General features: G+C 39.8%; 3 protein-coding genes and 1 pseudogene across 38 annotated transcripts; 2 read left to right on the top strand and 2 right to left on the bottom strand.

Moving 5' to 3' along the window:
* Positions 1–63,417: 63,417 nt before the first annotated feature.
* On the bottom strand, positions 63,418–66,656 carry LOC142857769 (ribonucleases P/MRP protein subunit POP1 pseudogene; annotated as a pseudogene).
* Positions 66,657–104,846: 38,190 nt separating this feature from the next.
* Frg1 (FSHD region gene 1) lies at positions 104,847–120,522 on the top strand. The gene is made up of 9 exons (XM_075986623.1): positions 104,847–105,153; positions 107,743–107,813; positions 109,824–109,949; positions 110,623–110,680; positions 112,864–112,978; positions 117,644–117,748; positions 118,540–118,631; positions 119,059–119,169; positions 120,396–120,522. Exons 1-9 carry the CDS (start codon positions 105,092–105,094, stop codon positions 120,430–120,432), a joined length of 777 nt encoding a protein of 258 aa, XP_075842738.1. The 5' UTR covers positions 104,847–105,091; the 3' UTR covers positions 120,433–120,522.
* A 22,845-nt stretch (positions 120,523–143,367) lies between these two features.
* Positions 143,368–179,238, top strand: Asah1 (N-acylsphingosine amidohydrolase 1). 2 transcript variants are annotated; one of them, XM_075986621.1, is made up of 15 exons: positions 143,511–143,672; positions 159,700–159,746; positions 162,032–162,143; positions 163,952–164,042; positions 164,935–165,021; positions 168,817–168,895; positions 171,398–171,472; positions 172,253–172,298; positions 173,285–173,429; positions 174,023–174,077; positions 174,187–174,268; positions 176,395–176,526; positions 176,607–176,730; positions 177,159–177,215; positions 178,208–179,238. In XM_075986621.1, exons 4-15 carry the CDS (start codon positions 164,040–164,042, stop codon positions 178,295–178,297), a joined length of 975 nt encoding a protein of 324 aa, XP_075842736.1. In that variant the 5' UTR covers positions 143,511–143,672; positions 159,700–159,746; positions 162,032–162,143; positions 163,952–164,039; the 3' UTR covers positions 178,298–179,238. The 2 variants fall into 2 exon arrangements, with proteins under 2 accessions (XP_075842737.1, XP_075842736.1); XM_075986622.1 differs by lacking the exon at positions 162,032–162,143 and having other exon boundaries at positions 143,368–143,672.
* A 10,750-nt stretch (positions 179,239–189,988) lies between these two features.
* On the bottom strand, positions 189,989–287,014 carry Pcm1 (pericentriolar material 1). 35 transcript variants are annotated; one of them, XM_075986583.1, is made up of 41 exons: positions 286,655–287,003; positions 272,875–272,990; positions 270,897–271,142; positions 269,593–269,862; positions 267,426–267,596; positions 267,126–267,242; positions 261,044–261,221; positions 260,798–260,887; positions 258,102–258,211; positions 255,121–255,337; positions 253,236–253,434; positions 252,320–252,493; positions 251,669–251,823; positions 251,321–251,550; positions 248,096–248,247; positions 247,838–247,967; positions 246,897–247,037; positions 245,894–246,090; positions 242,662–242,859; positions 240,759–240,978; positions 240,507–240,652; positions 239,807–239,997; positions 236,312–236,483; positions 233,314–233,669; positions 223,768–223,932; positions 219,042–219,104; positions 216,165–216,337; positions 215,714–215,845; positions 214,437–214,557; positions 213,438–213,596; positions 212,962–213,101; positions 209,943–210,077; positions 200,768–200,965; positions 199,247–199,309; positions 198,860–198,995; positions 198,195–198,355; positions 195,657–195,729; positions 194,370–194,626; positions 191,625–191,717; positions 191,430–191,544; positions 189,989–190,362 (listed from the first exon to the last, which is right to left on the bottom strand). In XM_075986583.1, exons 2-41 carry the CDS (start codon positions 272,968–272,970, stop codon positions 190,337–190,339), a joined length of 6,366 nt encoding a protein of 2,121 aa, XP_075842698.1. In that variant the 5' UTR covers positions 272,971–272,990; positions 286,655–287,003; the 3' UTR covers positions 189,989–190,336. The 35 variants fall into 35 exon arrangements, with proteins under 35 accessions (XP_075842698.1, XP_075842700.1, XP_075842705.1 ...); XM_075986585.1 differs by having other exon boundaries at positions 212,962–213,098; XM_075986590.1 differs by having other exon boundaries at positions 269,593–269,763; positions 286,655–286,997.
* Positions 287,015–288,358: the final 1,344 nt, after the last annotated feature.

Raw genomic sequence — 288,358 nt, 5'->3', positions numbered from 1 at the left:
CTGTCAAGATGGCTTGGTGGGTAAAAGAAATTACCGCAAAAACCAAGATGACTTGGACTCTATTCCCAGAAACCCACATGAAGGTGAAAGGCAAGAAACAACTCTACAAAATTATTCTTTGGCCTCCACATGCCTATCATGGCACAAGCACACACACACACACACACACACACACACACACACACACACACACACTAATGATATAATACAACCAAAAATCGAGAGAAAAGAATTAAAAGCCATGAATCAAACTGGTGGATATCCTTAAAGAAAATTAACATTTTTTATCAATGAAGCATTGGTGAGAGGATCTCCCTCTTTCGAAGAACAGTGAGCAGTGATCTAGGTCTAGGCCAAGCCTTTATTACCTCACGAAGCGTTCCTGTGTTTTAGCTTTGGTTATTAACAGCAGCCAGACCTGGTAACACATTCCTTTAATCCCAGAGATCTTGAAGGCTGAGGCAGGAGAATCACAAGTGTAAGGTCCAAAAGGATTACATAGTAAGTTCCAGGCCAGAAAGAGCTACACAATGAGGCTGTGTCTCAACCACACAAAGAGGATAGACAGACAGACAGACAGACAGATAAGCAGCCGATTATGAGACTTGTACATATTGAATTATAACCTTCCCACATTAACACTTCCAGAGAACAGCCTGGTAGGATATATTTGATCTTCTCCAAGGGGGGGATTTAAATTCCCATTCATTGTACTTTATACATCATCTCCATGAATCTAGTCTAATCTTTATTTTCTTACCTAATCACATGTAGCTTTAGATATGGCGTAATCTGTCTGATCTCACCCCACCCCACCCCAGCCCTGTGTATACCAGAGATTGCAAAAATTCATACTGCGAAATAATGGTTTTAGTTTAAGTATGTCTACCCCCTCAAGCAAATAACTTTGAGCAACTGGGGAAGTGTTTTAAACATTACCCACATTGCCCTAAAATTTGATGTGGGTTGCTACACTTTGACCACTGTCCTACACCTCTAAATCCAGACCACGTGTGACTGCTCACATCAATGCACCATGGTAGACTGGATCTGGATGACTTTCAGGGTGAGTCATATAATGCTATTCTACCTTAACTTAATTACTGAATGAAGCATGCTCATAGTCCTGGCCTGCCATATAGGAAAGAAAGCTACTCAAATCTCTCAAGCTGTGAGAAAAAGAAATCACATTGAGATGGACCAGGGCCACTTAGGGCAGTGGAGAGAACAAGTGGAAAACCCGGCAACTGTCTTTGTTAGGGTTACTACATAAGAGGCAGGGTAGAATGGCAAGTAATTCCAGTAAGAACTGAGCCAGTGTGAACTCCCTGGCTTTGGTGCATAACAGATTGGTGGTGGCGCACACCTTTAACCCCAGCACTTGGGAGGCAGAGGCATGTGGATCTCTGGGTGTGAGGACTGCCTGATCTACAGAGAAAGATCCAAGATACCCGGTGCCACAAAGAGAAACCTTGTCTCAAGAAAAAGCAAGAAAAAGAATGCAGAATGGTAACTCGGTCTCAAGCCCCCTGGATTGTTTGCTTTGAAGCAAAGGGCATGTGTGTATGCACCACTTTCACCATTCCTCAGATGATGTTTGTCATAGCCAGAACCTGGAAACAATCTAAATGCCCCTTGATTAAAGAATAGATAAGGAAAATGTGGTACATTTACACAATGGAATATTACACAGCAGAAAAAAAATAATGACATCTTGAAATTATGGGCAAATGGATGGCTCTAGAAAACATCATATTGAGTGAAATAAACCAGAGCCAGAAAGACATATATCATATGCACTCACTCATAAGTGCCTTTTAGACATAAACCAAAAAATTAAAAAAAAAGCCTACAATTCACAATCTCAGAGAACCTAGATAACAAAGAGGACCCTAAGCGAGACATACATGGATCTAATGTACTTGGGAAGTAGAAAAAGACAAGATCTCCTGAATAAATTGGGAGCATGGGGACCATGGGAGAGCGTAGAAGTGAAGGGGAGAGGCAGGAAGGGGAGCTCAATAGAAAGAATTTTTAAAGAAATCTACTTATGTATCCTAGTACCATGTATTTAATCAGAACATCAGAAAATAAACCTACCACAAACACACTACTACAGTTCCACAAGCTCCGGCGTAATTAACAAGTCACCATGCAATGTTGCTCGAGGAGTTACAAGGGACATTGGGAAGGAGCATGAAAGAAAGATTGAAAGCTGGGGGTAGAGCAGACTTTAAGAAAAATCTCGGAAAACTTCACACACTTACACACAGGTAATTTAAGGAATTTAAGGAATGTGAGCACAGAGGGTAACCATAGCAACTACCAATTTTAAACCCCATCCTATTCCTCACTAGATGAACAGAAATCCCCACACTAAAGGCCTAAAAGCAGAGGGTACTCACTCCCAAGCTTAAACCCTTCCCAGCTCAGCATTTACTGCCCTCCACCAAGTGTCTGTTGCCCCAAGCAAAAAATTACAAGGCACGTGAAGAGCTGAGAAAAAATAAATACACTCCCAGGACTCAAACAACCTGTGTGACAAGACTCAACTATGATGCAGATATTAGAAGTATCTGGTGGGGAATTTAGAGCAGCTATAGCCACGTGCTGAAATCCTTAGTAGAAGCGTCAGGCCATGTACAAGGTCAGATGTACAATTTCAGCATGAGACGGAAGCAAGTTCACATCCCAGAGGGGGAAAAACACAACAGAGATCAAGAATACATTCTAAACTGTCCGTCAGCTTCTTGCCACTGTGCGATAAATACTTGGAGCGAACAAATTAAAAGGGAAGAGTTCATCTTGTGGGTTCAGAGACTTTAATCCATCGTTACTAGGTTTCCTGGTCTCTGGGCCTCCATGAAGTGGACATCAGTTGCGGGAGTGTAGGGCATTGTGACGTCTGGGAAGCAAAACCACAAGAAGGATCCCAGGAAAAGATACCCCTTCAAGGGCGTATCCCTCAGTGACCTATTTCCCTAGCTAGGCCTCACCTCTGAGTGGCTCACTATGCTATCAACCCTTCAGCAGATTCGTTCATTAACGAGATCTTGATCCTCCTGACCCATCCACCTATTATTGGCCCTCATCTCTGAACACTGCTGTCAAAAGGACTGAGCATTCAACAGAGGAGACCCTAACCATTAGAAACTGCTTTGTCCTACTCAATACAACCCAGGAAGGAATCAGTGACATCAATAGAGTCAACAGAAATTCTGTAGGACAAAACACAAAGGGGAAAAATACCACCCAGTAATAGTGGGTGAGATAAAACTCTATGGTGCAGTATATGTGTAACTGGAACATCAGAAGAGCAAAACCTCTAAGAAACAGCTGCAGAAATAGCAGCCAAGAATGTCTAGAAATCAACAACAAACACTTATATTCAAATCCAAGTAGAGCAGAAAACATTCAAACAGACACACACCTACACACTGCACAGTTGAGCTCTCAAAACAAAATTCATGTAATAGGAAAGCAGAACAAAAGGCCCCAACCAAAAACAGAGAAAACCAGCTGGAGGCCGAAGAAGAGGGAGGGTGATTGGGAATGGGAACGAGGTGTAATGACAAATACATGTGACAATACCATGGTAAAGAACAATATTTTGTACTCTAACGTAAAAGATAATTTTTTTCTATTAAGCTGGGATATCCTGAAGGCAGCCCAATTAAAAAGCATATATATATATATATATATATATATATATATATATATATATATATATATATATATGTGTGTGTGTGTGTGTGTGTGTGTGTGTGTGAAAAAGAGAGAAAAGCGTATTTCTGCTAAGAGAACTGTCCACAAAGTCAAGCGCTGGTCTCTCTTGTTTTACAATCTTTTTTCAAAGATGTTTATGGTGAGATGACATCGAATGGTAGAAATAGTAATTCTCTTCAGAGCAAACAGCAGGTTTCCTTACAGCCTTGTAAGATACAGTGTCTTGACAGCAAGGCCTGACACACGTTGTTTGTTAGAAAAATCTAAATTCTTTAAGGTCAGCATCCTACAACTTGCTTCGTGTAGGTCCACGGACATCAGCTTTCTGAGAGCTGGAGGAGGCGTGGCTGAAGCAGATGTGGCAGGTGTTCTTACTTGCCAGGCCATGAGAAACAACTACTTTTTCTGACTCTAGACTCTCCTGTCTATTGCCAGCCCCTGTGAAACTCTGACAGACAAAATTTTAGGCTTGCCAACATAATAAAATTACAGACTATTTATCTTTCATTAAGTAGAACAGGGGGAAAAGAAATTTAACAGCAGATTTCTCGTTAGAAATCACATAACACAGAAAACAGAGGCTAATATCATAAAATTGCTGAAGAAATCATAAAACATCAATCCAGTGTTTTGCTTCCTGCAATATCATATATGTTATAGGTCTATAATTCAAAACAATAAAGTAGAAAAAAAGACTTTCTCAGACAAATAAGAACTGAAGCATTCCCCGCTTTAAGAAAAATTCAAGAAAGGTATCCAGGGAGAAGGAATATAATACCAGACAAAAATGGAATTATACAAAACCTAGAAAAACATTAGAATAAAATAAATGAATACTGAAGCCCTAAGGTACCAATACCTGCCCAGTCATCCCTCAAGCTGACATTTCCTTTTGGATACTAGATAGCCAGCCCCTGAGTGGTCTGAGGGAAATGGGTAAGAACTATAACGAGTCCAGGGAACCAAGAGAATATGAGCTAACAGACTGAGGCCAGCTGCATCCTACAGTTCCAAATGCCTTTGACCAGCACTGCAAAGTATGCTCCGAACTGAAGCAATTCAACTCGGAAGGCATCTGTTCAAACGGCTAGGAATCCAGATTCTGCCTACAGATTTAAGCTTGCTTTGCAACAAACATAACATGAGAACAATAAATTCTATGAGAAAGGCAACTCTTTGCGAGAACCTTAACAGGTTCTTAATAGGTTCTAAGCAGGCTCACAGGCACAAGAAATGGACTTCACAAGAGGAAGTGTTTCATTCTGGAGCTCACGTAGGTGGCTGTGAACTTGAAGGCTTCACGTGTTCATTTGGACTCCGTGTTACTTGGATTGTGTTGATGAGCGATAAGTCTGGCCACGCTACTATTAGTACCCAACAATATCCATCTTTTTCTAACTGAAGGGGGAGATTAATTTCTGGCTCTATCAGCTTGCCAAAGCTGTGTGATGGCTTCAGCAAATGTGACATATGTCACTTTTAGCCTGAGGCCACGAAAAGTCTGCTCTGTCAAGAACATGGTTCTTACTTACATGGAGTTCATAGGCAAACAGGATTAACATGTTCTTAGTCACTGACTCACGACATAGAGGACACGGCAGTGGCAGGTTACCTAGATCCAGGAAGAACTCATATATATTGTGCTAAGTCCTTGGGGAAACAATTAACACAAGACATAAACAACCTTCGACAGTTTTCTTCCACCTAGAGCACTTTCGGTGTTTCCAGACTAACACAAAGGGAAAGAAAATGAGGTGAGCTCAACAAAAGCTCTAGAGGGGAAATATTTATGAGTCCTCGCTCAGTTTCTACTTTCAGTGTATCATCAAGCAGGAGGCCGTCTTACTCTGACCATGGGTACGAGCATGGCTATGATAATGGGGCCAACCTGTGTAATCTCCCTTGTTTTCCTCCAGCAGAACAGCGCGATACGAAAAAGCCAAGTCCCCGATGTGATGAAAATCTCTCCGTTTCACAATCAGTTGAAAACGCGGTGGGCCCACAGCCAGAAAGCATTCTTAGGCTACATCTTTTTTTTTTCCGCTCCCTAAATTAACCAGCTGGAATTCCCTTTTATGTGCCAACCTACTCAGTCTTTCTTTTAATGGGAGATCTGCCTCTCATCACAGCCATGGAGCAGTACGTTTTCTGACTTCTCTCCGAAAGCAGACTCTCTGATACATCAGCTCAGGAGGGTAAAGACAGATCCCAGAGCACTTGTTTCAGACAGGATATATGGATGCTGTACACAGAGCTAAGTAGACTTCTGGAGTGCCTGCCATCACGGAGCAAGACTCAACGGGAATATCCAGGGCCGTTGTGTGCACGATAATTCCAGGGAGAAAGAGCTGATATAAACGAGAACTCAGCTGATTAATTCTGTCAATGTCGAAGAGTTCCATGACACAGGGCAGACTGGGCACAACGCTTTGAAAAGCAAACCCAGGAATTTTCTGGTACTTCTTGTTCAGGGAATTATTCCATATCATCTAAAGAGCGTCTTAATTAAAAAAAAAACTTAAAATCAAAAAGCAGATCTGAATTATAATAATATAAAACTCAGGTAACAGAGAGATTAAGCAGTTTAAGAAAGGCTTCCCTTTATTTGTTAAAATACAGTAATTATACATCTATCATATGCCTAGCCCTGAACTCATGCAGTGGGTGACATTTTGAGATTCTCTGTTCCTATCTGTACCTCCCCCTCCCCTAGCAGAGCAGCAAGGACTCCTCCAGGCTGCAGGCTCAAACTACTCGTTTCTCTCCAGCACCCGCAGCAGCTGCGCAGCCTCAACAAATTACTTAATCTCTGGGCTTCAGTTTCCTTGTCTACAAACTAGGAGTAACAGCAATGGTGGTTTAAAAAATTAAAATACAGAAAGTTCAGAACACTGTATTATTTTTTTTGAGGTTTTGTTTTACTCGATATCATTTCCTATTAACCTCTTATCCCCCATTCACACTGGTAGCTCTCCTTTGTGCTACGTTTAAAAAAAAAAAAAAAAACAGGACCGGGCGGCGGAACGGAACGAGGCCGGAACACCGGGCGGCGGAACGGAACGCGGCCGGAACACGCGGCCGGAGGACGCCCAGCGCAGCCGGCAGGGACCCACTGGGACCAGAGCGGCAGCAGAGGACACAGGCTGCTGGCGGCGGGAACCGTCCCAGCAGGAGAAGCAGGCTGCAGGGACCGCGCGCAACACCAAGAACAGATCGCCCCACTACAATTAAACCAAAGAGGTAGGCCTTCGGTTGGGGAGGTCCCTGGCAAAGGAGGAGCCGGGTCCTATTCCTGAAGACCTTTCTGAGGGGTGAGAGGGATCTTGGCCCCCGGCAGGAACCAGGAAACAGAGCAAGGGCATTTTGTAAGAGGAGCCCCTGGCCAGCAGGGGAACCTGAACCAGTCTTAAAAGACCCCTTAGATAGCATCGATAGGAGGAGATGGGCAGGCGCCAAGGAAAGAATTCACCCAATAATCTGAAAAACAACATGAAAACACCAGAACCCAACGATCTTACAACAGAAAGTCTCCAACACCATAACACAGAAGAAGTGGAAAAAATTGACTTTATGAACGCAATAGAGTCCCTTAAACAACATGTGAAAAATGCCCTTATAGAAATGGATGAGAAGTATAACCAAAAATTTGAAGAAATGAGTAAATACGTACATAATACCCTGGGAAACCAAGAAAGAACGATCAAACAGGTAATGGAAACAGTTCAAGAATTGAAAACTGAAATGGAAGCAAGGAAGAAAACACAAACTGAGGACCAGCTGGATATGGAAAATCTAGGTCAACGAGCAGAGCCTACAGAAACAAGCATAATCAATAGAATACAAGAAATAGAAGAAAGAATCTCAGATTCTGAGGACAACATAGAGAAAATAAACGCTCTGATGAAAGAAAACTGCAAAGCCAACAAATTCTCATCACAAAACATTCAGGAAATATGGGACACAATAAAAAGACCAAATCTAAGAATAATAGGAATAGAAGAAGGAGAAGAGTCACAGCTCAAAGGCCCAGAAAATATTTTGAACAAAATTATGGAAGAAAACTTTCCCAACATAAAGAAAGATATTCCTTTGAATATTCAAGAAGCATATAGAACACCAAACAGACTGGATCAAAGGAAAACATCCCCTCACCATATAATAATCAAAACACAAAATATACAGTTAAAGAAAGAATACTAAGAGCTGCAAAGGAAAAAGGCCAAGTAACTTATAAAGGTAAACCGATCAGACTTACACCTGATTTCTCTATGGAAACAATGAAAGCCAGAAGGTCCTGGATAGAAGTACTGCAGAAGCTAAGAGACCATGGATGCAAGCCCAGACTACTATACCCAGCCAAGCTTTCGTTCACTATAAATGGAGAAATCAAGACATTCCAGGATAAAAACAAATTTAAACAATACGTAGCCACGAATCCAGCCCTACAGAAAGTAATAGAAGGAAAATCGCAACCCAAGGAATCCAACATTGCCAACACTGCTTACAATAACTCAGGCATCTAGCGACCCTTCACTAGCACAACTCAAAGAAGGGAGACACACAAATTCTACTTCCAAAAACAATAAGAATATCTGGCGTAAACAACCACTGGTCATTAATATCACTTAATATTAATGGTCTCAATTCACCTATAAAAAGGCACAGGCTAAGAGATTGGATACAAAAACAGGATCCAACATTCTGCTGTTTACAAGAAACACATCTCAACCACAAAGACAGGCATCTACTCAGAGTAAAGGGCTGGGAAAAGATCTTTCAAGCAAATGGTCCTAAGAAAAAAGCAGGTGTGGCCATATTAATTTCTAACAAAACTGACTTCAAACTAAAATCAATCAGAAGAGATCGAGATGGACACTTTATACTCATAACAGGAACAATTTGTCAGGATGAAGTCTCAATCCTGAATATTTATGCCCCTAATATAAAAGCACCCACGTATGTAAAAGAAATATTACTAAAACTCAAGGCAGACATCAAACCACACACACTAGTAGTAGGAGACTTCAATACACCTCTCTCAGCAATGGACAGGTCAATCAGACAGAAACCTAATAGAGAAGTAAGAGAACTACTGGAGGTAATGAAGCAAATGGACTTAACAGACATCTATAGAACATTCCACCCAAATAGGAAAGAATATACCTTCTTCTCTGCAGCCCATGGAACCTTCTCGAAAATTGACCACATACTCGGAAACAAAGGAAACCTCCACAGATACAAAAAAATATCAGTGTCCACCTGTGTCAGATCACCACGGATTAAAGTTAGAATTCAACAACAATCCTACCTCCAGAAAGCCAACAAACTCATGGAAACTGAACAGTCAACTACTGAACCACACCTGGGTCAAGGAAGAAATCAAGAAAGAAATTAAAGTCTTCCTTGAATTTAATGAAAATAAAGGGACAACATACTCAAACCTATGGGACACTATGAAAGCAGTCCTAAGAGGAAAGTTCATAGCACTAAGTGCCCACTTAAAGAAAACAGAGAAAGCTCACATTGGAGACTTAACAGCACACCTGAAAGCTTTAGAAAAAAAAGAAGCAGATGCGCCCAGGAGGAGTAGAAGACTGGAAATAATCAAACTGAGGGCGGAAATCAACAAAATAGAAACGCAGAAAACAGTCCAAAGAATCAATGAAACAAAAAGTTGGTTCTTGGAGAAAATCAACAAGATTGACAAACCCCTATCCAAACTAATTAAACGACAGAGAGAGAACACGCAAATAAATAAGATCAGAAATGAAAAGGGGGACATAACCACAGACACAGAGGAAATTCAGAGACTCATAAGATCTTACTACAAAAGCCTGTATGCCACAAAACTAGAAAATGCAAAAGAAATGGACATTTTTTTAGATAAGTACCACATACCAAAGCTAAACCAAGACCAGGTGAACGATCTAAATAGACCTGTTAGTTGCGAAGAGCTAGAAACCGTTATCAAAAATCTACCTTCCAAAAAAAGCCCAGGACCAGATGGTTTCAATGCAGAATTCTACCAGAACTTCCAAGAAGACCTAATACCTATACTCCTTAATGTACTTCACAATATAGAAACAGAAGAGTCATTGTCAAATTCCTTTTATGAAGCTACAGTTACCCTGATACCAAAACCACACAAAGACCCAACCAAGAAAGAAAATTACAGGCCGATCTCACTCATGAATATCGATGCAAAAATTCTCAATAAAATACTGGCAAACCGAATCCAAGAACACATTAGAAAAATTATCCATTATGATCAAGTAGGCTTCATCCCAGAGATGCAGGGCTGGTTCAACATACGCAAATCTATCAATGTAATCCACCATATAAATAAACTGAAAGAAAAAAACCATATGATCATTTCATTAGATGCTGAAAAAGCATTTGACAAAATTCAACACCCCTTTATGATAAAAGTCTTGGAGAGATTAGGGATACAAGGGTCATACCTAAATATAATAAAAGCTATTTACAGCAAGCCGTCAGCTAACATTAAATTAAACGGAGAAAAACTCAAAGCCATCCCACTAAAATCAGGAACACGACAAGGCTGTCCACTCTCTCCATACCTCTTCAATATAGTGCTTGAAGTTCTAGCAATAGCAATAAGACAACATAAAGGGATCAAGGGGATTCGTATCAGAAAAGAAGAAGTTAAGCTCTCGTTATTTGCAGATGATATGATAGTATACATAAGCGACCCCAAAAACTCTACCAAAGAACTCCTACAGCTGATAAACACCTTTAGTAATGTGGCAGGATACAAGATCAACTCCAAAAAATCAGTGGCCTTCCTATACACTAAGGATAAGGAAACAGAGAGGGAAATTAGAGAAGCATCACCTTTCACGATAGCCACAAATAGCATAAAATATCTTGGGGTAACTCTGACCAAGGATGTGAAAGATCTATTTGACAAGAACTTTAAGTCTTTGAAGAAAGAAATTGAAGAGGTCACCAGAAAATGGAAAGATCTTCCTTGCTCCTGGATTGGGAGGATCAACATAGTAAAAATGGCAATTCTACCAAAAGCAATCTATAGATTCAATGCAATCCCCATCAAAATCCCATCAAAATTCTTCACAGATCTGGAGAAGACAATAATCAACTTTATATGGAAAAACAAAAAACCCAGGATTGCCAAAACAATCTTATACAACAAAGGATCGTCTGGAGGCATTACCATCCCTGACTTCAAACTCTACTACAGAGCTACAGTATTGAAAACAGCTTGGTATTGGCATAAAAACAGAGAAGTCGACCAATGGAATAGAATAGAAGACCCTGACATTAACCCACAAACCTATGAACACCTGATTTTCGATAAAGGAGCTAAAAGTATACAATGGAAAAAAGAGAGCATCTTCAACAAATTGTGCTGGCAAAACTGGATGTCAACCTGTAGAAGAATGAAAATAGATCCATATCTATCACCATGCACAAAACTCAAGTCCAAATGGATTAAAGACCTCAATATCAGTTTGAACACAGTGAACCTGATAGAAGAGAAAGTGGGAAGTACTCTACAACACATGGGCACAGGAGACCACTTCTTACGTATAACCCCAGCAGCACAGACATTAAGGACCTCATTGAATAAATGGGACCTCCTGAGATTGAGAAGCTTCTGTAAAGCAAAGGACATTGTCACTAACACACAAAGGCAACCCACCAACTGGGAGAAGATCTTCACCAACCCCGCAACTGACAAAGGTCTGATCTCCAAAATATATAAAGAACTCAAGAAACTAGACCGTAAAAGGCTAATCAACCCAATTATAAAATGGGGCATTGAGCTGAACAGAGAATTCTCAACAGAAGAACTTCAAATGGCCAAAAGACACTTAAGGTCATGCTCAACTTCCTTAGCGATCAGGGAAATGCAAATCAAGACAACTTTAAGATACCATCTTACACCTGTCAGAATGGCTAAAATCAAAAATACCAATGATAGCCTTTGTTGGAGAGGTTGTGGAGAAAGGGGTACACTCATCCATTGCTGGTGGGAATGCAAACTTGTGCAACCACTTTGGAAGGCAGTATGGTGGTTTCTCAGGAAATTCGGGATCAACTTACCCCTGGACCCAGCAATACCACTCTTGGGAATATACCCAAGAGAGGCCTTATCATACAACAAAAGTATATGCTCTACAATGTTCATAGCAGCATTGTTTGTGATAGCCAGAACCTGGAAACAACCTAGATGCCCTTCAATGGAAGAATGGATGAAGAAAGTATGGAATTTATACATATTAGAGTACTACTCAGCAATAAAAAACAAGGACTTCATGAATTTTGCATACAAATAGATGGAAATAGAAAACACTATCCTGAGTGAGGTAAGCCAGACCCAAAAAGAGCAACATGGGATGTACTCACTCATATTTGGTTTCTAGCCATAAATCAAGGACATTGAGCTTATAATTAGTGATCCTAGAGAAGCTAAATAAGGAGAACCCAAAGAAAAACATATAGGCATCCTCCTGAATATTAACCTTCAGCAAGCGATGAAAGGAGACAGAGACCCAAATTGGAGCACAGGACTGAAATCTCAAGGTCCAAATCAGGAGCAGAAGGAGAGAGAGCACGAGCATGGAACTCAGGACCGCGAGGGGTGCACCCACACATTGAGACAATGGGGATGTTCTATTGGGAACTCACCAAGGCCAGCTGGCCTGGGTCTGGAAAAGCCTGGGATAAAACCGGACTCTCTGAACATAGCGGACAATGAGGACTACTGAGAACTCAAGAACAATGGCAATGGGTTTCTGATCCTACTGCACGCACTGGCTTTGTGGGAGCCTAGGCAGTTTGGATGCTCAACTTACTAGACCTGGATGGAGGTGGGGGTTCCTTGGACTTCCAACAGGACAGGGAACCCTGATTGCTTTTCGGGCTGGGGGGAGACTTAATTGGGGGAGGGGGAGGGAAATGGGAGGCGGTGGCGGGGAAGAGACAGAAATCTTTAATAAATAAATAAATTTAAAAAAAAAACAGAAATATTTTTTTAAAGTCACTCTGAGGGCCCAAGGGGATCCACATGCCCTCAAAGAGAAGACCCAAAGCCAACTGAATTGGGGGACTCCTGGGGCAAAACTCAAAAAAGTAAAAATAAATCAGTTTCAAATAAACGATAGGCTTGGTGGTGCAGCTCAGTGGTAGAGCAATTGCCAGACATGTGCAAGGTCCTGGGTTCGGCCCCAGCACTTAGAATAGACATACTAAGAACTGTGTCCATAGAGAAATCCTATGCAGGCACTGGCTTGTCAGTTAGAAACCCATCTGACGTACAGGTAGTACACATGCTACTTTTACTATCAGAAATAAGAGCCTTTGCCCTTCCTTTTTTTTTCCTTAGTATATTTGAACAATACATTAGCTATAAAAATATTAAATACATTTTTTGCTTAACATAAATGTTTTTTTACCATTGGAATGTGATCTCTTTGAACTTACGAACATTTTTCCTAGTGAGAAATATAACTACATTTGCTTCTCCACTTTTATAAACCGATAAAATTAGTTTAGTCACTATTAGTTCATGGGGTTTTGCACTTGAAATGGAATATATCAGACCAGTTAATCATAATAACATACTCTTCCTCAGAGAGGCCAAAGGTTATCAGACATCATGTAGAAATAAACAAAACCTGTCCACTTCTGTGCTGTACTGGTCATATCACTAGGAAGCAACGTGGCTACTTTTGCTTCAATTGCTCACTATTAGATCCTGGCATCACTTTTTTTCATATTTTAGCATTCTGAAACAAGATTAATTTTTCAATCTCTAGCAAAAGAAACTGTTGCTGTGGGTATAGTTCAGTGGTAGAACCCTTGCCGAGCATTCACAAGACCATGGATGCCATCCTCAGCACAACAATGAGAGAAAAAGAAACAAACTTGGCATCTTCAAAGTACTGCTATACTACCTCTTACAATTTTCCATTGCATATATACACATGTATGTGGCACATATATAAAATATACATATTTTGAAATAAGATGATAGAATTTTCAGAGATAAGAGAGGTTATTGTAACTCTATAAAGGAAAATCATTCAGGCTACAACATTCTGTCTATCAAAAATATTGAGCTGTTTACCTGTAAAATATTTAAGACCAAGTGGAAGAACAAATTTGCACAAAGTAGTTTTTCAATGTGATTCAAACTTAGAGCTACTTATTCTCAGGGGAGATGAAAGGATCCAGAACAGGAGTGTGGGAGCCATGTGTCATCATGACACATATATCATGCTGAAACCTTAGAATTTGAACATGACAAAGGTTTATGCAAAATCTCAAGACATGAGATACATCTGCATAAGTGAACACACATTATTATCAGTATAAAAATTGTCTACATTTAACATGCCTTAGACTATAAAAAGCCGTATATCTTATAACTGTAGTGTTGTGGATTGTTTTTAGAACATCAGTTTTATAAACAATATCAACTGGCAGAGACACTAGAATGGATAAATTCTCGGATTCAGATGCTAATAGCAATATGGACAACAATTGAGAAACATATAGCCTAATCTAAGTTTCTTCTAATTATCAACTTGGATTACATTTCCAAACTGGGGCAAGCAAGGTGTTTCATTGGGTAATTTACTGTTGACAACCAGGAGGAAACTAAAGGTGAAAAGAGAGAACTGATGCCCAAAAGTTGTTCTCTGACCTCCATACATGTACCTTGGAGCACACACATGCACACACACACACACACATACACACACATAATGTGGGATACCCCTCTGTATGCTTTGAATATGTTTTATTACCATTGGTTAATAAAGAAGCTGATTTAACCAATAGCCAGACAGAACAGGGCAAGGCAGAAAATTAAAACAGAGATACATGGAGAAAAAGGGCACAGTTGGGGAGACACCAGAAGTCACCAGGAAAGCAAGGTTTTATTAGGTAACAAGCAATGAGCCTTGTGGTAAAATATAGAGTAAAGGAAACGGGTTAATTTGGTTGTAAGAGCTAGTTAGTAATAAGCCTGAGCCATCAACCAAAATTTATAATTAATATAAGCCTCTGAGCGTTTATTCAGGAACTGGCAGGTAGGAGAGAAACCTCTAGTTACACACACATACACACATTAAGTAAATAAATGTAGAAAAACAATCTCCAAAACTGAAGCTTAAATGGAAATGTTGGGAGTGGCACTTAAGAACATAGCAATAGCATTGCTCAAATATTCTAACGCAATTGTAAGAGGCATTTGTTTTTCAGTTCACAATTATTTTCACTTCCCAACCACAGAAAGTATAAGATATAATAAAGTTGTTGACACATGGCTGGCACTCAGTATTTGCCCATTATATGAATAAGCAAGTCAAATTTAATTAGTTCATCCACATAGAAAGGAATGTATGTGGGTATTTAAGAAAGTTAATACTAGTCCCACCCTACACTTATTCTACTCTGGAAAACTGTGGAAGACCAATTTTCATTCTGTTATGTGACAGCTAAGTGTCTTACTCTAGTATTGCTTGAAGCTCTGAGAGGAAAATGTGTGTGTGTGTGTGTGTGTGTGTGTGTGTGTGTGTGTGTGTGTGTACATATATATGATAAATCATATTCAACTACAAAAGGAAGTTGTCAATTGAAAAATTCTGTTCTTAAAATACAAAATAGTTGTGTTTTGAAAGCTGATCTATATACCTATCCCTTTTTAAATTATGTTTCATTTTTCCGTTTTGATTAGAACTCAGTTTCATAGCACCCTTGGGTGCCAGCATGAGGAGTTAGAGTCAAATAAATTTCCGATTTGTGGGCTAATGAAAGTCTTGGCACGTCCACTGTGACCTTTCTCTTCGCTCTGGAGTTCTCATTAACAGGGCTGGAGGTTGCGGCAGGATTCAACTTCCTATATTATTTTTTCTACCCAGGAGATGTCAACATTTATAGTCACTCAGTAGGTGACTATAAAAACACAAATGAGATGCAAACAGAGTCATCTTTGATCTTTTCAACTTGATCTATTCCTTCTTTATCAACAGAGAAGGGACACAATATCACCACACACTCACCCATCACTAGCTTCTGAAGTCTGGGGTTCCTGCTCTGGTAAGTGCAATAAGCTGATCAATTCAACAAGAAAGATTTGGGCCTTTATACTCTTCTGCTGACGAAATTGCTTTAAAAACATGAAAAGAAATTTGGGTCATGCAGATATGTGCTCGGTGCTGTAGACAGAGATTTTCTGTCAGCATTCACTCCGAAATAACCACATGGAAACTTGTTAATTACAAATGCTCGGTCGATACCTCAGACTTATTAACTTATTACTAACTAGCTCTTGTACCTTAAATTAACCCATTTCTTTTTCTTTTCTTTTTTTTCATTTATTGAGACAAGGTTTCTCTGTAGCTTTGGAGCCTGTCCTGGAACTCACTCTGTAGACCACACTGGCCTCAAACTCACAGAGATCCACCTGCCTCTGCCTCCCAAGTGTTGGGATTAAAGACTTGCACCACCACCGCCTGGCTAAATTAACCCATTTCTATTAACCTCTGTATTGTCACATGGCTCCTGCCTTTACCTGCCCTGAGCATGTCTTGTTTCCTGGTTACTCCTCTGACTCCACCCTTCTTCCCAGTGTCCTTAGTCTGGTTCTCCCACCTTGCCTCATCCGGTCCAGCTATTGGCCAGTCCGCTTCACAGAGACAAATCTTTACAATGTACAAAGAGATCATTCCACAGCACAGTGAAGACTCCTTTTCTTTAAAAGGCATTCTAAGTCAAGTCTACAGGCTGTTTTAACTCAGCCTTTGGACCAGAAGAAACTCATAATAATTGAGATGGTTCGTAAGTAAAGGTGCTTTCACAAGCCTGGTACCCCGAACTCAATCCACAGATCCACGGAAAGCTGGAAAGAGAAAGAACTCCTTTACAGGTCTGTTCTCTGACCTCCACACATACACCCACACACTCATATCATCACACATGTGTGTGCGCAGGCACATACACGCACACATGTATACATGCAATTTTTAAAAAAGGACTCTCAAATGTTTGCCTCAAAGCACCATGTAAAAATCAATAAGCAGTCATTTAAAAACAATGGACCCTGTAATATACTCTATTAAATTATGAGGTAAAAGAGCGCAAAATTTAAAATCAGAAGTATATAGATATCAGTTGCAGTTGATTAACTAACTGTTGCCAATCCATTTAACCTCTTTATCCATCAAGTTGGTGTTTCTCCTCTAGAGAATCTGACTAAAATCTGAGATTGAAGATGAAACCCAGCCAACATCGATGCATGTGTTTGAGCATTTGGTCCCCAGCTGATGTCACTATTTGGGAAGATTGTAGAACCTTTAAGAAGGAAATCCTGACTGAAGGAAGTGGGTCATTCGGGGCAGGCCTTGAGGTTTTACACATACTAGAAAGCCGTGTATGCCACTCCCAAAGTTTCTGTTGCAGGTTTGTGTTGCCATAGTAAAGGAATGCGTCCCTTTAATAAGAAGTTCCTGCTTCTAAGCAGTCACAACACAATTAGTCTAGAATGGTGTGTATATGTATAAAACCATAATTAGGTAACTTGGCACCGACTTATGGCTACAGGCGATATTTTGCTGAATTCTTTTAGGATTACTCCTAGTTCATTGCAAATTTTAAAATAGAGAACAAAGATAATATGTGCCACACACAAATTGTAGGAAATACAAGTCAACTTTGAGGTACATGTGCCGCTGAGTCTCTCCAGTTGGCCCTCCAGGGCAGGAAGGTAGGCAGGCTGCCCAAACCTCACCTACAGAAGTGAGCTCTAAGGTTGCCTTTTGGGGTTGTAGTGTCTAGTCCCTGGAAGGCTTCAAACAGAAGCCAAACAACCATCCCCAGGAATTATTGCAGCAGAGAGTTTTTATTTTGTTATATCAACTTACATCATCTTTGATGTTCAAAGCTAGTCTTCTTATCTAGGTGGCAAGTTTGTGTGACCACTACTCTAACTACTAAAGTGATAACACTTGGTAAACCTAACTGAATATTTCAAGATTCAAGTGAGTAATTCCAGACTATATAAATTCTCTACAGATAATAACATTTCCATGGTCTGAATATAGTTTTTGCCTTAAAGGTTTTGTTTTTACCCAAAACAGTCATTTTAAACTTTGATAACCAATTTAAAAAGATGTAGGATACAATTATTCTCATCCACTGCTAATTTAAAAATTGTGATGGGAAATTAGAAGCCTTCAAAAATAATCTCTTTTGGCTCGGTAACTTCAGAGTTCATTCCGCCTGACCTTTTCCTAGTACTAAGCAAAAGCATATGCAAAGAATGTGCATGTACAAAAACTCAATTGGAAGCTATTTGTGCTTGTTAGAATTTCAAAACAACCTTAAGGTTTAAAATTAAAACATTAGATCATGATTACCCATAGAATCTGGTACTCTGCAACCCATTAAAAAGCATGTCTGTGAAACTTCATTCACAGAGAGAAATTCTCATGGTATACTCAATTGTTAGAAAAGGCTTAAAATCCATTACATTGGATTATCCCAACTTTTGCTTTAGATTGTACAGATACATATTAATAGAGAAATCAATATAGATATTTCTTCCACCTTTTCCTTTTTACACACACGTGGACCAGAAAAAATAATGCTCCTTGAGCTATGATGATGAAATTCCTTCTCAAATATGCTGAAAACTAAAAATATTGTGAAAAATATATGTGATCAACCTAACCTATCAAACCTCACACCTTGACAAGACAGTGCCCTGTAGTGTGATTTGCTGATCCTCGTGATCTTAGGCTGACTAGAAGGGGTGGTTCCTCACCGTGACTTTGTGAGAGGCTATGATACTAAATATCACTAGCCTGAAAAGACACTGAAATTCAACATACTAATTCAACAGACTAATACTAATAGTAGATGGCATATCTTTTTTTTTTACCATGCTCAAAAAGTAGTGTAAGTAGAATCGCTATGAGCTGTGGACTGCCTGGGGGGAAAAATGTAACAAGGGTAATGTGATTGTCCTTTCTGTATTTTACAACATTCTTTTATTCTTCCATGATGAATAAGTATTTATATAATAAGGAAATTCTTGAGTGACATTCCCTTTTAAAGACTCTCCAAATAAATTCTTCTCGATTCCATGGCTATCCCTCTAAATCAATAAACACATTTTGAGGACTAAGTTGGACCAACCCTTAAAAGTATCCTTTACTATTTCTTACTAGGTTTTTTTATTTTTTATTTATTTATTTTACATCCTGACCACAGTTTTACCTGCCCCCCCCCATCCACTCCTCCTCTGTTTCTGTTCAAAAAGGGGCAGGCATCCCATGGTATCAGCAAAGCATGGCATAGAAAGTTGCACTGGTCAAGGCAATCCAGTATAAGGAATAGGTTCTCAAGAGCCAGCCAAAGCATTAGGGAGAGCCCCTGCTCCCATGGTTAGGGAAGACCACACTACACAACTGTCACATAAATGTAGAGGGCTTTTTTAAAGGCTGTGTCTTGCTATATTACTATATAGTCTAAGCCTCATAGTTGTCCTTCCCCGGTCTCCCAAACACACGACGACAGCCATACACCATCACATCTGGTTCTTTTACTACCTAACTTATTACTATTAAAAATGTAAGGTTGGTTGAAATGGAAACCTTATATTGTACATTTGGTGCACTGTTTAATTAAATATGGCTAACAGATGAATTCCTCTGATTAATTAATGCACTCACCACTTAAAGATTCATATTACACAACGTGTAAAATGACAGCTGAGGGTTGTGAGAGGTGGTCAGGGATGAAAAGCACTTCTTGCTCTTGCAGAAGACCTAAGTTGAGTTCCATTACCCACACACGGCAGCTCACAGCTCTCTGTGGTTTCAGTTCCAGAGACTCCAATGTCTTCTTTTGGAGTCCCTTGATACCCACATTCATTTAACATGCCACACAAACACTTAAAAATAAATCTTGTTTAAAAGACAGTTGCTGTCTTGTTTCCTCTGTACCCGATGCCTCCCAGGCAGTCAATCAACTGACAGTGTTTTAAGGAAAGGATGAAGGACCATTGAATATGATGTCATAAAGTTGGACTGGCTCAAACTACTTCTATAAAACTTACTTGACTTCTACCATGTCAGCACGTGTGAACTTTCAAGAACAGGACAGACATAGATACTGAAGTGGTTCCCAAAGTCCCAAACCAGAATAGTAACAGGAAGCTGTGCAGACTATCCGAAACAGCACCATGAGAAATCCTATTTGGAAAGGACGTTGCCTTTGGCATCCCCAATTGCTCAGAACCACTTTGGGAGTAGGCGAGCCCAAGCTGGAGCTGCCAGTTCTGAGGTCTCTGGTCCAGGTGACCCATTCCAGTCTGTGGCCTGGCTTCCTGCCTTCCTCGTGGCCTTGCTTGCCTCTGCATCCCAGCTAGGGCTTCAGTAGCTGCTTACTGCTCACCCAGGACTACCAGCGGACTCTCAGGGACAAACTACCAAATTACACAGATTTAGCAAACACATGTGGAAAAGAAAACATGCAGGGCAATTCGGTTTAGGCTGTAGCCCTTTGCTAAACAAAGTCAGTAAAAATAAGTTTCACAGGATCATTTACAGGGTTGGAGGGTTTGGGGAGTGTGAAGCTGCTTCCAGGAAAAAAAAAAAACTCCACTAGTTTATAAGCTTATTGGGGGAAAAGGGAATCAAAATCTATTCATAAACATCACTGAAAAAATTAACAAAGTAGGTGTTGGGTTTATTTGTTTTAACAAAAGAACATCCATAAAGTTCTATGATAAGGCTAAAGAAATCCTTGGGCTGAGTCACATGGTTGGAACGCAAAGTTAGCGTCATAAACTAACCTCAGAAAGAATCAAATCCTGGCTTGAGTAATAGGATCATCAGGCATCCTATTTTGACTCTGCAGGGTTTACCTTCATGATGTGAGCACGTTCTTTAAGCAGGAAGAAGTGACTTAGAACATTGTTTCTTTTTTTAAGCAGGAATGGTTTCCATCAGGGCTAGTAATTGTTGATAGGATAAAGATCACACACACACACACACACACACACACAGAGAGAGAGAGAGAGAGAGAGAGAGAGAGAGAGAGAGAGAGAGAGAGAGAGAGAGAGAGCCGACCTTCTCCAGGATGCATTAAAAAGTGCAAAGCCTGGCTGCTAAGCCTGGCTGCTGTATGCAATTGATTTTGAAATCCTCATGACCAGAAGTCAGAAATACTGCGAGTTAATACACCGTTCAGGGATAAAGAGCGCACTGGGTATCCAGAGATGCTCTCAAGGTGAAACTAACCCACATGAACAAACAAAGGAGCTACATCAGCTGTATCCGACACTGTATTCCTATAAATTCTCCAGGACTTAACGTGACAGACTGGAAGCAAAGACACATGTTGCCTGCTCCAGTGCCTGTTGTGGCGGCTTTTAAATCCCTGCCTCCCTAGGAAGTGACCTCATAAGAAAATCTTATAACGTTGTCATGCGGGGAAATCCTCATAACACTCGGGTTAATGTGCTTACACTGTACAGGAATATTTAATAAACGCCAAATCCTAAGGGGGCTTGATGCTAGCAGGGTCATGGAAGGAGTTCTCCCGGCGCACATCTGGGATGCTTTGTGCCATGTCTTGTAGTGTAATGGTTAAAATATAGAGCTAAAAGTTACAAGGGTTGGGGATCATATAGCAACTAGCTATTGACTGACGAACTGACCCTAGGTAAGTCATGACCCTGTAATACTTCAGCTAGCTGAGTTGTAAAATTGAACACAGAAGCCAAGTTTTACCAAATCCAGATGCAGACCAGCTCTGTTCTGCAACTACAATCTCTTTTTTTTAATATGGCTCTCATGTCTCCTGTTTTGTTTTGGTCTTTTTCACTTATAGAAAGGCAATGGTATTCTGTATGTACTCTAAGATGCGGAAGGATAAAGTCTGAAAATATTAGCCCTGACTCAGCCACACCCTAGTGTTCTTAGAACTGGCCACCTATGCTAGTCAGAGGAAGAACAACAGGTTGTGTGCTCAGGGTTTAAGCACAGAGTAAATTATCATTAGAATCATTCCCAGGGCTGCCTAAGACAGGAGTCACAGCAGAATCAGATATCACAGCACATAGGTTCATATGCCCCTTGCTTTGGCTCAACACTTTCTCCATTGTGGGTCCATAGCAAAGAGACAGACAGGTAATAGAAACCAGTGTCCACCACTTAATACAACACAAGCTCTCAGAGCTAGCATTTGTTTAGTTCAGTGCCCTGGATCTACCACTGTTTTCCATTTCTCCCATCAGACGTGATGAAAAATTATCCACTTCTGGGAGCAGAACGCTAGTATGCCTGCTCTCTTCTCCTCCCATCCCAGGTGCTGTTAGGGGACCAAAAGTTCCTCACACCCAAGCCTATTTATGTAAGCTAAGATTGTAATTACCTAAATTAAAGAACTATTATTGAAATCAGTGAAGAATGCAAAAAAAGAGAATTATTGTTCCTATTTCTAAAAACCCAAATGGTTGTTTTCAAACAATTCGATGGGGTTGTGTTAAATTCCGTGAGGACTCTGCCTTCAAAATGCTCTGCGAGGATTTTTGAGCTCTCACTCCATTTGAAAGGAAGGAATGGTTTGCCATGGTGGTTCTTTCTGGAAGAAAGACCATTAAGATTATAATCAGCCAACTAACTAATTTTTAAAAGGCCTCGGTGGCTAGGACGTAACTCAGAGGTATGTCACTTCTCTGGTGTGCACAAGACCGTGGATTGGATGGCATCTCTACAAAAACAGGAAGACTTTGGACTGATATCAAAAAACTACTGTCAAACAAAAAGATGTGAGCATTTTAGGTTCAAATAATACCTGTGTGTATAACATATATATATATATATATATATATATATATATATATATGCTCACAGAAACCCATATGCATTTTAAATCTCAAATGATTATATCTTGATTAACTTCTTAAATGTTTCATTATTTTCTAATTAGTGATGCCACTTTGTTAATTTCCTAATTAGTATTCAAATTACCAGCGGAAGACTAGGTGTATAGTTTCTGACTTTGCTTCCATTCAAGTGTCACAGATGGTCAGTGGCCCTCGGAGATCTTACCCCAGCTATGGGATGAGGTTCTTTCTCGGTACACTCATTCTTTAGCCTTCACTGGAGCCAGGCGGCAGGGAGTGTGGCTCCTTGGGCGCCTAGGGCAATCAGAAAGCAGCTCTGCTACCAGCACGACCATATGAATGCAACGGCTTCCCATGCTTGGCATTCACTCTGGGCTAGTATACGAGAACCAAGGTCAAACACTCCCCGATCCTGACTGCAAGGAAAGGTGCCCCAGTCCGTTCCAGTCCAGTCGGACCAAATGCCTCTAACTTCCCCTTCGCTGACTCCAAGCTATCAAGAGCCAGCTGCAACACTCCAAACTGGATGGTTGACTCTTCCATTCCTGGCAGTGGGACCTGCACATTCCATTAGCAAATGTAGCTGGCTCCAGAATCCGAGAGTTTCCCATCTGCACTCTCAACCAGAAATATAAATAAACAAAGGAATCATGTATTTTGCAAATCCCTTTGAAAACTATTGACTTTTGGCTGCTGCCGGGTAAGTGTTCATATGTTGTCAATAGCAGCAGAAAGTGACTAGCAATATTTATATGCTGTAAAACTGCCCGCACTGCTGAAAAAAAAAGGGGGGGATAAAAACCGTTTGCTTCCCAACCCTGGTGATTCTGTAGAAACTTCTAAGAGAGTGAGACACGAGCAGTCAGCAGTCACTCCTCATGAGATGACCGGAAGAAATATTACAGACGGTAACAATAAAGAAATGAAGTATGGGTTGAAATCGCCCCTCACGGACGCCATGGAAAAGAAACCCCATAGAATATGGACCCCGTAACTGCAGGAGAGCTCTCCTCACACCCTATTCTGCCAGCTCCCAAGGAACATTAATGCGAAGCATGAAATGGGTAACTGAGGGACAGAAACAATTACGGGAAAACAACTGACGTTTACGGCTCGCTTTTTAGCAGCCCTGAGAGCCTTCAATCATTGACCAGCTGCCTCCAGCAGTATGGGACTCCAGGAGAAAACCTCGGCCCAGAGAACCACAGATGCGATAACATAAGCCACAGTGGCGTTATCCCCAGAATACAGCAGCGCGGGGTGATGGGATAATTGTGCCTGAGGTACACCGAATGCTCCCTGCAACGGTGTCATTTGTCTTCCTGTAGACAAGCCATTGCCTCTGTCCAGCTCTTCTCAAAGTGAAACGTTAACCCAGGCGCTTCTTGTGAAGCAAAATCACCCGTACCAGAACCTGAAGCGTTTGCCCTGCGGACACTGTCTCACAGTGTGTGGTAATAAAGCGGACTTCAGGCTCTGTCTTTACAGGGAAGAATTGACTTTGGTAAATTTAGTTATGCTCTGTATGAAACCATGCACACCTTTTAAACTGCCTGGAAATTTGATCTATCACACTTCTTTTGGATTTTTGGTTTTCTTTTTTTAAGTCCCAAACTGTGATTCAAATGTCTAAATTCAGGTAATATCAGGGCACTTCATAAATTTTATGGTGAATTTGACACCTGTGGATATCAAATCTCAGCAAAGCCAAGTCTCCTGGCCCACAGTCCACAGGACAACTGCATGGAGGTTGTTCATCCCCACACAAAACGCCAGTGACAACAGGTTTTCCAATGGATCAGCAATTGCCCTTGTCCCACACAACCAATTCTATGCCATGCACAGTATAGACCTTGGGAACTAGCAGGGAAATCCATAATATTACACTCTGGATCTATGTACAGGTAATCATGCGCTCAAATTCCCAGATTTTGTTTAGTGAGCCATGAACTCCAGGGACTGGAGCGATGGCTCCGCAGTTAAGAGCACTGACTGCTCTTCCAGAGGACCTGGGTTCTAGTCCCACCACCCACACAGCAGCTCACAATTGTCTATAGCTCCAGTTCCAGACACAGACAACACACCAGTGCACATGGAGTATCAGAGTGGCTCCACCTCAGAAAGGGTATGGTCTAACAAACTTCAGAGTGAGCAGATGCAATGGCCTAGAGAGGACACCAAGTCTCCCACCACACAGTGTCGCAGGCGCTACTGAAACCAGTGGACCACAAGCCGTACTTATGAGAGGGAAAGAGATGATGTCCCAGGCTCCTCTGAGCAGCTCAGACCAAAGCATCTAACCTTCTTATCACTGCCTAGCAAGCAGGACTGGAGGAGACTTTCAGATCAGGTAGCTTTCGATGTCAGTACAGACCAGCCAGGCTGACAAACTCACGGAGAATTTCTATTGACTTCAGAGCTATGAATTTAATCACGGAATTGCCTCAACAGCCACATTCCCGGATGTAAACTGTGATGGCCACGTGGTCTGATATTCAACTTTGGGAAATACATGATACTCAGAGGTATTTATTTCAGAGAGGTGACTGTTGCCCAAACAACTGATTATTCACACTTTACCTGTGGGTTTTATAAAATGTTTATTATGAAAATGGAAGTATTGTTATAAATATTATTGCTTATTGCAAGTTACTGGGATTGGTGTTTCCATAAGTCATCCTGTTTTGAATTTTCTTGATTTCCTAGTACGTACCCAGTAACAAATTATATGTACGTTATAGAGTATATTATATTATATGTATACATATTATATATTATATATATATAATTATATTACAGTATAGAGTTTCCAGACTGATGTGAACTCAGCGGCACCTGTATGAAGTGTTTCAAAAGAACAATAATAAGTTTTACTAGATGTGACAAACACTATAAAAGTTAAATAATGTCACACTTTATAAGCATTTCATTTAATACAACTGAACACATGGAGGGCATTGAGGATGATATTTAATTTTTTCCATATGTGGCTTTAATGCCACACAAAAGGTTCAGTCCCAGATTGCTAATTTTCCACCATGTGGTAGCCATTTAGTTGTATTTTTTAAAACACTTACCAAATTACAGAGTCAAGTTTCAGAGGCAGCAGCGTCTGAGTTAGGTTTAAGGAACAGGGTATCCTTCTGGCTTAATGCTAGATCTCATGGAGAGACAGTAAATCCTGGCCATGTTTTTATGACAGCGCTCAGTGGTTTTTATAGGAATGAAAATGTGAGTTTGTGAAACCTTAGGCTAATTTAATTCTAAAAATAGATTTGATTGATATGTCTCCTTCCAAACACTGACCGATTTTGGCCAACTCTGAAAGCAGAGGCCTTCACCTGAGTCAATCCTTTACACGGTTGTCTGTAGGCTTCTAAACGAGCGCCAACCAGCGAATTTGGAAAGGTGAGCACAAAACATTGTCCTAATTGTTTAATCCTAAGAAGTGACCTTAGCTTTGTCACTTAATCTTTTCCATGCTTAGGGATAGGTTTATCTTTACTGAGGCAACAGTATTTGCCTTTTGCATATCACAAAAAGGAACGGTTGTCAAGAAAATAGGGCCAAAGGAAAAACACTTCTTAATGCCACCTGAAGTTTATCTTCTATAATCAAACACAGTGAACTCAGACCTTCATGTCTAGGAAAAGCCAAAGTCTCTCCTTTTATTCATTTTTGGCTTATTTTTAACAAGCTTTGAGTAGCTAAATCAGCCTCATGAGGAAATCCTTAGGAAGAGACAGAATCCCGATGGCAGGGTGTTCCGGTCAGCGGGGGAAGTCACAGATCATTCATTACTAACGCCACTATCTAATGTGATAAAGGCACGTGGAGGTGCTAGGAAGACTTTAAAGCCCCATCCAAATGTCCGTGGTTATCATTAACGCCACGAGACTGGCCAGAAACCTGGAACTATTAGCCACGTCCTACATCTGCGTTCTATGGTCAGCCACAAAGATGCCACGCCGTACACCTATTTAATGTTCGTGCCTATCTGTTCTAGAATAAAAACAGAAAATAAAGTGTTCTTTCAGAAATCATAAGCTCCTAAGAAAACAAATTTTTATCTCCCAGACCAATTACAGTTAATTCCCCCTGAGTTCAAATGGTTTGGGACCAAGTCTATTTCACACATAGCTGAATACTCTGGACAACTTAGCCAGGAAAACTCAAAATATATACATAGGTCTTTCCAAGGAGCCTCATAGCACAGTGTGGGCAGCAGGCATAACGATCCAATGTTCAAGCTTGCGAAATTCATAGCAGCAGCCAACCCCAAGAGTAGGAGGTGGGGAGAGCACGCAGCGAGAAAATCTGCCTGCCAGGATTCTGGAAGTCTCTACTCTCCTTCTGCCAGAGTCTGCTGCAATGGACTAAAAAGCCATCTACACTTTCAGGCAAGCTGATAAAATTGAGCCTCCTCACTTTCTATGGCTAACTGAACTTTTCTCACAAATCCCAACCATACTGCTCCAGAGGAGCTGAGGCCACACACTTTCAACTGTGAATTTGAAAGTCTTCCTGACTTATGGACTGAATATGTACTGAGTATGTCTCTGAGATAACTTCAATTTTTCGGCTGCCTGTGGTGGTGGCCTAGGAAGAATGACGATAAGGAGAGAACTTTGGGTCTGCAGCAGTCCCTGAATCTTTACTGTTTCTATCGTAAAGAACTTTGGGTCTGCAGCAGTCCCTTGAATCTTTACTGTTTCTATCGTAAAGCCGTCAGCATGCCAGGTTCACAAATACCTTGTCATTTCTACTAACACCCGTCTGATGGACCTGGGATGTGTTATCTTTTCTCAGTGCTTGATGCAGCCGTTGACCTTTGACCTACCACACTCACCCTCTAGTTTCTTCCCTGGCTACCATATGTCTTCTGGAACACTAGTTACTCTATGGCATGAATAATAAGGTCACTGCCATTACCATGATGGCCACTAAAAGCGTCAGTCTTAGATACTAATGAAAATAGTGACCATTGGTTTCCCTGAGATGGCATTTAGGGACCCAGTGCTAAGTCAGACTGCCTCTTGCCAAACTATACGACCTTTACACTGACATCATTCCGATGATATCTAAGCACTGCCCTGTACTTTGGTCTCCCTACCAAAGTCAGAAAGGAAAGCAAGGCAGAGTTAATGAACGACTCCTATGGGAGTCAGCCCAGAGTGGGTTTACCTCTATTTTGAGTCTTCATGGCCTCCTATCTGGAATGAGTTATACTGCCAGCAGAGTTAGTCTTATCTGCTGTGGCTCCTACTATGGCAGCAATTCATATTGACAGGGAAGTTACTGTCACGGTTACAGCAGAATATTCAACAATGGTGTCTATGAAAATGTCATGAGTTGACCCCTGGCTTCCATCGTGACAATAGCCTCTTGGTAGCCTGGTCCTCCTTACTCTTAGTCCATCCCAGCCCAGCTAATAAGATCCTTGCAGTCAAGTTTTGGTTAGAATCCCTCTTTGCTGGGCTTAGGAAATTCCATTAGTCCTTTTGTTGCTTTTCCTCAATTGAGTTTTCACTCTTCCAGTGACCAATTTTCTTACAGTGTAAGCATTGCTCACAAAGTAGGTGTAGTCTCTTTTTAATCTTGTCCTCTCCTGAAAGACCAGGATGCTCAATTGCATCAGGGGTCCCCAGGGCAGCAGCTAGGATTGGCACCCGTAGTTGGGGGTTTTGTTGTTATTATTGTTGCTTTTGGTGATGGTGGTTTTGGGTTGTTTGTTTGTCTTTTAGTTGGTTTATTTAACTCTGACTTTTGGGGGGCCTGCCACCTAGCTCCCAAATTATAAATTCTCAGCCTTAGATAGCTTTCCTTAACTTAAATTATCCTATCTGCCTTTTGCCTCTAGGCTTTATCTTTCTCTACTTCTATATATCTTTTCTTTCCTTCTTATTCTGTGTCTGGCTATGTGGATGGGTGGCTGGCCCTTTCTTTTCTCACTACTTTTCCTTTTCTTCCCAGATTTCTCTTCCCATTTATTCTCTCTGCCTGCCGTCCCCGCCTATCCTTTTTCCTGTCTTGCTATTGGCCATTCAGCTCTTTATTAGACCAATCAGGTGTTTTAGACAGGCGCAGTAACACAGCTTCACAGAGTTAAACAAAAGCAACATAAAATAATGCAACACATCTTTGCATCATGAAACAAATATTCCACAGCAAAAATAAATGTAACGCATCTTAAATTAATATTACACAACAGACAGCTCCATTGATCATGAGCCACTAAATCTCTGCACTGCCCCTGCCCTTCAGAAAAAAACTGGATCCATGAAGGCAACACCCCAGTTTTTGGCAATCAAAAAGTAATGTTTAACATCACTAATCATTACAGAGCCCAAGACCACAAGGAGATACTACCTCACTCCAGAAAAAAAAAAAGGCCATTATGACTGGACATGTAGCTTAGTTGCTAGAATATTTACCTAGTGTACAAGGCTCTGGGTACAATCTCCAGAAATACATAAACTAGGCATAGTTGTGTATGTTTACAGTTATAGCACTTGGGCAGTTGAAACAGAATAAACACAAGTTCAAGGTTATCCTTAGCTACACAGTATGCTGGAGACCATCCCAGGATACATGAGAACCTATTTTTAAAAATTAAAACCAAACAAAAACTTAGAGATAACAAATGAGAGTAAGACTGTGAAGCAAAGGGACTCTTAAAATGCTGTTGGTGGAAATGTAAATTAATATAACCTAGAAAATAATATGGAGGCTCCGCAAAGGACTCAGGAAAATGAATTATCATTTGATCCAGGAATCCTACCACTGGGTACATATCAAAAGGAAAGGAAATCTGACTGAAAGGAAAATCAGCTGGAAAACTATTCTACCCCCACTGTTCCTTGTAACATCACCCACAATAGTAAAAAATAGAAACAACCTAAGTTTCTATCAGCTGGTGAATGGGTTAAAAAAAAAAAGCAGCAGCTATACACAGTGGAATGGTAGTTGGCCATTGAAAGAGATGGAGCCCTGTCCTGTGTGACAACTTGGGTGAAATTAAAGGTCACTGGGATAAGTTTTGAAAACCAGATTGAACAAGCACCATATGATCTGACTGGTGCATAGAACATTAAAGAGCTGACATCGAGAAACTGAACATAAATTGGTTACTGGAGGCTGAGGAGAGAGAATAAAGAAAAGCGAGGCATGGAAAAGTTGATCGATGCTTACTAAGTTATCATAGGATTAAGACATTCTGATACCATTACACAGTAGATGAGTACAGACTGCTGAAAACAACTATCTGCTCTGCATCTCCAAAAGCTAGGAAAAAGAATTTTCAGATCTTCTACCATGAAGGAATAGTGACTATTTGAGAAGAAGATACATTGGCCTTCATTAATTGTGCCATGTATGTGCACTTGAAATATCAAATGGTACCACATAAACACACACAACTTTTATGTCTTATATATCAGTTAGGAAATAAATTTAAATTTGAAAAGAGGAAGATAGCCGGGATAAGAAAATGTTAATAGTAGGTTCAGCTAAGCAGAGTACACAGGTGTCCTGTGTGTTGTTCTTATTTACAAAACTTAAGATGAAAGTACTGATAGATTTAATTTTTTTAATTTCTCTTCTTCCTTTGGATATGTTGAACAACTTGATGGATTTATTAAGACCTATGCTTTTGGGGGAAAAAATTAGACTGCCCACGAATAAGATAAGTGTCATGATGCTTTCAGATAATTAGTAACAAGAAGAACTCTTTCTCGCGCCATCCCTCCCTTTTTCCTTCCCTCACTTCTTTTTGGCACACAATGATATAGACAGCCTCAACCACACACTCCCACAGCCATGAACCGAATGGTTCCTCTATAACTTCCCTGCCATAGTGTACTAAAATTCTGGACCAAAATAATCATTACCTCTCTTAAATTCTTTCTGTTGGATACTTTATTACAAATAAGAAAAGTAGCTAACATTGTCCACATGTGTATATGCATTTCATAGGGAAAAAATCACATTTATGCAGTCACATCCATAATAAAATTTTTGCCTTCAATGAGAGAGATGCATCAAAGACAGACATTATTAAATGATAGCATTTTATCACATGACTTAAGCATCTTCTTACTGGTAAAGATAAAAATACCTCCTAATAATATCTCATTGGTGTGTTTATTTATTTACTATAAATAAAGATAACAAGAATGAAAGAAAGAATTTCTAATCAACAATAAATTTGTTCTAATTGCAAGTAAATCTATTTCCTTTAGATTTACAAGAAATTTCCTCTAAATGCATGACACTACCCTTTATTTGGGTTCTTTGCTACCCAATAAGTAGTTATAACTTCTAGTTTCTATTCTTTATTAGTGAAGATACAAAACTCTTGCCAAACAGATTCATTTTGAACGTAGTTTCCATTCTCAAGATACGTTTGTGAAGGCTTTGTCGGGTAAAAGGGTCAAAGCTGAATTAATTTTATCAAAGACTCTGCAGTCTGAGCCTGTTCTAACTCCAGGGACGCTTCATGGAAAAGTAGTCTTCATATGAAGTAGCTTGTCTTCCTTGTCCCCAGGAAGGGATTATCCTGGATGTGGTCATGACCATCATCAAGAGAACTAAGGGGCTCATAAAAGTTTGGAGTCCCCTAATACTCCCAGCAATACCTTTGTGGCAGTCAGGCATAACAAGCTGCAAATGACTGCTTCAAATTCTGAAGTTAAGAGAGTGACAGACAAAAAAAAATAGAGAGATCACCACAAAAATAAAGAGCTACAGGCAAAATAAAAAGATATGGTTAAAGTTCCATTATATTAGTAAAAATGTGATTAACGATCATGTAATCTTTACAACATAACTGGCCTCCTCATATGTTGTCATGTATTTTGTCCCATGTGATCCTCAGGACTTTTAATACTAACTTTATATATTCCCCATACAGCTTTGAGAGAGCCCCAGAACAAAAATTACTTTTCTTATTTCAAAAAGAAAGCTAAAACCATAAATCGTGGATTTCAGCCTCTGAATCTATTTGTCATTGAGGCACCACTGCCTTAGGGTTTCTATTGCTTTGATAAAACATCATGATTGGGGTGAAGGGAACACTCCTGCATTGCTGGTGGGAATGCAAGATGGTACAGCCCCTTTGGATGTCAATGTGGTGATTTCTCAGAAAATTAGGAAACAACCTTACCTCTACACTCAGCAATACTACTTTTGGGTATATATCCAAAGGATGCTCAATCGTGCCACAAGGACATGTGCTCAACTATATTCATAGCATCATTGTTTGTCATAGCAAGAACCTGGAAACAACCTAAATTCCCCTCTACCAAAGAATGGATAAGTAAAATGTGGTACATTTACACAATGGAATACTACGCAGCAGAAAAAAATAACAACATCTTGAATTTTGCAGGCAAATGGATGGAGCTAGAAAACGTCATTTTAGGTGAGGTAACCCAGACACAGAAAGACAATTATCACATGCACTCGCTCATAAATGGTTATTAAACATAAAGCAAAGAAAACCAGCCCACAAATCACAATCCCAGAGAACCTAGACAACAATGAGGACCCTAAGATAGACCTACATAAATCTAATCTACCTGGGAAGTAGAAAAAGACAAGATCTACTAAGTAAATTGGGAGCATGGGGGCCTTGGAAGAGGGCTGAAGGGGAGGAGAGAGGCAGGGAGTGGGGCAGAGAAAAATGTAGAGCTCAATATAAATAAATAAATAAATGAATGAATGAATGAATGAATGAATGAATGAACCATGATGACCAAGAACAACTTGGGGAAGAACAGGTTTATTCCAGCTTAAAACTGTCAGGTCATTCTCTGTCACTCTGGGAAGCCAAAACAGAAACTGGGGGAAGGAACCTGGAGGCAGGAGCTGATACAGAGGCCACAGAGTAGTGCTGCTTACTGGCTTGCTCCCAGTCGCTTGCTCAGCCTGCTTTCTAACAACGCTGAGGACCACCAGCCCAGGTGCGGCACCACCCATCTCAATCATCAACCAAGAAAACGCACCACAGACTGGCATACGAGCCAATCTGGTGGGGGCATTTTATCAGTTGAAGTTTTCCTCCCAAATGACTTCATCATTTGTCAAGATGGCATAAAAAACCAACCAGCAGAGGCATCTTCTAAACCAAACTTCAGCAATTTCAGAAGCAAGGTAAATTTGCATATGTTCTGAGTTTGCCTTTCTACTTTGCTTTATTATTTAAAACTAAATGATACTAAAAACGCAATGCAGAAAGACATGTTAGAAAAAAATGAAAATATATATGGTAGTCAGGTGGACACCTTACCATGCTGAAATTATTTTTCCTTCTGTTTTTGAGATTATAAATTACAACGTTTCTCCATTCCCTTTTCTTCCTCTAAACCCCCCATCTACCTCTCCGTGCTCTTTTTCAATTCATAGCCTCTTTTTTACTTTTTTTAAGAGGGCTTGACAATATATTTAATCTGTTAAATCCAAAAACCATTATTATTTTCTCATGTAATCAACATATTAAATATTTTCCATTCATTTCAACCACTTCCTCATTTTACTTTTCCCACGTGTAAGACACAGGACTCAGCAGCTTCTTGGCACAGTTCCCCTGCCCTCCTTTCAGTTGTGCAGCACAGCCATTCTGATTTCACCCCAGCCGTGTCACCTGGAGTCACACTAGTGATGGGCGTCAACTGGTGAAGACACGCAAGCATGGGCCATTACTGTCAACCGGCTCCTATATCATGTTCACCCAATGGGAAGGAATGTAGTTACAGAAATCTTTATGAATTAGTGAAGGTCAGTAGTAAGTGATCTAGAAACTTCATTTAGCCTTTTTGGGATACATGACCTCTTTTTTTATTAATTGCTTTTACACACACACACACACACACACACACACACGTATGTATTTCTAAAGATAAACTGCATATTCTAGATAATGTTCTTCATATGTATATGTTTTTAGGGCTGACCATTTGGTATTAAATAACAAATAGGTGTGTTCCTCCCTGAAGAACACTTTAAGGAGAAATAGAACCGTGTGTGTGTGTGTGTGTGTGTGTGTGTGTGTGTGTGTGTGTGTGTTCATGTGTGCAGGTACACATGGGTCACAGAACATGACTGGAAGCCAGAAGACAATCTACAGGTGTTAGGACTCACCTTTCCTTCTATGAGACAGTGTCTGTCCATGCCACCTAACTGTTGTGGAATATTTGCATACTGTGTGAAGATACATTGCTGTGGGATAAAACTGGACTCTCTGAACATGGCGAACAATGAGGGCTGATGAGACGCAAAGGACAATGGCACAGGGTTTTGATCCTACGTAATGTGCTGGCTTTGTGGGAGCCTAGCCAGTTTGGATGTTCACCTTCCTAGATATGGACGGAGGGGGGAGGACCTAGGACTTACCACAGGGCAAGGAACCCTGACTGCTCTTTGGACTGGAGAGGGAGGGGGAAAGGAGTGGGTGGAGGGGGAGAAGGGTGGGAGGAGGGGGAGGGAAATGGGAGGCTGGGAGGAGGTGGAAACTTGTTTTTATTTCTCCTTTTCTCAATAAAAAACAAAACAAAAAAAAGATACATTGCTGTAATTGGTTTAATAAAAGGCTGAATGGCCAATAGCTACTCAAGGAGAGGTGAGTCAGGATTCCCAAGGACAGAGAGGACTCTGGGAAGAAGAAAGGCAGGACGTCAATGAGACCGTAAAGAAGTTGGACATATAATACAGATCAGAGGTAACCAAGCCACACAGCAAAATGTACGTTTTAAAATATGGATTAATTAAATTTTAAGAACTAGTTGGGAAAAGGCCTAAGCCAAGCTTTCATAATTAATAAGTCTCTGTGCCATTATTTGTGAGCTGGCATCCCAAAGAAAAACTCATCTACACCTAAGCTAAGTTCTGGCCTGAACTCCAGAAAGGCCTCCTGTCCTCACTTCCCATTTCCCGTAGGCAAGCCTTGGGATTACCAACACCTGGGTGATTACATACCAGTTTTACCTGGGGTCCGTGGATCCAAACTCGGGTCATAAGGCTTGCATGGCAAGCCCTTTCACCTATTAAGCCATCTCCTCAGCCTCCAAGATAATAGCTTCTAAAAACAAATATGATCGTCTACGAGGTATCTCTGCAGGTAAAAGCACCTCCATCAAGCCTGACAACCACACAGAAAAGAACTGGATGACTCCCTCAAGTTGTTCTCCGATCTCCACACACAGACACACACGCGCACGTGCACACGCACACACACACACAACACAAATGTGACTAAACAAATATAAATGTCAAAAAGTACAGCATCATTACCAAAAAAAAAAATCCCTTTGTGAGATACAACGCTTTTGTAGACTTACCAGATGGGAGCTGTTAAATTTAAAAACATAATTAAAAGGTGGTAAGAGAACAGAGCTCTCAGATCTTTCACAACAGGCATCAAGCACGAATTTACCAACCACTTCCCAGAGACCCCAAACAATTACATCTGTGTGATAAGATGAAGGGACGTAACTTAATCATTCACTTTATTACAGATGCTGGCACCACAATCTGGATAATATATTTTTAGAGGGGGCGATAATGCACTTTTAATTTCTAAATTAATCTTTGCAAACAACTCAAAGCCCCCTGTGGTCTGCAACTTGGATTTATACTAATGATCGAGAGGACAGCTGCCACCCAGGCAAACGAGGGCGAAATGCAGAGAAGGAATAGGGCCCGAGACTATCAGGACCCCACATGTGATGGATTTTGCTTGAGTCAAGGCAATCTAAACACACCATCAAGATCTGAAACTGCCTTAAAATATGGTCTTCCTGGAATGATCCAGTTTTCCAGTAAGGTGGAGACAAATTCATCAAGCCTGTCTTGCAGAAGCCACATGGTGTGGAACGGCCAGTTCTGCCCCTATTAACCAATGTCACTGCATGGGTTTAGCTTCTCTTCACACTCGAGTCCAAACTTCTGTACCCTCGATATAGACATTTCAGATTTTACATGTCACCCTTTATTCTCTAAGAAACGGGGAATCTGCTGGTCAAGAAGCAGTAAAATTCTGAGAATAAAGTGGAAGCAATGTTTTGGATAAAGAACTGGCAACATTCACAGCAAATTGCCGTGGTATAAATTCAGCCCTGTACCAGAACCTTCTCATAGATCACGGGGTAGATGGCGGGTGAAGTTGATGGGATATTGATTCCAGCAAGAAAATAAAGGGCTATAAAACAAAAGATGATTAACATGAAATCGTTGAGTGAAGCGAACCCTTAATAGACCGGGAGTTGTTAAATAAAACAGCGAGTAACGGGTCTGTGCTCTCGGATCACTTACAGCTGAGACCTTCTCGCCATATTTTAAAATTCTCCTGTGTGTTCTTACTTTCCTGCATATTATCAATCCATATTCACCCACTGAAAAGCATCTGAAATTAACATGGGGGGGGGAGTCACCATATCTGGGACATATCATCAGTCAGAGAAAAGCAACCCGAAAGCAACTGGCAATCGGGCCTGCCTCACAAACCTATAAATACTGTCAGAAACTGAAACGTTTTTATTTCTTTCATCTCACAAAGTCCCACTAATGTTTCACTGCCATACCATGTGCATCTTTCTCTTACTAGATGCTGCTGCGGTGCAGTTTTGTGGGCTGATTTGTTGCTTAAAATACGCAATACTCAACAAACAGATATATTGCAAAAATATGCAAGCAACTTCCTAGAACCAAGTAGTTTCTTTTGTCAAAAACTGTTCAACCAGCCTAACACTTCCCTTCTCCCATACCCCACCCCTGCATATACATACTAATAGCCGGATCCCACCATGACTGCCACCAAAGTGAATTCTGATAAATAGCATCAGCCAAGAAGCATCCCTTGCCCGGAAAGCCAGACATCCCTGAAGCACTAATGGTTTTATTCCATTTTTTAAAAAGGCAGCATACCCAGTTTGGTATCAGTGCTCGTAAGAGAAGTAGCTGTGTCCAGCCAACCACCCGGGATCAGTGCATAAGGGACCAACCTTGGCTTTCCATAGAGCAGCTTCTGAAGGAAAATCTCGTGATCTGAATTAAACAAGTTCGTGTTACTGCTGATGGGAAAGATTGTTTTCCACACGACCTCAAAGGCCCCAGGCTTCATTCAGATGAAAAGTTAAGAGATGAAAATCTAAAACAAGGTCTGAAGTCGGTGGCTTGCCCTGGTTGAGCTTCACTGGAGTATTTGTAAATGTGAGGTTTCCTCTGCGCTAGTTCAGATTGTCGAAGAATTAAATAAGATACCAATGGCTAACAGCAACATACAATGGTAACCAGATTGTATGAAAACACTAGCCATAAAACCCAAGAAGATCCAAGAATTTTATGTAATTTCCCCATTTTATGAGGTTTTTTCACCTTCTGGGAGAATGGCATGAAACAATAAATCCAAGTTTCGGTCTATACGTAGGCCTAAGGGGTTTTTGTTGTTGTTATTTTAACTTAACTCTACCAGATTTAGCAAATAAAAAAATGGAATGCCTAGTTAAATTTGGATTTCGAAAAACAATAAATAATATTTCAGTATAAACATGCTACATACACTAGTTGGTATGTGGTACATACTTATATATGTGAAAATTATTCATCGTTTGCCTGAAATTCAAATTTAATTGATGTCCTGGATTCTGTTTAGCAATCTTACCTTAATTATGTTTCTTGATGATTTATGGTTCATTCTAGAACTTACTCCATTATTGAAGGAAATAAAACAGCTATCAGGGATAGAATTGCTGGGAGAAGTTAGACAGTAGACATGAAACTCTTTTTTAATGTCTTGGGTACAATATCGGCAATTCTAAATGGGCCATAGAGGAGAAGAGGGAGAGAAAAATCAGTCACTGAGGGATATTTTCCTTTGATATAAACCTCTGCTGTGCACTGATATTATGTAAGGCTTTCCCGTCTTTATTTTTATATTGGAAGTCAGTGGTTATGAGACTAAGCTTGAGAGCTGACTGACCAAAGTTTGGACCATGGCTCTGCCACTTACTAGCTATATAATCTTAGACCAGGTGCTTAGCCTCCCCTCTGCCTCCTCTTTTTCATATTTCAGTTGAAAGTGATAAGGATAGGATAAGAGCACATAGGATAAGCGCTAACTAAACCCCTTACTAATTAAATGTTGTGGTTCTCATGCTAATTGTTTTCACCGCACCCAATCACCAAAAATAAAGCTTGTCACAAAAGATCTTCTGTGGGTAACTATGAATCAAGCCCGGCGGGATACAAGTGCAAAATCCTGTAGTTGGCAGAATATCCTACTCTACGCTGTATTTTTTCTGAATAATAGCAGAAGTTGGGACTCAGGGAAATGAAGCTTCCTTCAGAGCCCGCTTCTACCCTTCCTCACACTGACTCTCTGTACTTTCTTTCTGTCTCTCTCTCTCTCTCTCTCTCTCTCTCTCTCTCTCTCTCTCTCTCGGAGAATTTCTTCACCCCTCCCATCCATACACAGAATCGGCGAGCCCATCCTGTTCAGAAGTTTAGTGCTCTTTCTACAGTTCCATCCTAGAATTTGCTGTGTGCTCAGACGCAAGTGTCACGTGCCTAAGACGGTACCATGAAGTCTGGTTTTCTGCTCGGAAGTCAACATATGCCACACCTCATCTCCCTGTTTCTTTTTATCAGCACAAACCAAACAAGGGCCCTTCCACACTTGTAGGGAAAGAGCTGCGTGACTGGAGGGCTGGTCCCCGCATTGCTCTGGGACACTCATTTGATCTGTTTGGGCAAGCCTCTCCAATCATGGACCCTAAAGGCTTCCATTGCGTTTTCTGGTTTATTACCTATTGGAGGAAATAGGACAGCTGCTTCTCTGAAAGAGGTGCTGGGAAAGCAACACTTGTAAAATGTGTTTCATTTCAAAGCCTGTGGCTTACAGGCAACATGAATTTAGAAGAAGTAACTTAGAAGGCAATTTCAAATACATAACTGAGTCTGGAGTCTCTCGGAAGGGTTTCTCCCTTGCTAGCTAGCTTGCTTGTGGAAGTAAAGGATCACTTGTAACATTCTTGGCAACCTACAGGGACAGCAGATGCCAGCATCCTTAGACCTGGGATGGGCTGCAGGGGCTTTGCCTCCCAGTGCCCTAATACCACATGGACATCTGTGCACCTGGCTGCTCTTAAATGGTTTGCTGACTCCTAGGATGCTGCCGGGCAGAAGCTGTTGAGTCTTCTTAGAAGAAGCGTTATCAGAGGAGTCAAGAGACTTTTTTCTGCCTGAAGCACTCCCCTGCCAAACTCCTTAGCAGATGACAGCCCTACTCTTTTATTTGCCCGGTGTTCCTAGGCTGTTCTTCCACATATGTGCTGACCACTGATGCTTAAATAGGCAAAGCTGATAAGGAGATAGAGTAGACAAGGCATGTGCAACTCCGCTCGGAGCCTGCCCTCTTTCTTCTTACAGATTCCCAGTAGAAATAACCCTTCCTGGGCCTCCCACTAGAACTTATTGAGCAGGGGACAGAGAGAACAAGGTCAGTGATGGTTGTTAACCCTTTCACATCCTCCGGTCTTCCACCTACAAGATTAAACTATCTCTCCCTCAATTGCTCAAGAGAGAGTGTGAGTAATAATGTATGACGTTCCACTATCAGTTGCTAGGATTTCCTTCAAAACTCAAGGTGAAGAAGGCTAATCCCAGCCTGCTAGGAAGTCAGTCAACAAATCCCGAGTTTCTCCTGTTTGCTGGGCATTGTCATGAGCAGCGTGTGTGGGGGCTACCAACAGATGTCTGTAGTACCTCTGCACACAGAACTCGTCAAGAAAACATTAAATTAAGCCACCTGATGATTCTGTCATTTTGTGTAATTAAGAACAAAAATGCTTAATATGGAGTGACATTGTCTTGCATATTTGGTGTGTAACACCTTTTAACTCAGTGCCTAAATGCTGAGAACATTTCCGAACAGAGATGGGTGGTGACGTCTCTCACACATGATAAAACCCCCTTACATCAGCTATAAATAGTTGAGGTGAGTAGAAAAAGGCCCATTTCAACCATACCAATGAGCAACAGTTCTTTACCTCTCTGCTCATAAACACAGGTCTGATATTTTTAAAAAGGTAAAATCTCCAGAGAGAAGATAAATGCCTACACTGCTCCTAGACAGACGCGGAGGAGCCAGAGAGATGGCTCAGGAGACGAAAGCACTGGCTGCTCCTCTGGGGACCCCACATGGCAACATCAGTAGCTCCAGTCCCAGGGGGTCGGATGCCTACTTCCAGCCTCTGCAGGCATCAGACACGCACATGGTGCACAAAGACAGAAGCAAACAGGCTTGAATATGCTGTGCTGTGCTTCGTGAGGCCAGAACGACGATAGAAATGTTGAGGATGGCAAAGAAATTTCCTAGAGATGACAATAATATCAGGGTCACCAGTTCTTTCAGTTGTGCATATGATGACATGGAGGCAGGGGCCAGGCTGCTCATCAAAGATGGGCATTATCTGTAAAGTAGCTACTTCCCATCATCCTCTTAGCTGATTCCTATCAGAGCAAGTTTGGTCATCTAGATTACCAGCTACTACCCTAATGTGTATACTAAACACTTAAAATAGCAAGTATATGGCTTTTCCCACACCAATAATGAGTATTCCGGCTCTCTAGACATCAACAAGATATCTAACAGTTTAATCAATTCTGCTACTACTACCCAAAATTTGAACAGAAATTCTCAGGCTAATGGTTCAGTCCCACAAGGCTGCCTTCTACTTCAGATGTCCACTGCAAATCTGGCTCCCCATACCTCTGACTGAACAGCTATAAAGCAAGGATTCTCATAAACTCATTTGCCAGACCTCAGGACAACAGTTGGTTGACTTTTCTAGTCTATTATAAATAATAATACAAAGGACAAACATGAACAATCAGATGAAGAGACACATAGAGAAAGGTCTAGAAGCATCCAGAGTGCAAGAGCTTCCCTGTGGAGTTGATGTTTTTCCCATACATGAATGCATTCATCAAGATAAAAGTTCTAAAACCCCATGGTTTATGGGTTTTGCATAAGCATGGTTGATTTAATTATTAAGCATTGGTGTTTAGCTCAACTTCTAGCCACTCTCCCCCTGCAAACATCATGGACTGGAGACGGGAGTTCCTACCTTGTAATTATGTGGTTAGTTCCCCTATCAGTCGGCTGCTACCGTGAAGCTGTCTAGGGGTTCATAACAGACATCTAAGTCTAGATGCAGGTGTAGCTCAGAATGGTTTATCACAAATAAAGATGTTTCTCTCATTCCATCAGTCAAGAAATTACAAGGGTTTTATATCCATGTTAGGAAACACGAATGAAGGCCAAATACATATTTACTTTTATGTCACATACCACACCAATATTCAGCACCTCAGCAGATTCAAGGTAAGAGGCCATCAACTGAGTCTATCAGTAATGAGCACAGTGCATCAGGATATCAAAATTTAATGAACGGAGACTCCGTATTTAGCTTATTAGGGCAAGTAAGGACATGAGGACCTGAAGAATTAATTGGGTATGACTTTCATCCCATGCTAACAACATTCAACCATTTATTTATTATGTTGGGCACAGGAGATAAAACACCATCTAAGACACAGAATTCATGGTCTTAACCCTGCTCTGTATATCAAAAACTATAAGGGCAGGACTGGATGTGTCTTAAAATTTGCCCAGCAGACAAAGAAGTCTTAGCAACTGAGCCTGACTGAAATAGGGTAGACGATGGCTAGATTCCTTCTTTACTCACAAATACCGAGTGTCTACCATGCCCCATATGCTAGATAATAGTGGGAGGTGGCAGCCCAAAGGCCGCCCTGAGGCGTCTGAAACCAATTAGTTTGTAAACCCCTCACCCAGCCCTACCTGCACCCAAGTGTCTTGCAGCGCGGTTCAACATTTGTCCTGCGTTAGCCGTCTCCCGCCACAGTCATCGATTCTGCCACCTGCAGATCAAGAAAAGAAGTTGTTCCCACTCAGTTCCCCTAAACCAAATTAAACTTCAGATGTTTGGTTCCCCAGCATCTGCCACAATCAAATTGCGACAAGGCTTATACCCCTTTCTGCATTCATCTGTCAGACTGCCCAGACGTCCAACATGTCTTCTCAGTCCACACAGGCTGCAGACCCTGATTCCACTTTCCTGGACCACTTTCCCTTCTTTCTTCCATTGCGTCAAAATGTTGCCCAAAGTCACAGTGAGTTAATTTAAACGAAATTGAGGCACTTTGTCTCAACTTCCGGTCGTATGTTTGCGTTTGTCAAGCACATTCTCAGTAAGCAGGCCTGTTATAGCTGACCATAAGTTTTTCCCATTGACCATACCACTAACAACCAATAAGAAATCGGAATGAGGCCTAGCAGGGGAAGTAACAGAAGGAGGCAGGGATCGCAGAGTTAGAGACTGGGAACTGGAGCTCCAAACGCCAGGGATACATACAGGTCGGACACTGTTCCATCAGTTTCTGATGTTGCCTGATGGCTCTGTCTAGCTCAGTTTCTCATCTGTAAAGTGGGACCCCAAAACAACTAACTCTATAACTAGTGCAAATATTAATTATGGTGGCATGCTTAAAACAATGCCTGGTACACAATAAGAACACAATAAATGTCAGCTACGGAGTTAGCTATCAACGACTAGATCATGTGTGAGACATGATGAAACACAGATGAAACAAGATGAACATTCAACCATGACTGCAGAACTTTAAATCAAGTTGAGGGCCCTTCTAAGTACGGAGTCCTGAGTGAGTACCCAGATCCTAGCCACAAAACTAAGTCAATCTTGCCTCTCAGGTTGGTGACAAAAAAGTATTTCTTACCCTTCTCACCAGGGACTCTTCTCGGTGATCATTAAGAAAACGTTCTGACAATCCACCTTTTGTTTGCTTCTGGGAGATTGGGCATGGGTGAGAAAAAGATCAGTGGCACTTTCCAAAAGCACAAACAAAAATCTAATAGCACACACACACACAAATCCTAAGGTGGGTTTTGCAAGGGAATCAGTTGAACAACTTTCTGATGGAAAAATCTGAAACCAAAATAATGAGCTATTTCACAAAAGCTGTCCTACAGAGGCAGCCCCTGACGACAAATCCACAGAGTCACTGCAAACAGCTTTGTTTAAGTAAAAGGGAAGTTGGGACAAGAGAGTGCACTTCACAGAAAGTTTAGATTTCTTCTGAGATTAAAAAAAAAAGACTAGACTCCAGATTCATTTATTTTAAAACCATATCCTTTACTGTTTAATTTTGTGGTTTAAATTGCCTGTCAACCCATAAGAAAATAGAGCCTGGATCCAGAGCTGAATAAACCAATTTTGCATTCATAGGCAATTATAATTTTTAAATCTTTTTTCAGTCTGTTTGTTTTCAAGCCCATTTTATTTATCACTGACAATCAATTCCCAGCCATTTACTATACAAATATTATCAAGTGCCTCCCATTTATTCTGAAGACCTAAACTTTGATGAAATAGGACTGCATGATCAATGCAAATAGCATTCTTCATCCCCTCCCAGATCCCGGGCTGTAAATCATGATCCGACAGTATCTATCCAGAGGCTGAATCGCTGGTACCAGGCCACACTGCTTAGAACTAGGCCACTAAATCTTCATGAATCATATCCCCTTCTCCTCCCCCACCCCACTTCACATCTCTGTGAAAACACATTCATTTTCCAAATCCATCATTTCCAGCGCTGTTCATTTTCAACCTTAATTTTCTGGCCTATCTATTTGCTCAGGTACCTTTTGTCGGAGGTGGGATTTGTCTGAGCGCTGCTTTGAAGGCAGAGGCTTCTTCGACACACTCCTCGTCTGCTGTGTAACCTCTGAGGAAAGGTTAATATATCCCTATATATCCTTAAGTTCCAAATCTCTCTTCCTATCCTGCGAGCTTAAAATCATATCAAGGTAATTTCAGATCACTTGAACTCTGGCTCTAGCCCATAGCCTTTTGCCTGCTCCGATTTTGATTGGCAATAGCAGTCTTATATTAATTTTTAGAACTTGGAAATAGAAGTTACTAACTTGTTTGGTTTTGTTTCTGCTGTCTAATAAATCTTTTGTAATTTCAGAAAGTTGCCTTTAAAGCAACTGTCTGTGAGGTGGAAATTCTTAATAAACAAATAAATAAATAATAATAATAAATAAAACAACTGTCTGTGAAAGCTGATTTTATAAAGTTAACTTTTTGGAAAACCACTTTGGGTTCAATTGATAGCAGAACACAATGACCTGGGGTCTTCAAAGACCTTCTGAGCAAGCCATTTATATTAACAAGCTGTCCTAAGGAATAACAGCTTCAGTTAGCAATGTTCTTTGGACAACTAAAAGTACACCCTTACCATTTATTTAACTTCCTAGTTACATTTTCTTGGGTAGTAAGATACATTGTAACCAGGGGGAGGTTTTGAAGCTTCTGTATTGCCACTCTGAGACACCGATCAGCATCTGCCAGAAAAATTAGGATCTGTCCCCCCATATTGATTTTAACACTACTCCCTTTCATAAAGCCTGAAACAATGGCTGTGGAAAGGTCCCATACTGAGTGCCATATCACAACCACCAGTGTGGTGAATGCTGGCTCATGACCATGCAGTCCAGAGCAGGTGACATAGGGGAATAACCAAGACAATAATTCAAACATGGCATCCTGCATTTCCTCTCACTCCCAAATGCACACAGAGTCTTCCTCATCGGAAGAGAAAGGAGAATTTTGGGATTAGAGTTGTTACCTGGGCATCCTCTACCAGCTGTGAACTCACTGGACACTTGGCTGCCTGCTATTTACCCTCAGAACCTAGCATGATGCTCCTCACAAGACTGCCTGGACAACTTAAGATGGATAGGATCAAATGATCTTGTCAAAAATGGGAGTGGGCTATCAGCTTCGTGTGAAATATAAATACATTACAAGGAATCTTATCAACAAAGAGGACACAGTTGGTCAGAGTGTCAATAAGAAATTGCCGGCACACAGATATCATTTTTCAAAAAGGAAGTAAGCCAACAAGAATATTTAGAAGTCTGAAACTTATTTTCTCAACTTTTCAGTTTTTAATCTCCCTATAGGTAGACCATTAGGCATACCCTAAAGCATCAAAGTTGACAAAGGCATCCTGGGAAATTCCAGTGTGGCCAGTAGCCACAAAATGATGGAACGTTAACTGTTCAGACAGTTGCAGCCACAGGAGTAGTGATGTCATCACGTATAAGAAGGGAGGGATGTTCTCTGGAGAAAGTACCCTTTTCAGTCCTGCATTAACCTTACCCTCTAGACTTCTCACTCAAGAAATGACCTGCACAGCAGCAGGGAGAAGCAGGGACCATGCCAGAGCTGGCTTAGGGAAGACCAACCAGAGTTTCAAACTATTTGCAAAGTAAAACAGTCAGTTGGCATTTCACAGGATGCAGTAAATGAAATCACCCTTCCTAATAAATAAATAAATAAATAAATAAATAAATAAATAAAATAAAACTCTGCTACGCTTTACCATTAGCTCACGTTATGTGACTCTTTTCATATAAGTTTCCAATTTAAACAAAATGAATCTGTAGTGAGAGAAACCAAATCAATGGTTTCCTGAGCTGGCAATGACGGAGGAGGCGCAGTTGACTGACAAGGAACAAGAGTAAGCTTTATGAATCTTTATGGAGTGACAGCCATGTTTCATATCTTAGCTAAGGTAATGCAAACATTTGTTAAAATCGTCACTTTTAAATGAATGCATTTTATTTTATATAAATTCCACCTCCATTAAGTTGATAAAAAAGAGACTGTCTTGGGCTGGGGAGATAACGCGGACAAATGGAGGAGAGCTAGCTGCACAATCACGAATACCTGGGCTGGATCCCCAGAACCCGCATTTAAAAGCTGGGCATTGAGTGATACTAGAGACCTATGTTTGATTGAAGTCCAAACGCAAGCAAGTGTTTGACTCAACAAGTTGGGGGTGCTGAAGTACTCTGCACCTGTAATTCTAAAACTGAGGAGGGGGAGACTTGCAGACTCCCTGGAGGCATACAAGCCATGACCAAGCTAACCTTAATCATGAGTCCCCAACCAGTGAGAGACCCTGTAATAGCTTCTGGAGAAAAACGAGGTAGATGGAGCATGGGGCAGGATCATACCTGAGATCACCTTCTGGCCCCCACCCATATGTTCATAAACATGGAGAGAGAGAGAGAGAGAGAGAGAGAGAGAGAGAGAGAGAGAGAGAGAGAGAGAGAGAGAGAGAGAAGAAGAGAGAAGAGAGAAGAGAGAAGAGAGAAGAGAGAAGAGAGAAGAGAGAAGAGAGAAGAGAGAAGAGAGAAGAGAGAAGAGAGAAGAGAGAATCTCAAGAAACTTACACCTGCCTGAGATGATCTATCTGCTTCGAGGACAAGTTGAAAGTAAATAGTACTTAAGAGGACCCACCTGTCTCTAAGTAGGAACGTGTTTTGTCTGTTGTATTTGGCCTTCTCGTACGAGCCTGGGACACAAGGCATCTCTCAGAGACAGCGGAGTTCAGAGCAGGCACACTGGACTGCCCGACAGGCTAAAGACGAGTTCTAGTGCTGCTCCACCGCTACCTGGAGACATTGCTTCCGGCAGATGGATGGACGGCTCCACCCCTTCCTGGAGACAAGTCCTCCAGCACGTCAACGGACTTCTGCGCATTCACTGCCTCTCTTTGCAAGGCTTCTCCTTTTTTCATGCTCTTGTAGCCTCCTAAACTCCTTTGAGGAAATTCTTGTGAATTCTTTTCCATTTCCTAGATCTCCCATAGTTTGATGTCTGTTGTTGGACCTTTGTTAACTGCTTTGGGAAGTATTATGATTCCCTGAGTTCTGCAATCCCTTAGTCCTTGAGTTTGTTTCTGTTCACCTGAGAAGGGATAGACCCTCACTGCGCGTTCAAGACTGTGGTTCTGAAGGGCCTAACTGGTAAGAACCATGGGCAAGTGGAATCTTCTTTTTATTTCTCTAGATGGCTGGAATACTTACTGCCTTTGCTCTGACTTGAGATGGGACAGCTGGCTGGGCTCTGCTGTCTTGTAAGACTTCGTTAATAAAACTTACCATCCAAGTTTTGCTACTATATTGCAGTCACCTGAATCAGGTAATATTCTAGGGTGTGCCTGGTCAACTGGTACACCGATCTGAGTGCACCAGGTGAAAAGGTTTTCAAAAATGCCTCTGAGGATAGGTAGAGTTGCTGACCAGAACAGATGACATTCCTACTATGCTCACTAAAAATCCACTATTAGGAGTAATCTCCCTAGTGGCGATGGAGAACCGAGGGATGTAGTCCCACCACTGAGGCGGTCCTGGGTGCAGGCAGGAGTGTGCCAAATACAACAGACAAAACACTTTCCTACTTAGAGACAGGTGGGTCCTCTTAAGTACTATTTACTTTCAACTTGTCCTTGAAGCAGATAGATCATCTCGGGCAGGTGTACGTTTCTTGAGATTCTCTCTCTCTCTCTCTCTCTCTCTCTCTCTCTCTCTCTCTCTCTCTCTCTCTCTCTCTCTCTCTGTTCTTGTTTATGAACATATGGGTGGGGGCCAGGGTGACGTAAAAATCCGACGACTTGATTCTCCAGCATCCACTCGTGTGTAGTATACGATCAGCAGGAGCAGGCTCAGGGGAAAGGCGCTGCAGCTTACAAACTCAAGCCTCCACACAATGACACAACCTCTTCACAGATGAAGGCCAGCAAAGACAGCAGCAGCTGCAAGCCTTTGAGAATGCGCCGAGACCACAGAGACTGGCTCAGGAAAAAGTAGGCAGCCAGGCCTGCTCTGAACTCCGCTGTCTCTGAGAGATGCCTTGTGTCCCAGGCTCGTACGAGCAGCCTACTTTTTCCACGAGTGGATGCTGGAGAATCAAGTCGTCGGATTTTTACGTCACCCTGGGAACAGGGTGCGTGTTTCTGTTGACGTCTATCATTTTTGTTTCTACCCATGCTGGGACCACAGCTGAAATAGTTGTAATTGTGTTTGAGTTTATGGCGAGTCTGTTCCCAACTGACTTTGTGGTAATGCTGTAAGAGAGAGGGCAGGAGAGCCAGCTGAGAAAACCTGAGAACAACGCCAGGACTGAAGCCCTCACTGAGCCACTGATTGCTTAAAGATGGAGCAGGTGCTGCAGACCAGAAGAGAGCTCCCCTTCCATGTGACCGACATCATGTGTGCACCTCGTCTTTTGGAGAGAAGGAAGGGGCAGAAGAGCAGCTTCTCAGTCCTGTACAATAAAGGAACTTCTGGAGGCATCACCATCCCTGACATCAAGCTCTATTACAGAGCTACAGTAATGAAAATAGCTGGCTTAGTACTGGAATAAAAGCAGGGAGACTGACCAATGAAATTGAATTGAAGACCCGGATATTAACCACACACCTATGGACACCTGATTTTTGATAAAGATGCTAAAATTATACAATGGGAAAAAGAAAGTATCTTCAACAAATGGTGCTGGCATAACTGGATGTTAACATGTAGAAGAATGAAAATAGATCCATATCTATCCCCATGCACAAAACTCAAGTCCAAATGGATCAAAGACCTCAATATAAATCCAACCACACTGAACCTGATAGAAGAGAAAGTGGGAAGTAGTCTTCAATGCGTGGACACAGGAAACCACTTCCAGTAGCACAATAAATAAATGGGACCTCCTGAAACTTAGAAGCTTCTGTAAAGCAAAGGACACAGTCAATAAGACAAAAAGGCAACCTACTGACTGGGAAAAGATCTTCACCAGCCCCACATCAAAGGACTGATCTCCAAAATAGATAAAGAATGCAAGAAATTAGACATCAAAATTCTAAATAACCTGATTGAAAAATGTGCTACAGAACTAAACAGAGAATTCTCAACAGAAGAATCTCAAATGGCCAAAAGATACTTAAGGAAATGTTCAACATCCTTAGTCATCAGGGAAGTGCAAATCAAAACATCTCTGAGATACCATCTTATACCAGTCAGAATGGCTAAGATCAAACACCAATGATAGCTTATGCTGGAGAAGATGTGGAGTAAGGAGAACACTCATCCATTGCTGGTGGAAATGCAAACTTGTACAAACACTTCAGAAATCAATATGGTGGTTTCTCAGAAAATTGAGAATCAGCCTACCTTAGGATCCAGCAATACCACTCTTGGGCATATACCGAAAAGATGCTCAATCATACTACAAAGGCATTTGTTCAACTATATTTATATAGCAGAATTATTTGTAATGGAAACAACCTAGATGCCCCTCAACCAAAGAATGGATAAAGAAAATGTGTCACATTTACACATTAGAGTATTACTCAGTGGGGAAAAAAACAATGACATCTTAAATTTTGCATGCAAATGTGTGGAATTAGAAAACACTATCCTGAGTGAGGTAACCCAGACCAAAAAGGGTGAATATGGTATGTTCTCACTCATAAGTGGATACTAGCTATAATCAAAGGATATTGAGCCTATATTTGATGATCCTAGAGAAGCTAAGTAATAAGGTGAACCCTAAGAGAGAGAGAGAGAGAGAGAGAGAGAGAGAGAGAGAGAGAGAGAGAGAGAAATAGCCTGAAAAGTGGAACAAACTAGATCACCTAACAATATTGGGAGTGTGGGGGTGGAGGGAGAAGGGAGAATAGGAGGAAAAAGAGGGGAGAAGGGAGGATGAGGAGAACTTGAGGGAATGGGATAATCGGGAAGGAGAAAGGATAGAGATGAGAGCAAGGAAATGGATATCTTGATTGAGGGAGCCATTATAGGATTAGCAATAAATCTGACTTTAGAGTAGGAGGAATAAGAATATGAGCAAAGAGGTGAAGAACATGGTCGGTACACCCACTGAAACAGTTTACCTGAGCTATGGGAGCTCACCAACTTTAGCCAGACTAGGAAGGAACAAGCATAGGACTAAACTAGTCCCTCTCAATGTGGTTGACAGTTGCATGGCTGGGGCAGACAGAGAGCCCACTGGCAGTGACACCAGGATTTATTCCTACTTGATGTACTGGCTTTTGGGGAACCTATTCTCTTTGGATGATACCTTGCTCAACCTTTATATAATAAGTGACCTTCCCCAAAGCAATGTGCCTTACCCTCTCTGAGGATTGGATTGAGGTGGGGTAGGAGAGTATGTGGAGGGAATGGGAAGAGGGGAAAAAGTGGGAACTTAGATTGGTATGTATTATGAAAAAAAATAGTTTGTTTTCTTTAAAATAATGATAATAATAAAAGATACACACCTCAACCTCCAAGACAGACATTACCTCACAGTAAAGGATTGGGAAAAGATTTTCCAAGCAAATGGACCAAGAAACAAGTTGGTGTAATTATCCTAAAATCTAACAAAATAGACTTCCAACTAAAATTATTCAAAATAAGTGAAGAAGATCATTTCATATTCTTCATAGGATAAATCCATCAAGATGAAGTCTCAGTTCTAAACACCTATGCCCGGCTGGGCGGTGGTGGTGCACACCTTTAATCCCAGCACTCAGGAGGCAGAGGCAGGCGGATCTCTGTGAGTTCGAGGCCAGCCTGGTCTACAAGAGCTAGTTCCAGGACAGGAACCAAAAGCTACGGAGAAACCCTGTCTCGAAAAATCCAAAAAATAAATAAATAAATAAACACCTATGCCCCAAATAGAAGGCATCCTCATTTGTAAAAGAAACATTACTAAAGCTTAAATCTTACATCAAACCTCACACACTAATAGTAGGAGATTTCAACACCCTACTTTCCACAATGAACAGATCAACCAGACAGAAACTTGTTGAAGGAGGCTGCTTGTTGGTTCCCGGCTGCCTGGCTAGCTTAGACCCGAAATAATCACATAGAAACTGTATGAATTAAATCACTGCCTGTCCCATTAGCTCTAGCTTTTTATTGGCGAACTCTTATATTAATTTAACCCATTGCTAGTAATCTGTGTATCGCCAAGTGGCTGTGGCTTACCGGGTAAAATTCGCAGCGTCTATGTCTGGTGGCTCCATGGCTTCTCTCTGACTCCACCCTTCTTTCTCCCAGCATTCAGCTTACAGATCCAGATATAGAACTATCTGCTATTTGTCCAGCACCATGTCTGCCTGTGTGCTGCCATGCTTCCTTTCATGATAAAAATAGACTAAACCCTGAAAATGTAAGCCAGCCCCAATTAAATGCTTTTTTTTACTCGGTCATGATACCTTGTCACAGCCATAGAACATTGACCAAGTCAAAGGATGTAGGAGGAACATGGAATAAGCTGGAAGGGAAAGGGAAGAGCAAACATGATGAAAATTCAAATAATAAATACTTTTTTTAAAAACCTCAATAATATATAAATACTCAAAAATAAAATAGTAAAAAAAATTACCTCAACTAGGGAGAGTGGGCTTCAAACTGAATACTTGCTGTGAAAACTTCTGCTGTGACATGGCTAGTCCTTTCTCTTTTTCTAAAATGCACTGCAGAGATCATCTCCTGGCTTCAACATTATTCCAGGTAGGGCCTGAAGTTAGACCTGGAGACAGGCAACCTAGAGATTCAAACAAAATAGAATTTCTGGAGACTTCCAAACGAGATATTCTGGCTTTGCAGGTACTGTGAGCTAGTACATATGATTGCTCCCTAGTGTTAGCATATAAACACAGACAGCTACCAACAACATCTTCTGTTCTTTCTGGTCTCTGTGGGTTCTGTCTCTGTGCTTTCATATACTTAACCCAAAAGGTCTAACCAATGCCACACCCCCTTCACCATGAAGTGAGAGCATGCGTTTCCAAAAAGTATCTCAGAACACTGGGGAAGGTAGGTATATATGCACCTGGGGTTCTCTCTCTGCCCCACTCCCGTCCCCCTCCCCATAGAAGCTGCAGTTCCTAGGGAAGTATTTTCTTCATAACTTCATGCCAACTTGGAAGCTGATCAGTAATCCCGTCAAAGGGAAATAGTTTCTATTGCCACTTTCATGTATTTCCTATTCTATTCTGTGTCCCAAATTGGCGACTTGGGGTTACTTCCAGGCTTCAGGAGTCTTACCAAAGTATTCCTAGATGTGAGTAGCTCCCAGATACAATTTTTGTGAATATGAATGAAGTGTGGGATCTGGCTGGTATCATTCTGTATCACAATCAGAAATTGTGCTCAATGAAAATGTAATATCTAATGGTCCCTGCACTTGGAAAATATGTAGCCCCATTAGGTCATCCGTGTTCTACAGACACAAAGACCATACACAGTATTCCTTAAAGAACAGATTATAGTGCCTTTCAGCAAAGACATGTGTAGATTTCCTCTGTGCTTTTGCCTCCTAAGTGAGATAAGTCCAAGTGGGTAATTTTTAAAGTGAGAGGCCAGTGCCAAATGTAGCAACCGTTTCTCCTGTTATATCCTCTCCGAATTCCTCGGGTCTTGAAGCCACACTCATCTGTGACATGTTTGGATTTATAGACTGGCTCTTCATGATTTAACTTTCTCAGGGCACAAGTACCGAGCAAGCAGTCAGGAAATATACATAATTTAGAAGATGAATTTGCAGTCTGCTCTAAGGGTCAATAAGCTGGCCTTCTGCCAAACTAAGGCAGGTGGAGAATTCCATGATGCGGGCCTGAGAAGTCATATGCAAAAAAAAAAAATGTTTAAGAACTGTTATGTGGAAAAATTCCAGATAATCTTGAGTTATCTAGAATTAAACACAAAATGACAAGAAGTTTATGTTAACTGGTTTCAGGTGCATGGCTTATAATTTTGTCAGTATGTGTTTCTATTATCTTAGAAGGAACCAACTACTGAATTTGGACACTGAATCCACTTAGTCATCTGATGTCCAAATATTACTTGTTATGAGCAACTGGTAAAAGAAAGCTGATTATACTGACAACAAGCATTTGAAATGTATGTGTTTCCAAATGTGACTCTGAGCTGAGGAGTGATTGACAGTTGATGACTTCTGGAAGAAGGAAACTCAGTTTTTATTTAAAGGCCTGGGCCCTAATAGTAGGTCAACACTGCTCTGGAGTATGATCCCCATACCCATGAGTATATGAGCAGCACAAATTGGAATCTGTGAATTATTTTTTGAATTGAGGACCCAAAGTTGGGAGGGGTATGTAATAGAGGTAGATCTGGAAGGGGCTAGGAGCAGTGATGGGAATGAATATGATCAAAATACATTTTATACATGTGTGACATTGTCACAAATTACCAATGATCTGTGGAGAGATGGATCTGTGGTTAAGAGCATTTGCTGTTCTTTCAGAAGACCCAGGTTTGGTTTCCACATGGTGGCTCACACCCATTCATAACTCTGGTTCTAGGGGATATGACAATATCTTTTGGTCTCCGGGGTTACCAGGGACATATATATGCACACGGCATATAAATGCCCATGCAAACAATTACTTACAAAATAAAAATAAATAAGTCTTTTAAAAAGTATATTCAAAAAAATTTAATATGACTCAAAACAAATGAGGGTAGCTGTTTTTTAATATCATGGCATTCAAAATTAATCTGACAGAACACCTACTTAAATAAAAATTATTGAAACAATCTATCCAATACTCTGACTGTTACAAAAATAATTTGAAGAATGTATGGTTTCATTTTTGTGTTCATCAAGGTACTTAAAAATCTTAAAAATATGTCTTAACTCATTCAAAAATGTTATCTCCTATCTAGGGAAAGACAAAAATACATGCTCACTGCATGATGGGACATGTAATCTAGAGGGAAAGACATATAATGATAATCATATAAATACATCCATATTATTTCTTAACCTGTGATAAAGGCAATGGAGGCAAAACGAAGTACCTGGGATCCAACTAAGAATCATAGCTTAAGATTTCATTGATGTAAACTATCATGAAGAGACCAGGAAGGATGAAATCTCTTACTAGGCGTGGTAGATCAGTAAAAGTTATTCAAGTGAAAGGCTGGTGGAACAGTTTGTGGAGCAAAGGAGCTGGTGTATAGGAAACCTCTGAGTCAGACAAGAGCTATTCTCCAGGGAGCTAAGAGAAGACCAGTGGAAACCACAGAAGCAACATGAAGCTAGCAAACAGGAAGAGATCAAAAAGACATAATGATTTATACTAATGATCTTTGGTTTTGTACTAATTATAAGGAAAGGATTAATTGTTTAGTGATGTCTTTCAGCTCACTTCCAACTTGTCTCTGGAAACACTTGGGTCTTATTTTCTCTGGTCTGTGTTAGCTCTCACTGGTCCATCTGCTTAGCTATACATCTGTTTCCTGGAGCCACCATGACAAAGGAGTTCAAACTGAGCATGTAATGCAACAGAAATCCATGCTCTTATGATATAGAAGCCAGAAGTCTGAGGCACACATTTAGAAACTTGGGGGTAAGATGCTCCATATTTCTCCTAGCTGTTGCTGCTTGCTGGCCATCCCTGGTACTCCCAGCAGATGAACTCCGGTCTCTGGTTTCATTATATGCCCTCTCGCTATTTGTCTCTGTCTCTTAATCCAAATGCCTCTTTTATAAAACCACCAGTTGTGGGATTGTGGCCCACCATAGTCCAGCTTAATCTCATTTTACCTTGACTACATTTATTTCCAAATAGATTCTATTTCCAAAAAGTTCACAGTCATGGATACCCAGCATGAGGACTTGAACGTGTGTAATTTTAAACATTCAAATCACGTCATAACAGGGGTGAACTGATACATTCATCTTTGTTTTTTAATATCAGATTGAGTATTGGGTGGGAAATGGATTGGAAAGGCATAAAATCAATTGTGTATTTCATTTTTTGTAATATTGTGTTTTACAATATTGTATGATATTAATGATCTGAAAAGTTCCCAATATATAAAGTAGATATAAATATTGAATAACTACTTGCTAATAATTTAATATGCAGCTGAGATAAAGACAATATAATTGATTATAGTGAGGGAAAAATGTCCACTGTGCAAAAAAGAAAAAAGGAGAGTTAAGCCCAGATTGATAAGTGGTCACTGTAGCTATGTGCTACAATATGACTAGCTACTAGCTAGCTCTCCATGTCTCTGCTTTCGCTTTTTGACCTATAAGCCCCCAGGACTTCATTCAAAATTCTATCGCTCTCTATATTTTTTACAGTTGCCTTTACAATTTAAACAGTTAAGGCTTTATTCTTGTTTTAAAAAAAATCTATTTGTTCCTTCTGAAAAGTTTCTGGAGTAAATTCAAGGTGTTTAGTAAATAACCCAGCCATGCAGAGACACACCAACCTGCTCATTGGCTGGGGAAAGCATGTGCATTATCTCCAGGACAACTGAGTAGGAAATTGTCATGCTTCTACACAGACGAACCCACCTCCAAAGCAGAAAAAGCCTTCTTTCTGTCACCCGGCCCCTGAAAAGCCTTATTATCTCTAAACCACTGGGGCAGCTATTTTCTTGAAAGTCCCAAACATAACTGGAGCAAAGCAGAGAGAAAAAAAATAATAAAGGAGCCAGGTGCAGTGTGAGTCTAAATACACAGTGGGGGAAATCTCTGTCTGTACAGCAACTCTGTTGCAATGGCAGAGCATTTGCATAGTGAACAAGGCTTCAGTGTTTTTGGTAAAATTTTAAATTAATATAATAATCTTTTAATATGTACAGTTGGATCACACATTCATTTTGTTTTTGCCTGACTCTTTCGCTGCTGAGCTGCCCATTGATGTGGGATTTCCCTCTGCATGCTGTGATTACCATTAAAGAATAAAGAACTGCTTTGGACCTATAGCAGAGCAGGGCAGAGCAGAACTAGGTGGGGAAGACGGGACTGAACACCGGGAGAAAGAAAGGGCGGAGTCAGAGAGAAGCCATGTAGCCCCACCAGAGCCAGATAGAACTTTACCTAGTAAGCCACAGCCACCTTGCAATGATACCTTTACAAAGAAATGGGAAAGTCGTGCTTGTTATAGAACATTTGGGAAACATTTATAAGTGTAACTGAAAAGTAGCGATTAGACCAGCGTCCACATTTTAAAGTGTCTTAGTCAAGACCTGTCTGTATACATAGCCAATCTTCGTTTTCTTGTATGGAGTGTTTCCTGTGTCATGAACTGCTCCTCAGCAGGGGGATGGGATGATATTTCCACTAGTCAGAGAAGAAGGACTGGTAGTGATCTGAACTGGAGATAAAAAACAGAAATAAATGAAGAAATATGAGAATTATTAAAGATAAAGTTGTCAGGACAAAGTGATGGATTTGATGCGCATTTTGAAATAACTTCCAAGCTGCATGCTTTATTTCCACAAATGTAAAGGTCTCACATAATTTTATCATAAATCTTACACAAAGAACACAAAGTGCAATATCTCCATTGGAGGTGCACGAGCGATTCTTGCAAAGTCAGCTTAGAAGCGCCCATCCTGCTGCCAGCAGAGCCACCTAAAATATCAAAAGGGTAAGCTTGTCTATCACATTTTCTAATATCTTTAACATGAGAGTATGGACTGAGTCCATTCCATTCTGAATATCAGATAAAAACAATGGAATCTAAAATAATACAAAAGAGAAGATGCTGGCTCCTAACCAGAGACTTCTGTGGTACATTTCTGTCTTCACTGTGTAACAGTGAAACTGTGTAACAGTGAAGTCTATAAAAAAAAAAAAATCCAAACTGCAGGAAAGTCATCTCCTTCTCCTCATAATGCTTCCATAATGTGCTACAGATTTGAAATGTGTTCTATTTTCAAAACTAACTGGCTGATTTATGAAGAAACACACATGTGTTTTTTTGCTTCACAAAAAGCACATTTGGATATTATTAAATTTAAAAGATAAAATATTGCGTAGTGCTGAAGAATTAATTTCAAAATGTTTCTTTAAGATAAACAGCGTATCAACTATATCTTAAATGTCATCACGTTGGATGACCAACTAAACAGATTTATAGGAACTCCTTTGCTAAAAAGGAGTTATTTTGGTCTATCTGTCATAAACTATTATGTCCAAAATCATGTGTGTTGCCTCCAACTACCCTGGTGTGAGAAATCTGCCCCGAGAAAGCCTGAGACCTCTGGAAATCTGTCCTTATCAGTGGAGCTGATAACAAGAGAAAGAGTACACTCCACATCAAACATAATTCCTTAAAGAATTTCCTCATCTTAACATTGGCTCAAAAATGTTATAGTAAAGGGGAGAAACAAAGCCTAGCAATCATAACTAAGAAAGAAGGAGCTGTCGGCGTCTTCCCCTTCAGTCTGTAATTCAGTGCTGGTGCACAAGCCACATGCTGGTATTATCGCCAATCTGCTTTCTTAGCTTTTCTTCACACATTCCAGCCCATCTTCACATACTCAGAGGGGGTTTTGATGAAATAAGAATTCTCCAACATCATGCCTCCTTGCTCCTTTATCCTCTGCTGACCAAGTCTGCAGCATTTGAAAATTAAATCATGAAAGTAAGAAGTGTTTGAGTCTCAGAAAGGTTTCCACACCTGGTGAGGACCCACCCAGCCCAAAAGCCATATGGCCCTAAAAATACTCCTGTTGATGGGCATTTCTTTGCAGGGTGGATGCTGCAACCCCAGAACCTTGAATGCAAACATTCTCAACTGTAATCCCTTAGAAGAAGGTAGCATTTGGCAACCTGGGGCACAGAGTTCTGTTCCCTCAGTTACTTCGTCTAGAAGAAAGTGAGACAAGATCTCCCCAGGACAGGAATAGAAGGGCAGTAAAGCCACACACCAGTAGTATTTCTCTCTATGTAAATATCAATGGAAGTCAAGCACCCATAATCCTGCTTAACTTCATTTCATTAGTTATTGGATGCTACTTTGTACCAAGCATAAGGTTACTGTCAGAACAGAGCAAATAACAGACAAAGAGAAAATCTCTCATCCAGTTTACATCCCACGCTTTAGAGGCCTTCTTCCACCAAAGAAACCTGGAACTAAGCAGGTATTTCTTCACCCACAGCATCAAGAGGGGCAGGGGTACACCCTACACAGATAGATGCCTGAGAGAGAACTGAAGCTCCTGGTTCTAACCAATAACACAGGCAGCAGCTGTGCAAGTGTTGGGTTCTTTCTCCAACCCTAATGTCTCCAGTCTTGGAAAGCAAAAGACTCTCTTTTTAAGAAAGTGTCTTACTATGTAGCAAGCTATCCTCAAACATCCTATGTAGACCAGGCTGGCTTCAAACATTCTGTCCTTTTGCCTCTGCCTTTTCAGTGCTAAGACTGTAGGCAGGCCTCACCACACCATGCTCCTAGTCTTAATAAATGTAACAATGAGAAAGTCAGAAGATGAATAATTTAATCCCTTAAATTAAATGTAAATAATCACATTTCTTAGAACTAAGTGTAAGCATATGTACCTCATATCTATAAAGATAAACATATTTGCCTTATGATTCACTAACCTGTTTCTTGAGAGGGGTTAGCTTGTGTTATTACCTTGAAGAAGAAAAAGAAAAAAGGAAGAAAAAACTGTGTCACAGATGTTGAGAAAGAATTTGTATTAGTAATAGAAAACCACAGTAATGTGAGGAGCCATTCTCAAAAAGACTCCAAATCCCCTCTCACCTCCCAGCACATGGGAGACCCAGAGATCTTAAAATATCTGGGAGAAGGGTGGATAACATCTCTTAGCACCATGACTCTCCCAGGAACTCAAGATGAAAGGTTGGTTCTGGGGACGCATCTTTCCTCAGCTTCTATTCATTTGCAAGAAAACAATGCTTTCTTTCTCATGTGAGCAGCAAGCATTGTATCTGCTCTGGCTGATTTCATCTTGATATCTGGTGAGGAAAATTGGAAAGACAGACTGTTTCATCTTATACGTTTTATCTGAACATAAGCTTTACAAATTCAAACTGATGGAATCCAAGATTGTGTTTATAAGACAACAAAAACATAGCAAGGAGGGACCAGTTCTGATTTTTCCTAATTACAAGGCTCTCTGGGAGAATAAGTATAAGGAAACCTTTGTAGTGGAGCTAGATCTCACCCCCTCACAAGGAACAAAACTAACACTAAAGAAATATAAGCCATAAGAATTATAATTTTCTACTTCAATTATTTGGTTTTCTCTTTCTTAACAAATGCAGTTATCTGATGCTTCCTTATCCCCTTTCTAAAAATCAACCTCCCCTTTCTGTGTAACAAATACAAACCCAGTACTTCTATGAAGGATTGTTCTTTTACACTTATAAAGTTCATAGCATAGAACATTTTATATTTTTATTAGGCCTCGGTGAATGACATGGTGATTTGAACCAGCAATGTCCCCCACAAGCTTGGGCATTTGAATACTTAGTCCCCAGCTGGTGTTGTTTGGGTAAGTTTGGGTAGGTTCAGAGGTGTGACCTTGCTGGAGGAAATGGGTTTTGAAAGTTTAAAGATACACACCAGTTCTTGCTTGTTCCCTCTGATTCCTGCTTATAGTTCAATATACAAGCTTTCAGCTTCCAACTCCAGCCACCACGCCATCACTCCAACTCCAATCAAAGACTAATTCTGTGAAATGCTTTCTGTAGGTTGCCTTGGCCTTGTTTCATAACAGCAATAGGAAAGCAACTAATGCCAATGGTTAAACTGTAGCTTCAAACGATTCATTGGCATGCCAAGGAGATGATTCTTCAATCAGTAAACATAAAAGATAAAATCACTTTGAAACCTTAAAAAACATCAGGTAAAAGAAGCAATATAGATGTTCAGTAACTCTATCACAACTCATAATCTCTATGCCCAGAATGAAACTTTTTAATAATTCCCAGGATGCTATGTGTCTAAGATTTAGATTCCTAGCGACTACAGGTTCAATGAGACTCACAACACATAAATTCTGGATAATACCCTGATGTCTTCACCATAGTATAAAACCATGATTAAGCTTTGAGGAAGCCCAGAACTTGTTTATATATACCCTTGAGCAAGAAAAAGGAGACTACATTTTCTCATGGTAAAGACAAAGAACTTAGCATATGCTATGAACTAAAAACAAAAAAATCTCCCCAGAGAATCCAGGGCAAGTGTCCTCCCAAATTCCCCATCAGCTCCTCTTATGGATTCTGTTCATTGTCTTCAGGATCAAAAGCTCTGGACCACTGTACTGCAGTCTCAAACTCACCTATTAGACTCAGCACTGCAGACTCACAGGCAAGATGCATTTAACAGCCCAATTATGAGTGGCTGCCAGCACCAGCTACTCCAAGGAACCTGCAAGGCCCACGGAGACTTTGAGGAGAGATGAGCTAGTAGAGGATGAGTGCCGAGCATGCAGTATCTCTGGAACAACTACAAAAGATTCATGAAATTGGAAAAACGGTAGAAGCAAGGCAGCAACAGGTATGGGAGCATAGCCATTGCCAAGTATGTTCATCCTGGGTGGCCGAAAGCATGGAGCGGCCCATGCTGCAGTCCGGGCTGCTCACACTACTGTGGCAGAAGAGCTCTAGGATTGTGACTCTGCCCACAGGCAGCAAGCATGGCGGCAAGCACGATGGTTGTGCTAGCGAGACAACAGTCATACCCGTGAGCAGCACCGAGATGTGGAGATGTATAGCAGCCCGGAGCTCTCTCGGGTCCGGCACCCTGGTTGCACGGCCCATCCACAAGATCACCCTAAACTCTGGGTAACAGCAGTACATCCGAGATGAGTTTCAACAATAATCCAATATTTATGGTGTTTCAGAAACCATGAACAAGAGTAATGACTCATTGCAATAATTATTTGCATGTAAAGCTGTTTGGGCATATATACGCGAACTTGGCGGCACACAGCAGTTTGCAATGTCACTTTGATGGATGAATGTGTGATGGAGAGGTAAAGATGGCTGAACAGAGCCGCATGCTCATGGTGGAGAGAGGCAGAACTAGGGATGTCACAGCGACAGGTTTGTCCCACTGCATGGCTGCATGGACAAAGGAGCATGCCATGGTGGAGCAGTGCCAGCAGGGAGGTGTGCAGCAGCCTGGAGCTCACACGGGCTCTGGCCCCGAACTCACTGCCCAGTGGCAAGATCACCCTGACTTTGAGCAACAGCAAGATCTCTGAGATAGAGAGTGGTTCATTTTCTGGATTAAGCCTCCTAGAAAGACCTCCACGGTCCACACTACCACTGCGGGCCCTGTTGATGCATGTGGTTTGTGTTGCCACCAGAGGCTATATGAGGATATCCATGATTTGTGATGCTGTAGGGGGGCACATTGATGGGAGGCCATGTTGATGTGGTCCATGCTAAGCTGGAAACTATGTGGAAGTCCATGATCTGTGCTGTGCTGGCTGTTATGAGCATGGAAGCTCCTTTTGCAGTAGTGTAGATGATTCAAAGTTGAGAATGGGAGACTTTGGAGGATTTTGTAACAAAGAGAGAGAGAGAGAGAGAGAGAGAGAGACAGTCAGTCAGTCAGTCTAGGCATGAAGCCCCTAAAAGATGTCTAAAAAGATGTGATAGGGTTGCTAAGGTGCATTTCTTCACAGTCGTGAATTCTGGGGTGATGAATGCAGCTATCTTTAAGGGCTAGCCACTGGAAGTTTGACCCTGTTCCCGTGAATAAGTAAGAAGCACAGATTGGCCTTGGTGTATTTTTTTTTCTTTTGTGGGAGAGGGCACAAGGCAAGGAGGGTGGGCCTGGGAGGAGTGGGATGTGAGTGTGACTGGAATGTATTGTATGAAATCCCCAAGTAATAGATAAAGACATGACTTTGGGGGGAAAAGATGTATTAAATACAACTCTTTCAATGATGGGTCAGAAGAGTAAGTACGCCCATCAGTACTTAAGCACAGATGTAAATAAGACATACAAAATGAAATTGTCTGATGCTGAGATATCCACAATGTTTTAATCCCTCCATAGGGGAGAAAGGATTTCTTTGCCTCACATATTTCTAGGTCCAAATGCTTATCACAAGATTAATAAGAGACAAACATACTGTCTTAGCTATCCTATATGGCATAGGAGGCTTTATAATGAAATGAGGACCAGAGAAAGAGAAACACATTTGTTTTTACTTTCAGTTCTGATGAAGATAGGCAGCCATAGAGATAAATAACTGGACAAAGTGGGCATCGTGGTTAATCTTGATTGGCAACTGAATTAGAATTGCCCTAGAAACAGGCCACAGGATTTATCTAAGAATAATTCTGGAATAGGGGAGACTCATTCTTCATATGAGTGGCACCTTCCCATGGGGTCCCAGACTGAATTAAAAGGAGAACACAAGCTGAGCATCAGCGTTCACCTCCTTCTGCTTCCTGACTGTGGACACAGTGTGACCAGCCACCGCAAGTTCCTGCTTCCATAATTCCCTCATATAGCAAATTATACCCTCAGACTTTGAGTCCTTCCTTCAAGATGCTTTTTTCAAATACCATGTTACAGCAAAAAGAAAATAACTAATATAGTGTATATGGTCTGATGATAAATCAGGGTGGGGGTGTGTTTAACTAAACCTTCTGTCATAGTCTTCTTTGTCTTCAGCAATCAAGTTATTTCCTAACTCCAGGTTCCGAGACAGAGAGGTAGGAGCCTGTTAAAAAGTGACCTGCTCCCTACCGTTTGCTCCAGTTTCACTTCATCCACAAGGTGATGTATTTTGGAAGTACAGTCTTGAACCTCACATCACCTTCATCACTGGGAATATAGTAAATGTTCAACCAAAATGTCAGAAGCAGTGGGTAGATAGGGAAATCAATCAAACCAGCCACTGGCTTCACAATGAACGGCAATATTCCATGAATATCATAAATGCTAATGTTCCCTGCCTTTTCAGAGCCAACTAGTAGCCACGGGGATGGGGGAAGGCAACCCTGTTCGTTTTTAACAATGCTCAGTTTGCGGCCTAGTAGATTCTGTCTCACCCAGTCATGTCCAACAGCTTAAGGGGACAAATATTTTTCACTGTCTCTCTTTCCTCAGAAAGCAAATGCTTCCCACCCCAGATGCTACCCAAGTGAATATGCTGTAATAATCCAATGTTTTCTGTGGGGGAAACATTCAAGTTATCTCAGGGAAAACTAAGAATTAATGTGTGGCCTCCCAAGACCTCACACATACATACACAAGCTCACAGTCACCTGCCGAGCAATGACCTTGGAACAACACATCGTATTTTTTTAAATTTTTATTATTTTCAATTCTGTGTGTATGTAGTGAGGTGGGTATGTACACATGACTGTGGGTATGCAGGGAGGCCAGAAATGTCAGATCCCCAGGAGATGATGCTGAAGGCAGTTGTAAGCAGGAGCTACTCAACTTGAGTGGTGGGAACTATAACCAGAAAAGGCATAACTGTTAATAAAGGAATGAATTAACCCTCCTGTGTGGGGGTGCACATGGGCTCACATTGGATGTTATACGTCTTTATCACCATCACAGTCAGTATGGTGAACAGTTACATTGCCACAAGTTTGCCTCAGAAGGTATCTTTTATTTGGCCAGCAACACGGAGGTGACAAGAAGACACTGAAGTATCACATGAGTGACTGGTATTCAGTTATCACCCAAATGTATTTTTAAGAAAGGACTTTCATTGCTGAACCCCTGTCTCATAAACAGACATGTCAAGAGGATCCAAACGACAATGGCAAATGTTTGAAATTCAGAGGCCTGTGGTCAGCAGTTCACACTTGCTGGGCATCGTTGTGAGCACAGAAAGAACCACAACACTCTTGAGATGGAGACAGTACCAGTGCTCAAGGATTGCCAAGTGCTGGAGTCCCCAAAACAGTGGGTAGCTGAAGACCATGTGGGTCTTTGGTTTGGACCTTGCTTCCATGGCTCCGAACTCGAACTCCACTTCTGAGTTACTCTGTCTTTCTCTTTCTGTATTTATTACAGGGGATATTAACAAGTAAACGAAGTCAAAACTATTGTCTTCTTTTTTTTTCCACATAACTGTATCATTTTAATTCTTGTTCCAAGCTGCACACTGTAACAGACGACAAAAGCAGCCAAGACTCCCATGGGAGTCAACAAAAACAGCTGCACTCCATGTCCAGCCAGGCATAGATCTCACAGAACCCGAATTCACACCTCAATGGCAATTCTTGCAAACCGATACTGCAGAGAGGCGGGTCGTCGCAGCAGCACCAGGCCCCTTGTGACTGCCGGCTGGCTGGACAGCATTTCCAGCAAGCCAGTCCAACTAACAAACCCTAAGGCTTCTCCGCAGCCCACAGCCATAGAGAAATCCCCCTGTGTGACGAAGCCCAGGAGGACTCTGGAGCAGTGTGACGTCAGTCCCGGGAGGGGGCCGGACCAAAGCCCCCGTATCAGAGCTTCCTGCTCAGCTGTGGGCGTCCCTGCCAGACCCGTAGAGGCAGCGAGCTCTCGGCTCTGCCTCTTCTCCACTTTCTTCTTTTCTTTCTCTTTCAGAATCGGGCTTTTGAATGGATCACTGTGTCTGGATTCCAGGGGTCCATGGTAACAAGAATTCTGACTGAGCTGGAGCAGGTCCTCTTTGGACGGGACACAGATCATGGCGTGAGGCTCGGGGCTGCCCTTCCGGAGCAGGGACAGGCTGACCCATACCAGGGCTCTGGGGAAATCATCCAGAATGGACAAGTAGGCCTTTCTTGTCAGTTCTCGCTGGCCACTGCAGGGAGCCCGCCTGGCCTCAGAACTGGGCCCACACCAAGCAGAGAGTTGCTTCAGTAATTTCCTACTCCGCAGAACACAGAGCTGGCTAGCGGCGGCGGTATGGCTCTCACTGGCACCGTGGCTCTCACTGGCACCGTGCTCTAAGACCATCTTGGTCCCTGCCTGTGCTTGACAGTCTGTGTCTTCTGGCTTTGTGGAGTTGTTTTCAGGTATGTCTGCCTCATTAGACTGGCAGAGCTCTTCAGGGACACGGGGCACTGCGAGTTGTCTTGGGTTGTCTTGAGCACCAGGTACTGAGGTTACAGGAGATGCCTCTTGGGCCTGAACCCTGGACTCCCAGTCCTGAATCAGCTTGTCCCAGGGACAGCAGAAAGGTGCCAACGTGCCAAACTTAACATAGTTGGGCCTTTTGGCAGGAGGGCGTCTTTTGTAGCTTTCTAGAAGATCCTTAGCTTGATCTTCAGCAAACAGAACCCCAGCAAGGCAGTCTGGGAAGTCACCTGGGATGTTAGGTGATCTTCGATACTGAGAATGCACTGCCGTCTCTTTCAATCCCCCAACTCTTGCACCTCGGTAGATAAATGGAATCCAAAAAGCCATGCCCCAACCCTTGGGAAGGAGGACATCCCAGCCACTTCCCCAGCCCAGCCGGTCTTCGCCAGTCACTTTTCCTGGCTGTTGGATCAAAAGAATAGGAATCTTGGATTCTTGAGGCCCTAAAACAAGCTGTGACCCTGGCACCAGCAATTCACTTCTCATCCGATTTAAATCCTGATCAGAGATTTTACTCTCTGTGACACTCCTACAGATATCACGGCTCCAGATGAAGCTGTGGGCACACTCCACGGGCACGCCCTCCAGAAGCAGCTGTCTAACTTGCTCATTATCTTGGTGTCTTTCCGGATGCGGCAAAGCTCTGGACCGCTGTGGGGGCAAATTCGTTCTCGGATCCCTCACTGTCAATCCCAGAATGGTACCTGCAGGAATTTCCGCTGGTGAGGAGACTCCTCCCAGCAACTGAAAGACGGCTTCTTGTCTTTGATGAAGGACAGCGCCATCAGAGCTCTTGCAAGTGTCGCTCCACCAGTGATGGGCTATCTCCTCTGCATCCTCTTCCCCTGTGTGTAGAGGAGCAGCCCTCAGTGCTGTCAGGATGCAGTGGGAAAGAGGACCAATCAGCCGGAACCTGTTCATCTCCATCGTCAGATCACTGATGACGACCCCTGTAGGAAGACAGACCCACGAACGCGGCTGGCACGGGTCTCTAGTCCCATCTCCAAGAGTTCTTTTGGTGCGTCGAGCGCTCTCTGCGTCGTCTTTCCTTTTCCTTTTCTGGCCTATGCTGTCATCAGCTTCTTCAGGCTGACTTTCCTCTCGGTCTGCTGTCGGGAGTGGGTCAGGAACGGAGACACCTGAGCTGACGGGTTCTGAGCACTGGCACACTGCTCTCATTTCCTCCAGGACAGCCAGCTTAAGGGTCGGATGAAGCCAGATCCACAGTTGCCTATCCTCAGACGTATCCCCCGGGGTCTTCCTAGGCTTCCAGAGAAAAGTGACAGGCCCCAGCGTTTCTCTGGGATACGTATTTGCCCGGTAAAGCACGAGACTCCCTTGTCGCTTTCCAGACAAGCAGTGAACCGCAGCGAAGGTCAGTCCTGTGTCTGTGCTACACATCTGAGAAAGCGCCCTCAGTATTTCCTCCTCTTTGTCCTTCAACTCCAAACAACAGTAATACGATAAGTCCTGTAGGAGGCAGAGGTTCGTCATAGCGCGGTAGCTGGCCCGGTGGCTCTTGGACGCGGGCCTCTCCCCGAGGCAGTAACCCCACCTCTTCACCATGTGAAAGCGTTTGGCATGCCAGATGTGAGTCTCCAACCATATGTTCTTCTTCTGTCTACGGTTAAATTCCAGCGTCCGGTTTATGTGACATCTTCGGGCTTTGTGGCATTTATTTTTTGAAAGTTCCTTTTTCTGATGAGCAGCTTTCTCTGCCTCTTTTTTGGCCAACTCCTGCAACCGTCTAGGAAGGCGTTTGACATTGTGGCTCATGGCTCTTCGTCACATGTGCCGTGGAAGAGTCTGGAAAACCAGCGAATTCGATGACTTCTGGGCCACAGCTTTTAACATAGCACTGATTTCAGCAGCGCGTGCTTGGGCGAAAGTAGAGGCGGTTATGTATTTGGGGATCTCCTGGGATGTGCCCTCAGGACCTGCTTTCCAGCCTCCCTTTTTCTTAAACATGATTTTGGAGGAAGATTGCTCATTCCCATCAGACTCAGGGAGCAAGTGGGGACTCATCTTGTTCTGCCACTGCTGTGAGGTTCCAGAATGAAGTTCTTGTTTTTGAGATTGAAAAGGTCTCCCCACTCCAAAATGGTGCTTTCCACCTCTTTCAGCCCTAAAGCCAGAGGCTAAAGTCACATTAGTGGGCTGGTTCCTCATTTTCTTAGCATGTTTTCTTTCTTTTGCATTCGACATTTCTGCCAGACTCTCTGAGGGTTCCGCGGGTCAGAAAGCTCCCACCGCAGCGCCTGAGTGAGCAAGCGAGCTCAACTATTGTCTTCTTAAAAACGGGAGAATTTCAAGTGATGATCCGTAGCTGATGTGCTGTGCATATAGGTAAGCAAAAGAGCGAAGGGCAGTGTTGCCATTGGTAGTCCAGGGACTTACACCTGCATTAAGTAAAGAAGATTCAGGAACAGTAGCATTTTTTAACTTACCTTATTTTTCATGTAAATGGGTGTTTTACCTGTTCACCATGTGCCCTGGTTTCCTGAGGATGCCAAAAGTATCCATTGGAATTGGAGTTACAGAGAGTTGTGAGTCACCATGGGCCTGCTGAGAATCAAACCCCTGTACTCAGGAAGAGCAGAGTGAATTTTTTTTTTTTTTTTTGGTTTTTCGAGACAGGGTTTCTCTGTGGTTTTGGTTCCTGTCCTGGAACTAGCTCTTGTAGACCAGGCTGGTCTTGAACTCACAGATATCTGCCTGCCTCTGCCTCCCAAGTGCTGGGATTAAAGGCGTGCACTGCCATCACCCAGCTGAGAGTGGAAATTTTAAAAATAGAGAATTTAGAGAAAGGAACAAGCCTTTATCTTAGACCATACTCACCCTTCCTCATGCTGAAACCCTTTGATATATACAGTTCCTCATGTTGTAGTGACCCCCCAACCATATAACTATTCCGTTACTACTTCATAACTGTAATTTGCTACTGTTAAGAATCATAATGTAAATATCTGATATGCCACCCCCACATTGAGAGTGCTGCCTTAGACTCTTATGCTCACCCATCACTGTTTGCTCAGGTGTTGGAAACCTGGACTAGAGAAGATACCTGTCTCTGCATTGAAGGCATTCCTCCATTGTCCGCTCTGGGAAGACAAGGACAGGGCACTTCCGCCACAGAGGCAATATCAGCTGTGACAATTCAGGTCTACTTTGCTAGGCACTCAGCTGTCAACTGGATGTGATCGGTCCTTGCCTGGCCATTCGGTGTTTTGGTGTGTGGTCTTATTGAGTCTGCTGACGTCAGTAAAACTTGGACGGGAAATCGTTCCCTGCTAGTCTGTTACAAAGGACCTCTACCATGCCTTACCACGCTTTGACCCTCGTCAATATCCTCTTCCAGCTGCTGTTTTCCACTCCTTAAAGCCATAACAAATCAAGGGGCTTTCCTTTTTCAGTAAATTATGAGAAAGTAATCGCCGCACGAGGCAGGCCAGGTGAATCTCATTAAGCTCTTTTGATGCCGTTAATGCTAATTCATAAAAAGAAAATACCCTGAATTCTGACTTCAGCGCAGAGGGAAGCTCATTGGATTCAACTCACAACATGGTGCCACGTTTCTTTCTCCTCGAGCATGGTGAAAGGGCTTTGATGGATTGAATGAAAGAAAACAGAAGGAAAGGTTAAGTAATGGCATACTAAATTTGTTTGGGGAAGAGGGAGATTTTCCATGATCCAGGGAATACTTTTGAACTTACTTTTCCCTGTCTTTATTAATGACTGTGGGGATGAGAAGCAAATAGCATCTTAATAACTTCTGCAGGCGAATCACAACATCCATCTGTAGCACATTGTTAACATTCAGAGCCGAGAAACGAAACCAAGTCATACAGTCGGATTAGAAAGAGAGGGAGGCAATAAAAATAAGATCCAGCCTAGTAAGCTAATATCTCTGCAGGGAATGTTATAAAACACCTTTATGTAATAGAAGGAAGGTCCTTGTAAAGGTACAATGGCAGAAGAGACACGGAACTGTTATAAGAAACTAAAACAGGATTTACTACGTGCGCTGACAGCCAAAAGAGAATCGACTGAAGTAGGTGGGTGTTAAGAATAGGCACCTAGTCCCTCAGGGAAGAGAAGAAGAAGCCTCGGGAAGAAATGAGGGACTCCGCACGGTGTAAGACTTAGTTCTCAGAACTCACTGGCGGGGGAATAAGGGGAACCGGACACAAGAATTAAAATACATTGAGGAGGCAGAAAAACAATAGGAGTCAAATGACTTGAAGTAATTATGGAAAGATGAGAAAAATCAGACCTGCATGATTTGCCTAAATAGTCACTTTGAAGAGATCACCTAGCTACATATATGTAGAGAGGGGTAACATTAAACACACACACACACACACACACACACACACACAAGACTACAAGAGATTGAAAAAGTAAATGATATTGGGGAAATTTATGATGTTTTTGTATATATTTGGATATCAAAGTGCATCATGAGATAACTCTAAGATCTTATATTACTTGAATTATAAGGGAAGAGTGGTTACAAAATATAAATTATGAATGTTTCAGTTTTCCTAAATAACTAAGGATATATCTGCCATATATTTGTCCTTATTCTAAACATCCATTGACTCAACCCTTGGTTAGGAATGTATGAGAAATACTTAAACTCCCATCTATACCCCTAAAATAGAATATTTGGAATTGAGGATGTAATTGCTATAGTCCTTCCTAGCATGTAAAAAACCCAGATGTGATCCTCAGAGCTTTATAAATGGGGTGTGCTGGTGCATGCCCATAATCACAGTACTTTGGAGACAAAGGTAGAAGGAACAGAACTTCAAGATTATTCTGGTGCATCAATAATAAACCAGAATAGTTGGCATTTACTCCCTAATGTTTGTCAACTAGGATTTACCCAACTTCTAATGCCAGGCTGAGGTTAATTTCATACTCAACTTCCAACAAGACAGAAAAGGGTTTAGCTGTGTAGAAAGTTAATCGTCCAGCACAAAGAATATTCAAACTAGAGAATTCAAAGCTATAGGTTCATTCTTTCCTTTGGATCTGATTTTAACTCAACTTTCCTGCCCAAGGCTACATGCAATGATCCTAATCCTTGCATTCTCATGTGTCTCCAGTGATAACTAAAACGAGTCCTAATCAAGCTTATCTCTAGGCTTTTGTTTGGGTTTTCCTTGGTGATTCCATTTCTACTTCCATATCTTGAGCTGCTTTCATTATTTCATTCCACTGCTTACGTTTTCACAGACTTCATTAATATATGTAATCGTGTCCCCTGTAGGGTCCCTGAACATATTCATGATTGCTATACTTATAATTCAGCGATATTGCATTTCTAAGGGTCTACTGAGTGGGGCACTGGGTTCTGGTGGTGAGATATTGCCTTGGTTGTTAATGTTTGTGTTTTTATGCTGGTGTCTAGGCATCTGGGCTTGGGCTGCTTGTGATTTCAGGTGTTGATATGCGATCCTGTCTTTGTTGGGTACTTGTTCCATTCCTTTCTTTCTGTTGCCATCTCTGGATCTGAAGAAAGGGTGTGGCTGTGACCCTGTTTGGCCATGCTTCTGCAGATTAGGGTGTGACTGAGAGGAATAGGGTGGGCTAGTAGATAGGTTGAGAGGGGCTTTGGGAAAGAGCAGGAATAGGGTGGGCTAGTAGATAGGTTGAGAGGGGCTTTGGGAAAGAGCTAAGGGGATCCTGTCCACGCCAGGAAGTGATTCTAAAGGAGCTGGAGGTGTGCAAGTAGGTTGCAGTAAAACAAAGAATAATCCTCAAAGACTAGAATGAAAGTCCTGGGGCTGGGGGGCTACATCTGAATCATGTATCAGAGTCTCCAGTGAATGGAGTTGGGGTGAGAGGAGGGACACCAAGAAGCAGGTTGTTACCAAGCTGAGGGTGAGAACAAAGAGATCATAATGAAGGACAGGAAGGATAGTGTGACTCATCTACCTGAGTCCCTGATAGATGTGGCCACTGAGGATCCTGGGTAGAGAGTGTTTCTAGGTATTCTATCTGCAGCTGACGCAAAGCAGTGGGAATAGCTAGAAGGGAGGGTTGAGAGGGTCCATAGAAAGAAGGAAAGCTGGGCCCACATCAAGGTTTCAGGGAGTCCCCAGGACATGGAGGTAGAATGGGGGAAGAGGAACCTGCAAGTAGTCTGCTCCAGGGCTTAGAATGATACTGAAGAGATTGTAATGGAGGACAGGAAGGAGAGCAAAATCCACTACCTCATAAACAGTTATTTAGAAGGCAGTTTTACAGTAACATCTTGTTCATTTAGCAAAACAGTAGCAGTAACTGTCCTCCTCTCTCACCTCTCAACTATCAGCTTTTCCCAGGTTTACAGTACCAGGTGTGAATTCCCTCCTAGGAAGGGGACTCCAGCTCGAAACAGAAAGTGGTTGGTTATCCCTTTGACAACTTGCCACTATTGTACCAGTGAGCTCCTCTTGCCTGACCAGTCAGTAGTCTTGCCCATAGTGAGACTATTGATGACAATTTTCAGGGAAGAAGCTTGCAGAGTACCTTTCAGCACTCTAAGGGCTAGCCGGCAGGGCAGAAACTTCCACTTGCATTCCATCTTGATCTCTTTCTTATGTGACAAAGACATGTTTCATCTTTAGTAATAGTATCTTGCCTACTCGTGTGGGTGGGCCACCAAGAGCATTGGCCATTGCCTATGTTGTTTTCAGTTTACAATAATCTATTCCATCAACTACTAAAAGCCAGGAAGGAGGCATTTGAGCTTTAAAGTTCAATAAAATTAGTTGTCTCTATTTTTAAAAAGGTAAGCCAATATTTCCCATGATCTTAAATAATCCTTTACTATGACGGATTAGGAAACAAAACTGCTTCTATTTATCTATCTGCACTTCAATGCATTAAAAATGCAAACAAAATTCTCCTACATTTCTAAGAAACTAATACATTCAATTGCTAATCCATCTAAAAGTGTAAATCAAAGAAATTTTAAAAAATAGTCATAGTGTTCCAAAGAGAACACCAAAATTCTATGTGCTTTATAATAGTGTCAAAATTAAAAAACACAAATTTCACACATTCTTCAGTCATCCAATACTTTACATGGTATACCTATAGTAACAAAATATTAACAATATTAGAAGGGGGTGTGATGGCACCCACCTGTATTCCCAGCCTTTGGAGGCTGAAGGGGGAGAATTCAAATCTGCTGCATAAACCAAACAGTAAGAGCAAATATATATTAGGCCTCAATTTATAAAGTACTTTCATTCCGCCACCATCTTTAAGAGAACACTGTGACTATTCGGGTATATTGCTACAGGTCATTAAGCTATTTTTCAAAGAGTACACTTATTAGAACAAATCACAGCTTAACTATGTGTGACTTGGGCCGCAAGCTTCAGCCCTGGAATGGTTGCACATTGTCATCTGGTCTGGAAACCAGAGGAGGCAAGCCACCCCTTCTGGAAGCAATGGCCGGCTGCTCCGTGCATGGCTCTAGCTCCCGCACTGAAGACATGGGCTTATAATCTATTTCAATCGTAGATTTGTTAGGAAATTCCAGTGAGCTCCATCTCACATTGTTAGGGAGAGAAAATGAAATAGGAATTCCAATTGGTGTTAGGTATAAAATGTAACCTTAATAAAATGCCTCTCATAGCTGCATAATAAAATTCTGTTCCTTCTTTGCAGGTTATTCAGATAACACCGCCTCCATTATGCCTCCTATTTGCCCATCAGATGTGCTTGGTGATAATGCCCTCCTCCCACTCAGCACAATGCCTTCTGTAGGGTGCGATTCTCTGTACTCAGGCAGAAATTGAGGTCACCTAGACAGGAACGTCCCAATTCATTTTTTTCTTGTTTTCTTCTATTTTTGAGATTAATATAATTACATTTCTCCCCTTTCCTGCCTCCAAACTGTCTCATAATATTTCTCTCTTTTAAATTCATGGCCTCTTTTTTCATGAATACTACATGCATATATGCATATACATATATAATTTTAAATACAAGATGCTTGGTCTGTACACTTTTTTTGAATGTATGTTTTCAGAGATGACCATTTGGTATTAAATAACCAGAGAATGTGCTCTTGCCTGGGAAAGACTCTCTCTCTCTCTCTCTCTCTCTCTCTCTCTCTCTCTCTCTCTTTCTCTCTCTCTCTCTCTCTCTCTCTCTCTTTCTCTGTCTCTCCACTTTTCTCTGTCTGTAGTTATTTGTGTAAGGTTGTGTAATGGCTTCAACCCATGTCTGTTTTGAAATGTTTATTGGTATCTGGTTGGTGAGACTTCGATAAAGGAGATGATCTCTTTCCTTTGTGTATGTAGCCCCTGGTAAGTTTCCCATGATCCGGCAACTCACTCTACATAGTAAGTGTTCCCACATCCCTCTGGCCTGCCTCATTGTCCTCACAGGCCTTCCAGGAGCTTCCGGATCATGGCGACCATTCTCTGAGTTCTTAACATCCAGGTGCAGCTACTCATTCTCAAATATGGAACTTGATTGTTTGCCTAAATTCTGATAAAACAGAGGTCAGAGAGAGATAACCCTTGGGGAAACTCAGAGGCAGCGAGGAGAAGAGTGGAGCGGTGAGTTACTACACTAGATTTGTGCACAATTGTGATTCATTCAACAGTTCACATATGAGGTATGTGTCACCATACTTAAGCTGAGGCTCAGAGAGATTAAGTAACTTTTCCAAGACCTCACATATACTTGGGAACATAGCCTAAATCCTGAACATGTGTGAGGTTCTGAAGTTCAGGCTGTACAACGTGTGACGCTAAAATGTAGCTCTAAACCAGCACAACCATGTTCCCTTTAGGACACAACACCGTTCGTAAGGATGATCCCAATAAAGGAACTCCCAAAATGCTTTATGCACGGTATATACATCCAGAGAAAGAACTAGTGCTCTCCCCGAGTCCCCCACTTAGACGCATTCGAGTTGGACACAAGTATAAAGAAAAAAATCAGAAAGGAAGACATGACATAAAGCAGGGCAATGGCTTACATGGGTTGACCAGAATAGATGACATTTGGGACATTTTTTTTTTCAGACAAATTCAGTAAAGATATTTGCTCCTGTTACCTAAAATCAACATAAAAAGTTTGCCCCTCCCATCTCCAGCGCCTTTGTATAGAGCACATAATTGAACTTTATTTCCTCTGGCCAAGATTTCCTTCAATGTTTTTATAATGTCTAAAGCAAGTTTTATTTTATCCTTAGCAACCATAAGCAGAACCCCAACAGTCCTCTGCACAATGGCTATTTTAGAGAGAAAGTTTCATAAAATGCTAAAGACCCTGGTTATTAGAAGGATAAAAGATTCCTACTTTGCTCTGGTGGAGCAAAGCCTTGGGAGGGTGAGAGCCATCTTCAGAGTGGAGCAGCAAGGTTTCCATTCTGCTGTCTCAGATGAATAACTCTCATTTTACTGTTTGTCTATCCCTCGTAAGGATGCCAGATTGATTCAAGTGATTCGGAATGCCTTAAAGGCAGAGGATGTTGTAACATCGAGAGTTCCCACAACATAACTATCGCTTTTCTAAGAAAGAATCATGTCATAAAAGCATAAATGTCAACAGAAAGTACTTTGCCTCTTTTCACATATTAATATTGCTCAAAAATAAATAAAGATGGCTGTCAGAAAGGCCCAATGCGAGTGTGCATTTTTTTAAGATTTTTATTTGTGTGGGGGGGAGTGTGGGTGTGTGCATAAGTCCTTGTGTATGAGTGCCCCTGGAGCTAGAGTTACAGGCAGTTGTGAGCTACTTGACTTGGATGCTAAGAACTCTTGGTCCTCTAGAAGATCGGCAAGGTCTTGTAACCATGGAACCATCTCTACGGCTCCCTTACTTGTGTTTTCTAACCTGCAGGCAGATAGCAAAATCATTTTTGATTCCATGTCTCAGACCACAGCAACAAAGTATAAAAACATCTATTTGCAAATTTTATTGGAAATTCCAATAAAAAATCTATTTTCTCCATAATCATAAAATAGCACCAAGAAAGTATTCTTGACATTGAAAAGACAGATCACTGGGAAAAAAATGACCCTTATGTCTGTTACATGAATACTTGGGAAACTGAATAAAAGTTCTTCCTTGTCCCACAACTCTACATTCCCCAGAGTTAACAGAAAATTTAACAACATTGCACAGAGTTTTAAAGCACTGATGAATTTTAAATACAGACATCCAAACCTATTGTTTCTCAATAATCAGAATGTCAGTCATCAAAATCCCACATGGGAAAAAAAAACACATCTAAAGGTATATGGTCTCCTTACACCTTGCACACATCTAAAGGTATATGGTCTCCTTACACCTTGCAAATCCCAACTTTCCTATTACTCTGTCCAGTGTCAGTTATAGTAACATACAATGGCTTTCTAAAAGAAAGCCTTCTCCCCTCGTTCATTCCCTGTTCCTATAAAAAAGAAGAAAGAAGCAGAGAAAAAGGGTGGAACAGGAACAGAGGGAGGGAGGGAGGGAGGGAGGGAGGGAGGGAGGGAAGGACAGAGGGAGGGAAGGACAGAGGGAGGGAAGGACAGAGGGAGGGAAGGAGAGAGGGAGGGATGGAGAGAGGGAGGGAAGGAGAGAGGGAGGGAAGGAGGGAGGGAAGGAGAGAGAACCACAGATCATCAAGAGCTCTGGTCCCTCTCTCCCTTATACTGATTCTAAAGACGTGAAAGGTAAGAGGCAGAGAAGCAGATACTTGACTGTCTGTTCACCCCACTCCTAGTTCCATGCAGAGTTATAGAGATGCAGGGGCTGAAATGGTTTCCTTGCTGTAGGAATTTACAATATAAAGTCAAAAACATATATAAAATTTTAACATTGTCTTAGGTAGGGTTTCTATTGCTGTGAAGAGATACCAAGAGATAGAGGAAGACTGTCTTAGTCACTTTTCTATTGCTGTGAAGAGACACCATGATAATTGCAACTCTTATACAAGAAGGCACTTAATAGGGGCTTGCTTACAGTTCCGTAGGGTAAGTTCATGGTCATCATGATAGGGAGCATGGCAGTATGCAGGTAGTCATGGTAGCTGAGACTTATATATCTGGATCTTCAGGTAATAGGAAGAAAGAGACTCCAGGTTTGGCATGGGCTTCTGAAACCTCAAATCCCAAGCCCAGTGACACACTTCCTCCAGCAAGGCCACACCTCCTAATCCTTTCAAATAGTGACACTCCCTAAACATTCAAATCAATGAGCCTATGGGAGACATTCTTATTCAAAACACCACAAAAACATTTGGTATCATCTTTTGGCCTCCACATTATCATACATGAATTCATGTATAAAGATATGTGAGACCAAAGATACAACTTAGTAGTAAAATTAGTATGCATAACACACATGAGTTCCTGGGGTAAAGTCTCAGCACTGGGAAAGATAGATGGAAATATGTGTTAGAAGTTGGAGATTGGATTAAAAACTTTAATTATACTTTAGATCAAAGTGTGGAAAAGTAAATAAAAAAAGAAACTTTGGCAAAACCAAAGAAAAGGGGTCAATATGAGCTATGCTCCCCACCAAAAAGAACCACAATGTTAGAGTAAGGGGTCAGAAAAATTATTAGTCCAAAAATAGTTTGCACAAAAGGAATTGAAATGTCTGCCCACACATTGTGTTTTGATTCTGTCTCAGGAAATCCTGGCCAAGGTGACACATAGTGACATCTCCAGTAGAAAGCAGATGCATTTCTTTTTGCAAGTGTTGGAAGCCTGCCTGGAGGAAGTCAGGACAGCTAATTAATGCAATTAGGTGAAGATCAGGACCTTCATTGAAGTCATACTCCTTTATTAAAGGGGTATGAGGAAGGTGACTAGAACTGAGCGCAGCTCAGGACTCGGGACCACAGGGGAGGTTACCGTGGATGAAGCAAAGGAGGATTGGGGATGATGAAGGAAAAAGAGGGAACCTGATCTTCCATTGTTGACCCCAGCCTATATGTGAATGGGTTTTACCTTTCTCCTACTCATAATTTCACTATTTTCTCAAGCCATTGAATGCTCAACCCTAGGAAAGACATTTATATCACCCCTCTAAGGCTCAAGGGATAGCATGGAAGAAGAAGCAAAAGCATGTAAGAACCAGAAGATTACGGTAAGAAAAGGTGGGGAGCCTGACACAGGCTCTCATATCGCAAGCTCACTTCAGCTGTGGCTGTCTGCATTAGGGCTATACATGACTGCAATCAGCAGCAGCCTGTTATGAGGGACGGAGGAGTTCATGGAGTCCTTCCCCTTTCTGCTGAACTCCTAGCTAGTGGAAGACTCTGAGGAGACAGAAGGAGGAAGGGTTATTATGTTTGATGTGTATGGAATGGTGAGCCCAGAAGCTTGATTAGGAATCACTAAACCCATAGTTACACAGATGACCCTGCTTAAACTTAGGGTTGTCACAAAACAAAACAAAAAGAGATAAACATGGCAAAGGGACCAGTGCTGGGGGAGGCGGGGTAGTTGTTGACAGGGTTGGGGAAAAGATAAGAAAGGTGAGGGTAATCAAAATATATTATTCACATGAAATAAACTGTCAGACAATCGATTTGTCCAATAGTCTTTAAAGTATTTCCTAAATTATCATAAGTTATCTTGATTTCCTCAATGCACAGCTGAGGTTGAGGACTAGAAGCAGAAGGAAGAAGCCAATTTGGCTTAGACGAAGTGGGCGAAAAACAAGGGATCTGAGAGAAGCTCTGGGAAGAGAAATCCAAAGGCACTGGATGATAGGGTGATACCCAAGACCCAGGCTCCATTGGGACCAACCACATGGGCACATCTTACAGAAATCCAAGCACCAAGCCAGGACAGCCAGGGCTATGTGCTGAAAACCTGTCCCAAAAAAACACAAAGTTAAATAATAATCTACACATTAAATGAAACTGAATTGAAGCTGGGTAATAATCTACACATTAAATGCCATGCTTTGTTTATCCATTGTTTATTCATTTACCCATGGGTGGATTTCTTCTTGGTTGCTTTCAACTACAGTGAGTAATGCAGCTGTCGTGTTCTCATGGAGATACATGAGTATGTGAGACCTGGCTTCAAGTTCTTCCGGGAATAAATATAGATGTGAAGTAAGTATAAATATGTATGAAGAAATCATATGGTAATTCCCCATTTAGCTCTGTGAGGAGGCGCCATACTGGATCCCACACCTGCTCCGTCACTCTCCAGCCCCATCAGCCACGCACAAAAGGGTCACAATTTCTCCACACCCTTGCCAGCACTTGTTACCTTTTATATATAGCAGCTATCCTGATTGGTCCTGCAATGTCTTTTTTGAATGCTATTCCAGTGATTCTGGGTGTAATAAAAACCTACTGGAGTTTTTCTGCTGACTGAATGAGTGTCCCATGGAAGGCAATCAGCAAATATTGGTCCCTCTCTCATTCCCTTGGGTTTTTACTAATGTTCAAAGAAAGAATGGGGAATGTTAAACTCTGGAGATGTGACACAGAACTGACCTGAACTTCTGTTTTGCTTTACCTCAAGATCCTGCAGCAGATGTCAAAGGTGCCCTCCGTTCTGTCTAAATAGCACTAGACCTGCATCCAGTTTTCCACTCAGATTTACTGCTCAGCACCTCTATTATTAAACAAACAAGGGCAGCTGTCAATACTTAAGGAATGGGAGAGATTATACTTAAAATTACACCTCTCCTAGCATTCAGCTTATTGAGTAGCTCCGAAGGTCTTTTTTTCCAGTTAACTTGATAAAATGTTTTGATAACCTAACATTCTGAAATACTCGACAAGTGAGGAGGCAAACCAGTTCACAAAGAGAATAAGCGTGTGATGCCTTCGAAATGCTTTCACAGACAAATTTAAGAAGCATTTGCACATTTTCTTTCTCATCACCATTAGAAACCATAACGTAGTTCATCATCTGAACTCTCCTATGTCCTCTGTAATGCTGGACATCTGCAATGATCACTGAGTTTCTGGATGAATCCACAGATAACCTCAGGAACCACAAACTAATCAGTCAGCAGTGCAACGTCTAAGTGTTAGCAACAAAACACTGAAAATTGACTTGTAACAAAACAAATCAAGCTACATTAAAGACCTGGTGTTCTTGCTAGACAATCTAAAATGCACCTCACCAACACAGATCGATGAAATATTGGAAAACCCGAACCAATTGTGGATCACTGCTGTGCATCTGTCCTGTGGTACTGTGATGTGGCAAATTAAAACTAACAACTCTTCAAAACTGGTCTTTAGAAGGAACTCAAAAATACTTGTGAGAGCAAACAAATCTTGCAACTTTCAATTTGCTTTAATCAAACAATTCACCAGCATCATGTTCTCCTGTATGCAACTGAACATTTTTGATAGCCTTAGGTTTAAGTAAAACTTTAAAAGCCACTTGTGATTGTAGACTTCCCAGCCCTGTGTGGATTTTGTTTTCTTTCCTTTTCTGGGTGTCACAGATTCTGTAATTAAATTTATTAAGTATTTTTATGTGTATTGGCCAAGTGGGAAAGTTCTCTCTAAAGGACTGCCAAGTAGACTGAGATCTACAACAAAGCGTCATAAACTTTAAAATATACAGAATCACCTGAGTTCCCCCATAGAAAGGCTGATTCTGGTTCACTAAGACCTCAGTTCTAACACATTCCCAGTGGTGCCCAGGCTGCTAGCCTTGTACTCAGGGGAGCAAGAGTGCACACGGATGCTAGCCAACAAATGAAGAGTAAAAGTAGCTGTGAATTAGATCAACTCAAGGACCCGAGAAAAGGGCAACATTGCTGAAATATACAAGTAAGAATTTAATTGAAATATTTAAAATATCTTCTTGGAGTCCCATAAAAAAATTTATTGGGTGACTAGAGAGTTGAATCAGCAGTTAAAAGCCTTTGCTGCTCTTCCAGATGACACAATTTTGATCCCAAAACCTTCGTCAGGCAATGTACAACTACCTGTAACTCCAGCTCCAAGGTATCTGACACCTTCTGGACTACACCAGAATGCATATATACATGCTAATAAAAATAAAACTTTTTAAAGACTATATTAGAGTCAGTGATTATGTAATATATTTATCTATCGTCCAGGATTTGGGAGACTGACATAGGAGAATCATTAGTTCATTTAGCCTGTTCTATATAGCATCACTCTGGAAGAAGGAGGAAAAGGAACAGGAGGAAAAACTGCTACACCTCATCTTGGACTGCCGGCCCCTGGTTCTGGGAGAAAATAAGCTATTTAATTTATAGTCAGTCCTACAACACTAATACAGAAACCTTAGCAAGCTGAACGTTGTAGTGTAACACTTTTAATCCAATAAATGAGAATCATAGGCAGGAGGATATCTGAGTTCAAGGCCAGCCTTGGTCTATGTAGCAAGTTTCAGGCTAGCCAGAGCTGTATAGTGAGAACCTTAGCTCAAAAACAAAACTCTTAACAAAAGAAGAGTAGTTTAATTAATGGTCTTACTTAAAGCGGAAATCATGTTGACCTGAATAAAGAGAAAAGGAAAATGAGAATAAAGACAGTGAATGCAGAAAATATTTGAGGAAGCCTCACCCGTGAAAGAAGGAAAACGGCACAGATGATAGAGAGAGAGCTTTATGGAATCATGGTAAGGGTTTCTCCTAGATACAAGAGAAGTTTCGCAAAAGTGAAAGGTTTGTGTTTAGACACTCACGTAAAGCATCGAGAGAGAGGTGGAGATGCCGAGAAGAAATAGAAAAACAATGGAGAGAGTCTCTAAAGAGGCAGGAAAAGAAGGAGCCAGGGAATTGTAGGTCCCTTTGATTATAAGAGGAAAGACTTCCTGCACCTCTCATGGGGACAGACGATGCTACGCCTAGGCGGGACCTCCGTGCTTTCCAATGCACTTTGCTGTACTGTACCTAACACAGTCACCCCTTGAGTGAAGTGGGACAAAGTCGCTCCCGTTTCAAATTAAGAGGAAAGGGCAGAAGAGAGAACGCCAACACACGAGGTCACGCAGAGGCATTCCGCTCTGTCCATGTCACATCTCAGGCCACCAAACTTATTCCACCTGAATTACAGAAAAAATTCAACAGAAGGCCAGCCAATGCATTTTCAAATCTTGAAGATAAGAATACCCTTAACTACTGCTTTTATTCCTCAGCAAGCACAACGCAAATTGGGGGCCGGGGGTCAGCAGCACAAAGTATTTTGTTACATAAAGGATTAGGCACATTAAAGGGTCCACCACCTTTCTACTTATTTTCAAAAATTAAACTGCCTGGGTCAAATTGTTATATGAAATTAAAGCAGAGGTCGGTGTTGTGTCGTTAGGAGATCAGCGGTTATACGGTGGATGTAGTTATAGTGCAATGGAAGACAGTCAGGTTCAGAGTGAAAAGATGTCACTTGCAGGTGCCTGAGATACGGTGAAGAATAGAAGGGACCGAAATGATTCAAAATGAAAGGGGAAGTCAAGCATGGTGTTGCATGCTTCAATACCAGCACTCGGGAGGCAGAAGCAGGTGTTCGAGGCCAGACTGGTCTACAGAGTTAGTTCCAGGACAGCCAGGGATACATAGGGGAACCCTGTGTTGAGAAATACATAGGAAAGGGGGGCAAAGAGGGATGAGAAGCCTCGTTACAAAGATCTTTGAACTCGAATGTAGTATTCGAATTACTGAATCTCTGAGACTAGACTTCGATCAGGGAAAAGCTTGGTGGAAATGGCCCCCTACTCCCGTGAGAGAATAAACATGATTTAAGTAAAAAGCTTTTAGTTTTATGGCTGGGGAGGTGGCAATAAAGCAAATGAACTTCCTGCCTGTGACTCTTTTTCAAACCCTGCCAATTCTGGTGTCTGGGGAAGCTATAAAGAAAGTCCAGCCTCCCGTCCAAAGAACGGCTGCGGACCTCCGGCTTGCCGCAGTCAAGCATCCAAGCATCCAAAAGCCCAGAGTAGAGGAAGAAGCAGGGCCATTCTGCTCTCTCCTGCTGCAGTTCCACTAGCTATGCCTCCGTATAAGCTGAGCCATGAGCCGTAGGCGCTAGAGAAATACACTGAACAGTGTGCACCGCTAATGAAAAGCAGAATCTTTTCTCTTTGGCAGCAATACCAATAGCATAAAGCACGTCTCCTTTGGAGCTTTCCAAACCACTTCAAAAGCATGTTTTCTGGTATGGATCAACAAAGCTAAGCAAATTGCCCCTGAGCGAATAGCCACCAGCCAAGATATTGATGAGTGTGGGCAGCTCAGGACCGTGCAAAGCTTCAGTGAGGACCTTTCCAGAGCTCTGTTTCATTCCAGCCAGGGTGGACAGCACTGGAAGAAAGCAGAGCTGGATCTAAAGGGGACTAAACCCTTGCCTCTTCATGATGCCTTGCCCAGGCTCGTTGTGCCCTGACTTGACTTTTGTTCCTATCAGAATCTACCAGTTCGGCTGGCAAAAAAAGACTAGTTGGAGAAGTGTGTTTGCTGCCAAGCCTGATGACCTGAGTTTAATCCCTCTGGGGACCTGTGTGGCAGAAAGAAAAAATAAAAAACAGACTCTCAGAGTTGTTTTCTGGCAGACATAGCTATGCCTGAGCACAAATATACAGACAGACAGACAGACAAAAGACAGATAAGTAGATAGATGATAGGTAATAGGAGCTGGAGAGATGACTCAGCAGTTCAGAACACTTGCTGTTCTTACAGAGAATTCAGGTTCCCAGTGGTCACATGGCAACACACAACTGTCTGTAACTCCAGTTTCAGGAGATCCAACACCATTTTCTGACCTCCATAGGTACCAGGCACACATCTGATGCAATACACCTATGCAGGTAAAAAAATGTGTACACATAAAACACAAAAAAACAAAGTCTTTTGTTTCACTTTTCGTAGCTGAGGACTAAGCCCTGTGCTTGCTAGGCAAGCACTCTACCATTGAGCTAAACCCCCAGTCACAGTAAAATCTTTTCAAGAAGAGCTTTTGAACATTGGCACTTCTATAAACTCAATACATGTATGCAGCGTGAAATGGACATGAGATTTGAGGGATCCCAGGTTCGATGTTATGCTTCAAAGCGATGTGTTAGGTGTCAAAGTGTGGATGGCAATGGTTAATCTTTATCCCTAACTCAATAGGATGTCGCACCACCTAGGAGACAAAACTCTGGCGTATCTGTAACGATGTTTCCAGAAAGGCCTAACTAAAAAGGAAATGCCCTGCTCAGTATGTGTGACGCTATCTCATAGACATAGGTTCTGGAGTAGGGGACAGAGGGATGAGCTAAGAGTCAGCATTCATCTTTCTCTGCATCTTGACTAGGGAAGCAGTGAGACCTTAGACTCCCAGCTCCATGCCTCGCCACCATGATGGTCTATATCACCTCTTCAAACTGCTAATCAAAATACATCCTCTTTCGGTCCAGTATTTTGTCATGGCAATGAAAACAGAAACTGATATATAATAAGAAGTATAGAAATCTGCAAGGATTGATTGTGAAATATTAGAAACCAGTAACGTGCCCAGCCATTCCTAAAGTAGTAGGCAAGTGCTGAAGAAATAAATGTAGCCTTCCCAGTTCACACCTCCAGACAGTGTGATTTTTGGCCAGTGGCTGATAACGGATGCTCCCAGCAGTCCTACGTGTCGTCTAGCTTACCACAATCAAATAAAAAGTTTGCCTTGGATTCAGTTACTACTGTTATATAAGGCTAGAAAGCAAGGAAGAACAAGGGAAAACAATCAACGTCCCTAAGAAGATCCTACAACGTGCCTCCCAATGCAGTTCTCGCTATCCTTGTTCTTGGAATCCCTGCTTAAATTTTAACTCAGCAAGGAAAGTGACCTTTGTGATGGTGGGGTAGTTAAGATGGCATTTATCTAAAGACAGATTTCCCCCTCGTCTCTGTGAAGAATGTGGATGTCGAAAATAAGATTCAGTAAAAACAGGACTTTATTACAATCTAGGGTTTTCCCAAACAGAGGGAACTCTATTGAGCTGAGCCAGAATGCTAATACTAACTCAGTCTGATGCCAAAGCAGACCAGAGGCCACAACCACCACCTTGCCCACCCCTCAATTCTGCTATTTCTCTCCAACCCAACCCAATGTCTTAGATCTGGTCACTCATATAAGAAAGAACGAGACCACCTGACAGGCAGGAAATCAGAGGAAAGAATCTAGCCACAGAGAAGGCTTACTGATGGCAAGGAAACCTGTCGAAGATTTAGTACATTTATCTTATTTGTTTGGGGGTGTGCTGTCTGTAAGAGAGGGGCCTTGAAGTCTCCCACCAGGGATTATTCTGCAGGCATGTCTCACTCAGCACTGAAGCAACAAGATCCCAGAAGGAGGGAGAAATGATTAGACTTTCTGCCAAAAGGAAAAGCCCCAGCCTTCTGTAATGCTCACCCAAGAAAATCCACTTCAAGTCAAAGAAAGCTCTGTCTGTAGCTGTGGCCCTCAAAAGAGATTTTAACCTTGGCTACGGCAGGCAGTCCATCACCGGAGATATTCAGAAGGGGGTGGGAGGAAACCTACTGTCCTCTCCAGGCCAGCAAGTCATTTTATTAATTCCATATGCATATATATTATATCATTCATATATTTATATTATCATGATATATGGATCATTGATAATACATAAATTATATGTATATAAATTATAAGAAACAGAGCAGTTTCTTATCCTACTGTCAAGATAAAACACTCTGACAGAAGCAAATTCAGGGAGAAAGAGTTCTTTCAGTTCACAGTTCTGGATTATAATCCATGATGGCACAGAAGTCCAAATGGCAGGACCTTGAAGCAACTGGTCACACTATGTCTGCAGTCAGGGGGAAAGGAGAGCAATGGATTCATGCAGCTGCACAGTTTCTAGAATCACCACCTAGGGAATGATCCCACCCACAGTTAAGGTGTGTCTTCCCACACCAATTACCATAACTGAGATACCCCCTCATAGGCACACACAGAGGCCCCATGATTCTGAATTCTTACAGGGTTGCCAATTAGTACTGACCATCACACCCACTACAAATCTTCAAGGCTTCAAGGCTTTCAAGCACCTCTCATTAGCAGGATGTTCTGGTGGAAACCTAATAAAGTACCACAGAGAAGAAGTGAACGTTTCTAAAGAATCCATGTTCTCATTCTCAGGACTTCAGAGTCCTGTAGGAGAACGGTTCTTAGGTTCCAGGAGGCAGAAAGATTGGGATTCAAATGTTAGAGATTTGAATTCATGTGACAGTGGCAGTTACTAAGAAAGATGCTATTGGGTATAAGTTCATGGCCTACACCAAGCTCTGACAAAAGGATGTTTCTAGAAGGAAGAGCCTTCTGGTGGTGATTAGACTTCAAAGAGGGTAGAATCTCAGGACGGAGCTGGTGCCCTCTGAAAAGAGAAAGACATTATAGCAGATCTCTCTTTCTGTCACAGAAGGGTACCATGAGAAGTCAGCCCTCTGCTCAGGTAGTCTTCACTGGCCAGGTGGCTGAGCCCTGACCCTGAACTTCCTAGCTTCTGCAGTGAGGAATAAATCATAAATTTGTGGTGAAACCCCAGCAGACTAAGACATGGAATTAGCTTTTGTTCAGAAATCTTCATGAGTAGCAGTCACCAGAATCCCTGAACTGCTAGTCCCTCCCTCTTCTCTTGAGACAAAAACTTGGTGACAAGGAGAGTGGGGAGTGTTGTGGAATATGACTTTAACTATGCATGTGTTACATTTGTTTAAGTTGCAGACCCTGACTCTTTGCTTCCCAGAGTTCCCATCACTTCCCAGAAGTCCCACCTATCCTTTCCTGCCTTGCTATTGGCCACTCAGCTCTCTATTAAACCAATAAGAAGATGCCTTGGCAGAGACACATCTTCATGGTGTACAAAAAGATTACGCTTACAACTACTTGCTAAATGGATTGGAACATCTTGGCAATACTCACTGCCAGTATCTGCACAGAGCATGTACGTGGGTTCTGTCTGACTTGGATGTCAAAGACTACTTAGCCTTGCCGTTCAGACAAGGGTCTCAGATTCCGTCTGGAAGCTCAGATTCTGAGGTCAACCTTTCACTCCAGATGTACATCACATCACCTCAGTCAACACTGAACACTGAGCACATAGTCAGTACTTTCGACCAGCAGCAGCCTTGGCCTTCTTTAGCCACCTTTAGCTTAGTCAAAATCAGAATATTGGTCTGCTGGCTTCCAATCCCCTCGATTTAGAGGTGCAAAAAAATTTAAAACCAAGAAACTGGACTTGCTTTATTTTCACTTTCTCATTTACCCAGTTCTTAGAAATGCCCACTTAGAGAATCTTGACTTCCAACAATTCATGATCCTTTTGAAAATGACACAGCAAACACAATGCATGCGCAGAGTGAAGCCCAACTGACTTATTTTTTTCCATCACCTAAAAAGCGTGGAAGGTAATTTCTAACCCAGCAGTAAAATCTATTTATAAAGAATGTTGATTTGTTTTCGGCACTTCACAGTACAAGAGGTTCAACTCATTTCCTTACCATAAAAAGAACCATTACTTTTTTTTAAAACAATCACAGTCAGTGCATTTTATAAATGTTTTAATTTAAAAAAAAAACTTGTAAATTGGAATGTAAATAGCTTTCCTAAAATGTCTCCAGTTTATACACAGTTTGCTGGTTGATGATCTCGCTATTCTTTATAGCAAAAGATTTCATAGTTTCTGGTATATACTACAAAGTTGTTTTTATAAAGCAGTTGTTATCACTAAAATGATTATTATAAATTAAGTTTTACAGGCCTTAAAGGGACATCTTTATTTGGACAATGCCAAATTATGAACTAACTCGTTACCAAAAATTATTTGTCTACAAGAAAAACACTACACATTCCTTTTATGGAATAAATCTAATAACCATGCTGAAACTGTAACTGGAGGGCCATCTATGGTGATTTTTTTTTCAGTATATCGTGGTCTCTGGATCGCCTGTCTTGAGTTATTAGAAGGGAAACACTACCACCTAGTGGATATGTGAGAAAGGAGGTGGGCTTTGCTCAAAACCATCGAATTGTGCTAGAGGCCTTGAATTTGAAAGAGAAGGATATGGAAGGGTTCAGAGGCTGGACAGGAAGAAGGAACTCATGTAATTATGTTACAATCTCAAAAATAAAAGAAAAACTTTAAATACCATGTTTGTGTCACTTTCTGTAAGGATAGTGGTATCATTTTTATATTTAGTTAGCTGGGGCTGAAAATGCAGCTCAGTTGGCAGAGGGCTTGCCTAATATGGACAAATACTAGAGTATGAAACTCAGATTGACACTCCACAAACTGGGTGTGGTTGCCCATGCCTGTCCTCCCAGCACTTTTGGAGGGGGGGTATAATAATCCTGCAGCCACAGCACAAACTTGAGTTATCTTTCCATGTATTTGTCTACTTTAGTTCATTATCTATGTATGTCTCTTCCTCCTTCTTGGTTCAGTTTATTCCTAAGCATTTTAGTCTTTTAGATACTATTACAAATGGGAGTTTATTAGTTTCACTTGGGGAATAATTAGACAGTATTTAGAAGTACCACTGATTCTTAAGCTTTTGCATCTTCCAGCTTTGCTAAATATATTAGCTCTAATTGTTTTATTATGGTTGGGTGCTGTTTCATTTTCCACAGGTTTTAGGATTACCTAGATAGATCATTTCATCTTCAGCTGGGGCGACTTTTGCTTCTTCCCTTCCAATTGAGAATGCTTTTAAGTTGATTTCGTCCAATTACATTGCATCAGCCTCCAGCTCCATCTTTTTTTTTTTTTTTTGGTTTTTCGAGACAGGGTTTCTCTGTGGTTTTGGAGCTTGTCCTGGAACTAGCTCTTGTAGACCAGGCTGGTCTCGAATTCACAGAGATCCGCCTGCCTCTGCCTCCCAAGTGCTGGGATTAAAGGCGTGCGCCACCACCACCCGGCTCCAGCTCCATCTTGAACAGAGGCGGTGGATGAGCACCACTGCATCAATTTAGAGCTTAGAGGAACAGATTTCAGCTTTCCACTACTGTGTTAGTGATGGCTTGTTCGTATGTGGTGGTGACTTTGTTGAGGTGTCTTGATGGGGGAGAGTCTTCTGGCTTGTGTTAATTTCATTGGTTAAGTAATAAAGAAACTGCTTGGCCTCTGATAGGACAAAAAATTAGGTAGGCGGAGTAAACAGAACAGAATGTTGGGAGAAAGAAGCTGAGTGAGTGAGTCACCATGATTCTCCCACTCCAGGCAGGCGCAGGTTAAGATCATTCCTGGTAAGCCAGCTCGTGGGCTACACAGATTATAAGAAATGGGCTAGGGCGGAACGCGGCCGGAACACCGGGCGGCGGAACGCGGCCGGAACACCGGGCGGCGGAACGCGGCCGGAACACCGGGCGGCGGAACGCGGCCGGAACACCGGGCGGCGGAACGCGGCCGGAACACCGGGCGGCGGAACGCGGCCGGAACACCGGGCGGCGGAACGCGGCCGGAACACCGGGCGGCGGAACGCGGCCGGAACACCGGGCGGCGGAACGCGGCCGGAACACCGGGCGGCGGAACGCGGCCGGAACACCGGGCGGCGGAACGCGGCCGGAACACCGGGCGGCGGAACGCGGCCGGAACACCGGGCGGCGGAACGCGGCCGGAACACCGGGCGGCGGAACGCGGCCGGAACACCGGGCGGCGGAACGCGGCCGGAGGACGCCCAGCGCAGCCGGTGGGGACCCACTGGGACCAGAGCGGCAGCAGAGGACACAGGCTGCTGGCGGCGGGAACCGTCCCAGCAGGAGAAGCAGGCGGCAGGGATCGGGTGCAACACCAAGAACAGATCGCCCCACTACAATTAAACCAAAGAGGTAGGCCTTCGGTTGGGGAGGTCCCTGGCAAAGGAGGAGCCGGGTCCTATTCCTGAAGACCTTTCTGAGGGGTGAGAGGGATCTTGGCCCCCGGCAGGAACCAGGAAACAGAGCAAGGGCATTTTGTAAGAGGAGCCCCTGGCCAGCAGGGGAACCTGAACCAGTTTTAAAAGACCCCTTAGATAGCATCGATAGGAGGAGATGGGCAGGCGCCAAGGAAAGAATTCACCCAATAATCTGAAAAACAACATGAAAACACCAGAACCCAACGATCTTACAACAGAAGGTCTCCAACACCATAACACAGAAGAAGTGGAAAAAATTGACTTTATGAAAGCTGTAGAGTCCCTTAAACAACATGTGAAAAATGCCCTTATAGAAATGGATGAGAAGTATAACCAAAAATTTGAAGAAATGAGTAAATACGTACATAATACCCTGGGAAACCAAGAAAGAACGATCAAACAGGTAATGGAAACAGTTCAAGAATTGAAAACTGAAATGGAAGCAAGGAAGAAAACACAAACTGAGGACCAGATGGATATGGAAAATCTAGGTCAACGAGCAGAGCCTACAGAAACAAGCATAATCAATAGAATACAAGAAATAGAAGAAAGAATCTCAGATTCTGAGGACAACATAGAGAAAATAAACGCTCTGATCAAAGAAAACTGCAAAGCCAACAAATTCTCATCACAAAACATTCAGGAAATATGGGACACAATAAAAAGACCAAATCTAAGAATAATAGGAATAGAAGAAGGAGAAGAGTCACAGCTCAAAGGCCCAGAAAATATTTTGAACAAAATTATGGAAGAAAACTTTCCCAACATAAAGAAAGATATTCCTTTGAATATTCAAGAAGCATATAGAACACCAAACAGACTGGATCAAAGGAAAACATCCCCTCACCATATAATAATCAAAACACAAAATATACAGGTTAAAGAAAGAATACTAAGAGCTGCAAAGGAAAAAGGCCAAGTAACTTATAAAGGTAAACCGATCAGACTTACACCTGATTTCTCTATGGAAACAATGAAAGCCAGAAGGTCCTGGATAGAAGTACTGCAGAAGCTAAGAGACCATGGATGCAAGCCCAGACTACTATACCCAGCCAAGCTTTCGTTCACTATAAATGGAGAAATCAAGACATTCCAGGATAAAAACAAATTTAAACAATACGTAGCCACGAATCCAGCCCTACAGAAAGTAATAGAAGGAAAATCGCAACCCAAGGAATCCAACATTGCCAACACTGCTTACAATAACTCAGGCATCTAGCGACCCTTCACTAGCACAACTCAAAGAAGGGAGACACACAAATTCTACTTCCAAAAACAATAAGAATATCTGGCGTAAACAACCACTGGTCATTAATATCACTTAATATTAATGGTCTCAATTCACCTATAAAAAGGCACAGGCTAAGAGATTGGATACGAAAACAGGATCCAACATTCTGCTGTTTGCAAGAAACACATCTCAACCACAAAGACAGGCATCTACTCAGAGTAAAGGGCTGGGAAAAGATCTTTCAAGCAAATGGTCCTAAGAAAAAAGCAGGTGTGGCCATATTAATTTCTAACAAAACTGACTTCAAACTAAAATCAATTCGAAGAGATCGAGATGGACACTTTATACTCATAACAGGAACAATTTGTCAGGATGAAGTCTCAATCCTGAATATTTACGCCCCTAATATAAAAGCACCCACGTATGTAAAAGAAATATTACTAAAACTCAAGGCAGACATCAAACCACACACACTAGTAGTAGGAGACTTCAATACACCTCTCTCAGCAATGGACAGGTCAATCAGACAGAAACCTAATAGAGAAGTAAGAGAACTACTGGAGGTAATGAAGCAAATGGACTTAACAGACATCTATAGAACATTCCACCCAAATAGGAAAGAATATACCTTCTTCTCTGCAGCCCATGGAACCTTCTCGAAAATTGACCACATACTCGGAAACAAAGGAAACCTCCACAGATACAAAAAAATATCAGTGTCCACCTGTGTCTTATCAGATCACCACGGATTAAACTTAGAATTCAACAACAATCCTACCTCCAGAAAGCCGACAAACTCATGGAAACTGAACAGTCAACTACTGAACCACACCTGGGTCAAGGAAGAAATCAAGAAAGAAATTAAAGTCTTCCTTGAATTTAATGAAAATAAAGGGACAACATACTCAAACCTATGGGACACTATGAAAGCAATGCTAAGAGGAAAGTTCATAGCACTAAGTGCCCACTTAAAGAAAACAGAGAAAGCATACATCGGAGACTTAACAGCACACCTGAAAGCTTTCGAAAAAAAAGAAGCAGATGCGCCCAGGAGGAGTAGAAGACTGGAAATAATCAAACTGAGGGCGGAAATCAACAAAATAGAAACGCAGAAAACAGTCCAAAGAATCAATGAAACAAAAAGTTGGTTCTTGGAGAAAATCAACAAGATCGACAAACCCCTATCCAAACTAATTAAACGACAGAGAGAGAACACGCAAATAAATAAGATCAGAAATGAAAAGGGGGACATAACCACAGACACAGAGGAAATTCAGAGACTCATTAGATCTTACTACAAAAGCCTGTATGCCACAAAACTAGAAAATGCAAAAGAAATGGACATTTTTTTAGATAAGTACCACATACCAAAGCTAAACCAAGACCAGGTGAACGATCTAAATAGACCTGTTAGTCGCGAAGAGCTAGAAACCGTTATCAAAAATCTACCTTCCAAAAAAAGGCCAGGACCAGATGGTTTCAATGCAGAATTCTACCAGAACTTCCAAGAAGAGCTAATACCTATACTCCTTAATGTATTTCACAATATAGAAACAGAAGAGTCATTGCCAAATTCCTTTTATGAAGCTACAGTTACCCTGATACCAAAACCACACAAAGACCCAACCAAGAAAGAAAATTACAGGCCGATCTCACTCATGAATATCGATGCAAAAATTCTCAATAAAATACTGGCAAACCGAATCCAAGAACACATTAGAAAAATTATCCATTATGATCAAGTAGGCTTCATCCCAGAGATGCAGGGCTGGTTCAACATACGCAAATCTATCAATGTAATCCACCATATAAATAAACTGAAAGAAAAAAACCATATGATCATTTCATTAGATGCTGAAAAAGCATTTGACAAAATTCAACACCCCTTTATGATAAAAGTCTTGGAGAAATTAGGGATACAAGGATCATACCTAAATATAATAAAAGCTATTTACAGCAAGCCGTCAGCTAACATTAAATTAAATGGAGAAAAACTCAAAGCCATCCCACTAAAATCAGGAACATGACAAGGCTGTCCACTCTCTCCATACCTCTTCAATATAGTGCTTGAAGTTCTAGCAATAGCAATAAGACAACATAAAGGGATCAAGGGGATTCGTATCGGAAAAGAAGAAGTTAAGCTCTCGTTATTTGCAGATGATATGGTAGTATACATAAGCGACCCCAAAAACTCTACCAAAGAACTCCTACAGCTGATAAACACCTTTAGTAATGTGGCAGGATACAAGATCAACTCCAAAAAATCAGTGGTCTTCCTATACACTAAGGATAAGGAAACAGAGAGGGAAATTAGAGAAGCATCACCTTTCATGATAGTCACAAATAGCATAAAATATCTTGGGGTAAATCTGACCAAGGATGTGAAAGATCTATTTGACAAGAACTTTAAGTCTTTGAAGAAAGAAATTGAAGAGGACACCAGAAAATGGAAAGATCTTCCTTGCTCCTGGATTGGGAGGATCAACATAGTAAAAATGGCAATTCTACCTAAAGCAATCTATAGATTCAATGCAATCCCCATCAAAATCCCATCAAAATTCTTCACAGATCTGGAGAAGACAATAATCAACTTTATATGGAAAAACAAAAAACCCAGGATAGCCAAAACAATCTTATACAACAAAGGATCGTCTGGAGGCATTACCATCCCTGACTTCAAACTCTACTACAGAGCTACAGTATTGAAAACAGCTTGGTATTGGCATAAAAACAGAGAAGTCGACCAATGGAATCGAATAGAAGACCCTGACATTAACCCACAAACCTATGAACACCTGATTTTCGATAAAGGAGCTAAAAGTATACAATGGAAAAAAGAGAGCATCTTCAACAAATTGTGCTGGCAAAACTGGATGTCAACCTGTAGAAGAATGAAAATAGATCCATATCTATCACCATGCACAAAACTCAAGTCCAAATGGATTAAAGACCTCAATATCAGTTTGAACACAGTAAACCTGATAGAAGAGAAAGTGGGAAGTACTCTACAACACATGGGCACAGGAGACCACTTCTTACGTATAACCCCAGCAGCACAGACATTAAGGACCTCATTGAATAAATGGGACCTCCTGAGACTGAGAAGCTTCTGTAAAGCAAAGGACACTGTCACTAAGACACAAAGGCAACCCACCAACTGGGAGAAGATCTTCACCAACCCCGCAACTGACAAAGGTCTGATCTCCAAAATATATAAAGAACTCAGGAAACTAGACCGTAAAAGGCTAAACAACCCAATTATAAAATGGGGCATTGAGCTGAACAGAGAATTCTCAACAGAAGAACTTCAAATGGCCAAAAGACACTTAAGGTCATGCTCAACTTCCTTAGCGATCAGGGAAATGCAAATCAAGACAACTTTAAGATACCATCTTACACCTGTCAGAATGGCTAAAATCAAAAATACCAATGATAGCCTTTGTTGGAGAGGTTGTGGAGAAAGGGGTACACTCATCCATTGCTGGTGGGAATGCAAACTTGTGCAACCACTTTGGAAGGCAGTATGGCGGTTTCTCAGGAAATTCGGGATCAACTTACCCCTGGACCCAGCAATACCACTCTTGGGAATATACCCAAGAGAGGCCTTATCATACAACAAAAGTATATGCTCTACAATGTTCATAGCAGCATTGTTTGTGATAGCCAGAACCTGGAAACAACCTAGATGCCCTTCAATGGAAGAATGGATGAAGAAAGTATGGAATTTATACATATTAGAGTACTACTCAGCAATAAAAAACAAGGACTTCATGAATTTTGCATACAAATGGATGGAAATAGAAAACACTATCCTGAGTGAGGTAAGCCAGACCCAAAAAGAGGAACATGGGATGTACTCACTCATATTTGGTTTCTAGCCATAAACCAAGGACATTGAGCTTATAATTAGTGATCCTAGAGAAGCTAAATAAGAAGGAGAACCCAAAGAAAAACATATAGGCATCCTCCTGAATATTAACCTTCAGCAAGCAATGAAAGGAGACAGAGACAGAGACCCAAATTGGAGCACAGGACTGAGATCTCAAGGTCCAAATCAGGAGCAGAAAGAGAGAGAGCACGAGCATGGAACTCAGGACCGCGAGGGGTGCACCCACACATTGAGACAATGGGGATGTTCTATTGGGAACTCACCAAGGCCAGCTGGCCTGGGTCTGGAAAATCCTGGGATAAAACCGGACTCTCTGAACATAGCGGACAATGAGGACTACTGAGAACTCAAGAACAATGGTAATGGGTTTCTGATCCGACTGCACGCACTGGCTTTGTGGGAGCCTAGGCAGTTTGGATGCTCAACTTACTAGACCTGGATGGAGGTGGGGGTTCCTTGGACTTCCCACAGGACAGGGAACCCTGATTGCTTTTCGGGCTGGGGGGGAGACTTAATTGGGGGAGGGGGAGGGAAATGGGAGGCGGTGGCGGGGAAGAGACAGAAATCTTTAATAAATAAATGAATTAAAAAAAAAAAAAAGAAATGGGCTAGTCCAGGTGCGAGAGTTAGCCGAGAAAAGGCTAGATATAATGGGCCAAGCGGTGTTTAAAAGAATACAGTTTCTGTGTAATTATATCGGGTAAAGCTAGCCGTGCGGGCGGCCGGGTGCTGGAACGTAGCCCTGCTGCTCTTATTACTACAGTGTCTCTCATACCTAGCATACTCAATGCTTTGATCATGAAATGCTGCTGAATTTTGTCAAATGCCTTTCCTGTTCACTGAAGTGATTGTTCATCCTTTATCTTTTATTAATATAATAACTTATATTATATTATGGCGCATAATGTTGATTGACTTGCATGTACATTTGAGCCATCCTTGAATTCAAACTCATGTATTAATTCTTTGTACTGATGTTATTGAATTCCATTTGCTAACATTTTGTTCAGAACCTTATTTTGTTTCCTTCTATTTTTCACTAATAGTGCCTTCTTTGAGGTGGGATTTGGGTGCGTGTCCATCTATGTATACTTACATGTGAGGCTGGAGATGAACGACATGAGTAATTCCTTGGGAACCATCCACCTTAGTTTTTGAGGCAGGATCTCTCATTGGGAGTCCACATGCTCCGGAGAGCCTCCTACCTCTGTCTTCTGAGTTCTGGGATTGCAAGTACAAACCACCATGCCCAGCCTGTTTGTTTGTTTGTTTGTTTTCTTTTGTTTTAGACTTAGATTTACTGTATTTTATGTGTAAGAGTGTTTTGCCTACATGTCTATGTGTGTGTGTCTGGTACCTGTAGAGTTCAGATCTCCTTGAACTGGAATTAGAGAGGTACCATGTGAGGGCTGAGAACTGAACCCAAGTCCTCTGCAAGAGCAACAAGAGCTCCTAACCACTGAGCCAACGCTCCAGCCTGTAGCCAGAATTTTTTACGAGGATGCTAGGGATGAAACTCAAGTCCTCACAGTTACTTGGCAAATATTTCTGTAATAGCCATCTCCCCAGGTCCTTGTTTGCTGTTTGATTTTTCATTTTGATGAGAAACTGATCATTTTCCTGAGAATCCTTTTCTGTGTTTACTTTAAAGCCTGGAAGGCAATGCCAATGAAGACAACTTTAGACTCAGTTTTCACCGTTAGGCTTTGTTTTGTTTGCAGTTTAATCACATGGCACATGACTTGAGATCATCTAAAGGCATCTGGGAGCTACAGCTCATGGATGATCATTTCCCCCTCCTCCCAAGCCAAAGGCAAATTTCCTTTTAGTATTGCCCCTTTGTTCAATATGATTTATGTCTCACCCAAAACATTGTCACCATAGCTCTCTTTGTTTTTATAAGAGCCTCCTAGGTGAGTTCAGCCTCTGGCTGCCTCTATCTTGGGCACTCAACAAAGCAGAAATTCTACGTCCCCAGGATCTGGCAGACTCTTGCCTCTATCTTGGCACTCAACAAAACAAAAGTTGTTCTATGTCCCCAGGATTTGGCAGACTCTTTTCTCTATCTTGGACACTCAACAAAGCCGAAGTTCTACATCCCCAGGATTTGGCAGACTCTTGGTCAAGCGTTAGGCCTTGTACTCATTCGTCCAAGTGTTCCTGCCTTCTCAATGTTTAGTTTCTATAGAGACAAACATTGTAACAAATGACAGGTGCTTTAAAAATATCTTATCCAGGAAAATGAGGGTTTTAATATTTATTAAATATTAAATAAATTATTTACTACAAAGTTATTAGGCCCAGATGTGGTGCAATATATACATGCTGAAAAACTCTCATACAAATAAAAATAAATAAAATATATTTTTTAACTTTATTATAAAGATATTGTATATAAAACATCATGCACTTAAATTAAACAAACCTTTGCACATTTCAGTGAACTTCTATACGATCTGAGCCATCCTGAAGTTGTGAAATTTCACACTGGATTTTATACTCTCACTGTCAAATACATTTTAAGCACATATGCACACTAAAAAGAAAAATCAATGATGAAATTAAAACTAGAAACATGATTATCATCTTTCATTAATATTTTTTTAAATAACAAAGGTCCTTCAGCCGGGCAGTGGTGGCGCACACCTTTAATCCCAGCACTCGGGAGGCAGAGGCAGGCGGATCTCTGTGAGTTCAAGGCCAGCCTGGTCTACAAAGGGAGTTCCAGGACAGGCTCCAAAGCTACAGAGAAACCCTGTCTCGAAAAACCAAAAAAAGAAAAAAAAAAGGTCCTTCACAGTATCTGCTACCCTGTTGAAAATGGAAGCTGTATTTTTTTAAATCAAGAGAAAACCCTCCTCCTCTCGGGTTTGACGTGAGGTGGGAACGCAAGAGGAGCCTGTGACACTGTTGGTCGATAATCACCATTCCCCTCAGCTCAGGGTCTGAGTTACAATGATGAGGCACAAAGCAAGAGCGGAAGAAAGAATAGAAGTAAGATGATGTTTATAGATTGTGTCTTAATTATACTTGTAAGGTGATCAATAATTTTCCATTATCAAAAAAAAACTGAGAGTCCTTTACAGTTAGGACTTCTTAGATCTTTTGTATTTGTTACATTAAAAATGGGGCTTATATTGAAAAATGTTACTTTATAGACCATGTTTTTTTGTTTGTTTGTTTTTTGAGCAGGGTTTCTTTGTGCAACACTCCTGGCTGTCCTGGAACTCGCTTTGTAGACCAGGCTGGCCTTGAACTCTGGTTACTGTTTTTAGAGAGGAAAAATATTTAGTAACAAAATAATAAAGTAGGGAATAATAGTCTAATCTGAAAAATATGGACCATCATGTGAAGGGTTTTCCCATGGATTCATACTTTCATATAATCTTGTATTTTTCATTTTTTAATTTTTATTATTTTTAATAATGTTTTACCAATTCTTTGAGAATTTCATGTAATATATTTGATCATATTCACCCCCTCTCCTCCCAGATCCACTGCCACTTCCCAATTCAGCCAACTTTATGTTTTCTTTTTTAAAAAAAATCTATCAAGTCCAGTTTGTAGCACCCAATTACTCTTGGGTGTGGGTAATCTTGTCTTTGATATAGTCACTATTAAAGACCGGTAAACTAGATTACTTAGCCAAAATGTGTCTTTATTTCACTACTGCTTGAAACATAATTTCTCCTAACTTCATGTAAGAGACAGGAAATGTAGAGCACATGGCAGTATTTAGATGTATTTATTCTTCACCTGCTTGTCTCCCAGTATAACACCAGAGGTCTGACAACCTTGGTAAGACAGAATGATGGACCAGGTATAATGGAGCATGCTCGTAACCAAGCACTCCAGAGGCAGAGATAAGTGGACTTCCATGAATTCAAGTCCAGCCTAGTCTACACAGAGTGTTCCAAGGCACCTAACCTCCATGGTGAGACACTGCCTTGATAATTAACTAGCTAAATAGTTATTAATTGAAAATTTTCAGACCACTATTTATTATTTGTACAAGTCTTTCTCCACTGTTGTAAACTCTAAAGCCAGGCAGAGTATGAGTTGGAGACAGGGGTGTCTGTCTGTCTGCCTATCTGCCTGCCTGCCTGCCTGCCTGCCTTGTCTGAGAGAGCGAATGCAGCATGGTAGATCAAACCCAAGACTTCGCACATTTGAAGGATGGAAGGGACTCCTCCCCTCCCCAGCTTTGGTGCATTTTTTTTTTGAGACAGGGTCTCACTATGTCTATGTAGCCCTGGCTGACCTGGAACTCCTGTTGCCTCAAACTCAAAGCAATCTACGTGCCTCAGCCTCCAAGTGCTAGATTTAAAGATGTTTAAAGATTAAAATAAAAATCAAATTTAAACATTAAAGAACACACCCAGCCATGTTCCTTTTTAACGTATTTCACTTTTATTAGGATCTGAGTTAATTTTGCCAGTGGAACCAAGACAGGAAGCTGGGGAATATCAGAGTAATGGGAAGCCAGAAGCATATTCCACACCCAAAGCCATGCAAGAAGACAGAATATTTGTTCCAGTAAGATCACTCATCCAGCAGATGGTCTCACATGCCAAGCTAGGGTTTTGTGTTTGGAATCAAAATCCAATCACTTCAGGGCTGTGTTTGCCAGAGGGTAATTCATCTTACTTTCTTCAGAATTACCTAGAGCACTTGTTCAGGGCAAACTCTAGGCCCAAGTCCAAGTCCCAGACTCGCTAAGATTCCATCTCCAGGGATGGATCTTGGAAACCTTCACTTCAAATCTTCAAGGAGCTAGGCAATTTTTACAGACAGGAATTTGAGCAACTGTTTGTCCTGGCAGACTGAGACCTGGCAAAGAAAGTTGTAGATGAAGGCTGAGGGCAAGTTTCACACCCTTGGCATTATTCTTCAGTGGGGAGGAGCAGACCAGCGTGTGGTGGGATATTAAGAAGCATCCCTCTGCTCCTCCCCTGCTTCCCAGTTGTTTCAACTGAAAATGCATCCGGACACTGGAAAAGGTACCGCGGGAAGTGGAAGAGACCCCAGAACAGAAGGAGAACCACTACTTTGGGAGGATGGAGGAGTAGGGGTGTTGCCAGCCCAAGAACTGGAAGGCAAAGCACGATGGGGGAGCGCCCGAATATTGGAACTGCCAGCCCAGGCTAGGCTTGGACTGCCAGTAAAAGTTTATGCATAAGTTTGCAGCTTATTGCTCGTAGATGGCCTATTTACTGTTAGATTTCGTGACAGACACAATAGAAAGGCTGGAACTATACAGGGCCTGGCAGAATAGGCCAGAACTGCAACTCAGTAACATCACATTTGAAAAACTTCGTTGGCCACAGTCAACTTCAGCCCATAATTAAATTTTGTAATTTCTCGTGCATTTTATTTTACACAAGCATGCACGTGTGCGCATGCGCGCACGAACACACACACACACACACACACACACACACACGATGGTGAACATGTGGAGGTCAGAGAACAGCTATCAGGAAACAACACTCTCCTTCCCTCCATCATGTGGGTCTCAAGGACTGAACTCAGGCCACCGGGCTTCACAGCAAGCCTCTTTACCCACTGAGCCATCGGTTCAGCCCCTGAACCAGAATTTCCAGTGATAAAATCCAGGCATCTGGTACAAAACCTGAACATGGTACACTCACTGAAATTACCATAAAACTGTGTCCAGAACTCAGCCAAGATAGACTTGAGCAAAGTGGACCTTAAAAGCCCTTAGTGTCTGAACCTGTGGTAGCTCTCACTTCAGGCTATGAGAGAGGATGAGAGCATCATACACAAATCTGTTGTGGGTCCCAACCAATACTATCCCCCTTCCTTCTTTCTAAACTGATCCTTGCTCTTCTGTATTGTTCCAACTGCTCACATATATACTCGCTCACATATATACACTCACATACACACACACACCTACACTCATATACACACACTCACATACTCAGACACAGAGACATTCACCCACACGTTGTGTTAGGAGCGGCGAGGCTGCGTCCCCGGCACCCGGCCACCCGCATGGCTAGCTTTACCTGAAATAATTACACGGAAACTGTATTCTTTTAAACACTGCCTGGCCCATTAATTTCAGTTTCTTATTGGCTAGCTCTTACATATTGATCTAACCCATTTCTAATAATCTGTGTAGCCCACGAGCTGGCTTACCAGGAATGATCTTAACCTGTGTCTGCCTGGAGTGGGAGAATCATGGCGACTCCCTGACTCAGCTTCTTTCTCCCAGCATTCTGTTCTGTTTACTCCACCCACCTAAGGGTTGGCCTATCAAATGGGCCTAGGCAGTTTCTTTATTAATTAACGAACAAAAGCAACAGATTAGAAAGAAATCTCTTCCACATCACACACATACTCTCACACACCAGACACACTCACACACACACACACACACACTCACATACACAGACAAACTCACACACAGACATTCACACACACAGACACTCACATACACAGATACTTATACAGAGACACTCACCCACACACACACTCACATACAGAGACACTCAAATAGACACACATACATACACACAGAAAGACATCCACACATATATATTCACACACACAGAGACACACATACATACACTCACATACACATACTCATACACATGTACTTACATACACACAGAAAGACACTCACATGCATATACTCACACATACACACAAAAACACACATGCACAGACTCACACACACACCTACACTCACACACACAGACACTCACATGCACATACTCACATATGCTCACTCACACATACATATACATAGACACACATATCTACACTCACACATACACACACACAAGAAAGGGGGATTTAAAAAATTAGTTACGACTTTTCCATAGGGCTGACTTGCCCTCCTGCAATGTCTCTAACAAGTGAGTGTTTTGGTAGTCACAGCACAAGGTGACTCAGTCCTCTGGAGGCACTAGCCCATACTTGTGTGGCACGTACTCCCTAGGGCAGGTAGGACTGGCCCATGCCTGGCTGCCTAAAGGGAAGCTGCTGCACAAACCATGGTCTTGAGCAACTTTACCAGGCATTACAATTCCACAGTTGTCTGTTGTATTGTTTCCCTGGGAAGACACAAGTAATGAACAGGAAACCACTATGTAAGGATATCAAATATAATTAAATAAATACTACAAGGGCTATAGTAACCTTGGTGGCAACTGACCTTGAAGACTAATTCAGGCAGTCTTCTGCATAGGGTGTGTCCTGTATAAGATGTGTCAGCAGCATGGATGAACACATTGTGCCTTTCCACAATGTCAGAATGGATCGAATAACAAATTCACAAGCTGTAACAGTTTCATTGCTAGCAATTTGCAAAGTAATACCAATCTTCCTTGAGAGCTGGCAGTAGAGACAAGTTCTTTTTTTTTAAGTATAACAAAATAAAATACGAGAAGACAAAAACTACCACATCAAGCTAGAATAAGACAAAAAAAAAAAGAGGAAAGGCCAAAGAAAAGGCCCAAGATCCAGAGGTCCACTAGTTGACACACCCGGGAACCCCCTAAAAACACCAAACTGGAAGTCAGAATATAAACGTAGAGGACTGGTACAAACCCGTGTAAGTCCCAAAACAGATTTTTTTATTTTTAGTCTTAATAACTGATATTGTCTCAGGTTACATATAAAGTCTCAGGGACTCGTGTGTGTGTGTGTGTGTGTGTGTGTGTGTGTGTGTGTGTGTGTGTGTGTGTGGTGTATGTATGTATGTGTGCAGTGCAGAATATCTACAAAAGGGTTAAAGAGGCCACAAAAGAATTCAGGGAGGTCAAAGAAGTCTTACTCTAGACATATGCAAGCAGTTGATAGAGATGCCATGAGTCACCGCAGTGGAGAGTGGCTTGGAGGCCTGGCACCAAGCTGCAGAGCTGTCATGTTGAAATGAACTTCGGGGTTAAAGCAGCTGTTGTCATCAGTGTTAGATGGCATCCTCTTTATGAGATCAATGTGGGTATCCTGCACCCTTCTTTTTCCTATTGCGGCCCATAAATTATCAAGCCTAATTTTTCCAGTATGGTTTTAATGTGCCCATGCATTCATACAGTCCCAAGCTACTTAGATAACACCATGGGATAGTATCTTTACTACAGGACTAGGTTATCTGTTAGTTTGTGCATTATGGATAGCACTGGGCAGGTGGTAGTGTCTACTTGTGTAACGAGGTGCAAAGTCTACATTCGCACTCAGAAAGGGAGGTAAATATTGCTTGTAAAATGGAAAAGGCATAGCCTGAGAGTCACTGTTTTACGCAACCCAAGTCAACTTAGATCAGGGCACAGCCTCGTCTCAACAAGTGAGTCTTGAGACGCTGTGCCAACTGAAAGTCAGAGAGGGGGTATATAGTGGTATGTTATTTGTGCTTTAATAAATAAAGCTTGCCTGAACATCAGAGCACAAAACAGCCACACTAGTCAGTCATACAGGCCAGGCAGTGGTGGCACACACCATTAATCCCAGCAGCCACACTAGTTAGCCATAGAAGCTGGCAAGTGATGGTGCACACCTTTAACCTCATTCTCAGTCTGTCTGAGAATTCGTGGAGGCAGGATTGCCCATTTCAGTTTGAGGTAGAGGTAAGCGCTAGTGGCTGGCTGCTTTGAACCAGCCTTCAACTTGAACCCTGATGTCTGTCTTTGGTTTTTATTGTGCGTGCTACAGGGGTAGAGATGCTTAGAAAACTTTGTCACCTGCCAAGTGCTCCTTGCAACCTCACTCTGTATCACTTGTCTTTTAAACCTGTAACAGAAGCATTCACACTCTGTATTCCCCCACCCCTGTCCACTCCTCCTTTCATTTAACAGATGGTTGTCCTGAGAGCACTCCGACCCTTTGTCCAAGTCTAAACATGACAGAAATATACAATGTATTACAGTGCATGTATAGATGCTGTAGCTGGTCATGCAAGAGGAAAGCTGTAGTTTTCAGTAATAAAAACAAAGTTCTCCATGAGTATTTGCTTGAATGTAAGCATCTTGTGATTCTTATCAAAAACTGCACATGCTCTGGTGCCTTCAACAATGCAGATACTCTCTAGGTGAGGGGCCTGGGACTTTGTCTTAAACCAGTGTCTACTATGATTTTTATGATCAATAAATGTTGGGGAAGCTACAGTTAGATTCTTGTCACCAACAACCTTAGAAACTTGGAACAGTAACTGGGGAAAAATATAAAGATAAAAGTGTTCTAGGCAGGAAAAAAAGCTAAATGGGGCATTAATATTGTCCCAATAACTCAGTGTAAACTCAAAGATTAAATATGCAGAGGGAATCACCGATACAGGCTGAAGAAATGGATCAACAGTTGAAAACATTGGCTACTCTTCTAGAAGACCACATGGCAGAAAAAGCCTTCAACTCCTAATCTAGGAGATCCAATGGCTTCTTCTAGCTTCTCCAAGAACCAGGCACATGATGGATAGACATACATGTAGGCAAATCACAAATACACATAAAAAATATTTTTTAAAAAATTGAACGTTCACAATAGTTATTAACTAATAATAGGATTCCCTCCTTGTGTCTATCCAAAGAAAAGAGCTGCCTTGCATAATAAAATAGGTAAAATAATGTCAATCTGGGGGGAAATTAAGACACTTCAAGGCATTTACAGAGCATAGTGTAGCAAAACTATGGGTGTTCTCAAGGAGGAGAGACACAGAGCCTCTCAAGGAGTTGTAATTTTTACAAACAAAAACAAAGAGGACAGCTGACAGGGAGTTAGCTCCGTGGTAGAACACTGGTGTTACCAGAAATTGGGGGTGCTATGCAGTGAGTACCATAAGTTACAGGGGAAATTGATGTATCCTTTCAGGGTTCCTAGTTTCTATAAAAAAAAATTTAATAACAACTTAAACAAAAATGATGCATGATTAATAAAAACTCAGAGACAGAAATTGGGGTTCAACCTGAAGATCAGAAAAGCAAAAGAGCCAGCCATTGACTCTTACCTCTACCTCAGTCTGATAATGGTGATCCTGCCTCCAAGAATCTCAGAATGAACTTACCAAGGCCAGCTGGCCTGGGTCTGAAAAAGCATGGGATAAAACCAGACTCGCTGAACATAGCAGACAATGAGGACTACTGAGAACTCAAGAACAATGGCAATGGGTTTTTGATCCTACTGCATGTACTGGCTTTGTGGGAGCCTAGGCTGTTTGGTTGTTCACCTTACTAGACCTGGAAGGAGGTGGACCGGTCTGCTCTTGGGCTGATGAGAGAGGGGGAGTTGATTGGGGTAGGGGAAGGAATATGGGAGGTGGGGAAGAGACAGAAATCTTTAATAAATAAATAAATAATAATAAAAACTTTTAAAAAAAGAACTAAAAAAAAAGAATCTCAGAATGAGACTGTCTCCTCCCGTTTTATAATCCTCTCTAGTTCTGGGATTAAGGGTGTGCACCACTACCGCCTGGTTTTTATGGCAAACTAGTGTGGCAACTAGGATTAAAGGTGTGTGTCATTGTGGCTACTGGGACTAAAGGTGTGTCGTTGCTTCCTGGCTGTTTTACTTTTCTGATCCTCAGGCAAGCTTTATTTATTAAAATACAAATGAAATGCCAATACTTTCCCCCTTTTTGCCTAAAATAAAAAGGGCTATAACTAATATAAAAATATATACAATCAGTACAATAACTATATACAATATATATAGGCAATAAATACATCAACAATGTCTAGTCAATACGCATTTGACAAATTCAGAGAAAATACTCCATATCTATCCTAACTTAGTGAGTCTTGTACCTAATTCCTTCCTAAATATATAGTTTTATGTTTATAAGCATTGACAAAGCCATTCCATTTTGATTATGACAACATCCATGTTTCTTTCACAGGACTAAAAGACGGCTGCTTTGTTTTGTTTAAAGCAAAAAACAAGACCATACAGAAGTTGTGTACGCGGTGGGTGGTTTGGAATGGGAGTTATGACATCAAGGGAAAGATAGGAGGAGGCGAAAGAAATACGTACCCTGCTGGATCAAGAACCTACACAGAAAGGTGGACTACGTTAGTCTTCCATGCTAAGACCAAAGTCTCTTCAGCGCTTGGAGGAGGCGCCAGCATTTAACAACCATACCTTCGGTCTTTCTCTATTGTTTCCTGTACATTACTCAAGGCTCCCTAGTGAAACAATACAATTAACAACCAGGGAACAGATGTTATTTGACCAAGTTTCCCCAGGCCATGGCTCTGACTCAAGCCTCCATAGCACTCAGATCTCTGTTCCTCTGCGCAGGCCCAACCCTGGCTAGCTGCCTGGAGCACTGAGCTTTATCCGCTGCCCAAAGTGTGGGCGAGCAATTTCGATAATTTCAACATTTGTCTCATCAAATCCCAGCTCTTTCTTTGCAGCCTCGGCAGCAGGAAGCTGTTAGAGATCTTCTTGTCCACCAGGGGGCGGCCTCTGTCCGCTTTGCCTGCTGGGAAAAGCCCCCAACATCCGGGACTGCGCCGCGAGAAGTGGAGCACGCCAGCGCGGTTGGACCCTCCGCGGCCGCCGTAGCGGCTCGAGAACAGTAAATAGGAAGTGGATTTTTTTTTTTTTATAGCGTTGAGTTGAAGAAGGCGGGGGATTCCTAAGGGACGCGCTCCTCTCCCACCGTTTACTGCTGCTCTCCGTCCTTCTCCACTTCCTCCTCCCGGCCTAGAGGAACTCTGCCGGGGCTGCCGGCTCTGCGCGCCGAACCATGGCCGAGTACTCGTATGTGAAGTCCACCAAACTCGTGCTCAAGGGAACTAAGGCCAAGAGGTGAGGCTGAGCTCGGCGGGAGTCTCGGCTCCCAGCGCATCCCCTCCCGGGGTGACCACTCCGGTCACGGCATCTAGAGGCAGAGCTGCGTGGACAGCCTCCCCGACGCCCCCGAGATGAGGGTGCGTGAAAGGGGAGCCCTCCGAAACGGGGAGACCTGTGGCCCGTGAGCTCCATGCTTGGGACCCCCAAGGCTTGATTAGGACTTGGATGGGGGTGTGGGCTCAGATGTGGACCGCTCCAGTGGCGAAGACTGGTGGTTCATTTGCTCGTTTATTGAAAACTCAGTTATTTGTATGTTTCTTGTGTCTCGAGACGATGAAAGAATTAGGAGAATTGGAAGCGACAGCCAGCGCAGACCCTAACAGCCAAGTGAGGGCGTGCTAGTGGTGATTTATAATTCGCTCTTTAGGGAAAGACACCTGCCCATTCGTATCTCCGTTCTCTTTTGGAAGATTTGGCCAAAGTCGAGCACTTCTTTGCGGGATCCCTGATAAAGCAGTTTCGGTGGCAGCAGTTGTTAGGGTGCGTCGTGCCTTCGAGAACTGCCTGAGTATGGCATGTGACGAATTTATCCTGGCTGAACCTGCAGCTGCTTAAGTAGCTACAGGGAGAACAGAACCAGCTTCTGAAAGCTTTGTAGTTAACATTCAAAGAAGTTAAGGTAAACATTATTAAAACCAGTATAGCATAGCATTTCCATGTTCCAGAACTCGTTCTGTTTTTGAGACAGTGCTTCTGTGTTGCCCTGACTGTCCTGGAACTCTCTGTAAAGCAGGCTGGCCTCGAACTCAGAGCTCTGCCTGCCTCCGCCTCCAGGGTGCTGGGATTAAAGGTGTGTGCCACCACCATCTGGCTCAGATTTTGTTCTAAGTACTTTGGATAATCTGTTTCCCTAAGATCTCCCTTTGTGTTTTCATTTATGGAGCTGAAATTAATATACCGTAAACTTTTAAAAAAGTATTCAGCTAGTGGATTTTAGTATATTTACAAGTTCACCACTCTCTAGTTGACGAGTATTTTTACCACTCCAAAGTAAACCCCGTAGCCATTAAATAATCATACCCGCTGCCCTCCCCCACACACCAGTTTCTGTCAACTGCTTTCAGACTATAAGAATTTGCTTACTATGAATATTTATGTCAATACAATAATACAATATATAACTTTTTGTGTTTGTCTTTTTTTCACTTAGGTTGTTGTTGAGACAGGGTCTCGCTGTATAGCCCTGACTAGCCTGAAACTCACAGCGATCCACCGCCTCAGCTTCCCACGTGCTGGGGTTGAAGGCATATGTCACTATACCTGGCTTACTTCCCTTAGTTTTGAGGAGCATCTATATTGTAGTGCAGTGTATTTCTTCTGTTTTGGGGCCGAATGATTTTCTTTTGTATGGTGTTAGCACATTTCGTTCTTTCTTCATTGATGAACATTTTACACTAGTGATAATGCTATCAACATTCCTTTTTTTTTTTTCCTGGACATAGTTTTTTTTTTGTTTTTCTTGGAGATATATGAGAGTAGAGTCACCTATATATTATTTATGGTAACTCAGTATTTAGCTTTTTGAGAAATATTTTTCAAAGAGGTTGTCTTAGTTAGGGGTTCTACCACCACTGTGACAGAACACCCTGACCAAAGGCATGGTGGTGCAGAGGGTTCTTTTTTTTAATTAATTAATTATTTTAAATTTTTATTTTTTTTTATTGAGAAAAGGAAGAAAAAAAAGTTTCCACCTTCTCCCATCCTCCCATTTCCCTCCCCCTCCTCCCACCCTTCTCCCCCTCCTCCCTCCCTTCTCCCCCTCCTCCCACTCCTCTCCCTCTCCCCCTCCCTCTCCAGTCCAAAGAGCAGTGAGGGTTCCCTGCCCTGTGGTAAGTCCTAGATCGTCCCGTCGTCCCCCCCCCCCCCCCCCCCCCCCGCTCCCATGCAGAGGGTTCTTATCAGCATCCAGGAAAGAGAGGGCAGGAATCTGGAGGCAGGAACCATTGTAGAGGCCGTGGAGAAATGCTTACTGCTGGCTCGCTCAGCCTGCCTTCTTGCACATCTCTGGACCACCTGCCCACAATGTGTTAGGCCCACCTATGTCAATCATTAATCAAGGAAATGCCCCTATATGTGTGCCCACAGGCCAAATCTGATGGGGGCATTTGTTCCATTGAGGTTCCCTCTGCCCAGATGACTCTAGCTTGTGGTAAGGTGACCAGCACACTAGCCAGCACAGAGGCTGCACCATCTTTTCGTTCTTCAGCAATAGAAGAAGGGTAATAGTCACTCATAGTCCATCATGGTAACTCTAGGAACTGGGCTTCAGTATTATCCTTCTAAGTGGGGAAATTGATTGACAGATTAGGGGTTTTTGTTTGTTAGTCGGTTGTTTTTTTTTCCTCAGAGTAACAGGGGCTGTATATTATTGTTTTAAATGTAGCAACATGAACACAGGGCTAAGTCAACTTCTCAGTATTTTAAATATCATTTCTCTATAAATCAGTATATAGCTTGAACAGCTCTTCTGAGTGTTCATCTTGTAATTTTTAACACATATATCAGTATGCCCAAACTCATGTATATATCCTTTCTTTCTCTTAGTAAAAAGAAGAAGAGCAAAGATAAGAAGAGAAAACGAGAAGAAGATGAGGAAACCCAACTTGATATTGTGGGTGAGCCACTTCAGTTACTTACTGTGTGAAAAGTTGGCGTCTGTTGTGGTTCGTGTCCCGTTTGAAGTGTTGTCCTCATTAGCACTGATGGTGCTTGTCAGAGCCTTCACTTAGAAAGCTCACTAGATGTCACTGTTGTTGTTTTTTTAATTTTTTTATTTAAAAAATTTTTTTTTCATTTTACATACCAACCACAGTTTCCCCTCCTCACTTCCTCCCGCTCCCCCAACACTTTCCCACAACACAACCCTGAAAGGGTAAAACCTCCCTTGGGGAGTCAACAAAGTCTGGCATATCAAGTTGAGGCAGGACCAAGTCACTCCCTGCTGCAGCAAGGCTAAGCAAGGTATCCCTCCTATCCCTCCATAGAGAATGGACTCCAAGAAACCAGTTCATGCTCTAGGAATAAATCCTGGCCCCACATCCAGTGGGCCCACAGACTGCCCCAGCCACAGAACTGTCACCCACATTCAGAGTACCTAGTTTGGTCCAATGCAAGTTCCCCAGCTATCAGTCCAGAGTTCATGAACTCCCACTAGCTCAGATCGGTTGTCTCTGGGTTTTCCATCATGAACCTGACCCCTTTGCTCATATGATCTCTTCTCCCACTCTTCAACTGGACTCCAGGAGCTCAACTCAGTGCTTGGTTGTGGATCTCTGCATCTGCTTCCATCAGTTCCTGCACGAAGGTTCTCTGGTGGCAATTAGAGTGGTCATCAATCTGATTACAAGGGAAACCAGTTCAGTCACCCTCTCCACTATTGCTAGGAGTCTTAGCTGGGGTCGTCCTTGTGGATTCCTGGGAATTTCCCTAGCACCAGATTTCTCCCTAACTCCATAACTGCCCCCTCTATCAAGAGCCTCTCTCAGTGTCTATAGCACTAGACAACGTTAAGCTATAACTGGTGAGTTGGGTCTCCACCACCACCAAAACAAAACTGTGATTGACTTAGTGATGGGTGCCATCAGTGAGCCATGTTTATAGCACCTGTTGCTTTTTGACAGCTTGGCTTTGGGGTGAAACATGTAAACATACCTCTGGCCTTTGAATGGAGGCAGCTTGAATTCCCAGGAAGAAAACACAAACATGCCATGGATAGCAGTGGAGATCTCTAAACATAATGTATCATTTTCTCTACTTTGGCAGAGACTGAAAATTTTGAAGTCTGTCAAATTTATTATTTTTCTGAAATTCACTATTGAGATTCTGTGTTAAAATTATTTATTTACTATTGAGTGTAGGCTTGGGTGTGGCTCAGTGGTAGGATAGTTACCTAGCATGCCTGAAGGTTTACTATAGGTGTTGGGGAGCATTCATGTGTGTAGCATTTGGTATTGGTCTCAGGCATCCTCTGAGGAAAAGGAGAGGCTATTGGCTGAAAAGCACCTCTCTCTGTGGGACTCATTTAAACATTGCCAATGGAAAGCATGTGGGATGGGGTATGCAGTTAGAGAAACTATTCTCTTAGTCTTTTAGTTTGATTTGATTTGGTTTTTGGTTTTCCATGCGGGTGTTTTTTGTTTGTTTGTTTTTTTGTTTTTCGAGACAGAGTTTCTCTAGCTTTGGAGCCTGTCCTGGAACTAGCTCTTGTAGACCAGGCTGGCCTCGAACTCACAGACATCTGCCTGCTTCTGCCCCCCTAGTTCTGGGATTAAAGGTGTGCACGACCACCACTCATATTCTTGTCTTTTTGTGTCTCTGCATGTGTTAGAGACCTGGACTGTGATGTTTGTCACAGGAATCCACCCATACAAACAAACAAGTTCAGGCAGAACTGGTAAAATATGAGTAAGGTTCAGGATTATGTCACTGTAAAGTGCTAAGGATTGAACAGGAGTTATTGCACGGTGGTACAATAGGAGAAGGTCAGTGAAGGATAAACCAGGTTTCTCTGTGATGATTCTTATGATCGTCAAATATAGGCTTTTAGAAATGTTATAGTATAAACAACAGAAAACCTTGAGCAACCCTAAAATAAAATGGTTAAACCTTGATTTTTTATTTTGTAGGAATCTGGTGGACTGTATCCAACTTTGGGGAGATTTCAGGAACCATTGCCATTGAGATGGATAAAGGAGCCTATATCCATGCCCTGGACAATGGCCTTTTTACACTGGGAGCGCCGCACAGAGAAGGTTTGTGATGGGGAGACCCTGCATGTTCCAAAGCAAGACTGCCATCACCCTGAGCTCCTCCCCTTCTCCTTTTCTCAATCCTGTTATTAAGAAGCGTCTTTTTCCATAATAAGTGTTGGAAACTTTCTGACTACTATCAGAAACCCTGTGGAAAAAAGAATAGGATTAAAATCACACAAAACACACAATTGTAAGTGGAAAGAAAAGATAAAAAACTAATTGAATCAGAAGTATGAAGTTTTTTCTTCCTTCAGAACTGGTATGGTTAACAGACATTTAGATGTAATCTCCTTATCCTTAGCCTACAAGGAAGCACCACAAGGAATGCAGTAATTGGAAAATAAAAGGGCGTCTGCCTTGGCCAGAATGGATGTTCCTTGAGTAAATAAAAGCAGTTAGTAATTCACATACTGTTATTTATGTGCTGTGTTTTAAAATGTGAGATTGTAGTGGAACTGGCTAAATAAGTCATACCAAACTGTCCTTCAAAGTACATAAATTCTCCCTGTAACCATTCCTTCATAGTATAGATGGTGCATTATTACAGTGTGTGCAAATATCATAGTATCCTTACCTGTAATTTGGGTGGGGGGCTAGTTTTTAAAGCATAAAATATCTTTATGTATGTGTTTATAGAAAAAGTTATATATTTACCATTTTTGTTTCTCTGTAGTTGATGAGGGCCCCAGTCCCCCAGAGCAGTTTACCGCTGTCAAACTGTCTGATTCCAGGTAAGCTTTAGTTGAACTGTGTTTAAAAGCCTTAAAATTAAATTTCACTTAACCATGCATTATGATGCATGCCTTTCCTACCAGCACATAGAAGACAGAGTCTGGAGGACTAGGAGTTCAAGGCTATCTTGGCTGTATAATGTACATGGAACCCTGTTTCGAATAAGAATAATTTCACTTATGTAAAAAACAAAACTACACTATTGGTGAATACAGTCAGCATAATTTTAATTGAAAGACAGTATTTTAAAAAGGAGATTATTTCCCTCTTTTTTTTATTTTATTTTATTTTTTTTAAAGACAGTGTCTCTCTATGGAGTCCTGGCTGTCCTGAAACTCACTCTGTAGACCTGGCTGGCCTCGAACTCACAGAGATCCACCTGCTTCTGCTTCCCAAGTGTTGGGGTTAAAGATGTGCACCACAACTGCCTGGCTTGAAAAGGAGATTTTTTTAAATTAATTACTTATTTATTTATTAAAGATTTCTGCCTCCTCCCTACCACCGCCTCCCATTTCCCTCCCCCTCCTCCAATAAAGTCCCCCTCCCTCTCAGCCCAAAGAACAATCAGGGTTCCCTGACTTGTGGGAAGTCCAAGGACCACCCACCTCCATCCAGGTCTAGTAAGGTGAACATCCAAACTGCCTAGGCTCCCACAAAGCCAGTGCGTGCAGTAGGATCAAAAACCCATAGCCATTGTTCTTGAGTTCTCAGTAATCCTCATTGTCCGCTATGTTCATCGAGTCCGGTTTTATCCCATGCTTTTTCAGACCCAGGCCAGCTGGCCTTGGTGAGTTCCCGATAGAACATCCCCATTGTCTCAGTGTGTGGGTGCACCCCTCGCGGTCCTGAGTTCCTTGCTCATGCTCTCTCTCTGAAAGGAGATTTTTATGGCATTCAGAAAACATTCATTATAGAATTGTTTTAGATTTCTGGTTTGGGGAATTTGAGGAATATCTGCATGTATAATAATAGCCTAAAAATGAAAATTAATAATGTCAAGTGACCAAATTAAATAGATCAGAGAAGACAATAAGCATGAAAGAAGACCTGCCAGTGATTCTGTGTTGTATGGATTTGAAGTCAGAAGAGACATATTGGTCATGGTGGCAGACGCCTGTCATCCCAACACTTGGGAGGCTCAGGAACAAGATTACAAGTTCAAGCCAGCTAGGGAATGTAGTCACACCCTTTCTCAGAAAAAAGTCAAGAGATAGGAAGGCAAAAGCAAAGAATATTGCTGAAACTAAACAGTTTCCATGATCACACAAAAAAATTGACCATTTTTGTTCTTACAGTAAAAAAGTGCTAAGTGATGCTTTTGAGTAGCAGATAGAGAAATTGAGTATCAGTATTATAGTAGTAATTACAGCAACTTAATATTTATTTATCATCAACTCCCAACTGATTATGAAGTCAATTCAGCATCCCCGGAAATTGATTGGCAAATAAAAATCAGAAATCAAACTTTTCTAAAATCACATTTAAATAATGACTTATATTTCTTTGAAAGACTTAGGAGTAAAGCAAGGAACAAAATGTCAGTAAGTTTCCTTATGATTACAAACAAAAATCTTATGAGCAGTAGAGAGTGAGGAAGGTATTTGCAACAATCTCCACAGGCAGTGCGTGGTTAGCTGGTGGTATGTCTGCATAGCGTTCACAGTGCTGACGGCATCAGTAGAAAGGGGTCACACACCAGCTAGTTTTAAAGTGGAAGAGGAAAATACAGACATGCTGATGTCTTTCTTCCTAGTAACTATTGTGCAAATATTGTGTATTAAAGTTTTAACATCTGGTGGGAGTCAGCCTGGACTATAAAAAAGACCCTGTTTTACAATCATAAGTTGATAACCTTCGATCCAGTGCCTTCCTCTTCTAAAGACAGATCCCCAGTTATATATATATAACAGAGAAATCAGTAAGACTGTAATAGCATAAAAGGTGACTTTTATACATCTGTATAATGCATTTGGAAAACAATTGCTGTATAATAATTATATTAGAAAACAAAATATAAAATTATAGATAGAGAATATAGTGTCCACTATAAACGTGTCTGGATTTATTAATGTATATGCATATATATACACACAGATACATAAGTATACATAATATACCCTTTATTTTATACTTACATTCTTACCCTCAGTTTTTAACATTTATCTTTTTTATTAAACCAAAGGATTGCACTGAAATCTGGCTATGGAAAATATCTTGGTATAAATTCAGATGGACTTGTTGTTGGGCGGTCGGATGCAATTGGGCCAAGAGAACAATGGGAACCAGTGTTTCAAGATGTAAGTACTATTACCTAGACCGGACGCTCTGCCAGTTTAAGAAAGCATCATTATTAGGAAAAGCATACTCTTAAAATTAACAATAAAACAGTAAAGGGTAGATTGTAATAGTATTATACATTAAATCAAAAAAAAATTAGAATGAACTTATAACCCTATAACGATATCAAAACAGTGCAACGAAAAGGAGTCTCTGCCCCATTCTGGTTTCCAGCCACCATTGAGACCCTGTTGTCTTATTTCAGTGGTGGGGTTTTAGAAAAGAAGCAAATCCCAGGGTGTTCCGGGGGCATCAATTTCACATAAGTTGGTTCGGAACCTTTAGAGACTGACAAGAGGCAATAGAGGAAGCTAATGCATTGTGACTGTTTGTATATGAAATAGTAAATCATGGTATGGTTCATTGAAATAAATGCCCTTTGTAGAGCTCTGTTTCAATTCATGAGAAAAAAATCAGTCTAAACAAGTTTAATGAAAGATAAGTGAATTTTAGTAAATATCAGTTGTAATATATCAAAAACTGTAAAGAGACCTAGAACAGGCCAGAAGAGAAGTTCAGTTCAGCAACAGTGGCGTGTACGTTCAGCACAGCGTGCATCGGGGCTGGAGAGGTGGCTCCTTGGCAGGAGCTCCTGTGGCATCCTGAGGACCCGAGTTGAGATTGCAGCAGCCTGGCCTGTCTACTCTCCTTGGCCACCCTAACAGCATTGGGTATAGTAGGTTACATCTCATGCTGTGGCCTGAAATCAAATCCGATACTGATTGCTTACTGCTCCCACAAGCTTTGTGCCACTGTTGCTCCAGTGTATCCTGCAGGCAGATCACCATTGTAGATAAAAGGGTTTGTAGCTGGGTTGGTGTTTACCTTTCTCCTTTAATAGCTTCCAGACTACCTTCCAGTACCATGAACACTGATACACAGGAGATAAGGTTCTTAAGTGGGTACCAGCTCAACTCCCCCGTGTTCAGTGAGTTATGTGGGTGTTGTCTTCAGTAATAAAGGTCTTGCTGTTGTTTTTTCAAGAGCAATCAGTAACTGTGTTGCTAGCCTGAGTTGTTTTGAAGTTCCCATAGTGACCAACAACTTGATTAGATGTATGTTGCAAGGAAGGCCCTATTGTTCATCCTGGCTACCCGGCTAGCTTAGCCCTGAAATAACCACACAAAAACTGTATTCATTAAATCACCACTTGGCCCATTAGCTCTAGCTTATTATTGGCTAACTCTTACATCTTAATTTAACCCATTTCTATAAATCTGTATATTGCCACATGGCAGTGGCATACTGGACAAAGATTTAGCATGTCTTACTCTGTTGGCTGCTCCAGGGCAGCTTTCTCTGACTCTTTCTTCCTTCTCTCAGAATTCAGTTCCTTCTTCCCTGCCTACCTAAGTTCTTCCCTATCAACAGGCCCAAGGCAGTTTCTTTATTCATTAACCAAGAAAAGCAACACACAGACAGAAGGACCTCTTATACCATTTCCCCTTTTTTATTTAAACAAAAAGGAAGGCTTTAACTTCAACATAGGAAAACTACATATTACAAAACAGGTATCAAGCAAGAACTACAGTTACATTATTTATATGTACTTTATCTTTTATTATAACTAAGGAAAACTATAACGATAAATTCTTTAACTCCATCAAAGACTCCAGAAGGATATAATATTACCCAACTAAACAGAAAGTGAATTGTAATCAACTTCCAAAACTCTGGAATTGACAGAGACATCTCGCTGCCTGGACAGTCACCTATAGTTTTTCTGTATCATTGGGGCATCCATTTTCAGTCTACAGGCCCATAGTATCCCGCAGACTTTTCCATGAGGCAGGAATTTCAAAGACAGTTTAGTCACTTTCTTCTGTATCCTGCATAATGTCTCACAGACTCTTTCATGAAGCAGGAATCCTGAAGGATTATCTTACCTTTAGGCAAGTTCAACAGTCAATTTCTCTGTGGGTACTGCATGTCTAGTTAAGCAGTCCAGGCAAGAACAGTTTCTTGCTCAAATGGCTAACCAACTCCATAAAGAGCCTCTTCAATGCCCACCTTCCTCTTGAAGTAACTGATGCTGCCAGGAGCAGAAGTGTCTCACTGTCATGAAAAGTCTTAAGTTCTTAAACATTTTAAATGTAAGTAGTGTTTCTTTTGTGAACTTGGGTGTCTTCATGTTTGGTGCATAGATGTTTAAATTGCATTATCTTTTTGGTGGATTTTTTTCCTCTCATGCAGTATCCTTCTCTGTCTCTTCTGTTTAGTTTTGTTTTGAAGTCTGTTTTGTCCAATATTAAAATGACTAGACCCTTCTGGCTTTTAGAGACTTCATTGAAAACATGATGTTATTCTAATATATCTGCTTATATGTTATTTGGTCTTTTCCCCTTGCAATTTTTAATAGTCTTTCTTTGTACATTTAGTGTTTTCATTATTATGTGACATGAGGAATTTATTTTCTGATCACTTTATTTGGTGTTTTGTATGCATTCTCTACCTCGATAGGCACTTGGGGAAATTTACTTGTATGATTTTATTGAAAATATTTTCTGTGCCTAGGTTTCTTTTCCTTCCTCTACCCCTATTAGTTGTAGATTGGTCTGTTCGTAGAGTCCCATAGTACCTGAAGTTTTGTATGTGGATTTTTTTCTTTTCCTTCCTCTATCCCTATTAGTTGTGGATTGGTCTGTTCATAGAGTCCCAGAGTCCCTGAAGTTTTGTATGTGGATTTCTTCTTTGAGCAAGGTGTGCATTCCTTCTACCCTGTCTTCAGCGCCTGAGACTCACTTCTCCATCTCTTGTACCCTGGTGGGGAGGCTTGTCTCCAAGGTTTCTGTTGGAGTTCCAGCTCTCTCTCAGTTTGGGTTTTCTATATTCTGATTCCACTTTCTTGTTTTTATTTCTTTAGTGGATATATCCATTTTCTCTTTTAGGACCTCTAACATATTCATAAAGACTATTTTGAAGTCACTGTCTTCTGTCTCAGCTATATTGCATTTCTAGGGCCCTTGGAGGTAAGGTTGCTGAGCTCTGCTGCAGACATACTGTCCTGGCTGTTGGTGTGCCTTTACATTGGTGTCTAGTCATCTCCTTGGGTTTGGGATGATTGTATTTCTAGATGTTAATATCTGGTCTTGTCTTTGTTGGGTGAGTGTTCAGTTAGTCCCTTGGTTTCTGTTGCCCTCTCTGGTTCTTAGCAGAGTCTGGTGGCTGTGGGTTGCCTGGTAGGGAATGCTTCTCAGATCATGCCAAGTGTGGCCAATTGGAGCTCCAGGTGGACTGTATTTCTAGCTAATGGGAGCAATACTTGGAAGTGAGGATGGAAGTGAGGGGTTAAGGGCGCCCACAGGAGGAAGGAAAGCAATGTGCTGCCTGGATGTGCACCTATCCCCTGGGAATAGGACAGTGAGGAAGGAAAGGCCACAACAGTTGTTCTGCCCCAGAGCTGAGGATGAGACTGGGGGATTGGATTTGGAGGAGAAAAGAGAGAATAAAGTCTGAAGATTACCTACTTGCTTCCTTGGTAGATGTGGGTTTCCGAGGGGATGGCTGTGGGAGTTTGAGCTGAGACAAAGAACAATAGTAATTATTTATCATGTATTTTGCACTCTGGCAGCCTGATTATCAGAACCCACATGAAGGTGGAAGGAGAGCACTGACTCAACAGAGCTGTCCTCTGACCTCTGCGCACACACTATGACACATGTCACACATGCATACATCGCACGTGCACAATAACTAACTTAAAAATACAATAAAAATTATACTAATAGGGAAGACCGATATATCATAGGTCAAGATGACAGACTACAAGACCATTTATATCACTTTACTCTTAGGAAGACACTTTCCATTCTTATAATTCAAACAAAAGACTTAAAAGCCCTGATACAGCAGGTTAAACTGCAGAAGCAGTTACCCACAGCACAAGTGGATTCTGTAGAGGGTGTGGCTGCATACAGGGGAGTCCTGCCGCCTTGACTAAGACACCAAACAGAATCCATGGAATTCATGCTGTTTTAACTGGGTGTTTCAGGGTTATTCTGTAATTATTGTATTTGTGAATTGTTCTCCTGATATTCAAAGTTTTCTACAAGAATCATCCAAATAAAAATTATAGTTAAAATTTACAATTATTAGGAGAACTTAACTATAATTCACATTCAGATCCACAAGAAAATTAGTTTTTAAGGTTTTATTTAATAGAAATCAGTATAATCATAAACATTTGATCCCTAAAAGTATGTCATTCTACATAGAATTCCCTCTAAGCCAAAGGCTTTTAATTATGGAGAAAAAGAAATTGCACTTGGAATACCAGTATTTCAATAAATTATTGTATATTATTCATAAGTTTTATTTTCCTTAAGGATAAATTTTAACTTAACTATTGAGTTGTATCTTCAGAGATAGGAATTAAAAAAATTAATTTTATTAATTAATTAATGTCCTGATAGAAGAAAGGGTAATGAAGGGTTTAGTGTGATAATATTTGAATATCAAGATTTGGGGTGATTTTGGTTTCTCTTCTGTAATGCTTTTGTATTTTGCAGGATTTCTCTAAATTCTTTTTGATTTTATAATTGGGGAGAAATTTTTAAATTAGGTAAATGACTTATGATTTCTATAAGTATTTATAGCTTGTTTTCTTATTTTTTTGTTTTATTTAGGGGAAAATGGCTTTATTGGCCTCAAATAGCTGCTTTATTAGATGTAATGAGGCAGGTGATATAGAAGCAAAGAATAAAACAGCAGGAGAAGAAGAAATGATAAAGGTAAGCACCTCCTACAGGCTGTAGTGATGAAACATGGACAGCCCTGACTGTCTCTTTCCATGTGCTTAACTATCACATATCCAGGGATGCCGTGTTTGTGCCATGCAGGTGAGAAACCAATGGTCAGAGCTTCTCTGCAGCTTTCCTGATACTTAATGTTTAAGATAGATAATATGTTCTCATAGCGTGGAGGTTTCAAAGTGAAAGCATACAAAGCCTTGTGTCTCCCACCTGCACTGCTTACCTAGTTCCCATCCTGCCCTGTCCCTACCTTTCCTCCGTCGTTTGCTTTATTTGGTTTTACTGTTGCTTGCTTGCTGTATTGTCTTATATAAATACCTTCCCTGTTTTCTGTTGTATCCTAAAGATTCCTGTCCCTGTAAATCTGTATCAAATGTCTTGCCCTCCTCACCTTCATAGTGTTATGTTTTAGGGCTCTTCCTTACTTTATTCAGGTAGTCTCTTATAAATTGAAATGTAGATTGTCTCCTGGCTTTTGTCCTCAAACAACATATGACTATATGTTGTCATCAATAAACTTCCAGGATCATCAGGTAGCTAAATGGAATCTGATGAAACCTTGTTTAAACTTATATGTGATTCCAGCTGATTCTGCAAGTGATACATGTGTACGAAACACATCATATATCTTGAGCTTGTCTTTTCCTAAATCTTATTGCTAAGTTCATTGTTTTCTTTGCTTGAGTAAGAAATCAGTTAGAGTGCTTTTGCCTAGCAAGTGAGGAGAGGAAGATAAATGTGTAACCTATTGGGTTCTCATCAATATCTAGATTAGATCCTGTGCTGAAAGGGAAACCAAAAAGAAAGATGACATCCCAGAAGAGGACAAAGGAAATGTGAAGCAGTGTGAAATTAACTATGTGTATGTATTCTCCCTTCAGACCCCATCTTGACAGTAGGGTTTCTCAGGACCCCTGATAGCAAAGTACCTGAAGGACAGAGCAAAGAGCTGAGTGCTTCAAGCTAGAGACACCTGGGTTAGTCAGCTCTCCTTTCCTCTAATAGAGTTACTATCACGCCACCCAGGGGCCATTCATGTTCCAGAAATGAGGGCTACAACCAGCCAACATCCTTAGACAGAAGCTGTGCAGGGCTAGCCAAGTGACAGCCCCTTTGATGGAGCATAAGAAATCACCTTTGTAATAGAAAAACTTTTCAATTTTTAAAGAAATATAATTAGGTTTGTTAAACAAATGAGTGGGGAAAACTTTTAATAGTATTTGGAATTTGATACGGGAACACAATAAAAGTTAGAGGTTTGTTTTTTCAATGAGAGATCTTCTTCACAGAAAGAAATTTCAGAGCTTCCAAGACCACAAACTCAAAATAAGCAAAGAAGATAGTAAAATTCTTAAAAAGGCTCGGAAAGATGGGTTTTTGCATGAGACTCTTCTGGACAGGTAATTGCATGTTTGCATAATTTCAGCAGTTTTCAAAGGTAGTATGTTCTTACATTGCTGTCGTTTCAGGATTTCTGTCTTCTCTAATTTATATGGTAATATTACCTAAAGACATAAGACTGGGGAAAGTGTGCTAAAAACAAATTTCTAAATTATAGCCAGAATGTAAATTCTTAAATTCTTTTTAGCTTTTCAGGTTCATCTCAAACTATTTCATAAAATCACTGAACCACCAGGTCATTTCCATATTGTAGTGATGACCTTGCAACCTCCAGGCTGTCTCCAGGTGGAGCAGTTACCGTGCTTGCCTCTCATAAGTTTGCTTCCCATCGTCTTCCCTTAAGATTGGGAACAAAGCTAGAAAGTTGCTTGAGTAATACCAAGATTCTGTGTTCTTTTTGTATAGTAGAGGTTCCTAAAACTGAGATTCAATTTATGAGTTTGTATCCATACTAAAAGTTTAGTAAGGGAAATTGAACCTGTTTAAGTAAGGTTAGATTCAGCAGTGTGCAAGATATTTCTAACACATTATTGATATTTTTCCAGTTTATTTTTATTTAAATAAGTAACTGCCTACACTTACTACCTGGAAAAACAGGCAGGGAAGTTAACTGCGGGCTTAAAGCAGTCTATCAATAGAGTGCCAAACTGAAAAGGAATCTGATAATCTCCTGTCAGTCATAAAGCCTCCTGTTGTAAATCACTCTTAAGCCTTCCCACTATCTGATAAAATAATACTTAATTGCATACTCCCTGTTAAATGGTTGGTAAAGGTGAACTCGGTTAATGGGAGAAATTTTTGTTGTTGTTGAAAAATTAATATGTATGTGGTTTTGAGAAGTCAAAAGGACATAAAATATAGTCAGACTGTGAACTCTAAAATAGAGTAAGCTATTTTAAAGTTGTTTAGCAACTTTAAAACCAGTCTTTTAAAAAAAAATGCACCATCGTTCAATAGAAGCTTAGGGCAGGCTTAAGCTCATGAATGACTACTGTGTCCCTTGTGACCTGAAAAAGCCCTTAAGCCACCTCTGTTGACTATTACAAAATAAGTTTCATAAGACTAAAGAAAGTTGAAAGGTGAAGCTTTAATGAAATCTTTTAATATGACTGTTTAATAATACAGTGATGAAAATAGGCCAGTTTGCAGGCTTGAGTTTTCTAGTTGGTAGCAATTGACTCTATGTGGTATGCTTTACATTGACTGTTCTTTGTGTCTTAAACAGGAGAGCCAAATTGAAAGCTGACCGGTACTGCAAGTGACAGAGACGTTTTTGTGTTGCTTTGATTTTTTGTGGTTTTTTTGGGGGGGAGGTATTTGTTTTTATCCTGAATAAAAATATTCAGTGTAACTCTGCTTTTACAGATTTCTTGAGTACTTTCAAAATTACAGCTTAATTTATTATTTTGTTTGACCAAGATTGATCAAGCTTAATCTACATCCTTCATGGAATTTACTTTTCAGGTAAGAGTAAACACTTAAAGGACTGCAGAACTTCTTCACTGAATTCTCTGGCGTGTTACTTCAGAAAACACGTTCCCCCGCTGCGCTGGGCTCTTGCTGTTTGTTGCTCTGCTGCTTCTCTTTATCTCGGTCCAAGCTTGATCTGTACATTTAGAGGATTAGAGTGTAAGTAAAGCCTTGGTACTCTTCTCTGTCTTTCTTTCTTTTTTGTTTGTTTGTTTGGGATTTTTTCTTCTATCTTCCTTGTTCGTTTGATTGATGGATTGCTTGCTTTGTAGTCTAGTAACATAATAGTCCTGTTGTGCAGGACATTTCAGGGCCAGCCTGGGTTGCGTGAGACCCTGTCTCAAAAAAGGGGCAAAAAAAAGTGTTTTAGGCAGGTCCTCTAGAGGACTAGAATGGGGCTGGAGTTGGGGGGAGGGGGGGCTTTAAAATACTGATAGCCATATCACACCTGAGACACTAAGAACCCAGTACTCAGTTCTTGAGACTAGGTATGTCAGTAGTTCCAGCTGTCCTAGAATGGTTGAGAATAGCTCTCACACTGTGGGGGCGATGACCCACACTTACTAATTTCATGAGTTGGGATCTGGCACCAGAAGCGCAGGAACTTCCCATAGTGCCTGTGGTCCTGCTCCACAATGAAGGCTTGGAAATGCTGGTAGTGAAGGAACTAGCAGTGTGAGTCAACTCAGCACAAGAGGGAAAGACGGACAAGAGGAGACCGCGACAGTCAGAGTGGGCCTTCCCATGTCTGGGATATCAGGGCAAGTCTTTGGGTGAGGCTCTCCACTCAGCTGATCATAATTTGTGGCAAGTTGACATTAAAATCAGCCATAATTGAAAAGAAAACTTTGCTAACCTGCCAAACCCTGCCTACTTTGGGGTTTTATGTTTCATGCCTCTCCAAATCCAGTCTTAGTGTTCACTACCTAGTGTCTGCTTTACGTAGGCACTCTAGCGGTAGACTCGGCCCACCTTATTCCTGCTGCAGCAGCTGAGCATTGCCACACACGCTTCTCCAGTGTCTGAACTTCGGGAACCTATTCTTACTCTCAGTCCAGGCTGTGGGGCTTTGTAAGGGACACACATATCTCAGTGTCTCAGCAGGACGAGGGCGCTTCCACACAGCAGCAGTCTACCACAGCCAGAAATTGTCTAAGCTAAAACGCCAACGCTCCAAGGCTGTAAAACCTGCAAACTCGCATGATCATCTGGGCTTTTCCCCCTCCCAATACCACAGAGTAATAGCACAAAGTTAGTGAATAAAATGGCAGCCCATCTGTAGTCTTCAGTATAGATTCCCAGGAACCATCCTTAGATGCAAGGCTTGAGAAATACAGCATTAGACCCAAAGTTTGCTTTTAAGGAAAACTCCAAGTCAATCTGAAGCAAGTGATAGAAAAAACATTGGGAGGTGGGGCTGAAGTCACTAAAAGATGGAGAGGTATGTTGAAGGATTGGCAGAATTAATACTATTTTAAAAAGATGGCTGTATTACCCAATGTAAGCTAGAGATTCAGTGCAATCCCCATAAAAATCCCAGTGATGTTTTTTACAAAATTAGAAAGCAACAATTACAGATTTGTATGAAAGCATAAAAGACTGAATAATGCAGTTCTTAGCAGTATCTTAAAACCCAGTCTCATGGTAACAAGAACAATATGATACAGGTGAAGTAAAAGACACCACCAACAGGAAAGGAAAGTACTCAGGGTACATTGACAACGTTGTCAAGAACACACTGGACAAAATACTGCCTCTAATAAACCATTCTGGGAAAACTGGATTTCCACATACACATCATTTGTCTTGCATTAAGGTAAAAATGAATTGAAGATCACAATGTAAGACCTGAAACCAGCCACGGGAGGGAAACAAAGGATTTTACAAAAAGGATCCCAGTACCACAGAAACAGTCCCAAGAATTGATAAATGATAATTGGTAATCACATGAAATGTAAATTTCTACACAGCAGAGGAGCATTCACCAGTGAAGAGAAAACCTACTGAATGAGGGGAAGTAACAGAATAGCTCACTACACATCAGAGAGGATGAATACCCAGAGTGATGATCCTCAAAAATTACATAAGTCATGTATTCAGTAAATGGAATGATGATCCAAGGAGCCAGTTCTCTGAAGAAGACATGCAAATGGCCAATGAGTACTTGGAAAACACTCAACATCATGAGCTAATAGGAAATACAAATTACAGCTGCTTTGAGATTTCATCTCACCCAGTAAAACTTATCATTAAGAAAGCATGCTGCAGAAGAGGTGAGGAAAGAGGAACCCTTCTCCACTGATGACGAGAATACAGACTGATGCAACTACCTTAAAAAAATATATGGAGGGGCTGGAGAGGGACCAGCACTTGTTGCCCTTGCAGAGGACCTGGGTTTGGTTTTCAACAGACACAGGTTGGGTAACGACAGTCTGTAACTCCAGTTTCAGATCTGACACCTGCCCTCCGGTTATTGTACACATCTGCGTACAGATAGACATGTGGGTGAAACACCCATACACAAAAAACCATGCCGGGTATGTGGCATACACCTTCAATGCCAGCAAGTGCAGAGGCTGATGGATCTCTGAGTTCGATGCCAGCCTGGTTTACATAGTACATTCTAGGACAGCCAAGACTACAGAGAGAAACCGTGTTTCAAAAAGCAATAATAGTAATAATAAACCTTTTTAAAAGTCAGTATGGAGGTTCCTCAAAAAAAAAAAAGGAAACAGAAAATAGAGCTACTGTATGACTTAGCCACTTGAGCATATACACCAGCAACTAGGCGACATGCCACAGAGATACCTTCCCACCCATGCTCATTGCTTCACTGCTCACAATAGCCAGGAAACTGAGACAGCTTATGAACTCATCTACAGATCAGTAGATAAATGTAGTGCAAAAACACTATGGAATTTTAAACAACCATACAGGAAAGTGCAGTCACAACATTTGCAAGAAATTGGATCTTACTGGAAATCGTTAGGTTTCTAAATAAATCAGACTCGGACAAATACATGTTTTATCATTCTAAATTTCATATAGAATGACGTGTGTGTACTTTGAGGAGGTGTGTCATGAGATGGGAGGAAGAGACCAGAAGGGAGATGGAAAAATTAATGGAACATTTGTAATAGGAAAGCAGTAAAACGAGACGAATGGGGTGAGGAAGAACAAAGCATGCTGCGCGTGAAAATGCCATGATGGAACTCATCTCTGTGCTAACCGAAAAACTAAAAAGCACTCCCATCAAAAGACAGACCCTTGATTTCAAACACTTGCTTTGTACCCAAGACTATGCCTGCCAACTGATTTTCCTGGGACAACATTCCATCTGTCTGCATTTCTGTACAAAGTCTAGTCCTGGATCTTTGATGGCCTCATGTTCTCCAATTTCCTTCCCTTATTACAATAAATGGACCTAATTACAGGTCCTGAGAAGATAAAAGTATATATTGTGTTATGGAGTAAATGTACCAGTCAAGGCGGACACTAAGTGTAGATAACAAATCTGCCCAGTTGTCTACATCAGTGCTGCTGGAACATCAGTCTGGGTGAGTGGCAGAGGTTAAATCAAGCGTCAGAGAGCACTGACTTATGAGTGCCCGAGGCCCGGATTCAGCCCGTACTTGGTGATATGGAATAAAGGCATGTAATTGTTTCCTCTTTACATCTCTCGTCTCAGGTTACTGTGAGGAATCCTGTTTAAAGCATTCATTACAGGAATCTCAGACTACAATAGTGCCCTGATGGAACAGTCTGGTAGCCTTATCAAAAATAAGATTATACAAGATAAAACTCTGACCTGAGAAAAAGCACCCACATTTTTTTCAGATTAGATCTTATCTAACCGTATAGAAGTTCATTGAGGTGTATAGACTGATTTCTTAGAGGAAATATCTTCTTAATATAAAACATTTCTATTGAAAATAATACTTTATGTACTCTGAAATATTTACAACTAATAAATATCACATATTTTAAAAACTAATGACTTGCCAATTATACCTACAATTCCAAGATTTGGAATAAGAGGATCAGAAATTCATTCTGGATTATATGATGCTCTTATCTCAAAAAAAAAAAAAAAGGATTGCTTTTATTTTTAACCTCTGAAAGTTTTTTGGACACGGTCTCAAATAGCTCAGGCCGGCCTCAAATTTGCTATGTGGCTGAAGCTGGTCTTCAACACCTGATCTTCCTGCTTCAACTTCCCAAATACTGTATTGCAGGTGTGTGTCTCCATGCCTGGCTTAAAGCATGTAAATATTAAAATCGCAGTAATGTGGAAACTGAAGTCACTAAAACTGAAGATGTGAACTCATGAGGAGGGTTCAGGTTGGTGTGGGGTGCTATTGAAGATCATTGCAGAGATGCTGTGGGGACAGGTCTGGATGACATCCATCCTGATAGATGGGGATAGTAGGGGTCTGGATGGCATCCATCCTGATAGATGGGGACAGTAGGGGTGACAGGTCTGGATGACATCCATCCTGATAGATGGGGACAGTGGGGGTGACGGGTCTGGATGGCATCCATCCTGATAGATGGGGACAGTGGGGGTGATGGGTCTGGATGGCATCCATCCTGATAGATGGGGACAGTAGGGGTGACAGGTCTGGATGACATCCATCCTGATAGATGGGGACAGTGGGGGTGACAGGTCTGGATGACATCCATCCTGATAGATGGGGACAGTAGGGGTGACAGGTCTGGATGACATCCATCCTGATAGATGGGGACAGTAGGGGTGACGGGTCTGGATGACATCCATCCTGATAGATGGGGACAGTGGGGGTGACAGGTCTGGATGGCATCCATCCTGATAGATGGGGACAGTGGGGGTGATGGGTCTGGATGACATCCATCCTGATAGATGGGGACAGTGGGGGTGACAGGTCTGGATGACATCCATCCTGATAGATGGGGACAGTAGGGGTGACAGGTCTGGATGGCATCCATCCTGATAGATGGGGACAGTGGGGGTGACAGGTCTGGATGGCATCCATCCTGATAGATGGGGACAGTAGGGGTCTGGATGACATCCATCCTGATAGACAGGGACAGTAGGGGTGACGGGTCTGGATGACATCCATCCTGATAGATGGGGACAGTGGGGGTGACGGGTCTGGATGGCATCCATCCTGATAGATGGGGACAGTGGGGGTGACGGGTCTGGATGGCATCCATCCTGATAGATGGGGACAGTGGGGGTGACGGGTCTGGATGGCATCCATCCTGATAGATGGGGACAGTGGGGGTGACGGGTCTGGATGGCATCCATCCTGATAGATGGGGACAGTGGGGGTGACGGGTCTGGATGGCATCCATCCTGATAGATGGGGACAGTGGGGGTGACAGGTCTGGATGGCATCCATCCTGATAGATGGGGACAGTAGGGGTCTGGATGACATCCATCCTGATAGACAGGGACAGTAGGGGTGACGGGTCTGGATGACATCCATCCTGATAGATGGGGACAGTAGGGGTGACAGGTCTGGATGGCATCCATCCTGATAGATGGGGACAGTAGGGGTCTGGATGACATCCATCCTGATAGATGGGGACAGTGGGGGTGATGGGTCTGGATGGCATCCATCCTGATAGATGGGGACAGTAGGGGTCTGGATGACATCCATCCTGATAGATGGGGACAGTAGGGGTCTGGATGACATCCATCCTGATAGACAGGGACAGTAGGGGTGACGGGTCTGGATGACATCCATCCTGATAGACGGGGACAGTAGGGGTGACGGGTCTGGATGGCATCCATCCTGATAGATGGGGACAGTGGGGGTGATGGGTCTGGATGGCATCCATCCTGATAGATGGGGACAGTAGGGGTGACAGGTCTGGATGACATCCATCCTGATAGATGGGGACAGTAGGGGTGACGGGTCTGGATGACATCCATCCTGATGGACGGGGACAGTAGGGGTGACAGGTCTGGATGACATCCATCCTGATAGACATCTTTCCTTGCAAGGCCCAGTGGTACCTTCCAGTGTTGTGGGATATTTGTACACTATATGAAGGGGTATTGCTGTGATTGGTGTGATAAAAAGCTGAATGGCCAATAGCTAGGCAGGAGGCATAGGTGGAACTTCAGGGCAGAGAGAGAACTCTGGGAAGAAGAAATCTTGAGACACCAGGAGACACCGAGCAAGCAGGATGTGCAGGAGGAGCGGTAATAGCCATGAGCCATGTGGCAGAATATAGGTCATTATAAATGGGTTAATTTAAGTTATTAGAGCAAGTGGGACAAGCTAAGCTAAGGCTAAGCTTTCATAATTAACAAGTCTCCATGTCATTTTTTGTGAGCTGAAAGCCCTAAGAAAAGTCAGTCGACACTCCAGACACAACATGCTTGGACAATGGTCTAGCCCATGGAAAGTCCCAGATTTGTTGTCAAGGTGAATGCAGCCATTAGGGGTGGAAGACTAAGTGATTAGGCAGGCACAAGATGACGTTGGGACAGGGTGCTACTACCTTAGTCATTTCAAAAGGAGTTAAAGCAAAAATAATTAAATTCATTATCACTCATCAATTATGGGATAGGAGTGTGCTGGGGATTGGGGGAAAGCCACGGAGATGATGAGCAGAAGATCAACCAGACCCACGTAATGAGTTCCGGGCCAGCTGTTACACAGCAAAACCCCATCTCAAAATTCCAAGAAGAGAAAAGAAATTATAAATACAGTCTAGGCAGAGAGAAGACAATCCCAGAAGTCAGGTCAGAGATCGGGGAGAGGGAGGAGAAAGACAGATAAAGATCCTAAAGCTAAGCAAAATTGATTATATATAAAAGAATAACAATGCTTCATTTATAGGAGAATTTCAGCACTTAAATGCTGCATGATAAAATAATCTAGTAAAGTGCTTGCTTTGTAAGATTAGGATTTCCCAGAACCTTCATGAGAACAGTTAGACACGATGGGGTGGAGTCATAACTCCAGAGCTGGGGAAGAGGAGACAGGCAGATAGATCCCTGGAGCTTTCTGACCAACCACCCTAGCCTACTTGTTGGGTACCAGGCCAATGTGAGACCCTGCCTCAAAATGGCATTTGAAGAACGACACTCAAGGTTGCTCCATGGTTGCTACACGTGTGTACACACACATATGTATGTGTACCACCAAGCACACATACATCTCCACGTGCAAAGAATAATGATGTGAGGGACAGAAATCAATGATTTACCTAAAGAATTGGGAAAAAAAACTACCGCCAAACATTTGGGGCAGTATCACTCATTTGAAAACTGCGCAAAGATATAAGAAAACTGCAGACCAATATCCCTAATGAACACAGATTCAAAAATCATCAAAATCTATCAAACCAAATTTTAACAATGAGCTAAAAGAAGTGCACATAATAATCAAGTAGGATTTATGCAGGAGATGAAGGAATGCAACATGGAAACCAACTAATGCATAGCTATATCAAAAATTAGTTAACTGAATAAAGATTGCATCATAACCCAATGTATTTTAAAAGGCATCTGACCAGCACCTTTTCATGATGGATGTTGAGCAAACAGAAGCTCCCTGGGCAGCAGGCCATGTCTGAAAGTCTGATTGCTAACAGCATACTCGAAGACCCAGAAAACATTTACCACTTTTATTCAGCAAAGCACTAGCTTTTCCTGAAACAATGAAAAAAAATCAAACAAGAGTTACCCGAGTCAGGAAGGAAGAAGTAAAAATGGTAAGGGATATGTCACCGCACCGCCACAGCCATCACTGCTGATAGATCTATAGTTGTTGCAGCAAAAGGGGAATGCCACTGCTTTCCCTTCCTCTTTCAGTTGAGAGGACAGTTCCCACACCACAGCTGCCTGAAGAGCGAGAGCAGGAGGATCCACTTCAAAGTTGGGATTTGGTGGTCCTTGAGGAGTTCACACCAACATCACTGACCTCAGTAAACCCCTCAACCATAATTACCCAGCACCCAACGGCACTTACAGCCACATAGACTATTGTAAAATAGTCAATCTGTTCTTATTTTAATATCTTTATTCAACAAGGTTATAATGATGTCCATCAACTGTGCAGTTAGACACAAGGCAGTTTTGGAAATCATGGCACCTGTGCACATGGCTACCAGCCCCCTTTTTCAGTTAAGACTGCAAAAGGCTTTCTGGGACTGCGGTTATAAACCTTGGTCTTTTAATTGGCCCCAGTCTTGCCCATAAATTACCAGCAGGTGGGACTGCAGAGGCAACTGAAGGGATTAAAAGCCTTTGCCTTTCTTGCGGAGGAACCCACTTTGGCTTTGAAAATTCCTATCAGGCAGTTCACAAACTGCCCATGACTCCAGTTTCAGGGAATTCAATGTCCTCTCGTGGTCCCTGCAGGCACTGCACTCAGGGACACAGAACCATATCACATACACATAATTTAAAAATCAGTAATTTATATGCAAAGGACCTGTAAGAAAAATCTATGTTCTGCCAAAGCATTATAAGACCTCCAAAAATGCCACTGAGTTCATTTTGTGTTGGCCATCTACTGCTGAGCATGGGGCCTGCCCTTAAAAGGAGCTCATGGGACTCCCTTGGAGAAAACCAATTTTTCACATGTGAGCCATTGGAGATAGCTTCTGGGTTAAGAGTGTGGGCATGTGTCTACTCTCAGCACTGGGACCCCGTTAGACCCAGACCTGTGCAGACCTTATACATGTTGCCACAGTCTTTGTGTCTCTATGCATCTATACATCTGACCTGCTGTGTTTAGGTCTCATTTCTTTGGTGTCCTTCATCCCCTCTGGCTTTTCCAATATTTCCACCTCTGCTGCCACAGTTCCCTGAGCTCTGAGGGAAAGGATGTGATGGAGACCTCCCATTTAGAACCGAGTGTTCCAAGGTCTCTCTGACTACTGTCCAGTTGTGGGTCTCTATATTTTCCCCATCTACTTCAGAAGGAAGCTTCTCTAATGACGGCAGAGTGAGACTGATCTCTTTATAAAGCAGAATGTTTTAGGAGTCATTTTATTGCTGCGTTCCTGTAGCAGAATAGTAGTATTGGGTTTTCCCCTAGCTTCCTGGATCCTCCAGTCTCAGGTTCTTGGCCAATTTAAGAGGTTTATTTACTTATGGTGCTAGAGTTGAACCCAGGACCTTATACATGTTAGGCAAGTATTCTACTATCAGGCTACTTTGCCTATCAATGAATAAGTACATTCCACTCTGGTCCCTAAAGTTTCATGTTCATAGCATAATGCAAAAACTATTTAGTATCTCCGAAAGTTCTCAACTTATGAGCTTGGGAACTTTCAGAGATAGTTTCAGCATTGCTCTAAAGTCCAAGAATACAATCTCAACTGAGACGTGGGTTATCACATCTATGACACCATAAAGTCAAATAGCAATTTACATACTCCCAACATACAGTGGCACAGAATACATACTTCCATAGTAAAAAGAGGAATGGGGGCATGGGAAGAAATGATTGGGCCAAAGCAGTTCTAAAACCCAGCAAGGCATACACCAAACCTTGCAGCTCTCTGCCTACTACCTAAGTATCTTGGTGTTATCATGTGGGCTCCCACAGCCTTGTGTAGCACCGGCCCTCCAGTTCCTCCTCCATAAGCATAGCTTCTCTCCTGGGCCAGCACTACTCCACGTTCACAGCTGTTATCAACAGGTGCCCCACAGTCCTAGCATTTCCAACATCTATACCATAATTTGTTTCACTTCCACAGTTTCACAAAATAGCCCTTCCAGGGCCTCCTTTTATGGAATTTGACCCTGCCACACATTGCCTGGGCTCAGAACTCTCACTAGAGTGACCAGCTAAGCATGATTCTTGGGACCTGCATGTCAGCAGAAGCTAACCAACTCCTGCAAGTTGTCATTTGATCTTCATACATGTATATCTACACAACACAACACACACACACACACACAAATTAAATACATGTAATAAAAATTTTAATTATTTTTATTATATGTATGGGTCTCTCACCTGCATGTGTCTCTGTGCACCAGATGATGACTGTTATTAATGGAGGTCTAGAGAGGACATCTGATCCACTAGAATTGGAGTTAGAGACATTTGTTAGCTGCCATGTGGTTGCTGGGAACTGAACGCCAGTCTTTTGGAAGAGCAGCCACGGAGTTCTCTCTCTAGCCTCCACTTTAAAAACATAGCACATTAGCTTCTCTAGGATCACTAATTATAAGCTCAATGTCCTTGGTTTATGGCTAGAAACCAAATATGAGTGAGTACATCCCATGTTCCTCTTTTTGGGTCTGGCTTACCTCACTCAGGATAGTGTTTTCTATTTCCATCCATTTGTATGCAAAATTCATGAAGTCCTTGTTTTTTATTGCTGAGTAGTACTCTAATATGTATAAATTCCATACTTTCTTCATCCATTCTTCCATTGAAGGGCATCTAGGTTGTTTCCAGGTTCCTAGAGAAGCTAAATAAGGAGAACCCAAAGAAAAACATATAGGCATCCTCCTGAATATTAACCTTCAGCAAGCGATGAAAGGAGACAGAGACAGAGACCCAAATTGGAGCACAGGACTGAAATCTCAAGGTCCAAATCAGGAGCAGAAGGAGAGAGAGCACGAGCATGGAACTCAGGACCGCGAGGGGTGCACCCACACACTGAGACAATGGGGATGTTCTATTGGGAACTCACCAAGGCCAGCTGGCCTGGGTCTGGAAAAGCCTGGGATAAAACCGGACTCTCTGAACATAGCGGACAATGAGGACTACTGAGAACTCAAGAACAATGGCAATGGGTTTCTGATCCTACTGCACGCACTGGCTTTGTGGGAGCCTAGGCAGGTTGGATGCTCAACTTACTAGACCTGGATGGAGGTGGGGGTTCCTTGGACTTCCCACAGGACAGGGAACCCTGATTGCTTTTCGGGCTGGGGGGAGACTTAATTGGGAGAGGGGGAGGGAAATGGGAGGCGGTGGCGGGGAAGAGACAGAAATCTTTAATAAATAAATAAATTTAAAAAAAAAGAGGTATCAGAAATTAAAAAAAAATAAAAAAAAATAAAAAAAAATTAAAACATAGCACAGTACAGAAAGAATGTTCAGAAATAAACCCATGTGCAGCCAACTGATCTTTGACTATACAATTGTAGGAAATAGTTTATTCATAGATGGTGCTGTGGAAATTAGTTATCTATATGCAAAGCATGTCCCTGTATCTCAGCCATACACACACACAAAAAACACAACAAGGCTATATCTCAAAATAATTATAATGATAACAACAGTGCTACTACTAATAAAATCTTGCATGTTTATAGTATGGCAGAACATGAAGGATTTTATACCTAGTTAACACGGAAGAACAAATAATACACGATGCCATTCACATGATGAATAGAAAGCAGTCAAGGTCATAGAAGCAGAGTAGGACGGTGGCTGTCAGAGGTTGGAAGAAAGAGTCATCAAAGGCTGGGGAAAGCACTCGCCAAAGGTGCAAAGCTCCAATTGTGTACAGTAAGTAGTTCTCGTCTACTCTAATAAAATGTCCACAGTTGACAATAAATATTCTCTCGTTTAATTTTTCTGAGAAGGTAAACTTTAATTATTTTTAACCACAAGAAATAAACAAAATTTCAGGCAGAAACTTTGAGCGTGAGAAATAGGTTTATTATGTAGGGAACAGGGATTATTTTATGCATTTATGTTTATCTCTGAACTCACCAAGTTGTGTCTATCAGTTATCTGCAGATTCTTCTTTGTATGTACAAAATAGTTCAAGAATTTTTCTTAAGATAAGATAAATTAGAGCAAAAAATACAAGGTATTCTCTGGGGAAATGTATTTTTGATGCATTGGTACTGGTCAGTCTCCTGTAATTATAATGCTGGGCACTTTAGAAGGAGTGTCTTTACCTTTCATCTCTGGAGGGTTTGAAGGCGTGGTGCTTGGCTCTGGTGATGGAAGTGTGAATGGCGCCACAGCGATTAAGAGCATGTGAAAAGACAAAAGTACGTGTGGTTATTCCCGAAGCCAGAGTACCATGATAGCTATGTTAACCCCTTCTGAAGGAAGGTCCCTAATGACCTAATGACCTGCCTGGTCCCCTTTCTTTAAATGTCCTATCAACTCTAAACATTGTCATAATATAAAGTTCCTATGAACGTTTGGGGGTACACATAAAATGTATGCAAGCAAAATAACAACATATCAGTAGGTAAGGAATAACCTTTATGACACACAGAGAATAACAGTCATGAAATTTTCAGAAAGTTCATTTTTTTTCTTTTTTTTTTTTTCGAGACAGGGTTTCTCTGTGGTTTTGGAGCCTGTCCTGGAACTAGCTCTTGTAGACCAGGCTGGTCTTGAACTCACAGAGATCCGCCTGCCTCTGCCTCCCGAGTGTGGTTTTTTATAAACAGACAAAAGACAAAAATGAGTATTTTAAAGAAAATATGAAAACTTATAAGTACATGAGAAAATACTCAGATTTACCAGCAGCGGTGGACTGGTCATGTTTAACAGCTGACTGTCCCGGGAGGAAAGCTCTGGCATGTAGTGTTTGCTCATTCCTGCTCGATAAATATCACAGTGTACTCAGGGTGCCCCGTGATGCCACTGAACACAACTGACTTGTGAGAGCAGAGTCCAACGGCCCACCACATCTGTAATCAAATAGCATTTTAGCCAGCAGACTGAGGAGAATTAAAAACCAAATTAACATAGCATTAGCAAGAACAAAAAAAGGTAGCTATTTTTATCTGCTTTGGAAAGAGAAGGAATCACATTGGTTAACTATAGAGTATTTCACAATTTGTATATTTGCTCCCTCAAGGTCTTTGTGCCTTGACATCGGTGTCTAAGGATAGATTTTGTCTTTCCTGACATGATTCTGATCAAGTAACATGTACACTGTGGTTTATTTGGTTGTGTTTGGATATCTCTTAGAGATCGAAAAACAAACCCCTAAAAGTTTATGTTAGAGTCTATAGAACAGAGAAAAAAACTTATCAGTTCTATTCTGGGATGCCTAAGGAAGTGCACATAACCTTTAGTTCTCCCAAGGTGTAACACCAATTTTTCCAATTTGTAACACAAAGTTTTCCAATATGGGTTGAACAGTGTCCTTAACATGTCCTTATATGATATGATATGCCATAGCTCCTATATGGAGAAAATAAGACACAGGAAGTAAAGAAAAATGAACAAGTGTGGACGGAGAGAGAGAAGGACAGGTGTATAGAATCCAGGTTAGAGCTGAACTGCATTTGCCTGTGAATCCTTGTTTAGACAGGTTCGTTTCTTCAGCCCTGAAGCAGTCAGTCCATTAATCACGCATTTATGCATCTTCACTATGCCAGGCATTGTGCTTGGTGTTGCAGATATGATGCAACCCTCAGACAAATAATTAAGTAATTGTTCAATAACTAGAGTGTGCAAGGTACTAGGAAAGAAAAGTACAGGATATCTGAGAACTGATTAACAGGAGGAAGAAATTTGGCAGAGAGATATAGGTCAGGGAAGCCTTCCATGAGAACACATGTTAAGATGAACTCTGAGGGATGAGCACAAATTACACACACAATGACTGGCACCGGAGAAGACAGGCCTTGTGTTAGAGGAACTTGGTTAGCATTCAGAACACTGAGATAGGACAGAGCCATGTTTTTACATGAATTGCTTTTTGACTGGAGGAGAATGAGTGAGGGGTAGGAAAAAGAAAAGGGGCAGTGAAAAGCCCACAGAGCTTTCGGCATGAGTCTTCCCAGACACACTGAAAATTCTGGACTTGACAGCAATGTTGTTAGGAGACTGTTGAAAGTCAGACGTAATATCAGATTTTCATTTTAAACAGATTATTCTGACTAGGTGAAGCAGGGCCCACTAGGGAGAACCTCAGCACTTGGGAAACAAAGGCCAGCTTGGTCTACTTGGGGAGTTCCAGGACAGCCAGAGCCACATTGTGAGGCCCTGTCTCAAAAAAGGAAGCAAACACAGAGAGGTGGTTCTGCCTGCATTTTAGAGTTCACAGCGTCTTACCTTGAATGTGCCCAATCTCATTGTCTGGTTGCATTTTAGAGGTTATTTTGAAGAAGAAAGAAATTGATGAGTCCATGGAGAAATTTATCACAGTGGTAGAGGCCAGAAATTAGGGTAGCCTGGTCTACAGTGTTGGCAATGAGAAGCTATGAGATTGTTTCAATATGACAGATTATTTTATCCTGTAGGAGTAAATGCAAGAGATCAAGGAAACCCGAGTCAGGGCAACTCCTAAATTCCCAGCATCAGCATTTGATTTAGTAAGCGATTTGGAAAGCAGAAGGAAACTAAGGGGTTCAGTTTTGCCTTGTTGTCGGTTAGATATGAAACAGGATTTGGCACGAATAGTTACAGAATCTGGACGTGGAGATGGCCAGGAATGAGATGAACCTGGAGGCAGGAACTGATGTAGAAGCCATAGGGGATCACTGCTTACTGACTTGCTTCCCATGATTTGCTCAGACAACTCTCTGCTAGCTCCCAGGACCACCTAGGTATGGCATCACCAACAATGAGCTGGACCCTCCCCCATCACACAGAAAATACGCCACAGGCTAAGCAAATGTCATGGAGACATCATCTCAGCTGGTAGGACCTCACCCAAATGACTCTAGTTGACCTAAAACAGAAGGTTTTGTGATCTGGCCTGGCAGTGTAGTGTAGTGGTTCAGTGTACATGCCTCAGAATTTGAAAAATTAGGCACAACTACTCAGTATACAACTCCAATTTCTCCCCATAAGATGGATACTATGGTATCTACTTCATACCTATATTCATCTCCAGCCCAACTTAAAATCCAGAATACAATCTATCAGTAATGCATCATTCTTTATATTATTATTGCTATCCCTTAGTATATGATCTGAAGACAATTATTTTAGTTAATTCATTTATTAAATAACTATTCATAAGCCATGCCAAATATTGTACTAAGTACTGAGAATATAACAATTTTTTTAAAAGCCTATGACGTCATGGAACTTACATTCTGGCTAGAGGGAGATAGACATCGGTCAATTGAAGAGGAAAATAGTAGGTGGGGATAACAATTAGAGTTAAGATCACCAGTGCTGGGAACCTAGGGATTTCTCTACAGGGCAATCTTCTATATAACTCTGAGTGAAATGATCCATTAAGAGGAGTTATTCAAGCATCTGAGCAGGCCACATGTATATCTAAGACAGAACATGCTACAAGACTGGATGGTAAGTGTCAAGTTCCTCATATGGGCCATCTCTAGTGTGCCTGAAGCTCAGAGAGAAGACTGAGAAAGCCGAGTGCCATGAAAAAGGGACAGACTGGTAGGATACGAGATCAGAGAGGTAGCAGGGTGGAGCCAGCCCAGAATGGCTTCATAGCCCATGGCAAGGGCGCTGGTTTTTATTCTGAATAACAGGTAAGTAACTGGGTGGTTTTGAGGAAAGAAAGATTTGGTCTTATAGAAATTACATGAGTAATGGGTAACTTGGACTGGGGCAACGGCAGTGTACAGCAATGTTAGATTTAGGATACCGTACAGATTGAAGGTAAATCCAATAAGATTTGCCCATGTAGTGAGTGTATATCAAAAAAAAAGAAAAGTCAGAGATGACCAAAAGATTTCTGTCCTAAGCAAAGTAGGCAAATTGAATTGCTGTTTACTAAGGAAACTGGAAAAGTGACTGTGTGTCACGTCATAGTTTATTTGTGCCTCAACAATAATAACAACAACTGCACTGGACTGGTTTTGTAGCTCGGCACTACGGCATAGATCTGTAAGCCCAGCACTAGACAGGCAGAGCTGGGCAAACTGTTACAAGTTCACGATAAGCCTGGTGTATAAAGCAAGTTCTAGGCCAACCACAGCTTTATTCCAAGCCCCCCCCACTATATATGTATGCATACAAGTGTGTGTGTATAAACTACACACACGCACACATATAAACTTTACAATCGCCTCCCGTTTAGAGCTGGAAAGTCTGCTATCAGAGCTGGAGCTTCTGATAAGAGCACCCTCAGTGGATCCTCACATGGTCGAAGGCAAAGGGCAGGAGAGGCCAATGGCAGCACGAAGAGTGTCTTTTATAGAGGCTTCAGTCCTAGCATGAAGGACAGCCCACGTGAAATCACCTCCTAAAGACCCTCCCTCCAAATGCCAGTTCCTATGCCCGATCTAACCAAAACCACTAACTGGACATGCATTAAATACTTGCGCGGGAGTTGAGTGTGCATTTTGTTTACATTGTAAGCTTGAGATTGGGCATGTGTTACTGGTGTGTGTATCTTTGATAGCACCTACTGTCCTGCTTGCACATATAGTCAATTATACCTTTTTATACATACACTAGTTCCACAATTGTAATTGGTTTCATTTCTCATTAGATGTGACCATCATACTTCTCATTTTTCTGGGAAATAATACAGATGTTAGATAGGATTAAAGATTAGTCTTGTTGCTGATTAACAGTGAAACAGGCACAACAGCTTCAACCTCTTGCCAAAATGAGATTCCCACCTTTCCTCTGGGGCAAGTCTGTACATCCAGGTGTTGTGGGTTGTTCTGCTCTTTGTCTCTTTTGGACGCCTGCCTCCCAGCTCCCCAAATCACACACAGAGAATTAATTCTCACTTATGAATGCTCAGCCTTAGCCTGGATTGTTTCTTGCCAGCTTTTCTTAATTTAAATTAAGCCTCTGGGCTTTTTCCTTTTCTTACTTCTGTATATCTTACTTTCACTCTAAGTCCGTGACTGGCTGTGTGGCTGGGTCCCTTCTTTTCTTGGCCGTTTAGCTCTTTTAGACCATCAGATGTTTTAGACAGCAAAGTAACAGCTTCACAGAGTTAAACAAATGCAACATAAAAGAAGGCAACACATCATTGCATCATTAAAACAAATGTTCCACTGCATAAACAAATGTCACACATCTTAAAATAATATTCCACAACATGCAGTTACTTGGCAAACACAAGTTGCATCCTGGGAACACAGCCGATCTCTAAGACAAGAGGGTATGATGACTTCAGGGTGCAGCTGGAGTTGGGACAGTGCTTCAACACTGGCAGCCTGGTGGCCAGGACTTATAGAAGCCTCCCTTCCTTGCCTACTTTCTCTGCATGTCTTCAGAAGCTCTCCTTTCATGGTGCTTTCTCTGGAATTTGCACGCAGTCATGCTTCAACTGTATTTTTAAGATTCTTTGGAGAGCTGCCCATCTGGGGAGCAGTGGGCAAAGGCAGCAACTATTTCTCCTTCGGATCTTGTCATCTAGGGCCGTATGCAGTGAGCATATGGCTGTGGAAGGCAGATGCAAATAGAGAGCCAAGGACAGATCAGGTCATGCCTGTACCATGGCTCCCACAGCTATCTACCAATTAGGTAAATCACTCCTCCCTTAGGGAGACACGCACGGAAGAACTCAGAGAGAAAGGTCAAGTTCTCCTCCCCAAAATGTCTGAGGTAGGTCTTCTTCATTTCGTGAGGCCCAAAGCTCATACCATTTGGGTAGTTCTTTCTGAGAAAAAGAATACAAAATTAGAAGCATAAAACTTAGTAGAAGGCCATCAAGGTTAAGGAGTGGAGGAAGGAGTAAGCTCTGTAGCTTTACAGTAATCCTCTCCTGCTACTTAGAAGTTGATGCATATTTTTCTGTGTTTATCAGGTAGGTTGCTGTCCATCACAATGATTCACCTTGCAAGCAAAGCAATTTGAGCTTTGTAATAAGGAGTAAGGAGAGTTGTATTAAGGTTTCAGCAATACAGAGTAGTGGCTCATGGAAATACAGAGTCCAGCTGTCAGACAGGCTCTGAGATGGATTGATCTAACATCCTAACAATGTCACCAATGACCCAGCTTCTTTCAGTCTTTCCACTGCGCTGTCCACAGTATCTGTTTCATCTTAGGTGACTCCCTGCAAGTTTGTGCTATGGATGCCAGCAGCACTGGACCGCAAAGTTCCTCGAACTGAGCAAGGGAACTTTGATTTGACTATATAGCACAAGACCTGGGCTTCTGGTCGGTTTGTCTGATGCATTTGGGTAAGACCTGCGCCAAGCATTTTGGCAAGAGAAACAGAGTAATTTTAAGTGTCATAAACCGGTCAGGGCCCACCCATAGAGGGATAAGGGTATGTCTCATTCAAATCCTGGAGCTGCTGCATGTCAGGATTGGAAGTGAGATCTGTGAAACGTCCGTAATATAAGCCAGAGAGTCGTTCTGCCTAACGGGCTAACTATATTGAAGCTTTTCTAGCAATTCATTCGATTTCTATTTTGCCTTGCATTCTTTTCTCTGTTCTGAGGCCGAAGCCTCCAGAGGACAATTAATCATTTATTCACTCTTGTGCCAGCACCAGTATTAAATGTTCAACCTTTTTGAGGGAATAAATTTATTACATATACACTAGAAAACAATAGAAGCATTAAATAGCTAATTACATTCACCGATGTAAAGTAGGTGACATATAAAATTAGAACAGTTCAGCTATTGTAGGATTTAAGTTGAAAATAGCCTTCAGGGCCAGAGCTGTAGCTCAATTATAGGCAAAGTGCATGTTTAAAATGTACAAGGCTCTGGCATATCTGAAACAATAAATGACTTATCTTCTGGTCAGAAGTATATCTCACTAAGGAAAAGGTAAAACAGGACAGGAATTTTTAAATGGTGCTTCAAATTTGACATATTTGAAATACCATTGATTCAACAACACTTCACAATGTTTCACAAAGAAATAAGGACTTAGTACAAGTGGAAAGATAATTATTATAACCTTTATTTTGACATTTATAGAGGTACAATTAGATCAAATGTGAGCTCTAAATTTTCAGTTTTGTAACAGAAGAAAGTGTCCCTTTATCTCAGGCTGAGGGAATAGTTCACAATGTTTTTAAAATCTAAAAGTTAAGAGAAAAAAACAAGTAACCTGTGACACGGCATGGTAAAGCAACCAGAAGAAAGAAAATGTACTGATTTGATATGACGTCTGTCTTTCTATTTTTCCACCTCTTACCATCTATATTCTTTCCTGAAAGACAGACAAAAACTTCTTCAAACATGACTGGCACTTTAGATGTATCAGGATTTTTAAATGAACTATAATTGCTGGGCGGTAGCCGCACACATACTTAATTCCAGCGCTCTGGATGCAGAGGTAGGTGGGTCTCTGTGAATTCAAAGCCAGCCTGGTCTACAGAGCAAGTTTCATGACCTCCAGGGCTACACAGAGAAATCTTGTCTTACAAAAACTAAAACAAAGTTAATTTGTTTGAGACCATGGCAGAGGTCTCACAGGCTGACTACAAAGCTACAATCCTAAAGTTCTAGGATTATAGGTGTCTAAAAACATGCCCAGCCTCTCTGAACTTTTTTTTATGCTTGTAAAAACAAATATATTTAAACCTGGTAAATTATTCTGTTAAAATCCTTATTTTCAAACTGAAATATTATCTCCATATTTTATCTTCTAGTAAAAACTGTTATATACTCAGTATTTATTAAATTGAGCCATACTTTCTGGGTAAGTGCTATATTTCACTGAAGCTGGGGAGATAAGATTACAATTACTTTGAATCAAAGCTCCACCGGGGAAATCTAGGAATGGGAGGTAGGAGATTCGGAAGTCTATGGCTTGCCAAGAACTTCAGCTATCCCTATCAACAATTTAAATACTTATGTTGACTTTTGCATACTAAGCAGGTCATCCAACTCTCAGACTTGATACTTCTCTGAAGAGTTTGAATCACCTTTTTTTTAACATATACAATCATTCATATATACATTTCAATATCATCTCTAGAAACACATCAGTATGCCTAAACCACTATAAAATTTCCTATAGTTACATCTGTTTTGGTTTGGTTTGGTTTGGTTTTTCGAGACAGGGTTTCTCTATAACTTTAGAGCCTGTCCTGGAACAAGCTCTTGTAGCCCAGGCTGGCCTCAAACTCACAGAGATCAGCCTGCCTCTGCCTCCCGAGTGCTGGGATTAAAGGCGTGTGCTACCACCGCCTGGCCTATAGTCACATCTTATTCTGATTTTTTGTACATTTTTAGCATTGGAAATCGAGTGGATTAAAAAGAAAAGATTAGACACCTCAATATTAGCGACTTGAAAGTCTGAGTTCTAATGCAGCCAGGTGAAGCCTTGACTCAAAGAGGGGGATAGGGTTAGAAGTCAGTGATATAAGCCTCATTTAGCATTTGCAAAATCCTAGGTTCAATGCCCAGCACTGTACACTCATATAAGATGTGTGTGTGTGTGTGTGTGTGTGTGTGTGTGTGTGTGTGTGTGTGGTGATGGGTGACATACATAACTCTCAAGGAAGTAAATTTTAATTTATCTAAAAAGAAAAATCAAGAGTTAGTATATGGTAGGTTTTTAAAATTATTTTTATGATATTGTGCATATGGTTATCATGCCAACTTGTATAACCTTTCTTTAGAAAGCACCTAAGTTTGTTAGGTCACCTAACTACCAAATACTATTTCATAAGGAAAAGATGCGACTGTGACATGCTCAAATTGCTCTCAATCATAATTAAGGTGAATTAATCGGGTAACCATTTGGTTTGGTAATAGCTACTTAAAAACGGATTCTCTACTTTGGATAGACTTAAGTTTCGTGGTAACCCAGCAGATTCAACACTGAACACGTGTATTCAGTATTACAGAAAATTCCCAGAGTGAAGTCCCAGTCTTTACACTGGCTCTTGTCTTTAACCTGCTTTCTTCACCTCTGACTTAGTTTATCTCTCCCTCATTCCTCTGTTCAAGCCACACTGGCTTTTCTGGGATGGCTGAATACACTGGACACTTTAAAAAATTAACTACCAATCATGTCTCCAGACTTCTTTAGTTTCTGCCTAATAATGCCCTTGTTTCTGTTTGTTTTGTCCATTTTTTGTTCTGTAAAATGCTTTTATTTTGAAACTATGAAGAGACATTACCTTCCCAGTGTTGGGTAGCATGAAGAAATGAAATGGGCTTGATCGTCCTGCAGTAGTTGAACTTAGCAGTATACTTTCGAAAACCAAGTTGTAGCAGTTCACTTGCTAAAAGATGCATTTTTAACTTATATATAAAACATGAAACTGCACAGCGGTGCAGCGCAGCAGACTGCTTTTATTTGCAATATGCAATCCTTACGTCAGGTTACGCGTATATCCCAAACCTTTATCATTTCTGTGATAAAAAGCTTCATGTTTAGGCTCAGTCTCACTACTCGGCCTTTGCAGCACAGACACCCTCTGCTCCAGGATGGTTTCCTTGGCATCCATGAGGCTAATTCCCACCACCTACTGTTCAAATCTGTCCTCGATAAGGTAAAATTTCTAATCCCTTTCCCAGCCTCTATATTCTCAGTAGCCCTTGTCCAGTTCTGCTTTGCAGCATTTACAGCCTTCCGCTTGCTATTTTATGGACTATGCTGATACGTGTGGTGCTATTTCCTATCTAGTAAGTTTCATAAGGGAAGAACTTTATGTCTTCTTGCTGCTTCCTCATAGCCATGGTCAGAAGAGAACTGTGTGTCACAGTATTCTCTGTTTTCCTTTGCCGTCTAGACTTGGGTTGAAACCATAGAGTCCGTGACTAAAAATGACCTTTTGCCTCAGACTCCTGAGTTTGGGCCCTACAGCCACCCCCAGTGTGACCCTCAAAAAGTGAATATTTTCTGATCTTGCTTACCTAAGCAGGAACCCAAGTGTGTGTCAATCAGTCCTGTGCTGTGTTTCAACACATAAACTTCCTCAAAGAACACAACTTGTTTATCATCTGCCTCCAAATTTGGATGGGGAAAACCACATCAACTTACCATTTCCCAACCTCCATCAAGGAATGTTTGCATTTTCTAAGGAAGCAATATAGCTGGTAAAACTATAGTTTCACACGCACATACACGTAAGGAGAACTGTAGTTTCTCTCTCTCTCTCTCTTACACACACACACACACACACACACACGGAGAACTACACGGATCCCCCAGCACTGGAATGGGGTGGGCATTAAATAAAATTTTAATGGTTCTGAACAAGTTTTAGTGCAGCATTAAAAAAAAAAAAGAAAACCGTCTTGAGATGTCTGTTGCTGAAGCAGAAAATGGAAATCCAGAAGGTAAAATTTCCTGCTGGGTTCTAGGTAACTCATCCTATTAGGACAAGCCTTGTACAAGGATGGTGTGCGAAAGCCAAACAAGTATTGTACGTCTGTCGAGCTGCTTTTCAGAAGTAGACTATGAAGATACCTGTCCTAGGTTTAGGTCAGCTCGGCTAAGCTTAAGTCCCATGAGCTAAACAAAAACACTTTAGTTGAGTAACTCAACAAATACATCCATGAAGATCCCACCCCTTCGATCTCTCTAATCTCGGACAAGAAATTAAAGTCCAAATTTTAGGAGTAGCAGTACCGTGAAATCCCAGGCGGGTAATTCACAGCCTAGACAGCCCGAGTGACGAAACAGCCCTGTCCTGGCCCTGACACCGGCCCCTCTGGCAGTGACCCCCTCGGGCAGGATGGATAGGGTGACTCACTTGGGGCCAGCCTTCCCCAGAGGGCAAACTGGGTCTGACGTCATGCTCTGAGACTCTGGGTCCGTTTGGTGGGCTTAGGAACGACGCCTTGGAGCCGACCTCTCCCGAGTCAGTGGGGTCCCACCCGCAGGCGTCTTTCAGCACCCGGAGCCCAGCCCCAGCTCTAGAGCTCCGAGAGGGTGAAGTCCTGGCGAAAGCTGGTAGCCCCGCCCCGGGGCGTGGCTAATCTGGACGAAACCACTGTCTGGAGAGCGGGGGGCGGAGCCCCCTCTCTGGCCTAGTGCACGGTCTGCGCTCCGGGCTGGTGGCTCCTCACTACTGGCGCCGTCCCCCGCCGTGTATGGTGTGGCCCGGGGTCGCTGGTCACGCGTCGGGGGCGCGGCCTGCTCCCGACCTAGGTGGTCCCTTCGACTGCTGAGGAAGGAGTCGCTTGGAGCGGCGCGGGCGGCTGCGAAGATGCTGGGCCCACGGCTCCTCACCTGGGTCCTCCTGACCGCGACTGTCACCTGCTCCCAGGCACAGCAAGTGCCGCCGGTGGGTGAGCTCCAGCCGAGGCGCAGATGGGGGTGCAGGTGCAGGCGCGGGCGCAGCTGTGGCGGGGCGGGTGGGGGCTAGAGACACCTGCTCGCCGGCTGCATCTGCCGGGGACCTGAGGGTCGGTCCTGGGGAGCGTGAATGCAAACCCGCCTTGTGAGCCCCGGGCGTAGTTGCTTTGTAACTCTCTGTCTCTCTGGAAAGAGAATACGTTTTAGGGAAATCCTAGGCTCCGTGAACGACTGGGTAGGGTTCGGTCATTCTGCAATCTTGATGTTAATATTTGAACTACCAGCTGTAGGCAGAACTCCCTGGAGAAAAAGCTACCTATTGCCTGTTGACTTTGCCATGTTCTGTCTGGTTACCAAGTGCTTTCTTCTGAAGAAGCCCACGCAGGAAGCTGCGGGTCACATGCAGCCTTAGCTCTGATAGTGGGAGCCGGTTCCCCCCCCCTCCAGCAAGCTGCACTGACTGTCGCTTTCACGCCCCGTCTAGGAATGCCTGTCCCGTGGTGCTGAGAGACCAAGTCACAAGGCCACAGACTTTATTTTATGGAACCGCAAGAGACAGTGAGGGACTAGCATGACTCTTGCATTTAATACAAGAGGAAGTAACCCTAAGGTGCAAATCTAGCCAGAGGTCGCATCATAATTCACATAAACATTTCTAAATCCAGTCTCTTGGCAACAGTCTGATACCAACAAGTCATGAATTGTTTCTTTTTCTCCCTTTATTTATTTATTTTTTCAACAAGCTATAGACCTGAAGGGTGTTTGCTTTGTTGCCAGCAGAGTTGAGAACTAGGAACCTGAATGTACCTTACCTGAGGCAGGACATCGAAAGTGGTAACAGTGGGAGTTTGTTTATTATTTTATTCCTGGAAGGAGAAATGCTTTTGGAATTAAAAAAGGGAGGGAGGGAGGGAGGGAGAGAGAGAGAGAGAGAGAGAGAGAGAGAGAGAGAGAGAGAAGCAAAAGGCAGGATATTATCTAGTCACCAGAGTAAACACTTAGCTATAAGTAGAATTCAGAAAATAAGTATGCAGAGCAATTCCCGTGACCCAAACCCACACCGTATATACAGACAGTTGCAAACCCACACCGTATATACAGACAGTTGCAAACCCACACCGTATATACAGGCAGTTGCAAACCCACGCCGTATATACAGACAGTTGCAAACCCACACCGTATATACAGACAATTGAAAGATTATAAGGAAGAACAAAACGTTTGCTCAGTGCAGATAGGGAATTGATTCCTGAGCTCGGTTGGGATTGTGAGGATTGTTCAAGGATTTGGTATTTGGATAGCCTGTGCCTTTTTTTCCCAGAGATTACCAAAGGGACTCACGAATAGTTGAGCAAATTAGGTTTAGAGTCGAAGAGAAGGATTGAGAAAGTACCTTTTCAACCATGGGCTAAATAACAACAAATTAAAGAAAAAAATCTCATTAGAGAATTTGGGCTCAATCCAGGATTTGTTCTAGATTGGGTGTCTTTAGAACACTGAGCAATTCCTGATAACAAGTAGCATTCTTTCTCTTAGCAGCAGAAGGGACGGTTGTGTTTTTGAGATACATGGTGTTTTGAGATACATGGTGTTCTTTATCAACTTGTGGACAAAATAAGCTTGCTTTGTCTCATTTTAATGTCTCCAAGGAACAAATTCTCTGAGCATGCTTGTGTCCATGAACAGAACAAAGATACCTATATTCCTCTCTGGTGTTAGTTCATGTGAACTGTAGTTCCATGTACTGGGAGCTGGTTGTTACTATTTCTTAATATTTTGTTTTTAAGTGAACATATTTTATTGTCTGTTTCCTGATTGGTTTTTTTCAGCACTAGAGTGCTCACCCAATACCTTGCATGTACGAGGCAAGCACTTAACACTGAGCCCATGCAGAATATTTAGTGGTTTTCAAAATATGAAAAATCAATAGCTTGATTTAATAGTTTTACTCAGAACTGTAGGTAGATTTTTCTTTTGGCCACTGGCTCACAAATAATGACATGGAGACATCATAGTAATTATGAACGCTTGACCTTTAGCTTAGGCTTGTCTCAACTAGCTATTATAACTTAAATTAACAGGTTTATATTAATCTACATTCTGTCACATGGCTTTTTACCTCTCTTCTATCTTGCACATCCTGTTTTCTCTCTGGCTGTATGCCTTCCTAGATTCTACCTCCTCTTCCTTTCTCTCCCCAAAAGTCCTACCTATACTTCCTGCCTAGCTATTGGACATTCAGCTTTTTATTACACCAGTCAGGGCAACACAGTATACAAATATTCCACAACATTTCCTCGTTTTTGTCTAAATAAAAAAGGAAGATTTTAACTGTAACATGGTAAAACTATATACAATAAGAACAATGATCAAGTAAGAATTACATTCACAATGTTTAGACCATATGTATTTGGGAAATTTGGAGAAAGTACTATTTTATCTATCCTATTATAATGAGTCCAAAATTTTATACCTAAACTATTTTCTACTATAACTTGTATTACCATCCTAAAAATATCTTTTTAGACCTTAAAACATTTTCTTAGATAAACAATTTAAGCTTTTATGTTTCTCAAACTTGCAAACTTTACATTTCTTTTTTTTTTTTCTTCTGGTTTTTGGATACAGGGTTTTCCTGTAGCTTTGAAGCCCATCCTGGAAATAGCTCTTGTAGACCAGGCTGGCCTTGAACTCACAGAGACCCACCTATCTCTGCCTCCGAGTGCTGGGATTAAAGGTGTGCGCCACCACCACCACCCAGCTCAAACTTTACATTTCTTATATTAAGTTTTTCTCCTGAATTTTGTAATAAGGAAAACTGTAACTATAGTTGCCTGGTCTTCAACCCCATCAAAGACTGGAGAAGGATATATTACTACCTGAGTAAATAGGAAGTGCAGAGTAAGCAACTTCCAAAACTATAGAAATGACAGAAACAGTGGACTGCCTGTACAATCACCCCACGTTCCTCTGCAACATTGGGATATCCATCTTTGGCCTAAAGACCTAGAATGTCTGACAGACTTTCCTGTGAAGCAGGAATTTTTGAAAAACTGTCCTACCCTGTCTTGGCAAAGTTTGGCATTTAACTTTCTTTTGTGTCCTGCTTGTCCAGTTTGTACAGCATACTATCAGGAGTCAAGGGAAGGGCAGTTTCTTGCCCAAGTGGCTAGCTTTGCCACAATAAAAGCAAATTCCACTTGGCAGTTTTTCAATGCCTATCATCCTTTTTTGAAATAGATTGGTACTGCCAGAAACAGCTGTGTCTCACTGTCCTGGAAAACCTTATATTATTAAAACATTTTAAATGCCATAATCTGTAGGTCTTTGAAATATTTGAAGACCATCTATCTAAAATGTATTTCTGTATGCCGTGGAAACATACCTAACACAACTACAAGTTTGATTGTTATAGATGACTATTAGCCTGATTTGTTAATTATCCTAAATGGTTTATAATAACTGCCTTTCAGGACTAGAAATTTACATTTATTAATGACCTATATAGGTACGCTACCTTAAACATATACATTATAACAAAAATCTTAAGTTTGCATCAATATATAAAAATCCATAGCAATATAAAATATTTGACGCTAGTAGTTGTTCAAAAGTAGACTCGACAACCCACCCTTTTATCCCATCATTCTATATCCCCCCTCTTCCCTTCAGAAAGATACCTGAGTTTAATCTCTTGTTCATCTTTTTTTCCTGGCCATGACCAACAACTTGTACTCAATCCCCCTAAATGATGATAAACATCCATAATCCATTGAATGACCAAAACCACCCACCTCACTTCTTGGGAATGTGGGAGTTGTGTTCTCTAGACTGCTTCCTTTTGCCTGGGGGTGATGGCATCTTTAGGGGACCCTGAAAAGATTGAGATAATGGTCAAGTCCTGGGACAGCTAGCTGTTGTCCAGTCTTGGTGTGATGAGAACGTGCAGAACCTTAAATTCTGGCTGGAGTAGTCTGTGAGGCTGGATTATCTCATCTAGCAGCTTTGGAGTAATTTTAGTTGCAGAACTTTAGGGAAACTGCAGCAGAGGCATTTATCTGGACTACTGGTCTTTATTGATGTCTAGTCCTTTTTTCTGAAAACACATATACTTTTAAAGGTAACATATATATCTGTATTAACACATGTATAGAATTGTGGTGTGCACAAGTCAGCTAAAGATTCTTTTGTTTTGTTTTATGTTTGAGCAGGTAAAAGGCACCTATTAACTTTATAAATCCTTTTGGACTATATAACCAAACCTCTATCCACACCATATGAAGGGATGGCATGTGATAATAAGTTGCGAGGACTCTGTAGCCAACAAGATTTATCATGTCTCATCCAGTCTCAGAGCTGTTCCCATAGTAGAGGAATCAGCATATATGACACCTGTCTTGTAGTCTTTCTTGGTTTCTTTTTTCATATATGTAGACAAAATTTTATAGGAGGTCTCCTCCAATCAAATCTGCCCTTCATTAATTTTGGAGAGAACCATAACTTTAGGATTTCTGTGGAAACAAAGGCATAACTCTGCCCCACACATTTTCCGACTTCCATCCTGAAAATATATAGTTGGTTTAATTTAGGAATTTCCATAATCCCAATGTTTCTCAGCAACTGTTGTTTTTGTCTATTGACATTTAAGTAATTCAAAGTTAACAAAGCACCATTCAGGATCCAGATACCCTGTGTGTTTTTCATTTTTACATGGCCTTTTCCTTTTATATTACTTTACTCTCTCTTTAAAGACTTTCTTGTTTTTAAACTATTTTTTAATGACTGTCTGTGCCCATTTTCTTTTCTTTCTTTAGCATCTAAGCACGTTATTAAGCATACTGTATCTGTTCAGAGGTTTTATTGGTCTAGACCTGATTTTCTATGGGTCTACAGTGTTCTCTGACCATGTGAGCCAAATCTTAAACTGCTAAGCAGTGGTTAAGCCCTCTGCTGTGTGGCTTTCATTTGCACATGGCTTGGTGGCTGACTCTGCCCACTTCAGCCTGGTGAGAGCGGAGCCTTATGCTTGCCGACCTCAGCCTGGAGCTGGTCTGTGTGCCCCAGCTCTGGGAAGTTTCTGGTTCCATGCTGCAGTAAGCATTTCTGCCTAGTCTTCTGCCACCGGGTACTGTTTTGCCTGGTGCTCATAAACCCCATTCAAGTGCTCAGTAGCAGACCTCTTAAAGGAGCTGTGCCTCTGAATGCTGCAAGCCCCGATTCTGCTCGGGACTCTTAACCCCCAGCTTTCTCAGGTCCTATGTGGATATGTGTGTCCCACTTTGGGTGCCAAATGTAGGTGGATTTTTCCTTTGGCTGCCAGCTCACAAATAACCACATGGAGACTTCTTATTAATTATGAAAGCTTGGTCTTTAGCTTAGGTTTGTCTCAACTATCTCTTATAACTTAAGTTAACCTGTGTATATTAATATACGTTCTGTCGCATGGTGGTACCTCTCTTTCATCTTGCACCTCCTGTTTCCTCTGTAACTGGCGATGCCACCCTCTAAGATTCTTCCTCCTCTGCCTTTCTCTTCCTGGAAATTCCACTATACCTTCTGCCTAACAATTGGCCGTTGAGCTTTTTCTTACACCTTCACACAGTGTACAAACATCTGACAACACAAAACAATGAATATGAAAATCTAGTCAGTCTACTGGGATCTGATTGGGAAAGTGTTTTCACGGGTTATCAATGAATGAGAAAAAATAGGGGTAACACAAAAATCAGTAATTTTCCTTTTATTCTGGTTTTATGTCTTTTTGTCTTGAGGCACTATTTAAAATTTCATTGATCTTGAAGATATTGTGGCCCAATTAAAAAGATCCTTCAGAGCTATCTGGAAGACTGGTGACTTTTTTCTCTGACAGAATGCAAGGCAATTGTTTTTTGTGTTTTCTCTTTTTTTTTTTATTATTTTGAATCATTATCTGAATGATAAACTGTATGTAAAGTAGCCAAATGTATTTTGGGTGGTTACCAAATATATTTCAATATTGCCAAGAGAGGTTCAATGATGATCAAATATATTTCAAAATATATAAATATGGATGAGAGTCAATTTTAAAAGAAAATGGGTTATTTAGTTTGAAACATCAGCTGGGCTTTTAAAAAAATTTTGTGTTTGAGGCTTTTTTTCAGTCTAAGTAACTGAAAGCCATTTTAAATTATTCTTCACTATTTCATCTATGAAGATTCCAGCAAGATCTGGTATGATGAGCTGGGCAGTGGTGGCGCACGTCTTTAATCCCAGTGCTCAGGAGGCAGAGGCAGGCGGAGCTCTGTGAGTTCGAGGCCAGCCTGGTCTACAGAGTGAGTTCCAGGGCAACACAGAGAAACCTTGTCTCAAAAAAAAAAAACAGACCAAAAAACAACATCAATATATACATACATACACATCTATATGTGTATGTGTGAGGTCTGATGGAATTAGCTAGACAGAAGACTAGAAGATGAGCCAGGATGTTGAGAGTCTAGAAATAATGAGACTATTTGAAGCCATTGGAGCAGACGAACTCTTCTACAAAGAGTATAAATGAGAAGAGGAGAAGTGCCCCCAAAATAGTGAGTTTCTCATGTATGTATCACGTAAAGAAGAGCCAAGCAGAGTTAACACAGCAGCACAAATGGGAGAGTCTAGTATGATGGGACAGACAAGGAGGGAAGGGGAGGGGTTACTTCTTTTAAATACTATTGAGAAGGAAATGTCCGTTCTGCTTGGAGACTAGAGGTTATTGATTGTCTTCTGCATTGTGTAGGGACAGAGAATAAACGACAGCGAGATGAGGAGTGATTAGAAGGAAAGGAATTGCAGTGAGAGAGGTGACTGTTCTCAGTAGTAAATCTGTACGACAGGGAGCATATGATTGAGCAATGACTTGCTAAAATGAGCTAAAATTATATGTCAGCATCAAATGTGTGTGGTGAAACCGTGGGCATTAGTGATCACAAAGTTCTTATTAATCTCCTAAGCCCTAAATGGTTTTGTCCATGTTACCGTACTACAAAGGAAAGAACACACAGGTGTAATTTGTTCTCATCACGCTGCATCAGAGTCCTTCCCAAACCCTGGCATTGAGTCAGCCAGAGTGGTAAACTACTGCCCTGTAAGTGGCTGACTCACCTAATGCTTGTTTAAATATCAATAGCTTACTAGGGTTCATCCACTTAAAGACCAGAAGATATGACAGCAACCGCGTTTCACTCCGTCTGAATTGTTTGTAAGAAACGTGCCCTTTTATTCAGTAAGTTTCCCTCATGGAATCCTCCCTGTTCTCCAGCTTGAAATTCTTCTTCCTGGTTCTAGGCCTATAGGCACACACTACCACACCTGATATAAAATTTTGTCTGTATTATTAGACTCATATATTTCATTGAGATTATCACTAATCTTGTAGGATTCAAATATTAAAGGACAGTTTGCCATTGTTTAAAGATGTGGAAAGTTCATTGATTCCTTAATGAAATAATTCACTGGATTTGTTACTTTTATTTTTTAAAACCATTTTTAAATTTTAGTGTGTGTGTGTGTGTGTGTGTGTGTGTGTGTAGTGTATCAGGTCACCTAGAACTGGACTTACAGGCAGCTGTGAACTGTCCAATATGGGTGCTGGGAGTCAAACTCAGGTCCTCTGCAAGCACAGTATGTTCTCAGAACGAAGGAGCCATCTCTCCAGCGATGTTATTTTTATATGTATGGTATATTAAGTGGCTCTGAAATATACCCTTCCTAATTAGTGTGGAGGACATAAATACCGATTTATCTTGAATAGATTTAAGTCACTATCAAAAATAAGTAGAAAATCTTGAAAAGCCATTTCTTAGTGGATGTGGTGATGCATGACTATAATCCCAGTACCCGGGAGGCTAAGGCCGGCCTGGACTACATAGCTAGTCTCTTGCTCAACACTTTTTGTTGTTGCTGTGTGTGTGTGTGTGTGTGTGTGTGTGTGTGTGTGTGTGTGTGTGTGTGTGTTTGTGGGTATAGTATATGTGTGTGTCGTATATGTGTGTGTGTTGTTTCTTTGGGTTTTTTTTGTTTGTTTGGTTGGTTGGTTTTTATAGGCAGGGTTTCTCTGTGTAGCCCTGGCTGTTCTGGAACTCAGTCTGTAGGCCAGACTGGCCTTGAACTCAGAGATCTGCCTGCCTCTGCTGCCTCCTGAATGCTGGGATTAAAGGTGTGCACCACCACTGTTTTTCAGTTCCTACTACTCGGACAGGTCAGCTCAATTCCGAAAACCCGACTGACCACTTTCAGTTCCCTCACTGGTGTCCAATAAGAGACATAGCTGTAATTTGATTTTTATATTAGCTGTGGATCCTGTGACATGCAAACATAATGAGGAAGGGATAGTAGTCATTATCTTTCATTATTCATTTGCTTAATTGAGTCTAGTTATCATGGAAAGATCTGAACTACATACAGTTTATTCTCTGTTAGGAATCCAACTGAAGCCGTGTGTGTGTGTGTGTGTGTGTGTTGCACACCTCTGTGTGCACACATTGAGTCCAAAGGTTAACGTGTGTCATTATTGTTCTCCATCTTATTTGAGACAGGTTCTTTCCTGGAACCATTTTAGCTGTGTTGGCTGGCCAATAAGCCCTCGGGTCTGTCATGCATCTATGTCCCTGGGCTCCTGGGTTACAGATGTGTGCTACCATGCCCGTGGCATTTGTGTGAGCTGGAGATTCAAACCCAGCTCTGATGCTTGAGAGCTTCATTCTCTGAGCCTCTCCCCCAGCGCAGAAGCATTGATTGTATTGTTACACTGTAGGGAGCTGGGAGAGAGCCAGCGAAGGCCCGGGCCCTGATTCTTTCAACAGCTGTGTCACCTTCTGTATGTCACTAATGGAGCTGAGCCCAGCGTTCTGAACGTGACTGTACGATCCCCAGACAGAACTGGGATGTTTGTAAATTGAGCCAGATTTTTTAATACTTATTTTTATTTATGCGTGTGTCTATGAGTGTGTATGCCATATAAGTGAGGATGCCATCGGCAGCCAGAAGAGGGCCTTAGATGCCCTGGGCATCTAGCTATGGATGGTTGTGAGCCATCTAACATGGGTTCTGGGAACGAAACTTGGGTCTTTTACAAGAGTGTTGTACGTGCTTAACTCCTGACCCATCCAGCTCTCAGGTCCAATAAAAACCTAACCAAAAAGTCTGGATATTTAGAAGAACTTTATGTTGCTCATGTTAATATAAATCAGAATTGCATTTATAAAGTTAGTAATTATTCACATTACTAAAAGAATTGCTTTTATTTTCATTTGATTATTTTATGTCTATGGGCGGTTTGTCTGCATATATGTCTGTGTACCACATGTGTGCAGTGCCCGCAGAAGCCAGAAGAGGGTGTCAGATCCCCTGGAACTGGAATTACAGATAGTTGTGAGGTGCCATGTGGGTGCTGGGAAGTTGGGTCCTCTAGAAAAACAGCCAGTGCTCTTCATCCCTGAGCCATCCCTCCAGCCCCCACTAAATGATGTTCTGAAAATTTAGATTTGTAGTTGAAGACTTCGTTGAATATAGTACTACTTTTATGTTGACCATCCTCAAATTTATTAAACTAGGATCTCTCTCTCTCTCTCTCTCTCTCTCTCTCTCTCTCTCTCTCTCTCTCTCTCTCTCTCTCTCTCTGTGTGTGTGTGTGTGTGTGCATTTGTGTGTTTAAATGTAGGCACATGCAGACCACCACTCATGTGGAGGTCAGAGGACAGCCTTGGCCCTCTCCTTACACCTTGTTTGACACAGGGTCATTCTGTTGTCTTTGCACTGCATACGCCTTGCTCTCCGGCTTCTGGGAATGCTGGGGTACAGCCTCTTGTGCTATGTGCTGTGGTTTTATAGTGCTCTCAGAATTCTTACTCGGGTCCTCACAGTTGTGTCCCCAGCTGGTGCTTCTCCTCCCCAAGATATCTCCCAGGCTCCCCTTCCTTCTTTATGTTATTTGAGACGGGGACTCAAGTAGCCAGCTGACTTTGAACTCCCTATCTTCCTGCCTATGCCTCCCAAACCTGGGAGTACAGGGTGCACCATCTTGCCATGCTTGTAAGAGCTCTTATTGCTTTAAAATAACTTCAGATAATAATAGTTTCAAACGTTTAAAAAGGCCAGAGAATAATTTTCTGAAAACCCCCCATATAATGTAAAATAAAATCATACAAATCAAAGAATTAATATTTGGAAATATATATCTCAGGTGTGCATGGGTAAAGAAAATGGGATAGCAAGGACAGGCTTATGAAATGTTAATCTCCTAATCCATTCTTTCTCCTCCGGTCCACACCCAGGACAGCCACCTTAGTTGTTTCTGTTCTTAGCTGACTACATAATTACCTGCTCAAGTATCAGCTCATCCAGAGCCGGTGTCTCCTGGTATGCTAGCTGTTTACAGCTGAGCTTCTTTGATTGCGTACAGCCATGGCACATGGGGCACTAAAAATTAGTAAGTTATCTTTAGACATACTCATATTGATGAGGTAGCTATGCTATATTTGTCAGAATTAATTAGGTTCAGGTGTTGCCTATCTCGTGTACAGTGATGGATAAAGAGCTTATTTGAAACACCCTTCCCACTGTCATTGCTTTTCTAATTGCTTTGTGGAGATAACGCTCACGAAGTACAGTTCATCATTAAAAATATACAATTAGGAGTACCGAGGCAAAGGCTCAGTGGTTAAACTCTTGCCACGCAGCTCTGAGGACCTGTTGTGGGATATTGCTTTAACTATGTAAAGATGGGTTACATTTGTTTATGTTGTGGGATATTACTTTAGTTATGTAAAGGTGGGTTGCATTTCTTTATGCTGCCTTTAGCTAGGCAAAGATGTGTTACATTTGTTTAATTATGTAAGGATGTGTTGCTGTTTTACATTGTCTGCCTAAGGCACCTGATTGGTCTAATAAAAAGCTGAGCAGCCAAAAGCTAGGCAGTAGAGGGATAAGCGGGGTTGACAGAGAATAAGTAGGAGGAGGAATTTAGGCTTAAGGACAACAGAACGAACAAGGGAGAAAGAGAGGGAGATACCCAGGGCCAGCCAACCAGGCAGCTGCCAACCAGGAGACATGGCATAGAACATACAGGAAGAAAGAAAGGAAAAGTCCCCAAGGCAAAACCTAGATGAAGAGAAACAGGTTAAATTATGAACTAGCAAGAAATTAGCCTAAGCTACGGCTGAGAATTCATAATTAATAAGACTCTGTGTGATGATTTGGGAGGTGGTTGGTGGTCCAAGGAAAGCCTGCTACAAAGACCAGCGTTCAGGACTCCAGAAATCCAATTGATTGAGATAACCAGCCTGCAGTTCTCAGGCTCAGAAGGTGGAGACAAGGGATTCCCCAGAGCAAGCTGACCAAGATTGGCTGTATTTGTGAGCCCTGAGTTTGATAGCCCTGCCTCGGTCAATAGGTGGAAGAGCAGTGCGTGTGATTCCGGACCTCTGCCTCAGGCTCCCGCAAGTGCCACCCTCGCATGCATGCACACACCACACACATGAGGAGTGGGAAAAGAAAAAATATTTCTAAAAACAATAAGAATATACATTTAGAGGGCTGGGGAATTAGCTCTGTGGGTAAGAAAACTCACTGTAAAACCATGGAGACTAGAACGCAGATCCCAGCACCCATGTAAAAAGCCAGGGATGACTGTGCACCTGCCATCTTCCCAGGGTGGTGACAGGAGGATTGTTGGGGTTGGCTAGCCAAGGCAGCCCAGCCAACACACAGCTTTTCATGTTCATTAAAGATCTTTTTTCAAAAGAATAAGGCAGAGGGTGATAGAGCAGGACACATAGTGTCCTCCTCTGAATGAGTGTGTGTGTGTGTGTGTATGCGTGCACACGCACGCATACATGCACACATATGCATATACAAAGATGCACATTTGTTTACATTACACACACACACACACACACACACACACACACACACTGAAATAGCTTCAGCATGGTCACAGAATTGTGCAGTCGTCACTGCCCTCTAGATTAGGGCACTTTACCCCCCAACCCAGGAAACCCTTCTCATTTACTCCTATTAGTTTCTAACTCCCAGCCCTAAGCAACCACTAATCGAACCTCTGTATATATTTGCCCATTCTGTGTATTCCAGAGGGGACTGACCAGTGTATGGTCCCCTGTGAGTGGCATCTTCTACAGAGTATATTAGTTTTCTGGCTCATATATCAGTTCTTCATTTCTTCTTGCCAAATAATACTCCATCCTAAGACATGCCTTGTTTTGTTTATCCATCCTGCAGTTGATGGGCATTTGGGCTCTCCCACTTTTGGCCATGTTGTATGAGCAACACTCCTGTAAATATGGAAAACATGTCTTTGTGGGAGTTCGTCTCTCCTATCTGTTGGGCTGTACGTAGGATCAGGATTGCTGGGTTTATGTCACTGTTTACCTGTGAGGAGCTGCCAGATGGTTTTGTAAAGCAGCTGCTGTTTTGGCTCTTGCTCTCAGCATGATCCCAGTTTCTTCATGCCCTTAGCAACCTTTGCTGTTGCTGTGTCTCATCACGGTAGGCGGCAACGCTGGGCGTCTCTTCTGTGCTTCTTGGCCCGTTTGCATAGCTCCAGGAAAAATGTCTGTTCGGATCTTTTGTCCATTTTAAAATTTAAGCTGCCTTTTTATTACTGAGTAGTAAGGTGTTTTATTAATATGTATTGTCAGATACACAATATGCAACATTATAAATGTGGACTTATTTCTGGATTCTTGGTTCTATTCTATTGTTTATGTATTTATATCCATGCTAGCACCCACTGTCTGCCAGTTTGTTCAAGACCTGTTGTTAATATGATTGCCATAAGATTTCCACTTTCTCATTCAAGTATAGGATCATCATATAGTAGCTTACCACACTAACTACTATATTACATTTTTAACTTCATTATAATTAATATTTTAGCAACCACACACAACAATAGGGTTCTTTATGATACTTTAATACCTGTGTAGCGGTGTTCTTTTCTCCCAGTACCTTCCCTTGTTTCCCCTTCTCCCTCCCACTGGTCTCTTTGTACCCCCAAAGGGTCCCCTTCTGCTTTCATGGTGTGTGTGTGTTTGAGAGAGAGAATGAGAGTGAGGGCCAATGAGAACACATGCTATCTACCGTTCTCATTTCTCTTCCATCTCCTGTCTTGTTCCCTCTCCCCGTAGACCCCTTCCTTTCCCACATAGTCCCATTTCTTATAGGAAGTTCTAAAACTGAGTCCTCCAACTTCGTTCAACATTTTCCAAGATTATTTTAGCCATTCTTAATGCTGAAACCTGTGGATTAATTTTAGGAACCTGGCCATGTTAACAGAATTAAATCTTCCACCCCATGAACATGACAGCTTTTATTTACCTATGTTATCTTTAATTTTTTGCGCAATGTTTTGTAGTTTTGGGTGTACAAGTTTTGAATGTCCTTGGTGAAGTTTACTTCTAAATACTTTTGTTTTATTTTTGTGTTTGAGACAGTCTCTCTTATAGCTCAGACTGGATTGAGCTTATGATCCTCCTGCCTCAGCCTGTGGAGTAATGGAATGTGAGTGTACATGTGTACTTTGTCCATAGGTCCTTGGATGCTTTGTAAACGGGATTGTTTTCCTTTATTTTAGCTTTTCATTTTATGCTTATTAATTTAGGAGGATTGATCTGGTGTCTTGCAGACTTACACATAATATTTCTAGTTAGTTTTTAATAGATTCCTTCGGAGTTTTGAATTCAGCATTAAACACTGCCCCTTTTCCATTTCAGATGTTGTGTATCTTGCCTTGACTAGCAACCCGGACATTGCTGTCTCCCCTGTGTTCTTCTCCTTCCTTTTTCAATTCTATTTTTTGTTTTGTTTTCACTCTTGCTTAGTAAATTTTAATAGAATCATTGCAATTATAATACCCCCTTCCAAGCTTTGTTACCTGTTTCACTTTAGAACAGTGAATGGAAATGATAAGCAGTGTTTTTCTTGTCAATATTGGTCATTGTCCAATATGCTTTGATTTTATTCATTTACCTATAGTTCTGAAGTCCTCTACCAATTGTCCAACATCATGCAACTTTGTTTGTTTGTGGCATTATTGGTATCGAACATGCATGTTATCATCACTGCTCTGTGTCCCCAGCAGCACTTGAGTTTTATTTGTGTTTATTTTATGCCTTACCTTTGTAGACACGTCCCCTGGAGTTTCTTACTGCTTTCTTCCTTTTTCCTCTGCTAGAAGAGCCCAAGCTCATGTCATCCTGTTTCCTCTATGTTTTTCAGGTCCTGGTTTGTTTTCTTAACAATATATTATCTATTCTTTCTTTAACTGAATTCCTGTTATAATTATCACCATGTTAATATTTGCACCATTTATCTCTCAATGCCATTTTATGGGTCCCTAACATACACACTACTAATAAGTAAATGTAAATAGCAATTTTAAAAATCTGAGCCATAAAGCTTATCTAGGAAAATTTATAAAACTTGAAACATACTTAAACAAGAGAGCCATCCTTGTTTAAGTATGGTGAGGTATACCATACTTATAATGATAAGGCCATTTGGACAAGAGTGAAATGGCTTTAAGTACTCGCCATGCTATCAAAAGGTAATTTTGAGATTTCCTTTTCTGCACAAGAGTTCAGCAGATAGTCTGCGCTCTACCTATAATTTCAGCAGTTTCCTCCCCTACTCTACCTCCTCTTCTGGCAGATTTGTGCTTTTTCTTTTGCGTTCACAGTATTAGGTCACTACAGGCGAGGAGATAAACATACTGGAAGAAGTAACAGGAGTCATAAATCTATATGAACTTCTTTTGCCGGATTTTGTGTTAGGAGAAAATTCAGTTTTGCACGAAATGTGAACAGTTGTCCCCAACACAGTCTCGTTCACTCATTGCCTCCAGCAGTGACCTCAGTACTGGGACTGCCCTCCTCTCAGGGGCGCAGTATAGCAGTGAGTGGACCCAGACAATTGTGGTACAGTTGGTATTGTGATGGAGATGTGTACAAATATGGAGATGTGTAGGAGGAGATAACTGCTTATAGAGAGAGGTGTTGGGGGTGCGGGATGAGAAGTAGTGTCTGGATTGGATTTTAGAAGTTAGACCTAGAAGTTCCCCAGGTCAGAGAGTGGGCATCTGGGCAGAGGACACAGCACGTGTACAGGTGGAAGTGTGGGAGGTTTAGGAAGTGTTGGCTTGTTGTCATGCTATTAGGAGGTGTGTCTGGAACAGACTAGGATGGTAGGCTATGGCCAGATTATTAAACCCCTTATGCATTGTCTCCTGCAAATCTGGTTTGAGATGCAAATCCCAGGTCAGGAGGCAAGAGTTGCCTCAAAAATTGAGGTAAAGCTACATCCTATTAAGCCATTGACATGCTATCCCATCACACAGAAGTATTTTCCATCTCCTTTTCTCAGTATAATCATTTTTAAAAGCCAAGTTATAATACCTAACCTCTGTGTAACTGAATTGAAACATTAATAGTTTGGGGATTGGAGAGGCAAGACTTTACGTTTAGAGCTATTGAATGCTGGTACTGGCAGACAGCACAGAAGTTAAGCATGCGTACTGCTCTCACAGATGATCTGGGTTCAGTTCCCACCACCATACAGTGACCCACAACCATCTGTAGCTCCAGTTCCAGGGCATTCCAACACCTTCTGGCCTCCTTGGGTACCAGGCATGTACATCGTACACATATGTGCATGCAGGCAAAATGCTTAGTTATAAAATAAAAATATATAAATATTTTTTAAAAAGGAATTGAATTGCAGTTGTTGTGGCACATACCTGTAGTCTCAGTGGTCAGTCAGCTCAGGCAGGAGGATTGTGAGTTTGAGGTATTACACATGGATGAGCTACCTAATAGTAAATTTGGAGCCAGCCTGATTGACCATGGGGAGGCCCTATCTTGAACAAAGATAATGAAATGGTCCAAAAGGATGCTTTTGTCTTAATAAATAATACTTTTCAAAGGTTGCTTCATTGGGCAAGTATTTGTAATTTTCTGAAATATTCATTTTTCTTTGTTTTTTAGTGGACAGAAGATTGCAGAAAATCAACTTATCCTCCCTCTGGACCAACGTGAGTGACCTCAGATGATGAGACCATTGTCATGTGCACAGACCCTTCTCTTTAATGATCTTCTAGGAATAACAGTAGTAATCAAAACTTAAGCCGTGTCTTTCACCTGGAGACAAGGTTTGGCTTCCTTATGTGTGTGCTCAGGCACATACAAATTAAATGGATTAAATTAAATGAATTAAGAGATACTGATTAAAATGTTCATTTCTTGCCTGTGAAACTAATAGGAAAGCAAAGGATTCCTGCCCATCACCAAACTACTCTGTCTCCTAGCAATCGCTTTTCTGCTCTATAACAAATGGAGGCATGCATACCCCCGGGCTGTGATACTCCATGGTGCCTGGGTGTAAGTCCTCAGACTGCATTGAAGAGTATAAGGAATCTATGTATGAGAGAGCCAAGAAATAAGCCCTGACTTTATAAAACTTTCAGGCAAAACAAGACCAGAAACCACAAGACAGGACTGAAGTTGTGTTTTGTTTTAGTCTTAATGGTTTTTTTAATTCATATTTTTGTCTTGGTAAATCTTAGTGATGACATAGACCCGAGAAACATGCAAGTGTAGCCGAGGGACACAGAGGGAGCAAAATGCAATGTGAAGGAAAGGTATCGGGAACCGTCGTCTTTGCCCCTTGTCCTCTCCTTATGCAAGAGGACTGCTGGGGTGGGAGGAAGCAGAGTACAATTGAGATTTCCAGTGTCTGTAACATTACAAGGTTTAATCAGCTGTTTCCGTAGTATATGTATTCTAAGTAACTTCTGTCCCAATACCCTTGACACTGGAGTGTCACCCCCTGTCCACCCTTTTTAACATTTCTGTTAAATGTTAAACCTTAGTATCTGTTGTGGTTTTTTGTCCCTGTATGTTCTGTCCTTTGGATTAGATTGTACACCACTTGTGAGCCTTGTGGGCTCAGGCAGTATGATTATGGAATGGTCTGGGTTTCCATGGATTAAACGACAGAAAATACACTACGGTAATTACCACTGATAGAGCATTGGTTACTGTTGGTAGAGGGGAACTGGGATAACCCAACTTGCCTGACTCACCCACCTTTAGGAAAGATTTCAGAGTAAGCAGCTTCAGTGTTGTTCTCCAGCTCAGCCCAGTGAAGATCTCCTTTTACCTCCCTCTATCACTCTGCTGCCGTCCTGGCCTCCATTGCCTTGCTGGTTGTGTCTCTTGGCTGGTCTTACTGTCTAATTCACTGAACATGGAGTGAGAAATTTCTCTACTAAGGGCCTTTTTTTAAAAAAAAATCTGCTCTCGTTTAAATGTATCTTACATGTATCTGGTAATGTTAGACATAACTTGTTACTATATGTGTATGTATGTATCTTCATATATCTATGTTGTATGTGCTTTCTCTCCTTGCTTACTTTTCTGCTGTATGCCTTCCAGTTTCACCCTCCCATTCTTCAACACTGAAATCCTCTGTCCTATCCTAAACCTTTCTTTTCTGAACTGTACAGCAATAGCTCTTGACATCCGGGAGGTAAGGGTGACAACCATGTACCTTTAATTGATGAGTGTCTTCCTAGTCCTGTGAGGTCATCATTTTCAATCAAGTGCACGAGTTTTGGTGGGATACATCAGCAGATGTGAGGGAGGGAAGAGGAACTGACTGTGAGGGAGGAAAGGGACACCTGTTTGTCTGGCCTGACCAGTCCCATCAGTGCAGATGCTGAGGGACTGACAGCCACACCACCCTACAGCCATTGGAATCCCATTAAGCATTGCTTTTCTGCTGCTCACTGGCTGCGTCGCACCTGCTCTTATTTGTATATGTATGCATTGTGTCACTCGGGCTGATTTGCAAGCCACCTGGGAAGGCAGGTGGGTTCGGATATTATTTTGATTGATAGAGCAATGACTGGTCATAGCAAATGCTGAGTCTCAAAAATTGACATGGTGTTGACACTGTTTATGGCAGAGCAGCGAAACATACCGTGGAGCATCTATTGATCGCTAATGCTAAGTGCTTTCTGCATCTTTCAAGTAATCGTCACTACCCTCCTAAGATAGGCACTTCTTGTGTCTATAAGAGATGATGTGCAATGGTTAAATACAAGAATACCTTAGAGAGATGTTTAGTGTAAGATAAAATACAAGATTAAATTAAGCTTTAGCCGTGAAAACAATTTTCTTAATCAGCTTAACCAGTTCTCTAAGAACGCTGACGAGTGGAGGTTTTATTATCGGGGTTTCCCAGGTCTCTCACGTCCCACAAAATGCTGATCCTCTCTGACAGTGAGCTTCTTTCCTCTCCATTTCCTCTGTCAAGCGCTTGGGTCCATCCCATACTCAACTGAAGAAGACTCGGGAAGTTATGGAAGATACTAGGGATAAGCTGCCTCTGGTGGCTGCTGAGAAGGGAGGAGCTGTGACACTCACAGGTAGAACACCGCCACCAACGTGCATAGCTCCAGGAGCACAACACATAGTTATCGCATCTAGACATGGAAATCCAGACGCCCAGCTTGGAGGAAGGAAAGGTTTAGTCCCATTAGCCCACAAATGAGCTAACAGATTACTAAACCATGGGACACAATGTAGCATGGTAGTTAAAAGAGGAGGAGGAGAATTAGAATTGTTCTAATGAAAGGGTTTCCCCCCCAAAATATAAGTATATAGTATTGATGTAGGTTCAGTTTCTAAGGAACCAAGGAACTTGAAAAGAACAACAAATTAATTATATATTTTATATACATGTGATAAATATACATACAATAAATATACATTTAAACAAAACTACAATTAACTCATTACAATATACCAAAATTGAGTACACTTCTATCCAGATCTGTATCACAACATGAATAGGTACTGGTTAACAGTTTCATAAAACCTTATACATATACCTGGGTCCCAAGCTCAGCAACATCATTTAGAGGACCAGATATTCATGGTAGTCAAGTAAACACAGAGGTCCAGTAAATGACTTTCAGGAAATAAACTATGTCTGTCTATAAATATAAGGCTAGATGATCTGTTAAGAGCCTGGTAACATTGCAACACACATCACTATGTACCCTACCCTTTTCTTAAAGTAATATGTGGCTCAAGCTATGGATGCTTTTAGGTTTAGTTTTAATCTGATAAATCGTTGAATGCTACACCCTTCAAAGCTATTTCAATTTGTTTAAAATTACTAGAGAAGAGCAAGTGTGGTGGCACCCTTGATCCCAACCCTTGGTGGGTGGAGCCAGAAGGACTGGAGGTTCCTGAACTCAAGGTCATCCTTAACTACTTAGCAAGATGAAGGCCAGCCCGGGCTACGTGAGACCTTGTCTCAATCCCTGCTCCCCAAGGGGGCAAGAAAATGAAGTTGCTGTAGTGGTGGAAGTAATTGTAGAGTTTGTCCACCAGAAACATGGCCCAGCTCCATTAATAAGGGGTGGGCCTCCCTATATCCTCCTGGCAGAGATGGCCGTGCCTAAGAGTAGAAAACTGAGAATGTATGTGGCAGAAGAGTGTGTGGGCTTGGACTTGCTGCAGGCAGAAAAGAGGGTCCACCGGCATACAGAGAATCACAGAGTCAGTCATGAAAGCATGCATTTGTTGCCACTGTGGGCTTACAAAGTGGCCTCACCGAAGCTATCACAAGAGATAAAGATTTGGCAATAGTGTTAGACTGACTGACAAAGGGTTCCAGACTAGAAAACCAAGCGGTGAAGGGTCCTAGTGTCTAGAAGGATCTAGTGGCCCAGGACAAGACTAAGTTGTTAGGACTCTTTAGGGAAAAAAAACAAAAGTAGGTATTTTCTGTCCGCAGTATTTTAAGTTGTAGCTCTTGAGCCACAGTTGATTCACATACTGCCAAGTCATATTAACCTTTCACCTAGCAGGTATAATTGTTTATTTGTATGATTTATTCTTTGAGCCAGGGCTCACAATGTAGCATCCTGAGTACTGGGATTACTATGACTAGCTCATAATGTATAATTCTATCCTATGATTTCTGAGTCTACTTCAGATTGTATGTGCAGATGAGGGCTGAGACGGTGCAATCTGAACCTTCCTCTACAGACCTTGCCTGAGTAACAACTTCTGTACTGTTGCTATGGATACATGTCCAGTCCATCCTTTCAGTCCAACTTCTATACTGTTGCTATGGATACATGTCCAGTCCATCCTTTCAGCTCTGTAACCCTCCTCCTGAAAGTCAGTTCCTGCATTTCAAGGTGGTACCCTCTCATTGCAGCTATAGAGGACCAGTTCCGTGGTACACCATAAATCTTGATTTACCACCCTACAAAAGATGGCATGAATTAGTGACTGACAAGGCACCAATGGTATGTTGTAAGTCTTAACTCTTCTTGTTCTGACTTCATAGGCTATAGTTCTGCTTTTTAAGAAGTACTTTATAAGTTGGTTATGGAAGCCCACACCCATAATCCAAGCAGTTGGGGAATGTGGCAGGACAGGTGTTGGGAGTATAGAGGTCAGCCTAGTCCACATAATGAGTTCCAAGGCAGTCTTGGCTATAGTGAGACCCTGTCTCAAAAATACTACAAAGGGGATAGAAAGATGGCTGATCAATTGAGAGCACTTAAGGGTACCAGGGATCAGTTCACAGCATCATAGCGTGGGTTCACAATCACCTGTAACTCTAATTCAAGGGCCTTTGATGCTCTCTTGGCCTTGCTGGGTACCAGGCATGCATGTGGTACACATACATAAATGCTAATGTTCATACACATGAATAAATATAAGTAAGTTTAAAGGTATATTTTTGAAATTCTTCTACCATGCACAATAATTAATAGAGAAAATGCACATTTCCCTGTAGCTTTTTGTGCTTTGGGGGCACAGAATTTGTTTCTCCTGCCCTTAGTACTATCTCCCTCCATCTAAATGGTTAAGAAGCAATGCTACTTAAAGAGAAAACTGTTTATATGTATTCATTGAAAACACTTTCAACTTGAACGGTTTTGCTGTCTTTGTTTTTTTTTTTTTTTACTTTTGTTTTGTTTTTGATGACACGGTTTCTCTGTGGCCTGGAACTCAGAGAAATCCATCTGCCTCTGCCTCCCAAGTGCTGGGGATGAAGGAGTGTACCACCACTGCCCAGCTTGTTATCTATTTTGAATAAGTCAGAAGGTCTACATTTGTTTTCATGACACCAGTATTCATCTTAAATCTCAATGCTTCTTTGTGTTTTTAGTCTTTTATTTATTTTTTCAGGTGAGGACTATAGTGAATTCCATCAAGAATTTAGTAAACGCATTTGTGCCAAGTGGAAAAATCATGCAGATGGTGGACCAAAAGTTGGTAAGAAATATTTCCTGCAGTTAAGTTTAAGGACACACATATGACCACACATACATAGAGATTTTAAAAAGTTGTGCTTAGGTGCAAGGAGATTGAAGTAGCAAAAACAGGGCCTACATGGGTCTACACCAGGTCCCCTTGTATATTTTATAGCTAACAGTTTAGTATTTTTATAGAACTCCTGACTGTGAGAATGAGTGGGTCTCTGACTCTTGTGCCTGTTCTTGGGACTCTTCCTCCTGTTGGGCTGTTGTGTCCAACTTTGATATGGTAGCATTTGCTTTGTCTTACTATATTTTCTTTTATCATCTTTGGTTGTTATCTCTTAGAAAACTGTTTCTAATGAGAGACAGAAAGGGGGTGGGTCTGGAGGAGATGGGGGTGGGGAGGAACTGGGAGGAGTAGAGGGAGGGAAAACTATAGTCAGGATATAATGTATGAAAAAAGAATCTCTTTCCAGTAAAAAAAAAATGTGCATGAGATTTGTTTAAAGAAGAAACAATTCATTGACCTTTCCTCAAGAATGTTGGGAACCTTTACATTTATTCTTAAGCACTGTCAAACTTGAGAACCTTCATTTCTAGGGGTTGGACTACTGGAGTAACAGGGTACAAAGCATGTCAGGTTTTAGCAGTTAACTGCTCCTCAATTTGTACAAAGCAATGGGAACATAAACAGGTTTCATCAGGATATGGGGTTTCATGTTTTTGTAGTTAGGTATCCAGGCACCTAAAACTGAAAACTAGTTGTCCTCTCCCCCTCCACCCCTCCAGGAGTATAGCTCAGTGGTAGAGCACCATGGTTAGCATTTTGGACATCCCGGGTTTAATCCCAGAACTAGAAAGAAAAAGTTCATGTTTTAAAAGCAGTTTCTATAAGTAACTAAAAAAAAAACTCAACGATTTTGCTAAATAAAGATAAAATGGCATGTTCATTCTATGCAGTCCAATGGTGTCTGTGACCCCCCCAAGTCTGCCAGGTGTCTTCTTCATCTAAGGACTGCCCCCAAGTCCGCAAGGTATCTTTATCATCTAGAGACTGGCTCCCCAAGTCCACAAGGTGACTTCAAAATCTAGGGACTGGCCCTCAAATGAGGTATCCCCATCATCTAGGGACTGGTCCTCCAAACCCCCAAGTGTCTCCACCATCTAGGGACTGGTCCTCCAAACCTCCAAGGTGTCCCCACCATCTAGGAAACTGGTCCTGCAAACCCCCAAGGTGTCTCCATCATCTAGACACTGGTCCTCCAACCCTCCAAGGTGTTCTCATCATCTTTTGAATGCTGCTGCAAAGTGCAGGTTAAGGAGAGGCTGGAAGACCCTAGACCCTATTTGGGGAACTAATGACTTTTGGATCACATACTGTTTACCATGGGGGCTGGCTGTCCTGGATATTTTAGGGTATTAAGCTGCAAGTCTGGCCTCTACCCACCACTTTCTTTGCTGTTGTTTGAGACAGGGTCTCACTATATATCTATCTCTGGCCACCCTGGAACTCACTGCATAGACCAGACTGACCTCAAACTCACAGAGATCTACCTGTTTCTGTTCCCTGGTACTGGGATTAAAGGTGTGAGCCACCATACCCGGCTACCCACTGCTTTCTTCTTCAGTTGTAACAACCAGACTTTCACAAGACATTGCCATCTCCCCCAGGACAGAACTCCCTAGGGACTGGATGACCAAAGCACTTCCTCTTTCCATGTGACCCTTGCACTTGCCACCCAGCAAGCCTGTGGGGTCATGTTTACGTTCTCACCTCTTTACCAGAGTTAACATGTGGTAAATCTACCAGGTTGACCCTGAATAACTGTGGTAGAAACAAAAGGGGAATGAGTCCCTCACCTATCCCAGTACCTGAAACCCATCCATTCTGAACTCAGTAGGGAGACAGCATTGCAGTTGTTGATGCTATGGTATGGAGTCCAGTGTTACTGCATTTTAAGGCTGTGAAATTTTAATTTTCTGATTTGGAAGGATAATATTTACTAATAATACATGTTCCATATGGTGGCTGTTAGGACTAAATGCCATATCACTCTAAGTAAAGTATCATGCTTAACACGTGTTTAAGTCCTGTGTTATGGGATATTATTTAAGATGTGTTATATTCATTTATGCTGTGGATTCTTTGTTAATGATGCAAAGATGTATTGCATTCTTTATGTTGCATTTGTTTAACTCTGTGAAACTGTGATACTTTGCCTGTCCAAAATATTTGATTGGTCTAATAAAGAGCTGAACAGCCAATAGCAAGGCAGAAGAAAGGATAAGTGGGGCTGGCGGACAGAGAGAATAAATAGGAGAAATCCGGGAAGAGAGCATTAAGGAGGTATAAGAAAAGAAGTTGGAGAACATCAGGGGCCAGCTACCCAGCTACACAGCAAGCCATGGAGTAAGAAGTAAAAAAAAGTATACAGAAATAGAGAAAGGTAAAAGCCCACAGGCAAAATATAGAAGGGCTAATATAAGGTAAGAAAAACTGGCTAGAAACAAGCCTAGCTAAGGCTGGGCATTCATAAGAAAGACACCATGTAATTTTGGTGAGAGTTGGTGCTGGGCTCCCCAAAAGAGTAAACCAACTACAGTCGTATTTGTTAAATTGGCTGGAACAGTTCACTCTCAGTGCCTTGAGATCACAGGAAAACACATAATATGCTTAGTTAGGTCACCTCATGCAGATGTTGGGGCAGTGAGGTGGCCAAGCCCCAGGACCTGAGTTCCACCACCAGAACTCCATAATTGAAGGAGCAAACCAACACCTGCAAGTTGTCCTTTGACCTCCACACATGCCTTGTGGCCTGTGTGTACACACACTCTGTACACAAAATAAATAAGCAAATGTAAAAAAAAGGGTAAATGCAGGGCTTGTGAGCTTTAAACACACTGTCTTTGCTGGAGGAAATAATTGTGCTCTCTGTATTGTTCTTAGCTGAGGTTGAGAACAAGATACAATGTTCATCATTTGTAGTGATGAGGCCAGCAGGCAAGCCTGCTTTTTGTCCCTCCCGGCTCTCACACGGCTAGCTTAGCTCTGGAAATAACAACACACAAATTGTATTCTTTTAAACACTGCCTGGCCCATTAGCTCTAGCCTCTTACTGGCTAACTCTCACATCTTGATTAACCCATTTCTATTAATGTGTGTAGCTCCACGAGGTGGTGGCTTACCGGGAAAGATTCAGCATGTCTGACCTGGCGGCTGGCTCCATGGCATCTGACCAACTATGCTTTCTTTCTCCCAGCATTCTGTTCTGTCTACTCCACCCATCTAAATCCTGTCCTATCAAAAAGCCAAGGCAGTTTCTTTATTAATCAATGAAAGTAACAAATAGACAGATGACCCTCCTCCAGCAATCATTGAATTGTTTATCTGTTGTTTGCTAATAATTAAATGCAACAGATGCAGCTTAGGTCAGGACCAGCCACTAACCCTGACAAACAGTTTTGTGAAGCTGTAGAATACTGTGCTTGTTGCTGTGTGTTGCCTGTCACCTAAGAATGCATGAGCGGAACTTTGCTCATGGTGTTGGTCACTTTAAGTCACGCAAGTAAATGATTCCAGTCCCCTTCTCTCTGGGAGCCGGCCCGAAGGGCAATAGGAAAAGAGAATCACAGCTTTCCATAGGAGTCCACCACCGAGCATGAGATGTAATCTTTTAGAAATATATGATGTAGAATGCTTTAAAAATAACATACCACCTATCGTGGTGACAGAATGTAGGAGTTGTAGGCAAAGAGCCAGATCACAAAGCCTGGGTTTAAGATCAGTGGTCATTAATTTCTTTCTTTTCAGCCTGGCCTACTTGGCAAGATTCCTGACCCTTATGAAGATGAAATGAAGGGAATTGCAGATGTTACTGGAATTCCTTTAGGTAAAGTTCACCTTGCCATGTTTGAAACATTTGATGAAACACTGAAACATATTTGAAGTCTGATGTACTAGAGCAATGAAATGCACAAACCCGGGGTCTAAACAGCGTGTTGAAGGGTTACAGATGCATCCATGCCTGCAGGCCTCACTCATAAAAGGTGAAGGGACTCCAGTCTGTCAAAATGTGTCATCTGTCCCTTCACAGACAATAACCCTGCTCTGCCTTCACCTTGTTAAAAATAAAACTGAACATTTGAATTGCTGTTCTTTCTTAAGCCTATCGATGCAGGTTGTTGTTTTCAGATTCTGCATATTAACAATGAGACTATTATTGTATGTGTGCCACATTCTTGCCTATGTTTTTAATGGATAGGTATATACACAAATTTCTCATGCTGCCCTTGTCAATAAGCCTATTCATTTTAGGAATTGTCTCGCAGCATTTACAAGACTAAGTACATAGCTAGCTACCCTGTGACCCCAAAGTTCAGTTGAAGAGAAACGTACTTGTAGCCTTGTAAATTCTGCAAGACAGTTCCTAAAATGAGCAGACTTATTGACAAGGGCAGCATGAGAAATTTGATTTCCTCTCATTAACACTGCAAGTTACTGACTTCCTCTCAGTTTGACTTTTCTTTTTTCCTCTATTTTGGGGAAGAGCAAAACACTAGTCAAGGTCTCTTCATATATTTCTGATAGATGAAGCACCGTTTACTAAAATTGATTATCTTTGTTTCCACACATCATAGTGGCATCTTTGATGTAAGTCAGACGATGTGTGTGAACTTTTTTCTGTTTCATTGTCTTTGTCTTGTGTCAGTCACAGGCTGTCTCAGTTACTAAAGCTTTACAGTAGGTCCATTCTAGCCGTGTGATGCTTCACCTCTGCCTCCCTTCCACGTCCCTTCTCTGTTGTTCTGCATTCCCCTCTGCTTCATAACCAGCCTGCCACTGTGACAGCCTGTTGATGTTTGGAATGAAATTCATATATCCTTGAATATAGTTTAATGTCAGCTTTTGTTTGAGTAGTGTTTTCTCAAAGGCATTTTTTTTTAATTTGGGGAGAAAGGGTTTTATATATTACTCACTGAATTATTCTTAGGTAGTGGTATTTTGGGCAGTGAATTTATCTTCTTGCTTTTGTGTTTTTCTTTTGTTTTTCTTTTTTTTTAAATATTTATTTATTATGTATACAATATTCTGTGTGTATGCCTGAAGGCCAGAAGAGGGCACCAGACCCCATTACAGATGGTTGTGAGCTACCATGTGGTTGCTGGGAATTGAACTCAGGACCTTTGGAAGAGCAGGCAATGCTCTTAACCTCTGAGCCATCTCTCCAGCCCCGTGTTTTTCTATTTTAAGGCCAATATTCACTGCTATTTGTAGCCATGCTGGCCTCAGTTTCAGGGTCCTCCTAATCCCCCCTTAGGGGTGATGGGATTCTGGGCATGTGCAGCCTTGCCCAGCTCTTACAGGTTTTCAGTTTCAGTTCATACATTTATTGTAAAAGGTTTTTCTCATTAACATAAAAGCAAAAGAGTCACCATTTTATGTAACCAGTGAATTTTTCACAAGAGAATTGATTGAAAATCTCTGTTTCCCAACAAAGTTGGCTAGTGCTTTTTTATTCTTTTGCTTCCCTAAATGATTTCTTTTAAGGGCTGGTAATACAAATTGGCAAGTAAAGGGATTGGCTGATAAGCCAGACAACCTGAGTGTTAGATCCTGAGATCCACATGGTAGAAGCAAAGAACCAACTTTCATATTTTTTCTCATCACCACACATGCATCACGGCAAACTTAGACACACAATGGCAAACCCATGCATACATCTTGTATGTGCACACAAGGAAAAATGCACATATAGATAAATATAAAAATATTCTGTAAGGCAGTGATGGCACACACTTTTAATCCCAACACTCAGGAGGCAAAGGCAGTTGGGTCGCTGAGTTCAATGCCAGCCCGGTCTACAGAGTGAGTTTTAGGACAGCTAGGACTATACAGTGAAACTGTCTCAAAAAAAATCTAACTAAAAAATAATTTAAAAAGATAACATGTTGGAAATATATATTTGTAATTTACATGAGAAGAAAAGTCTTTTTGTTGTTGTTGTTTTTTGAGATAGGGGGGTCTCTGTGTAACAGCCCTGGCTGTCCTGGAACTGTAGACCAGGCTGTCCTTGAACTCAGAGAGATCCGCCTGCCTCTGCCTCCCAAGTGCTAGGATTAGAGGTGTGCACCACTACTTCACAGTGAGAAGAAAGTCTTAATATAAAAAGAGCCCTCACAAGTAATTACAAAATATAAATATCTTTAGAGAATAAGAATTAGTATAAATTACCTGAAAAAATATATATCAGGGTAAAATACATGTTAAGCCCAGCATGCTCGCATTTAGCAAGACAGAGAAAAAACATGCTACATACCTTTAGGTTAAAAGCAGAATGGTGTTTCCCTTATACTTTTATGATTATTTGCAAAACAGTATCTTTTTTTAACAGGAGAGATTATTTCATTCAACATTTTCTACGAATTGTTCACCATGTGTACATCAATAATAACTGAAGACCATGAAGGTAATTTTGGCTGAGGGAGCGTGGCAGTGCAGAGCACAGCATCAAATAAAGCTTTTTTAGAGTAGAATTCGAACATTTCCCAACGAGGCTTGCTGTTCCCATTGTGTGTATGTTGTATATAGTTTAGTATATCCTGGTAGATTTTTATACGCACACTGAAAATTAGCCTTAAGACAACTGGAATGCTTATTAAACTTTCAATCAGACATGTGCCACTTCCCGATGACTAAGCATCCAGATAGATGGTACTATGGGCGCCATTCTTATTCAGACCACCACAGACTGCGGCAGATGTTTTTCTGGAGACCCAGGACAAACATCCTCTCATAATTTCCCAGTCAGCAAGCACTGTGGATGGGAGCCTCACTTTCCTGACTGGTCCCCAATATATATGGCACAAGGTGACTTGCCCTTCGTTCACTCTGACTTTTGACCTATATCTAATACTTGAGATGTTCATCTCTAAGTGGCAATTAGGAATTCACATTAAGAGGTTAAGATACCTATGTCCTGGTAGGACTATAGTTGTCCAAGGAATAAGGATTTGCTTCCATAGCTGATCTTATTGGAGTCCCAGATGCAGATGTTACTGTCCCAATGTGATAGTAAATACTTGTTTGAACTTTAGGCTTATTCTGGCTTCCAGGCTCTTAATTATTATATATTGCTAGATTATACAGCTCTGAATAAATTGTCACATCTGTCTGTCCGTCAGTGATTAAGAATCCACTGTACTTTAACTATGGATACATGTCTCTGCTGCTGCCTCCTTCCTAATAGGTCATTTACTACATGGAAGAAATATGGATTTTGGCATATTTCTTGGGTAAGTAACCTGACATCCTTTCACTCCATAAGAAGTGTTGACTGTAGTATTACCTTGATAAAAAGTAAGTCCCCCTCATGTGCAGAAGATGGTCTTGAGTGAAGATGATAGGATTCCTTAGTGTTGGAAAGGCAGGCACACTGGGCAGACTTAGGAGTTGTGTCTCCGATGTTGCACCTAGTAAACAGAAATCGGGACCATGCTTGAAGGGCACAGGGGCTTATTTTCATTTATTGCTTAAAGGAATCTGTCATCTTGACCTTTACGAGAAACTAGCAGCTTTGTAATTAGAGGTCTTCATTTGAATCTGGGCCTCACTATTTATGTAGCCAGAGTTAATCAACTTTTCTGAGCTTCAGTTTTACAACCTGGAAAAAAAAATGAAGGAAAGTTTATTCTGGCTCAAAGTTCAGAGGTCTCAGTCCACGATCGACTGACTCTTCTCTTTTTAAGACTGGTAAGACGGAGCATCATATTGGTGGGAGCAGGTATTGGAGGAGGCTGCTCACCTCCTACAGTGAGGAATTCATTAAAGACAAAATAGAGCCCCCAAGGGTACACATCCAGGACCCTGCTTCCTTCATATGGGACCCACCCCCTAAGTTTGTATCATCTCCGGGTTGTTAGCCCATCAGTGGATTATTAACCCTATCTCTTCCAAAGCCTCACCTCTGAACTTCGGTGCATTGGGGACTGGGCCTTGAACACGAGCCTTTGAGGGACATTTCAGATTCAGACCATAGCACACTCAAAAAGCTCTTGTTAAAGTTGGTCCTAAGTGAGCAGGCAAATAAAGCACCTATAAGTCAGACGTGGAATCTCAGGCCTGTAATTCCAGCCCTTGGTAGGTCGAGGCAGGAGGATTGCAAGGTTGAAGTCATCTTGGATTCCATAGAAAGACTGAGGCACAAACACGCAGCACCTATGTAATGCCTCCTCTCAACTCCATCTCTGTCTTTAATGTCACCAACATTTGTCTTTTTTAGGTGGAATATAAATAATAACACTTGGGTTATTACAGAAGAATTAAAGCCTTTAACAGTGAATTTGGACTTCCAGAGAAACAATAAGACTGTTTTCAAGGCTACAAGCTTTGTTGGATATGTGGGCATGTTGACAGGATTCAAACCAGTAAGAAATATGTTATGTAACTTTCTAAGTAGCTTTGTGTCCTGGTTTTACTGTCTGGGAATCTAAGAAAATGAAGGTACGCATGATGGCACACTCCTTCCATCCTAAGGAGGCAGATGTTGCTGAGTTCAAGGCCAGTCTGGTCTACATATGAATTCCAGGCCAGCCAGGACTGTATAGGGAGACCCTGTCTCAGATAGACATGCAAAAAGAATCTGGAGCCCTGTTTTATTCCGTCCTTATCACTTTTGTCAGTATGAGACCCCACACCACAAAAGAAATGGTTTTGTGACTGTTGAATCACATGGCTGGCAAAGTCTCAAAGTAAAGTGGGGGTCAGGGCCTAGGTGTCCTGCTCACTTAGGTGCATCATGATGAGTTCAAGGCGTGGGCTCTTTGCTCTTCATTTCTTACACTAATTCCCATCCAACTCATCTCATACAGTGCATGGCAAAAACGTTTGAACTTAGAAGAGTCTTTCTAATGTTACTGTGGTTTTGATTCCTCTTTCCATCTTCCAGTACTCTGTTCAGGTCTTTCTAGACTACTGTCCTGGATGAATTTCTGACTGTATTGTTTTGTCTTTTTCCCAGGGACTGTTTAGTCTTACACTAAATGAACGTTTCAGTTTAAATGGTGGTTATCTGGGTGAGTAAAATGTCTGGAGATGCATCAGGAATCTCAGTCTTCGTGAGGGAGGGCAGTAATCTAACCTCTTCTTGGTCCTCTGACACTGTCTGCATCTCATCTCTCCCAGGTATCCTAGAATGGATTTTGGGGAAGAAAGATGCCGAATGGGTCGGGTTTATCACGAGATCAGTTCTGGAAAATAGTACAAGGTGAAGTGATTTGTTGCTTTATCATCAAATATCTCTGTTAAATACAGAACTATTTACCAAGACTCAGCTTCCTATCCATTGGAAACATTGTATTTTTTAGGTGATTCTTTGGCATTCACATGGAATTATTCCTGTTTTCTCTGTGTTCTGTGCTGTCATAGCAAAACAATGAATTGGATTATTAGTATCAGTATTAGAGATATTGACACTAAAAAAGATACGTAAGTTTTTGTTATATAAAAAAAATCATACCATGTGCATAGGAAATGCTATATAGTAAAATCTTTATATAAATGGTAATACATTGAGTTTCTTGCCACAGGAAAAATATACAAATTGTAATACATATTAACCTAGACGTTATAGTCTGTTGTAGTGCTGAAATAAACCAAATTGTCTTTAGCACATACTGTGTCCACATGACTTGGACAAAATGAGCATCGACCTTACTTTTTAAACATTTTGTAGGAACTAGAAGTTGGTTGTTTTCCTTGATTATCCACTCTGGTTTTTAATAGTCCTCACTTTCAAACTTCCTGTTCCCCAAGTATTGCAGCATTTTTTGGGTGTGCTTTTGTTGTTTTCTTGAGATAGAATCTAATATAATCTGAGCTGGTCTCAAGCTCACTATATAGGTATCAAGATGACCTTGATCCTCTGGCCTGTACTTTCTAGTTGCTAGGATTAACAGGTACACCACCATGCCCAGTTTATATAGTGCTGTGAGCAAAAGCAGAGTTTTGTGCACGTTGTCAAGGGCTCAGCAAATTGAGCTGCAGCCGCAGCCCTCCCCAGCACTGTAATTATCCCCCCTTTGTCTTGTTGAATAGAAGACATAGACAGAAAGGCTAGAGGATGACTCTTGAGATCCCTTCGGATTAGGAGTCCTCCTAAAATCCCCACATGCAGATTAGTGATGGTCCCAGTGTTATTGCTCCCCACCGTTCCTCACAGCATGTTCCCTGTCCAGAAGCTTCCTCACCTTTCCCAGTCAGCTCCTTTTTTGTCTAAAAATGCTTTATTTGATGCCAGGGATATAGGTATATAAAACATGTATACAGATCAAACATTTACTGTAAATAAATTTACTTTAAAACAATTCTTTGGTATACATCAGATTGTACCATTCATTAAAGACAAAAGCAAATGGGCATACTAACGACATGGGATGCACTTGTTTATATGAAGAATTAAATCCCGACTGAGTGTTTGTTCCCACAGCATATAAACCATCTTCATTTTTCAGAGTTGACTGTCAACATTTAGAACGCCTCTTGACATAGTATAAAACGGCAGAAATAGATTTAGCGGCATTTTGGCATTTCTGTCATAATCCTAAACCGAATGTAATTTCCCAGTGTTTTTATGAAACTCATCAGAGTAAGTTTTAAAGTTAGGTGTTCTAGTCTGAAGCAGTGGTTCAGGGGCTGAGAGAACTTGCTGGTCTTGCAGGAGTTGCTTTCATTTCCACCTCCCACATGGCAGCTCACAGCACTTGCAGCTCTGCTCCATGGGCTCTGATGCTCTCGTTTATTGCTGTTGCACACGTGGCTTACACAGTCAGGTACACACACATTTACACACAATAATATTTTTTTAAAAGTTAAACATTCTCACATAATTCAACCAAACATAAACTAGTTTTATACTTACAACTGAGGAATAATAGCAGAAAGTTATTAAAATGTTTTATTTCCATAATGAAACCACTGTTTCTGTGTGAACAGAAAACCTAGGAGGCATAATAAAATACTTCTGTTTGTAACGGGGCATTAATTCCAGCTGCTGCCTTGAGTGTGAGCGAGGTGTTTGAGGCAGCACCCATTGGCCTTGTATGGTGTGATAGCCAGCGCAGTGTGAAGCGCACAGGACCAGGGCTGCAGGGAAGTTGCGCATGCAACTCGGGAGAGCACTTCCAGGAATACCTCGGACTTAACATTTATGTGATTTAGAACTAATGTTCGGTCCTTGCTCATTCAGAAAGCTTTGTTTCCAACTGTGTCCACATTCAGTTAAGTAACTCTATTAAGGGGCCTCCTATACCTGTTTCTCTTTAGTTTCTACGACTAAAACGCATCATTCAAAATCAACTAAAACTGCTTACTTTTAAAAATGTTTCTATATAGTTATGAAGAAGCCAAGAATACCCTGATCAAGACCAAGATAATGGCCCCAGCATATTTTATCCTGGGAGGCAACCAGTCTGGGGAAGGCTGTGTGATCACACGAGAAAGAAGAGAGGCTTTGGATGTATATGAGTGAGTGCATTTGCTAAAACAAGATAGATAAGAGCCCAGGTGAACATGAGGCCTGAGAGAAAGCTCTCTTTTCCATCTAGACTCGATCCGAAGCATGGCAGATGGTATGTGGTCCAAACCAATTATGACCGGTGGAAAAACACCTTGTTCATTGATGACCGCAGAACACCTGCCAAGATGTGTCTAAATCGTACGACACAGAAGGTACATTTGTGCTGTCACATACAGAAAGACACTGTCCCTGTGATGGATGGATGATCTTAGCTCTGGTGGTTTTCTTTGCATGAAGTAAACCTCCTACCGTGTATCTCTAGACACACCTCATGGAGCTTTTTAAGTCCTCGTGAACTTAAGGAGCAGATTCTTGCTGTAATTTCCCTTCCTTACACTAATGCCAGATGCCAGTCTGTAAAGTTAAATAACAAATTCTGAAATGATAAATTTCAAAAGGGGGGGGGGAGGAGAGAGAAGTGGCACATGAGAATTGTCACCTTTGTTTCTAGCAGTGACTCCACCGGAGGTGCCTTAGGAAGACTGAAAAGTATTTTAGTTTTTGATGACCTAGCTCGATGGGTAAATACAACTGAAAGTCCATAATTCATCTACTGAACACAATTGTTTCTGTGTCTTAGAATCTCTCATTTGCAACCATGTATGACGTCCTATCAACGAAACCTGTCCTCAACAAGGTATTTACATACACACGCACTGCTTTCGGGGGAAGAATGTTGTTTTGTGTTTTGTTTTTCTCTGTTACCTTAGCTCATTTTGAAAATATTAGTTAAGTCCAACTTCAGGTTTATTATTTATTCATTCATTGATTCATTTTTCAAGACAGTGTCTCTCTGTCCCAGGCAGGCCTAGAACTCCGTTTTTAGGCCAGGCTGGCCTCTGGTGTGCACAGTTCTTCTGCCTTAGCCCTCTGAGTTCTGGGATTGCAGATAGGCACCACCCCACTCAGCTTTAAGGTTTGATTTTTTTCAAAACTCTTTTTGTATTCTGGAAACCACAACTTTAGGAATGCAGTAAGGGCGTTGCTCACTTGGCAACGCCGCCGTCAGTGTTGTTTCAACTTTAGGGCTCTTTCCCCTCCCCCACTGTAACCGAGAAACCTAACCGGCCCTTATGGCCATTCTTTGTAGAGATACATTCTGGATAAATTGCCCCCGACTATCCCATTTTTTTGTTTGTTTGTTCTTGTCCAAGTTTCCCTAAAATAAACAGCCTGCATTACCTCTGCCAGAAGGAAGTCCTTCCCTTTAGCATTTGGAACTAAGCAGGAAATGGCCCCCTTGATTCAGCTCAGTCAAGCTGCCCTCTTTCTTTCCTCCTTTGAACAGTATTCCCCTGTGGCTTCACGGTGGGGTGCATTACCTGGTCTGCAGGACCCCAAGGGAATGGGTGTAATCTGTACTCGGCCGTGTGCCTACAGTTTCCTTTCTGTAATGGAACTGCATTGAGAAGCATAGCCAAAGCCACACTGGTCTGCCCCGTAACGAATCCTCGGGCTTTGTATGTGTGCTAGTTATACACGGGAGAGGGACAACTGAATCTTAAAATGTTTGTTGATTACTATTAAATAGAACTATAGCGTAAATTCTTTGGTGGACACAAATGCTAATATGTGTAAGATCTTAGACTTGAAAATATCATTAAAGTGAAAATAACCTTCTCTTTTCAGCTGACTGTATTCACAACCTTGATTGATGTTACCAAAGGTCAGTTTGAAAGTTACCTCCGGGACTGCCCAGACCCTTGCATAGGCTGGTGAGCACACATGGCCTACTGGACATACTGAGACCTGAAGATGTGTTCTCTGGCGCGGCTCATCTCCTTCCACAGGCTAAGACTCAAGGCCTGTTGTCTTTCGTCATGAGATGTCCTCAGCGTGTCTGCAGTTTACAGACTGTGTCTGTGGTTTGCCTGTTTTCATCATCATCATCACTCCCATTTACAGGGCAATTCTTTAGGGATGCTCGCTGTGTGGAATTTGCCAGTTCATTTCACTCTGACACTGGGGAGGGGTAACCTGACCTCTGTGAAACAGATCAAGGTCCTTTGCTGGTGTTAATCCAGTGCCCTGTGTGATTGATGTATACGTTCATTCACCTTTCCTTTTTGATCTCCCATTATTTATGTTTTTCTGTATACCAGTATTTTCCTCCTGGTTCTCTATTAGAATCAGCATGTCATTCACCTTCGCGGTTAGTGACAGCAATGTGATTTCACTATGCTTGTCTGGGGTTTCTGAGATAGACAACATTATTTTAATGGATAATATACCTTTGAATCTGAAAATAGTATTTGGGAGGGTTACAAAATAATCATTATATAAACAGTATTTTTTTAGAGAATAAAATTGTTCTCGTTTTCCTAATTATTCTACCTTCCAGTAACCCCAGGAAGTTTCTAGCTCAAAAACATGAGTTCAAGAACTCAGCAAGCTCATTATTATTGTATGTATAATCCATTTAATAATTTTGTTTCATTTTTCATTCTAATCAACATATTTTTTTAACTTTTCATACAATATACTTATTAACAAGATTTTTCAGAAATCAACCTATTTATGGAAAATGCTAACAGAACTTGATCACCTTTCTAACTTTCACAACGACAGTGAAATGTGTGCTGTTTGTGCCAGACTGTACCCATTTAATTTTGTACAATCTTGTTTTTCCAGGATGCCCAATAAACAGTCCCTGGCAGTCATGTCAGCACTCATGCATGCTGGCTGGGTGTGTGCCCGTGTGGCTTTGAGGGTGGGGGTCATTATCAAGAGATACACGCTGAGCATCATATCTAGATTAAACAACAAGGGTTATGCAAGTAGGTTACTAAACATATGACTTAAATGGTCACAATCTGTCATGACTAATACTTACCTCTTAACCTAGTAGTGCCGACCCAGTTTGCAGGTATGCAAAGGCAACTTCCCCCCTCTCCCCCCCGAGACTGCACACAGGTGCTTCTACGATGCCAGCATCTCCAAGATTGTTATAGAGAAGGAATAGGAAATCACAAGAGGATTTGTATTACAATAAGATTCTACGGTAGTCAACAGTGGTACATGGTAGTCACATGGAATCTGAGGTTGAGAGGTGTCAGAATAATTAGAAGTCGAAGACCAGCCTGGGATACATGGGACAGTCTCTAAGAACCAAAATCATAAAAATAGAATAATATTCAATTAATGGAAAAAAGATTCCAATTTTAACCCTTTCTTAAGAAGGAAATGAGATAAAAACCAATCCGTGATATGTAGTAGGCCTTGGTAGAACGATTATAATATGTGACATTCTTCTGATTGCTACATGCTGCTAACTTAGGAGTAAGTCAATGACTTGCAATAACTGGCATTAAAATTTTAGTAGCATTGTTTAGTGGTGAAGCAGCTTTTAGACAGTGTATGTAGTCTTAACTTGTTTATACAGGTGTTTACACATAACTATATAGCTAGACTAGAAGGTGATGGCTGGGAGGGTATTAGCCATGTTGACAGTCGTTTCCCCTCGTCAGACTAGTAAGACTCAGGCTGGACCCAAAGCATAGAAAGTAACCTACCTGCTTAATATTTAGGAATATGACTTTGTTGTTGTTATTCATTTGTTTTTTGTTTTAAGGCAAAGTCCTAGGGCCCTGGCTAGCCTCAAAATTGTGATCTTCCTGCTTCAATCCACAGTGCTGTGACTCAGGCATGAGCCATCAAACTGGGTTTAGGAATTTTGACTTCAAATGGGGTCCCACACTTAACTAGTATGCATCCGGCCCTAGGTTCAATCCCCAATACCACCAAAAAAAAAAAATTGTTAAAGTAAGAGGCTGGAGAGATAGTGTAATGATTAAGAGCTCTCTTGCAGGGGACTCAGGTTTATGACCCAGCACCCAAATGGTGGCTTACAACTGTCTGTAACTCCAGTTTTAGGAGATCCAACAGCCTCTTCTGGCCCCCATGAGTGACAGTTTCTTATATAGTGTACATACATGCATATGTACAAGCAAATACATATAAATAATATTTTCTTAAAAATCACATAGAGCTCTAGGATAGCTCACCTTGCTGACAGGTACCACATACGCAGAACTCAGTGTATCGGGCTCTGTAACAGAGAATAGCTCTGCATGCAGCAGCTTGCCTTCTCAACAAACCCGTTATGCTTGAAGTCCTACTTGAGAGTGAGAAAAGGAAGGCTGAGTTGCTCAGTTACACTAACAGGGAGAGGAGCTGGGATTTGAGCCATAGGTGTCCAACTCTTGGGCTTTTAGCATGACACTGTATTTCATAACTGCAGGTAGCACAACAAGCAGGCCTGACGTGAGAGGCTTCCGCTTGAGCTTCTGTGTCCAAAGCCACCAGCCACGTTGGCTGTCATCTGCTGTTTCTTTGTAAAACAAGCTTCCATAGGGATCAGAAAGCTGAGATCAGAAACTGTTTGTGTTGTCTCTGAGGATTTTCACTTCTACAATCTCAGATGTGCTTAATTCATCTTGGGGACTTAGAATTAAAGACCCAGTCTTTCTGTGACTAACACAGCACTACATTAAAAACACCAAGTTTGGGTTTCAGGTCTGATTGCAAAGCCCAGGCACTTGCTACTGTAGTCAGAGTACGTGAGTCATTAGTTGATGTAAATTGACTTACATTCACCATCTTAGAACCATGGCGTTGGAGGTGGCCAGCAGGTCCTAGACTCTCTCATACTGTGCACTAGCTCTGCCAGCAAGCCATGGAGGTGTGGCTGGCCCTGAGCCATGAACACAGCAACTTGTCAGCCTTTGGGGATGCTCTCCTTCTTGGACTGGGAAAGCAGGGTTTCCTAGCCAGCTGTCACAAAGCAGACTGGTTTGCTTGGGCAATTTCCCACGGCATTTCTACATACCATGAGAAAAGTTTACATCAGACTCTGGAAGGATTTGCTTTGAATAATAAAATTCTTGTCTCTCCACAGGGCAAAAGTTGGTCAAGCTGACTAGAATAGCTCTTCATGTATTCCCGGTAGTTTCCTAAGCATGAGATGATGCCACAGTTATGATACAGGTCATGTGAAATACAGCATCCACTTGGCCTATCCATTACATCCTTGGGGGACTTGGGAGTAAGGCAAGTGGAACAGATGCAAACACACAGAGTTAACACATTAACTTTGGCCAGAAGTACCATGAACCATTAGGCTGTGTGGCAGGCTAGATGCTTGAGCTTGCAAGCAGGGTAAGATCTTAGATCATTCATCGTTCTTGTGACCTCATGTTGCACTTGTGCTATAAATATTCCTTGAGATACTGATCACTGAGCTTTTTAAAAAGAGCAGCTGGGCAGGGACCCACGCATGTAAGCCCTTGGGACAGCTGCTGCCTTCCAGGCTTCTTTGACGCTAGGGCAAAGTGAAAGCTGTTTATTACAATTCCTCAGGGTCTCAGCAGACTGGGGAAGGAGTAGCATACGAGACATGAAGTAAATTGATGTAAATCACTTGCCTTGTTAACCCAAGGGGCCTGAACCAACTGAGTTTTGCATAGTGGATCTCTACATAAACATATCTACCTAGCTTTCAGCTATACCTTTTTTTCTGAGAACTTCAACCTGCCTTGGTGGTCCTGGTTCTTTCTTACTGATAGTGGTGATATCTGGAAGCTACTGCTTCCTTAAAAAAGGCTGAGTATGACCTAGCAGGTATCTGAGGACCTAGCTTTCTGCAAATGTCATCACTATCCAAGTGACAAGAGTCCAGTGAAGCATCTAGAAGAATTTAGGTTCCAGGTACTATGGAGCCCAGCACACAACACTTTTGAGAGGTGAGTGGGAGGTGCAGAGGTATTGGATCCTGGTAGATTTGGCTCCAAGAACACAACTAGAACCTTTGCAGCTGACATGGAAGCATCCAATCTGGAGGCCCTGATTATACCAAGAATGCATCTGCAGTAGGGAACAACTATTTATAAGTAAACAATAAAAATTTAAATGTTTTACCAATGAAAGAATAGCCATTGAATTTTTACATGTAATTTTAGCTTCTGAAAAACTGTTGAATGGTTGTATAGTATTGCCTTAAATTTATCACATAGTTTGGGAGTAGCTCAGAGGTAAAGCATTTGTCTAGCATGTGTGAGGCCCTGGATCCAACCTCTGACATCACAAGATAAAGGCTGTTAAAGAAAAATTACTCCCCAACAAGAGATGGTTGAATGGTTTAAAGGCCTGATGACTTTAGCTCAGTCCTTAGTACCCATGTGGTAGAGGAAGAGAGCAACTCCATGAAGTTGTCCTCTAACTTCCACGTGTACACACATTAAAAATAATTTTAAATATTGCCACACGATTATTCTGCTAAATGGATACAGTACCTAAAATGTTAAAGCCAGACTTGATAGCCATCTGTAATCCCAGTACTTGTGAGCATCAGGAGTTCAAAGGCATCCTCAGATAAATTGCTTAGTTTGAGGCTAGTTTGAGCTATGTTGAGACCTAGTCTCAAAAACAAAATAAACTAAGTGTCAATAAGACTTGGCCAAGAATTGATTTGCAATTTCAGACATAAACTACGCTGATAAAATGTTAAGAAACTCTGTACCTTTGAATATTTGATATGTAACTTTCCTTGATACTTTTTGTATGTATTTCATAACTTAAAGGAAATAGAATGAAATTTTTCACTATGTCTCCTCCAGTTGACCTCAGCATGTCTTATAAATACTATTATTTAATATGTAGGGGGTGTGCTATTTCCCATGTGGTGGTCAGAGGACAACTTTGTGGAGCTGGCTTCTCCACCATATGTATTGCAGGAATAGAACTCAGGTCATCAGCCTTGGCGGCAATCCTCTTCCTCACTGAGCCATGCCACCAGCCCACAACCATCATGCCATACCGTGCAAACAGACTGGAAAATGTTGGAAGTCTGCTTGCTTCACCCGTGGGCTGACTGGAGACTTAACTGTCTTGTGGTTTCATATTTACCTTTGTAAAATAAATTTCAACAGTGATTTTCTCAGGGTTCCTTTCTGTTTAGGAATCTAGTCAAGATGTTTCTCAACATTGCAGGCAGTTCAACAGAAGCCATTAGCTGCCTCAGGGCTGTTGTAGCGTTACACAGATGCATGGGTAAACTCAACAAAATTTTTCTTGGCAAGTATTTAAAAGTGGTGTTGCTCGACTTGACTGGAATCATGTGAACTGCCAGTACAGAATGGTCTCCACATGTGCACGCCTGAGTATACCATACATACAAACACACAAAAATAACATGCCTAAGCACATGTAAGCTTGTATGGTTAATCTGTGCATTAACTTGAATTGTTTTTTATTGACAATACACTCTCAGTGAATACTGCCAGTTGTAACTCATTCTTTCTATTTTTCTTCTCTAATATATTACATCCCCAACTGGTTTTCCCTTTCTCCTCTGTCCTCCCCACAACCTCCTTTTTACCCCAGATCCACTACTACTCTTCCTTTAGAAAAGGGGAGGCCTCTCAGGGATATCAACCAAACATGGCATACCAAGTTATAATAAGACCAGGCATATCCCCTCATTCTAAGGCCGGATGAAGCAATCCAGTAGGAGGAAAGGGGTCTCAAAAGCAAGCAAGAGTCAGAGACAGCTCCTGCTCCAACTGTTAGTAACCCCACAAGAACACCAAGCTACACAACCATAACCTATATGCAGAGGATTTAGGTCAGACCCATGCAAGGTTTCATGATTGTCACTTCAGTTCTGAGAGCCCCTATGAGCCCTCGTTAGTTGACTCTATGGGCCATTTTCTTGTGGCATCCTTATTTCATAAACTAGGTAAAAGCTATGGTACAATGTGAAATGGAGTTGTAATTAATGGCACTTTTCTAGATTTTAATAGAATAGGTATCTTATGCTTTCATTACTAAGAGTGCTAGTAAGAGCGAGGGGCTAAAGAGATGGCTCAGCAGTTAAGAGCACTGGTTGTTTCTCCAGAGGTCCCAGGTTCAATCCCAGCCCCCACATGGAAGGTCACGACTGTCTGTAAATCCAGTTCCAGGGGATCCAATACCCTCACAGACATACATTCAGTCAAAACACTAATGGATATAAAAATAAAAATAAGTCCTTTAAAAAAGAATGCTAATAGGAGGTTTGGAAGAAATAATCTCTAGTTAGATGGCTCAGACATCGAGAGCTGGCTGCTCTTCCAGAGGACCTGGGTTCCATTCCTAGAGTGATCTGACACCCTTAGAGTCACACATGTATGCAAATCACCAATGCACGTGAATTATTTTATTTATTAAAGATTTCTGTCTCTTCCCCGCCACTGCCTCCCATTTCCCTCCTCCTCCCCCAAACAAATCCCCGTCCCTCCTCAGCCCGAAGAGCAATCAGGGTTCCCTGCCCTGTGGGAAGTCCATCCAGGTCTAGTAAGGTGAGCATCCAAACTGCCTAGGCTCCCGCAAAGCCAGTACGTGCAGTAGGATCAAAAACCCATTGCCATTGTTCTTGAGTTCTCAGTATTCCTCATTGTCCGCTATGTTCAGGGAGTCCGGTTTTATCCCAGGCTTTTCCAGACCCAGGCCAGCTGGCCTTGGTGAGCTCCCAATAGAACATCCCCATTGTCTCAGTGTGTGGGTGCACCCCTCGCGGTCCTGAGTTCCTTGCTCGTGCTCTCTCTCCTTCTGCTCCTGATTTGGACCTTGAGATTTCTGTCTGGTGCTCCAATGTGGGTCTCTGTCTCTGTCTCCTTTCATCGCCTGATGAAGGTTAATATTCAGGAGGATGCCTATATGTTTTTCTTTGGGTTCACCTTCTTATTTAGCTTCTCTAGGATCACTAATTATAGGCTCAATGTCCTTTATTTATGGCTAGAAACCAAATATGAGTGAGTACATCCCATGTTCCTCTTTTTGGGTCTGGCTTACCTCACTCAGGATAGTGTTTTCTATTTCCATCCATTTGCATGCAAAATTCAAGAAGTTCTTGTTTTTACTGCTGAGTAGTACTCTAATATGTATATATTCCATACTTTCTTCATCCATTCTTCCGTTGAAGGGCATCTAGGTTGTTTCCAGGTTCTGGCTATTACAAACAATGCTGCCATGAACATAGTTGAGCATATACTTTTGTTGTATGATAGGGCCTCTCTTGGGTATATTCCCAACAGTGGTATTGCTGGGTCCAGGGGTAGGTTGATCCCGAATTTCCTGAGAAACCGAAACACTGATTTCCAAAGTGGTTGCACAAGTTTGCATTCCCACCAGCAATGGATGAGTGTACCCCTTTCTCCACAAACTCTCCAGCAAAGGCTATCATTGGTGTTTTTTATTTTAGCCATTCTGACAGGTGTAAGATGGTATCTTAAAGTTGTCTTGATTTGCATTTCCCTGATCGCTAAGGAGGTTGAGCATGACCTTAAGTGTCTTTTGGCCATTTGAACTTCTGTTGAGAATTCTGTTCAGCTCGGTGCCCCATTTTATAGTTGGGTTGATTAGCCTTTTACGGTCTAGTTTCTTGAGTTCTTTATATATTTTGGAGATCAGACCTTTGTCAGTTGCAGGGTTGAAGATGTTCTCCCAGTCAGTGGGTTGCCTTTTTGTCTTAGTGACAGTGTCCTTTGCTTTACAGAGAGGGTTCTCAGTCTCAGGAGGTCCCATTTATTCAATAAATTTAATTCACATAAATTATTTTTTTTAATTACTTTTTCACATGAGTTCATAGACACTGAAACAGCCAAGCACAGGGTCTACACCAGGTCCTTTGTGTATGTATTATAATAGCTTAGTTTTTTATGAGACTCCTAATGAGTGGGTCTCTGACTTTTGTGCTAGCTTTTGGAACTCTTTTTCTCCTATGGGATTTTGATATGACAGTTTTACTTCTGTCACTTTTGGTTGTTATCTCTTAGAAACCTGATCTAACAAGAGAGAAAAGGAGTGGGCCCAGAGAGGAGCGTAGGTGCGGAGGAACTCGGAGGAGAGGAAAAAACTATAGCAGGACATACTGTATGAGAAAAGAATCTATTTTCAATATGAAGAAAATAAGACAAAAAGATTTATATTATTTAAAAAATGCCTTTTTAGTAATTTTTCATTGCAATGGTCTTGAGGTTCTCTCTTCTGGGGTGTACACATGGTGAGTCACATTAGTGGGTTGTTTAGAGTTAGTCTACCTCGACACATGGAATAAATCCAATAAAATTCATCTCGCCAAACAAATAAACCTGAACTGTTATTTCCCTTCTTCATATTGTTCTTAGGTGACTGTGACATCCAGGCATCAACTTGACAGCTGAAACATACTCCCCTTTTCAGTTTTAGTAATCTTTACTACTGCCGAATTCATCCTCTTTTCCTCTGCATCCTCCCTCCTTCAGTCCTTTCTCCTCCCCTTTTGCAGAGCTGGTGATCATGGGACTTCCTATATGCTAGACACTCTACTCCCAAGATACATGCCCAATTCCTTCCAAGCATACTTTTCACCCTACAATTTAAGCAGCCATTTTGGTCATTGTTGCCAGTCATGTTCACAGTGATAAAGCCAGGATCGTTCAGTTCTAAACGTATCAGTACAGGGGCCAGAAGAGGGCACCAGATCCCCGAGAGCTGGAGTTGCAGGTTGTGAACTGTGAACTGAACCCCATCCTCTTTAAGAACAGCAGGCACTCTCTCTAACTGCTGAGCATTCTTTCTAGCCCTTACTCCTATTTTAAAGATAAATTTGACACCACATTTTTCTACTGAGATTTAGAAAAAAGTCCACTGAAGGGGTATTGACAGGTAGAATATTAAAAGCCTTTAATATTTTTATTTAATAAAACTACATGTTTGCACAGTTTTTCTTTTATCAGTCTGCTACTTCAATAATTTCATAGCATTTTTCATTAAAAACCATCTTCATATCTGGTCTAGAAACATAGAATTTAGAGAGCTTGACAAAATTGTGGATGTCCTATTTAATCATTGCAGCAAAAATATACAATGATACCAGGAATTAGATGCAGAATGTCTATTACAATCTGCTTAGAAACCTAGAAACCAACAATCTGGGAAATGTCAAATAAGACACATCACTAAAACATGCACTGGGCCAGAGAGATGGCTCTGAGGGTAAAGGTGCTTGCTGCCAAGGCTGAAGATCTGAGTTCAATCTCTGGGGCCCATATGGTAGAAGGAGAGAACAGACTAATACAAATTGTCCTCTGATCTTCCCACACGTTCACCACAGTACACACACATTCCTTCACACATTAAATAAACATAATGTATATATACTATATAATTATTCACTGTACATATGCTTGTTCACTAGTTTGATAACACCAAGCCCCTTTGATCATTATATTCTCTGCAGTGTCCCGCTCAAAGCCAATTCGTTACTATCAGAAAACCAGTAACGGATAAGAGTCTACTGACTTTAAGGTCAGAGGTAGTTAGCTAGAATATAATTCCAATTGCTTTCAAGAGCTGACATAAGATTGTTTTATGTTGTTTCATGATGGATTAGTTATTAGGAGTGAACGATTGGTGATTGTTACAATAACACCCATCTTCTAAAGCAAATCTGAAAAAGTATGCTTCCTTAAGTACACAAAGACTTTACTGTATCATACTTAACATTTATATTCTATCAGGTATTTTCAAGTCAGGAAGGATAGATGCAATCTCAAAATCTCCTTTTTATGTATTTATCAAAAGTATTTATAAAAAAACAATAGAAATAATAGAAAACGTGCTCTTGTAAGAAAAATACTCTCCAATGACACTTTTCAATTGTCAGTCTATCGTATTTCATGTTCTGATTTTTTTTAACATTAAACACTACCAAGAAAGATGCAGTTCTGAAAAGAATTCTAAAGTACAGTGCATACATCAATTTAAATAAAAATGCAATTCAGAGTTCTATGTAAGATATACATTTATTAACAGTGAAAAAGCATTTACCCAAAGTGAGTGTTACAGAATACAGAGTGCCTCCACAGTCTGGGTAGTTCACTACTGTAGCATTATCTCTACATGGATTTATATCTTACTCATCGGGATTCTTTGTCTCTCTCTATCACTAACCAAAATTTTAACTTAAAAATTAAGACAAAGGGGAATACTTAATTTATTTAACTTTTAAGCAATACTTACTAGGAAAAACATATTACACACATTATCTGTTCTCAATCTCTGGATATTTTAAAACTAAATTATCTACTAAAATATGAAAAAAACCATACTAGATAGCAGCTATAACATAAGTCAAATAAACTAGTTTGATAAAGTTCATAGGTACCATGGTAATAGCTAACGTATTAAATACAATTCTTCCACTGTATGCATGCAGACAGAGAGAGGGGAAAGGAGGGAGAATGCACTGATTTATGTAAGGCTTGCCTTGAGGGTTAAAACGGTTAGCTTTCAGTCTGGAAAACACATAGCTTTTTGTACATATAAATTATTGTTCTAATGTCCCCTGAAGTCAGTCCAACTGTGTAAGAATCCTTGATTCTGGATTGGTAGTTTTCCAAATAAACTTGAATGAAGTTCAAGATATATGGACTTAATTTAAATTAAATAACAATACAATAAAAGTCCTCACAGGGAAATCGTCATCATTTGATATTCCTTGACTAGACATTTATATTAAGCTATCAAGCAAGTGAGAATTTTAAAGGAATACCACCAAGTTCTTACAGGGTATTTTAGACAACTATTAAGAAATTGAAGAGGATATTTGGAACTATCTTTCATACTACTGCTTTTCAAGTAACAATTTGTAAGACTGACTTCTTCACGGCTAGCTGGCTCTGCAATAATCAGTACCAGATCAGGGCTGTGGTAAGCACGGATGGACTCAGAGGACAAAGCACTCTTTAAAGTTGGTTTATTAAGTGATGAAGAACTCACAAGAACTTTCTTAACACTTGAACTTGCTTCTCTCTCACGACACACGAAATTAGGCTTTGGTTTTAAACTATCATCTCAAAAGGCATATTTGTCCAAAGGCATTAATGTTCTGTTACATAAATTTAGTTCTATTTATTCTACTTAAAAGAGTTTGGTTTTTTCATTTTAAATTTATTAGAATGTTACTTGTCTGTACAGAAATACTCCCTACATTTATATAAAGCTTCTATATTAATTTTTAGAATGAAGCAACATAGGACAGGATTTGCAACTCTGGAAAATATTAATCTAATAGATAATTTTGTGATGTTCTAACATCACCTACACTTCGTACACAATCTAGATGATTGACATGTCTATGAATACTCTACAGATTCCTGGTTACCTTTATAAAATCTACGTTATTCTTACACAGGACCTGGAGGTGACTACAAGAACATCAGACCCAAAAGCAGCAATACTACCATTATTCGGGAGACTGGTCTAAGACTGGGCTTCAGATTCAATAATGTATTTCTCTAATTCTTGGCCACTGCTGTTTCTGAAGAGTGTTAAATTACATAAAACAGCAATTTGCTGCACAGAATTCAACAAAATTTCCCAAAAGCGTACTTTACAGATAAGTTCAAACTTTATTTAAAACTACATTTTAAAGTTAACATACCAAACATTACAATGAAGGGCAGGGGTCAAGATCATAACAAGTAATAATAATAATAATAATAATAGTAGTAGTAGTAATAATAAAATAAAAAGAAAAATCCCACCGTGTGTCAAGGGTTGAATCTTTCCAGGATTCAGATTCTGATGTTTTAAACTGCCATGGGCAGATTAGCATACCCATCAAAAATGCATTGTCAAACTAATTTACATTTTATACAGATCAAAACCCAGCTTTATTTAGTGTCTTTTTATATGCACTGACTATGTAAGAGAGTTAGATGAGTCCCTGAAGACACTTCATATACTCTGGGTTCCCACTGTTTCTGAAAAGAAGAATAATGAATAATATTTTATAAATGAGTTAATCAAAGTTTACTAAAATTTACTTTTAATATTCTCTTTCATAAAAGCTTTTACTTTACATATAAGACCAAAACAGAAAAAAAAATGTGAATTTAGTCTAAATTCCCCGACAAAACAAAGAATGAGGATTTGTTTTTCATGATTGGAAACAAAGCAAGTATTTTCTTCTAAAAAACTCCACTAGGAGAAAAAGAAAGTAACTATAGAGATGATTAAATGCAGACAAAAGAAGAGTGGCTGGAGGACACACTAGAGGCAAACGGTTTCCTTGAATGCCTTGAGTACATGAGGCTCTATGAAGAGAGAGCTGCAGCTTAGCCCACCAGGATGGGCTGAAGCCCAGAGATGCCGTGTATTCAGGTGGGCAGCAGTGAGCTGAAAGGGAAGCTCTGATAGATCTACATGTTCTGTTCAACACCTCACTTCCAGAAAAACAAGGAAAAAAATTACAAGATTCTAACTATTGAGAGAGAATAATAAAAAGAAAATGCTTTAATTTTGATATAAAAATTGCTCTGAGCAACTCAGAAGTTGTACCATTACATCCACAGAGAAGGAAATTGGAGAGTACAATTGTAAAAACAAACAGTGTGCTTATCTGAATAAAATTCTTAAGAATCGTTATGTTTTTAAACTTTCTACAACAAAGAAGGCTAAAGGACATTTAAAATAATAAAGGTAAAAACCCAAAAGTAATGTGAACACAATAAAAGAAGGGGCAAATGGGTTGTAATACACACTTTTTACAGGGCAGATGAAAGATATTACACGTATTTTAAGCATTAAGAAATCATAAAACATTAACATTAGAGTTGCATCTAGTACTTTATTAAAATTAAAGATTTTATAAATAGAAAACATAATCTAATCTAATTTGCAAAGAATCAAGCAGCTGGATTAATTGACACATTGCCCCTTTTCCAATAGTAGCCTTCTATTTTTTAGGAATAAATAGTATCTTTCAAAAACAAACTAGATTGGTATGAACATGATTTTTCAATACAAAATTAAAATTAGTAACTTTTACCAGGTTCTTTCAGTATCTGAGAATTTCCAGCTAATTCTTCAGTCTGCATTTCACATATTTCATCAGATAAATGGTTTTTCTGTTCTTCTTCTACCATTTTCTTCCTTAGCTCTGCCTTTAGAATGAAAATTAAAAGTATAATCTTTCATCTAATATTTGTTACAAAGATAAGCTTAGTTGAAGAGAGCCGAATACCTCTGAATAGACTGTCAGTTTGAGCGGCAAATCCTCAACTTTCACAAAGTCTTCTTCATCAGACTTTTGGCTTATGTTACCAGATTCAGCTTCCTGTGAGATAAGTTATAGTTAATCAACAATACAAAAGCAAAAAGCACAACACCTCTGCATCAAAATCTAAATTACTCATGCCTAAAAAGAAGGTGGAGTTCTATCTATTCATATTTATATGAATAATTTAAAAATGTATAGTTTACTAAACAGGGTACATAGCTACAGCTTTGAGCATACTGTTGGACATATCTCCCCCCCCCCCCCCCGCGCTGCCCCACAGTTAAAAAACCAGTTCACAAAGGCTGAATGAATAATAGTAGTTACACTGGGGGACAAACACTAACAAGCAATTCTTTGGTGGTACTGATGATTGTACACAGGGTCTTGCATACGCTACAAGAGCTATTTCACTATATCCCTCATCCTTATTGTTTACGTTCATAGAATGCATCAGAATTATATTCAGAATGTAATAAATATACGCTTTTCAAGTTATGTTTGTTAAGGCTCATACTAGTTGTGAATTTAGAATTTACTTTAGTGACCATCTCCAATTCTTTCTCTTTTACTTGAATTCTCTTCTTTCCTTAATTAGCTACCTCAGTAAAACCCTGAGGGTGCGTTCTCTCTCGCATCATCATCGCCATCCACTCTGCAATTGCATACGTTCTTCTGACATCTTTTTCTTAATTAAAAAAAAATTTATGTGCATGAATGTGTGAGGGTGTCGGCTCCCCTGGAACTGGAGTTACAGACAGTGGTGAGATGCCATGTTGGAGATAAGAATTAATCCTTTGGAAGAGCGGTCAGCGCTCATCACCTATCCAGCCCCCAAACAACGTATCTCTTATGCCGTCATTAGATTACTCTTCAGAGAATACAACACTGACCGTTTTACTGTTTAGAGAAAAAATAATTTTCAGCATGAATCTCTGTCTAAAAATTGAAAATAAAAATGATAATAAGAATAAATCAAGCTGGATGTGGTAACACATGCTTTTAATCCCAGCACTTATGAGGCAAAGGCAAGCAGTCTGCTCTTCATATAGCAAGCTCCAGGTTAGCAGGAATAAATAGAGAGACCATGTCTCAAAGACAAACAAACATGTAAGAATAAACTGGGTAGGGGTAATGAGATGGCTCATCTGGTTAAGATACTTGCTGCTAAGCCTGAGTTCACCCCCCAGACCCACACCGTGGATGAGAGAACAAACTGCAGCAGGCTGTCCTCTGACTTCCTCACACGTGCTGTGGTGCACACACACATAAGCCACCCCTACCCCATCTCTCTTTCTCAACTAATTAATATAATAAAAAGTATGTTTTAAAGGAGCTAGGGAAATGACTCAGTGTTTAAATGCATTGGCTGTTCTTCTAGAGGACCCAAGTTTAAATCTCAACACCTACACGGTTGTTCATAGCCTTCTGCAATTCCAGTTGATCCAATGCCCTCTTCTGACTTCTATAGAATCCTGAACATATATTATGCACATACATACATACACACACTTAGACACATACACATAAGATAAATAGGCCAGGCGATAATGGCCTTTAAACTTTAATCCCAGCACTTAGAAGGAAGAGGCAGGCTGATCTCTGTGAGTTTGAGGTCATCCTGTTCTACAGAGTGAGTTTCAGGACAGGTAGGTCTACAGGGCTACACAGAAAAACCCTGTCTCAAAAAAACAACCAACCAACAAATAAATGAATAAATATTGCAAAAATGTTTGAAGATTAAATCAAGTAATTTTCAGAGCTCTAAATGCTTAAGTGTACACAGAAAAAAAACCTAAGCAACTTATAAGAGTATGTTCCTATTGATGTTTTTGAAACATTCTCAGTTCCCTTTCTGACCAATTTGTGAGTCATAACTATAAAAATACCACTGGAAGACAATAAATTTTAACTTTTAAAAAATGAACCAATGTCTAAGTGGTGACAGACACCTGTGATCCCAGCACTCAAAAGGCAGAGGCAGGATAACACCTAAAGTTCCAGGCCAGTCTGTCTCCCTATCAAGTTCCAGATTGGATGGATCAAAGTAACAAACTCAAAATGCCAAAACAAAAAGGGGAGAGGGCTACATTGTACCCTTCGAGGTTCAAATATTATGCTACAAATCTCTTCATTTTTGCTAAGAAAAATTACATTAAAAATATGCAACCCACACATCCCCAAACTAATATGTTTGCTATTAAACTGAAATGAAATCAAGGTTCAGAATGAAACTAAACTTATATACTTATTGTAAGTGTAATTTCCTAGTATGTTGTTTTGTAATTTGCTACATACAAATACTGACTCTGTTGAACAGTTCTCTGCCATACCCCAAATTTCTACCTTCAGGTATATCAAAGGATTTCAAATTGCTCCAACAGTTAAGTAAAACCTCGATAGTGTAAGAGATTAACTGATGCTTCATGAATCACTAGCACTTTAGGTCTGAACAGGAACTCCTGCTGTCATCTCTAACTAAATTTTTTGGTTTTCAAAACTATAAAACCTTCAATTTTTGAGATGGTCATTTAATTTGCAACCACTTTCCTATCAAACTAAGCATGAATAAGAAAGAATAAATGTTCTGACAGGTTTTGAACCTAACCACAAAGTAAAGTTTGATTTATATGCTCAATGTGTTACTCTCAAAAATGAAATATACACAGAAATGAAAAGGCAAAAATACTTAGAAATGTAATTATTACATACATAGTCATTCACTAACACGGGAGATTCAGTATCAGGACTTCCAGCCAGAGAGCTCTCGGGAGTCTCCTGAGCAGATTTCACTTCTTTGACTCTAGGCACTAAGGCTTCACTTGCAGTTAAGGGTAATGGCATAGGGTCTGGCTGTTTAGATGAATCAGTGGTAGTGAGTGAGTCCTTATGGGCAGTGCTATTTAAGGGTTGTCCATTTTCCAAGATATTGAGATAACAAGGCTTCACAGGAGAGCTGTCTTGGTTATCTGCCATCAAAAGAAAGTCTCCGCATTACAGAAATGAAGCATCTGTTCAATTTTACACTAAGTAAAGACAGTATTATGAATGAGAGTAATCAAAACATGTAAGACCCAAAAGATCCCTATCCAGATTTTCCTTATCTTGGTTCCCAAGTATAGCTGAACAGATTTAGCAAGGAACATGTTAATTTAAATTCCTGAAAGCCAAGTGATTTCAATGAATTAGGAATAATGAATTAGGATTTTTAAGACTAAAGCCCTAAAATGAGTATTATTTTAAAACAAACGAAAACAAAACAAACTTCCCTCATTTTACTCTAAAGAGTCTGTTAATAAATATCTGTCAAATATAAATCTAAAAAAAGGGTGTGGGGAGAACTGAAGAGATAGCTTAGTCGTTAAAGGAACTTGCTGTTTTCGCAGGGAACTGGAGTTCAGGTCCCAGCACCCACACCAAGTAGTCCACAATGGCCTGCAACTACAGATCTGGTAGCCTCTTCTGGCCTCTGTGGGCACTACATGCACATGGTACACATGCACATACTTAGGTACACACACATCTGAGAAAGTAAATAAATAAAGATACTTGTAGTGACCAAGGGTCCCATGCTTTTAATCCCAGAATGTGGGAAACAACAGGCAGATTCTCAATCTGGAGGCCAGCCTGATTTATATAGGGGGTTCCAGGCCACCCAGGGCTGTATACTGAGACCCCTTCCTCAAAATAAATATACAAACAAATGGAAAATAATTGCTAGTTGGATATACAATATGGGTGCATATACCTGCAATTCAATGACTCAGGAGGTAGAGGCAGAAGATCTGAAGTTCAAGGTTATCTTTAAACTACATAAAGAGTTCAAAGGCCAACTTGGGGTACATTTATCAGGATAACAACGATAGACATTAAGTACATTAAGTCCAAAGTATCTTTACACTAATATTAGTTAGGAATTAAAAACTACTTTTTTTAGTTTTAAGCACAATGAAAACTATTTTAAAGCATCTAAAACTTGGGGTTCTTTAGACTTCTTACTCTTACTAGCTGGTTCTTGGTCTGATGGTGCACTTGTGCTCTCTGATGTTTTTTCAAGATCATGTTGTAGAACCTAAAAGAAAAATATGTTTTAATAGCAAGACCTAAAAATATGTGGTCCCTATAGAAATGATAATTAATACTATGTGGTTCTTGTCCAACCCCAGAGCTATAAAAAGAAAAATGTAACAGTCTCTTCTCAAATGTTTCAAAGAGGCTTTAGTTAATAACTGAAAGATAGGTAATTTAAAAGGTTTCCTTCTTAGATAAGCACAAAACAAATGACAGAATAAAATAGATCCCCTAAGTTTTTACTATTTTTCTCAGGATCTCATCTTAAAATGAAAGGCTATCTTTACTTGTAACCCTTAAGTGAATTGAAACCCTTAAGCAGAAGTGGTAAAGAAGAGAAAGACGAACAAAGTCAAGTGTTTGTAGCAGAGGAAGAAACAGGATCTGAATTCATCCCACAAATGGAAGTACCTGCTGCCAGTGAGGGCTACAATAGTAAGACAGAGGTTGATTATCATCACAAGGAGCGATGCTGGTGAGTTGTTTTAGAAAGTAGTTGACTCCTAGTGTTTTATGTCCAACCTCACAGAAGATGGAAGATGATATTTTATAAAATTGAGCTAGCTAGCTAGCTAAGAGTGGGAGAAGAGAGAGGTAGAATAAAAAATGCATTAAAGTGAGGACTTGGTTAAAAAAAATCATAAAGAAAATTAGGGTCTAATCTAAGTCTACAACCTACTCTACCCACTTAATCAAGAACACCAACAGTGGAACTTTCATGACCCAGGGTGGAGAACAGAGAAGGGTTTTTGGATAAACCACTCCAATGAAAGTACCAATATAAACTTACAACTGGAACTTTCTATCAGAAAGTAAACTGCCTATAAAAATGCCTTATAGAAAAACTCCATAGAACCCAAGCCATTTTTTCAAAATAGTGTGTGTATGTTCATCTCTATAAATCTTTAAACAGTCAAGGTTCAACAGGTAGATATTTAAAGCTTTCAAGTATAGATGAAAACACATGACATCAAATAAAACAATCAGAAAAATGTTAAAGGCTTCTAGACACAGTAGGTACGAAAGTTGAAATAAAGCTAATTAATACAAATATTAAGATCCAAGATACAGTCCAAAAAATAAAGCAAAATGATAAAACAATGGGACAGTAAAAAGAACAGAGGGAAAAATAAAATATCAACCAAGAGTTAACTATTTTACAATATATAATTTCCACAGACAGAAGAGAAAATGGTGGCAAATAAAGAAATTTAACAAATATAAGAAAAGAATATAAATAGAAAAAAACTAAACAAATACCCAGATGATATAAAAAAAAAAAATCACAATAAAGCTGTAAAACTCCAGAAGTTTGGAGGCTGGAAATCTTTTAGTGTAGGGAACAGGACAAAGCTATACACATAGGGTTAAAATGAAGAAATCACAGGACATCTGCGAAGCAGCTCTTTGACCAAGATGATGAAGCAGTAAGATCAATCTCTAAAGGAAAATACCTTCAACACTCAAGATTTTTTTTTAAAAAATATGTAATACCTAAAAATATTAACTTTTTATGCATTTTCTCAGAAGGTTACTAGATGGTTTATTACCACTGAGATGAGGTCACAAATCACAAATAAGACAAAGGACTAGATTCCATAAATAGAAACCTGATGAAGATAATGGAGAAATGGATTCTTAGGTTGGTAACTATTCAGCAGATCTAGAATACAGCAGAAAGGGATAATATTTGAAGAAGAAAACAACAACAACAAATCAATTAGCTCCATCTACCAATTTCTGTGGGGAGCCTTGTATAGACAGCTACTAGAGAACAGGATAGAATACTCAGAGATGTATATGTTCAAAGAATGCTAATAAAAATCGAGACAATTACTAAATGTGGTAGAAGATATATAAGGAAGCAGTAACAATATTAACTTGGCTCAGCAGCTGAAAATATTTATATTGTTTGACTAAGTCTAAATATTAAACATAAATTTAAACTAACACACACATACACATACACAGTCACTCAAAAAAAACAGAAGTAAACAGCAGAAGAAACTGTACCGGGTATAGCCTCTTGGTTTAGATAAAGTAAATGCAGGAAAACAAATGATTTTATGATATAAAATATATTATTTTAATTTGTGACTAGGAGAAAAATAGGAAACTTATTTGTATCTTCTAAAGTATCTTATAGTTTTATAACTTACTATGAAAAAATTAAAGTATTTTAAAGATTATAAAAGTAAGTGTTTAGTTTGTTTTTGAGACAGGGTCTCCTTGTTTAGCCCTGGCTGTCCTTGAACTCAGAGAGATCTGTCCACCTTTGCTTCCATATTACTGGGATTAAATACATGTCATACCTGGAATGTTTCAGGTCTAAATAAATACACTAATTTTTCAATAAATAGTTTTCTAATTATGAAAATGATGGTGGAAAAAGCACACACTTTGATAGCTTTCAGAAGACTCTTGTTTTCAGTGGCTGAGATAGGACAGGTGTTTGTAACAGAATACCTGACTGTCATGTTCATTTTCTTCTGTAGTTTCAGTGTTAGCCTGAAGTGAAGTCTGGACATCCACAGGACTCTCTTCAAAGTCTTCCATTTCTTCATCCTCATTTTCATCTTCTCCACTTCCATAATTAGTTAGAGCCTGACTTTCAGCTTTAGACAGATCTAAGTTGATTACACACAAATTTTAGTAACTCATAAATTCATCTTCAGGATGGGGGTGGGTGTACAGATGAAGTAAGTCTCACTGTGTTGCTGGTTCTAACTCCCGAACTGAAGTTATCCCAGTTCCTCAGTCTCCTACTGTTGTGCATCACCACATGCAGTCTTAGTAATAGTCACTGTCTATTGTATCACTGAGTGATACAGGTACTGTAACGAACTGAAGTTATCCCAGTACCTCAGTCTCCTACTGTTGTGCATCACCACATTACCCATGCAATTTTAGTAATGGTGACTGTCTATTGTATCACTGAGTGATACAGGTACTGTATATACTATATCTGAAGTATTCAAATCAGTGTACACTTCAAAACTGTGGTGCAGAATGGGAAGGTAATTTAATCAGTTTACACAGATCATTCAGTCCTGATGATATTGCGACTCAAATCTCAATGCATCACTACAGAAAACTTATGTATAAATATGTCTCAAAGCCTTTAAACTTACTAATAGACACTGGACACCTTTCACTTTCTTCATCTTCCTCTTGATCAGAAACATCAGATCTTACGTTTTTGGGACCTTTGGCATCATATGCCTCAGAAATCTGAGTCTGCTTAACTGTTTCAGTCTCATCCTTGTCCTGTAAACAATGTAAATAATGATTAACTCTTGGAGCACTTTAAAAATGTATATATGGTAAAGCTTTCATAGCAATAATAACCACTCTGTTATAAAGAATTACTTCTGACATTCTAGTTTTGTTTTACAAGAAAAACCTTGGTTTGTCAGAAGAAAAGACATTTACATACTTGTAAAAAGAATTAAGATAAAAGGTGTTAAAATTGTGTTTTGTTCTACAAGCATTATTTATAGACACAAGTTAGCACATACTTTGTCTTCATCATCAATCTCTCCAGCAGGTGAGCCATGATCGCCTTCAAGAATCCTTTTGGCCTAATAGCAAATCAATTAAATAGAGTTCAGCAGGAATACTTATGTAATTCCAGTTTTTCTAATCTTAATAAGCCAGCAAATCAGCTTTTTTTGTCTATAATTATTCACATATAAACCACTGGAATTACTTACTCAATTGTCAAAAATGTGTGCTTGCACACCAATCTAAGACATTAGCTTATCATTTCTTTTATTTCTCAGTTTTATAGATATGTTACTTTATCACATCTCATATTTTCCTCTCATCGTCTATTTTTCTATATGTATATTGTGTGTGTGCCTGTGGAGATGAGAGAATAACCTCATATTTTAGTCCTTATTAGTGTAGTGTGTGTGTGTACACCTTTAGAGATCAAAGGATAACCTCAGATCTCTACCTTGAGATGGGCCAACTTTTTGTTTCCTACTACATACCTAGACAAGTTGGTTGTTAAGTTCTTTACTATCCCTATGGCATCGCTTCCATTTTTATCACTTGACTTCCTCTGCAATAACTTGGTTCAGAACCTACAAGCATTTCAGGCATGTACCCTATCACCAGCTCACATTTCCACTCTGCTTAGAAGACTTTTGTCTTTATGGCCCTGTTTTGTTCAACTGCTCAACTCTGCCTTAGAATCACTACATTGAATTGTCTCTCTATGGAAAGCTTTCCCCCTTCCTCATAATGAACTTCTGTCTTTCAGGTCTACACTCATATTTCTGCCCCTGGTAAGAGTCTCAGGAGACTGCCTATCTAACACAGACTAAAAGACCTCTTTTCCAGGAATTACTATGGTATTCTGTGACTTTATTTTCCTTATGTATTTACCAATGGTTGAAATGAATTCTGTCTAGAATAAAAACAGGAGCACTATGGAGAAAATGGCCTAACTCTATTTTAGAATCTAAGTTAGATGGGTTTCTCTGTCTGGGTCCTGGCTCACTTTCCCTTCTTGTGGTCAGAGAATAAGGAAAGGGTGCTTACAAGGAAAGCCTCCTAGTAAGTCCTCCACTAAAGGAGAATTAACGATCCAGTCTCACATGCAGTCATGATTAACAAGGCAGAAAAACTAGAGCCCTAGCCAATGGACAGATGCTTGTTGGCTGGAAGTGACTTCCTTGTGATACATATTCTTGGAGACTCCCTGGCATTTGGTAACAACCATCATAGGAAAGCTGACCAGGAACTAGATCCAGGTTCTCTCTTCTTTGGAGCTCTTAGTAAGCAATACTGAAGTGAACTGGACACCTCACAATTCAGAGTTAGCATCCATGCCTGTCTGCACTTTTGCTCTCCCCTTTGTGGTAATCCTAAGTTTAGTATGTAGCCCAAGTACTGATTTACACACTTGACTATGGTTTTACTAAAAATAACTGTTCTTGTTGAGGTCAAATGAGAGTTTATTTACTAATAATGAGCAAGGACTTTAATTTCAGGCTAATGATAGCTATTCTTAAAAGCAAAGGGAAAGTTACCTCTTTAGCATAAGACTGTATCACTCCAGCTGCTTCAATTTTCCTTTTGCATCTCTGTTTAACAGCTATACTATTATTATCCAAGTCTTGCATGAGCTTAAAGAAAGCCAACTCATTAAATAGCACTTCAGATATTTCTACAAGAAGATCTTCTCCACAGTCTTTCAGTTTTCTGCCTGCAAATTTTGCTAGTGAATCCTATTTAAAGATAAAACAAACAATTTTAAGATCATAGTAAACTTCAACTGTCGATAAAACAATACAGGTGGTTTAAAAGATTAAACTTTAAAACTTGCCTAGAGAAAACCAATATTCCTAATATTTTATATGTATATACATATAGACTCTGTTTTTTATGAGATTTTAATGCTCCATTTCTCCTTTCCTTTTCCTCCCTCCAAACCCTCCCACATACCCTTGCTTGATCTTTCACCCTTACTTCAATATATTGTGTGTGTGTGTGTGTGTGAGTGTGTGTGTGTGTACATAAATAGATAAACAGAACCTGCTCAGGCTGTATAACATTAGTTCTTTGTGTATGACTGAGACCTCCTGGAGTTCCCCTATCCACATTAGCACGTCTACTGCCATTGTCCGTGTTCCAATACTTTTCAAAGTATTGGAAAACCTGAAACTAAAGTATTACTATAAAATATTCTATTACAAAGCAGACATCTTGCTAACCTCATTTAGAGAATAAACAAGGAAAAGAAAAAATATACAGTCATCTATAAATATAGTACTTTCTTAATATAAATCTTGGGCACAAAAGAGTAAAACAGACTCCGAATCTCCCAAAAGTTGCCAGGGAGTACATGTAGGAACTATATATGCACTACAGCAATGAATATATTAACTACTATGTGAGGATAAACTCTTTTCCTCATCAACACGGTGCCAAATATTGCTAGTTTCTTCCTTTACATTTAGCCAACCAGTCATCTTCATTTAAAATTGTCTCCAGAATAAGTTTGTAAGTAAGCATTACTTCTACTCAAGAAGAAACAAAGCATCATCATGAGTAATTGTGCTATTTTATATAAAGGACTTCCCTTTTTCTTTCTTGCAAAAATATAGGCTATGCTACTTAGAGAAAAGGTAAACTACAATGTTGTGTCACGTTAGCTACTGCCCAACACAGAAACACTATCTATACAGCCAGAGAAATAGCATGTATGCTAAGAGACTTGCAACACAAAACTTCTGAACAGAGTTCAGAAAAAAAAAATTCAAAACAAATACCTTGAGGTCCAGCTCATGAAAGAAAGCAGATACACAGGGAGGGAAGAACAGGGGAAGAGAAAAAAGATTCTAGGTAATATTTAATTTAAATTAACTTTTGTTCTTAAATAGGCATGACCTCGTAGAAAAAAAAAACAGGAAGAAAATGAAAGAGGTTTAGCAGCATGCCTGGCCTCTACTTAGTACATCTCTTCCTCCTTTTCCTTCTTATCTCTCTCCCACTTTACCTGCTATATGAAACAAAGACCTACAGCCACTGTCAAATGTCCCCTGGGACACAAAAGTCTTCTCTAGCTAAGAATCACGGCCTCAACATAATTTAAAGTTGAAGTTTATCTGAGCATTAGAAAGTAATTACTAGAGGTTAGACAGTGTGGGAGGGAAGGAAATAAAGGAAGTCAGATAACAGGTATAAAACAAATAGGTTCATTATAAGTTCTGTTTTGTCATAGTGGCATGGACACAGTTCACGGTAACCTTCAGCTGTTATGAATATCTAGACTAGAGGAGCTTCAAAGGCTCCAAATAGAACAGATAAGGAGAGTGAAATGCCAATAATCAAACACATACTAACAGTTACTTTTATGATATAAGCAAGGTTATTCATATTCTAAAAAGTTTCTCTAATTAGAGGCTGGTTTCTAGCTTCTAAAATTTCTCATTATTTAAAATTAAATCAGAGCATGCTTTTCTTTCAGTCTTAAACTATTCACATGGTAGAATATCAAACCAGATTAAAGAACAAATTCCACAGGAGTGGAACTGAACGAGATTCCTAGGACCGAGTGGGCCTGAGGAAACAAGCTCCACTGGGAGCAGAAGCCAGGAGCAAATCCAGCCCTGGGAGCCAACCAGACCCAGAACATTGGTGGATCAGGACTAATCCAGAGACCAGATCCAGAGTCAGCAATCTCCACCAGAACAGGTCCAACTCCAAGCCAGGGACTTCTGTGGGAGGGGATCCAGACCAGGATTTACAAAAACAGATCAAAGCCAGCAGCCTAGGCCAACGTAGGCCTAAGACAGCAAACTCCAAGGGAGCAGACCAAAGCACAGGAGCACTGAGCTATCTCCAGGAACAGGAATAACCAACAGGGTAACTAGAACTGTGACACTGACTGTACCACGAGGAACAACCATCTGAGCTTTGGATTCACCGGCACCTAGAAGATTATTCAACAGAACCTCAGACAGCCCCAACCACACCTATTAGAGGAAAAGATGAGTGAAAAGATAAAATCACACATTATACCACAAAGAGCAACAAAATACCAGTAAAACCTAAAGACCCTATAAAAGCAAGACCTGAACAACCAAATATGGATAAACCAGAAAAAAAATGATCTAAAAAATAGCCTCAAGAGAATGTTTGAAATTCTTAAAGATGAAATGAGAAATCCCCTTAAAGAAATGGAGGGGGGGAAAAAGGAAGGTATCAGCAAATCACTTAAAGAAAACCAAGAAAAAGAAATCAAACATATAAAAGAAACTATTCATGAACTTGAAAAGTGAAATAGAAACAATAAAGAAAACACAAGCCTATGGAATTATAGAAGCAGAAATCATGAGAAAAAGATCAGGAACCACAAAGTAAGCATGAACAGCAGAATACAAGAAATGGAAGAGAGAATCTCAAGTGGTGAAGATACGATAGAGGAAATACTCATCAGTTAAAGAAAACATTAAATCTAACAAAAGCTTAACACAAAATATCCATGAAATATGGGACACCATAAAAAGGCCAAATCTTAGAATAACAGGTATAGAAGAAAGAGAAGAAGTTCAACTCAAAGGCACAGAAAATTTATTTAACAAAATCATAGAAGAAAACTTGCCCTACCTAAAGAAAGATAACCCTATGAAGATACAAGAAGCTTACAGAACACCAAATAGACTGGATCCAAAAAAAAAAAGTCCTCTCGCCAAATAATAATCAAAACACTAAACATACAGAGTAAAGAAAGAATATTAAGAGCTGCAAAAGAAAAAGGCCAACTAATATAAAGGTAGACCTATCAGAATTACACCTGACTTCTAAGTGGAGGCAATGAAAGTCAGAAGGTCATGGTCAAGCATTATGCAGACATTAAGAGACCACGGATGCCATTCTAGACTACTATACCCAGCAAAACTGTTGATCACCATACAAGGACAAAACAAGATATTCCATGAAAAATCTAGATTTCACCAATACCTAGCCACAAACCCAGGCCTACACAAAATACTAGAAGGAAAACTCCAACCCAAGGAAGATGGCTACATCAACAAAAACATAGACAATTGATGATCTCATTACAGCAAATCCCGAAGAAGAAAAAACTGAACAAATTAATATGACCAACAATGAAAACTAAATTAACAGGAGAGAGCAACCACTGGTCATTAATATCCCTTAATGTAAATGGACCCAACTAACCTATAAAAAGGCACAGGCTAACAGACTGGATATGAAAACAGAATCCATCCCTCTTCTGCATACAAGAAACACATCTTTACCTCAAAGACAGACATCATCTCAGAGTAAAAGGTTGGGGAAAAAATAGACCAATCAAATGGACCTAAGAACAAATGGGTACAGCTATCCTAATATCTAACAAAATAGACTTCAAGCTAAAATCAGTCAAAAGAGACAAAGAAGGACATTTCGTATTAGTCACAGGAAAAATCCATCAAGAGGAAATTTCAATACTGAACATCTATGCCCCAAATACAAGGGCACCCTCATATGTCAAAGAAACACTTCTACAGCTTGAATCATACATTAAACCCCACACACTAATAGAGGGAGACTTCAACACTCCCCTCTTACCACCGGACAGGTCAATCAGACAAAAAATGAACAGAGAAATAAGAGAACTAACAGATGTTATGACTCAAATGGACTTAACAGACATCTATAGAATATTCCAACCAAACAGAAAAGAATATACCTTCTTCTCAGCACCTCATGGAACCTTCTCAAAAATTGACCACATACTTGGTAACAAAACAAACCTCAACAAATACAAAATAATTAGAATAACCCAATGCACCTTATCAGATCACCATGCTTTAAAACTAGAAGTCAACAGCAATACTAACCCCAGAAAACCCACAAACACATAGAAATTAAACAATGCTCACCTGAATCATCAATGGGTCAAGGAAGAAATAAAGCAGGAAATTAAAGACTTCCTAAAATTCAACGAAAATGACCACACAACATACCCAAATTTATGGGGCACAATGAAAGCAGTGTTAAAAGGCAAGTTCATAGCACTAAATGCCTACATAAAGAAGCTAGAAAAATCTCACATTAGAGAATTAACAGAACATTTGAACAAAAAGAAACAAACTCACCTAAGAGAACTAGAAGGCAGGAAATAATCAAATTGAGAGCTGAAATCAACAAAATAGAAACAAAGAAAATAATACAAAGAATCAATGAGACCAAGAGTGGGTTCTTTGAGAAAAAACAGAATAGACAAACCTTTATCCAACTAACCAAAAGGCAGAGAGAGAATATACAAATTAACAAAATCAGAAATGAAAAGGGGGACATAACAACAGACACAGAGGAAATACAGAGGATCATCAGGCCATATTTTGAAAACCTGTACTCCATAAAATTGGAAAACTTAAAAGGAAATGGACAACTTTCTGGATAAATATCACTTACCAAAATTAAATCAAGACCATTTAGTCAAATTAAACAGACCTATAACTGCTAAAGAAATAGAAACAGTCATCAAAAGTCTCCCAACCAAAAAAAGGCCAGGATCAGATGGTTTCAGCTCAGAATTTTACAAGACTTTCAAAGAACTAATACCAATACTCCTCAAATTATTCCACACAAAAGAAACAGAGGGAACGTTGCCAAACTCTTTTTATGAGGCTACAATTACCCTGATATCCAAACCACAGAAAGACAATACTAAGAGAATTACAGACCAATCTCACTCATGAACATTGATGCAAAAATACTAAACAAAATACTAGCAAATCGAATCCAAGAACACATCAGAACCATCATTCACCATGACCAAGTTGGCTTCATCCCAGAGATGTGGTAATGGTTCAACATACGAAAATCTGTGAACGTAATCCACTATATAAACAAGCTGAAAAATAAACACCACATGATCATCTCATTAGATGCTGAAAAAGCATCTGACAAAATACAACATCCCTTTATAATAAAGGTCTTGGAGAGAGCAGGAATACATACCTAAACATAATTAAGGCAATATACAGCAAGCCAACAGCCAACATCAAACTAAATGGAGAGAAACTCCCAGCGATTCCACTGAAATCAGGAACAAGACAAGGTTGTCCATTCTCTCCATATGTATTCAATATAATTATTAAAGTCCTAGCTAGAGCAATAAGACACCAAATGGAGATCAGGGGATACAAAATGGAAAAGAAGTCAAACTCTCACTATTTGCTGATGATATGATAGTTTATATAAGTGATCCCAAAAATTCTACCAAGGAACTTCTACAACACATAAACACTTTCAGCAGGTGTAGCAGGATACAAGATTAACTCAAAAAAAAAAAATCAGTAGCCCTCCTGTACACAGATGATAAAAGGGCTAGGGAAGAAACCAGAGAATCAATCAACACCCTTCACAATAGTCACAAATAGCATAAAATATCTTGGAGTAACTCTAACGAAACAAGTGGAAGACTTGTATGACAACTTTAAATCTTTGAAGAAAGAAATTGAAGAATGATGTGGGAGTGTCATATATCAATCTGTTGATTTCATTGGCTAAGCAATAAAGAAACTGCTAGGCCCATTGGATAGGCCCACCCTTAGGTGGGAGGAGTAAACAGAACAGAATGCCGGGAGGAAGAGGAAGTGAGGTCAGACTTGACAGCTCTCCTCTCCAGAGCAGACGCCTTCAGAGAGACGCCATGCTACCTGCTCCAGGGAAGACGCACGCTATGAAGCTCAGACCCAGGATGGACTTAGGCTAGAATCTTCCCGGTAAGACCGGTGCTCACAGATTGTTAGAGATCGGTTGATTGGGATGTCAGAATTAGCCAGTAAGGGCTAGAGCTAAGGGCCAAGCAGTGATTAAATGAATACAGTGTCTGTGTAATTATTTCGGGGCATAAGCTAGCCGAGCGGGGCAGGCGGCTGGGGTTTTGGGGACATAGTCCCGCTGCCGCCCATATTACTACAGAAGAAGACACCAGAAAGTGGAAAGATCTCCCATGTTCTTGGGTAGGCAGAATTAACATAATAAAAATGGCAATCTTACCAAAAAGCAATCTACAGATTCAATGCAATGCCCATTAAAATCCCAGCAAAATTCTTCAAAGACCTTGATAGACTGGTACTCAACTTCATTTGGAAAAGCAAAAAACCCAGGATAGCCAAAACAATCCTGTGTAATAAAAAAACTTCTGGTGGCATCACAGTCCCTGACTTCAAACTCTACTACAGAGCTACAGTACAGAGCTACTGAAAACAGCCTGATATTGGTATAAGGTTTTGATTCTACTGCATGGACGGTCTTTATGGAAGCCTAGTCTGTCTGGATGCTCACATTCCTGGACCTGGGGGAGCAGGGAGGACCTTGGACTTCCCATATGGTAGGGAACCCTGACTGCTCCTTGAACTGGAGAGGGAGGGGAAGGGGAAATGGGGGGAAGCGGAGGGGAGGAGGTGGATATTTTCAATTAAAAAAAAAAAAAGAACAGCTAGGAGGACCAATGGAACCAATAGAAGACCTGGATATCAATCCACACACCTTCGAGCACCTGATCTTTTATAAAGAAGCAAAACTTATCAAATGAAAAAAAGAAAGCATATTTAACAAGTGGTGCTGGCATAACTGGATATCAACACGTAGAAAAATAAAAATAGACCCATATCTATTACCATACACAAAACTCAAGTCCAAATGCATCAAAGACCTCGACATAAAGCCAGCCACACTGAACCTTATAGAAGAGAAAGTGGGAAGTACACTTGAACACATTGGCACAGGAAACTACTTCCTAAATAGAACCCCAGCAGACCCCGAGATAAACAATTAATAAATGGGACCTCCTGAAACTGAAAAACTTCTATAAAGCAAAGGACACGGTCAACAAGACAAAACAACAGCCTACAGAATGGGAAAGCTCTTCACTATCCCCACATCAGAGGTTTGATCTCCAAAATATACAAAGAACTCAAGAAATTGGACACCAAAAGATCACATAATCCAATAAAAAAATGGAGTACAGACCTAAACAGAGAACTCTCAACAGAGGAATCTAAAATGGATGAAAGACACTTAAGGAAATGTTCAACATCATCAGAGAAATTCAAATCAAAACAACTCTGAGATTCCATCTTATGATGTGGGAGTGTCATATATCAATCTGTTGATTTCATTGGTTAAGTAATAAACTGCTTGGCCTCATAGCTTAGAACATAGGTGGGTGGAGTAAACAGAACAGAATGCTGGGAGGAAGAGGAAGTGAGCTCAGACTCGATAGCTCTGCTCTCTGAGGCACACGCAATGAAGCTCAGACCCAGGTAAATGTAGGCTAGAATCTTCCCGGTAAGCGCACCTTGGGTGCTAAACACATTATTAGATATGGGCTAGTCCAGGTGCGAGAGTTAGCCGAAAAGAGGCTAGATATAATGGGCCAAGCAGTGTTTAAAAGAATACAGTCTGTGTGCTGTTATTTCTGGTGTAAAGCTAGCCATGCGGGAGCCAGGCAGGACGAAAAGCAGGCCCGCAGCTCCCACAACAATCTTACACCGTAAGAATGGCCAAGGTCAAAAACACTGAGGACAACTTATGCTGGAGAGGATGTGGGGAAAAGGGAACACTTCTGCATTGCTGGTAAGAATGCAAGCTGGTACAACCCCTTTGGATGTCAATGTGGCGATTTCTCAGAAAATTAGGAAACAACCTTCCTCAAGACCCAATAATAGCATGTTTGGGTATATATCCAAAGGATGCCCAATCGTGCCACAAGGACATGTGCTCAAATATGTTCATAGCAGCTTTGTTTGTCATAGCCAGAACCTGGAAGCAACCTAAATGCCCCTCGATCGAAGAATGAATAAGGAAAATGTAGTACATTTACACAATGGAGTACTATACAGCAGAAAAAAATAACGACAGGCTGAATTTTGCAGGCAAATGGATGAAGCTAGAAAACATTATTTTGAGTGAGGTAACCCAGACACAGAAAGATAATTATCACATGTACTGACTCATAGGTGGTTTTTAAACATAAAGCAAAGAAAGCCAGCCTACAAACCACAATCCCAGAGAACGTCGACAACAATGCGGACACTAAGAGAGACTTACATAGATATAATCTACATGGGAAGTAGAAAGTATAAAAAGACAAGATCTCCTGAGTAAATTGGGAGTATGGGGACCTTAGGGGAGGACTGAAGTGGGGAGGGGAGCAGATAAAAATGTAGAGCTCAATAAATATCAATTAAAAAATGTTGTAGATAAAAAAAACAGATTAAAACATTTTTCTTCACGTCTATGTACCTATGAGGATATGCCAAGTATGTACAGATGCGTAAAACAAAACAAAACAAAACAAAACAAAAAAAGAGAGTGGCTAATTCCTAAGCCCCTGAAGCTGGAGTCACAGGCAGTTTTGAGTGACCTGACATGGGTGCTGAGAATCAAACCCAGATCTTCTAAAAGAGCAGCAAATGCTCTTAACAGCTAGGTCTTTTCTCCAGCTCCTTTAAACCAATAAAATATTCTTGGAGTTAGGATAATTCTCAGAGATGGCCATATTGAATTAAAATACAGAAAGTCCTCTTAAATTATTAACTAAGTAAAGAGATAATATTACGATGCCTCCAAAATGAATATTACAATGGATTCTTGAGTAAGTTGTATAATATCAGAGAATGACAACAGAACCCTAACCAAATGGTATGGAGGTAACAAGCAAAAATAAACTCTTACCTGTAATATACTTCCTAGTTGTTTATGAAAGAACTTGACAAACTCTTTGCTCTCATCGTTTTGTTGGGTAAGGGTCAAAACCATACGTCTTACTGAAGTGAGAAGTTGAGAAGAACACACTTCATCCATGTGCTCCTAAGAAAAACCCTAGTAGGTTAGGATATAAACTCATCTATTACTGAAAAAGTATTAATCTACACAATTTGAAATTTGTTTCTCTTGCATAGTTTCTCATTTTCCAGAGATACTGGTAAGTCTCTACAGTATATACACTGAAAGGTTTGGGGATTTTAACCCATACACTAGAAAATGACCAATAAAGAAATTTTCTATTCCAATACTTCCTATCACTTCCTATCTGTACTAAGGAGAATTATGCATGCTGACCTTGCAACTTGTCTGTCTTCCTGATTATAGTTCATAATTTCAACCATGTTTACAATCTTACCAACCTTCTATCTAATTTCCTCTCTGTTATGTCTATGGTGTTTCAAATAAGAATGGCTTCCAGAGGCTCATAGAGTTGAATCTTAGCCACCTTGGAGTAGATTGCTTGTTTAGGATTAGAAGGTTTAGGAAGTGCAGTCTTGCTAGAGAATGGGTGTTACTCAGGATAGGGCTTTCAGGTCTCAAAAGCTCATGCCAGGTCCAATCTTTCTCTGCCTACTGCTAATAACTCTCAACAACTCCAGCCACCCTTGCTATGCCAGCCATCATGCTAATGAACTATTCCTCTGGAACTGTAAGCAAGTTCTCAATTAAATGCTTTTTCTCTTGCCACAGTCATGGTGTCCTCCTAACAGTTGCTAGTAACTACACCAGCAATACCTGTACCCATACCAATAATTAAAACTGCCTCTAAATATTATGAGATGTCTTCCTAACTTCTTTAAAATAACACATAGAGCATGTCTCTTCTTAACTGCACCTTAGAAACCTTGTGAAAAAAACAGTGTGGTGGCATGTGTGTGATTCTAGCACTTGGAGGGGGAGGCAGGAGGTGGTGGTTTTTAGTTCTAGGCCAACCATGGCTATATACTAACCCTAAACTATATGTGAATTATGAAATAAACCTTAGCCTGATTAGCTTCTCAAGGTCAGTCTAGAGCAGACCTGTAACAAGTACTTTCAAGGTTCTCATCTCCTTTTCTGCTATTAATTCATTTAAGCTGATCCCGTCACCATTTTTCCATGTCAAATTCCACTCTTCTACTAACAAGGAGGTGTCCAAACTACATGAAAACAAAGATTGACCTAAGTACATAAAACATAAATAAGCTCATGTGCCAAGGCAGTTCCTTTCTGCAAGTGATTTCTTTTTTTTAAATATTTATTTATTTATTTATTTATTATGCATACAATATTCTGTCTGTGTGCATGCCTGAAGAGGGCACCAGACCTCATTACAGATGGTTGTGAGCCACCATGTGGTTGCTGGGAATTGAACTCAGGACCTTTGGAAGTCGAGACAATGCTCTTAACCACTGAGCCATCTCTCCAGCCCCTGCAAGTGATTTTTTTTTTCTTAAAGTTTAAGCTACTGCTTTATTTTTTTTAATATTTATTTACTTATCATGTATACAACATTCTGTCCGCATGCCCGAAGGCCAGAAGAGGGTGCCAGACCTCTCCACAGATGGCTGTGAGCCACCATGTGGCCGCCGGGAATTGAACTCAGGACCCCCGGAAGAGCAGGCAATGCTCTCAACCACTGAGCCATCTCTCCAGCCCTGCAAGTGATTTCTTAAGATGGTGTCTCATTACATAGCTCAAGCTGACCTTTGACTCTTGACACTCTTGCTTCAGCCTACTGACTACTGGGACTACAGGTATGTACTTCAGCCTACTGACTACTGGGACTACAGGTATGTACCACCATGCTTGGTTTCTAACAAGTCAACATAGACAACATATTAAAAAGATACCTTACATTAAAAAATACCATTAACTAAATCACTTTTCCAATATTGTAATCATTTAGAGAAAAATATTCAAAAATTATTCTACCACCTGGAAAGCTTCCTCATGCCATCCCTTTTCTGACTTTCCTTCTTTAAAACTGTATGAGTATGTGTAGGGGCCTGAGTGCATGTGTGTGTACCACACTTGTTCCAGTGTCTGAAGCCAGAAGATGGCGGGAGAGCCCCTGGAATTGTACTTACTTGTGAAACAACACGCTGAGTGCTAGGAACCCAACTTGGGTCCTCAGTAAAAGAAGCAAATTCTCTTAACCACTGAATCAGCTCTCCAAACACAGATTAAACCCAAAACAACAGTGGGTGACTTTAATATCATACCTTACCAAAGACAGATCATTTTGATAAAAAATAGGCACATCTGAGTTAAATAGCATTATAGACCAAATATATCTAACAAACATCTTATAATGCTTTGAGCATTGTTTCTTTAACCTTACTGTTCTTTTGCTTAGTCTGTTTTTCTGTTTTAGTGCCCCCCTCCTCCCCGCCGTGTGTTTGTGTACCTCTCGGAATTTTTTTCTGCTTTCTGTTTGTTTTATTCTATTCTGGTTTGTTTATCTGCCTGTTTTCTGAAGAGAAATAAGAGGGGGCATGGATGGGTGGAAAGGATCTAGGAGAAGATGAGTACAAATAATGAGAATATACTGTAAGGGAAAAAACTTTTTAAAAAAAGTAAAATGAGCCTATGACAGTATATTTTATAGTTTTCCATATCTGGGTGAAATGCAAACTACATTTTCATTTCCAACATTTAAAATTTTTACTTTAGATGAAGAGTACAATTTTAAAATCCTTATTTTAGATGAAAACATAAGATGCAATTTCAAAAAGCAATTCACTTCTTCAACTAGCCTACAACTCACTATGTATAGTTGGCCTCGATCTCAGAATTCTGCCTATTTATGCAACACTACTACACCCAACCAAATTTCACTTGTACATTTTTTCCTTTGCCCTGTTAAAAGCATTATTTACAAGTACGTATTATATAGACACTGTTAGCAATTATATACACTGGTTTATTTTTAAAAATTGTTTACCTTCAAAAAGGGAATGACTTCTTTCATAATTGCTTTAATTTGGCGGTCCAGTTGTTGAGTATCTATTCTAGGACACGGGACAGCAGAAACGTCACTTACAGGTTGTGACGAAACGTGATTCTCAATAATGGGAGTTTCTACTTTTTAAGAAAAATGATGCATCAGCAAATGTCAATGACAAACATAGATATATACACATTTATATAACATCTTATAGAATGTTATAATAATTTTATTCTAAAAAGAAAGCAGTAATAAAACCACTAGTATTAAATAAAAAGGGTTTTAACTTTTTTTTGTAAATACAGAATGGCAAGTACATAGTTCAGACTAGTCCTGAATTTGCAATGTAGCCAATACTAGATTTAATCCTCCTGCTACAACCTCTTGAGTTCTGTGATTACAGCTATGTCCAGCTAGCTTTAGCTTTTATATGCAACTTTTGATTATTACTTCTGATCACTCTAAAAACACACCTTCTAAATTACTGACTGTGGTAGTGGCAGCAGCACCATCTTCATCCTCAATAACCCTGCAAGTACATCTCATATTTGAGTTACTTTCAGTCTCAGTCTTCATGCGTTCATATTCTCTCATTCTGGCTAATGCTTGATCCAAGTGAATCACGGTGTTACCTGAATTTGGAACAGAAATATTCCTAGAATATGTAAAAGCAAATCTTTTCCCATACTCTCAAAAATATAAAAATCTGAACACAAGGAAGTAAAATCAGTTTTTTAAAGACCTATTTTTATATGTGTATGGATATATACATGCCTGTGTAAGAGAATGTCACATGTGTGTGGGTAGCTCATTGAGACCAGGAAAAGGTACTGATCCCCTTGGAGTTACAGGCACCTGTAGTTCTACAGCAGTAGTGAGCCACCTGATATAGGTGCTCTTAACTGCTGAGCCATCTCTCCAGCCCAGAATTAGCTTTGAAAGAATTTCCCTTTACTGTACTACTGAGGCACTTCATGTACATCATCAGCAGCTATTTATTTAATCCTTAAATGACCCTACAATGACAGCACTTAAGTAGCTTATTGCTTCAGATTGCATAACCAATTAAGTAAAAGGATTGTTATAAAATTTGAGTTTTTATCTCAAACTATTAGCTTCACATTTTTATTGAAAACACGTTTGGAGAAACCATGGATTTTCCTCAATAACTAAGTAGATGATCTTTCTCCTTAAGGAAAAATAAAGTTTCATTTAAAAAGCAAAATATTTGAAAGGTCAATGTTTTTCCCAAGAATATAGCAAAGTAGACATGGGTCCTACTTCTTCAGCATTTGCATACCTATAGAGAGTAGATAATTTGCCCCAGGTCAAGGAATAAACAAGAGTCATGAATTTAGACTGATGGATTTTTTTGTGTGTTCATCCTAGTTATTTCCTTAGTCAACAGCTCAAAGACTGCAAAGAGATAATCTTAAAGTCATATGCAAGATTATCAAGAAAGCTCTGCTTACCTAAATCATCTGTTGCAAAAGGCTCAAAGTTGGAAGATATAGACATGACACTCACATTATCAGCATCGTTTTGTTCACTTATTTTGTGTGTTTCTCTTTCAAAGTTCTTCTCGAAAGTTTCCTAAGTTAAACAAAAATCACTAAATATTCCATTGAAAGCACTAAATATTCCATCTAACACAGAAACTCTTATTTCCATAAAACCATATACCAAAAAAGGGTACTAAGAAGTTGCATGAGTAATCTTCCCAGACAAGACCACAATAAAACCCATTATTAAAACATTAAAATATTAAGTAATTTTGGAGAACTTCCTTGATAAATAAAAATAAGAAAGCCAACTCTCATTAAAAATTATAAATTGATAGTTAACATTTCAAATTATCTTTACATTCTAATTGACACTTTATCTCTAGATCCTTACTATATGTATCTCATTTGTAGTGGCATTTCATTTGTATTTTAATAAATAAAACTTGTCTGAGGGATCAGAAGAGTAAAACAACCCCACTAGCCAGCCTTATATCCAGGCAGCAAGTACCACCCACCTTTTATCCAAGTAGCCACTCTAGCTTGCCACAGAAACCAGGCAGTAGTGATGCATGCCCTTAATCCCAGAACTAGAGAGAATTATAAAACAGAAGGAGACAGTTCTCAGTCACAGTCTTATTCTGAGATTCCCGGAGGCAGGATCGCCATTTTTGGACTGACGTAGAGGTAAGAATCAGTGCCTGAACCTGTAAATAGGCCACTCCCAAGTATCTGGCATATAATAGTGACCTACCATTTTCTATGTTTTTTATACTTGATTAAAAAATTTGTTCTAAGTAGAATACATTAAATTACATTTATCATTTTTTTAATGATTTTCTTTTGTCCAGGTTTTTCTGTGATCTGATTGGTATTTGACCTACTAAATGTTCTCAAGAACACAACAAAGACTTATTAAATACCCATTAAAGATATGTGTGGCTATTGCAGGGTTCTTTTAGTTTTTTGTTGTTGTTTTGACACAGGATTTCTCTGTGTAACAGCCCTGACTGTCTTGTAACTAACTGTGTAGACCAGGCTGCCAGGCTTCTGTGAACTCACAGAGATCTGTCTACCTCTGCCTCCGGAGTGCTGGAATTAAAGGTGTGGGCCACCACTGCCCAGCTATTGCAGGATTCTTAATTTATCATTTGTTAAAGCTCAATATCAACTATATAATCTAACTTCAACTTTTGTTTATTATACATTGACAGTAGGTCCACATTTAACATATCATATTGGCTTACATCATCAGTAGTAGCAAGGCTTTCACTTGGAGTAAGTTCTGAGTTTGATGCTACCCAAGTACCAGAATTCACAGACTTTATATTTTCTCCTTCTTTTTCATCACTTTCAGAAATATGTCTGGATACAATATCCTAAATAAGGAAATGAAGACATTTATATAAAACACACACACACACACATATATATATATGTTTAACTCCAAATTTATGTTACAAATTTAAAATTCAAAGGAGATGGAAAATAAAGTACTTTTCATAGATTAAATAAAAGGCATATATATATATATATATATCACAGAAAATGCATGTAAAGATATAAGAAGTTTAAAATAAAATGGTGCAAAAAGCAGAGAACAAATCTAATGGCATAGAAAGCAAGGATGTGCCTCACTTAAGAAAGTTACCATGGATAAGCATGGAGTAAACTCATAGAATATGAGGTACCATATACCTGCAATGCATATAAAGCCCTCTGTCTCAAGTAGTCTGTATTAAGTAGTTGCAGCTCATGGAAAAGTTCAATAAGAAAATGTGGACGAGACTCATTTTGAGAAATTAATGTAGCTACTTCAGAGTAAATAGTATCCCGTAAAGCTTCAAACATGGAAAAATCACTTCCAGTTTCTGGAAGATAAAAAAAGATCAAGAAAACAACAATAAAATACCTTCATATTAACTCCTATTAATCTGTATCATTTTCCAAGATTTAATTGAACATAATTCTATTTCAGGACTTTAGAAAATAATCCTAAAGTATCGAAATAAATAGTATGTATTAAAATATTTAAATTCAATAACAGCAATATCTGATGCCACATAGAATATCAATTATGAATTAAAATTAATATTAAATTAATCTCAATAAAAAAAATTGACCAGACGAGGTATAGCCTACCCAGCAATGTAGAACATAAGGAAGGGCTGCAAGTTAAAACTAGCAGCTTGGGCTACATAGCCAAAAACTGGCTGAAAACAACCTGAAAAATTGTATATACCTCATGGGACTAATCACTGAAATCTATAAGCACTTGAATGCAATAAGCTAGATTAACATATGTTTGGTTTATTTTGGTAATACAAACTTCATTTAAGAAATAGGAAACCTGTTTATTAATATTGGGAAAAAATATATTACAGCATGACACTGTACAATTATGCCATAACTGGTCAATTTCACTACAATGTCATATTTATATAACTGGTTCAAATCAGAGCAGAAGGTGCCCAACTACAGTTGCTAGTTTTACAGATACTCCATATCGCTTTATTATTTAGCTAAAATACTGTCCCATAAACTGATGACAACATTTTTAAAGTCATACTCTTTTTGTGGGGTATGTAGTGATGGAAACCAGTCCCAGGGCCTTTGAATAATATGCTTAGCCTTAAACTTTCTTCAGGAGACAAATAAGAAATTGTGTGTTCTCTCTAGTAACAAAAACAAAAACAGCTCACACCCAAGTGGTTCTTCTAACTGCAAAATTCTGTAATCTTTCTAGAACAACAGTAGAACTTGCAAGTATCTAGTTAAATATTTTCTTCAAAAATAATGATTCTAAGAAAAATAAAAAATGCTGAGTTTCAATATATGTCGCTTTTTAAAAAGCATGCAAAGAACATGAAGATGTAATCATTTTTGCAGACAGGGATAAGATAATGCAGAAATAATGTATTCTAATGAAAAAGAATAAGCTCTGCACTAATTGGCTAAGTTACACAAGCAAGTGTTCATTTCCACAAGGTAAAAGACATGCAAGCTAGCCAATCTTTCCTTAAGATGGTTGGGCTTTTTTAAAGGTGATAGATTAAAGTTCTCCTCAGTTTCATAGCTTAATATATTCACATGGGATATATCAAAATAATAGTAACACTAATTAAAATAGGAATGAAAACCAAGACATCTCTATTTCAAGGAAGGAAAATCCAGACTAGGGTACTACTGGTTATGTAAATGTTCAATCCACATATGGCAAAATAATCAGAGTTTAATCTTTAAAATGTTTCTTTCAAAGGTTTAAAGTAATGGCTAAACAGTTTGGTAAGATAAAAAGGATTATTCTATGACAAAATTATTCCTAATTATAACCTTCATCTCATTTTTTATGCTGTTAGAAGTTTTAAATTTCACGTCAGTCTTTCCTCCTAAACTAAAATTAATGCTAAAAAAAATCTCCTTAATCTCTGTCAACAGAATTTAGATTCTATTACTTTACATCTAGTATATTTGTCAGGTCTGGGTCCTTGTTTTGCTTGACATTTTGGTTATGAACCAAGCCTTTAACAGCTCAGCCGATGCTCTCACCTATGTTTAGCTTTCTTTAGAAACCCCTAAGGACTCAAATAGGACTTTACTTTCCATTCATATATTGCTGCAGGAGGAGCTAAAATGTTTTTATAATTGTAAATCATATGAATCACATTAAATAAAAAAACCCTCTCATTACTGCTGCAATAGGGGGTAAAATACTTTTTAATTGTAATTCATATAAAACTGTATCTAATATAAATATGTATTTTGGAGTTAAAATAGCATTTTGGAATACTTCTAAATTTCTAAGATCTTTATTAATTATAGTCTATGCCCATCATAGTTGGATTTTTTTTGATTTTTCTTTTCAGATATTGACAGGTAGCAAAAAAATACCTATGATATAAAAACAGCTGTATCTACTTACAAAAAAAATTAATGCTTTTTGCTATTTCAGATACATGAAACAAATAAGTTTCAAACACTATTACAAAAACAGTTTCTATCACTTTTACAGATGTGTTTGCTAGATTTCACGTTAACAAAACAAGAAAGGTACCCAGTTTTCGCAACAGTAAATTCTAAGTAAAAGACTGTAGAATATGAGTTTCTTATCTTTATAAGTTCAGTAACATACACACACTAAGTTAAATCCAAAAAAGAAAAGAAATTGAAAGGTTGGAAAGATGACTCAACATTTAAGAGTACTAGATGTTCTAGGAGGACTCAGGTTCAGTTCCCAGGACCCACATGGTGGCTAATAAGTAGGTCCAGCCCCAGGCATTCAACTCACAGAAATACATGTAAGGCAAAGAACCCACACACATAAAACTAAAAAACAAAAAAAGTTGGGTCTGGTAGCACATGGTTTTAATTCCAGCACTCAGGAAGCAGAGGGAGGTGATTCTCAAGTTCAAGGCCACCCTGGTCTATACAAAAAGCTCCAGGACAGCCAGGGCTCTGTATAGAGACCCTAATAAAACAAAACCAACCAAACAAAAAATTTAGGATAATATAAGAATTTTAGATTCAAAATAGAAAGGTAACAAACATAGACACCAGAATTAAGCAGAGTGTTACCTGGCACTTCATCACATGCATTTCTGTTAGATTTGCTAGCTTGGTCTAGTATTTTAGCACACGCTGTAGGAAAGGACAGAAACAGGAGGAACATAATATGCCTATGTGTTGTAAAGACAGCCTTTATAGTATGTGATTGAGAAAAATAAATTTAAAATGTTTGCCTACAGTGACATGTCATTACAAGGAACAGTTTATGCCTTATCTGCAAACAGACTCGTCAAAAGGGCAGGAGAGATGATGCAGTGGTTAAGAGTAAGCACTAGATCTTCCAGAGTAAAGGGGTTAAATCAGCTCCCTTTAGAGGGCGGGGTTTGCCTCAGGCAAATCCCTGCCAATAAAGAGTGCGCGGAGAGGCGGCTCGGCCCTTTTGTTCCTCGCTACCTGTGCTACGCTGGAACTTTGGTTCAGTAAGTTTAACAATAAACTGGTAAATATTCTTTGATATCTGCATTGCCTTTATTCTGTGCCGGTACATCTGGCGCCCAACGTGGGGCTTTGCCGAGAACCGGCCCCGAATTGGAGTCTCTTGCACCCCGAGCCGCTGCAGCGGTCTCTCTGGGCGCACGCTGAAACGGCTGAGATTCTGAGCGGCCAGATTTCCCGTATGTTGGTACTGTTTCTTGTATATTGATATATTGAATATTGAATGTGAGTGTTCCTACCTCTATTTTGGTATAAGAGTATGCTTATATTGTATGGATACATCTATCATATCACAATGTACATTTCTACCTCTGGTCCTATTTATGTAATAACATTGTTTACATTTGATAAGTAATGACATTGTTTACAAGTGAAGATCATTGTCTTCATACATTGCACAATTGTTTATTCCCTTAGTTTTCAAATTAGATAGGTATTGAGAATTACATGTTTGTCATATTATTTTTAGGTTAATCAGGTTTTTTAGATACATAGAGATTATTTTCAGTATAGATAGTATAATCTTCAGCCTCTTTGAAGAGCTGTAGAAAATGGCCTTTAATCTAACCTAAAATTATGTGCCATTGAGACACAATTTACTCCTGGAAACACCACTCTACTCCCGAGAGAACGTTGAGCACCAAAGACACTCCACTGGGAGCTTGTCTTCCTGGCAGAACTGGCCTTTGGGTTAAGAAAAACCCATACCTCAACTACTGACTAAGATATAAACAGGATTGTCTTATCTTGCCAAGACAGGGTAGGATAATCCTAAGAAAGTTCCTTGCATTTGAGAATGGTATGTCAGTTATGTTAGGCCTTAGCCAAAGTTGGTTGACTCAACATTGCAAACGAGATTTTGGGTGATTGCCCAGGCAGTCAGTTGTCTCTGTCATTTGTTACACATTTTGGATATCTCTTTTTTGTTAAGTAATATTTACTCCCTTCTCAGATCTTTGATGTATTTGAAGATTATTTAATTGTAGTTACTCTTTAGCAAAACTTTTGCTCTCAATATTGTTTGTTATATTTATCATTTGTTATTATTGTTATAGTTATATTTGGTTTAGTTGTGTCTTATTTAGACAAAAGGGGGAGATAAAGGGGTTAAATCAGCTCCCTTTAGAGGGCGGGGTTTGCCTCAGGCAAATCCCTGCCAATAAAGAGTGCGCGGAGAGGCGGCTCGGCCCTTTTGTTCCTCGCTACCTGTGCTACGCTGGAACTTTGGTTCAGTAAGTTTAACAATAAACTGGTAAATATTCTTTGATATCTGCATTGCCTTTATTCTGTGCCGGTACACCAGAGGACCCATGTTTGAGTCTCAACACTCACAACGTGGCTCACAACCACCTAGAAACTACAGTCCCAGATCTGATGCTCTCTACTCACTTCCTCAAGGACCTCATGTGGTACCTAAACAAAACATCCATAAGCATAATTCTTTTATTTAAAAATTGGAAGTAATCTCAGTAAAGAAACTCTGCTATAAGCTAAATGACAGTCATAGTGAAGTACTGTCATTTGGGGAGGAGCCTATAATTCCCATGGGAGAAGAGGAAACCATAATCCAATAAAAACAATAAATGCTGCACTCTAGCTAGCAAATCACAATAAGCATCATCAATAAACAATGCAGAGAATCTTAGGGTCACAATAAATGAAAAACATGTCTTTTAGAATATTAAGGAGTAGCATATTTAGCACGTTTTTACACTCAAAATATTTATTTAACCAAAATTCAATAATTTTTTGAGACAGGTTATTACTATGTGTCCCTGGCTGGTAGACAAGTCAATATGTGTACAAAACTGCCCTCCAACTCACACAGATACGCCTGTCTCTGACCTCCAAGTACTAGGATTAGCGCCATGTGCCACCATGCTTGAACTCAATTTTTTTTTTAAACTGACAACAATAAAATTAGGAATACTAACTTCAATGTAAGTAAGAATACTAAATTTTTATGAAGTCATTCAATTTTGTGGCCTTTCTCAACTCCCACCCAACTCTTTGGCAATACCACTGTTGGGTAAAAAAATAGTGAAAAGAGATGGAAATTTAAAAATTTTGCTGGGCCCAGTACAATAGAATTGTTATGTTTTGTTTTGTTTTTAAAAAAACAATCCTGTAGAGTTGAAAGTTCAATGCTAGGGGGCTGGAGTGGTGGCTCAGAGGTTAAGAGCACTGACTGCTCTTCCAGAGGTCCTGAGTTCAATTCCCAGCAACCACATGGTGGCTCACAACCATCTGTAATGAGATCTGGTGCCCTCTACTGGCCTATAGGACATAAGTAGGCAATAAATCTTCAAAAAAAAAAAAGTTCAATGCTATTAACTCCTAGCAATATAAGCTTGAGAAACCCATTTCAAAATACAAGCACATGTGAAGTTTCTATTCCAATTACAAAGCTAACAACTATGAAACATAAATAAGATTATAGTTTATAAAACTACTGCAAATAGTGACACAATTTCTTCTCTCCTTGTTTTCCTTTATATTTTTATTCATACATAGCTGAAATTAGACTGTTCAGCCAACACTCAACCCTCAATTTTTGTTTCTCATTTCTGCTCCCTTGGGGTGAATTCCAAAGAATAGATACTAAGTTAAGGGTATTGTTTTCCAAATTTTATAAGAAAGTCAATTTCATATTGACAGTCTTTTAACAGTGCTGGAAGAAAACAGGTATTTTCCCTGTGATTCTACAACTGCAAAATGGAAATAAAGCAATGGCATTATGAGACTCAAATAGCATGGGAAAAAAATTTATAAAACAAAAATTCGTAATAAAAACAAATGGTAGCTGACATAATTTTTCATCAAAGGAGACAAGCAAGACTATGAATCTCTCTGTATTTGAAATGTACCTATTCTTTAAAAAAATCAGTAAAATATAGGTGCTGATTTACGGGAACCCACAAGTGACTCAGTTTCCATCATGAGTCCATTCTAGCTCAAAAGTCAGAGTTCAAGCTTGCCTGTTCTGCTTGCTCCAGTATCCTTGAAGGCTGTGAGACAGCTCTGACTAAGCCCATGGGAAAGAGCATTTTGCCCATGAGAAAAGAACATACTAGCTTGTAGAAAGAATACTGCTGATGCCAAACCTTAGGGAACATCCAGATAGAAGAAACTGCTTGTTCAAGGACAGGAATGGTCTTGTGGTTAGATAACGACTGTGCTGTGCTTTGTTCTGCTTTTGTATATAAGCAGGCTCTGAAATAAACTCGGGGCTGGCTATCCAGAGTAAGCTAGAAGTCCCCCGAATCTATCCTGTGTTTTCTACCTCAATTTCTCTCAACATTTCTTTAGGCTCAGCTTCCAGACACCCTGGCTGACTTTGTTGGAGAGGGCTCTGACACTGACTTAAAGTAAAATGGTGACAGTGATTGACTCTAGTCAATGAACACTTACTGAAAGCATACCACCTATCACGTATTATACCAACATGTAGTGTAAAAATATAAAAAGTAGTTGCTATCAAAGCACACAAAAATTTAAAGTCATTTAATACTAAATTCTGTGACTCAGATAATGGAAAATAACAAACAAGAATGGAAATGAAAGGGAAAGCTGGTTAAACTTAGATTCAAACACAAGATTCCAGAATTAAAATTTCACTTAAGAATGAAAAGAGCTGGGCAGTAGTAGCTCGGGAGGAAGAAGCGGGTGGATCTCTGTGAGTTGGTGGCCAGCCTGGTCTACAAGAGCTAGTTCCAGGACAGGCTCCAAAGATGCAGAGAAACCTTGCCTTGAAAAACAAAAACAAATCAAAACAACAACAAAAGAATGAAAGGAACACAAAGAAAAACAACAACAAAAAATCAGGCAAAAAGGAGATGGATGTGATACGGAAAAGATAACAGCTGATGACTGGTAAGCTGAAAATTAACATGGCAGCCATGGGAATGCTCTGATTCAGGACCACTAAAAAAAGTTTAAGGCAGAGGCTACATTTGTTATACAGAGGGATGCACACTTTAGCGCAGGTATAATGCAGCAAATGTTTTAAGAAAGGGAAGTAATGAGATTTCATATCAAATCCTATTTAGGTAAGAGTTTCAAAATTTCAATTAGGAATTCCACATATATTATCAATTATTTGTTTTAGAAGAATTTTAATGTGTAGATATAATAAAGAGATCAAAGCAACAAAAAAATAGTTCCAGTTTACATTTTTCTATGATTAAAACATTTCAAAGACAGAACTCTGTGAAAGCCTACTGTTAAAACTTGCTTTAGTGTAGTTTTTCAAATTTAAGATGAATTCCTTGGATTAAAATAAATAAAAAAAGGAACATACCTGAAGATATTTCTGCAGACCTACTATATTTTATTATTTTTTCCAGCTGCTCATGATTCTTTCTGCTGAATAATTTTGCTTGAACAGGCTCTTCAGTCTGGGCTGAATGTCTGTTCCTACTTTTGCAAGGTTCACATGTGCTAGACACACTGGCACTTTCATACCCTCGGGTAAAAGAAGTGACAGCTGTTATCAATTGCAGCTAACATCCCTGGAAGGGAACTGGTTTCCACAGTAAAACAGTACGAGTAGCTCGATTTAGAGCGGTATAGCAGTCTGGCGTAAACAGAATACAAAGTAATGTCTTTGAATACCTTCGAAATAACCTTCAGAAGGGTAGAGTAACAAGAATCAATTCTAACAGTCCAATCACATCTTTTGATATGTACTGTAATACCTCACCTGAAAGTAAAGCTATGGAAAATCTTATGAGATCTGAATTCTCTACCAGACTTCAAGTTAACACATTTTCAATGTTAGGAAACACAAAACAGAAACACTCTACTAAATTTTCTTCCTAAGGTTTTTAAACTTCACATTCATTGTGTTATATGTCACAACTCAATTCCTTTCTTTCTCCATGGATAGATAGTTGCATCTATCCTTTTCTCACTGAATTAAAATATATGCTGATCAATATATTAACCCTCACGTTTCACTCTGTTTTATTTTTTACATGGTTTTAGTCTATTCCCAGATCATTTTTATTCTTTTGGTCACAGAAGTGATGCAATATGTTTGGTAAAGCAAGCCAGATTTAGCTTCTTTTCTTGACTATTAGCCATTACAATTATTCCTCGTCCTAAGTTTCCAAACAAAGATAACCAAATAAAGAGGTTGGTAGTAGAGACGGTCCCTCTTTAGTTTCCTATTTTGGCAGAAATGTCTGTGAAATATTTCCATTCTACACTACAAAAGACACTGGCTAATGGCTTTATTGTTGTCGACTATTTTTGTTTTGTTTTGTTTCATTAGGAATGACTTCAAATCTAACCTACCACTATGGATATGACTTTTTTCCTAGCAACAAATCATGAGTGTTTCTGAACTAAATTTAATAGTCAATTGTGTAATATTCTTTTGACATATTAGCAGTTGCTAATACTTTACTGATTTTTTTATTTCGATTAATGGTCTTATTCTAATAGCTCAGTCTTCCCTTGAACTTGTAGCAACCCTCCTGCATCAGCCACTTTACCTTTCAATTATATACTGAGATTAGTTTGTGTATGTGTTTGTAGGTATACCTCACAGCTAAGCAGTAGTGGTACATGCCTTTTAACACAGCACTTAGGAGACTGAGGCAGGAAGATCTCTGAGTTACAGGCCAGCCTGGTCTACATACTGAATTCCAGAAATACATAAAGAAATCTTGTCTCGGAAAACAAAAGACAAAAACCCAAAACAAACAAAAAAGCACCACAAAGTGTCAATATGTTTTTATCCTTTCCTCCATGTCTGTCTATTTTTGGTTCTTTGTGACATGATGCTCATCAGATTCACAGGAATCTTCTTGACTCACCTCTACAGTACTGTGGTTGTAAGTGTATGCAACCATGCCTACCTACTGTACAGTCTTCTTGTCTGTCTTTACACAAAGTTAATCTATTATGAGTTAAATGTTGTTTCCATGGTTTGCTTCAGACAAAGCCTGCTCTCTTAGCTGAATACAGCAATTCTTAAATTGCAGTCCCAGTCCACTGTAACTTGCACCTCTTTTTTTGTTTGCTTGCTTTGTTTTAATAAACTGGATATAGATATAGACAGCTTTAAAGAAGCAAGTCCTCGGACTAGGCGGTGATGGTGCACACCTTTAATCCCAGCACTCGGGAGGCAGAGGCAGGCAGATCTCTGTGAGTTCAAGCCCAGCCTGGTCTACAAAAGCCAGTTCCAGAACAGGCACCAAAGCTATAGGGAAACCCTGCCTCGAAAAGTCAAAAAAATAGTGAGTTCGAGACCAGCCTGGTCTACAAGAGCTAGTTCCAGGACAGGCTCCAAAACCACAGAGAAACCCTGTCTCGAAAAACCAAAAAAAAAAAAAAAGAAAGAAAGAAAAAAAAGAAGCAGCAGCAAAAGTAAAGCAAGTCCTCCTTGGCCTACCAAATGCTCGGATTACAGGGATATTGCCTCTATAGCCTACTGGATTATATATTATCCATCTTTTTTCTCTAGAATGTGAGATTGCTTGATGCCAGTTAGGCTCCTTTTTATATAAAACTTATTCTTTTCTCTGGAAACAGATTTTTACTCATCTTTGATATTCAGGAATTTGATCACCCTGTACATCACTATATATACAGTATCCCCATTCCTTCCTGAATGGACAAAAATTGGCTGTTCTGAATTGTACTATTCTCAAACTCTTTATCACTTTACCATGTGTTCAAATATTGCTTCTTACCTTTTACTTTTACAAATCACAGCACTTTAGATTTCAAAGATTTTTCTCTTAAGCCTCTAGAATAAGCCCTTCCAATTGATTTTATCACCTACCACCTTTTGGTCTATAATGACAGAATTCTTTTCTTTGATTTTATTCAAAATTGGTAATTTGGGAGTTCATATTTATTATGTACCCTCTTTAATAAACAATATTAAGATAACAACGATTTCTCTAGTTTTAAAGAATTTACATATTCTAACTCAATCTGCTTACATGCCTTTATTAATTTGTTCAACTGTGAATTTCCTTCAAAACATTCTTTTGCTAGATTTTGTTTGTTTTGGTAGTCTGCTTCTATGAACTCTCTCTGGTAGCTAGTTTTCTTTTTATATGCACTGGTATATCCACTTCCTAATTATGACTTTTAACTACCCTAAAGCTGAACACAAATGCTGGGTCACTTTAATGGTGACATTCTAAGAGTATAGCGCAGACACATTTTTCCTCTGGTCAAGCCACATTCTAGCTAACAATATAAAAAGAAAGAAGTATTTTCTCTCCCTCAGCTGCAAAAGCTAATGTTTACTTACATGCAGGTAGGGAAGCTCACCACACTGCCTATTAGTATCTCCAGGAGACACAGAATCACTACTCCTCAGATAAGAAGTGCCAAGGAGAGGTTGCACTCATCTCTTCTTACATAGCTTTCTTTAAGACTCGAGTTTAGATTTTACCCTTGTCAATCAAGATAAATGAGAGAAGAACCTTTACTACTTATGTCCCCTTGATCAGAGCAGCTGCTCTGATATTATCAAATAAACTCCTCAAATATTGTTCTGTCTGTGATATCTTGTGTGTTTTCAAACCTCCTCTTTTATTTCTAAGAACATAATTTAAGTTAGGATTTCTTCACTGGTTTTCCAGGATGAAGCCTATTCACAATTATCCATTCTGCATGAAACTTACCAGGAAGAGGTCTCTTAAAGGCTAGTTTATTACTGTTTATCACATGGAGCAGATCCACAAATAAAAGAAATTTCTACCAAAAGTATTGTGGAAAACAATATGTATACCATACATATGGTGGTTTGATTATCACAATTGCTCTGAAGATAAAAAATGGTATGTTAACCTAATAAGATTTACATAAATGGAATTAAATTACTTTTGACTCTATTACTGAATCACACGAGAAGTATTAAATGAATCATAACTGAAATTATACATAGGTTATGGATACATAGAAAATTCTCTTTATGTACTTTACAAAAGCAGACATGCAGTCAATCCACTCCTCATGGGGAAAGAGTGAGAAACGGGAGTTGGTGTTGGAACTCCAAGAAAGAATGAGCAATATTCTTTAAAAGAATGGAGGATTAGAGAGGTGGTTCAGTGGGTAAGGACATTTGCTGCTCTTCCAGAAGACTGCGTTTAGTTCCCAGCACCAACATAGTAACTCAACCATCCATAACTCCAATTCCAGGAGATCTGATGCCCTCTTCTGACCTCCAAGAACATCAGCTATGTGTGGTGTACATACAAACATGTAGGCAAAATACTCATATACATAAATTAAAATAATCAAAAAAAATTTTACAGAGGGAAGGACCAGAGAAGTGGCTCACCCTAAAGGCACTTACTGTGCTAGCCTAGGTAATAAAATTTGACCTTGGAACACATATAAAGGTAAATGGAAAGAACTAACTACATGGAGTTGTCCCCTAACCTTCACTTTCATTAACCTTCATACATATGCCTGGGGACGTTGACCCAAGACAGACACACACACACACAGACAAAGGGAGAGGGAAAGGGAAGGAGAAAGGGGGGGGGGGAGAGAAGAATAATGAGTAATTTTAAAAATATTTACAAAGGAGGAGAAAAAAGACCCATGATTAAAGACCCAAATTAAAATTATTAAGGGTGTCGGGCAGTGGTGGCGCACGCCTTTAATCCCAGCACTTGGGAGGCAGAGGCAGGCGGATCTCTGTGAGTTCGAGACCAGCCTGGTCTACAAGAGCTAGTTCCAGGACAGGCTCCAAAAACCACAGAGAAACCCTGTCTCGAAAAAAAAAAATTATTAAGGGTAAGGGCTAGCTTTCTTTTTAAATTTTATATTATATTTTAAATTTATTTATTATGTATATGTTTAGCTAAGTCAGCATGTAGAGGTCTAGACCAACTCTGGGGAATCTCTCCTTCCACAATGGGGATCTCAGGGATGGAACTTAGGTCACTAAGCTTAGTGGCAAGCATCTTTCCCTGATATGCCATCTTTCCTATCAGAAAGGAAAGAAGATCTGAATTTCTAAGTTAAGGTACAAATGTGTAACTAAGGAGTTATCTCTAGGGCATTTAGGGATTGTTGTTTTGTTATTGAGACAGTATCTCACAATGAGCCAAGCTGAATTCAAACTTGCAATCCTCCAGACTCAGCCTCTTAAATAACTTCAATTATAGATGTGAGTAAACAGGTCAACTTTCTTCAAGGGAAACAGCAGAATTAGTAATGGTTACTACTTCATATTAACACTGGCCAAGTGAGACAAGACAGTATTGTGAAAGAAAGCATGAGTAACACACGATACTTCAAGGTTTTTATCTCTAATTTCTGTCCATAACTCTCTCTTATGTCTGGGTCTGTTTTACTTAGCATAACTGAAATACCTATAATAGCACTTCTACTTATGCCTTTACAGATGGGAAATGCATCAGCCATGGTATTCTGGAGGCCCTGAACATCTCCAAACAGTCACTGAAAGAAGAGCTAACCCATTATTTATCAGTTTCCTGGAACACAGGGATGCTATGTGGCCATTTCTCACTTTCCTCTCTCTCTCTCTGGGAAGCTGTCAAGGGAAAAAAAAGATGCATGCTCATACCCTCACAAATTTTATTGAAACGTGAGAATATTCTGTCTCACTCCTGCAGGACATCAGTGGACTATAAAATGGCTAAAGATGAAACTCTGTCCTCCTTCATTTTGTTCCAGTGTTGTTCTTGAATCTTGGTACAATGTATACTGATTTTATTAGTACAGGTGGGCTTCAACAGTCTGTGCATTTCTATTAAGTTTATAGATGTCAATGCTCCTTATCAATGGCTTATATTCTAAATAGCAAGAGTTTAGTTGACCAATTTGATTCTGTCATACATTATCAATTTTAGTGCTATACTGTGTGATTCTGCTGTAAATGGTGCTTTAACAATGGCAGGGAATGCCAGTTGAACAAATGTGAATGTATTATTTGGGCAGGTATCTTTATAATTGCATACGAGGGATGACAGTACAAAGATCAGAATAACAATCTTTGCCCTAACATAAAAAAGCTTAGCCATATATACGGCATTGACAGAATGGCCATAATCAGCAATACAAATAACAACAAATATTGGTGAAGATGCTGTGACAGGGACCTCTTACAAACTGTTAATGGGCATGCAGTGTTGGGGGAAAAAAACTAGAAATAGCCATATGACCCAGTTATAGGACTCTTAGGCATATCCTCAGCAGACTATATCCTATTACAGAGACACCTGCATTTTAATGTCCACTGCCTCTCTTTCCAGAATAGGTAGAAAGTGGAGTCAACTTGTAAGTCCATCAATACACGAATGGGTAAGAAAACACATTGCAATATTACTCAGTAGTAAGAAAAATGAAATAATGATTGTAGGTTAAATGCAAGGAATTATAAAAAGAATTATAGCAACTAAAGTGAAGAAAAACAAATGTCGCATGATCCCTCTCAGATGCCAATTCTAGCTTCAAATCATTTGTTTCATGTGTGGAGCCAGAAAGGGGCATTTTTCAGTTGGGCGTTGTGAAGGGACACTACTGGGAGTAGAATGGCTTGTGGAGGGAGGAGTATGAGCAAAACCAAGGGGTTGTAGGGAAGGCTAATCAAAAGGACGGAGAATGGAAAGCTCTATGGAAGCCTACTACCTCAAAATCCATTTGCAAAGTATAACTGGAGTGATAATGGAATACATGCGCTATGAAAGAAGAAAAGGTATACTGGAGGTGGGGAGAGTAAAGAACTAACCAAGAATGGAGGTTGGGGATAGCGTAGAAGAAGGGAAATAGATCATGAATTAACCAAAAAAAAAAAAAAAGGAAACCATGTGAGTAAGTTAATTTCAAAAACAAAAAAATTATTTGCATGAAATTATTCTGCATTGGTGGACAATATAGCTCCCAGAGGAGATAAACTATTACATGCAAGTTGTAATGAACGTCAGGAGATACCTCCCTACAAGTTATTGGTCAGGCAGAGTCCAAAGGTATACAAAACACCACAGGATACTGAAAAGTGGGATTCTGAACTGGCCTATTGGTAAGTCTCTTGGGCATTCCCTTAATGATTATGTAGGAAGAATCAGCCCACTGTGGGTGATGCCAACATTGGGCAGGTGGTCCTGGAAGTTAGAAGAAAACAGGCTGAGCAAGCCATGAGGAGCAAGTCAGTAAGCATCACTCCTCCATAGCTTCTGCTTTAGTTTCTGACTCCAGGTTTCTGCCCTAACTTTCCTTCATGATGGCTTACAACTAAAGATTGAATTAAAACTTTCCCTCCCCAAGTTGCTTTTGGTCTTTTACCACAGAAAAACCCTAAGACATCCACTGTAACTCCATGGATAAGACCCTATTGCTAAAGAAACCACACACTATTATTGTATGCCAAAGAGATACCAACCTCAAACCATAGGAAACTTCCTTTCTAATGGTTAGCTTTCATAATACCAGACAGAGTTATGAAGGTTGCTGAGAGAGAAAAGTCACCAAAGGTCTTACCCAGTGCTGGATCCTGCATGACCACAACAAATGGAATAACAAGATGGGCAAACTGGTGCAATGCTGACAGGATTTGAGCCCTGCACCAAAGGAGGGAATTTCATGCCTGGTACTGGGGAGGTCTTAGGCCTTACAACTCAATCTGCTACTATTACTTTTCTAAATGGCCATTGTAAAATTGCCTTTGAAATACCTGTTTATATCCATAGATGAGGGATGCTCTAAGCCTTGGTCCGAAAGCCTTTTTTTCCCCCATTGGACAGCAATCGTTGCAAAGATGCAAAACTAGTCAAAATGCTGAGAAGAAACTGAGCACATAGTCCTCAATAGGACATCTCTATCAACAGAATCCCCTAAGTACCAAGTTTCCAGGTATGTCTTGGAAGAGATGGTAGCAAGAATGTAAGAGCCAGAGGACGGAGAAAAGTGCAGTAAAATGCTGTCTTCTAGATATGACATGGTTACAGAACTCAGAAATCCACAGTAGCTATAGTTACCCTGCACAAGATCAAGCCAGTCAAACTCTGGCATAGACAGATGGGGAGGTGCTCTTTAGGCCTTGTTGCTTAATTTGGAGTGATTTGCATTTGATAGCTGCTGGGGGAGAAAGAAACAGTCTTTTCTGAAGGTGTTTCCATGGTAACACTTCCTGTGCTCCAGTGGATAACCCCACATGTATGTACAGCACTAATTGGACTTAGTGGGTTATCAAAAAAGACATCTTTTTTCTCATTGGCCATCTGAAGGCAAGATGGGACACCAGCACCTCTACCAGAGTTGCCCACAGAAGTTCGGGCAGGGTTCTTATTTATTTTCAAGCTTACTGAAACAACTAGGGTCTGATGGAGAAATATAAACTGAACAAGTTTTGGCAATGTTTCCATTAGTAGGCAAAGGACACAGGTTTTATAAAGTGGACTAAATAACCTTTCTTGAATAGATTATTCAAGGCCATCTACCAGTGAAAGAGATCATGCAACTCTTTGTACATAAAAATATTAGACCTTCAAAGAAAAAAAAAAGGACATAAAATTGAGAAGGTAACATCTTGGGGAATATGTGCACAGTTAAATGAGGAAAATGGGGTTGGATATATTATTTCATTTTACAGAACATGAAATTCTCAGGAAAGAAGACAAATTATAATTTAAAAGAAAAGTTGTTTCACAATAATATGTCTGTTTTTTGTTTGCTTGTTTATTAAAAAGAGTTTTAATAGGTAGCCCAGTCTGACTTGAACTCTCAATTCTCCTTTTGATGATTCCGAATCTATACTTAAAACAGTATTCTATGGGAGTCCCATATGAGACCTTAAAAAGTTTAAGGAGCAATGCCCCCAGCACATCAAATTATCTAGCTAAATGAGAGAACATTACAATAAAAACTGCTCACATTCCTTTAGTTATATATCAGAATATTTGTGGGAACACTAGGAAATACAAAATTATGTGACTGTTCATAGGGTCTGTTTCAGAGAAAAGCAGCATTATCTACTTGAATGGTTCTCTGGTTTTACCAAACTTAAGCATGTGATTTATCTATAATACTCAAGTTTAACTAACAAAACTTCTTTCAATCTAGTGCTTTGGTAAACTTTTAAGAAAATTATAAAAGAACCTACTTTTTAAAAGCAAGTACACATAGTAGTGCTATAAAGAGAACTTTAACATAATATTTAATAACAAAATTCAAAGAAACACTAGTTTATCTACAAGTAAGCCTGTTTATGGTAATAAAAAGCAACAATGTATTAAATATTAGAAGTCCATTAAGCAAATCATCAAGAATCTAGGAAAACTTGATTAAAATTCAATGCAGTGCCATGGGATAACACTGGAAGACAAAAAGTAAGTAAAATTTGGTTATCTAGACAACTTTTCAATAACATAAAATTTGGAGAACATTTGTTCAGCTGAGTCTTGACAGTTGATAGCTGCTGGGAAAGAATCATTCTTTTCTGGAAGTGTTCTCACTATCAGGATTTCCTCCAGTGTATGACTCCACACCCATATACATATGGGCTATACTAACTGGATTTAGTGGTTTGGGGCGGGGGGAGGAACTAAAGAAAAGGATATGACACTGGAAAGAGAAGCATGCTGGTGTGTATTCTTTCGTGCACATGCGCGTGTGTGTATGTATGTATGGAATACATATATATATGAAACAAGAAAGTTTAAAAGGCACAAAAAATAAATGCAAAGCTTTAAAATAATTAAATGCTATTTAGAAATTTAAAAATTATAAAGCTAAGTAAAAATGTTTGAATCAGGCCTCAACAATACCTATACATCTAGCTACACACAAAAAGTAAGACTAACATTTACTATACTTATGCTAGAAATGCTCAAGAAATTTCAAAACTTACCAATATTTTTAACTCTACTTTTCAGCTGAGAAGAATTCCTCTTCTTACTCTTCGATTTGGGAGTTTTGTCTTTAGAAGCCAGGCTGGCTTGGGCAGACGCTTTTCTTGTCTTAAATGTTTTAGTTACTGTTGTTGGATCTATGGGATCAGGCATACTGCTAAAACTTTCCAATGATTCTTCATCAAAATGGCGTCTTCTCCTGCTTGTATCTGGTTGATTTTTGCGGTTACTATTTGTAGTTTTCTCTACAGGCACTGCAAATCCAGTCTTGAAAAGTGGTTTTTCTACTACTCCTTCTTGATCATATAACCATGGTGTCTTGGTGTTTTCAACTTCTTCATGCTGCTTCTGATTCCTTACCAATATAAAGAGTTTTAGATAATACAAATAAGATTTATTTTCATCTACTGAAATCTCCACATATGGAATAGATTTAGGTGAATAAAATCAAGCTAGGAAAATGTTTTCACAAAAACATGCATTCAGTGTGCAAATACCAAGTGTTACAAATTACTTTTATCTTGGACCCTTTATTAGCAAGGTCTAAATCAAAGATCTAGTATTTATGATGTAAGAAGTAGAAAGAAACGTAAATTCAAAAATATAAGATATACCAGGCAAAACACATTAGGAAAGGCTGTGAAAGAGTTGAGCTAATAGTCTGTGAATACACATGAGTTGCTCAAAGCCTTTCAAACAAACTGGAATCTGTGAAAACAAATGGCTACTCGACCAATGTACTCCACTACTCACTGAGTATAGCCCCTGTTGACCTAATGCCATTTCTCAAATTTTATCTGCTAAATGCTATCACTTATTTTAAAAATGCACAAAACAAAATTAAATGGGTCTGCAGGATTTCTCAGAAGTCTTTATATGCCAATGTGCTTATAACTGTCTTAAGAGCAACAGTAAAAAAGAAATATACAGCTTTTGATTATAAAGCCTAGCAAGTGTTTTACAAAGAATATTTTTGGGAGACATGGACCTATACATTTTATCTGAAAACAAAAGTCAGAAATTTCGAGATCAGAGGACAAACTCAGTGGAAACTATTTTAGATGACCTGTGAACTAGAATTGTTTCTTTTCTTAAAAGTTTTATTTTCTTTTAGTCAGAAAAATATTCCACATATGGAAGTTAGACATAAAATTCACATTTTTGGGGGGGGGGGGTTTCTAGCCAGGGTTTCTCTGTGTAACAGCCCTGGTAACCTTGCTTTCTAGTCCAGGCCTGAACTTACAAAGATTCTCCTGCCTCTACCTCCAGAGTGCTGAGAATTAAAGGTATGCATCACTAAACCCAGCAAAATTCACATTTCAATCCCTATAAATGAAATAGAATGAGCACACAGCCACTCTCATCTTTATAGACTGTCTGTGCTGCTTTTTTATTTTTCTGTTTTTGATTCTTTTTCAAGTCAGGGTCTCTCTGTAGCGTTAGCTATCCTGAAACATAGTCTGGAGAGCAGGCTAGTCAGGGTCTCTCTGTAGCGTTAGCTATCCTGAAACATAGTCTGGAGAGCAGGCTAGTCAGGGTCTCTCTGTAGCGTTAGCTATCCTGAAACATAGTCTGGAGAGCAGGCTAGTCAGGGTCTCTCTGTAGCGTTAGCTATCCTGAAACATAGTCTGGAGAGCAGGCTAGTCAGGGTCTCTCTGTAGCGTTAGCTATCCTGAAACATAGTCTGGAGAGCAGGCTAGTCAGGGTCTCTCTGTAGTGTTAGCTATCCTGAAACATAGTCTGGAGAGCAGGCTAGTCCTGTACTCAGAAATCCAACTAATTCTGCCTCTTGAGTACTGGAATTAAAGGTGTAACACCCACTGCAGGAATTTTATTTGTTTTTTTAAATAATAAAAACGGCATAGATGATAGGTTATGACAGAGAAAATATAGTATGCCTGACTTATTTGTTAGCATACTAACAAATTTACAGTAATGCAGTATGTTTACCACCTTTATTACAGACTACCAGGTTTGAACTCACTGACTTGCTTAACTTAGGTTCAGACTTGGTAAGATAAAGATACCTAATTTGAATATTTTAAGAGCTAAAACAAGATATGTAGTTCCATCCTAAGCATGACATACTTAATGCAAAATCAGAGTAGTTTCCATATCTAGGATATACAAAACATGGATAATAAGATGGAAAATCACAGCAGGAAGGTTGGAGTCAGAGCTCTTCTTTTACACTACTGTGCCAGAGAATATAGCTAGGGAAATTATATTAAAAATTAATAAATATGAGAAAGAATATAAAATCTTATGAATGATATCATGTACTATCAACACTTTCTAGGTAAAAGTTTGTTTGACAGAATTTTATTATGTAGCCCTCACTGGACCAGAACTCAGTATATAGACCAGGCTGGTTTTGAACTCCAAAGATCTACCTGCCTCTGCCTCTGCCTCTGCCTCCCAAGTGTTGGGTATCAAGACATGAATCACCATGTCCAGCTAAAAGCTCTTTTTATAATAAAATAATATCCTATATAATAATATTTGAATAATACAGAGGCTACAAATCAAACAACTATTCCCTAGCAGTTACTCTCAGTTTCCAGTACTAAGACAGTAAACACTGAACTTTTTTAACCTAAAAGGAAACATCAAATCAAGAATAAATCATACATTTCTGGTGACGTCATATGAATCTTGTAAGATACCCTGGACCAAAACTCTGGCAGTTGGACAAGGATCAGTTCTTTAGTTCGGGGGATAGCTATAAGACGTATAAACTTCATATATATCAAGGTACTATATATCACAAAAATTCTCCCTGTGTTATGTCACATAATAGGTGGGCCACCAAAATAGGCTAGCATGTAAATGTTGCCAAGCCTGTTAACCTGTGTTTGATTCCTAGGACCCCACATGGTGTAAAGAGAGAACCTACTTACTCTCTCAAATTTTCCTTTGACCCCCCCCCCACACACAATGTAATATTAAAAAAATTTAAGTGAATGGTAAAACATTAGACTGTGATACAATCAATACCTTTGCTTTTCTGCTCCTATAGAAGAATTGCTTTCAAAGGGTTTTGGAAAAGCCATATACTCTGCTTTCCCTGAAGAATTCTGGGCTAATGGCTGCTGCTGTTCAGTAGGTGTAGAAACATTCTGAGAAAAATCTCCAAAATTAGAAGGAAATAAAGGGCTGAAATTCATTCCTAATAAAAACACGGGAAAGAAAAAAATAAAGAAGTACCTTAGCCTCAAATGAAATTAAAATTTATTCTTAAGAGCTTTAAGTGACTAAATATTTAGTCCAAAGCTACCAAAACAAACTGCCAGGTCAATAAAGTAATGCTCATATATTCATTTACTACTTATAGCTCATCCTACTACATCTGAGATATTTGTGATACTAAAGTAATTAATGGTTCTCTCTTAAGAACTAGAAGTCAAGACTAGAGAGATAGCTCTTATATACCTCCTAAGAGCACCAGCTGCTCTTCCAGATGACCAGGGTTTGATTCCCAGAACCTATTTGGCAGCTCACAGCTATTTGGAATTCATGTCTCAGGGGATCCTATGAGCTCTTCTGGCCTCCAAGGACACTGCACACATGTGATACACATGCATTGAAATACATATAAAAATAATACATAAAAAGGAAAAAAACCAATAAACTAGAAGTTACAAGAGCAGAGAGATGGATGGCTCAGCAGTCAAGAACATGAACTCTTCCTGCAGACAGAGTTTAGTTCCCTGAACCATACACTCATTTCAGGGAATATGACACCCTCCTCCAGCCTCAATGGGTACTGTACTCCTTTGTGCACAAATCCACATTCAAACACAGATATACATACATAATTAAGAATCAAAATTTAAAATCTTAAAAAAAGTACTAGAAGTCATAACTAGCAGTGCTTTTATCAAATTATCATTGGGTGTCAGACTTAAAGATAAGTACTTTATATACAATTTCACTTAATATTCAAAGTAATGCTACAAAATTGATAATAACTCATTTGGCATGGGTACGAATATTAGTAATAACATGAACATGAAAATGAATGTCAGATGTACCTTGTCATTTATTACTTAAAGTCTACTCAAACAATATTTACTATCAATTAGTCAATACTCATGAAGTAAAAAAGTTCAAATTTTAATGCCCATGCTTTAAAATCCTATTAAGAAAATACACTGTGAAATATGGATATTAATATTTATGAAAGATTCTCAACCTTTATGTTTTCTACATTCCTCAGCAAATACATTCAATTCTTCCTTCTTGATCACCTGGTCACTTGGCCTATTCTAATACTTTCAACTGTTTTCTTTACCATTAGTGTCATGCTTTATCACTGTTGGACTAACACTCTTTTTTTAACATCACTACGAAAGCCTTCTAGTCAATTACACTGTTAGCTCCTCCCTCCAACCCCTCAATAGTGTGACAGTAAAATTTCCCTTGATAGTATAACAGTATGATCATCATCAATAGTATGTCAGTAAAATCTCCCTCAATAGCATGTATGGCAGTACAATCATCCTCAATAATATGACAGACAGTATAATCTCCCTCAATAGTATGACGATATAATCATCCTCAATAGTATGACGATATAATCTTCCTCAATAGTATGAAAGTATAATCTTCCTCAATAGTATGAAAGTATAATCTTCCTGAAATAAAAGTCTCATGTACTTTCCTGCTCAAAGTACTTCTGTAATCCCTCTTGATTGCAATATAAAGCTTAAGCTTTCTTTGCACACCACAAAAGGCCTTTGCTACTCTCCAGCCACACCAATCACTTCCCTGCTTTGGCTCTGAGAACTAGACACAATAAACTATCTCTAAATTCACCAAATGATATTAATGCTCTGAAACTCTTAAATGGTTCTACTGGCTAAAATGCTTTTCCCATTTTAATCATTAAGGAAATAATGATCCTATTCATCCTTTAGCTTAAATATCATCTTTTCTAAAACCAACTTGCTCATATTCTCTAAGTATCTGTCTGTTTCCTTGTTAAAGCAACAATTGCACTGCTATAAGCATTGATTAACATTATTACCTTCCTAACTAGATCCTAAATTCCTTTTAAGATTTATCTTAACTCATCTTTAGATCCCAGCAATATATAGTACCTGGCATATAACAGAGGGAAAGCAAAGCAAATAACAATAAAAACACCTAAAACCATCTTAATAAAAGCCTACACTAAATGCACCCACCAAGATATGGTTTCTCTTAAGTACTATCTTACTCACCTTTAACTTCGTAATGTTTTGCCTGGTGACAGTAGCCCTTAAACAAGATCAGTATCTTCCCACTTAATAAATACCTGAGTTTTGTTAGCAGTCATGTTTAATAACTTTTCATTAGAACAATGTAGAAAAATGTAACTTTAGTAGCTTCTCTTGCAACTCTAAAGCATGCCAAAACTTCTACAAGTCATTCACAACTGATCAAAGTAAAGGGAATAAGCATCAATGAAGTGCTCAGGCACAAATGGGACAATTATAATGCAGGGCCTCCCCACATAGCTCAGGGAACATCTAGGAAGGAGAGACAAAGGGTTTTTAAGAGCTAAAGTCTGAGCAGGGTCAGAGTGAACAGTGTCTTTGGACATAACAGGGCTGACTGTTGCTGCTTTCATGAATCCGCAGCAACTGTGATGTCTACAGAAGGCTTACACAAGATCAAGCCAGTCAACATTTTAGCATGAAAAAGGGAGGGGTTCTTAAGTCCCCAGGTCCCCACCCCTAGCTACGGAGCTACTGACAAAGTGGTGTTATGGTAGAGTTAAAGAGTGATAGCTCTGAAGGTAGGGAGACAGTATTCTTTAAGGTTGCAGTCCCTAGCAGGTTAACTATGCTCCAGCAGATGGCCCCACACACAGCAGTTTATGGGCAGCTAAATTAGATTTGGTCATTTTTTAAAAAGTATGAAAAGTTGGGAGAGAGTGGAGGGTGGATTTGGAAAAGTATGGAGGATGACTGGCACAATACATTTTATGTATGTAGAAAATTTCCAAGGAATAATAGTTATATACTATTTTAAAACATTCATGTAATATAGACAGAAAGGGGGTTCACAAAGCCCTATCCCTTCTTGAAAAGCTACTATCAACTGATCATTGCACACACTAGCAGGCTAAGTGGGCTCAGTAGGTTTAAAAACAAACACAAACAAAAAAATAGTACATGAAGTTGGAAGGTAAAAGTGGTGATGTGGGATACAGGGAAAGTTCATATAGAGGGGGAAATTTGCTCCAAACATTATATGCATAGAAAAAACTATGAAACAATAAAAAAGAAAAACTAGTACAATAGAAATTACAAACTCAAACTCTTTCTTTTTGGAGACAGATCTTGTTTAGCCCAGTTTGGCCTCAAACTCAGTGAGTACCTGAGACTGGCCTTGAGTTCCTAATCCTACTGCCTCTACTTCCTTAGTGCTTTAGGCATGCAGTATCGTAATCAGTTCAAAATTTTTGCATTTACTTATTTTTCCTTCAGGTTTTCAGTTACTTACCTGGTGCAAATGATGGAAAGTTAGTAAATCCAGGAAGATTCAACAGATTTACAGGCTGTGTTGGAAAGCTGAAAGGACAAAATAAATTGGGAGAAGAGGGGTGTGATGCACTACTGCCTCTTTCTTTGCTTCTAGTTTTTTCTGGATGTTGACTTTGTTGACGCATAAGTTCAGTTAGCATTTGTTTTAACCTACAAAAAGGTAAACCAGTAATTTTAAAAGTCAGTTAAAAGTACCAGCAACAAAAAAGGTCGACTTTAAAGGTCAAACAAAAATCAATATAATAGTACCATCAACAAACTAAATTAAAAAACAATACACGTAAGAAATGACTGAACAACACTCAGGATAGCCAGGCTACTCTGATCCTACAACAAGTATCTGCTTGCTCTGCTGGTCTAATTCAATAAATTAGCTGTTGGAACAAGTACTGAGCTTAGTACTAACAGACATGGGTATAAATGTCAGAACCTAAATTTGCTGTGGTATAATTTATATACTTTACCCAACATTAAGTATATAATTTAATACCAATCTTATAAATAAATCTCAGGCCCACAGTACAGATCATGGCTTATAAGTTTCAGACAATAGACTGAGAGCAGTTTGGCTCAAGTCTTTCTCTCCTTGAAGATAAGTGTAAAACTCTTTCATTTTAGCACTACTATACAGTAGCAATACTTGTGATCAAGCAGATTACCTCTGAACGTTATTCTGTTGCCACGTTAGTTGTGTGTAGCACTGGTTCAGCTGATGCATTATAAGGTGTACCTGAGGAGATGCCACATTGCTTGGCATAACACTGTAAGGACCTGTTAGAAGAGTTTGCAGCAAACAAGATAAAGTCTGTTGGAAGAAAATTTTGGCAACAGTTAACCAATATCTTGAAGAAAATGTGTACTGTTTTAAAACTATGTAAATTAAAAGAATATATTTCAAAGATACAATTTACCTGCTGGTCTTGCATCAAAGTCTGACAAATATTGACACTGAAATCAAGTTGTTTCTTTAACTGATTAATTTGTTCTTGCCACTGCTCTTTCTCTTCTATGTAAGAGAGCTCTGACACCCATCGAAGGTTTTCTTGTCGTTGCATACTGATATTCTGTTGCCTTGTCTTGGCTAAAGGACGATAATTTCCATCTGCTGACACAGGGCGATTATTCTTCCACCTAATGGAGAATTTAGAGCCTTAAGTCATCACATGTGATAATTTAAATTTTAAAATACGGTAACAAACATCAAATCCTATTCAACAGACTAGATTTCTTTCATCATCATCAAACAAGAAAAAAAGGAAAAAAAAAAGTCAGACTTCCAACTCATCCAATTATTCTCTAATTGCTTTCTAGTTTTTCTCATTTGTATTCTTACACTATAATCTAACTATATTCTACAAAATAAAAACAATCTTTTGACTAGAGCAGTTTTTTATTCTTCAAGGTTTACTTCATCAAGTAGCAATATTATATTTAGTTAACATTTATTCACTAAGTTTTATGACTACTAGAAGTAACAATGCAGACCAGAGACGGGAGAACACTTGCTACCAATACTGATAACCTGAGTTCAATCCCAGAGACCCACAGCAGAAAGAGAGAATCTACCCCTGCAAGGTGTGCTTGTACCTTCATTTGTACACTATGACACAAATGCATATACAAAAACATGCACACACACACAAATATAATTAAAAAACAAACCATATATAACAATTAGTATTGCTTCCTGCTGTTTTTGCTTTGCTTTGTTTTAAAGACAGGGTCTCACTACAATGTTCTGGTCTCAAGTGATCCTTTCAAGCAACAACCAAGTCGGGCGGTGGGTGGTGGCACATGTCTTTAATTCCAGCGCTTGGGAGGCAAAGGCAAGCTGATCTCTGTGAGGTCAGCCTGATCTACAAAAGCTAGTTCCAGGTAGACAAAGAAACCCTCTCTTGGAAAAAAAAAAAAAGAAAAGAAAAAAGAAAAAGAAAGATTCAAGCAGCAGCCAAGACTTTTAGGATATACCACTGCTGCAGTAATACAATTAGTTTATTAACATAACTTTGGTCAAGGTGGGATCTATTGTAGCAACATCTTTATGTTAAAAATGAAATATGAGAATCTAGTTTAAGAACTACCCAGTGTTCTGTGTGCCCCCCCCTAAAATTTTAGAATCTCCCGAGCGGCAGATTCTCTTTTTAGAGTAAGCCCCTTTTATCCAAGCCAAAACTTATAACAAAGATACAATCCTTAGAAAGCCCTTCGGGGGGAGAGAGGGGTGTCTCCAGAAAAACCAACTATGTCACTAAAGAGCAGTTACTTCCAGACCCACCCACTGACCTTTAGGGGAGGAAATGGAACCAGAGATTGAGTCTGATTATCAACGGCCTATTTATTTAGTCAACCATGGCTACATAAAGAAACTTACTTCCATAAAATCTCTTTAATAATGACTTCAAAGAATATCAAGGGTGGTGACCAATGAAAGTGCTTATATCCAAGGCATGGAAGCGCTCCACACTTTCTCACTCTAGACTCATTCCTCATAACTATTCCACAAAGATCAAAACTTCAGAATAAACTGGTAATGTGATTTCCTGAGTTGTAGAAAATTATTAAATCTAAAGACAGACTGGGAAAACTCACTTTAATCAACACAGGAGAATACAGTTAAGTTGGGCACTTACACTGAAAAAAAATATGCTTATAGGACTAATCTGTGAGATCTGCATTACCTTTGAGTAGTTGGTACCATTACTGAACCAAAATTCAAGGTACTTGATTAGTAAGTTGATGTGAACCACAGAATTTTTGGTACCATAAAAACCTGAAATACTTAAATTCAAATAAAATTTTAACACTGAAACTAACCTATTTTTAGTTTCCTTTACATTATAAGAACTTTGATTCATACTAGGGTGATAACTAGGAAAGTTATCATTGGAACTGGCATCTTGCTCTTCTTCTTCTTCTTCATCTGTCCGAACAATTCCTTCTGAAAGATAACCATCTTCATCTCCTTCTTCATCTAATGCACACTGAGTAGAACCTCCCCAAGTTGCCATTGTTCTAGGGATAATGAGACATAAAATAGGCTTCATTATGGAGATTAGCTAGATATTTTAAGAGTTACAATGCTCAAGATATATATATAAACACATACAAAAATTATAATAATTAAAAAAATTATAATAATTCTGTGAGATGCTATCTTCTGTTGCTGTCATACAAAATGTGTAGCTTGCCTTCCACAAGAAAATATTTCATAGAAATTAAAATAATCATCACCTCTGGAAATTTTTTCCTAATCTAAACTTCCCTCAGCCATTCCCTAGGTGCTACCTAACAGAGCTTTCTGCAATACTGGTAACGATCTATATGGGTGCTGCCCTATGCAGTAGATATAGATACATATGAATACTAAGCACTTAAAATTCTACCCATGTGTCTAGAGAGAAAATGAACTAACTTTAACTTACTTTAAATAGCCACCATATCTACTGGTATATTAAAACACACAACCCTAGACCTAGACATGCTAAACTGTCTCCTTTCACAATCCCTTTCCATCCAAGAAATTTTTGCATGACCTGAGTATAAAGATGGATCAAATAGGTATGCAATCTAAACATCTTCTGATAATCAAAGAAATTTATTTAAAAAAATTCTTTGGCATATATAAGCACAATCTTATCATTTATTAAAAAATACTAAGGGGATGATATACTTGTTTATTTTTATACAAATAATTAAATCTTGGCTAAGTGGTGGGGGCACGCACCTTTAATTCCAGCACTTGGGAGGCAGAGATAAGTGGATCTCTGAATTTGACCAGTTTGGTCTACAGAGTGAGTTTCAGGACAGCTAGGGCTTCACAGAGAAACCCTGTGTCAAAAAGGAAAAAGAAAAGAGAGAGGAGAGAGGAGAAAGGAGAGAGGGGAGAGAGAGAGAGAGAGAGAGAGAGAGAGAGAGAGAGAGAGAGAGAGAGAGAGAGAGATCTTTGAGGGACTAGAGAGATGGCTCAGCAGTTAAGAGCACTTGCTGTTCTTTCATGGAACCTCAGTTTACTCTTCTGCATCCACAGAAGACAAGCTTACAACCATCTACAACTATAGCTCTAAGGAGATTCAATGGCTATAGCCTCCACAGGCTTACGTGCTGGCATATACATACTCCTATACATACACATACATAATTGAAAAATAAAATAGAAATTAATTAAAATGGTAGGAATATTTGAGACTGAAGTACACAGAACATCTTTATTGTTTTTCAGTTCATCAATAAATACTTTGAGCTCATAATTTTAAATGCTTAGAATTCTACTTTGCATAAGTGAGTAATACAAAACTACAGGAGGATTTTTAAGATAATCTTGGAAAATATTGGAAAATCTATCCTAATCAAGCCAAAATTCATTTTTTTTAAGTTCAAAAGTCAGCAACTCAAAGTAAAATTTTTTATATTAAACAATAGAACAAAAAATAATGCAAAGAAAGACTAAATTTGATGCTAACAGGATAAGATCTGATAAAAAATTAAATGTTTTCATAACTAGACTTGTTAAAAGTGGAAGACTTTGTATGTGCAGTAAAAAACCAGCAATTTGTACCACACAAATGTTTGAGGCAGTCTTTGTCAACATGTTGGGGTGGCCTTGTAGGCAGTACATAATGCACATGTATGTTTCTTAAAGCCAAGGCTATAGTTAAATCACATGCTGCAACACAGGTTGGCAACACTGGAAACACCTTGGATTCACTTTGCATTTAATTCTGAATATATTTTTGGCTGAATATATTATTAATAATAAATTGATTCTGAAATATATTTTGTATGATTGAAATAACCAAAAAATTTTGCAAGTCCTGCCTCCACTCAGCTGCATTCAGTAACATGAACCCATAGGAGGGGTCACAAGCCACAGGTTAAGAAATGAGTCTCTACACCAGTGATTCTGAAACCAGATGCTCATCAAAAATATCTCAAGACTTCTGTGAAAGAGCAAATGCTCTGCCAGAAGAGAACAGAATATGATGTAAATCAAATGTACATTGAGACTTTACAAGTATGAAAGCTCCTAAGAAGAGAGCATGCGAAACATTCTGGAAATGTCATCGGATAAGACTGCAACCTATCTAGGTTTCAAAATTTTAGATTAAATACTACTATATAGCTATTATCTTACAAATAACTAATTCTTTTACAAATTTTCCAAATGTGGACCCTTCAAATTTATTTCTAAAAATTTAATGTTTTATATAAAAATACTTTATGATTATTCTCAGGAACCTTACAAATGTTAGATACACAATTTAAAATAAAAAATATTTCAGCAGGAAGGTGGTGGTGCACAACTTTAATTCTAGCACTCAGGAGGCAGAAGCAGGAGGATCTCTGTGCGTTCGAGGCCAGTCTGGTCTACAAGACCTAGTTCCAGGAAAGGCTCCAAAGCTAGAGAAACCCTGTCTAGAAAAATCAACAATAACAACAACAACAACAAATAAATAAATAAATAATATTTCAACTGGGCCTGATGGAACTTGCCTATAATCTCAGCCCTGAGGTGGAGGCAAGAAGCAAGTTCAAGGTTATTTTGAGCTCCACAGTAGTTCAAGGCCAGTCTTTGTTACCTGAAACTATGCCACAAAACAATATATCATCCTAGTCTGAAAAACAACACCACAAAACACATATTTTTCATTTTATAATGAAATTTTATAAAGTATAAAACTTTGCAAAGAAAGTAAAATTTGAAAGATCATCCTGCAGCAGTGGTGCAGACAGACCTTTGAGAGTTCAAAGTCAGCCAGAGCTGCAAAACTGAGAAACCCTGTCTGGGAAAAACAAAACAAAACAACAAACAAACAAAAGATCTGTACCACCATTTGATCAAATACTGTAAAATACCATAGTAACTGAAATAGAAAAGGAAGCTGCAGAACAGAAAATGGCTGGCTGGAATGAGTCCTTAGTCACATATGGAAAAATAGCCAGTCAATACAGTTGACTTGTACTGTGTTGTGGAGAAAAATGAGTCTGCCTTACTTTTAAGTTCTGAGTAAATGGTATTTTAAAAATATATTTTAAATAGCTTTCTTACTTTTCTGTTCTGCTTTGCTGAGGGGTACACAGATTCTCAGATCCATCACTTCTCAATGATAACGATACAGCCACTGGAGAAGAAGTCTCTGTTAGACCTTGCCTCCTCTGATGTTCAGCCATGAGAGCTTCAAGTTGCTTCCTTCTCTGTCGTAGCTCTTCCCTTAACATTTCATGTCTTCGCATGTCTGACCACAACTATTATTTTAAAAATCAGAGTCAAGTAAATATTTGGATTTGTTGAAGCCTTAAAGAATAGAAGTCTTAATGATATTGTCAGTACAACAATAATCTATTGCCAATGTTTCCACTTTCATTCTACGATATCCATGTAGGGAACCAGAGAAATCACTCAAGTTAAGAATGTATACTGCTCTTGCAAATTCTTGGATCTGAATTTAGTTCCCAGCACCATTATCAAGTGGCCCACAACTGCCCCTAACTCTAGATCCCAGGGATACCTGACACCTCTGACCTCCAAGGACATCTACACTCACTTGTACAAACATATCCCCCAACAACCGGCACACAATTAAAAACACTAAAGCTAAAATCTTTTAAAGATGTTCATAAGGGTTAAATAGTATTTTAGGGATAAGATAAAGGCAGTCATCAATTGTTTGGGAAACTAAGAAATACTCATGAACTATTTGGGAAAAGCTATGATATTTTTCTACAAATCAAATATAAATGAAATACTCAATAGGCCCTTCTAACTAAAATGATTTGTATTTGCTATAACTGTTCCTCATATTTGCTAATAAAGATTTGACTATTTTAAAACAATACCAGCATAATTTGGGGTAAGATTTATTCCCCAACTAAAAGAGACACAGAAAATATACTTCACATATATCACCCATTCAATAGGTCAAAGGCCCCAAAGACCCATCCCAAGAGCAGCTTTTTCCCTCATCCTTCCCCCCCCCCCAAAAAAAAAACTATTTTACAGATTTGGGAGTTAGGATCCAATTGAGGAACAATACAGTAGGACTGGACCATACCTCATTATCCACTACTGAAGAATCTTCAGGCTCAATAACAGATTTGCTTGTGCTGGTCTCATTTTCATTAACAGTTGGGGTTGAAGTAATAGCTGGGAAATACTTTTTGGTGGGACCACTACTCATACTAGTGGCTGATAGCTAAATGAACAACAACAAAAACAAAACAAATGTATATGTATATACATATGCATATATATAAAACAAATATTACTATAAAGTACTAAAATAACTGAATTTATCTCATAGTTATTTTACTTCTCTAGAGCTCTAGTGCCATATTAATCTGATACTGAGACTACAATCACCACCATGATCCAAAGACAACAGAGGAGAACAAAGATGATAACAGGCTAAAGGTGATGAGGAGTACATCAGGAACAGTAAAAACAATAGGAGGCAAATACTAGGAAGGGGGTTTTACACTAAACCCAACCTTGGCACATACTCCTCTGGATATTATTTATACTGGGGATAAAAGACAAAAGGATTAGAAAAAATAGAAAAAGTACAAACTTAGAAAATATTTGTATTAAAAACATAATTTGATGTTCTTTTTTCAAAAACAAAATATGGGGCTAGAGAGATGGCTGAGAGGTTAAGAGCACTGGCTCCTCTTCCAGAGGACCAAGGGTCAATTCCCAGCACCCAGGTGGCAGATCATAACTGTCTGTAAGTCCAGTTCCAGGGGTCCTAACACCTTCACACCAATGCATATAAAAATATAGTTAAATAAATTATTTTAAAAAGCCCAATTCCAAAATAGAAGCAATCACTTGATTCCCATGTACTACCTTTCAAAGTAGAAACATAACCAAACCCATTTCATTATTAGTTCACTCATCTCAGCACTCAGAAAACTAGCGGTAAAGACAGACTTTAAACAGACATTAGGTTTAAACATTTTTCAAGCACACTGAAAGAAATAAATTTACAATTACCTGAAGGTCGGGGCATGCCTTTTGCACAGCTTGAATTTTCTCTTGAATTTCAATCAATTTCTTTCTTTCCTCCTGCAACTGTTTCAGCTCTCTCTGTTGCTGCTGTAGTTTAGCCTCATAAAATTTCTCTCTATAATTAAAGTGACATTATCTGTGAACTTCAATAAAATTATACGAAGCAAAAAACAACACAGTAAGACCCTTTCTAAATAAGTGGCTCTGAACTTTTTTTTTATGAAAGTCAAAAGCTTCCTATACCTTGTTTTTTCATTTACTCCAGTGTCTTTTTGTGTTTTATTAGAATTTTCCCTTGCATTATTTGAATTTTGTTTGGTATCTTCTGCTGCTGCATAGAAATCACCCAAATTTGATGTATTGGCAGAGACACTCACTGGAGCTGCGTCATCATCCTAAAACAGCACAATCATACAAAATTATTTGGAAATCCAAAGAAATTATCAAATTTATACTTTACACAATTTACTAGGCTATAAAACAATTAATACCACAGAGGTATTATACTCTTATAATACTTTTACAGAAAACCAAAGTGTATCTTTTATCAATGATAAATCAAGTGCTAAGACTAAAATGAGCCCATTAAAAATTTTTATTTGCAGTTCTGGGTATTGAATGTTTTATATGCCCAAGGTCCTAAAATGCCCATCTATTGCCATGTACTGTCTTGCAAGGCCTTATAACAAACAGTCAGAATGTGGACCCTTAACTCCTCCAAAATGTAAACTAAATGAGTTTTTTTTCCTTAAAAAGTTACCTAACTTCAGATATTTCATCAGTGCTATGAATTAAGAAACTTTTACAAATTAACTAGCTATTTCTTATTTTGGTGAAATAATGGGCTGCTATCAAAGAGCTCTGTGACAAATATAAAAAGCTAAAATAATTACTATGGAGCAGGAAACGATATTAACGTTATTTTACGATATCAAATGATATTTTAGGATTCAACCTTTATATTGTTGCAAATAATCCATGCCCACTATCTGTTTAAAAATTGCCCTCTTACTCATTTCTGTCTTTAATTTGTCAAACAAGTACCAATAGTTATGATACAATGAAAAAAATGAGATGGACATGATGGCTCATTCCTGTAATTCCAGTACTGTATTCAAGAGGCTAACAAAAGAAGAGGATCTCCATGAGTTAGAAGACCAGTTAGGGTTATCCACAGTGAACTTCTGGCCAGCCCAAGATACAGAATGAGACCTCTCTCTCTCTCCTCTCTCTCTCTCTCTCTCTCTCTCTCTCTCTCTCTCTCTCTCTCTCTCTCTCTCTTCAGAAAAAAAAGGACATCCTATCTAAAATCTATAGTGATTACTCAAAAAACAAAGTTTTTTTTTAATCTGACTAGCAGTAGATTTTTTTTCTTTTGTTGAACTAATGCACAGATTAATAGGGAGTTGAAAATGACCTCGTGCATTTTCTTGAAAATATTTAACTTATTTATATTCCATGCTTTCTCTGAAGATTACATCTGAAATTTAACCTTTGGAAACAATATTCTAATAAAATCATAACAAACTGATTCTTATTAATCATAGAACTATGAACTCTGAAATAACAATTCAATTCGTCTTGTATCAATCAAAAGACTAACCTAGCCCAATGAGCATAGAAGAGGACAATGGCAAGAACCAGGCTATAACTTAAGAAATAAAGAAGCTGAAAATGAAGTATTTTCATAAAATAGTACATGGAAAAAAATAAAATATGAGTTCTAATTCAAAACAAAGCTTATTTCTCATACTTCAGTTTTCCTATGTACTATTTTGTGATCTTAAAGGAGTAGTTCTCAACCTTCCTAATGATGTGACCCTTTAATACAGTTCTTCATGTCGTGGTGACCCCCCAGCCATACAATTATTTTCATTGTTATTTCATAACTGTAACTTTGCTACTGCTATGAATCATAATGTAAAGATCTGATATGTAGGATATCTGATATATGACTCCTGTAAAGGGGTCATTCAATCCTCAAAGTGGTCACAACCCACAGTTTGAGAACCACTGTCTTAAAAGAATAATGGGAAATTAATAGAAAACAACAATTAGCAAATATGAGTTCTTACAAATATGTAAAAATATTCAGGATAACCTAGCTTATTGCTTTATTTGTTTCCAAAGCTGTTTCATGCATTTCAAAAAGTAAAGTAGGAATTCAGAAAGATGCCCACCCATTCTTTCTATTAATTTCAATATTCATATGCAACCAATGTCATTAGCTTAGGTGCTCTTCCCAATACTCTTCAAATATGACCAAATAAATCACATCTCAAAAGGTGTTCTTCTAAGTTATGCACGTTTTACATGCCTAAGTTTACTTGTATGCTTGTACATGTTTATGCACTTTCTTCAACAGCTTTTGTTCTAATAGGAATAATTTAGAAAAAAACCAAAAGTCATTACCAATAATGTGTAAACAAGTTATAGTATACCAATATAATAAAAACGTAATCAAAGGTCTGGAGACATGAACTCACTTTGCTTAGAATATCAATTAGCAGTAATTCTGGAGAGCAATTAGAAATTGTCCATTCAAATGAAAATGTATGGTAATACATGGCAATGGAAAGAAATAACAAATAAAAAGAAAACAAAGAAATAATTTCACAAGTTAAACCATTTTTGTTACTCTAGAAAAATCTTACCTACCACAGGAAACTGTAAAATACTCAGTAGATCTTTTGGACCACATTAGATAATAAAGAAGGGTTAGTATTTACATGTGCATATGTATAAATTATTTTCAAAATCATGTATTAATAATTGAACTTTACTAACATACTAACATTTGGATTTTCTTTTCTTTTTATTTTTTTACATCAAGTAGGTTAAGATCTCAGGCTCTGCAATAGGCAATGTAAATTCTGGCAGTCATAATTATGTAACATTGGGCAATTAACACTTTTTCAATCTGCTTAATATCTACCTCATGATGATGCTATGGACCTATACTGGTACACAGTCATGCTCTTGGGTTTTTATATACAGATGGCTGCACTCTCACTCTAAGTTGTAAAAGCGTTATTACAACAAAATTTACCTACTCTAATCCCTCTTCCCATTTTTTTTCCCAAGACAGTCTTTTGTGCCCAAAGCAGAACTCCAACTTAGATTCAGCCAAGGATAACCTTGAACTCCTCCTTGAATTGCCTCCATTTCCCAAGTGATAGGACTACAGATGTGCACCATCATGTTAGGCTCAATTTCTCAACTTTACCAGGAAGAGTTTGCAAATATCTGATATATAGCAATTAAGCCACTAAACCTTTAATAGTAACACCTAAGACACAAATACAGGGCGGGGGATGAAACTTTTGGTGGTAACATGCTTGCTTAGTTATGTAAGGGGTCTCAATTCAATATACAAAATGGAAAGAAAAGGAGTTATACCAACATAATCATCAAACATATACAAAAATTTCATCTTATATGACTATACTATTTAAACAAGTAACTTACCTGGACCATAGCAACAAGATCTTGGAGCTGTTTAAGTTTCTCTTTTGCAGCCATGAGTCTACTTATCTTCTGTTCAAATTCTTCATCTTCTGGTGCCTCACCAACCAGACTGCTCCTATGGCTAGATAATGAAGCCCCACTAACTCCTTCCTCCTCTACTTCCTCCTCCTCGTCATCTTCACCTTGTGCTACATGCAACCTCTGTTCTCCTTCTCTATTATATCGACAGTCTGTTAAAAACAAGTATCATTCAAATAAATGATTTTAAAACTTTAAGAGTATAAATCAAAGATAATCTACTTCACTAGAGTAATATGGCAACATTTCTGTGAATATAGGAAATCATACCTAATGGAGGCATGTTTAGAGCTCTGATGTTGGCAGCAGATCTGTTGTTAATTTCACAGTTAGAATTAACTGATCTCCCATCTCTATTATTAGAAACACACTGTGTATTACTGTTACTATTCACTTCATTCCAGGTGGAAGCTACCTGTGGGTTCCTGAAAGAAATTAATGCCCAGTTATTTAAAACAACAAAAATAAAAATTCAAAAAAAATCTACCTATGTAGAGCTATAATAAACTAGTTTCAAGCAAAGAACAGCATTAACTAAACCATTTTAGATCAAATTCTTAATAATAGACTCCTATTTTTCATTAACTTTTCCAAAAACTTAGAAGTTTATGAATAAAAGCATGTGAAAACTCAAAATATACCTAAAGTATAGCAGTAGGAAAAGAAAATGCTCAATTTTATACTTTTTAAATTTACTTGCATTCAGTAACAAATAGAAATTTTACTAAATTACTGCCTTCAATATTTCCTTTCTTTTCTTTATAGGGTAAGAATGATTATTACACTAACAGTTAACTTACAAGGAAAAAGCTTAAATAAGAAGGAAACAATATTTCACTGATGTATCCCTCCATCCCAGCCCCCAAACAAGCATTAAGTTCAGATGAATACATTGGGAAAAAGAAACTTAAATGCTGTCACCTAATGTTAGTAACAGGTTCAGAATTTTCATGCTCAGAATCATAGTCTGACTCTTCAGTTTCTTCATCTTTTGTATTTTCATTTACAGCATCTGTCATCATATCCGATGTTTGTTCATAATAATGAACTAGTTCTCTCAATTCATTCAATCTCTTTTGAACTTCATTTAACTTCCTGATTAAAAAAATATAACACCATTTTAGAAAAAAATACACTATTTTCACTTAATAGCAGTTGGCACATATACCCACAAATATAGATAGACCAAGTTAAGTATTCAGGACACCTGTCGATTTTTAAAAATACAGTTTCAGCTGTACCTGTTGGCACATGCCTTTCATCCCAACACTCAAGAGACAGAGGCAAGTACAACTCTGTTAAGTTCAAGGCCACCCTGGTCTATGTAGTGAGTTCCAGGCCAGTCAAGGCTGGCTATATAGTGAGACCCTATCTCAAAACAGACAAATGAACAGAAACAAAAGGTAAAACAAAACAAGCATAACCCCAAAGCATGAACTGAAATGTCATATACATCGTCCCTGTTTTGGAGTTGAAGAAGCAGAAGCTTTCCAAGTGTTCTGCTCACACTGACACAGTCTTGTATAAAACATCATTTCAAGGTCTTACTCTTTGAATATTAAAACATTTTACATAGAGTTCTTGGTATTTCTAACTCTTTTACTAAAAAAATGATCAATTAATAGCAGTCTACAGAAACTACCTACGCTATCTTATTTCTTTTAGTCAACCAATAAGATTAATATATATTACATTCCCTCCTTTTTCCACTATATATCTGAAGAATGCTTATCTTAATAACTTCAGTTTCTTACAAATTTTCGAAAGTTTAAAAATCCTCATTATTTAATTCTAATTACTTAATATTTGTGAAGAATGATTGTAAAAAGTATTTTACTGTAGTTTTTCAGCTGGATTTAGATGACCTTCATTTTCACTCTCATTCTGAGAAACCAGAGAAGTCGCAGGACAAGGAACAGAGGATATAAGGCTATTGGACTCTCCATTGACAACTGGTGCAAAGCCTACAGGAGCAGAGAGAGCTACAGTTGAACTTCTCTTATCCCCACTTCTTTGGAGAGAAGTTGAAGGCACGACTGAAAAAGAGAGAAAGATACACAGTTACCATAAATAAAAATGGTATGAAGCAGCATATTTTCACAGTTTGCATACTTATAAAAAAAACAGAAAATAAAATTCATTCACATCTTAAAATCTGCAGATTTAAATCCTAAAAGTTTATGTATATACACTGGCAGGCCACTTATTAACACAGTTCACAACAAAACGCTTCAAAATACACAAGGAAAAATATTTTTACATCTTCCTTTTAGATAGTCTATCACTTCTGCATTATAGTCACTGAATTAAAATAGAAGGGAGAAAATAAGACAGAAACTGCAATGTATTACAATGCTATATGCTAGAAAAACAACCAAAAGAACAATAGCATAAACTTGTCTCACGTTAAGTTAAATGGTATCACTATGTATGACATACAGAACACAAAAGGCCAATCCTGGCAGGTAAATAATAAAGACTATGTATTTTTCTACCTCCTACTATTTCAAAAGTACTGTCATTTATCTTTTTCTCAGTGTGACTATCAGTGCTTCCTTCTCATTTTAACGCCACAATTATCACAGCTAGTTCCTAAGATCTCTTTTTACACTATTCTTTAACCACTGTTCCTGTAACTACTGCTCTTACACTGTTTTCTAGAAGGAGGAGTGGTCTTTTAGTCAGTTGTCAGTCGGCAAAGTATAACATTCTTTGTATATAAAACTGACCCAAGGCCATAATCATACCTTACAAATTTTTTTCCTTAGTTGCCTTCCTCTGTTCATAAAATAACTGATATTATCCTCTACAGGAAAAGGAGGGTAGCTGAGATCAAGAGGTGGGAGATAAGTGTTTCAGGGCAGAAATAGTAAGGTTCCTTTGAAAGTGGTAGAGAATCAGGAAATACATGAAGAATAAAGAACTACTCCTCCAAGCTGGATGTAGCAGTGCAAACATAGAGTCCAAGCCCTTGGGGAGACTGATGCAAGAGTGTTGCACATTTGAAGTGAGCCTTAGCTCCAATATAAACCTTGTCTCGAAACACAAAAAATACCACAAGAGGACATATGATTCTGTTATTTTGAATGACTTACTTATATTTTAAGTAAATATGTACCTGCATGAATTATGTGCATCACATGCATGCAAGTGCCCATAAAAACCAGATGCATAGAATCCCCTGGAACTGAAGTGGCGGGCAGTTGTAAGCTACCTAATGTGGGTCATGGGAACCAAACCTGGGTTCTCTGCAAAAGCAATAAGTGCTTTTAGCTGCTGAGCCAACTTTCCAGCCCAAGAATGGGGATTCTAAAAATGGTGTTCTTATCCACTATTAACTTCTTATTCTGATAACAACTGGAATGTTATAATAATAATGGTCAGTTGAGTTACCCCAGGTGATTTCAATTTCTAGCAATTAAGCTTCTAATACTAAGGGGCAGGAACTAGGATTGAGAAAAGCTTTTAGTAAAATGATAAAGACTAGAAACTAGATCTGAATTATTCAAACTTCTTTCTTTCTGTAGACTTAGCATCTATTTGGCTCTTTATCACATATTGGCTTATTAAGAGCTTTTCATATTCAAGTTTCTTCCTCAAAAATTATAATTTTTGTATAACTGTATTTGTTACCTTATCAAAGAGTTACTAAGTGACTGTTCTGTGCCAGCATATATACTTATATGCCCTTTACTTAACACTGCTGAATCAGATTTACTCACATGATGAATTGTTCAGATGCTGGTCTCGAAGCGTATGGAGTTCTCCAAGTAATTTGTCCATTTTCTGTTTCTTTTCCTGTAGTACTCTCATTTTACTAAAAAGCTGAACTTTCTCATCAGGTAAATGTTCGGAAACTGAGGGATTTCTGCTCTGAGAAATTTCTCTAGTTAATGAAAGGCTTTCTGCCTGTCTTCTGTTGTCTGGAACAGTGGGAGGCTTAGTTTAAAAAAGAAAAAGATCATTTGAGGTGAAGGTAATAAAAAGCCGCATTTTAATGTGTGTTAACATCTACCATTTCCTATTTTGCTATTAACACTCTTATCCCAATCTCCTGAGTTTCTGAGAGCTTCTTTAAATAGGGTATGGCAGAGCTCAGCAGAAGAACTTACTAATTTTTGCTATGTAACTGTACAAAATGGTTGGTCATACTCATTTTCTTAGTGGGCAAGACAAGAGTGGTTTCACCTTCAATCATACATCTTTTCCTGGTGTGAAGGCAATGGCTTACCAATTCTTATCCAAATTCCACACTAAAAGTTCACACAGGCATCATTATTTATTTTACAAATTCATAAAACTGAAATATTTATTATTTCTAAAACTGTTCTTGATAGACGTGAACACAAACCATTATCCTAACGCTTTAAGAGGTTAGCACAGAAAGAGAAAATTTAAGGTCAGCTTGTCTTGCTTCAATACCAAATCAAACTAAAATTCTACCTCTCCCTGAAAAAAAAAACTTTCTTAAAACTTTTAGATAAAATAATGCAAGGACATAGACTTAAAACTAACTTTAAGCCGGACGATAGTGGCGCACGCCTTTAATCCCAGCACTCGGGAGGCAGCGGAAGGCGGATCTCTGTGAGTTCGAGACCAGCCTGGTCTACAGAGCTAGTTCTAGGACAGGCTCCCAAAGCCAGAGAAACCCTGTCTCAAAAAACTTAAAAAAAAAAAAAAAACAAAACTACCTTTAAGTCTCTTTCTTGTTTTTAGCTTTTTGTTTCCTTCATGCAGTAGGTAGTTCTGGTTGTCTTAGAACTCACTACGTAGACCAACTAGGCTGATCTTGCATTCAGACATTCACCTGACTCTCCTTCCCAGTGCTGGGATTAAAGGTGTGTCACTATAACTGTCCTAACTTTAAGTCTTAATGGTTATAACCACCTAGTGCTTAAAAGACGTAAAAAGAATGTTTATCTAACAGTCTACACAATGAAAACCTTACTACTCAGTACATTAAAATAGCTTTTCTCATTGGTTAAGAGCACCTGCTGCTCTTGCAGAAGTCCTGAGTTCTGTCCTAGCATGTACATTGAGCAGCTCACAACTACCTGTAACCCCAATTCCAAGGAATCTACACCCTTTTTAGGCCTGTGCATTTACATGCTATACATACATACATTCAGGTACATATACACAAATAAATCTTAACACAGTAGACTCTCCTCTAACCTAGGGTTTCTCAAAGGAGACTCGGTAATAGCAATGGGATCATGTGGAACCCACTCAAATCTTTAGGATAATAATTTTAAAGGAAGAGGGACTTTGTGTATCCATTTTTTAAAAATCAAGCCAGGTGACATTTATGTTTACTAAGGTTTGAGACCCATTGGGTTAATTAATGTATTTAAAAACTTAACTATAGAAACTAATTACCACTAATTAAAGGTGGCACACACCTTTAATCCCAGCACTCAGGTGGTAGAGGCAGGTGGATCTCTGTGAGTTTAAGATCAGCATGGTCTACAAGAACTAGTTCCAGTCTAACTTTTCTCTCCCCATCTCCCCTTACCCCCATCCCACCCCACCCCCAAGATCCCAATTTTCTCCCCGGCAATTTTGTCTACTTCCCATAGCCAAGAGGATAACTATATGTTTTTCCTTGGGTTCACCTTCTTATTTAGTTTCTGTAGGTTCACCAATTGTAGTCTCCGTGACCCTTATTTATGGCTAGAAACCAATTATGAGTGAGTACATCCCATGTTCATCTTTTTGGGTCTGGGATATCTCACTCAGGATAGTGTTTTCTATTTCCATCCATTTGCATGCAAAATTAGAGAAGTCAGTTTTTTACCGCAGCGTAGACTTGGGGAAACAGGAGGATTGGGATAAAGGAAGGCTGGACAGGGGAGCACGGAACCACAATTCTTAGTTAAGGGAACCACTTTAGGGTTGGCAAGAGACTTGACCCTAGAGGGGCTCCCAGGAACCCATGGTGATGTCCCCTGTTAGTCCCTTGGGCAGCTGAGGATAGGCAACCTGAAATGACCCTATCCTATAGCATTACTGACGAATATTTTGCATATCACCATAGAACCTTCATCTGGTGATGGATGGAGATAGAGACAGAGACCCACACTGGAGCGCTGGTCTGAGCTCCCAAGGTCCCAATGAGGAGCGGAAGGAGGGAGAAGATGAGCAAAGAAGTCAGGACCACGAGGGGCACACCCACCCACTGAGACAAGGGGGCTGATCTAGTGGGAGCTCACCAAGGCCAGCTGGACTGTGACTGAAAAAGCTTGGGATAAAACCGGACTCTCTGAACATGGCGAACAATGAGGGCTGATGAGAAGCCAAGGACATTGGCACGGGGTTTTGACCCTACTTCATGCTCTGGCTTTGTGGGAGCCTAACCAGTTTGGTTGTTCACCTTCCCAGACATGAACGGAGGGGGGCGGACCTTGGACTTTCCACAGGGCAGGGAAACCTGACTGCTCTATGGACTGGAGAGGGAGGGGGAGAGGAGTTTGGGGGAGGGGGAGAAGGGTGGAAGGAGGGGGAGGGAAATGGGAGGCTGGGAGGAAGCGGATACTTTTTTTTCCTTTTCTCAATTAAAAAAAAAATCAATAAAATTTTAAAAAATTAAAAAAAAAAAAAGAACTAGTTCCAAGACAGGCTCCAAAGCTACAGAGAAACCTGTCTCAGGAAAAGAAAAAAAAAAAAAAAGGAGGCAAGCAAGAAAGAAAAAGAAATCAATTACCTGAGACTCACGAAGTTGATTATGAAAACGCTGGATCAAATCATTCAGTTCTTCATTTAGTTCAGATGTGATGCTGACTCCAGATAAGCTTCCTGTGGTTTCTGTAACAACTAAAAACAAAATCAAATACTATATTCAACATAAAGAAGCAACAAGCTAAGTATAAAATTTGGACAGGGGGAAGCTCAACCTAACATAATTTGAAAATTATCTTACTTATAGCCAATTATTTTATTAGAAGTTTCCATCTGACGTAAAAATAAAGAGACAACTGCTAAATTGTAGGAAAGTGTTTTCAATCTCAACAAACAAGGCAGGATAGTATACCCAATTTAGTATACTAAATTACAGCTAGGATGGCTCTATTAGTTTCTTTAGACAGAGGGTACAGAGGGCAAATTGGCATCCTGAAAAAAAAACACAGCTAATGCTGACAGGTCTTTACCTCTTCCAAGAAAACCAGACTATATTACAGAAATGGCAAGTTTTTCTACAAAGGACAGACTGAAAACTGTCATGGCTCCCTGGAATCCAGTTGTCTTGCCTACCCATTTCTGCCATTAAAGGACAAAAGTCAGCAATACGTAAATAAGAATGGCAGTGTTCCATAAAGCCATGCCAATTACACTAGAAAACCAGAGGTTTTATCATCCTTATTAAAAACAACCAAAACTCAGCCGGGTGGTGATGACGTATGCCTTTAATCCCAGCACTTGAGAGAAAGAGACAGGTGGATCTCTGTGAGGCCAGCCTGGTCTAGAATGATTTCCAGACAGATACATGGTGAAACCTTGTCTTTCCAACGTTAAAAGAAGCCACAGCTATAAACTGCTTTTTTAAAAAAAATAATATAAAATACAATAATTTTCTGCTGGAAAAAAAAAACAAAACAGATTTCTAGTATTGAAGACTGAAAGAAACCCTTTTCTAGCCTAAACTTGTGAAAAACACCAAAATCACAACTTTCCAGACAGAAAGAAACACACTCTCTCCCCAAAGGCAGGTAGGTGTGCTGTGTTTATGAACACCTAAGAAATGCTAACTCTTGCTTTCATCATTTTCTTCAGTAAAACTTCATAAGCACGGTAGCAAAATTGTTTTAAATTTATTAAGCTAAAATTCTTGTTGATAAAGTATATAAAGTTCAAATTCAATCTCCTGGTTATAGTCTTTTATTGCAATTCATGATAGGATATTTTTGTAAAAAAATTATTTGCATATTTTAACCTAGAATTAAATTGATTTCTACTAAAATTCTGTATAAAGCCTAGCCAAGCCAGAAACTGTCATTTTCTCTATAAAGCCTTAAGCAGTAGCCTACAATGCTGATGATCAAATGAAATGGTGTAAATTCAAGTACTCAAAAAGATTACAGAAACGAGATTGGGAACTCTGGGAGCCCCACTGCTCCATGAGGTTTGCAGGCAGTTAGTGGGCAGGAGAGAGACTACGGTGCAGGAGTACAGCCAAGAAGGTGAGTGTCCATAATCCTGTCGATAATCCCTCACTCACATTCCTGTGAGTAACTCTTATGAAACTTATGTCACCAAAATAGCAAATAAAAATGGCATAATTATAGTGCTCAAAGATAAACAAACTATAAGAATTGATGAGAAAACAACTAAGCCAATGGAAGAAATTATTATATCTATCACTTTGTGCCCCAAAATATATACAATTGTTATTTGTCAATTAAAAATAAAGCTAAAAAGAAACCTAAGCCTTATTGAGTTTTGATAAGAAACAATCTTATTTTTATCCTAATGAAAGTTTGAAGACAATAAGACAAAGTACAAAATTAAAAAGCTTAATACTAAGCAATTCAGTCATCATTTAAATGATACACAGCTCTGAGGCAAAGAGGGAAAAAAACATTTTCTGAGTCTCACAAAAACTAAGTATAATAGCAGTTTTAAAAGCTCATATGTAAAAACATGTGTCTAATTGAAATAACAGAACTACTAATACTGACCACTAAAGTTGCTCTATTAATCTGCTACCTTATTAGACTTCTTTTTATATGTTTTTATATTCTCCAGGTGCTAAGGACTAAACCCAGGGCAGACTTAAGCATGCAAAACTGCAGCCCTTCCCACTTTCTTATTTTATGAGATAAAGTCCCACTATGATGTATTGGGGGAGGGGTCTGTATACACACATGTACTTCAGAGGTTGATGATACTGGGTATGGGTATCTTCCTTAGACTCTCTCCATCTTATTTTTGAGACAAGATTACTCACTGAAACCAAAGTTCATCAACTGGCTAGACTACTGAACCCCAGGGATCCTCCTGTCTCTCCCTTCCAGTTCTGGGGTCATAGATGTATACCACTGCACTTGGCTTCTATGTGGTTGCTGAGGATCTAAACTGATGTCCTTATGCTTGTGGGACACACACTTTACCAACTGAGACATCACCCCAGACCCTAAGGATTTTTGATCCTCCTGCCTCAGCCTTCTGCGTGCTGGATTCCAGGTATTATGCCACCAGCTTTATGTTGCAAAGCTGGTTCACATAAGATTTTTTTTTTAAAGTTTCCTAGGAAGGCAAATAAAGAACAGAAATTTTAGCTAAATGATATTTAAAACAATGAAACAAACAAACAGGAACCCCCCAAACTGGAAGCAAGAGCATCAAGAGTCCTATCATTCTGATGTTAAAAAACAGTACTACATACAGGCCTGTCTCTTTTACCTCTTAAAGGTACTCTCTGATGAAAAGGAGAGCGAGCTGTCTGTCTGCACGGTACAGTATGATAGCCAGGAGTTGTTCCTGCAACTTTTTCTGTATAACCAGAGAAAAGCATAGGACAGAGTAAGCCTTGCTTGCAGGTTGCTACACTAGTTAATAACCGAGATCTGATTATATAATAACAGCATTCATTTTGCAATAGTTAACGAGCCTTTCTTAGAAAAATAATATTCTAAAACAGCTGCATACCAGAATCATCCATCACAGCTATAGCTTGCTCTGCTTTATGTTGCAAAGCTAGAAGAGCAGCTTGCCGTCCCTGTAGAGCTCGCAGCTGCTCCTGCTGTTGTAACATTCTTTTTAACAAATCATGTTGTTTCTTCAAATTTTCTGTCTCTTCTAAAGGCTCCTGTTGATGATCTCTGGCCTGAAAAATAAGACCAATAATACTCAATAATACTTATACCTGACTGTTGACATTCATGGTCCTGTTCCATTTGCCAGTGGCAAAGTACAGCAAAGATAATAATTTTGACTGAATACACAACTCTAGTTTTAAAAACTTAGAAAGTTGATATGCCCCACATTAATAATTAGGTAATTTCACAGTGAAAAAACTATGACGAGGAAATTAAAAAAAAAAAAGACTTTACAAAACAGAAGGTTGAAAGTCTATGAAGGCAAAAGGAGCTGCACATATTACAGATAAAAGAATAGGGGAGCCAGTTACAGATTATAGAGAATTAGTGCTCCAAAACATTTTTTTCTAAAACAAAACACTAGGTAACAAAAATTTCTATTCCATACTAGAAATGATTTTTAACATATATAATCAAAACAAATGAGAACATGTATGTGTGTGTCTGAGAGAGAAAGAACACACCAACTTACAACCAAGGTGAAGATTTTCTTTTCCTCTTGCAAATATTTGTTTATTGAATAATATACACTGATCAAACAATGCCACATGTCATTATAAAACATTGGGGGAGGGGGAGGGAAATGGGAGGTGGTGGCGAGGAAGAGACAGAAATCTTTAATAAATAAATAAATTTAAAAAAGGTGAAGATTTTTTAAGTACATTTGTTGATTATCTTATGTAAAAAGGCCTAACTGAAACACATTAAGTACATAAGAAAGCAGAAAACTTTATTTTGTATCAGATATCTTTATTAGTTTTTGACTCTTAAATTATGTCTATTTAGTAGAGTTTGGAGTATTAAAACACCTCGCAACTTCCCCAACACACTAAGTACTTATCGTCCTTCCTATATGCAACAAAACAAATTTAAGCAGAAGAAACTAACAGTGAGACTGGAGAGATGGCTCAGCAGTTACGTGCAATTGCAGCTCTTGAAGAGAACTCAGGTTCTGTTCCCAGCACTCACACAGAGGCTCACAACCATCTTAACTCCAGATCCAAGGGATCTAACACTCACTTTGACCTCTGTGGGCGTCAGATATGCTCAGGATGCCCATATATACATATAGGCAAACACTTAACCATAGAAAATAAATCAATCTTTTAAAAAAAAAAGAATTTTAAAAAGAAGTAATGACCAAGTGGGCTGGTGGCATGACTTAGTGGTAAAGTTCTTGCTTAGGAGGCATAAGGCCCCTTGTGTGTTTAAAAAAAAACAAAAAACATGCATATACAAAATTTAAAACACAACTGAACAAAACTAATCAAAGACAAAAATGTAAAGCTCCCAAATAATAAAATTTAAGCCCAATTATACAAGAAATGTATATTTTAATGGTATTCATCAATATACCATCAAAATATTTGAAAGTTCTATTATTTGATCCATTGACATAAAATATTCCCTTTAATATATTGAGATTTGGTTTTAAATTTGCCACATTAACAAATTTTTGTTGAGATTTTTTAAATGATTTCCCCCTAAAATTACTAAGGCAAGTCGGTGATTTCTTATGATTTCTTATGTAAAAATAAATGCACTGATCTACTTTCACTGGGCACACGTGATTTCTAGAGAAATCACAGGGAAAACAGACAGTTCAAGAAGTTTCCTTCTGGATGACATCCTTCACCAGTGCTACACAAAGCCTCTTCCATCTACCTCCTCCTAAGCAGAACCAGAATTATTGTATATAAGAATGGGTAACCATGACAACATTTTACATTGTGACTTAGAAAAGAAAAAAATATAAGCGAACAAAAAGGCATATAGCCTCCAGTTAGGTACTCAGAGAAAAACTGGAGTTTAGTGGAAGTTAACGACTGCTATCAACATTGATATATATAATGTACATTTCAGATTGGTATTTATAATCAATTACGAAAAAAGTTGAGAAGCTGGGTAGCACATCTCAGTACTTAAGAGGCATAGGCAGGTACACCTCTGTAAGTTCAAGCCAGTGTGGTCTACATAGGACCCTAGCCAAGGTTACATATAGTAAGACCCTTTCTTGAGAAAAAAAAGAGGAGGAGGGGAAGACAAATTGAATTGCTGCCTTATAAGCATAAGAACTTGAGCTAGATCCTGAGAACCTTTATTTTTTAAAAAGGCCAAGCCTGGTGGTTCCCACATGTAAACCCAGCTCTTGGAAGGTGGAGGTAAGCAGATCCCTTGGAACTCATTGGACAACTGCACTAGCCTACTTGGCCCAGTTATAGGCTAGTGAGAGATGCCAGCTCAAAAAAAATGGTGAGAAAGTACCTGAGGACTGATACCCAACGACATCCTCTGACAAAGCATACATGAAGAGCCTCTTAGTTACATAATACAAAATGTTATGTCTATAAAACACACCAAAAAATTAGAACCAGCCTTTGTAGATAGATGTGACTAGAATACCTATTATTTCTTATCAACCTGTAACTCTTAGGGTATTTTCAGCTTCGAATCTAAAGTAAGACCTCAAACCTTTTCCTCTATTCTTCAAACATAATACATTTCAAAAGGCTGCTTAGGAAGGAAGAAACAGAAGGGATTTGGAGAGTGACAGATTCTGTAAGCAGAGAAAAATCAAGTCAGATGGATGGACTTAAGATTTTAATTAAAATCATTTTATGAAATATGTATTAGTAAGACACATTGTGATGACCTTAAGAATCAAGACTAAGGTTGGCAGGATGGCTCAGTGGATTAGAGGGCCTGTCACACTGAGCAGTAAGCCTGATGGCCTGAGTCAATCTTCAGGACCCACACAGTAGAAGGAAAATTGTACTGGTTGTCCTTTGACCTCCACATGCATGTTGTTGTGGTCTACCATAGACATCCACACACAAAATAAAAATTAAAACAAAAACAAGATTAAGGATAGTTGAATTGGAAAAATTTAAGTTTAAGATACAGTAATTTTTATCTGTAAGAATACTTTCTTACGAGACTTAGAAACAAAGGGCCTCTGACGCAGGGGACGTAAGATGTGACCGCCTCGCAGTAAAAGGTACCAAGCCACGTAGCTAACACAAAGATAATGGCCTAATGTAAGAATTAATAAGAAGCCTGAGCTACTAGACCAACCAGTTTATGATTAATGTAAAAAAGAAAAGAAAAGAGAGGGTTTTTGTTACATCGCAGGGGAAAAAGACACTTGGCCAATGTGCTGTAGTGCCCATCAACTGTAAAAAGAAAGATGACAGGTTTTAATGGGTACCTGCTGTAGTTCACATTCATTTTCTCCCTTTCAATACTATTAAATCTAAAGATAACCAGAAACTTTTCTGTTCAGAAGGGAGTACCTTTAGCTTAATGCTTTGTATAATTAAAGACTCCTTTGTATAATTAAAGAATAGCACAAACTGTCAAAGTATTTGCGGTTAAATTTTGTCATTTTAAGCACCAATATATATATTATAAAACTACAAAACAAAATAAAAATTAATGATAACAAGCTAGTAATAAAACATACAAACTTATTCTTGTATACTCTAAACTATTAAAATGGCTTTTGCTCTTGCTAAAAGGACACACATGCTTTTACAAATGCTATTTTATACAAATGTATTGGAAGAGCTACACAAACAGTTTTTATCACTTGAATGCCTTTATACAAATCATGGAAAACTAAAGGAAAGAACATTTAAATCAAACACTAAAGAAGAAAATCTAGCAACATACTAAAATATCAATGAGTAAATCAACTAAACTAGAGGGAGAAAGAGAAAAGGTTTTAAACAGTACACAAATACAACTCAAACTACAAAAAAAGCATTTTTTTCCTTTAAAGACAGAAAATCTAAAAGCTTATACTATTTTCTTTTTCTCTAATGAACTATAATAATAAGACAAAAATTTAATGTATAATTCTAATTCACAAACAATACTATTATAAACAAAAGCAACCCTCATTCGAGGTTTAAGAATGTTTTATATACTCTGAAAACTTCAATAGCAAAAAAGAAATTATGATTCTAATCCTTTATAATTATAAATCAAAGTTAGCCACCATATTTTATCCATGCAGAGGTATATTATAAAGCAAAAAAGAAATAAAAACACTTAGCAAAAGCATTTTACTAAAGCAAATTACAGGATATTAATGGTATTAATAATTTATAGAGTTAAGAGTAACAGCAGTTAACAAAAAAGCAAATAAGGAAGAAATAGAAATAAGAGCTGCTCATTTAAAGACTTCCCAAGTTACCATTGTGAAGTATACCTTTGAGGGAAATCCACGTTTTCGGCTATATTTCCTATCAGGTTTCAGTTCCCTGCCATTCTGAGGAGCTCTGCCACCTTTCCCTTTTGGACTTGTAGTAACGTCAATGTCTGAAACCTGTTCTTGGGAAGCTGAATTCCCTAGTTTGTCCTCAATGCAGGGCCGAATTCTCAGACTAAAAGATGCCTCCTTTATTAAATAGTGTAGCATATTAATTTCTTAACACAAACTCCTGTTTAACATATAAGCCAGCCTTGTAAATAAATGCAAAAATGTCTCATTCCACCTTTTAAAAAATTTAACCCAAACCCACCCCCAAGAGGCAATAAATTTAATTATACTTTTAAGTTTCTGTAAAATAAACAGTTGCTTATTAAATTCAAGCAAGCATTACATCCATGACAAGCTCCAAGTGTGCAAAACTCCTAACGCATATTTCAACATTTATTCTGGTATATAACAATTTACAAAAGGTCATAACTTTACACAATTATGAAGGAAATTCTCATCACAGTTAACACTTTGGATTTGAGAATGTAAATTACAATCAACTATACCATTTCTCATACTTCTCTGTTAAAATCCTTTAACCAGCTGACCCCAACCCTCTGCTTCTGCTGGTATGAAAGGGAGAATTTTTCGCATCACTATGAACAGAAAACAATTTCCCACAACAGAATCCATTTTTCAAAAACTGTTTGGACCAAGTCCCCTGATTATTTCCTTAACACAAAGAAAAAAGTTCAAATTTGCTATCTTAAAAAAGTTTAAACAGGAAAGATAGGGAGGAGAAAAGAAGCAGGTAAATTTTGTTGAGAAGTAATAAAAGGAAACAAACCCTCAAATCCCTAATGCTGAATGGTATTTTGAAATACATTACAAATCAAAGATGCAGGTGCTCATCCTTTCAAAAGCAAAGGCTTACTAACACTAGGTATTTAACAGTTACGAGTCCATAATTACAGTGCTGTTTCCATAGCGCAGGGCTATCACATGCACTTCAGACCATCTGTTAAATAAAATGCTTAAAAGCAAAGCAGTTTTGAAATTTACTACATTTTATGAACTAATCTATCTTACAACCTTTTCTTTAAATTACTACTTTTCCAAGGGAACAAATGTTTTTATTAACTTTATAATCAAAAACCACAATACTTTTTCTTCACTAAGAGTAAATAATAATATTATTCTGTCTTATTAGGTTTTATTTCAACTTTTTATACATCTAGCTTTGCTATAGTACTATACAGGATGTCAAATAAAAAAGAAAAATCTTAGCACATTTGAGATGAGTCCTCACCAGCAAATGAATGTGGAAACTTCTCCAGTTTAACATACTTAGTAATCCTGAGTATCTCTAGTGATAGTAACGGCTCTCAAACCTGCAAGGAATTCTAACTTTGTCAATGCTGCTTAAAATTAGGAAAGCTGTGCTGAGCAAAACCAACTACAGACATTTCTGTACAATGACAGTCAGAATTAACTAGGTTTCCAATTCAAACTTTTAAAACTACTTTTAATGCTACCAATAAAGCTTTCAAACTTCCATGCTTAGCAACTAAATATACCATTAACAATTTGAGGGTTTCTTTCCTGGAATATACTTTTTATTAAAGAATGCCAAAAGCTGTCATCTTGAAAAATGGAGGAAAGCCTTAAATCTTCATTTCCAGAACTTTATTTCCAAAAAGCCGCTTACCGTGGTATCTGAAGCTTCAGACTGCACATCTATGTTTAGCGATGTGCTCTCAGCTACAGAACCAGATCCCACAGCTGAGTCTATAGTCCGAACATCCTCCTCCTCATTTTCTCTAGCCTGAAATATTTTAGTGGTATAAATCATAAAACTATTAAAAAGGGCAATAAAAATGTTATAATGGATGGCACGATTTTTGAAAATATGTTAACTCCTCTGGAGTGGCATCAGAATATTGTCAATATTTGTACATGGTACATTCTAAAAAAACAACATATATCACTTAAAAAGTCAAAAACTTACAAGGATTTTCTGGAGAAATTTCATATATGACTTTTCTTGTTCTTTAAGGTGTTCTATTAGATGAGTAAGGCGCTCAACATTAGCAGATCTTTCATTTTTCTCTACAAGATCTTCTCTCATAGAACTAGCCTTTGTAATATAGTCACGAATTTGAACAAGTCTGCTTACAATCTGCAGGGAAAATATTAAAAAGAAAAGTAAGAATGGCAGTATACAACATATAAAGCCGAGCATAATTAACTTCACAGCAATAGTATTATACGTTTTTATTTCAAATGAAGGTAAATCAAGAATATATCTAGGTCTACCACACATATTTATGTATGTAAAATCTGAATCAAGCTTAGATTTTAAAGATTAAAACAATGGTCAATAAACTTCAATCATCAATTTAAAATTTCAAAATTATTTTAGTTTATATTATCTGAAAATTGGATCTATTATAAACTTTTATTATTGTTGTAGAGATAATTCTGTTTGCTTTTTTGTATCTGTGCAGTTGAGTGCCATGGTGCATGTGGAGGCCAAGGACAACTCCCATGGAGTTGGTGTTCTATTTTATGTGGGTTCAAGGTATTGGATCTTTAGACTTGCAGAATGTAGACAGCAGAGGAAGCCCTAAGTTAGTGAAGTCGTGAGTCAATATGTACAGATCAGAAAGGCACAGCCATGCATAGGACTCCAAGATCTCATACCCATGAAATACTGGCAAAGCCAGTGGTAAAGCTCTCCCCAGGAATCCAAAGTGTGAGTGTTTTATGGTCAACTAATTAGTGTGTACAAGGACTAGCAACTGTGGCTTCTTTTTCCCAGATAGTCACAGCCTGAGCCCACTCACTTATGGAGACCGCCTATCAAGACTAGTTAACAAAGCTCAACAGTGTGCTGTACCTAATAAACTCACTCAGACTGAGATTCCGGATTAGCATTAGCAGAACCCCACTCAACATGCTATCCTGCCCATATATCTGTCCTTCCTTCATTCTTTTACTACCCCCAGTCAGGGTTCTAGGCCCCAATCAGAACCCCACCTGACTCTGTTTTCTTCATTCACTTACCACCCCTAGTCAGGATACCAGGCCCCAAGCAGTGCAGGTTGTTCCACTAAGCCATCTCTCCAGAACCCAAAATTTTATTTATGAAACAAATTGCTGAGAAATTATATACATAATCCACATGGGGGTGGGAGCATGCTTGCATGTCTGCACACATACAACAGAGGCACAGAAGGTGAGTCTGTGGTACTGGTTCTCTCCTTCCATCTCTACATGGGTTCCAGGTTAATCACAATCAGGTTATCACAAAAAGTTTACACAGTAAGCACTTTTACCCTCTGAGCCATCTCACTGTCACTAAATATTCCGTTTAATCATTATATTTCTTTATAAATAATTGGTAGTATCATAGAAACTTAAAAGACCACTTTTGAAAATATTTTCCAAAAATATCAGCATTGTTTTATTCTTTTTTTCATGATTTACTTCATTTTTATTTGTGTACGTGTACAAAGGCAGGTGCATTTGAGTAAAGGAGCCTATGAAGAACAGATATATCTGATCTTCCTGGAGTCAGAGTTTCAGGGGTTGTGATCTAATGTGTCCAAAGTGTATGCTGGGAACCAAAGTTGGGTCTTTCATAAGAGAAATGTGAGTCCTTCACCACTGAGTGTCTCTCCAGCTCTAAAAGCCATGTTTGTTTTTTTAATTTTTATTTTTTTGGTTTTTCAAGACAAGGTTTCTTGTAGCTTTGGAGACTGTCCTGGAACTAGAGCTCATAGACCAGGCTGGCTTTGAACTCACAGAGATCTGCTTGCCTCTGCCTCCCGAGTGCTGGGATTAAAGGCATGCGTCACAAACTGCCCAGCTCCAATAGCCACATTTGAATAAAGTTCTTTAAAAAACAAAACAAAATCATACTGTTTCTAACCCCGCTTTATTAAAATTAGCAATTTAGTGTTTGAAAATCAGAGAAGCTTTTTACATATTCATCTAAGGAGTAAACTATTATTCTATTTAAAATATATGGTACATTATTGAAGAGGGCTAGGGGAAAAACTAATTCTATTTAACTGAAATTCCTATATGCATAACCTAATACTTCTTCAAGATCTTAAGGTTTATACTTTGAGATCTGCAAAACCACCAACCAAATAATCCCATTTTACTACCTGGCTGCTCTCCATTGCAGGTTCTCCTCGCCCATCTTCTTCAGAGACTTGACAGTTTTGCAAAAGGTCATTACTTAAAGCAGAAGCAAACAGCTCTTTGCATTGTGCTGATGCAGTCGCTTCTCTCTTTGGAAGACTTGGAGTAGCATCCTTGCTCTTGTTAGTATTAATCTGCATAGGTAAAAAGTTGAAGGGCTTTCGGTTTTCACTAAGCTGACGTTTGTTGTTAGCCGCTGTTGCTCTACCTTGAGAATCACTTCCAATACTTCTCTATACACAAAAAGGAAACCAAATCAAACAAACAGTAATCTCTCAACAATTTTATAAGATTTCAACATTCTTAGTTACAACACTAGATGATGAGGCAAGGTTTTATAAAAAAAAAAAGTTTTGAAAAAGCTTCAGATCTACAAAATCCTATTAAATTATCAAAATTTGATTGCTCTCTTATTCTCATTTTTTGAGGTAATTCAAGTGATGAATATGAACAAGGCTAGTCTCATTAGTAATGTGGGCTGCATTATAATTCATATTGCTTAAAAATTTTTGTAGGTGTTGGCTCCAATAAATCAGTATTAATTAATAGGCTATAAACACAATGAATTAATAGATTATAAGCATAATGATTTGTCTACATGAAACACTACTTGAAAAAGCATTCAGTTTACCACTACCAATACAGCTGAGGTAGATTGTTTCCAAAGTATATTTTAGGCCACGAGTTTAGTCTCCAACAACAACACACACACAATCAGTTTACTACCTAGCAATGTACATATGGCACATTTACATAATACCTGGTCATTTACACCATCACTGCCATATTAGACTTGAACCTACTTTTCTGCATGTTTGGAAACCTCTGCAAAATTCAGATATGACAATAAAATACCGGTAAAAATACCAGCCAAGAGTTTATTATCAATTCTACTTGCCTTTAGATCTAAACTTTATTTTGGTGATTATAAGTCAGTTTTATTCTAAACTTTAGATAACCAAGCACATTCACAGTTATCCAATAAATGTACTAAACTTAGTAGCAATATCCAGTCAGCAACATCTACTCTGATAATGAAGTATCTTAAGCTAGCTATTAGAATAGTAATAGCCCAAAAAGACTTTTGGCAAGTGTAAAAATACAACTTTGCTTCTATCCAAAGACAGTACTATCATCAGTATTTAAAACTCTCTCCACACATACAGAAACTTTTAATCTTACCAATCATTTATTCTTAAAACATACTACTTATTCCATTTCAAGTATTTCCCATGGTTACAACTTATTTTGAAAATAATTTACAAACCTGATCTAAATCACTGAAGTTTATCCGCTGTTTAAGTTTCTCTAGTTCTGCCTGCTCTGGAACAGACATCTGAGTCATATATCTACTGTGTGGAAACGTATGTGGAATCTTTGTTCTTCGCCTTCCAACTCCTGGTGATGACTCCGGAGAAATATCATTAGTTACCCTCTTATCACTTGCTACACCAAACTTTTTCTTATTCTTTTCTGATGATCTATTGGCTTTCTTCTGTTGGCCACCCCACTCCTTTAAAAAAGTAAAATCAAAAGTTAATCTGACCTATATCACACCAAGAAAATAATTTGGTATGCTCAAAAAACGAAAACAACTTTGATCTGGATATTAAAACACGAAGACATTTTTCACATACAAATACTCTCTTTAGAGGTGTTTATTTCTGTCAACCCATTTTCTCATTATTATATCTATCCTAATATTACAGCTTAGCCTTTAAAAAGTTTATTACCACCTATTATAGATAACAAATATTAAACTCCAAATCCCAACCCGCAAAACAATTTATTTTTTTATATTTATTCTGATTGCCACAAACTATTTTTATTTACTTTTTTTATTTTTTTCCGAATATTTACATAGAGCAAGCTGTTCTCGAACTCAGGACCTTGGGAACAGCAGTCTTAGCCTCTCAGCCACCTCTGTGGCTGCCCGCAAATCAATTTAAATATTTTCAATCGTTCCTTTTTTGTTTGAGATAAAGTCTTCTCCTAGTTCAAAATGACCTTGAACTCACCATACAATCCAGGTCAGCCTTGAAATCCTGATTCTCCTACTTCAGTCTGTCAAGTTCTATAAGACTACAGAGATATTCAAAAGCAATTCTAAAAACTATTCTTTCTAGCCATCTGTTATGATACATATCTATCATCTCAACACTCAAGAAGCTGATACAAGAAGCTGGAGAGTTCAAAAGAATTAAAAATCAGCTTCAGCTATGTAGTGAAACTTTGTCTCAAAAAGGTAAAAAATTGTTTTTTTCTAAATTAAGTAGTGAAATAAATACATCTTTATTGTATCCTCCTTTAGATTACAATCCATTTGTATAACAAAAGGAAGATATATATACATGGTTTTGGTTTCTTAATCTTTAAAATAAGCTACCTTAAAAATAAGATTAAAAATATTATCTTGAGTATTTAGAACAATGCCTAGTATTTGATAAGCATTAATATAACTATTATTGTTCTCATTAGTATTTTATGGGCAAAAAAATCTATTACATATTATCCAATACAGAATGAAATGTTATTTTAACTAGAAAATACTTTTACTCATATCAACGTAACCTAATTCATTCAATAGGAACAACTATACATTCCTACATTATCTTTCCACATTGGAAGACTCTTACTTACCACTATAAAACCATTCAGTAAACTGTCCTCATGTATAAGAAATTTTGCCTCTCTAAGAACTGTTTCTCCATCCCATTCCATGTATGGGTATTCCTGTGAACCTTTTATACTAGTTAGCCCATCCTTTCAGGCCCAGACGAATAAAAAAGAAATTTGTATCATAACTTTAAATTGGTCAGGATATAACTTCTTCCATGACTGAAAACCTTCAAAAAGGCAGCCTCAGTATTTAACAAAACCAGAGAAAGAGAAAAGGCAGATCTGGAAGGGAAAGCTAGGTTAGGCAGGGGTTCTGAGAAGACAGGCAGAGTAGTGAAAAGCGATATTTGACAACTTGTAGTCTTTTCCATTTCCTAAAACTGAACTATATCCCTTCAACTTGGCTTCACAAAGCACTTTACCTCTTTATAATGAATGGCTAGTTTTAGTTTAAGCCAACTCATGCTTTCTATGAACTAAAACTAAAGTGACTTCAACCAATAATAAGCAGCACAGAGTCCCTTCGTATATTTGCCTGCAGTTTTTGTAGTTTCGGTGAAAACAACTGATGGGAAAAATCTAACATTAGTAGTCAGCAATATACCATCTTCAGTAAGATATCATACCATATTGTTGAGTCGGTCATCCACACTCTCATTGCTCCAATTTGGTAAGTCCTGATCATGCATGACTTCTTCAAAAGGACCTCCTCCTGTGGCCATGTTGGCTTTAATAATTAACTCTGCAAAATAAGTAAAAACTAATCTTTTTAACACATAAAGATAAACTTTATTTTTAAATTTATTTATATTTATATTGTGTGTGTGTGCATGTTTTTGCATGTAAGTACAAAGATCAGAGGACAACTTTCTGGAGTCAGTTCTCTCCTTCTACCGTGTGATCTGGGGATGAAACTTAGTCATTAGGTTTGAACAGGCATTTTCATATGCTAAACTATCTTGCTGGCCCAAACTTCAGATTTAAATCATTCCATCAAATTTAGTAATATAAAGGAATCACTGAAACATGAATTTCAAGAACAATGTCAACCACATGCCACAGATAAACTGATTTCTCTCCTATACATATTAACGTGAGTTAAGCAGCAACATGTCTGTAATCTCAATACTAGGAGGTAGAAGAATCACATGGTCAAGACCAGTCTGAGCTAAGTAAGAGCTTTAAGATCTTGCTTCAAATAAAAAAGGACAGTGCACTAAATATTTTTCAGAGTGCCTATTGCTTCATACTGCTATATTAATCTTCTGAAAGTCTACCAAACTCATAAATCCTCCCCGCAGAGGTTTTTGGTATTTGATTTTTTTTTTTTTTTGGTGGTGTTGTTTTGGGGTTTTGAACTCCATCCATCCATCCATCCATCCATCCATCCATCCATCCATCCATCCATCCATCCGTTTATTATGGGTGGTAGTGCATGCCACAATGCAGATATGGAGACCAAAACAACCTGTAGAAATCAATCTTTCCTCCTACATGGAACTTGAGGACTGAATTTCAGTTGTCAGGCTTTGTGAAAAGCATCTCTATCTGATAACCTAGGCCCTGTTTTATTTTTTGAGACCAGTCTTACTATGTAGCCAGGCTGGCTTTGTCTTAGCCTCCCAAGTGCTAGAATCAGAGGTATGGACCAACAAACCATGAAGATACCCCATAAAGGTTTTTCTTGTGGACATGAAAATAGTACTGAATAAGCCGGGCGATGGTGGCGCATGCCTTTAATCCCAGCACTGGGGAGGCAGAGGCAGGCGGATCTCTGTGAGTTCGAGACCAGCCTGGTTTACAGAGCTAATTCCAGGACAGGCTCCAAAGCCACAGAGAAACCCTGTCTCGAAAAACCAAAAAAGAAAAAAAAAGAAAATGGTACTGAATATTAATTATGTCTGGGTCAGAGAGGAGAAACAGAAGCAACAGAGTTGGAACAAAAGCACAGGGTCAGAAGTAGAAATGACCATGAGAAAAGGTTTCCAAATGCTCATGAACAAGATTCTGGATTTTCACTAGCTATCAGATTATCATGTTGAAAGGGTGGCAGAAAAAGGTAGGAAAAAAAATCAAGATAACTTTATTTAATATGGAAAAGTCACTAACTACAAACAAAAAAAATAAACTTTTAATAGTCAGGTAATTTTACCAGAATCATTCAGTTAAAGAGCAAAAATTATAAATTCAATTTGCTCTGACTCTAAGACCCTAAATCATTCCATTTAATAATATCAAATATCATCATCCATGGTAAAACAGGATTTATCTCACAGATATTTTAATGTTATAATATCTGTTAGAATAATATATTAACAATTATGCAGCATATTAAAATTTTATCTAAAGATATAAAGTAGCATAAAATTCCACACAATATTAACTTGAAAAATCTTAAAACTCATATCAAAACAAAACAATACTTGCTTACAGTTACATATATATTTATTCTGGGTTTCTTGTTTGGGGGGATGATCTGTCTTTTTGGTACTGAACAGGGAACCTGAGGCCTTACACATGGTAGGCAAGTGCTCTATCACATCTATATGACATACCATTTAACAATTCTCTGAAACATTAGAAAGAAGCATATCTTATTCTATTTTACACATATATAGGTGTACTGTGTGTGTGTGCATGTGTGTATGTGTGTTCTTATGTGGGAGGGTATATGTAGAGACTGGAAGACAATTTCAGGTGTCATCTTCAGTAACAGCATCCTTGGACACAGGGTCTCTCGTTAGCCAATTCACCAATTAGGTTAGACTGGCTAATAACCAGCATTGTCACACAAGTTTTAGGGACCACACTCAAGTCCTTGCACATTTAATGTAAGCATTTAGTGAGCCACCTCCTCAGCTCAAAAAAACATACTCGTCAACATTATTAAGACATGGAGAGCAATCTTATTAAAATCAGAATGCCACATATCTGTTACTTGGCACTATTCAATATTCTATCAAGCAGAAAAAAAAAAGAAACACAAGGAATAATAGGGAAAAGAAAGAAGGTGGTATTCTTAAACAATATGCACTAAAAAAATTACAGAACTTCAACATATCACGGAGGTGGTTTGAATATACATGGTCCCTTTAGACTCATGTGTTTAAATACTTGGCCTATAGGGAGTGGCATTATTAGGAGGTATGACCTTGTTGGAGGAAGTGTGTCACTGTGGAGATAGGCTTTGAAGCTCAAGCTATGCCCATTGACGTTTCATTTCCTGTTGCCTTCAGATCAAGACGTAGAACTCTCAGATCCTTCTACAGCACCATGTCTGATGCAAGCTGCTATGCTCCACACCATGACAATAATGGATTAAACCTCTGAAACTGTAAGTCAGCACCAATTAAATGTTTTTCTTTATAAGAGTTACCGTGGTAATGGTGTCTCTTTCACAGTAATAGAAACCCTAACTAGGACAATCACCAATAACAACTTTAAAAGAAGAGGGAAAATGATGCACTTAATGACAAAATATATAATGAAGACTGGCACTTAATTCTATGGAGGAGAAATACAGTAACCTCTACTCTTTTCTCTGATTCATATATTTTAACATTTACACCATTTTATTTGTTTAGGTTTTTTGAGACGGGGTTTTTCTGCAGCTTTGGACCCTGTCCTGGAATGAGCTCCTGTAGACCAGCCTGGCCCCGAGCTCAAAGAGATCCACCTGCCTCTGCCTCCCGAGTGCTGGGATTAAAAATGTGTGCCACCACTGCTCAGCTTCATTTAGATCATTTTGTATTAGAAATATTCTTAACTTTTAAAATAATATCCACAGACAGGTATGTTCAGTTCAGTGAACATAAAAGTTACTTAATATACTCTAGATGCAATGGTATAACTTGAATTAATAAGGAATAGGAGCTCAAAAAAATAGGCAATAGAAGTAGGCCTGCATTTAAAAGCACTAAAAGCAAATTATTTCAAGAGGAAAAAATGGGACTGAGAAGATGGCTCAGCGGGTTAAGTACTTAACACACAAATCTAACAATTTGAGTTCAAATCCCCAGAATCCTGGCAAAAGCTGAATGCAGTCGTATCAACATCTATATTCCCATCATGATCCTATGAAAGAGATGGAGACAGGATAATCCCTGGAAATTTATGGTCAGCAGCAGTGACCAATAAGAAAGACTCAACCTCAAACAAGGTGGAAGATGAGAATCAACGCCCTATTACTCCATGTTCCTGACACAAAGGTGGTTTTTAAATGGAGTATGCTGTGCTTTTTAAGTAAAGTAATAACTTTAATATAAAATAGGAATATTTTTGGCAAGAAGCTGGCCTTGGTAACCCATACCTGTAATCCCAGTACTAAGAAGGATAATTCAATGAAAGACTTCAGAGAAAACCTATCTCAAAACAAAAACAAAACACCAAAAATAAGACTGGTGATATAACTCAGTAGTATAGAGTTTGCTTAGCAAGTGCAAGACCCTGAATTTGTTCCCAAAACTGTGAAACTAAAAATGTATTTGAAGAGAAAAATGTTTACATTCTAAGTTTATATTAAATTTTGAACTAAAACAGCTTGTTCTAAATATGTATTTATGCATTAATGACTTTAAAGATTAAAACTATATAGTTTGGAGAAAGTATCAAATATTTTTTAAAAAAATCTCTTCTCAATGGCTAATAAAGTTTTGTCTACTAGACCAGTGAGATGGTTCAGGTCATTCATTCAGTCTCCTTTCCTCACTGAGTCAATCCAGCAGACTCAGTACTGGTGTAGGGCTGTTGTAGCTTTGCTGAACCTGATAGTGAGTGGGTCAGTATCTTTAAGATGTAGCAGAGGTACAGGCAAATATGTATGACTTAGGTAGGCATGCAAATAAGATTCAAAGCAATTAAGAGGGGAATAAGAAAATAACAACAGAGGGTATTATTGTGGATGAAAGCATATGTGTGAGATTTGTGTCTTGAATTTCTAGGAGGTTAAAAAGACTAGAGGACAGCCAAATGCGTACTAGTGAGGTTTTGGAAGGCTTCGGGCCTAAACAATTTACCAAAGGAATGGAAGAAGGGCAGGTGAGTTCCATTGTTCCCACAGCTATAAAGTGATCTACTAGGGTGAAAACTACTCTAACAGTGCCCCTAACAGATGGCCAAAGCTGCCTATAGATGAGAACTATCCAAGAAGATTCAAGAGAACAATGGATTGTAGAATACTGGGGCTCTAATACAAGTTGTGGCCAGGCTGCCTTGGTTCCTAGCAGTCCCTACGGATACCAGGTCAATACCACCTATAGATGGATATGGAGCGTGGTGTAATAGGATTGAGATGGGCAATATCTCCCCAGAATACGCTGTGCACATTTCTCCTGAGATTAGAATATTTGCGTGATGGATGTTAAGACCCTACAACTCAAAATAGCACATTCTAGATCAGAATATGAAAAACTCAAATTAGTAATGAGCTCAGCTATGGCTCTTTTTGTGGCCAGGTGTGGCTAATGGAGCGGAAATATGGTGGCTGCAGAACTGTCCCAGAGTGTCAGATCTGGAAAGCCCAACACAGAATAGGCCTGAAATCATCGCACCTTGCTACTCTCAACTTCCCTTTGCTCAAGAGGTGGGGAGGTGGAACAATTTACTGAAAATGGTTGCAGAGCATAGACCTAAAGGGCTTCCTATCCACACAGCTGTATCCAACAATGCCCTTTTAAGGAACAATTGATACAAACAGCATCTTTTTGAGTTGCATTGAACCTTACTGACTGTATCTCCTTAGATACTGTATCTCTGATGCAGGTGCTGAATCCCAAGACCAACTAGCACATGCCTAGAACAGACAATGGTGGTCCTGCAGAGATCCTATCTAGGTGCTATTAAAAGGTCTTAATTAAATAATTCTAACCTGAGTACCTTCCAGATTTAGAAAAGCATCTGAAAATTCAAAAACCTAACTACAGGCACAAGGATGGGAAAATATACACATAAGGTACAGAGGCCAGGCACTCTTGGGAGTTTTATGGTTGGATAAGGCATAAATGATAGTGCTTACAATGGTGGAGAAAAGTCCTACAACAGCCTGTGCCGATGTAAGCAAAAACATCAGTTAAGGAGCTACTACCAGAAGCCACAAGACTACTAATAATACCAATACCATGGGCAAGTTACCTCTCTATGAGGTACAATGCGATCTATTGCCACTGATACTGGTTGTGAGACATAACTGGGTGTTAAGACCCTACAACTTAAGACAGCACATTCTGGATCAGAATATGGAGAAATCAAGTTAGGAGTGAGCTCCCTCCTTGCTGAACAGCATTCTTAGTGCCAAAAACCATTATGAAGGCTGGGGCTGGGAATTGTTGTCTACATCCTATTTAGATATGGTCACAAGAGTATTTAACACCATATGCATGCCAACAAAGATGTACCCATTGGTATAAGTGCCAAGACTTTGGTGAAGTATAAACACTTGTTTTTTAGTAAGATTTAAGACTTAACTCCAGAAAAGGGGAGTAAACTTTAAATTTGATACTGTAAAACCAACATGTGTAGCTAAGGAAGTCATAGACCCCAATAGGAAAGGTATGGCAAGCTATGTATATGATACAACTTTCAAAATTCTCCCCGTCAAAATTCTTTTCAACATTTATGTTTATGCCCATAAACGTTACAGTTACATTTATGCCCATAAACTATTGCTGCTGTCAACCTTGCTTGGCAGGGGAAGTTTATTTTGCTTTGAACAGCAGCTACAGAAGAGATTCATAAGCAGTCTAAGTACTGAGAACAAGTCACTGTTGCTGTAACAAAGAGGTCCAGTATTCACCTCTAAGTGGGAGAAAATAATCATACATCTGTGTGACTCTCCCCCTACCCACCCACACACTGCGCATCATACAGCTGTTGTCATCTTGAAATCAGAGCATGAAACCCACGCAACACTGGGACCACCCTCAGGGAAAGAAAGGCTCCTGAGGCACACATGGCTACTCCACTCTCCTAAGAATATATAACACTTAACAATATTTGGGAGAAAAGAGACTGTTCTTCATTGGTGTACCTACAAGCAACCCTAAATTAAATTTGCTAGTTCAGCAAGATGAACTAGAATGGAATAATTTCTCTGATCTGTCCCTGCTCTATTACTAGGGTGAATTAGGTTCCCTAGAAAAAGTCATCAACAATATTTAATAACCTTAAATTTTAAATTTGTTTAAAGGGCACACTAATATAGAAGTAAATTAGCATAAAGCTAGAGCTGGTTATGGTGACTCGTGCCTGTAACTCTTCACACTTGTGAGATGGAGGAAGGAGGCTATAGCAAGCTCAATGCCAGCCTGAGCTATAGGAGAGATCCTGCCACAACCAAAAAAGAAATACAGAAAGCTGTAGCTGGGGAGATGGCTCAGTGGTTAAGAGCATATACTGCTCCTGCACAGGATCTGAGTTCCATTTTCAGCACCCATATCAAGTGGCTCACAACCACCTGTAACTCCAACTATAGGCAATTTGCCACCCTCTTCTGGCCTTCATGGGTACCTGCACTCACATGCACCTAAAAGACTATGCACACGCAAGTGCGCGCATGCGCGCGCGCACACACACACACACACACACACACACAGAGACAGAGACAGAAAAACAGACATGCAGGCAGGCATAACTGAAAATAAAACTATAAAAATAAAAAAGTGTAAAGCTAAATAAATACATGTGAGTCAATTCTCAAATTAACATTCAGTAAATTTCTTAAAGGAACTAGTATCTCTCCTGTGAAATAGGAGGGCTGGGGAGTCAGCTCAGTTGGTAAAGCACTTGATAAAAAATAAGGATCTGAGTTCAAATCCCCAACACTCACATCAACAGCTGACCACAATGGTATGTATGTACCTATAATCTTGAGCCTGAGGGGAGAAGCACAAACAGAAAATTCCCTGGGTCTTGCACTACCAAGACAAAATTAAACAAAAACAATATACCCACAGAAGATCTTTTCTATTGCCCTTTCAATTAAAGACTTAAAAAAATAAAAATTCAATAAATGGAGTTGATGAGGTGGCTCTGAGCAGTTACAGGTACTTGCCACCAAGTCTAACATTTGAGTTTGATTCCTGAACACTATAATGCAGCAAAGAACTGACTCTACAAGGTGTCCTCTGACTTCCATCTATGTGCCCAAATGCACACACAATAAATAAATGTATTTAAAAGTTTTAAAAACTGAGCAAATTTCTAAAACTCAGGATATCTTTTTCAAAATGGAAAAACAAAAACATAACTCCAAAGATTTAGTGGAAGATAAGACAAATACTGAAATTAACAACAAAATGTAGCGTTCAATTTGAATTGTCAAGAAGTTTCAACAATGTGAGGCAAATGCAGGAAAATCATTGGAAATTTGAGGCAAGCCAGGGGTACACAGAGAGACCTTATGTAAAAAAGGGGAAAGGCACTTAACCTCACAATGTAGCTTACTAACTGAACTTGTTAATGTATTAAGTCTTTTACCATATAGCTAATTATGGTGTACATTTCTTCTTTTTATTGCAGCAATTTAAAAAAAGTTTATCTTAATGTTGTCTGAGTTAGGGTTTCTATGGCTGTGAAAAGACACCATGACCACAGCTGTTGTGAGATTTGTACACTGTGTGAAGGGGTATTGTTGTGACTGGTGTAATAAAAAGCTAAACAGCTAGAAAGGTTAGGCAGGATTTCTGGGGACAGAGAAGACTCTGGGAAGAAGGTTGGAATCGCCAGTCACATAGAGAGGAAACAGGAGGTGCAAAATGGAAGATAGGCCATGTGATAGAATAGATTAATATAAATGGGCTAATTTAAGCTATATGAGCTAGTTAAGAACAAGCCTACACTATAGGCCAAGCTTTTATAATTAATAATAAATCTCCCTGTCATAATTTGTAAGCTTGACAGTCCAAAGAAAAATCTATTACACACAAACTCTTATAAAGGAAAACATTTAATTGGAGTGCTTACAGTTTCAGAGTTTTAGTCCTTTATCATCATGGCAGGACAAGGCAGCATGCAGGTAGACATGGTACTAGTGAGGAGCTTAAGAGTTCTACATCTTGATCCACAGGCAACAGGAAGTAAACTGTGACATGGCCATAGCTTGAGCATAGAAGACCTCAAAGCCTACCCCCACATACTTCCTCCAACAAGGCCACATCTAATCCAAGAAAGCCATACTCCCTATAGTGCTAATCCCTTTGGGGACATTCTTTTTCAAACCATTATATAGGTGTTTTGCCTGCATATATGTCTATATGTGCCATGTGTATCTCTGATACCCTCATCCATGGTTACCAGCTCCTATCAGACCCTTCCAACAGATTACAAACCAACTACCTACCTACACATCTTCCCATCGGTTCCAAAACATTCCTCTTCTGTGTCAATAAAATCTAAAATCAGTCTTAAAGCACCAATTCCTATCAAATCCCTTCTAAATAATGATGTTCCTTTTCCACTCTTCTGGCTAACTCAGAAAACATAACTATTTGCCGACTATTTTTATTAACTAATACTCAGCTTTTCCTCTTTTAAAAGGTATACATTAAAAACACTACTCTCTACCTTGTTCATCATGTACTATCCCACCCTCGATAACAGTGACTCCTAGTTTTGCTCACCATTCCCTGCTGTGGTGATCTGAATACAATTGATCCCATAACCTCACAGGGAGTGGCACTATTAGGAGGTGCGGCTTTGTTGGAGTGGGTATGGCCTTGTTGGAGGAAGTGTGTTATTGCAAGATTGGGTTTTGAGGTTCCTATGCTCAAGATACCGCGAGTGTCTCAGTCGACTTCCTGTTACCTGCAAGATGTAGGACTCTTCAGCTTCAGCACCATATCTACCTGCAGGCCATCACGCTTCCCATCATGATGATAATGAACCTCTGAAACTGTAAGCCACCACCTCAATTAAATGCTTTCCGTGGTCATGGTGTCTCTTCACAGCAATAAAAACCTTAAGACACCTGCTTTTATGAACTGTGGGTATATATAATTTCTCTAAATGTTAGTCTCGATTCCAAAGCCCATTTTATCTTCCTCATTCCAATACGTTTTTCACTCTGGTAATTTGTTCAAGATAAGGAACTTAAATTTCCTCTCTGATCCTACTTCTTGCATTCCACTATGTCACGGCATAATTTTGCTGAACCTATTCTTGATTCTGAATACTTCAGTCCCCTGTCTATTTTCTTCTTACCTTTTTAATCTTTTGCACTCTTACTCACAAACCATGAAATTATTATAAAAATGTCTTGCTAGCATTTCCTACCTATTTGCTCCTTCTGCTAACTCTAGGAAAGCAATTACCTGCTTTGTTTCTACACACACCCTGTCAAAGTGGTATTGAGTTTGGTTTGACTTTGACTTTGTTAAGGCATATATACGATATGATATTGATACACCATCATGGGGTAATGCATCTTGTCTATTTTACTCACTGCCTTATCCCCAAACGTTTGTCATTACACAATACATTAGAAGCACTCAAATTTATAAAATCAATGTATTATTATTATGCATTGCCTGTCAACTTGAAATCAAATTCCCTAATATGACTATTCCTTTCTGGTTTTTCCACCACAGCTGATATCTGCTTCTTACCAATCGAATAAATTTCACTGAGAAATTCCCAAGTGAATTCAGTCAATTACCCTGTATTTTCATTCCTCATATCCATCTTCCCTCATTTTTTCTTTTAGTAAAAGTATTTTATAATAATTATCATTCTTTTTATCTCACAAAATGTCAACTACAATGCAGTCATTTAGCAGTAAACTCTCACATTTGACTTTTCCTAACTTTCTATTCTATTTTGTTATGATCTTCCAGCATAAAAACAAAACACTGAGAACTGTCAGCTGAGACATAAATCAACTACCGGTCTGTAGTTCTGCATATCAGTCTCATTTCTGTTCCTCATAAGGGAGTTTGAATATTTGTTTGCTTTCATAGAAAGCAAGAACAAATTAAACAATTTTTAAAATAGGCTATTTTAGCAGGTCATGGTAGTTCACATCTATAATCCTAACCCTTGGGAGGTGGAAGCAAGTAAATCAACAGTTCAAGGACATCCTCAACGACACCAGCCAAGGGTACAGAGATGCAGTTTCAAGCACAAAAAGAGAACAGGGGCTAGAGAGATAGCTCAGAGGTTAAGGGTACTTGTTGCTCATTAGAGGGCCCATGTTTGAGTCTCAGTGCCCACACTGTCCTCACAATTATCTGTAACTTAAGTCCCAGGGAATCTGACACCCTCTCTGACTTCTGCTGGCACCAGGCACACAAATAGTGCAAAGACATACATTAAGACAAAACACTCACACATAAAATTGTAAAATAAATGAATCTTTTAAAAAAGTTTCTTGAATTTTTTACATATGTTTGTGGAGGTTTGGGTTTTTGTTTTTTTGAGAAAGGGTGTTGTGGGAGCTACGGGCTGTGTCCTGCCACCCAGCTCCCGCCACTGGCTAACTTTACCCGAAATAACAACACACAAATTGTATTCTTTTAAACACTGCTTGGCCCATTATATCTAGCCTCTTCTCAGCTAACTCTCGCACCTGGACTAGCCCATTTCTAATAATGTGTGTAGCACCCCAAGGTCCGCTTACTGGGAAGATTCTAGCCTACGTCCATCCTGGGTCAGAGCTTCATCGTGTCTGCCAGAGAGAGGAGAGGAAATGGCGTCTGTCTGAGGCATCTTACCTCACTTCCTCTTCCTCCCAGCATTCTGTTCTGTTTACTCCACCCACCTATGTTCTAACCTATCAGGGCCAAGCAGTTTCTTTTTTAATTAACCAATGACCTTCCTCCATCAAAAGGGTCTGACTGTATAGGGTAGAATAGACTTGAACTTCTGACCCTCCTGTCTCACCTACCCAATTCCTGGGATTAGAGGTGTATAGCACTTGCCCGGTTTTTATTAAAAATACATGGGAGAAACAAACTCAGATTCTTTCTGCAGATATATACATATATTTTTTTTAAAAGACCAATTACTTCTAAAACACTTTAGTCAAAATTCCTTCTAGTTTTCATCCTTTAGTGATTATATTTCCTTTCTAAACAGCATTCCACATTTCCCAGGCTGGCCTCAAATCTGGCTATGTAGCTTTCAGTATGGCCTTGAACCTTCAGTCTCTGCTTCCCTAATGCCAGGATTATAAGCATTCATCACCATTCCTGTTTATTTGGTGTTGGAGAACAAACCTAGGGCAATAATAGCATATGCTAGGCAAGTACTCTATCAATTAAGCTAATCCCCAGTCCTAGCCATTTATCCTCTACACAGACCTTTTTTGAGACAGAGCTTCTCTGTAGCTTTGGAACTAGCTCTAGTAGACCAGGCTGGCCTTGAACTCACAGAAATCCACCTGCTTCTGCCTCCTGAGTGATGGGATTAAAGGCATGCGCCACCACCACTTGGCTCAATTTCTTTTAACTGAATTTATATTCCCCCAGCACTAACTTACGGAGCAAGGCACTGTGCCCAGAACTAATGTTCAAAGTAATTTTAGATAACTAAACCAATGTCTGTCAATTGTGGGCATAAAAAGCAGAAGAGACTGTGAAAAAAAGATAAAGCCAACCAAGAAATTCAAAAGACCATAACTTGAGAAGAAATGGACTTGAGAAGAGGGTCTACCCAAATACTTGTCATACTACAAATACAAACTCAAATGATCTTGAAAAAATTCTGTCAAAACAAAGGAATCTCAGAAAGTACTGTATAATATTTTATCTTAGCTACTAGGAATTGCACGACTGTTTTCTAACGAAGGAAGAATACTCCACAACAGCATGTCAAAGGGAAGAGGGAGAACAGAGACCTTCAATCCTGCACCAGTTTCTAGACTGCAAGCCCCAGCATTAAGTGTTCCCAACTTTAATACAAAGGAAACATACCAACGTGTCAAGTAAACTGTTTAGAAACAAAATTTTCAGAAATACCTTTCTGTTCCACAGTTCCAAGCACTTAGGGTTAGGAACTGCTTATTAGAAAAAAAGAATCACCAGTAAATTCTTACACTTTTAACAGAAAACAAACACTAATATTTCAGATAACCAAGTGTAATCTTTAACACTCTTTAAACTCAAATTTATCTTCTCATAGACATTTAGGTACCCCAACTCTCTTAAGATCCTTCCACACAAGGTGTAACATCCACTTTGGAATATAATGAAAAAAAGCCTCATTACCATTTAAAAACCCACGAAGAAGTTTACTCTCCTAAGTCGTTAACTCCCCGTTACTCAAACCATTCAAGAACTTGTTACTCTATAATCTTTTTAGAAAGTCTCATAAGAATAATTTTCATGACATTTACGAGGTGTACCTTCAACTTCAAAATCAGAATTGGCTTCGGCAGCCAGTGGCCCAGACCAGGAAGGTGATGGAGAAAGGCAGAAGCAGGTGCACCCCGCGGCTCTAGTAACCAGAGAACACAAGCAGAAGGCGGGGTCTGGAAAGCGGTTATGGGGCGGGGGTGGTAGGGGCACCCAGAAAGCCCGCTTCTTCTAGCGCCAAAACACGATCTGTTACCTAGTTCACACAACACTTAGCTAATAACAGCCATGGAGGAGGAGCTGCTTTGTTTCGATTGTTTTTTTTTGGGGGGGGGGGGGGAGGAGACGACAAGGCGAGCTGCACAGGAGCGGGCCGCAGATGGAAAAAAAGTTCGTTCAGGCATGCGCCCAATACCTAATACCTAGTCCCGAACAGCAGTTTCTGCAGAGCAAGAAACGCTATCTGGATCCCTCCGGGCCTCTCGGTGCCCCCGATTCTAGATTCGAAGCCATCGGCTCTGCAGGAAGGGATGGCGAAGGGGCGGTGGGAGGGGCGCGGAGAAAGGTTATTAAATTAACCTTCTCTGCGCGAGGAGCCACTAGCTGGAAGCAGGAACGCCTACCCGGGCCTTTCTGCTCCAAGAACACAAGCGACAGCAGAAAGTGCGTGGTGGACCCGGGTCGCAAACGCTCTCCACCCAGGATTCGGGCAGCGGGGGGGCGGGGGGCTCACAAGAGGAAATCTGGCGGGTGGGGTGGGAGGGGGGAGGGAGGGCGGCCACTAGGCCGCAGGCCACCAAGGCCTGCTTCTCTGAGAACGCATCACCCCAACTGCAGCCCGGCTTCCCCTCCACCCTGGAGCACCGGGGCACCGCGTGAGGGGGTCCCCGGGTCAGGCCGAGGCGACAAGACTGTGCAGGCGCCAGCGCGTCCCCAAGGCGCTCACCAGACATGGTGTCAAGTCAGGGGCTGAGAGGCGCCGATGTCACCCGAGGGGGGTGACGATCGCGTAGCCAGGGGACCCCAGAGCCGAAACGGGCAGGCGTGGCCCCAGAAGCCCGGCCCGGCGCCTCCCGGCTCTCGGGCCCGCGGTTGCCAAGGGCCGCAGACGCGCAGACATTACCTGTAAACGAAGGCGCCCCTCCTGCCGAGGGCGGAGTGGCAGCCGGCCCCCACAGGAACCGCCGCCGAGCAGCGGTTCTTCCTCGAAGACCTCGGCCGGGAGGCCCACAAGTTCCCTGACTGCCCAGAGCCCAATGGCCGCCTTCTCTACATTAGCTACTAGGCGCCAACCGCCGCAGCCACCGCCATCTTAGGACCTCATTGTGGTGGGAGAAGAGGGGCGGGGGAACTGCAGAGGGGGGCAACGCTCGGCGAGACGTGCGCCGTCTCCTCGGCAACGGCCGCGCGGGGGCGAGAACTCGCCCGGGCTGGAGCCGCACTGCGAACCCGGGGCGCGCAGGACTGGGGTCACGTGAACCCAAAAGAACGACTTGAAACTACATATCCCAGAATGCCAACTCATCCGGGTACCCGAATGTACAGAACTACAAATCCCAGCATGTCGTGCGCCTTCTAGACTCGAGGCCTGTGCCCGAGTACATTGATACTGAGTGTTTTAGTTCTTGGAGGAGCTGGGAGAATGCTTTCTGATTTTCCGTGGAGGCTTCAGCTCCAGATGGAGACTGAAGGACTAGGAAAGTCCTGGATTCCTCTCCACAATACTGCCTCGAAGGACACTGTCGGGCCTTTGCAATCTAACCACTAAATTTTAACAAAGAAATTAAACCCACAGATATTCAAGCTTGCTGCGCTCTTGTCATATCTGATTAGTCGGTGGAAGAATCATAAATATTTGCCAAGGTCATCGCCTCTTGGAACGCTGTCCCGCTTCCTTGCTGATAGAAACAGATGGTTTTTTTAAAGCAGAGTTTAATCTCGCGGCGTTTTCTCTGAACCCGTAGTCTTCGAATTCCTCTTTAATTTATATTCTTGACAGTTGTATTAAGGTTAGTAAATGAACAGATAATGATTTTAAAACAGCACAAAAATTCAGTAAGCTTGCGAGGTTTTCAATATGCCAGGCTGCAAAGTTAGAATACCTGTCAGTTTTAGTTCCGTACGATGATGTGAACAGTTTGTAATTGTGGGATGAGGTTTTTAAATTTACGGTAGGTAAGTAGGAAAGAGTAGGCTTCTGGGTTTCCAAAATAAATTGTTTTCCTCAATTACCAACAAATTGTTTACAAAACAAAAAATAGCACAGCTGTCTCAGAGCACGGTTCATAACACTAAAACTCTTCCAGCCCACTACAATGTACTACAATTTACTCCTGTGTCCAGGTTCGCTGTCAGTGGAACGATCCTTGTGCATTCATTTTATTTCCTTTTTGAGGCAATGTCTCGTGTATCCCAGGCTGGCCTCAACTCTGACTGCAGATCCTTCTGCCTCTGGAATGTGGGGTGTGCATTGCTGGAAATCAAACCCAAAGTTTCAAGCATGCTGGGCAAACTTTCTATCAACTGAGCTACCTGTCCTGTCTGTCTGGGAGTGGATATGGAACTCAGGGCTTTTCAACATGCTTGGCAAGCACTTGAAAACTGGCCTATATCTTTAGACTTCCTTTTGTTGCCTACACTGAACTTGAACTTGGTTGAACTTGGACACTGGGCTTTTTTTTTTTTTTTGAGAGTGCGTCTTGGAGGACCTAGGGGAAGGAGTGGGGATGTATGTGAATGTGAGCAAAATAAATTGCATGATACTTGCAAAAAAATTAATAAAAATACTGTATATTTTTAAAGCCTTTCCTCAAACTAAAATACCAGC

This window comes from Microtus pennsylvanicus, chromosome 9, assembly GCF_037038515.1.
Source record: "Microtus pennsylvanicus isolate mMicPen1 chromosome 9, mMicPen1.hap1, whole genome shotgun sequence".
Classification (NCBI taxonomy): Eukaryota; Metazoa; Chordata; class Mammalia; order Rodentia; family Cricetidae; genus Microtus; species Microtus pennsylvanicus.
This window is presented reverse-complemented; position numbering and strand designations above follow the sequence as displayed.

Bases quoted from the DNA above. Each gene is read 5' to 3' on its own strand.
- Frg1 (XM_075986623.1), top strand. From the start codon at position 105,092: ATGGCCGAGTACTCGTATGTGAAGTCCACCAAACTCGTGCTCAAGGGA. The intron at 112,979-117,643 runs GTAAGTACTATT...TGTTTTATTTAG, and splicing joins GGGAACCAGTGTTTCAAGAT to GGGAAAATGGCTTTATTGGC. The intron at 117,749-118,539 runs GTAAGCACCTCC...ATCAATATCTAG, and splicing joins GAGAAGAAGAAATGATAAAG to ATTAGATCCTGTGCTGAAAG.
- Asah1 (XM_075986622.1), top strand. From the start codon at position 143,595: ATGCTGGGCCCACGGCTCCTCACCTGGGTCCTCCTGACCGCGACTGTC. The intron at 165,022-168,816 runs GTAAGAAATATT...CTTTCTTTTCAG, and splicing joins AGATGGTGGACCAAAAGTTG to CCTGGCCTACTTGGCAAGAT. The intron at 176,731-177,158 runs GTACATTTGTGC...TCTGTGTCTTAG, and splicing joins TAAATCGTACGACACAGAAG to AATCTCTCATTTGCAACCAT.
- Pcm1 (XM_075986583.1), bottom strand. From the start codon at position 272,970: ATGGCCACAGGAGGAGGTCCTTTTGAAGAAGTCATGCATGATCAGGAC. The intron at 236,484-239,806 runs GTAAGTAACTGA...TGTTTTTATTAG, and splicing joins CTTTCCATCATTTGCACCAG to GAATGAATTTCAGCCCTTTA. The intron at 216,338-219,041 runs GTAACACTCTGC...TTTATCTTCCAG, and splicing joins TGCATGTGATGAAGTGCCAG to AAACTGGAAGTGATTTTTCC.